General features: G+C 41.9%; 9 protein-coding genes and 9 non-coding genes across 29 annotated transcripts; 8 read left to right on the forward strand and 10 right to left on the reverse strand.

The window, feature by feature from the left end:
• Positions 1-557: 557 nt before the first annotated feature.
• Positions 558-19,918, forward strand: nipal2 (NIPA like domain containing 2). The gene is made up of 11 exons (XM_074683649.1): positions 558-878; positions 7,933-8,001; positions 10,453-10,621; positions 10,833-10,892; positions 14,465-14,586; positions 16,059-16,155; positions 16,420-16,555; positions 16,678-16,766; positions 19,145-19,208; positions 19,299-19,396; positions 19,482-19,918. Exons 1-11 carry the CDS (start codon positions 795-797, stop codon positions 19,586-19,588), a joined length of 1,095 nt encoding a protein of 364 aa, XP_074539750.1. The 5' UTR covers positions 558-794; the 3' UTR covers positions 19,589-19,918.
• A 659-nt stretch (positions 19,919-20,577) lies between these two features.
• Positions 20,578-35,886, reverse strand: pop1 (POP1 homolog, ribonuclease P/MRP subunit). The gene is made up of 16 exons (XM_074684381.1): positions 35,739-35,886; positions 35,461-35,572; positions 34,634-34,741; positions 32,720-32,895; positions 32,368-32,625; positions 32,205-32,292; positions 31,916-32,094; positions 31,527-31,759; positions 31,331-31,424; positions 31,133-31,241; positions 29,020-29,139; positions 28,004-28,125; positions 27,655-27,846; positions 25,203-25,357; positions 24,661-24,864; positions 20,578-22,877 (listed from the first exon to the last, which is right to left on the reverse strand). The coding sequence occupies exons 1-16, from the start codon at positions 35,838-35,840 to the stop codon at positions 22,190-22,192; spliced, it is 2,940 nt and encodes a 979-aa protein (XP_074540482.1). The 5' UTR covers positions 35,841-35,886; the 3' UTR covers positions 20,578-22,189.
• A 1,611-nt stretch (positions 35,887-37,497) lies between these two features.
• Positions 37,498-45,738, reverse strand: LOC141801448 (uncharacterized). Its single transcript, XM_074684502.1, has 4 exons — positions 45,284-45,738; positions 41,500-43,191; positions 40,140-40,208; positions 37,498-38,711 (listed from the first exon to the last, which is right to left on the reverse strand). Exons 1-3 carry the CDS (start codon positions 45,369-45,371, stop codon positions 40,147-40,149), a joined length of 1,842 nt encoding a protein of 613 aa, XP_074540603.1. The 5' UTR covers positions 45,372-45,738; the 3' UTR covers positions 37,498-38,711; positions 40,140-40,146.
• Positions 45,739-48,707: 2,969 nt separating this feature from the next.
• trnaw-cca (transfer RNA tryptophan (anticodon CCA)) lies at positions 48,708-48,779 on the forward strand. Its single transcript has one exon. It is a non-coding gene; the product is annotated as a tRNA-Trp (tRNA).
• Positions 48,780-49,063: 284 nt separating this feature from the next.
• trnaw-cca (transfer RNA tryptophan (anticodon CCA)) lies at positions 49,064-49,135 on the reverse strand. Its single transcript has one exon. It is a non-coding gene; the product is annotated as a tRNA-Trp (tRNA).
• Positions 49,136-50,878: 1,743 nt separating this feature from the next.
• On the reverse strand, positions 50,879-50,950 carry trnaw-cca (transfer RNA tryptophan (anticodon CCA)). The gene has a single exon. It is a non-coding gene; the product is annotated as a tRNA-Trp (tRNA).
• Positions 50,951-51,498: 548 nt separating this feature from the next.
• On the forward strand, positions 51,499-51,570 carry trnaw-cca (transfer RNA tryptophan (anticodon CCA)). The gene has a single exon. It is a non-coding gene; the product is annotated as a tRNA-Trp (tRNA).
• Positions 51,571-51,843: 273 nt separating this feature from the next.
• On the reverse strand, positions 51,844-51,915 carry trnaw-cca (transfer RNA tryptophan (anticodon CCA)). Its single transcript has one exon. It is a non-coding gene; the product is annotated as a tRNA-Trp (tRNA).
• A 1,850-nt stretch (positions 51,916-53,765) lies between these two features.
• trnaw-cca (transfer RNA tryptophan (anticodon CCA)) lies at positions 53,766-53,837 on the forward strand. The gene has a single exon. It is a non-coding gene; the product is annotated as a tRNA-Trp (tRNA).
• A 246-nt stretch (positions 53,838-54,083) lies between these two features.
• Positions 54,084-54,155, reverse strand: trnaw-cca (transfer RNA tryptophan (anticodon CCA)). Its single transcript has one exon. It is a non-coding gene; the product is annotated as a tRNA-Trp (tRNA).
• Positions 54,156-55,136: 981 nt separating this feature from the next.
• On the forward strand, positions 55,137-55,208 carry trnaw-cca (transfer RNA tryptophan (anticodon CCA)). The gene has a single exon. It is a non-coding gene; the product is annotated as a tRNA-Trp (tRNA).
• A 274-nt stretch (positions 55,209-55,482) lies between these two features.
• trnaw-cca (transfer RNA tryptophan (anticodon CCA)) lies at positions 55,483-55,554 on the reverse strand. Its single transcript has one exon. It is a non-coding gene; the product is annotated as a tRNA-Trp (tRNA).
• A 1,740-nt stretch (positions 55,555-57,294) lies between these two features.
• Positions 57,295-106,890, reverse strand: ubr5 (ubiquitin protein ligase E3 component n-recognin 5). 6 transcript variants are annotated; one of them, XM_074682790.1, is made up of 58 exons: positions 106,631-106,890; positions 97,707-97,751; positions 97,527-97,608; positions 94,351-94,427; positions 92,575-92,694; positions 91,781-92,063; positions 91,212-91,371; positions 90,950-91,099; positions 89,969-90,180; positions 89,603-89,719; positions 89,373-89,483; positions 89,041-89,195; positions 86,997-87,114; positions 86,642-86,826; positions 86,097-86,206; positions 84,550-84,662; positions 84,246-84,392; positions 84,007-84,118; positions 83,733-83,887; positions 83,445-83,642; positions 82,973-83,183; positions 82,593-82,719; positions 81,172-81,323; positions 80,673-80,768; positions 80,077-80,200; positions 79,881-79,978; positions 79,479-79,636; positions 77,633-77,724; positions 77,371-77,517; positions 77,108-77,226; positions 76,831-76,957; positions 75,279-75,408; positions 74,914-75,074; positions 74,520-74,759; positions 74,092-74,215; positions 73,785-73,896; positions 71,518-71,649; positions 70,361-70,618; positions 68,559-68,827; positions 68,052-68,263; positions 67,541-67,774; positions 66,914-66,987; positions 66,647-66,819; positions 65,219-65,332; positions 64,645-64,862; positions 64,150-64,270; positions 63,507-63,879; positions 63,276-63,363; positions 63,040-63,184; positions 61,803-61,933; positions 61,442-61,502; positions 61,096-61,271; positions 60,784-60,868; positions 60,539-60,694; positions 60,096-60,209; positions 59,862-60,006; positions 59,653-59,738; positions 57,295-57,713 (listed from the first exon to the last, which is right to left on the reverse strand). In XM_074682790.1, exons 1-58 carry the CDS (start codon positions 106,690-106,692, stop codon positions 57,501-57,503), a joined length of 8,508 nt encoding a protein of 2,835 aa, XP_074538891.1. In that variant the 5' UTR covers positions 106,693-106,890; the 3' UTR covers positions 57,295-57,500. The 6 variants fall into 6 exon arrangements, with proteins under 6 accessions (XP_074538891.1, XP_074538889.1, XP_074538890.1 ...); XM_074682788.1 differs by having other exon boundaries at positions 61,096-61,274; XM_074682789.1 differs by having other exon boundaries at positions 61,096-61,274; positions 63,534-63,879; positions 106,631-106,889.
• A 4,252-nt stretch (positions 106,891-111,142) lies between these two features.
• On the forward strand, positions 111,143-138,128 carry LOC141801322 (protein spire homolog 1-like). The gene is made up of 16 exons (XM_074684320.1): positions 111,143-111,726; positions 113,579-113,607; positions 119,239-119,472; positions 121,505-121,630; positions 122,214-122,288; positions 124,160-124,324; positions 124,570-124,656; positions 127,248-127,377; positions 130,515-130,678; positions 130,756-130,831; positions 130,971-131,113; positions 133,639-133,776; positions 133,940-134,010; positions 134,108-134,135; positions 134,994-135,271; positions 135,554-138,128. Exons 1-16 carry the CDS (start codon positions 111,378-111,380, stop codon positions 135,807-135,809), a joined length of 2,349 nt encoding a protein of 782 aa, XP_074540421.1. The 5' UTR covers positions 111,143-111,377; the 3' UTR covers positions 135,810-138,128.
• A 3,883-nt stretch (positions 138,129-142,011) lies between these two features.
• cnih4 (cornichon family member 4) lies at positions 142,012-146,907 on the forward strand. Its single transcript, XM_074683704.1, has 5 exons — positions 142,012-142,153; positions 144,981-145,049; positions 145,142-145,254; positions 145,374-145,514; positions 145,618-146,907. Exons 1-5 carry the CDS (start codon positions 142,085-142,087, stop codon positions 145,643-145,645), a joined length of 420 nt encoding a protein of 139 aa, XP_074539805.1. The 5' UTR covers positions 142,012-142,084; the 3' UTR covers positions 145,646-146,907.
• A 1,661-nt stretch (positions 146,908-148,568) lies between these two features.
• Positions 148,569-168,170, reverse strand: wdr26a (WD repeat domain 26a). Of its 4 annotated transcripts, none has more exons than XM_074683187.1 (14): positions 167,542-168,170; positions 166,428-166,527; positions 166,193-166,249; positions 165,550-165,686; positions 163,010-163,107; positions 162,501-162,657; positions 162,115-162,253; positions 161,894-162,034; positions 159,595-159,714; positions 159,143-159,288; positions 158,912-158,990; positions 156,517-156,646; positions 155,845-156,039; positions 148,569-153,919 (listed from the first exon to the last, which is right to left on the reverse strand). In XM_074683187.1, the coding sequence occupies exons 1-14, from the start codon at positions 167,844-167,846 to the stop codon at positions 153,897-153,899; spliced, it is 1,827 nt and encodes a 608-aa protein (XP_074539288.1). In that variant the 5' UTR covers positions 167,847-168,170; the 3' UTR covers positions 148,569-153,896. The 4 variants fall into 4 exon arrangements, with proteins under 4 accessions (XP_074539288.1, XP_074539287.1, XP_074539286.1 ...); XM_074683186.1 differs by having other exon boundaries at positions 148,569-153,922; XM_074683185.1 differs by having other exon boundaries at positions 155,837-156,039.
• Positions 168,171-169,823: 1,653 nt separating this feature from the next.
• Positions 169,824-199,135, reverse strand: adcy3a (adenylate cyclase 3a). 3 transcript variants are annotated; one of them, XM_074683583.1, is made up of 21 exons: positions 198,811-199,135; positions 196,170-197,154; positions 195,535-195,684; positions 190,320-190,450; positions 189,289-189,400; positions 186,771-186,898; positions 184,380-184,538; positions 182,222-182,387; positions 181,998-182,114; positions 181,773-181,915; positions 181,424-181,585; positions 181,241-181,328; positions 177,931-178,047; positions 175,047-175,348; positions 174,882-174,963; positions 174,517-174,675; positions 174,188-174,334; positions 173,947-174,060; positions 172,571-172,697; positions 172,299-172,423; positions 169,824-172,091 (listed from the first exon to the last, which is right to left on the reverse strand). In XM_074683583.1, exons 2-21 carry the CDS (start codon positions 196,842-196,844, stop codon positions 171,912-171,914), a joined length of 3,384 nt encoding a protein of 1,127 aa, XP_074539684.1. In that variant the 5' UTR covers positions 196,845-197,154; positions 198,811-199,135; the 3' UTR covers positions 169,824-171,911. The 3 variants fall into 3 exon arrangements, with proteins under 3 accessions (XP_074539684.1, XP_074539685.1, XP_074539683.1); XM_074683584.1 differs by having other exon boundaries at positions 172,571-172,694; positions 181,998-182,117; XM_074683582.1 differs by having other exon boundaries at positions 181,998-182,117.
• A 2,599-nt stretch (positions 199,136-201,734) lies between these two features.
• On the forward strand, positions 201,735-211,610 carry preb (prolactin regulatory element binding). 2 transcript variants are annotated; one of them, XM_074683539.1, is made up of 10 exons: positions 201,735-201,937; positions 204,399-204,588; positions 204,761-204,959; positions 206,847-207,097; positions 207,209-207,289; positions 207,373-207,500; positions 207,588-207,761; positions 207,889-207,961; positions 208,058-208,202; positions 210,729-211,610. In XM_074683539.1, exons 2-10 carry the CDS (start codon positions 204,454-204,456, stop codon positions 210,821-210,823), a joined length of 1,281 nt encoding a protein of 426 aa, XP_074539640.1. In that variant the 5' UTR covers positions 201,735-201,937; positions 204,399-204,453; the 3' UTR covers positions 210,824-211,610. The 2 variants fall into 2 exon arrangements, with proteins under 2 accessions (XP_074539640.1, XP_074539639.1); XM_074683538.1 differs by having other exon boundaries at positions 206,844-207,097; positions 210,729-211,609.
• Positions 211,611-288,358: the final 76,748 nt, after the last annotated feature.

Here is a 288,358-nt window from a genome sequence, read left to right on the forward strand (position 1 = left end):
CTCCACCAGCATTTGGCCGGTGTAAATATTTAGCTTATTCTTACCTGCCCTTTAAAAGAAGACTGAAATACACTCAAAGACCAGAATAAGATACAAAAGATGGTTGGGGCCACTTGGGGGGGTCCATTATTATTATTATTATTATTATTATTATTATTATTATTATTATTATTATTATTATTATTTATTTATTTATTTATTTTTTATTATTTATTTTTTATTATTATTTTTTTGCCACAATTTTTTTTTTCCAGAGAAAAAAGTAAGAGTTCTGAGGGAAAAAAACTAGAGTCTTGACTTTTTCCTAGGGAAAAAAATAGTAATTAAATGAAAACTGGACTTTTTTGTATTGTTTTATTTTTTTTTCAGAGGCCATAATCCTCTTCCGTAGCACCACTTGCAAGTTCTCAGTAAAATTAAACATAACTTTTAATCTTTCACTTTCAAAGAGGATACAGACACTTTCCGCTCACGCAGCACACTCCCTCTCACAAACACACCATCACTGACGAGCATGTGAGCATGGGCGAAGAAACACATAACCATAAGCTATCCCGGATGTATCTTTAACTCCTTCACAGCCAGCTCTCCCAGCCGCGCACAGAGCAGCCAGTGAGGACTCCCGGTCCGCCTCGCACCCTGCCCGCACCTTGCACACCTCCCCACGGAGGAACCAGAGTTACTCCAGCGGCAAAGACACGGTGTGCATGGGTGGAATGAGACGAAACACTGAAAGAAGGCATTAAAAGAGGGTTGTGATGTAGAGATACTTGTTTTTCCTCACTAAAAGAAACATGGAGACTTCAAGTCATCCAGAGACAGCTGATGTGTACCCCTCCCTGGCTCACCGCGCCGAGATCCTGGAAAATCCTCTCCAGGTGAGCCTAGCTTTGTTTAACTTTGTTCACCAAGTGTATTCAGGGGAAGGAAAAAGAAAGAAAAACACTGTTACATAAGAGTTAGGTGTGTGAAATGCACTTTACGGAATATAAAATAAATTCTGCAACAGGTTTGTGCATGAATATCTGTGCATGATTCAACCAGAAAGCTACTCCTTCCATGTTTCATCGTTTTATATGAAAAAAAAGCAAAAGTAGAGTTTGATATTTCTTTATGAGGGCGGTTTTCATACAAATATAAGATAATCACTTCAAAGGAAACCAGGGAAAAAATATGCTTTTGAAAAGTGTCTCTGGTTAAGGAAAGTGGGCTAAAAGGTTTCCTTATCTTCTGTGGATTAGTTATTTCTTAGTTTAACATGTGAGTGTATGGATAAATCTATGTGTGTGTATGTAAAAAGGGCTGGTGTAACTGGTTCAGCTGGTCAGTTTAACAGCAGATTGCAGATATGAGAGATGAGTGCTGATGCTTTTGTTCTGCTTTGACCCTTTTTAAAAAAAAAAAAATCTATGCAAATATTTAAAAGAAACCTAGTCCTTAATATTAATGGTATAGTCAAAAACAAGCAAACAAACTTGGATGTCAAACTATGAAAGACATATACTGAAAAGTTTGCACATAGATTTATTGAGGTTGGCTCTCCACAGAAAGATCTTAAAAACATCAGTGTGTGATTGCTCTTCTACTTGTTCCGATTCTATTTTTTTCTATCCAAGTCTCTCTCCTGCATCTGCTCCTCTGCTCCCCCACTTTTACAGACACGTCCATATCTCCATCTCCCATTCTGTCATGTTTCGTCTTCTGACAATACCAAGGGGGGCCAGAGGGGCAGGGACAGAGAGACAGAGGAGGGATGAGAGGCGTGAATAATGACTAATGGCTCAGTGGTGGGTTGGGAGAGAATAGATCTACTGTAAGAGTTGTGAACAGCAGGCTCCTCTCTTTGTGCCACCAAAGACCTCAGAGAACATCCTCGCATCCAGTGGACAATATTTGTCTGTCTGAGGAAGTTTGCGTTGGTGGGGCATAAAAAACTGGAGTAAACCAGAATATCAGAGAAAATACTTCGCCTTCAAAAACAACTTCACAACAGCTGTCGCTTTCTAAGTCTGCCCAACAGTGCTGGTCATTTTACAGCTGCAGCAATGTATGTTCTATTTACAGTTGTTCCATCTTCAAACCGTGGAGAGAACCATGTCCCAAAACATGATCACAATACCCAAATGAGCTCATTGCACAGAAGTGAATGCTAATTTTGTTTTTCTTATGATTTATTATATCAGACAGGAAATGTGAAATCAAACATATTTTCATTTCCCTGACAAAGTAGTGATGTCATAAACCTAAGTGTCTGTGTAACATACCATTGTTTAGTGATTTAAATACCCTCAAACACGCACACACACACACACACGCACACACATCAAATCCAAAGGGTTTTTCTATCTCAAGGAGGAACAGACTCCTATTGTCAGTGGACACAAAGAGGCATGCTGTTTACGTGTCTGTAGGTCAATGTCATAACAAAGAGGCGGACTATCAGGGCTGTCAGTCCCTTCCTTTAGTTTTAAAGCTTGCTTAACATTGTCACTTCTGTTTTATTTTTGTATCAGACATATGGTTTCCCACTCATTCTCTTATTCTGCTCTGACCTAGCTTTCTCTTTCTGCTCCCAGAAACTAAAATTGATCATTTCTATCTTTTTAACCAGATAATAATCTGTTTTGATCATGATAAGAGATCAGCAGCACAAGCCATAATGAATATTACATGAGCCAGAGCTGATTACAGACAACAAATGTGCTTTTTGACCAGAGGGTTCAGCAACTTTCAGTGATTTCCTGTGGAAAAAACATGCAAATCAGGCAAGTAAAGTATACAGAAAAAAAAGTATTGTTGATACACAACCACACCAGTAGAGGGCAGTAAGACAACAGTGAAGGCAGGCTGGCTTTATTATGTGCAACACAACAATTATGCTTGACACGACGGTGAGGTCAGCACGGCTCCATGAGGATAAATGACGTCATTTTAGCAGCCTTACCCCCTCGCCCGGTCGTTTCAAGGGAGAAATTCCTGCACATCAAAAAATGTATAGCTTCTGCACAGAGGCATGTAGACAAGCAAGAGCTCCTTGTGTTTGAAGTACAAAAATAGATGCATTTATATGATCCATCACACAGAGATTGCTGCAATAACCGTGTTATGAAAGATTCCTGGCGTGGAATATCGGCCACATTAAAAAGAAAATTTGTAAACAGTGAAAACAACTGTTTGTGCTCTAGCCTAGTTCTGTAGGAGATAGTGTTTGGGATACACTACCCCCTGCAGTTTCGAAACGGATGCCAACGGACATCGCGCTAAGTATTACTACTAGGTGTGGACACACACCTAGTAATACTGTGGGTGCTCAACCAATCAGAAATGATCAGCTTGGGTGCAGATGACCTAGCGGTCTAGGTCGCAGCCCATGAGGTTTGCCCTTGAGCGGGTGGCCCAGGTTCAAGTCAAGCCTGTGTCCTGTTCTATCCATATCATTCTCCACTCTCACTCCATTTCCTACTTTATCCACTGTCCTATCATCTCTCATTAAAGGCATAAAAAAAAACAAAAAAAAAAATGTAGACAAATTGAAGAAAAGATTTGTTCAACTTGCAGGCCTTGGGCTGCACGGTGGTGCAACAGTCAGCGCTGCAGCCTTGCAGCAAGAGGTTCACTGGTTTGATTCCCAGTGGGCCTTTCTGTGTGGAGGTCTCCCCATGCGTGGGTTCTCTCTGGGTCCTCAAGCTTCCTCCCACAGTCCAAAAACATGCTTATTAGATTGATTGAACACTCCAAAGCCCTGTTTCCACCAAGCAGTCAGGTTTGATTAGGCTTGGTCTTGTTTGCACTTCCACAGCCAACCGTGCCCCTTCGTAGTAGGCTAGGTATAAGCTGGATGCCGAAAGCCGCATTTAGTGTGACGCCATAGCAGTGCAACACAGTGTACCCAGCTAATAAATCCAATGAAGAAGAAAAACGCGACACAGTAAACAAAGAGCATAAATGGAAGACATCCAGCAATTCATCTTCTTTGTGATTGGCATGTAGCTCTTTGATACAAAGTGTGATCAAGTTTCGTTTCAGAGAAGTCTGTGTGCTGCCAGGAGAAATACAGCAGCTGTCACATGGTAAGTGATGATTCTACTGACCAATCAATGGTATGCAGTGTTGTAGCTCCACCCTCCAAGATTGGTATAGTTTGGCACCCCTTCGAAAGGGTCCCAAAAAGTGGAACAGTTCGTCTCGGTTATTTGGGGATCTGCCCCAGGATCAGTAAGTGGAAACGCCACAAAATGTGCACCATACCGAGACGAACTGAACTGAACTGCTTGGTGTAAACATGGCTTAAATTGTCCCTAGGTGTGCGAGTGTGCATGAAAGGTTGTCTGTCTGTCTGTGTCAGCCCTGTGATTGACTGAAGACCAGTCCAGGGTGTACCCTGCCTCTCGCCCAATGACAACTAGGATAGGCTCCAGCCACCCACGACCCTGAACAGGATAAGCGGTTAAGAAAATAAATGAATGGATGAATGAACTTGCAGGCCTTATCTCCCAAAAGTCTCTGGACCTCTGTACTGCCTCCCAGGTAGAGCCATTTTCAGGAGTAGATCAATTACACAAGAACTTAATTTAGACTCTAGTTCCTGCTGTAAAAAGTTCCTTTAGTCAAGAACAACTGAAGTTAAAAGAAGTAAAAACCTAATGGTGCAAACCAGTTTGCAAATAAAGTGCAAGCTTGTGATCACAGATGATTTTAAAAGCTCAGGCATTATTCATTAGTCTCACACCAGCTGTCATTTAAGACAGAGCCAAAGGCTACAAGTTCTTAAAGTTTTAAATCAGAGTTTATTCTTGAGCAGAGCGGGCAGAAACACTGAACAGAGAGCTCAGTGTGAACATGAGACACAGACGGGAAGTGAAAAACATCAGAAGAAGACAAGACGCAGTGACTGTTACCTCTTTGAAGATAAACACCTGCACACAAAGGAGCTGCATTTAGTTGATCGTTCACAGCTTGTGTATATGCCTGTGTTTACTCAAAGACAGACAGTCTGTTAACACACAAGTCACAGTGATGAGTGAGGTGGTGTCTCTGAAGACACACTGACAAACAGGGTCTAGAGACTGCTGACATTAAGCTGAAGCCCAACATACAACACCTCATGGTCAGAATCAGACAGATAAGAGAAGTTCCCTGGCTTTACATTCAGTTTTTACAGCAGACCAGTATTTTGGGCTTTAAAGGTGTGGATAAGAAAATCTGAGTATTTATAGGTTGTGACACAGTCTATGGGTTTTCTTTAGAAAGCCTCTAAAATAAAAAAATAAAAAAACAATCAGCAATCAAATGAAAAGAAGGAAAGACCTTGGAAGTTAAGATGAACAAGATGTTTATTGGTCTCTCCTTGTATTAGCAGAGTCTCTCTGTTTAAGACTACTTAGGATTTCTGAAGGTGAGGGTGTTTTCACACCTGCAGTGTTTGGTCCCATTTGGGTTTTGTGTGAAAGGAAAACGCACTCTGGTGCTCACCAAACTGGTGTGGTCAGAGGATGTGGTCTCGGTTTGGCTCTGGTCGAACTCTGCACTAGTTGTGGTGTAAAAACAGCCGCACCAAATGCAAAAATGGAAACAATATATCATTTTAACATTCAGAGCTGCATCAGGGTGCACACTATCAGGTTTGAAAACACCCTGAGACTCATACAGATGCTGACAGTAAAAACTCAATAGCCTGTGTGTCTGATGATGAATATACAGCAAATAATAGTGTCATCAGACTAAAAGTAATATAAGACATTTGACAAGTTATTGCACAGATCATTGATGCTGACGGAAAATAAAATAGGTCCCGAAACAGAACCCTGGGGCACACCCTTAGGACGCAGTCACACTGGCCAACCGTGCCATGCCTGAGCACGCTTCAGCCCTAAAGCACGTTTGGAATGGCCAGTGTGACCGCAACCATGCCGTACTCAAGCACGATTCGGTTCCGTGCCTCGGCACGCTTCAAAGAGGTGGGCTTCGGCACGGTTTACATCATGCACGAGCACAAGCACACTGACAGCGCGTGCGATCCTTGTTGTATGATCACTACGAGCGCATCTCTCGATAATCCATTTAAATGAAGCAGGGGTGTTAGAGTGCTGTGTCAGGTGAAAACGACTTACTATAAGTCCAAAAGTCTCTAAAGTTGTAGCAGTGCTCTCTGTGTCTCATTGTGCTGACTCTGATGAGATCGCGCTTCACGTAATCAGATGCTTCACGATGATGAAGGCGGCCACCAGCCACACCTCATGTCAAAATCTACACACACATGGGTTCATGTTCATGTTCTATTTACACACTGTGGGTTGAAGATGTGGAAAGAACAACAAACATTGGGTGTGAAGTACGGCCCGTTTGATGTTATAACAGCTGTAAACACTGTAAACATTTAAAAAAAAAAAAAAGAGGAAAAATGCTGATTAACCACAAACCAGCTCTCAGAGAAACACATGACAGAGAGCAGAGGAGAGCTTCTGGTGGTGTGACTCGTGTGACGTGTCTCCTGGGTAAACTGTGTAATGTTTGATGAATGGACCAGCCAGCCAACAGCGCTCCAAGTGTACCAGCCCTGCCATCCTCAACTGCTGTGTTTGTTTTTCCTGTGACAGGGGAACTCCATCAGCCTCCCTCCCTCTGGTTACTTCCCTCTCCTGTCTTTTTTATTGTTTACTCTGCCCCTCACTGTCCTGACCTAACCCAGCCTTACCTTACCTTACTGATGTTGGTGTACAAGATCAGGGCTCTGTCTGACCAAAACAACTTACCATAAGTCAAAAAGTCTCAAAGAGTTGTAGCAGTGCTCTCTGTGTGTCTTTGTGCTGACTCTGATGAGATTGCACTTTGTCTAAACAGACACTTCAAGATGACGTAGGTGGGCCATGCATGTGCCTTAAGTCTGGATCAAATTGGAGTAGTGTCACTGCTGGCTGTACTCTCCAGCAGAAAACAACGCTGTGGGGGGGGCAATCATACTTGAGTACAGCGTGGTACAGATGGCCCATGTGGCCACACCTTGAGTGTCTGCAAAGGCTGCCCTTTGTCAAACATTCTGTTCTTTTATGAACTGGGTTTCTAGGCACAGCCAAACGGTGGAGGGAGTCAGGTTAAGGATCTTAGGTCCAAGGATTCCGCCTCTCCTTTTTGCAGACGATGTGGTCTTATTAGCCTCTTCGAACACTGACTTCCAGCTCACACTGGGGCGGTTTGCAGCTGAGTGTAAAACAGCCAGGATGAGGATCAGCTGTGTGAAAAGGTGGACTGCCCACTCTGGGTTGGGTGGGAGTCTTTGCCCCAAGTAGAGGAGTGTAAATATCCAGGGTCTTATTCATAAGTAGAGGGGAAAAAGGAGCAAATGATTGGCACTAGCAGTGATGCAGACGCTTTACCGTAAGTTATGGTGAAAAGGGAGCTGAACCAGAAGGCTAGGCTCTCAATTTATCGGTCAATCTACGTTTCAACCCTCACCTATGGTCATGAGCTGTGGGTAGTGACAAAAAGAACAAGATCACGGATATGAGCGGCTGAAATGAGCTTTCTCTGCAGGGTGTCTGGGCTCAGCCTTAAAAATAGGGTTTGAAGCTCAAACATCAAGAAAGGCTCAAAGTAGTCGTCCACCCCATAGTCCATAGTTCACATATTTTTTTAAAATTTTTCTCATCTACAAGGTGTGTGTGTGTGTTGCATTTGAGGATGCTCAACAAAAAGCTATGCCCATATGAATCTTTAACCCACATGGAAACTTTGATGAAGGATCTGTTGTTTTTACAAAAATGTGGATGAAGACGTTGGCCATGTAGTTGTTCCTAAAGAGAAACACGCTGAAAGCCTGAAAGCAGCAAGAAAAACTGCGTTTTATTTGAGGATAAGTACATGTATTGTTTGATTTTGTGTGTCAGTCTAGGTCAAAACCAATTCCTGTGTCTTCTTTACCTTTTGTTCCCACAGACTTATCTCATTGGAATCATCATCTCCATATGCGGGAACGTCCTCATCAGCATTTCTCTCAACATACAGGTAGGAAGCATGCAGCAAACAGTGAGTCAGCACAATCACACAAACACACACACACACACACACACACACACACACACACACACACACACACACACACACACACACACACACACACACAAACACAAACACACACCTGTCTGTGAAGATTAGATTCCTCTTATCAAGAACTTACATTGTAAATTGTTTCACTCTCTTTTGCAGTTCCTTTACATGTCTTTTAGCCCCTATCTGATACTGAAGATTTTAGCTTCAGAATTTTGCTTCACCTGGAAGTTTACCAATTAAAACTTGGGCTGAGACTGATAAATTGGCTTTCATAAAGAGGAAACTCTTTCTCTCAGGCAAGAAACAATTACAAAACAAAAGAACAGGACACAGAGTGCAGCAGAACACAGATAAACACAAACTGGAAGCAGCAGCTGAGCCGTAGCAGCTCACACTTCTGGGTCTACCAGACCCTACCTTTACTAGGAAACTAGTAAAGGTAGGGTCCACAGAAATTTTAGTTAGTTATTTAACAACATCCAAACTTGGCTCTTCCTCCTTGGGTCAGGGCCAGCAGCAGCGCACACCCACAGCCTCTGATCATGAAAACGTGAACTCACTCACTAGCCCAGCAACCACTTGTAGCATCACTTTTCTATATGGGACAGACTCAAGAGCTATGCACCTGACTTGGCATGTTAGCACAAGCTAATCAGGGCTATTTGACACGTACCAACATGCACCGCTCTTCATCCTGTGCTGTTCTCTAAGGATGCGGTTACACTGGCAAAGCGCACTGTGCTTCAGCCCTTAAGTCGAGTTTGTTTGGCCAGTGTGACCGCAACCGTACCGTGCTTGAACATGATTCACTTCGCTGCTTTGGCACACTTCAGAGAGGTGGGCTTCAGCACAGTTCACTTCAGCACGTATGATCGCTGCGACTGCTCCCCTCGACAATCATTTTAAACAATGGGGGATGTTAAAGGGCTGTGTCAGACCAAAACAACCTAAATTAAGTCAAAAGTCTTTCTCCATGCCACGGTTGTAGCTGCTCTGAATAGCTTCTTGAACACACAAAGTCACTTGCGCACTAGGGGTGCTGTGATTGGCTGAGGTTGGTAGACTTACTCTCTGCCCAGAAACGCCCTGTGTCAGTTTTCTGGAAAGAGGCTGTACTGTTAGATGGAATGATGACAGTCACAGCCTCAGCCAATCATTAGAGACATTTTCTTATCAGACTTACTCCAGCAATACACCAGATGTATCTCTGGTCCAACTCTGCATCACTGTTGACTGTGTGCTCTCTGATCTGGCAACACTGATCAGTCCAGTGCATTGTGGAACCACCAGATCGAGGGGTTTGCCTTTTTTTAAAAGTCAACAGGTGTTTTTATATGGTTCTTGTGCATGACTTCCTATCTTGCTCGCATTGCTTTTTGTGAAGTCTTCAGTTTCAGTTTCAGTTTAAACCAGAGTCAAGTTCCTTGTATTCTTGAAAAAACTTGGCGAATAAAGGTGATTCTGATTCTGATTCTGATTCTGATTCTGATTCTGAATTCATGCATCAACCCTCTGGCATCCAGTGTGAGTTGACACCTTGACTTGGATAGAAACCTAACTGAAACTGTCCGATGACATCCAGAGACTCTTCTGGAGTATTTTGGCCCTCAACATCACCCACTGAAAACAAGCTGCATCACATTTTTCTGTTATTTTCCCATTCACAGATATTCCCTTGCTCACAATCATTGTATTTTTTCTATAGCCTGTTTCATAAATCAGCAAGGCCCTGGACTGTTTTTTATCCTATGAATCTGACAGATTTACATCTCAATTAATTGATTTTACTATTCCGTTTTCAAGACAATGTATGGAATACCTCAGGGCTTAGTTTTTGGTCTAATCCTGTTCTGTATGTACATACTTCCTTTCTTCATCCACCAGCATCACATTTCAAGATTATGCTGATGACACTCAGTTATACCACTCTATAAACCCCCACCAAAGCAAGAAAATGGCTCAACTTTACAACTGCTTTGCTCTAGTTAAGACCTGATGTTACAAAACTTCCCCCAACTAAACCTTGATAGATCCAGCCGCTTCTTAACACTATTTATCCCAAATATCATGGATACTTTGGGGTTGTATTTGAGAGTGATTTGAGTTTAAATCCACATACAAACAAACTGCAGCAGTCTTAATTTAAGCAAATGATTAGCAGATGGGTTATTCTTTTAAAACTGTCTTAAGACTCAGGGATACATGATGTTATGACAGCTTTGGTGTTTACATGTTAACTGTATTATATCTTACTACTTAAACCATATTATGAACGTCACTTTCAACATGTTTTTCAGTCTGTATTATCTTCATTTACTGGTTGTGTCTTTTAACTTATATTTGGAAAGCACTTTTTGATCCAGTGTTTGACCATCATTTGGTCCCTCTCCTCCACACCCTTGACAGAAATATGCCCACGTTCGGCAGGCTCAGCGCTGCTCCAAGCCCTACTACACCTCCCTCATGTGGTGGTGCGGTGTGGTTCTCATGGGTATTGGAGAGCTGGGGAACTTTGCTGCTTATGGCTTTGCCCCAGCGTCGCTCATAGCCCCACTGGGCTGCGTGTCAGTCATAGGTAAGTCTAACCTCCCCTAGTTGCGTTATAAAGATGGAAAGATTTAATACTTTTGCATCCAAACTGTTACATGTTTCTGATTGCCCTTTTCCACCAAAATAACATACTGTGAGGTCACAACGTTTAGATATAAATGAACTGGACGGAATGGTTGTTATGGAGGGTTGATGTTGGTCATTAAACTGACAGAAACATTTGTTTTCATTTGCAGCCAGTGCCATCATATCTGTGGTTTTCCTCAAAGAGACAGTGCGCGCATCTGACATTGTTGGTAAGTACGAACACTTAAAGACTATTAAATCCATTAAATGATCTGTGCTTTGTCTAATACAGTGTCATTATTGATGCATTTCAACACTCGCATTGATAATTTTGCACAGGGTTAAAAGTAAATACACCAATCAGACATAACAGTATGACCACTGATAGGTGAGGTGAATAACACTGATTGTCTCTTCGTCATAGCACCTGTTAGTAGTTGGGATAAATTAGGCTGCAAGTGACAATCTTGTCCTCCAAGTTGATCTGTTAGAAGCTGGAAAAATGGGCAAGCGTAAGAATTCAAGCAATTTCCGCAAAGGCCAATTGAAATGGTTAGACGGCATCAGAGCATCCCCAAAACTGCAGCTTTCGTAGGGTGTTCCCTGTCCGCAGTGGTCAGTATCTGTCCAAACTGGTCCAAGGAAGGAACAGTGGTGAACAGGCAAAAGGGTCATGGACACCCAATGGTCCAATCCAAGAGACAAGTTCAAATTGTTGAAGAAGTCAATGCTGGCTCTGATAGAAAGGTGTCAGAATACACATTACTCATTGCAGTTTGTTGTGTATGAGCGGCAGACCAGTCAGGATGCTCATGCTGATCCCTGTCCCCTGCCAAAATCACCAACAATGGGCACTTGAGCATTGGAAATGGACCATGGAGCTATGAGCGAAGGTGGCCTGGTCTGATGAATCTTTTACATCACATGGATGTCTAGGTGTAGGGCGTGGCATCAATTCCCCAGGGATCACATGACATCAGGATACATTATGGGAAGAAGACAAGCTGGCTGAGTCAGTAGCCACGTATACATGGACCCAAATATTCTGCTTGCATTTGGTTTATTTGCTCAAACGGAAAGAATTTAACCTTTGTATACACCTCACTCCGAAAGAAAAGTGTTAATCTGAATGGACATTTAATCGGTTTCACAGGGGTGGAATATTCCTTTCCCCAAACCGATTGAGGTATCATGTATCCACTCAAATGGAAAGTTGTCAGGGTGCGTTCTTTCAGCACATGCTCAGATATGATGTAAGATGCATCTAGAGACGTTCCTCAACTTTTAAAATGGCCACGAGCCGTCAGCACTGGACTGCTGCGGAAGGTTTGTTTTTGATCCAAACTTTGAAAGAAATGAACATAATTTTAAGACTGGACAGACGACAAATCACAATACAGAGTATTGAAACACCGTGATAAACAAACTGTCGTCCTCCAGCTTTGATAAATCTTGTGATGTTTACGTTTTTCTGCGCATGCCCCATTGACTATTCTGTTTGATTACAGGGGCACATGTAGACCAGAGATTGGAATATTCCTTTCCATGTATACTAGTGTTTTCAGAAAAGTAATTCAGAAAGATTCCATTCGGAAAGACGAAAAACTCCTCATGTAACCGTGGCAAGTGTAATGCTGTGGGTAATGTCGTGTTGGGAAACCTTGGATTCTGCCGTCTGTAGGGATGTTACTTTGATGCTTACCCAGCATTGTTACAGACCATGTACACCCTTTGATAAAAACAGAATTCCCTGGTAGCTGTGACCTCTTTTAGTGGGATAATTCACCCTGCCACAAAGCAAAAATGTTTCAGGAATGGTTTGAAGAGAACAACAAGTGGAGGAGTCAGCCTCCAAATTCCCCAGCCCTCAATTCAGTTGGATCCCCAATGGGGTGTTCTGTACAAACAAGTCTGACCCATGAAGGCTCCACCTAACAACTGACAGTTCTTAAATGATCTACTGCCAACATCTTGGAGCCAGATAGCATTTTTTTCTAGAGCAATTACAAATTGTGTGATTCACAATTGTGTTTTGTTTTTGTTTTCTCACAAAGTGCCACCACAGAAGTTCAAAACACACCCTGAAAGTAGATCCCTTTTTAGTGTTGTAAGCCAGAATTGCACGTGTGAAAAGGACTGTTGAATAATCACAAAAAAACAGGTTTTGAATCTGCAGGGTCATCGGTACATCACATTAACCTCATAAATATGGGTATTTGAGTCGTCTTTATTGGAAATACTTTGGATCTTTTTTTATTGGAAAACAGACTCACTGTTGAAGTGTTAGAGTCCCTCTTTCACTGAAAACTAAAAATCAAAAAGATGTCACTATTTTGGGAGATGCGTAGCTGATGCTGTACTGAGCCACCTTGCCAATGTTGGGCATTCATTCACAAAAGTTGTGATGAGGAGGATCGATCAAAGACTTCTCCAATGAGGAAAGAGCCTCTTCAAAGTATACAATCATGAGGTCAATGAAAAGGCATCAGATGAAAAGCAGGAAGTCTTGTATTTCATTTATGGTCGGCTCAATGCTCAGTGCACTGGGGTTTCTGGCTGCTATTATCATGGCAGCAAAGAAGCTGAACCAGGAAGGACCAATGTCTCTTTTGACAATAATGGTTGGAGTGGCCTTCTAAGGCTCAGCGGATAGATTGTATGAAACCCATGACCCTGGGTTAATCGTGTGCAGAACAGTAATACCTTGTTTCTCTAAAGCAGGTAGAGCTGCATTATGTGCATGTTTCATGTTATGTTCCCGTGTTTATTTCACAAACGATGAAACATGGCTTCATAAAGTAGGGGCCGTACATACACGTGTCGAGCCATAGCTAATTTGCAACCCCCCGTCCCTGGTTAGGCTTTGAAGCTGGGGTTTGACCACTGAGACAAAGTACTATCCCTCATCTGGAGCGCTTCAGCTACAGTGGTATATGCAGATATGCTGGAGACAACAGTATATCTGCAATAAAATCAGGTGATCTCTTGGGGATGACCCAGGGGTCAAAAGACTGAAGTAAATGCCATTGTCAAGCAAGGTCCTTCCGACCAACTCCGCAACAACTTCTCATCCTGTTGCCTGGTTCCTCCAGCTTAGAGGAAATATTTGGCCTGACATTCAAAAAGAAACAAACATAAAGCCACCGAGATCAGCAAAGATGCAGAAGCTAAAGAAAGAAAACAAAGGTAAGAGAGTGACATTTCCTTCCTTGAATATGGCTGAGGCTACATCTCGCTTATGTACTGAGAGGTGGCATTCTCAGAGCTGCTGGATGCCTTCAAAGGTCAGCATTACCATCAGAGACAAAGCATTCTGTTATCCATCCTTCCAAAGGACCTACATGTTTCCACATCCACTAACAACTTGGACACACTGGTAGAAAGTACACTTTTGCAGACGTTGACGTAAATATTGGATGAAAATACATCTGGAAGTGGTGCTCCTCCTTGGTTCTGATCTGTGCATTGATGCTCACTAGAGATACATCTATAAAAGAAACGAAGGTCTTACAATGATACAAACTTCATGGGGAGAAAAAAGAAGCCAAAGTACCATGCAAAGAGAAAATACTGTTTCCTGTTTTGGGTATCTTTGGTCTTTTTTTGGGGGAATTTTTTCGTGTTGGTATACCCCCACAGCAGGGGGTTCTCCAGCACCACTATTTCAGAGATTGTGAGCCGAAAAGTTTGGGAACCATTGCTTTAGAATGTTGGACTCATAATAAGTCGGTAGATGACTCAAAGCTTAATAAAAACCTGTTTGATTACAGTCTCACCACTTTCAGCTCTCTTGATGTCATAGGTGGCACCCTGGCAATAACGGGGACGTATCTTCTGGTGACCTTTGCCCCACACACCTCTACAGTTGTCACAGCTCAACTGGTCCAGTACTATGCTATCAGCTGGCACTTCCTGCTCTACATCGTACGTAGCCTCCGAACCTTCCAGACTAAATCTACTTTTATAAATGTGTGTTGTCTTCCAGTTTTGGCCCTGATGCTTTTTCTGTACTTAACCCCTCTGACACAGAGTTGAAACTCAATCAGTGCTCAGCAGTAAAAGATCTACAGACTGTGACATTAGTAGTCCAACTACCCAGGTTGGAATAGTGTGAATTGTAGCATTAAGACTGTAGGAAAGGTTTTCTTCAGTTGGATGGCAGAGTTTGGGTGCTTGATCTCTTCATTAGTCACATTAACAGCAGGTGTTTGGATATTTCAGGCTTGTTGAAGAAGTTCAAACAATCCATCCATGACAAACTCGTAAAAATCCCTCATTTACAAAGAATACCAACTCATTTTAAGCTGGTATTTAATCAGGGACAGGTCACGCTGATATTGACTTACACTGCAAGCCTGGACAATGAACATTAAGTATAAGTTTTGTATAAGTATATTTATATAATGTACAGACATTACTGTCAACTGACTCAGTCCAAATTGTTAATTGTTGGTCTTTACCACACTTTAGTGTTTAACTTCAATAAATTAAATTGAATAACTTCAGTAAAATGACCAGTGAATTGCCAATAAGTAGGGATGGGCGAGTACTGATACCAGGTATTGGTATCAGGCTGATACCGGCCTTTTTTCAAGGTATCTGTACTCGTGAAGGCTGCAGATACCAGCAGCAGATACTCTAGGCAAAAAAGTCTTAAGTCGAGCAAGTCCTCCTCGCCACTAGATGCTGCTAATTGCTGCGAGTTAACACCACGACAAATGTGCGCCAGGTCCTGCTCAGACAACATGAATTAACCAGGTAGAGTTAACCTAAACTTTTTTATTTTGCACTTTAGTTTACTTAAAAAAGATACTTAAACTCTGACACTTGCTAGTTTTATTGTGCACTTAAAAAAAAAGTCAAAATAAATCTAAACTCAGAGAGTTGTTTGTGTTTTATTTGGACCTAATGTCAGAGTGTCTGTGCTGTCTTTGATCAAAATGATCTGTCACTGTTCATTAAAATGCTATGTATCAAAAGTACTAGCTGCATCAGTACTCGGTATCAGTGAGTACTCAAGAGGGAGTACTCGTACTGGTATTGGTCTGCATAAACAGTGATATCGAACATCCTTACAATTAAGTTTCATTAGTTACTCAAACAAAAGGGGGAAGTACAAATGATGCTGTCTTTACTGTTGCTTCACAGAATAAAGGTTCATGGTAGAATAACATTTTAATGTAATACAGGCATCTAAAGTTAAAATCTATCTAACTGAATGTTAATTTGATGTAGACTTCAATTTTTTTTATTTTTGTATTTCTAACACCTGCCTAAAACGTTTCCATACTGATTTTTACAGTGCTCTACCTAGTGCATTACTACTGCTCTAAACCAACATCATATTACTGGTTACCAAAATATTTACACTGTCCTCTCACCTGTTCTCCCCACAGTCAATAGAAATTATCCTCTTCTGCATCCTCCTGTACCTGTACAAGATCAAGAAGGTGAAGCACATCGTGATCGTCATGCTGCTGGTTGCCCTGCTGGGTAGGAACAAACTGGAGCTGACTCCACTGAGGGTTTTTGATCTCACCTGAATCAGACTGCATTTCTTAAAGCCTGTATATTAAAGAAAGAACCATTCTCTGTTAGTTTAGAACAGTAGCCTAGTGGAGCAGGAAACACTTTTTCACATAATCTACTCAAATGCAAGAGGTAGAAGTTTACACACCCTAAAATATTCTGTGACAAATGAAGAAGTCCCCTTTTGCATGAGTTGTGTGGTTAAAGGCTGATGTTGTTTTTCTGCAGCGTCTCTAACAGTCATCTCGGTCAAAGCTGTGTCAGGGATGATTGGAGAGACAATAAAAGGCCAGCTGCAGCTCGTCTACCCCATCTTTTACGTCATGCTTATCATCATGATTGCCTCCTGTGCCTTCCAGATCAAGTAAGTCCAGGTCTTCTGTCCACACTGATGTAGCTCCTTTTCTGTTTTAGCCTCTGTTTATTATTTCATTTCTTTACTTCATCACCAAAGGGATCTTAAATCTTCCTTTCTCCTCTTTACAGATTTCTCAACCAAGCAATGAAGATGTTTGATGCGACTGAGGTGGTTCCCGTCAACTTTGTGTTTTTTACTGCGAGTGCCATTGTTGCAGGTATGTTATCTGGTTTAAAGCTCTGCCTCTGAGATGTTCTTTTCATTTACTGTTTTTGATGTGAAGTGGAAAGTTGATTCAGTCATTTTACAGCCAGAATCAGAGGAAAAGACCAGGACTGAGAATTTCAGCCAGAGCTTATTTCATAAGCCAAAATTTAGCCTACCTGTTGTCTTGGTCTGCATTTCTCCATTATTTGTCCTGGTGATTTTTTTTTTTATATAAGGAACTGTAACTATGACTTAAAGTATCCTGAATCCTGCATCCTGAAAGTATTCACAGCACTTCATTTTTCCACATTTTTTTATGTTACAGCCTCGTTCAAAATGGAATAAGTTCATATTTTTCCTCAAAATTCTAGATGACCCCCTAAAAAAAAAAGTGAAATGAGTTTTTTGACATTTTTCAAATTCATTAGACTTTTTTTTTTTTTTTAACTAAGAAATGACACGTTTATAAGTATTCACGACCCTTGCTCAATCCTTTGTTGCTGCACCCTTAGCAGCAATTTCAGCCTCAAGTCATCTTAAATATGATGCCAAAAGCTTGGTCCATTTCTCTCTGGGCAGTTTGGTCCACTCCTCTTTGCAGCACCTCTCAGCACCATCAGGTTGGATGGGGAGTGTTGGAGCACAGACATTTTCAGGTCTCTCCAGAGATGTTTGATCAGATTCAAGTCTGGGCTCTGGCTGGGCCCCTCAAGGACCTTCACAGAGTCCTCCTGAAGTCTCTCCTTTGGTATCTTGGCTGTGGTCTTAGGGTTCTTGTTCTGCTGAAAGATGAACCATGGCCCCAGTCTAAGGTCTAAAGGTCTCTGGGGCAGGCTTTCATCCAGGATGTCTCTGTACATTGCTGCATTCATCTTTTCCTCAGTCCTGCTGAAAAACATCCCCACAGCATGATGCTGACACCACCATGCTTCACTGTAGGGATGGTATGGTCCAGGTGATGAGCGGGGCCTGGTTTCTTTCAAACATGACACCTGGAATTCACGCACAAGAAGAGTTCAATCTTTGTAACATAAAATGTGGAAATGGGTGAAGCACTGTGGATACTTTCTGGATGCACTGGGGCAAATATGTCTGTATAATTGTGGGTCATTTTACGGACACCCCAAAAATAATTTTCACCCAGGGATGGTTTATAAGACTTGTTCAGTCAAAATGCAAGATTTTATTGAATGGCTTATTGTTTTTGTTAATAGAAAGTAAAGCACTCGCAGGGTTTCAGGGTCAACCAGACAGAGACCCAGTACAGGATCAAGACTTTACCCAGCTACCTCTTAGTTTAACATACTCTGAGAAACTCCGGCCTAACCAAACACTGTTTGACTATATGCTCTGTCTGGACCTAATCTGTACCACGTTTTGAAGTTGGAGGTTGGAGGGGTGAAGGAGTGAAGAGTAGCAGGACCCACCTCAGTGAGAGTGAAAACACAGTACAGGTTGCCAGCTTTTCAGGGCTAAAATTTAGATCCACACACTCACACTTGCCAAAGATTTAAGATGACTAATTAACCCATCAGTATATTTTTGGACTGTGGGAGGAAGCCAGAGGACCTGGAGAGAAAGAGCCTCCTGCCCAGCCAGGGGTGCCAACCTTCAGCCTCCTGATGTCTCACCTCACCTTACTGCGAGGTGTGTCAGTGCTCAACACTGCACTATCATGCAGCACCTTGTTTATTACACGTAGAGTTAGATATCCCAAGCCTTTCTTTGTTTGGATTTTGATGAGTATGACCTGCAGTATCTCAGATGATCGGAACATTTCCCCACAAAATCAGAAAATGATTAAAAATACAGAAATCTCCAGGGTATGATTTTATTACATACTCAATACTTTGTTGGGGCTGCTTAACCTTAAATACTTCAGTAGTTCAGCGCAGCCTGGAGGCCTCACTGAAGTTTTATTGAAGCCAGGTTTCTTTGATACAGTCTTCACTCGAAAGATACAAGTTTGAGCCTTTAATGCAAATTTAAGAGTGTTTGTGTTGGGGGAGTTGTATGAATGTATGTTGTGATGGATGAGGTGCAGTAGGTAATGTAATCCAGCAGAGGGAGACTCTGGATGAGGGATGAGACCCATGCTGAGACTTGACCCTAAAAAGACTCATGTTAAGATGAGGCTTGGTTAACTGTGGGCTTGATGCAGATCTTTAGGATTATTCTGGATTATTACGGATTATTACGGGTATGGTGGGTTTGAGATGAGCATTGTCAGCTGTGTGCCTCATCAATGACTTTTCCCTGATTGTCCCACAGGATGTGAGCTCAGGATATTCAGGGACATGTTCCATACTGAAAGCATGTGAGGTTTTCTACATGTGGTTTTATTTATGAAATTTGAATTACATTAAATGTCTTTTATTTATTGTGCAGGAATAATATTTTACCAGGAGTTTGAGGATTTGGCTTTACTAAACATCTTTATGTTCCTGTTTGGGTAAGTAATCTAATAAACACCATGAGATAAAGCTTGATACGTGGTGCTGCTGACAGGAAGGTCTCAGTTCTCACTTTAAATCTTCTCCAGGTGTCTTCTGTCTTTTCTTGGAGTTTTCCTCATCGCTAGAAACAGGCCAAAAATAAAGCAGCAAGATCGAAACTTTATTGCAATGGACAGGATCCCTGGTAAGTTTTTTTTTCCACCTTCATTCATAAAACAATATTTTATCATGGGTTCACCTTGAAGCATGTGAGCTGTCTGTGTTCACAGGGAGGAGGCACACTGACAAAGTGCAGCCTGAGGCAAACACCTCAACGTATGGATCGCTTGCAGCAAAACTCATGTGCAACAGATCAGTTCAAACAGCTGATTCATAAAGAGATCAGTCTATTTGGATCATTTGGATCCATTCTATGGTTCTTCATTTCTGTCCCAGCTGAGCAGCAGCTGTGACTGCCATGTTTGTCTGTTTGACTGTTTGCAGTATTTCAGCAGTAAAGACAGATGAGGGATTCAACACCTGAGAATCAAAGGGTAACATACTAAACAGTGGGCAGAGTCGAGTCAAAGAAAAGGTCTTGGCCACTGTGACCATTACTTTCCATGAATGTGCTGTGTATATGTATATGTTGTGTTTTATAAATCAAGTGATTAAAATTGTCTGTGTGAACAGTTCAGAATAAAAAAGAACAAACTTTGGTTTTCCAACACATTGTCCATCATCATTTTGTAAAATTAGAGAAAGTGATTAAAATACATTAATGTCCAGGGTAGGATTTTATTACACACTTAGTGCTTTGTTGGGGCTGCTTAACCTTAAATACTTCAGTAGTTTAGAGCAGCCTGGAGGCCTCACTAAGGTTTTATTGAAGCCAGGTTTCTTTGATACACTCTTCACTAGAAAGATACAAGTTTGAGCCTTTAATTCAAACTTAGGGGTGTGTGTGTTGGTAGAGTTGTATGAATGTATGTTGTGATGGATGAGGTGCAGTAGGTAATGTGGTCCAGCAGAGGGAGACTCTGGATGGGGGGCGAGATCATTGCTGAGACTTGACCCTAAAAAGACTCATGTTTAGATGAAGTTTGGTCGACTGTGGGCTGGATGCAGATCCTTAAGATTATTACGGATTATTACGGGTATGGTGGGTTTGGGATGAGCATTATCAGTGGTGCCACTGCCCCCCAACTGAAGAGGAAACTCATACACCAGAGAGTAGTTCTGGTTCTGGGCTGGTCCAACTTGAGAACTGTCTTAGAGACCAGCTTGTTTTTCTCCAGGTAAGAGCCACAACAGTGTCACGTTATTACTGAAATGCTACAAATGTGTGAAGAAACACCTGCACATTGATCTGGATGAAGGCTTTTATTCTCATTGAAGTACAGGTGCAAAATGGGATCTCATATTTTGAGTCACCTCTTATAAACAACATAGGTGATACTGAAATTATTACAGTTACATGCTGTGCTTCAGATATAGTCCTGGAGGTTGAATTATATTATCATTAGGAGTACTTTTGTACTAATTTTACAAGATAAAGTGACGATAACTGTCGGGTGCAGTCTGGGTAATTTATCCTGTGTACACAAAAAAAATACTAAGGCTGTTTTCCAAACCACCGACTACATACTACATGTGAATGTAGTATGTAGTTGGCACTACATACTACTTACTGCTTTTGCATGTAGTACGTAGTATGACTGTTCTGTTGGGGCTGTTTTGTATTACACTACTCTGGTTTTCAGTTTCAGGAGCAGAGCTACAAAAGATATTTTTTTCCCTTCATTATAAATATACAAAACAGTCTATGGGTAGATCTTTGAATTTAGTTATTTTTTTAATCATATCAAACAGAATCACCATTCTTGATTTCTAATCTTACACCAAAAGTTATATCGTTCACTGAAAATAGATCTGAAAGGGTTTTTTGTTTTTTTTTTGTTTTTTGGAGCTGATGGAAAACCCACTTCTATATAATCCACATAGAGTTTAAAAAAGGTAATTAGTGATTTATATGGGCTAATGAATTTGTAGAAGTAAACACCTCTTTTACAACTGGAAGTGACAAGATTTACAGGTGATCCTTCGCATCACTTCACTTCTATCTCATGGACAGTCTAACGTTAGTGTTGTACTGTAGCTGAAATGCTGACTCATTCCAGTAGATGGCGGTAATTCACCAAAACCTGCCACCGCATAGACAAACAGTGTTGGCGCCATGCATTGTGGGAAACAGTATGCCAGGTAGACTGGTCTATTGCATACTGAGAAATTTTCCTAGATCAGCAGGACATCTAGGAATTTTTAGTATACTGCAAAGTTAGCAAGTTTTCACATACTGACTACTACATACTGAATATCAGCCAAAATAGTAGGCACTGCTAGTGTAGTAGGCAGTTTGGAAAACAGCCTTATGATGCAGAGGCCTTCCTGAGAACACATCCATGCTCTCATCAATGGGGGTTAAACAGTTACTCCACCACACAAATACTCTCAGCATCACAACAGAGGATATAGAGGTGTTTTAAATTCCCTTAAGTTCTTTTTTTGAGTGAAGAAACCAAAGAAAATGATTCACCAAACTCAACCTGAGGCCTTTATTCATTAGCATGGTATACAGATGGATTCTTGAGTTTCCTTCTCTAAGAATCAACAACTTCAAGTCCTCCAAATCAAAATAAGTTCATCCATTAAAGCGTGATGGAGACCTGTGAGGGGTTTGGTGTCAGAGACCAATTTAAGTGTTTCATCACTAATCATAGACCATTCACTACTGCAACGAAAAGGAGTAACTGAAGACATTTATTCAACTGAAAAAGAACTTTCAACATATTTTAACTGATCCCTTAGCAGTTCAGTTCAGTTCTGTAGAATAAACCAAGGCACAGTCCAATCTGGCTCCTGACCAGATCTCTATCGGACAAACGTGGATCAATCTTCCTCACTTTAAGTCAAAATCACTGCTTTTGGGAATACGTGCTCAGACATCAATGGTCACTTTAACAAACCGGTAGAACAGGGAGTCAGGGTTGCGTAGCAGCAGGATCCCTCTGCGCTCCACTGGCTGGTCAGAAAGGGTTTTAAGGAGGCCAGCAACGCTGACAAAGCCCAGAGCCTCACCACAGCCCGCCAACAGAGAGAAGTCCGCCTGAGTGACCCAGCCAAGGGTCACCCTGGAGCAGTGGGAGGTGACGCTGGGGAGAGGTTCTGGATAGAGCCCAAAGGTGAGGTCTGAAGAGGACTGGGAGGATGGTTTTGGCTCTTCAGAAGGAGTGGGGTGTGGTTCAGAGGATGACTGAAGGTGTGAGGTTTCACCCTCAGAGGGCAGAGAAGGTTTAGCAGCTTTTTTGGAGTTCTTCTTTTTGAGTTTGATTCTGTTTTTAAAGTGATCTTTGTGTAGGGGCTCCTGGGGGCCGCTGCTGTTCGCTCCTTTCCCCAGGAGCTTCAGGTCCTCTGCTGTGGGCACGCAAACCATCGCATGGAGCTCTGGTTTTCCTTTGGATAGCATCGAGAGGCGCACCCACACCAGGCTCATGCTGTGGTCTGTGAGAAAGGAGGTCACTGTGGTGCGGCTGAGCGGGGGCTGGCTCCCAACACGGTTAACCCTCTGGCCTTTGGATGAGGAGGAACTGCACCAACCTGAGAGCAGCTTCAGGGATTTCCTGTTCCTAGAAGACAAAGGAGCAACCAACATGCTGGTCAACAATGTTTAAACTGATTTGAAACTCAATGTACAGACAAATGTTATTATTCAGAGGAAAAATACAGCTGAGGTCAAAACTATGAGCCCCCTGCTGTTAAACAGGTCAGTGATTTCTAACACGGCTTTTCCAAACATCCTGCTTTTACTTTGAATGCTTACATTATTTCATTTTTTACACAGGAACAAATTTGTTTCACACATAGCAAAAACTACCAGGGTCGGAATCATCATCCCCCTTAAGAACTGACTTCTTATTGAGTCAAAGCACAAACCACTGCTGTGCTTCAACCATGTGCTTTAACTTTGTAATGCTCACAGCTTGTCATCAATCCAGTTCAAACTAAGGATCATCCTACACTTTACACACAGGATAAAGACCTCAGGTCAAGTTTTGAGCTGTCACTGCAGCTAAAAGTATCACGCTAAAAATATGTCACTTTAGGCCTGACTTTACAAAGAACTATTGATGCTCACAAAGCAGGAGAAGGATATACAGAGTTATTAGCATTGTTTCCAAGAGACAGGACAAGGAGAAGAAGCAACAAGAAACTAAAAGAAAGACACACACAGTCCAGAAGAAGTCTGTCAGAGGTAGAAAGACACAGATTTCAAACTGAACTCTGAAAGGAAAACTAGAGTGTGAGAGATGTGTACCTCTAAAGAACTGAAAACAACTACACAAGTTCATGACTGAGCTGAGTCAGAAATTGTTGGAAGTGTCAAAGAAAACTGTCACTAGAGCCCTGATGTCCCAGAAATGGACTGCTGTGAAATGAAAAACTCCATTTCAACCGAAGAAAGAGACTGAAGGATGCCAAGGACAGTCAGGATTAGAACATCATCCCCCACCCCCCACAGTGAAAACCAGAGGTATGAGCCTCACGCTGTGGGGATGCTTCAGTGCCAGGCCAGGTACTGGGAATCTCTTCTAGGTTGAATCCTCAAGGAAGAAGAATGTGAAGATCTGTATAGAAAACCTCAAACAGTCCGCAGCAAAACTGGGTCTGGGTCACAGCTTTGACTTCCAATATGACAGCGAGCCAAAACAAACATAGCCCCTGTTGTGAAACTTATAGACTGATGTCCACAAAGCCCTGATTTAGAGTGCAGTCACACTGGCCATCCAAACTTTGCCAAACTCAAGCATGATTGATTGATTTTCAATAAAATAAGATTGGAGCATTGAAGGTATATGCTGTTATTTATAAAAAATAAAAAATAAAAATTGGTATCAGCCCAGGTCAGGCTTTTTAAAGATCAATGATCGGCCAGAAAATTGTGATAGGTGCACCTCTAGTTACAAACTACAACAAACAGCTGCACACTGATCAGTAAAAAGGACACGCTGCTGAATTTTGGTACTTTTTGCTTTTAGTGAAATTATTTTGTTTCTGTGTACAAAGTTAAAATAATATAAGCATCTAAAATAAAACTTGGATCTTTGAAAAAGCGGTGTTAAAAATTCATTCATCTGTTAAACAGAACTTGAGACTAAACATAACATTTCAAAGGAGGGCTAATTATTTTTCCCTCAGCTGTATGTTTTTAAAAGTGGGCTCCAGATGAGCATGGTGTTTAATGTTGAGGAGAAGCTTGAAGTGATTCAATAATATGAGAAAATAACTGACCAAATTAATAAAAAGGAGATCATGAAGTGTTTAGATTGTAACCATAACATTATGATAATGTTATAAATAACAAGGTGTGCACTGACCTACAGTACAGTTAGGAAGTAAAGAACCTGTTACCTCAGCACACTGACACCGCTCAGAGGCTTGGTGACAGGGATGTCTCCCCCCTCCTTCATCTCCACCTCTCCAGTCCCTGATGAAGTTTGACCGTCTTCCTTCATCAGTATAAACTCCCATTCCTCTGCCAACTGCTGCCAGGGGCAACGGAAAGGAGCCAGACAGCCATATTTAACGTAATTAGTCCTTTTGGCTGGTGGACGCCTGGGGAGACAAATTACATGGTTGGTATTTTAAAGAAAAAACATGACTGCTTATGAGTTTGTAAAAGGGGAGAGGAAATTTTTTATCCTATCTGTGTTATAAAAAAAATTGTCATAAGCCAGTAAACTTCCTGAGACTACTCCCTCCATCATATCTGATTCACTGTACCCACTTTACTCAGAGTGCAGGTGAGTGTAAGTTTACAGTCCAGGTATAGACTGAATATCTTTTTTTTAATTTTTTCAAACATAAGAATCTGTTTTCAGAGATTAAACCGCTAAAGGAGCTGTCTTTCCAATGTTTTTGTTGTTTCTCTTCCTGCTCCATCTTCAGCTAACCTCTTGAACTTTCCCAGAAGCTCCGCCTCCTGCTCGTCCTGAAACCGAACGCCTGAGGGGCAGTCTGGGTAATCGTGGGGGAAGTGGGGGACTCCTTTGTTCTGAGAATGTTTCAGACTCATGTTCAGGCCTCCGATGCGAACTCCTCTGTACACCTGGAGGACAAACAGTGGACATTCAGTTTGAAAGAAATCAGACACAACAGCAGGTTAAAGGGCCTTAAAATGTTCAAAATGTTCACCCACTACATGTTGACAGAAAATGGAATTATCCCAAAACAATATTGCCATTTACATGGCTTTTCATGGTGATGTTCACTTTGTTTCAAGCTATAAAGACAAGATTGTTTATATGGATTTAAAAATGAAGTACAGATGTGAGTGTGCAAACATGATTGACATAAGGGGATCAAATTTCTTTAACTTGCATCATTTTTGCACAAAAAAACAGACTGTGTGCACAGACCTTTCAAATCAACAGTAACACCAATAACAAAAGAGGGGTGGGCGAGATATCAAATATATGTTATATCCTGGAGTGTTGCAAGAGGGATCTAAAAAATGACTACACTGCACCCATCAAGTACAAATTGTCTCAAATGTTGGAGGAAGTTGGTATGTAACTTTCTTTGGAGTTTTGCTTCTTTCACCCTCTGCTGGTGCTCCTCTCACAGCAAGCAGCACATGTCCCCACCTGTATCCAGAAAACTCTCCTGCATATACATTAGGTTTGTGTTAGAAATATGTATTAAATTTGTTTTGGGAATGGAGGGGAAAAGTGGCTTGCATATCTTGTCAGTTGTGGGTTCTTGGGGCTTGTTTTCAAAATAGAAGTTGCTTGGTTGGACTGGCTGTGCTGCCTGCATGATCCCTGCCTGATCTACCCAGCTCTCCACAACAAGAAACGAACATAACACACACTTAAAGACGGGTACACACTACAGGTATTGGGATGATTTTTGTCCTGATCTCCCCCTTACGATCAAAGCCAGCAAAGGCCTGATTGTCTGATGACATTATGTGTGATTTTTCTGTGGTGTGGGGTGTGTTAAGAGTGATTTCTTCTGCTCAGAAGGCCTCTGATTCAGAGATCAAAGATAATGAACATGTTTAATATTTGGGACTAAAAATCCTGTAGTGTGTGGGGCGCTCTGAGAGGAGCCGAGCAGGTACAGCATGTAATGTCACGTGTACCAGAGCAAAGCCAATCAAGATGCGAGCTGACTCAGCTGACTGTCCGAAGAGAGAGTAAGAAATCTATCTGTAATACTTAAAACAACTTTACTCACCTCCAACTCGCATTGTTATTCATACAGTCCATATCCCTGCTGTCTCCACAACCTTTTCCATAAGCCCTTTGCTTTTGTTTTTTTTCCAAAATTCTAGGGTCTGAAAAACAAACATCTTTGCTTTTTCCCGTACATCCATCATATTTTTTTTACACCGAAGTCGAAGTACGCAAGATTTGAAATATTGAGCATAAAGCAGCTAAAGCTCTTCTGAAGAATCTGTTATTGTGTGTTGTCCTCAGAGTGCAGACCACACACTGTAAGATCAGGAGAGAGATGTTGTGTGATCTGTCTTTTGTTGTCATCAAGTGTGTGCTCTCTAAGTAATGTGTGCCAGCCTTAAGTTTCAGTTTCTCCTCTCTCCTCATTCTCCCTTCACTCATGCACTCTCAGATGACTGACATGAGGGTTCACTACATTCATTCTGCTACGGAACAAACATCCAGGTGCTGAGAGTGATGCGCAGAGTGAACTAGGGCTGGGACAATATGCTATTCTCACAATTTGATTCTGGTACGATTTTTGGGGTGCTGATTTGATTTAAAATGGGATACCTTCATATCTACGATTTTGGGGATTTTTAGTTTGCTTTTTAAAATCAGACCATGGGAAAAGTTCAATGATGATGATAATAATGTCTACAGACTATATCAGGAGCCATATTTTCCCATGAAATGCCTTCACTACTGACGGTCAAAAACAAACATCTGCTCTGAACACAGAACTAACAGCAGAGCTGTTACAGTATGAACGCCAGAGTCTGTTAGTGTGGACATGGACACGTACGAGGAGGTGAAGGAGGACACTTTATGTTTTAGCAAAAAAACCGTTTCCATTGCACTTTTGTGAAAAACTTCAAGATCCAAACTTCTGGAAAAACCACCGCGTTAGAGGGTAAAAAAGTTTTGTCCAAAATTGAGAGGTTTTTCGAAATTTTGGTGTTTCCATATTTCTTTATTGTGATATTTAGGTTTTTGTGCAATTTCAAGTGTAATGGAAACACAGTTTATGAGAGCACTGAAAATAGTGCAGGTTTCATCAGGTTTCATAGCTTCACAGTATTTGACCCACGTTTTAACCTCTATGAGAGGACAGACAGTCAGCTTCAGTTCAAAATTTAAGCACAGGATACTTAAAATCCCGATTCATGACTGTACATCCTACCAGTGGGATCCAGAAGGCCATGCCCCATCCTTTAGGAAGCAGAAGGTCCCATCCAGCCCCCCAGGAGCTCATCTTATGCCCCAGCTGTTGGCCAGGCTGATGGATGAGCAGGATGGGGACCCGGCTCTGTGGAGCAGCGGGACCAAGCCTGGAGCCCGGGACCAGCACCTCACTCCTCATGTGGTTCAACTCCTGTGGGTGATAGAGACGATGCTAGATCGATGAAGAGGATAAACAACTGTCTGTTCACACCACGGAAGAGAGCCTAGCCTGAGGGAAGAAGTTTCCAGAGTAGAAATGTGACAAATACAGCTCAGAGTGTAAAAATAGCACAAAAATGAGAAACTGCCTTCTCTGATATCTTGTTTTCAGTGACATCGTCCCGGACCAAGTGCTCCCACAGGTAACTCTGGCAGCAGTGTTTGGGTACTCCTCTCAGCATCAGCTCTCTGCTCTTCTCATCATCCTCCTCTGAAACACACACAGCACAGGCACAGCATGCTGCACAGTGAGCAACAGCAACAGATTCATAAGACATGAAGCTGTGGATGTTTGATGTATAACCCAACCAGAGGCCTGTGGGTACACATCACTTCACCTTAAAGCCCCCTCAGTTTCACATCCTGACGGAACCAAACGTTATACAGCAAAACAGATGCTACCATTTGACAATACATGTTTTTTAACTTGTAGAATACTGAAATCCGATATTTAATCAGGCACAGACAAAATATAAAAGTGGGAAACTGAGATTTTTTTTGTTTTGGAAAATTAGATTATTATTAGAATTTGATGCCAGTGGCTGAAAAACACATGAAAGGTTAAAAATGAGAAAACACCTGATGGATGTTAATTAGAGGGGAGATAAAATGAGCATCTAGAGCAGCTGAGTCTTCCTGAAGTAGACATGGTGAGAGATTAATTTAACTTAATCACAAGTTAAATTAAATAGAAGTAAATCTATTTCAATATTACAAACTAAATAAAGCCACAGAGGAGCTTAAAATCAACCATTTTCGTCTGTAGTTTCTCTTAGTTGCCGCTGAACCAGCTCTCTTCTGTCACTGCAGTCGAGTGTTGAGTACAAGGTCCTGCCAGGGTTCGAACCTGGAACATCTGCACAGACAGGCAGAGGCCTCCACGGGCACAGAACCAGCGGTGTACTCGTAGAAACAACAGCAGGACAAGAAGTAACAACTGATTCAGTGCTCAACTCCAGAGTTCATGTTTCATGATCTGAGGTCAGATATGAGGGGACAGAGGAGAGGAGGGGGTTTTAAATGAGGACAGCCTGAGGAAATTATTTAGTTGTAATGCCCCTTTAACCATTCATCAACTCCCCGTATCTGCTTGGTCAGATGTTACCTTTAGCTGTCTTTACAGAGGGCAAAGCTTTAACCTTCTGTTTTGGTAACGTCAGTCTGGGGTCATCAACGGTCAGACCAAGCACAGTGCCAGGGGGGACTCCTCCATCCAACATGACACCTGGTTACATGAACACACACACACACACACACACATACACACATCACACACACCACACAGCAGACAAGAGGTTCCTGTTAAAAATAACCAAATAATTGATGAGGCTATGTGGAGAGGAATCGTCTCTTTGAGCTATCTGTGGCTTGTTCTGTGGCTTTGAGACGGTCATCACCTCTGGATCTCTGCGTTCATTTTTCAACTGGTTTGTCCAGCTTAAAAATTTGTTATGGCGTGTTTTTTTTGGTTACTTAGTTTTTTTACAACAAACTTGTTGTTATTAGTTCACGTTAACTGTTATAGCCATGCTGCACATAAACACACAGGGACTCAGAGCTGCAGACAGGTATCAGAGAGTTTGTAACCTCTTAACACACAGACTCATGTTTAGCCCATAGACTGGATAATTAATGGACATGGTCTCCCTGATGGAACCTGTCTGTTTCTGAAACTGATTTCTGAAATCAGCTGGCGCAGTCATGCTGGAAGTGGGGCGGGCTTTGAGTCTCTACACTAACAGCTATAGGGCACCTGTCAGTTATGTGGGCTAAGCTGTGCCTCTGATTGGGTAAACTTGCAATCCTAATATCTTCCAAATTGCAGAGTTAGATAGTAGATAAACCTTCATCCCCTGTACGGTGTGTGTCGATAGTGAAACTAGTGATTCAGACAGGGGCGTTTTTTGTATCAGGTTTATTTTTGCTGTAAACATGTTTTTTGTTTTTTTTTTTGGCTTGGTGTGTATGTGACCACCAGTACTTCTGGAGCCAGCCTCAAGCAGATTGCTCAAGGAGCAGCAGATTTTAGCACTTCTACAGTGTCTCACATCTTTAGATTGGAGTTTACTGCTTGGTAGGGTTGGGTATTGCCAAGAACCTCACGATTTCAATTCTTGTTGCAATTCGATTCAATATCAATTCGATTTCATGTTGATTTAAATGCTTTGGTTGTCAATTTTCATGCCCCATATGAACATAAGTGGTAGGTCACCTCATGTTTTGGAGCAATAAAAACAACCCAAACATCAGACTTTACAGCTGAAGGAACTGGCTTTAAGCTGCTGCTACTGCTTTGGCTGCCATTCTGTTGTTGTTTGGTCTCATGTGGCCAGTAATCTGACTGCTAGATATTGCTAATTCTTCATATTTCCACAGACTGTACCTTTAAAATGACCTTGACAAGCAAATTTTGTCTTTTAATTTTATTCTATTACACACACATCAAACATTAATTAATGAACACAACTTCCCGATGACCAAAAAGGTGCCCAGCTGTACGTCCAAGAACTCACTGAGTTGAACAGAGGAGGGTTGCAAGGGATGGGCACCTTTACATTTGAAACGAAACAGTAATGCTCGGTACCTGGCAATCATATTGGTACTCAACAGTACCAATGTTTGATACTTTTTTGTGTTTATTGTTAACATGAATTATCTTGTGCCATGTTCCTTATGGTAAAACATGTATTCACCCATCCTTGCAGTAACAAGGTTTATGCACACGAGGGCGCTCGTTTGAAGGGAGCCGGTTGTATGTGAGGTTCTTGTTGTTTCAGTTGGCGTCATGTCGTGGAGGAATAAAGTTGTTGGAACCAAATGAACATCGAGTTTATTTGAATCTAACATTTATGTGGTAAAAAATATTAATCAGTTTAATAATAAAGTCTAAAAGTTTTTTAATTTAACATATTTATTTCTCAATATATAAACTTGCAATGCTATGTTCATGTCCAGCATGGAAAATCGCCTTCTCTCCCACTTCCTCACAGTAACAAGGATGTATTTAGGTACAGAAACGTGGTAACTTTGAAATTTATGTGAATCGATACTCAGTACCAGAGACTGCATTCTGTCAGTATAAAAGTACCTAACTTGGTACCCATCCCAATGGGTTACAGTCCAATGTAAGTTTGTGTGCAGACGTAAAAAAACAAAAACTCCACACTACCAACAGTGAACAGTCATTTCACGGTCAGGTAGCCACACCTGAAGCTCACCTTTAAGTAGTCGATAGATATCGGCTTGTTCTGCGTGCAGACTCATCTTTCCCTCATCCTCACATTGCTTAGACCACCACAGAGAGCAGTGCTGGACTTTATCCTTCTCCTTAACACAAAAGAAAAAACACACTGTTATATAGTGCAAGTATCTTTTAGATGCTTTGCTTATCAAAAAGGTAAAAGAACAGATCTTACGTTACAATCTGTAGATGCTTTCAAAGTTTCTGCCAGAACAGTGAAAGACTGTGGTCCAATGAGGCGGAAACGCAGAATCTCCATGGTGAGATCACTGCAACAAATACACAAGTGCTTTACAAAGACTTCTTATTGAGAATCTCTGACATTTAGAGTGAAAATCGTTCATCCGGGTGTGTTTTTACTCTGAACTAACTTTATAGTGATTCCAGTGACGCTTGATTTCCAGGTCGATGGCTCGGTCGGGGATCTGGTTCCATCACCGAGAATTTTCTTAGCTGGAGGTTCAGTTACATCCTTTTTGGTCTGCTTTCTCTTTGATCCAGGTGTGAGCTTGGCCTCGGGTGTGTCCTCAGGCTTGTTTGGGATTTCAGGAGGAACTACAGCCTCGTCACACTGACAGACAGCTTGTAGCTCAGAGAGAAGATCCTGCAAAGCACAGATAAGATGTTAGCTCTGGTCAAATTTATATCAAATTAACATCACCATAACAATAATCTTTCCATATCAATGTTTTTTAAAACTATTGTAATAGCTTTGATTCTCAAAATAGTCAAGACGTTAGAGCCATAACCCCCACTGTACCTTCTTTAACGTGGGATGAGCCCAGATCCACAGCTGCCTGTGGGTTGATCCCTGTGACTGTGGTTTCCAAACAAAGGTGACGGGGCCAACGGGCTGCAGGGGGTAATGTCCTGCTTTGTACACCACCACACTGCCCTGTCTCTGCCCTGACACACACAGTGGTGCTGCAAAAGTAGGGCCTGAAAACACACACAAGCACAAATCTTGCTCAGTTTAAACCAACATAAAAGTTTCTTTTTGGAGCATGTGAATAAAATTAACAGTCTCTCATAGGATCACTTCTTCTCACCTGTCTCCTTGCTTGTCATCTGTGACAGAGAGGCCAGAAGATTGCTCTCCTCTCCTTGTAGCTCTATGCAGCAGTAGTAGGACAGGTCCTGGAAATGATCACTTACATTAACCGCGCTGTAATCCCTTAAATTGAAACCTTAAACTCAGATTTGTGGTGTTACCTGCAGGAGGCAGTGGCTGCTCATCGCCCTGTAGCAGGGACGGTAGCACTTGGTCGTGGGTCTGTCTGCCAGGCAGTAGCCCCACTTTTTAAGCATGAAGAAGCGCTTAGCATGCCAAATGTGAGTCTCCAGCCACACATTCTTCCTCTGTCGACGGTTGAATTCCAATAACAAGTTCCCATGGCGCCGCCGAGCCTTGCGGCTTTTCGTCTTCACCTGTTCCTTGTTTTTGGCTCCAGCTCGGAGATTCTTCTGTCGCTGAAAGCAAAAAGAAAAATGTTTGAGATGTCAGAAGCTGTCTTGTTCTGCTCATTGAGCCTTCACATGCTTCAGGAAAGAGTTTAACTCTAACCAGCTCGTTGAACTGCGCTCTCAGTCTGCGCGGTAGCCGCTTGGTGTTGTGGCTCATGGCTCGTCTCCTCATGTGTCGAGGCAGGGATTCGAACACTTGGCAGGTACCAGCGATATGGTGGGCAGCCTTTGACATGGCGCTCACCTCGGCTGCTCTGGCCCTGGCAAAAGCTCCAGCTGAGCAAAGTTAGAAGAGCAGTTCACGAGTTATTAAACTTCATCTGAGTGCAGCGCTGCCTTGGTTTCTTTGACTGAACATCACACAACTTTCTTTTTGACTCTATCATGCAAACTGTAGAGCTTACACATTACACAGTAGATTAAAATGTGATTGCTTTCATTTTTAAGGTCTGATGCATACTTTACAACTTCACAGGTACATCAACCATTCCAGGTGACTACATTATGAAGCTGACTGGGAGAATACCAAGAGTGTGTAAAGCAGTCAAACTGAAAATATAAAACATATTTTAGTTTAACATTTTTAGTTTACCACATAACTGCCTCTGTGTTCTTTCCTTTGAAACATTGCTACATATATTTTTAAACATCGATTTCTAATTGATAGAGCCCAGAGCTGTCCTGCTACTCAATTCAGAACACCCGTAATCCTTCCTCACTAGCCCCATTTACATGGGTCCAAAAATCCTATATACAATCAGACTTAAAATGGCTCATGTAAACACCTTAGACAATCTGATTCACCTGGATCTGATTGTGTTTTGGGTCTGATTGCAAAAGGTAGTCTACCCCGATTGATAATCCACTCTATGCTCCATGTAAACGGCTGAATGGAGCGGATTGGGTTGATTGAGAGGATTGTCCAGTCTGCGCATCTGCTCCCTAGTACGTAAGAGGCATGTAAGTGACGTACGCAGAGCAACATCCGGCCAAACGAAAACAAACATGGCAAACAAACAGAAAAACTGGACACAATAAGCGTCTCCAACAAAACACGACGTGGATCCATCTTTCCAGACGTAAACAGGATACAGGAAGTGAACCTCTTCTTCTCTTACACATTTACAGGTAGTGGCGGAGTGACGTAATGCACAGGTCAAAAAAACAATACAATCGGATTCAGCTCGGGCCATGAACATGCAGATTGAACGTGGATCTCTTTACTTAAACTTCATGTAAACAGGTCAAATCAGATTCACTTAATCTGATCGATTTCAATCAGACTAAGGCAAACTACTGATGTAAATGGGGCTATTGTCTACTTACTCATATAAGAATGCCATTATCACTTGTCATACCACCTTTGTTGGCATCCAAGACTTCTTCCTGCACTTTACTTCACACTACTTGCACTCAAATACTGTTCTCCAGTACTCAGGGTTATTTTTGTAAAGTTTTATGTCCCAGCATTTCAGTGGCACTTAATCATTTTTTTATCTTGGTTTTATTATCTGAACAATTGTTTCATGTTTTATTTTCTTAAAGTTAGGATTTTAGAATTTTAAACAGTAGACTTGAGTTTGACATGCAATATAGTCTGTCTGCTGTGCTGTCTTTTCTTGTTGTTGACTGCTCTACACACCATAATTGCCCCTAGGGGATGGGTATGTTTTTTCAATTCAATTCAATTCGATACTTTATGTCAATTAAGTTTTTAATTAAGTAAGTTTCTTTCATTCATTCATTCATTCATTCATTCATTCATTCATTCATTCATAACCTGCTCCTGGGTGCCTTGAATTTTCACTCAGTGTTAATAAAGTAATCAATTAATCTATCCATTTGTTCATAGTTTCGATGTCTTCAGTATTAATCTAAAATGTAGAAATACTAAAATTAAAGAAAAACTGTTGATGAGAACCGTACCTTATAGGGTCATTATCAGGATTGTGAGTTGTTACTTTGACACACTAAAATAACACTTAACTTACAAAAATCAGCCCATAATCTTTACCTGTGATGAACTTTGGCATCTCCTTGGCGTAGCTGCCATCATGTCTCTGGTGTCCACGGGTCCATCCGGCCCACTGGTCGGGAGGCTTTGACCTCTCCGTAGGTCGATCTATGGTTGTTGAACACAACTTGATTTACTCAGGCCTTTCCATGCAAATGAACTGATGAGTAACTAAGGCTGCATAAATGTAGATATCCTTAAAAACGGTTTATATTAGATGTTAGGTCATGTGGGACCAGTTACAGCATACACCATTTACAGACAAACGGGCAGATGCAGTTTCAGCTTCTTCTCCAGGAAAAAACAATGATAGACACTTGTGGCAAAATTAAAAAAAAGAAAAAAAACAGCTGAGCAGATATATGAAACTAAAAACATGTCTAGCCTTGTGTCCTCTGATGTGTTTTGTGTTACTTTTTAACTGTATGAATACTTGTTGTGTTTGCCGGACCATCAGGTAGGGTAGTGAACATCAGCCAATTAGGTGGAAGTGACGCAACTGATGGACAGTTGTTTTCTTTTAGTATTTTTCCCGACTCTAATTCAGTAGAATTTCAGAAAATAAATAGGAGTACGCAAAAATAATCCTGTCGCAGTATGTCCTGATGCGTACATTGTCAGGCCCTTCTTTAAAGTAAATGCTTTACTGTGAGCAAAGACTGATGGGTCATCACTGCTGTAACTCTCGCGATGTGAGAAAGTAACCAGTCACAGAACAAACATAGAAACAGTTAGGCAGTGACTACGACCGGGTTTAGCTGATCCTCTAACACTCGATCATACATCAGGAGGTGATACAGAGGAGGTGAAACAGGAAGGTACGGTACCTGGACCCGGAGTGTCTGCGCCGTTCTGTGTGCTACAGGAGGAATACTGCACACTCATGGGCTGGACCCTCATCTTCTTCTTCTTCATCCTCGCTTTAGCTTCAGACATCTTCTACGGATCATAAGAGAGGAAAGTGTTAAAGACACCAAACAGCAACAGACAGCTCACATGTAAACACCAACATCACCAGCACTCCCCATTAGCCAGTCAGTGAAGTGACGTCAGGAAAATGCAGTAATGTTGATATAACAGAAATATAAACACATCTTATTCCTACGTGTCGAGATGTTCTGCTCTCCTGTTTTTCCTCTGAGGCTCTGAAGCTGTCTACCCTGTCAGGGTTTTGGTCTGTGACAGTTTTCTCACAGCCCTGTGCCATGTGGGCCCGTCTGTGTCTTCTTCTTCTACTGTTTCTACTTCTTCGGTGTCGATTGGCCGCTGGCAAACAAGACCATTCCGCCACCTAGCGGTGTGGAGTATGAACCGAAAACATCCTAAGATTACTGTAAGGGAAGAACAAAAAATAAAATAAAACAAAATTGATAGATTTTTTTCATCCAAATCAGCTAACAAATAGTTACAGAGTTCTGAGTTGGTTGAATAAAATAGAATAAACAAAAAATAAAAAAAAAATCAAACAAATTTAAAAAAGTGAATTGTGTGTGTGTGTGTGTGTGTGTGTGTGTGTGTGTGTGTGTGTGTGTGTGTGTGTGTGTGTGTGTGTGTGTGTGTGTAAAAGATAAATTTTAAAAATGTAATAAATATTTGTGAAGACCAATAACTCTCTAATTCCTCAAAGGTTATCTTTCAACCCAATATTCCTGACAGTGTTGGGTTACATGTAGGGATGGGTACCTTTCACATTTAAAACGGTCCAGTACCAATGCTTGGTACCTAGCAACCGGTATAGGTACTCAACAGTTCCAATTTTGCTACTTTTGTGTGTTTATATTGTAAAAAATATTAACCAGTTAAACAATAATAAAATGTATTTTTTTTTCAATTTAACATATTAATTCTTCAGTATATAACCTTACAAAGCTGTGAATGGGTTCCAAGTTCTTTTGACAGAATTCAGTCGGTACCTATAAAGGTACCTTATTCTGTACCCATCCTTTGTTACATGTTCATCTATTTCTTAACCTCCCATTGGCCTGTATTTTCAGATATCTTAATCGATGTGCTGATTGATCCAGAGCGTCCAAACCTGAGTCTTAAAATCTCACACACTCTATTTCACCAATTTTGTTCCTCTCTTCCCCACAGCATTTTTGCAACCTCACCTTCAGGCTCTTTTGTACACAGATCTTTATTTCTGCCAAGTTTAACTTTTAATAGTCCTGTGCCCCCTATCCACTGTACTAAGAGTAACATTTGGATCATTTCTCTCCAGTAAACTGACAATCCTTCACTTATTCTTTTTTTGATTCTTGTGTTGGATCTGTTTTGTAGTACACTTTGCGTGTTTTTCAGTTTTACAAATTGGCAATGAAGCTGAAAAAAACACTTCATTGACGTCAACTTCCTGGACTGATCCGTGTTTATAAGCTACAGAGCCTCTTTGAGGTCTTTGGCCTTTCTCCCCTGTGACCCCTGAGAATGCTGCTCCTTGACAGCTGGGTGTTTTTAATGATGGCTCCACTTTCTTCAATAACTGCTACACACTTGTTACATGTTGGTTTTCATCTGTGTTTTGGATTTAATAATGAAAACCCAGTCCATGAAGAGTTAAATGGCTGGTTTTTGCTTTTTGGAAAACTTTTTGAAAACCTGGTCTGAATGTCAAAATATGACTTCTGTGAATCCGTTTACAGACCATCTGCAACTCTTCACAGCTCAGACACGGTGTTTGTTGTGTTCAGTTATTTTTTTACACATTGGATTCATGTTTGTGAATCGAGGTTAGAGTCACTCTGAGGCAATCTGGGACTTCTGCTGGGCGCACAGAGGAGCCAAATTGTATAAAATGTCAGTTCCAGCTCGCAATAAAGATACAGAAGAAGTTATTAGTGTATACAACTTTATTCTGTACAAGAAAAGGAGAATAGTAGAAAAAGCCCAGATAAAATCAAACACAACACAGTAAGAAATAAGATAAAGCATACAGAAACAGAAAAAAAGTTCAACAGTCTTTTTCCCAGATCATCCGTTTCACCATGCATGAGGTAACTTTCAACTGACTCCACGTTTCTCACCAGCGTGAAGTTCTACAGTTTCAAAAACCATTTCTACGGGTGATAATTTCATGAAAGTAGCAGTACACTTGTTCAAGGTGAAATATTATCAGGATCATCACCTGAGAATCATGTTGATCTGTTCGCTTGTGCGTCTAAACGTGGGTTTTTTCTCACAAACATAATGTTTTTGATCGTACTGTGCACTTCAGCTCCCTGTATGAGAGTTCCTGAAAACGTCAAACAGAGTTTTCACCCTGACTTCATCCCACGTATTTCCTTTCAGCCCCCTTTGTATGATTTTAGGGTAAGCTCATATGAGACATAAGAATAAGGCCAGCATGTTTTTATTTAGATATAAAACTTTCCCCAGAGGTTTCAGGCTAAGTGTTTTTTGGTATTTGCATAGTCTGAGTGAGCAGAGCATGGTTTTTCATTTTCAGGATCAACTGTACTTCAATCATTGACAGATGAGACTTTATGACCAGACACATTTCACAGGAGATGAGAAGGAAATAAAACCGACAGTAAACTGAAAGTAGGTAACAGTAAAATGAAAGGATCAGTAGTTTATCTTGATTAGGCTGTAAAAGATTAAACCATGGTTACTGCAGGGTCCGTTTGAGGTCATGATTAGTCTCCCATGCTGTGAGGAGATGTGCAGAGATGGAAGTGCGGTAAACATCAGAGGCAAAGCTGCTAAACACCAGAGTGCATGAGTGAAAACAGCTCATATCCCAAATTATTTAGTGCTGAGATTTCTGTGAGTTTAGTCAAACTTTAGAAAGCAGAAATGGAAATAACAAATCTGATTTTAAAACCTTTAAAGTTCAATCACTGTAACAGATTAGATACGTGTAATCTCACTCCCCTAGAATTGCAAAGATCTGACCCTGTGGTTCCAGGCACATGTGGCTCAAAAACAGGTAAAGATTCATTTTCACAGATGTAGAAAACATTTTAAGGCATTTCTTTTTTTTTTAAATCAACATTTTAGTGTTTGTTACTTCTTGTTCTTGTTTTCTTCCAGTTGCTGGATGCTGTATGAACTCTGAGATGTTACGAGGCTCTTCTCTCTGAAATAAGAAAAAGATGGTGGTCACAAAGTATCTGGAATCATTTACACATTTTTAACCTCTCTGCAATTTGCAGTGTGTGATCTAAACTCTAAAAAACTCCAACATGAAGTCCTTCAAATGTGACCTAGAAATCTCTAAGAAACATTAAATAATATTTTAGTAATCAGCAGTACTCTGTTAATTCAGAGCAGCGGTGGCAAACACCTTAGACTGTGTCGCAACAACGCTTCACTTTATCCACAGCTTGAAAAAGATGAAAGTGCATGTCACAAAAAAACCAAGCATGAAGTCAGAGGAACTGTCTGTAGACCTCAGAGACAGGATGGTCTCCAGGAACAAATCTGGAGAAGGGTCCAGAAACATTTCTGCTGTTTTGAAGGTCCCAATGAGCCCAGAGGACTCCATCATCTGTGAATGGAAGAAGTTCAGAACCACCAGGACTCTTCTAGAGCTGGACCCCGTCCACACTGAGGGATTAGGGGAGAAAAGTCTTAGTCAGGAAGGAGACCAAGAACCTGATGGTTCCTCTGTCAGAGCTCCATGGTCCTCTGTGGAGAGAGGAGAACCTTCCAGAAGAACAACCATCTCTGCAGCAATCCACCAATCAGACCTGTATGGTAGAGAGGTCACACTGAAGCCACTCCTCAGTAAAAGGCTCATGGCAGACCACCTGGAGTCTGCCTAAAGGTCCCTGAAGGACTCTCAGACCAGGAGAAAGAAAATCCTCTGCTCTGATGAGACAAAGATTGAACTCTTTGGCGTCATGTTTGGAGGAAACCAGGCCCCGCTTATCACCTGGACCATACCATCCCTACAGTGAAGCATGGTGGTGTCAGCATCATGCTGTGGGGATGTTTTTCAGCAGCAGGAACTGGGAGACCAGTCAGGATTGAGGGAAAGATGAATGTAGCAATGTACAGAGACATCCTGGATGAAAACCTGCTCCACAGACCTTTAGACCTCAGACTGGGGCCACGCTTCATCTTTCAGCAGGACAACGACCCTAAGACCACAGCCAAGATACCAAAGGAGCAGCTTCAGGAAGACTCTGTGAATGTCTGAGGGGCCCAGCCAGATCCTAGACTTGAGTCTGATCAAACATCTCTAGAGAGACCTGAAAATGGCTGTGCACCAACTCTCCCCATCCAACCTGATGGAGCCTGAGAGGTGCTGCAAAGAGGAATGAGCCAAACTGCCCAAAGAGAGGTGGACCAAGCTTGTGGCATCTTGTGAGCAAAGACTGTGAGTACATGGGATTTAATAAAGTTACAAAAATTCAAAATAACTGTAACATAACAAAATGTGGAAAAAGAGAAGCACTAAGAATACTTCCAGGATACACAGATTACAGATAAATACAGATTATAGATACACACACATTTATTTATAAGTATTTCCTGTGAGTGTGGTTTGTGGTCAGCTTACCAACTTATTAATCTTCCTTTTTTGCTTTCTCCCTCTCTTTCTCCTGTGACACTTCTGTCACGGACTCCCCTATAGGAGGAGAAAAAACATTTAAATGTCACTTCATCTCAGCACACACCACCCCGTAAAGATAAACGTTGATAGCATGATACACCTTTATTAGTTTGCCAAACAGGACATGGGACGCAGGAACATTCTGTCTCCATCAAAACTGACTCTGCTGAACTGGTTTACTGGTTTAACTCTGAACACTCTCATAAACTCACACACACTTTTTACTGCCTGCTGATTGGTTGAGCTTACATACAGCATGGCTCACACAGAGCCACGCTGTGTTTAAGTTATGTAATAAGTCCTCCACACGTGCAGTGGAGGGGCCTCTTTCCCCTTTGCTAAAAGTACTTTGTGTTCTCAGGGTTGAGTCAGGGATGCTACTGTTTACAGATCCTAAGTCTTGTCCTGCAATCTGGATTATGCAAATCTAGAGGCATGATGCAAGGAAAACACTTTTCAATCCCTCACTGAGATTTTGAGTGTGTGGGTTTTCAATAAGAGGACAGGACTATTCCTAAAAAAATGTTTCAGAGAAAATCTGAGAAAACCTCTGAGAGAAAACAAACTGACAGATGATTTTTTCTTTAGGAATCAACCTAAACAGGACCTTGTTATCCTAAACTTTCACTATAATCTGGTCGGGCTGGATCACTTACATTCTTTATGCAATTCTGAGCAGTCATACCAGATTATTGTGAAGTCAATTCTCAACAGAGCATGATGAGTGACAGCTGCATGACTCGACCTGCTGCGCTGACGAGAACATGCTCCTGTGTTTCTGTGTGTTTCTCCACCTCATCATCATCTCACACACACTAAACATCTTCTTCATCCTGTTGGTTTCAACCAATCACAGGAGCACAGACTGAAATATGTACCCACATTGTCAAAAGGCTACCTGAAAAGGTGGTCTTGTTGACCTTGTGTGTTTTAAAGCAGGTGAGTAGCTTTAGAAAGGTGATGTTAAACCACTTTCCTGTCCTGTTTTGATGAAAACACAATCAGAAGTTTCTTTCCTTCTTCTCACTTTCTGTTTTCTTTTTTGTTGCACATGCTCTCTTAATTCCCAAGCTATTTCCGCCAGTAGCAGGACTACACAATTTAACCTCCAAAACATCCAGTCTGACAAGTTTATCAAGCCTGATGTCTTCAAATTAACACGGTGAATTAGCCTGGAAACATGGCTGTGTTGGATCTGATAAATCAAATAATCCCAGCATGTGCACCGCCTGGTTCAGGTTTAGCAAAATCTTGTGTGATTACTGACTTAAATGCAGATCAGAGATCTTTGTGTGGATGTTCATACCTGCAGGAGCTGGAACAGAGGCTGCTGGGGTGGCTACAACTTCTGGCTCTGAGGTCACAGTTTCTGCAGAGCTTTCTAATTTGGCTGACGTAGCATCTGGAGCTGCTGCCTCCTTGGCCGGCTCAGCTCCAGCAGGCGTGCTCTCTGGAGATAAAACAGGAATGGCTTCGGTGTTGCAGAGTACCTCAGAACCAACAGGAGTCACAGGAAGAGGCTCAGCAGGGATCTTGAGTGAATTCAATGGAGGCATTTTGGGGATAGTTGCTACAGCAATGGTTGGGTCAACTATAGAGTCATCGAACTGCAAAGGTGCAGGGGCCTCACTCTGTGGTAAAACTTTGACTGGCCCTTCACCTTCAGCTGGAGCTGCTGGCTGGTCTACTGCTGAGGCTTCACTTGGTGCTGCTGGGGCCTCAGCTGGCTCTGTGGACTCACACGGTGCTGCTGGGGCCTCAGCTGGCTCTGTGGACTCACACGGTGCTGCTGGGGCCTCAGCTGGCTCTGTGGACTCACACGGTGCTGATGGGGCAGAGAGTGGTGCAGCATCGTCAGAGGGAGGCTCTGCTTCTACAGGAGCAGACACTTCAGCCGGAGGCTCAACAGGTACAGCTGCTGCTGCCTCCTCTGTAACCACCGTGGGCTCCGATGAGACGGGGGCCTCAGCTTCAGGAGAGGCCTCAAGGATCACAGCAGGCACCTCCTCAGCAGCAGCAGGAGCCTCCTCCTGCACAGCTACGACAGGTTCAACAGAGGGGGCCTCCTCTGGAGACTCAACAGGGACTTCCACCTCAGGAGGAGGCTCAAGCACCGCTCCAGCTACTTCCTCAGGAACAGCCTGGACCTCCGCCTGCACAGCTACAGCAGGTTCAGCTGAGGGGACCTCCTCTGCAGGTTCAACAGGGGCCTCCACCTCAGCAGCAGGAGGAGCCTCCGCCTGCACTTCTACAACAGCTTCAGTTGAGGGGACCTGCTCTGCAGATTCAACAGGGGCCTCCACCTCAGCAGCAGGAGCCTCTGTCTGCTCAGCTACAACAGGTTCAACTGAGGGGGCCTCCTCTGCAGGTTCAACAGGGGCCTCCACCTTAGGAGGGGCCTCCAGAATCTCAGAGGACACTTCTTCAGCAGCAGCAGGAGCCTCTTCCTGCACAGCTACGTCAGCTTCAGCTGAGGGGGCCTCCTCTGCAGGTTCAACGGGGACTTCCACCTCTTCAGATTTCACAGGGACTTCCACCTCAGGAGGGGTCTCGAGCACTGGAGCAGTCACTTCTTCAACAGCAGCCTGGGCCTCAGCCTGCACACCTACTGAGGGGACCTCCTCTGGAGACTCAACAGGGACCTCAGGAGGAGCCTCAGCGACGATAGTCTCCACAGAGGCAGGTTCACCAGCATCAGGCAGATCCTCGAGTACCTCTGTGGCGGTCTCAGGTTCAGACGACGCCTCAACTGGAGCTTCTACGGCTTCTACTGCTTCCTCTGGAGCCGGCTCTCCAGTGACGACAGGTTCCAGCCCGGGCTCAGTAACAAGCAGGAGGTCAACTCCAGGACTAGGATCCTCCTGAGCCTCCAGGGAGATTAACTCTGGCCCCACGTCGCTTACTGGTTGGAGATCCTCTGGTAGGGCCGTCTGCACAGGCAGCTGCATTTGGTCCTCGATGGTTAGTGCATCTTCTGCGTTGATTGAGTTCCTGACATCTGTCAAAATAACAGAGATGGAAAACAGATGAGGTCCAGTCAGGGCTGTGACTGAGGCGCTCCTTTTAGCTTGTGATGGAAAACACACGGTGAAGGTTTAGTAACAGGAAATTGTTAATATGAGAGTGCGTTTTGATCTGTTTCTACTTGTGTTTCGATGCTTTGAACAGTTTTTTACTTCTCTATATCTTCTATGAGGACAGACAGCTGTGCTCTAACTGTATTTGGACACTGAAATGACAATAAAAGTCTCTCCACCTCCTAAATTGTAAACATTTTGTTGATGTTGTTGTTGCATAAACACCTCTGTGACTTTGTTCAAGCTGAGAAAGTCAAACGGGTGGAGACACAGGATGCATCAGCTGCCTGATTTGACTTGTCTGTGAGAGTCGTAAAGACAGATTTGGTTAACGGGTGGAAGGGAATGTGACAGCCCTGCAACCCAAACAAAAACACGACGGGTAAAAGAGCTGGGAACTGAAATATTTCTTACATCATCAACATGTTTTCTCGTTTCACAGCCATCAACATCTAATATAGAAGCAAAAAAAAAAAAGCTGTGGCCTCACAGCAGCTCTGATCTGAGTGTGAAAGAGTGTGTGTTTGGATTCAGACAGAATCAGCTGCCCCCAGACAGAGATGGCTCGTGTGTCAACACGATTTTGCAGCCAGAGATGACGGAGATCCCAGTCAAAACAGAGCTGTGGCTGGCAAAAAGGACAGAGACAAGCGAGGGGTTAGACAGGGATGGGACCGGCAGCTTGGACGGCACGTAGCTGCTCTGTTAGACAGCCGCTACACTGGACCATTTAGAGCTCCAGTTGTTCAGACACTCCTACAGAAGCCAGGGTGATGTAAGAGGCTGGAGAGGGACCAGAGCTTCTCCAGGTGATCGGATCTGGATAGTTGAAACCCCACAACCATCACAGGAGAATTTGAGGGATGGAAATGATACACACAGGGGAGCTGCTTGATTTTAAGCTTTTTATACTCAAATTTAGTCCCTACATCTCCAACTATTAGATCCAAACAGTAAAGGACTCAGAGCACCAAGGAACACGTTCCCCATTAGGGTCGGTCACATAACGTCTGCGTGTGGAGATGAATGCTCTGTACATAGCTGTGCCTGGGGTGACGTAGCTTTGTGCCATAAGTTGGACCAATGAATAGACAACCATTGTGGAAATCTATGTCAAGCCTCATAGAGCTCAAAGAGGGTGTGTGCACAAGGATGAACAGAGTCCCAGTGGACAGCGCAACAATCCAGGAACACTCAGGCGACATATAAACAAATAAAACAACCACTGATGTATGGATTGTTTGAGTCGTCTGGAATGCAAACTTCTGGAGCTTTAGACTGAGCCTCTTCTTCTTCTTCTTCTTCTTCTTCTTCTTCTTCTTCTTTTTAAGTAACTTTTGTTCACCAGGTCTGAAAGAATGCAGACGACACACACCACCTCGATGTCTCTGTCTTGTAGAAGGAGCCCCTCCCTCAGGTCACAAATCTGACTCCTGCAGAATGAAAAACAGGTTGGGTTGCACCTCAGGCTGCAGTTAGACAGCATTCTCATATGGAGCAGGGAAAGAGGCACTCCTTTTTGTTTTCATGAATTCTGCTGCACACAAACTGCATCTGGGGTCATCTGGCTTACTTCAGTATAAACAGATATAAGGCCATAAAAACATGTAAACACGTATTCGAATGTGCTTCAACAGAAATCCAACATAACCACGTTTTCTCCCTGTCAGACTCCAACTTTTAAAGCTTTCGACGTAAAATAAAGTAGTTTAGAGTGTTCTTTAATAAAGTCACTGTGCTTGAAGTGACACACGACTGAGAAAAATAAGTGAGGGCTACTTCAGGTCTTGAACACAGTGCTCCACAGTGGCCCTCTGTACACCCTGCAGCAGAGTGAAAAGCACACAGTGTACTCTCTGGACCAGGACTCAAACAGCCCTCTGCAAGACTCCCAACAGAAGAAAGTCCCTTCAATGAGCTCCTGCTTGTGTTATCTTATCAAACTGTCTCTGTGGATCACAGTTTAAATCATCAAGACACAAACTCCTCACAACCAATCTGATCTCTACTTACCCACTGTGCCTCCATTACTCTCCTCTGGCTTCAAGCCTGGCCTTTTCTCTTCATCCACAGTCTGTGCACTGGATGAAGAGCAGCCCATCTTTGGTTTGGATCAATACAACAAAGTTGAAAGCTATATGTGCAAAGAGGGATCCTTGTGCGCTGTGCTATCAGAGAGAGACACAGCTTGTTGGTAGAAGCATGGATATCTTTGGCTCTTCTTAAGAGAGTCTCCTGGATACCATTATCTTCCTCTTGTCTCTTGGATGTTAATGCATAGCCTGGTCTCCTCTTGTCCAACACTGAGCTGAGAGGATGCAGCAAAGTGGTGCATGCTGCTGATTCTCCCGGACCCTCTTCTGCCCACAGTCACACTTTTCATGGAAGAGGAGGAGGAACATGTGCTTGAAGTGGCTGCCCTTCCCCCTGTGGGAGTGTCTGATTGAATGCTTTATTCATGAACAGGCTGAGATTATGGAGCCCTGTTTTCACTCTTATGAATATTTTACATGTTCTGACAACATGTTAGTGCCACAGCTGGTAGATGGTGCTCCCTTTTCCTTTCCCAAAGCCTCCACTGTCCCGTTCATTCACTTAGATTGATTTCCCCTTTTCACCTCTATCGGGGGTGTGACAACGTGAGAGCGTGATACGTGCATTGGTCGGAAGTATGTCTGTTATGTTATTCTCCGCTGATATAAATAAATAAAAGGTTTAAATATATGGTTTAAATTCAGATTTGGACGGGAGAACAACTTTGAAACCCATTAAGTTAGCATGCTAAGTTAGCATTCTCCAGCCAGGACGAGTTCAGAATGAGACTTTAAGGGGTGAACACAGCCCCCGGAGAGACTGTGATACGAAGAGTTTCTTACGAGTGTTTAAACCAGCCGTTAAACCCCTCATTCACTTCACAACAGGAATATGCAGCATAATTTATAACTTTAGAAATTTCTATTTACGATAGTCATACTTTAGCGGTTGTTCATGCTAGATACCGGTGATGTGTTTTGCTGTGAGGTGAGTTACTGTGAGTATTAAGATTTTCAGAGTTCAAGTGAATGCATCACATTCGTGATGGACAGTTTCAGCAGCCAATGTCTGTGGGCTGTGTTGGGATGGTGTTCGCTGATTGGATGGAAGGGATTCGTGTCATGTTGGGTAACGGGATCGAGAGGCGTGTTCATGAGGTAGATTAAGGTCTGACCGGAGACTCGTCCGGAGTTTGAGAGAGCTGAGATTATGATTCTCAGCGTTGGTTGAGGCCCATAGTAACGTGTAAACAGTTCCCAATGAACCTGAAACATCAAACCAAGCGTAGGTCTCAGAGTCTCTCTTGCGGGACGCTACAAACCAAATAACTAGTGTTAACATCACATAATATTGAAAACGAAAGATTGTATAAAGGGGATTCCTCAACTATCAAATAATTTTTGTACCATGCAGAAAAGTAAAGCACGGTTGTTGTTGTTGTTGTTGTTGTTATTATTATTATTATTATTAGTGGTAGTGGTAGTAGTAGTAGTAGTAGTAGTAGTAGTATTTTTATTTGTGGTATACTTACCTGACACAAAGAAACACTTTGAAAAAAATAAATGATATACAAATTATTGTTTTTATTATGTCCCTTGGCCAGACTTTGCACTCTTAGTCCCTCATAAGATTAAAAAAAATAATTTTGATTCATCAGTAACTTTATTTGTTTTCACAAAAAGAAAACCTGCCACTTGTGGAGTATTTGTTTTTAAGTCATTTCCAAACAGCTCATATTTCGTATGAATGTTCAAATAATGAGAAAATTATTTAGCGCATATTTCAACCTGACTCTAAAGCAGGGATAAAAATGATTAAATCATATAGGATATATATTTTTTTTTTCGACAAATTTTGCCATTTCCTCAACTGTCATTTCCATCACTTTTTTCACTGTGATGGATAAGACCATGGACCAAAATTTGACCATAGCTGGAGAATCACCCGTATTTGTCCTACAACAGGGACATTCACATCACTGCAGCAAAGTGAAGGGTGCAAACAAGATTTTTTTTTTTACAAAAAAATAGATAAATAAATAAAATAATACAATGAGTGTAACAGTGAAAAAATATTTTCCAAGATGGTACACTACAAGAAGTCCAACCAATATACAAGTATGAAATGTGCAGAGGGTAACAACGTAGAAATATATGTGTGTGTCTATAAGATGGTGAAAAAATATTGCACGTGTTGAGGGGTGAGATGTAGTGATCATTGCAACAGTAATAAAAAAGTTTATTCGATGGGGGATGAGGCCAACAATGGCAGCCATCAGAGCTCTCCTGCTCTCTGTGTTATGATTGAAAGGTGGAGGATGAACAGGAATGGATCCAGAACCGTTCCCTGGGGAGGCCCCCGTGCTGCAGACAACCTGTGTCTGACTGACACCTCTGAGCCCTCAGGTACTGTGAACAGAAGTCCAGAATCCAGGCTGTGAGCAGGGGATCTGTTCTTTAATGCTCTAACTTGTCCATCAGGAGCAAAATAACCAAAATAACTCACTGTTTATATTTTCAAACCTCTGAGTTTTTCTGAAGGGAGAGATTTTCCTCTGTCATGACAAGTCGTCAGAGTTACGTGTTGTGTTTCCTTCTACCAAGGATCCTTTAGTCATAAAAGTGTCAGTCCTCTCACTCACTGTCAGGAGACTCACAGGTCTGTGCTTCACTCAGTCTTACAGAGCATGCCAATGAGCCAGAGGAGTGAACTTCCTCAATAAGAAAAGGATAATGTCTCCAGATGTTGTCTGGGTATTTGTGACTTTGGTATTTCATATTTCACACGTTCGAGGTTTGCTGCCTAACCTCTGGAACCAGCTGCTCTCTGATGCTCTTATCTGAGGCGTTTCCCTCCATGGATCAAGTAGAGAAATATATTTAAATGAAACTGAAAATAAGTTTTTAAAGGGTGCTGGGAGGAGATCTGGATGTGCTCCAACACCTCTAAGAAGGTCTAACAGTGCCCATGGTCTTCTCTTCATGAAGGAAGCTCTGTTGGTCCTTAACACCTCCAAAGACCTTTTTCATGTCCACCAAACCCATGCAGACTGGATGTAGACTTGCAAGAATAAAGAGCTGATCCACTAACCCAAAACCAGGATATAACCTGCACTGTTTCTTCTGTATCAGAGGTTTCCTCTCCTGGATGACTGTCACTGATCAACCTACTTATGTGTTCATTCTTCAACTACTGTTGGTCTTGAAGCTCCTCTGAGATCAAGTTGCCTTGGGAGACCCACCAGGGGCTGATGCCCCGAGAATGGAGGCTCCTGGGTTAATAGGATATCAGTAAGCTATAAAACAGTCCAAGTTTACAGAATAGGAAGGAAAGATCCAGCACAGGGCCTGTTCTGTTCATCAAGATACTTCTTCATACAGCTCCACCAAGACTGTTTGTTTCTGACCCTGTGGCGCAATGGTAGCGCGTCTGACTCCAGATCAGTAGGCTGCGTGTTCAAATCACGTCAGGGTCAACCTACCAAAATAACTGTTCGTAATTGACTTTGTCTCAGTGAAGCAAAGACTTGAAAGTAGATACAACAAAGAAAATTGAAATGTTGAAGTTGCTGATTCAGATCAGGCCGTGAAGTTAAATCAAACCTTCAGAGAAGTTTGGTCAGGACAAAAATGATGTCCCCTTAATTTCACACTATAACTTTATTTGTTTTCTCATTATTTATCTCAGAGTCCTCCTCTTCCCTGAGGTGACCATTCCTGTAAACAGTCTCTAAGGACCTTGGTTGATCCTGACCACGTCTGACCCTGACGTGATTTGAACACGCAGCCTTCTGATCTGGAGTCAGACGCGCTACCATTGCGCCACAGGGTCAGAAACATGATGCTAAAGTGGAGCTTTATAGAGAAAAGGCCTTTAAAAATTGAAACAGAAGACCAGAAACAAAAAATGGATGCTGTCATGGTGAGGTGAAGAGGAAATAAATGTTTCCTCAGTGTTAACAGCATTGATGTAGCCAAACAATGAAATTTACTGAATTTTTCTTTCATTCAACTTGATATGCACTAAAAAGAAAATCCTCATTATCATAGTTTATCTGAGCTTTGCTCTCACTGAACACTTTAACCATTTTCAATCCTGGCATGATTTGAATACACAGTCTTCTGATCTGGAGTCAGATGCTCGACCATTGTGCCACAGGGTCAGAATCAAGAGCCTGAGGTGTTCCTTAACATAGAACATGGATGATTTAAAATCAAAGATTAACTCTGCATTTAAATCACATATATATTTTTAAAGCATGAACTTCTCTAAAATGACATAAAATTCAGTTGTTAATGATTAATGTGACGTTTCAAGTGACAGTAAAAGTGTGAAGGCAGGTTCTGGAAAAAGGCTTTTGAAAAGAATACCTGCCAAAACTGTCTCTGTAAGTGAGTCTGGACTCACTGAGGGAAAATGGGAGGAAGATCTGGGTCAACAGATTTCAGAAGAACAGTGGTGAAACATAACCAGGAAAATGTGTTGATCCTCTATGTCTCAGCCATGAAGTCGTTGTCTACATCGTCAACACTGGACTAAAGAAAAACTATTTAAAGTTAAGAAGGATCTTGACCTGATGTGACAGATGTTGACAAAGACTGTTGGTGATGTACTTTTAATACTTTGACTAAAACCTGTGACACTTCATAGCCCTGACCCTTCATGGTCCTGTTTGGTTTGACTCAAAGAGACATCATCATCAAACCAATATCAGAAAAATTTAGTATGTTGCAGGAAGACCTGCTGAATTGATAATCCTGGTTGGGTATATGTCTGTATATGTTTTTAGGGGTGCTGGGAGGAGATCATGGGGTGCTCCAACCCCCCTTAGAAGGTCTAATGATGCCCATGGTCTTCTCTTCATGAAGGAAGCACTGTTTGTCCTTAACTCATGTCCTAGTTGTTGTTGTTTGGAGGCTTCAGACACACAGATCATGAAGTTTCTGTATTTCTACATCACACCCCCAAAGACCCTCTTCATGTCCACCAAATCCACGTAGACTGGATAAGTGGACTCCTGTGCCTCCTCTAGAATCCCTGGGATAAAGAGCTGGTCCACTGGCCCAAGACCAGGATAAAACCTGCACTGTTCCTCCTGTATAAGAGGTTTCCTCTCCTGGATGACTGTCACTGATCAACCTCCTAATGTGGTCTTCCTTGATCTACTCTTGGTCTTGAGGCTCCTCTGAGATCAAGTTGCCATGGGAGACCCACCAGGGGCTGATGACCCCAGAATGGAGGCTTTTGCATTAACAGGTGTATGCTGTAAAACAGTCATAGTTTACAGAACAGGAAAGACATACCCAGCACAAGGCCTGTTGTGTTCGTCAAGATACTTCTTTATAAAGTTCAACTTCAGCATCATCATTCTGACCCTGTGGCAAAATGGTAGAGTGTCTGACTCCAAATCAGAAGGTTGCGTATTCAGTGAAGTTAAGTCAGGATAAAAACAATATCCCCTTGATTTTCACACCATTACTTGATTTGTTTTCTCATATCCAAGTCAACATCTCCCTGAGGTGACCATTCCTACAAACAGTCTCTTGAGTTTCTTTAGTTGATGCTGTTGACGTCTGACCCTGACGTGATTTGAACACGCAGCCTTCTGATCTGGAGTCAGACGCGCTACCATTGCGCCACAGGGTCAGAAACATGATGCTAAAATGGAGCTTTATAGAGAAAAGGCCTTAAAAAACTGCAATAATTACAGCTGTTCATTAAGGACAAAAAACCTCATCATCATAGTACATCTGAGCCTTGCTCTAACCAAAGACTTTGACCATTTTTGACCTTGCTGGGTTTTAAACACAGAGCCTACTGATCTGGAGTCAGATGCTCTACCATTGCTCCACAGGGTTTGATTTAAGAGCCTGAGGTGTTTCTCAAAAGAGAACATAGATGAATTAAAATTCAAAGATTAATAAACTCTGCATTTAAATTATATATATTTTTTAAGTATGAATCTCTCTAAAATGAAGGAAAATTCAGATTTAAATGATCAATGTGGCGTTAAAAGGCTTTTTTTTTTTTAAGAATTCCTACCAAACTGTCTGTTTGTAGAGTCACTGGAGGGAAATTGGAAGGAGGATTTGGGTCAACAGATTTCAGGACAGTGGCGAAACATAATCAGGAAAATGTGTTGATTCTTCATCAAGATACTTATTCATAAAGCTCCACTTTAGCATCATGTGTCTGACCCTGTGGCGCAATGGTAGCGCGTCTGACTCCAGATCAGAAGGCTGCGTGTTCAAATCACGTCAGGGTCACACTAAAGAAATCAGAGCTTGTGTGTAGTTGAGTTTGTGTCAGTGAAGCAAAGACTTAAAGTAGATATAACAAAAGTAAATAAATGGTGAAGTTCCTGATTCAGATCAGACAGTGAAGTCAAATTAAACCTTCAGTGAAGTTTAGTCAGGATAAAAATGATGCTCCCTTAATTTCATGTGTTTTCTCACTGTTTATCTCAGAGTCCTCCTCTTTCCTGAGGTGACCATTCCTGTAAACAGTTTCTAAGGACCCTGGTTGATCCTGACCACATGTGACCCTGACGTGATTTGAACACGCAGCCTTCTGATCTGGAGTCAGACGCGCTACCATTGCGCCACAGGGTCAGAAATGTAATGCTAAAATTGAGCTTTATAGAGAAAAGGCCTTAAAAACACTAAAGAATAGATTGTGCATTGCCACTTTGTTCATTTTTGTTTTCAGAAACTTTATTTTATTCATTGTGGAAAAAAGGACACATTCAGAACATGAAAAACCTGCAAGCTCCTCTCGTGAGGTGAAGAGGAAATGAATGTTTCCTCTGTGTTAACAGCATGGATGTAGTCAAACTAATGAAATTTATTGAATTATTCTTTAATTCAGCTAGCTATTTGTTTAGGACAAAATCCTCATTATCATAGTACATCTGATATTTGCTCTCACTGAAGACTTTAACCACATTTGACCCTGTTGGGTTGTGAACTCAAAGCCCTCTGATCTGAAGTCAAACTCGCTATCATTGCACCTCAAGGTCAGAATCAAGAGCCTGAGGTGTTCCTTAACAGAGAACATGGACGATTTAAAAAGTAAAAATTAATCAACTCTATATTTAAATCAAATATATTTTTTTCAAAGTATGAATTTCTCTTAAATGAAGGAAAATTCTGTTCTAAATGATCAATGTGACGTTAAAAGTGACAGTAAAAGTGTGAGAGCAAATCCATGTAGACTGGATAGAGGACTCCTGTGCCCCTGCTAGAATCCCTGGGATAAAGAGCTGGTCCACTGACCCAATACCAGGATAATACCTGCACGGTTCCTCCTGTATCAGAGGTTTCCTCTGAGGTGACTGTCAGTGATCAACTTCCTCATGTGGTGTCCCTATAACTACTCTTAGTCTTGAAGCTCCTCTGAGATCGAGTTGCTGATGACCCCAGAATGGAGGCATCAAGATACTTCTTCATAAAGCTTCACCAAGACTGTTTGTTTTTGACACAGTGGCGCAATGGTAGCGCGTTTGTCTCCAGATCAGTAGACTGCGTGTTCAAATCACATCAGGGTCATACTTAAGAAATAATTGACTGTTTATAGTTAAGTTCACCTCAGTGGAGCAAAGACTTGAAGGTGAATAGTGGTTTAACAAATGCAGTTGAAGCGCCTGATTTAGATAAGACAATGAGCTCAAACAAACCCTTAATGAAGTTAAGTCAAGATAAAAACAATATGCCCCAAGTTTTCACGCCATTACTTGATTTATTTTCTCATTACTCATGTCCAAGTAAAACTGTCCCTGAGATGACCATTCCTGCAAACAGTCTCTTGAGTTTCTTTGGGTGACACTGTTCACATTTGACCCTGACGTGATTTGAACACGCAGCCTTCTGATCTGGAGTCAGACGCGCTACCAATGCGCCACCAATGCGCCACAGGGTCAGAAACATGATGCTAAAGTGGAGCTTTATAGAGAAAAGGCCTGAAAAAAACTGCAAAAATTACAGCCGTTCGTTAAGGACAAAAAACCCATCATCATAGTACATCTGAGCTTTGCTCTAACCAAAGACTTTGACCATGTCTGACCTTGCTGGATTTTAAACAAAGAGCCTGCTGATCCGGACTCAGATGCTCTACCATTGCTCCACAGGGTTTGATTTAAGAGCCTGAGGTGTTTCTCAAAAGAGAACATAGATGAATTAAAAATCAAAGATTAATAAACTCTGCATTTAAACTATATATATCTTTTAAGAACAAATTTCTCTAAATTAAAGGAAAATTCAGTTTTGAATGATCAATGTGGCATTAAAAGGCTTTTTTAAAGAATTCCTACCAAAACTGTCTGTTTGTAGAGTCACTGGAGGGAAAATGGAAGGAAGATTTGGGTCAACAGATTTCAGAACAGTAGCGAAACATAATCAGGAAAATGTGTTGATTCTTCATCAAGATACTTATTCATAAAGCTCCACCCCAACATTGAGTTTGTGACTCTGTGGCGCAATGGTAGCGCGTCTGACTCCAGATCAGAAGGCTGCGTGTTCAAATCACGTCAGGGTCAACCAAAGAAAATCAGTGACTGTGTGTTGTTGAGTTTGTGTCAGTGAAGCAAAGACTTACAGTAGATATAACAAAAGGTAATAAATGGTGAAGTTCCTGATTCAGATCAGGCAGTGAAGTCAAATTAAAACTGATGCTCCCTTAATTTCATGTGTTTTCTCACTGTTTATCTCAGAGTCCTCCTCTTTCCTGAGGTGACCATGCCTGTAAACAGTTTCTAAGGACCCTGGTTGATCCTGACCACATGTGCCCCTGACGTGATTTGAACACGCAGCCTTCTGATCTGGAGTCAGACGCGCTACCATTGCACCACAGGGTCAGAAACATGATGCTAAAGTGGAGCTTTGTAGAGAAAAGGCCTTAAAAACACTAAAGAATAGATTGTGCATAGCCACTTTGTTCATTTTTGTTTTCAGAAACTTTATTTTATTCATTGTGGAAAAAAGGACACATTCAGAAAATGAAAAACCTGCAAGCTCTTCTCGTGAGGTGAAGAGGAAATAAATGTTTCCTCTGTGTTTACAGCATGGATGTAGTCAAACTAATGAAATTTATTGAATTATTCTTTAATTCAGCTAGCTATTTGTTTAGGACAAAATCCTCATTATCATAGTACATCTGATATTTGCTCTCACTGAAGACTTTAACCACATTTGACCCTGTTGGGTTGTGAACTCAAAGCCCTCTGATCTGAAGTCAAACTCGCTATCATTGCACCTCAAGGTCAGAATCAAGAGCCTGAGGTGTTCCTTAACAGAGAACATGGACGATTTAAAAAGTAAAAATTAATCAACTCTATATTTAAATCAAATATATTTTTTTCAAAGTATGAATTTCTCTTAAATGAAGGAAAATTCTGTTCTAAATGATCAATGTGACGTTAAAAGTGACAGTAAAAGTGTGAGAGCAAATCCATGTAGACTGGATAGAGGACTCCTGTGCCCCTGCTAGAATCCCTGGGATAAAGAGCTGGTCCACTGACCCAATACCAGGATAATACCTGCACTGTTCCCTCTGTATCAGAGGTTTCCTCTCCCTGGTGAGGTGACTGTCACTGATCAATCTCCTCATGTGGTATCCCCATAACTACCCTTGGTCTTGATGCTCCTCTGAGATCAAGTTACTTTGGGAGACCCTACAGAGGCTGATGACCCCAGAATGGAGGCTCCTGGGTTAACATGATATCAGTAAGCTATAAAACAGTCAAAGTTTACAGAACAAGAAAGACAGATCCAGCACAGGGATTGTTCTGTTCATCAAGATACTTCTTCATAAAGCTTCACCAAGACTGTTTGTTTCTGACTCTGTGGCGCAATGGTAGCGCGTCTGACTCCAGATCAGAAGGCTGCGTGTTCAAATCACGTCAGGGTCAAACAAAGGAAATAACTGACTTGTTACAGTGAGTTTACCTCAGTGAAGCGAAGACTTGTGGATAAATACTGGTGAAACAAAGAAAACCAACAGAAGCTTCTATAATTAGATCAGGCGGTGAGTTAAAAGCTCAGTCAGGATGAAAGTAATGTCTCTTTAATTTCACAATACATTTATTTGTATTTTTCATTATTTATCTGAGAGTCCTCCTCTTTCTTGAGGTGACCTTTCCTGTAAACAGTCTCTAACTTCCTTGAGTAGATCCTCACCACATCTGACCCTGACGTGATTTGAACACGCAGCCTTCTGATCTGGAGTCAGACGCGCTACCATTGCGCCACAGGGTCAGAATAATGATGCTAAAATGGAGCTTTATAGAGAAAAGGCCTTAAAAAAAACCTAAAGAATGGATCCTGTATAGCCAACTGGTTCTTTTTTTATTTTAAGTTTTTACTAAAGTTACAGTTTAAATAATACATTTTGGGAATAAAAGAGTACATTTAGAAAACAAGAGAAAAATGCTCTTGTGGTGAGGTGAGGATGAAATGACCTTTTCCTCAATGCTTACAGCACAAATGTTAGATATGTAGTCAAACTATTCAAGAACATTAAATTTACCCTTAAGTCAGCAAGCAATCAATCAATTTAGTAGAAAACCCTCAATGTCGTAATTTTCTGAAGTTTGCTTTACTAAGGACTTAGTCAGATTTGACCCTGATGTGATGTGAACACACAGCCCTCTGATCTAGAGTCAGACCATTGTGCCACAGGGTCAGAAACATAAAGCTGAGGTGGTTCTTAATAATAATATTTTTTAAAGATATGGGTGTTTGTAGACTCAATAGTCAGTTTTAAATAATCAATGTAATGTTAAAAGTCATGTGCAAAGAAAAAAAAATGGTGTCAGGTCAATTCACCAAGTGATGGAGCCTGATATGTGGTGGTGAACTGATGCACAGCGCCACCTGCTGTTTGGGAAGTTACCCACCAGTACTAAGTGAAAATCCTCAGCTTCACCACAGGCGGAAGATTTGTGCCAAAAGTCAGGTGGTATTTTTCTGTGCTCCTTGCTGGATGAAAAACTTGTACTGGGAGGAAATATTTGGATGTACTTGTTGACAGAGTCACAAAATTTTTTTTTTTAATCTTGTAAAGAAATATGTTTTGTACGGAACCCCTAAAGGGACAGAGGCAGAAGAAATTAAAATATGTATTTCTCGTGTGCATGAGAAAGTTTCTGGTGGCACATTTTGATGAAGTACTGACGCACATCTGAGGTCAGCTTTGGTTATGAAAAACAACCTGTAAGGCTTTTGTAAAATGACCAGATGATAAAAAATAATCTCTCTGTGACTCCAATAAGAAAGGTTTGTTAAATAACCCTGCCACCATCTCCAGACAAATGTAGGGAAGTGCCTAACGGTGCATGTGTGTAAACATGAACAGGTAAAACTTCAAGGGTCTGCTGGGTGAATCTTTTCTAAGACGTGTACCGAGGATGTGAGACAAGCTCAGTTGAAAAACACCAGGAGCAGGCGTGAGACATAGAGCCTTCAGTGAAGGCTACATCAGCTTCAAAGGCCTGTTAGTGTTCATGCTTCAGATCCAAAGACTGCCTCCAGGAATCTCCTTCTAGAGCAGAAATCATTTCATTCCCAAATCAAGACACTCGGGGTTGTAAAAATAGACTTCATGATGGTTAATAAATTATTCAACATGAAATTAAACATGAGATTAATCACAATTAAGATGAGTACAAAACTACTTTTTGCATCCAAGTTTATTTTTGAAATTCCCTACTCCCCCTGTACAACAAAAACAAACTTTCCACAAAGGCAGCAGTGAACTGTCGATGATAGTACTTGTTTAGAGAAGGGGATAACATATAGTCACAGTGTGTCTTCTCTCCTTTTAAATACTTCAACCGCTGTCATCTTTGGCTGGGTTTCGGCTGACAGCCCTTTGTCAAACCACCTTTCTGGGAAGCAAAGGTTTCAGCCATTGGAGCATGGCTGTAGGCTTTATATTTTACAGTGCGGATGGAGGAATGTTGAGGACTGGAAACTGCTTTGTTAACATAAAAAAACAACAAATCAAAATAAAAGTAACAAGGTGTTGGTTTGTGTTCAAAACACAAAAATATTACAGCCTGGGGAGATAGCGACGTTTTTTTTTTCTTCAAATTTCATAAAACTGTATCGGGACAGAAAATAAATCTACAAAAATTAAGCTAGGTAAATATTTCACAACAGTAAACATGTTTTCCTTATTCATTTGTCAAACTGTCAAACCTCTACACAAAACCAAAGTTCTTGGTCTTAATGGCTAGCAGGAGCTTCTGTTTAAGTATCTGTTTTGAAGAGTAGAGTGGCACGTAAAGGCGTGAGATGCAGGTATTGGCTGTGGGAAGGTGCTGGTCATCTGGAGGCCTTATGGTGATGGAGGGCATCGGCTGGAAGCCCTCCTCGCTGGCTGGTAGAGATGGGCTGGAGGTCCAGAAATAAACCTGAGGAACACAAAAGCTTTGTTTAACATCTTCAGATCAAGAATACTTTCTTAGTCTCAGAGGGGAAATCCAGTTTTACAGTCAACATGTCCATGGTGCAAAATGTGATACAGGCAAAGAAATGATACAATATACATCAAGACATCTCTGACAACCACAACCAGTGGCCTTTAAGCAGAGTGGGGTGCAGAATAATTCTGCTTTATTCTGCATTTTGTTCATTTAACAGTCTCATAGCAGAAGGGATGAAAGAAGAACAAACAAAGAAAGACCAAGGAAGACACCAAACCTACAGATACAAGAATAAGTTCAAAGATTCTAAACAAAACTTGGATAAAAGTTCATAAAATATTTCTGTTGATGCTGGAAGAGTGGATTCTCTGGTTTTCTTGTTCAGAGTTTTCACTGAAGTTCAGCCTGGAGTCAAACATGGTGCCCAGTTACTGATGCCATTGTGCTATTTGTACCTCCTCACCATAGATGGTGCTGGTTTTGGGGTCGACACTGTTTCTTTTCTGAAATCTATGGTAGTTCTTTGTTTTTTTAACACTTAAGCACTTTGCGCATCAAGCACTTATTTTTCGTTATCTATTTATTTTTTCGAATGTGCTGCTTTTCAATGCAAGCTTTCACACAAGTAACGTTCTATTTCTGAGCAAAATTAAGGCTTTTATTTTTTGGGCCGAGGTCGATTTTTTTTCCAAAGTTTCGCTTGCGACGAGTACACATCCGACCAATCAAAAAGCTTGTTGTTGACAGGTCAAAACATTCAACATTGATTGTGTTCATGTCCCAGCGCCTGGTTCTCTATGACAAAAGACATAAAAACTGGAGGAGAATAGCTGCGGAGATTGAATATGATGCCTCCAAATTTTTTGCAGTTTTGTGCCATTTTTTCGCGTCGCCATCGTTGTTCAAAGGCCTTTAAGGTCAAGGAAGCTATCATCACGCCATTTCACAAATTTAGTGAGGGACACAGCCGTGGTTAGATTAGTGGCCCTGAAGAGGAAATAAGACTGTGGGGCCGTTTACATGACAATGTTTCTCCCGAAAATGCAAAAACAATTTGAATGCCAGGCCTGAAGGTGGCGATAGACAGAAGCATCTTTTGGTAGCCCCCTGCCGAAATAGAGGTGGGCTGATCATCTGGCGTATATTTAATGTGTCTTCAGTGGATCAACAGATGCACGTGTAATGTGTACAGCTTAAATTGCAGCATGGCGTCAGCTGTTCCACTGAAAACTCCTGCTTCTTGTTCACAGGGAAACTGTAGCTTCAGCGTTTTAGAAAAATTTCACCCTGGAGGACGTTTCTAAAATTTTCTGTTTTAGGTCGGTAAATGCTGTTTCTGTGTGAACAAGAGGCCGAAACGCAACAAGACCTTTGAGTTTTATCCTAAAGCCATTGTCATGCAAATGGCCCTTGTATCATCTGAAAATTTGACAAGATGGCCGTTTTCAAGAGAGGATCTGCTGCTCTGTGTAAAGAATAAAAAGCAGGCGGAGGAAGGACACAGTCCTGGGGGGAACCTATGTCTGTTAAAAAGTTTAAGATCATCAATAAAATCTGATCGGGTTATCATAAACTGAGAGGCTAACCCTTTAACACATGCAGCTGCATCTTGATAAAAGCAGAGCTACAATAGGAAAATGAAAGTCTTGTATCGGAGACTTTCCAGTTTGTCTGAGGTCAGTGTGATGATTTCCTCCTTCAGGGAGGTGAGTGAAAATGGCTTGTAATCATTTAGCACTTTGGGGATTTTGATTTGGGGAAAAGTATGACAGTGGATTGTCTCTGTTTTAGGTTTTAGTGTAAAAAAATATGAACAAAAATACACAACTGACAAATCAAAATGCTTCCTGATACTCTGCAAAGCACTCCTGGGAGCTGCAGTGGAGCATTAGTGTTAAGTGTTTAGTTAAAATGAGAACAGACTCACCAGGTCTTGCCTCTCAGTCATGCTCATCTTCTCCACTATCGACCAAAACCAGCGTTTGAACTGCAGCAGTTTGTCGGCATTCTCCCCTGAAGGATGAAAGATAAATCTTTGCTTCATGTTTGGCAGAGGAAATGTGCCAAAGGAGGTCATACAGGTAAAAATAGATGATGCACAGAAAGGAGCAAAGAAGGTGGGGACGGTGTTTTTACCAGATTCATCATTGAAGGAGGTGAAGCTGATCAGCATCTGAACGTTGACTTCTCCACAGCCGTTAACCAGCAGCCTGAAGTCCTCTGCCGTCAGGTCCTCCAGGGCGTTCTTGGGGAGTACGTCCAGTAAACCTTTCCTCATGGCCTGTGAAGCAGGAAGCACAGTTTGTGTTTAGACGCTTTTTGAGTTAAAAGTCGCTTCATGACATTAAAAGATTTGAGAGTTTCACTCACATGGAGAGGCTGCTCAGCCACCACCAACATTCGATGCTCGGCGTACTTCCTGACGTACTCGTACACATTGAGAGGAGTGACTGGCATGTTCACACCACCAGACAGAAGCTCCACCTGAACCAGGAGAATCACAAAAACCTTTGTAAGACATGACCAAGCTTAGAGTTTACAGGCAAGTTCTTACTCTTTCACTTTTGTCTAGAGGCTGTAGTCAGCTCGAGTTTCAAACCAAGATTTTAGATCTGGCTGGAGTTTTGTCAGGTATTTCTTTAGAGAAAGGATGATTTATGTTGACCCCTAATCTGATAAATGTGAAGGTTTATTTCTTGTCATGTTGAATAAGAAGTGAATGACTGTGTCAGGATTTAGGTGGACTGGGTTACACTCTGTTTTCCTTTGTTTGTGTCGGTTTTCCTTTGTTTATGTATTGCGTAGTTCGTTACCTGCCCAGCTCCCTCCTCTTTGCAAAGATCGATTGCGAACGCCAGGTCCATGGCAGCAAACACAGCTTCTGCTTCCCCGGCCTGAGAGTGGCGGATGAGCTGCCTCAAGCTCTCGTACATGACCGGGTCAAAGAACGCAAAGTCATGCCAGTTCACCTGCAGGAGAAAATTATTTTAGCAACTTGATTGTGAAAACTCACCACAGTCGAACTAAGAGTATAGGAATATCTGAGCTTCTGTTTTACCTTCCTCCCGAGCAGCACTTTGATGACATGTCTGTTCAACGTGATTGGACAGAGCTCGTTCTGAAGCAGACATAATCCCAGTATCCTGTCCACAACAGACCACACAAAACGTTATTTTAAAGCATGCAACACAGGGCTTCTTGTTAGACCAGAAAAAATGCACATCCTTTGTAGAAAATGTGGGGAAATGAAATAAGTCTCTGAAAACTGAGAATATTTGCCTGCACTGAACAACGAGAAGTAAAACTGCTGATCCATTAAAACTATATGATTCTCTTTAGGAATGAAAAACAAAAACACAAAGTGTACAACCTGCCAATGTTGCGGAAGCAGTTCAGCCTTGCTTCAGTATTCTTCCCAGGACGAGGAGAGTAGAAGCCTCTTTTCCCCGGCTGGTAGAAGAGAGGAGCGTTGTCGTCTCCATCATCAGGATCGTCCAACTCCATGTCCACCACGCTGCGAGTCGAACCGTGACGCTTACGACTCTCCTGCTGCAACACAACGAGAGTTACATGTGGGAAGACAGACTGTACAGACAGTTTGCTTGGTGCAGTTCACTCAGGTCATATTAGGTGATGAAGAGACGTCTATCATGAACCTGAAGTGAAAGCTCCTCATGCTGTAGTTTGCCAGAGTGATTTCTCAGATTTGAACTTACTTGTGCTTTCTCTGGAGCCTCCAGGAGACCCAGGTCCAGTATGCTGTCGGCACCATTTTCCCTGAAGGAGACAAAGAAATTTTCTTAAGATCTTCATCATATATTAAAAAAACAGAATCATTAAAAAATACTGTTCATACTTTGCAGCACATGGTTTCCAAAAACTACATTATTTTTTCATTTATAGAAAAATCTAAAAATTAATACAAGTCTTATGAAACTAGACAGCTAAAGTCATATTTAGCAATTCAAAGCCTCATTTTGAAAATAATGAATCAAAGATGACTATTTTTACATACATATGAAAACAAAAAGTGTTCTCCTTATGAGCATTCACCCCTGAATAACTGTGTTTATTTACCTGCCGTGTGCGATGAGGAGCTCCATAGCCTCCTCCACTCTGGCTCTGAGAGAGTCTTCACTGGCCAGCAGCAGCAGCAGCTGGGCCGGGGATAACTCCAGCAGCATGCCCGTGATTTTACTGGCAAACGCCTGAGGAGAAACACACGCAGCTTATCAAAACAGTAACAATATAAATAAATGTGTTAGTATTATGGTCAAACATGTAACACGTAGAGTAGTCTAGGAGGGTTTCATCTCTGCTGTTAGAAGGTGAAAGCCAGCTCCTCAGTGAGGAAAGCAGCTGTTGGTTGTCCCAGAAGTCAATAAGTTATTAAGTCTCTAAACGACGCATCACCTTATTTACATAAAAAGCCACTCGCATGTAACTGTCATGAACACTGAAGGAGAGAGGAATAACATTGTGGCAGAGACAGAAAGCAGGTAAAAAACAGTGTTAATATGTTTAAAACTACAAATGAACTTTTCTTCAGTTGATTCTTGTTTTTTTTTAATGTCTAAGTATCAACACTCCTCCTGTATCAGGCTTTGAGACCAGCAAAAGTGACCCAAAAGAGACCAGGACATGGGCAATTTTTCAAGAGTAAAATCAAAACAAACTTATATGTAAGAGTCTCCAAACACCAGAAAGTTGCTAGATTTGTCGCTAGTTGCTTTTTTGAAAAAAGGTCTCTAGAGGGGTCTGAATAAATGGATTAGGGCAAAAATAAATCAGTGTTCCTCTAATTCAGCATGAGCCATCACGACCACTCAGGTCACCTGGAACAGTTGTCCCAAGAGTTAGACACAAACATGGAGAAGCAGCTTTCAGCTTTTATGCTCCAACTATCTGAACTCCAGGAAAATATCACGTCTGTTAAGTCAGATCTTTTCAAGCATTTTAATATCTATTTTAAAAACTCATCTTTTAAGGCTAGTTTTCACTGTTGATTCTCAAATTATTGTGTTATGTTTTTAAAGTGTCTTTTTCTATTCTGTAATCTGTAAAATGTCTTTAAGAATTTTGAAAGAGCCATACAAAACGTAATATCATTATCAATACTATTATCTTATTGCACAGCTCTGCACAGTATCTTTCAAGCTTATATTCTATTTATTTATTATTTACTATTTATTATCTATTTTTAACACATTTTAACCATTTTATTTTTATGATTGATTGGTTTTAATTGTTTTCTTTAAATCTGTTTAATTGACCTCTTCAATGATTATATGTATGTCCCTGTGAAGGTAATTACCGGCTGCATTGCATGAACCCGTGGGTACAGCCTTTCGCCCAGGGCTTGTCTGTGTGCTGGAAGAGGGTCAGGCTCATCACTGGGGTTTCCCTCTGATGATGGCCTGAAAGGCCTGGTGTCTATGGAAAGCTGTCTCCTCGAGTCTCTGCAGAAAACAAACCCACAGGTTTCTCCTCATTGTCACACAGCAGGAGCTTTTTCGTTTGTTGAATACTAAAACTTATGTTTCCTTCTACCTGTCGCGGTCTCTCCGGGATCCTGCTCGGAGCCCTCCACTTCTCCTCTCTCGTTCCCTATCTCTGTTTCTTAAGCGCTGCATTAGATCTACAGACAAAGACAAACATTTAATAGAACAGGTCACACGTTTCCTGTGTGGAAAATATTTCTGAAAAGTGATAAAAGCATCATAACAGTATGATTGATTGTAACAATGAGAAAAAGCTTATGGTTTCTATGTTTTGCCATACATGAATTGTGATCAGGCTGACACGTACTGCTGGCCTGCATGCCCTTGCTGACACTCTGAACACAGTCCAGGTTGGGGAGTTTATCGTTGGAGAGGAGGGCAAGGGCGATGGCTGTGTAGAAGCTGCGAGCCACTCCGCTTCCCTCGCCTGGTTCATCCTTAAAGGTGACTTTCACTCGGTGCACGGCCATCGGTGTTGTAGTGCAGCGCCTCCCAAAGTGAGTGTTAAGCTGACGCATGGTCTGCTGTATCAGCTGATCTCGATCTCTATCCACCTCCAGAGCCAGGTCACGAGACTGCAGGTTCCTAAGCTTCTCCATCTCCCGACGGAACTTAGATTCCTTCACTTCAAAGCCCCCAAGCTCCGTAAGGATCTGGAACAAAAAGAGGTAAAACTTAATCATCATCACATCTACTCAGAGTAGGCAGCAGTCTTTGTATTCTTCAGATAATTCTGGTATTCAAAAGTAGAAAGGAAGTGTTAGCTTCTCATAAGCAGCTGATGATCTCTTCTAAATAAACTCTAGATTTAAATCACCTAAATTCAAAAAGTTTGGGAATTAAAAGCACTTGACTAACAATAAATGAGGCCCTGCTGTAAAAACAAGGTTCTAGGTTCAGGTAATATTCAGAGCGTCACGTACAGATCCAGGTTCAGCTCCAACATCCTCCATAAAGACACGACCAAAGAGCTCCAGAGACAGACGCCAGCGGCCAAGCAGCATGTCGTGGGAGATCATCATTCCCATGAAACTACAGTGAGGTCTGGACAAGGAGACACAAAACAAGATGGTTATTGAAACTCATATGCATTAAATAAATCAGTAAGGGCAATTCTTGAGTCACACAATTTTAAATTAATCAATTTGGGAAACTGCTCTTGTCGGTGACTTTGAACAGGTGACTCATGTATTGGTAGGCATAACGATCCTCATCCAAAGTTTCAACAGTTTTTTAAAGCATAGCACTTAATTTGTCAGGAACACTATTTTGGCCTCTACCATCACCCAGTTATGACACACAGAGCCAGGCAAAACATGGTCTTCCCGAGAACTCAAGTATATTCAGCACACACACTGAACTAAACTCAAATACAGTTTGATGAAGCCCCCATAAAAACAAAGACCTGCATACGGTACCTGAACGAGGGGAGAGGAGGCCCATCGCTCTCAGTGAGGCCAATCTCAGCCAGAAGGCTGCTCTTCAGCTGAGCAGCCAGGTCGTGGGGTGAAGGGCCTTGTTTGGAAGCTTCCATCTCCTGATCTGCAAGAGACTGGTTCCTGGTGCTCCCCTGGCAGGTGTCCATACTCATCACATTTTTCAGGTTGGCTGAGTAAGACATCTTGGTGGGCAGGATCTGATATGACAGGGTTCAGGTGTTATTTAGTGATCAAACATGTTCATCTGATGATGACTGTGTGGATAATGAAAGAATTCATCAAAATGAAATAAGACAGAAAAGTTTCAGTGTTCCAATATCCACAGGCCAATTTCAAAGGATGCTTAAATTCATGTGTTCACACCTCAGGGAATAGTGTGTGAAACAACAGATCTTGGATTCATTTTAAAAGTGTCTTTTTAAGCTTAATTCACCGAGAGATTTCATTTGTGATGTTTATTAGTGGATATTAGAACACGTCTTCTTGCTTGTCTGTCAGTTGAATAGGGGTGATATACCTGAGAGGGGGAGGGTAGAGAGGAGCCCATGTTTACCTCCAGGCAGGTCCTGTCCATACTCGCTTCAGCCAGGCCTTTGGTTGCCATGTAGGAGGAGGAGTACAGACCCTGAGAGGGACGACCAAACAGATCCTCCTTCCTGGCATTGGGCTGTGAGAGGACATGAAGAGTTAGGTCGAGGCTGTCACAGCAAACATGAGCAGCTGTCAGTGAAAAGCCTTTCAATGGAAAGTCAATCTTCAGGAGTTTCTGGTGCAGACATATTGCACCTACAAGCCAGAGCTGCTTTTGGCATTAACCATAACAGCTTGTATTGCCTTCAGGTCCATTTATGTTTACAACCTAATATAACCCCTTACATGTGTTCAGGACACAAGCCTTTTTGCATATGTACGGTATGCAGGATTTAGAAGACAGTTTCCTGTTTCATGGAAAAACGTGTAATACAGGAGAGGCCAAAGATAGACTCTCTGAGCTCTATAGAGTACATATTGAGCTTTGGGAATCATCTAAAAATGGATTTCACAGCAAACAATGTGCCAACATTTCAACAACTTTCCATAAATAACACCCTGGAGTTTCAAGGAAGTTTGGGGAAAAGTAATTGACCAATTTTAATGGATAAGGCCAGATTCTTTAGCACATGATCTATCACCACCATTGCCAAGTTTTTTGGCAGTAGCTTCAGTCTTCATACTATTGCTAAGCACCACTCAAGTGGCAGTTTGTTGCAGAAGCCCTGTCTTCATGGTTCTTTTTTCTTCTTTTTTGGTTATCCTGGTGTCTGGAGCCTGTCATTACTTTTAGGCCAAATTTTTTGGCGTTGTCCCAAAACTTGTTGCATTTGCAGTGGTGTTTTTACATTTGTGTTTACATTGTGTTCCTGAGTGATCCAACATGTAACCATGTTTGCACTCTTTATACACAAAATCAAGTGTTTGTAGCCTGTAGCATGTCGATGCTAACCGGTGCTAGGTCAAATGTTCCTGTAAACTGAGAAGGGGAGTAGCATCATGATATTCACAGAATAACACTGGACGTGAACACCACAATTGTTTTACTTTCTGCGAACGCACAGGATACAGGAAAGAGACTGGACAGACTGATGGAGAAGTCCAGCTCAGTCCAGGACCCTGTAGAGGTGGAGGCTGACTAGAGAATGATGGATGAGCTGTCATCTCTGGTAGACATTTTGTTTATCATATTATTCTGTTTATATATTCTCAAATTTTTGCACTATACAGTTTCTTGTATTGCTGCTGTGATTCTGAATTTCAGTTCGAGATCAATGAAGTACACTGTATTCCATAACCAAGTTTTACAGTATTAATTTCAGTGGTCATTATTTCTAAAGAATGAACTGACATAATGAAATAATCACTGAACTTTTGAGTAGTGTCTGAATAAAGTGTTTGTTTTTCTTGTGGTCACTGTGTTTGCATTAAACCACGGGACCATTCTGACCTGCAGGAGATGGGGCTGGTCTGCCAGTGGAATAGCTTCAGCCAGGGGAACATCAAAGGGGTTGGGAGGTATACAACCCAGGAAAGTCATGGAGTCCGAACGACGGAAGAAGGGGTGGTTCTGGCCCGTTTCAGCTGGAACTGGGTCATCATCCTTGTCTTGCAGGGTGGAACCTGAGGGGAGGCAGGAATAAATGAAAAGGTCAGTTTTATCATTTGGGTGATGATTATACATCTTTTATGAAATGAGATCAATGATCTCACTTACTTTGGTTGGTGTCCTCGTCGTTCTCATGCTCAGAATCTTCATTGTCCAAACCCAGCTCTAAAATCTCACGGTTCCTACAAAAAAGTTCAAATGTCTGTAAGGAACTTTGATTTGGTCGCTCTTTTTAACACAGACACTGCAGCCTTGGTAGCAAAGACTGTGATCCAGAAAATATGAACATTTGCCTCAGGAGTAAGAGAAGCGGCTTCTTCAGTGACTGAATTAAAAACTGAGGCTCGTAGTACGTAGCCTTATAAAATGAATTGATCCTAATTAAGACTCAGATTAGTGGGAACACATAACCACATGTAAATGTGCATGAGGCTCCAATATTTTTTTTAAGAAACAGTTAAATAAAACATTTCATTGCAAGTCACAGGTGGGAAAAGAATGTACATCTACAATGATAAAATCATGTTAAGAACTGGATGCTATTTCAGAGGCTATCATGTGTAATTCTATTCAGCAAATACTTAAATTTAGTGACCCAAAACTATACTTTTTGAAATATTAGGTTATTGTAAAATGAAAAGTCTTTTGTGTTATGTTGTCTCGAGTGAAAAAAGATGCCTAACATTTCTCATGTATGTAATGTGAAGCCAGAGACAGTCTGCTTCTCTGCGTTACCTTTTTCTGTCCATTTGTGGGTTGTCCAAATTTGTCTGCTGGTTCATGGCCTTAATCCAGTAAATTAGAGCTTGGAAAACGTATGCTACATGTTTAAGCGAGCACACGTCCAGCACAGGAAGCACATCCGAGTGCTCATCATTGTGGGAGCGCATCAATGACAAGGCATAGTTCAGAAAGTCTCCCCGTGCAGACATCATGCCATGGCGAGCTGTCAGTAGAGTAGCTGCTCTCCTGAAACAAATACAAACTCAAACTCAGCTAATGTAGTATTTCAAAACACGACATTTCAAAGTAAGGTGTGCAAAAACACATGTTGAACATTTGCTTGTTTAACTTAGAGAAAGACTGTCAATATGGCTGATTTTGCCTGTTTGTTGTAATATTTGATGATGTTCCAAGAAGGTGCACCACAAGAGGTAGAAAACAGAGGTTTGTATCTCATTAGACAAATAAATGTAAATAAGATGAGGGACTAAGCTGCTTTCATCACTAATGGATTCATTTTTACCTGCGACCTTCCAGAGTTCGAAGGCTGGCCTCCTCTCGAGCAGTCACACGCTCCCTGCGCGCAGAGTGCTGGGACGCATGGAGTGGGTGACTGGGGTGACCTGGATCTCCAGCAGAGGACAGAGCTGAGCCATATCTTAACTGGGCTTCTGTAGAATCCATGATGGACACCATCCAGTTCCATGTGGGGATCAGTTTTTCTTCAACAAAGTTCTGGTTCAACAAATGAAAAAGGTTTCAAACATTTTGCAGCTGTTTTCCTTAAGTCAATATTTCAATACATCAATCAGAGGAGGGTTTGGTTTTGCACAAGCTGCAAGAAGTGGAAGAAATTATTCCCCTGATAAATGACCTCTACACAGATCCCAAAATTCTCACTGAAATTCTTAAAAAGGGGGGACAGGTTTTATCAAAGAACTATTTCAAAAATTTAATAGTAGGCATGATAATAAATTCACTCTTGGTGCCACTTTTATTGGCATTCAACAAAGACAGCAGAATGTCGTACCTGTAGGTTAACAGCATCTTGGTAGGTGAGTTTAACAGCAGCAGGGTACTGGGAGTAGACCAGGTGGTTGTACTTGGGGATCAGGCTCATGAGGTCTGAGATCTGCCTGATGACGATACTGTAGGCTCGTGCCAGGCTGCTGGCTGATGTCAAATAGCTGCTGGAGTTGTTCGCCTCCAGAGCTGCTGCTGCAGCAGCTGCACTGGAGCTGATGGCACTGGAGCGACGGAGGTTGGTGGGGTCAATGTATATCAGTCCTGTGGAGCTCGCTGTGGGGAAAAAACAAAATCGGCACATTTAAAATAATAGCAATATTTTTGAGGACAATTATTCCGACCCTCTAAAACATACTGTATTTTCTGGACTTTAAGTCACACTTTTCTTCAGAGTTTGGCTAATTCTGTGACTACAGTCAGGTGCAACATATATATCAAAATATATATAATTTAACATGTTTTAGAAAGTTGGTTCATACTGACTGACAAAAACTAAGGAATAAACATTACCATCAACCAGAGTATGTGAGCGGAGTGGAGCTCCTCACTCCCAAAGGTGTCCGCTCCACTCCATGCTCACTCCAAAGGTTTCTAAATCTTGGGGTTGTGACATTATTTTACCCGACTCTCTGGGGCCGTTAATATGACAACAGTTTTAGGATGAATTGCAAAAGTATTGTTGCATTACAGCTGCTCAGCTATACTGAAACAGCATTTAAGTCGACCTAAACACAAGCTTTTAAAAAATGGCCTTCAGAGTGGATTTTTCCTGAAAGGTTACCACCACTGTTACTGCATGAACAGCAAGCAGGGCGTTTTCAGTGGAAATGCCGATGTCACGCCCTGCTTTGCGCATACAACAGTACGACAGCACTGTTGTTACAATCGTCATAGACTATCATGTTGTGCTTTTGTTACTCAATCTACTGAATCTGCTGATTACCTTTTAACAAAATGAGCATCTGTTGCTCCACTTCTGCTCTTAGCATTCACCGATACACCAGATATTCAGCCCAACTCTACTTCAGTGGAGATCTACCAAAAGCTGCTTCTGGACAAGACAGTTATAGCGCCAACTACAGGCCTGGCATGGTTTTCAGTCACTCAGCGTTTCCATGTAAAGATTCTTTTTCTTTGCTTTTTTTGCGTTTTGAGATGAAACATTGTGTAACATGGCCTATGTTCATTATATGGAGTGTATGCACATAAGTTTGTGTGTCGGTGTATGCACCGGGGCAAAACTTTGCCATGCACGATACAGAGTGCAGGAGAAAGCGCCAACATGCAAACAACTTCAGAACCAGAGAGGACACTTGTGCTTCCCTCTCATATGGCGCACTCACATAGGCATGACATGAACATATAAACCCAGCCAACAGGCTTATGGATAAATATACTTCTCAAGAGACCCTCCAAAAACCTGTAGTTGAGGCTTTCAGGGGGTATAAAGTGTCAGTTAAGGGGTCTCAGACCCCACTAGACCCCCTGTAACTGGCTCACTTGGGCTTCCTTCAGACTTGTGATGTGAGCGCTAACGGAGAGAAACTTCCTTTTTATAGTTAATGTGTTACGTTAACTTATCGGACACCTACTCAGCCTGTTGTTCTGTGTGCTGTTGCCTTTTTAGATTTATTGCCTGTTCTTTGTCTTGGAAAAAAATTCTAAATTAACGCGACTTACATATATTTTTTCCTCTTCATGAAGCATTTTTTGGCTGATGCAACTTCTACTCCCGAGTGACTTGTAGTCCAGAAAATATGGCACATTACACAGAACGATTCCCTAAACAGAAAGAAAAGCACTGACCAGCTGGTGTGGAGGAGCTGGAGGGAGCGTTTCCAGCTGCCCTCTGGCTGGGTGTGTTTCTCACAGCCCACTGCATGGAGCGAGGAGCCTGGGCTGCACTGTTGCTATGTGAAGTGCTCGTTGTCCTTTCCAGGGGCTCGTCCAACAGAAACGTTTCCTGGTCAACATCGTCGCTCTGACTGCTGCTGCTGTCAGAGTCACTGGAGTCGTTGGACTGGGAGTCGTCCTCTGAAAAGAAGGCAGGGACACTGCTGGCACCTTCACAGGGGGAGGAGCAGAACACAAGAGAGAAAAAAGACAGTGTTTAATGGTTTGGATTATCAGCTGACCTCCCTGCTGGTTTCTTCATCAGATTTATCCCATCAGCAGTGCTGGTTAGTAAATCACACCACTACAACACCCTAAAACACTAGTCCCAAGGTGAAACACAGAAAAACAGCTGTTCAGAAAAATCAGCTAAATGTCAAGTGGTGACACTTAAAAGATTACAAGAAAATTCTCAAGGGAGAAAACAGAGCGACACTTCAGTTTACAGAAGAGTTTTAAACGTCTCATGTTTATCAACAGTAAAAAAAAAAAGTCACAGAGAAGGAAAACAAGCACACCACGTGGAAAGCAGTCAGTTGATTAGTATGTTAATGTGGTGAAAAATCAACAGAGCTACACGTGATGAAGACAGCATGTTAAAATGGCACACGCAATAACAGTCAAATGTGAGAAAAGGACAAACTAAACTAACTTTCAGCAGGACACTGTATGCACTTTGCAATTCACTCTTGCCCTGATATCTGTGTATGCATTAAAGTAAAGAGGTGCTCATACCAAAAATAGGAAAAGCCAAGGACACCCTACTGCCTGCAAATGAAATACATGGGGTGTTCAGCCAGGGAGGAGTTTGCTGGTACCATATCTCTCCAAACAGAATTCCCCAACAACCCAGAAGCTGATTGTAATGCAGTAACTTGTGAGGGCAGAGTTATTCTATTTGATTGAAGAAGACTTTAGTGCAGCAAGAAGAAAAGCAGTCTCTATTCAGTGAGAACTCGAAGCCTGACAAATACTTCACATTTATTCACTGTGGCCAGGAAAAGGAAAAGCCAGCCCCAAATAAATAAATAAAAACTCAGTCTGACTCTTTGGAACAGCTGCTGACCAACCTGCTTCAGAGCCAGCCGTAGCTGCTGTGACCACGCTCCTGCGGCCGCTGGCGTTATCCTGATTGCTGTGGTTACTTTCGCTGTCGCTCTCGGTTTCAGCTGCGGCCAGCAGATCCAGCTCCATGTCGCTCCCTTGAAGCAGAAATGAGGGAAACAAATACATTAATGCTAGTCTGGATTTCAAAATCAAGAAACTGCTCAAAAACATTTAAATGATCTGGTTCTGTTTCGCTAAACTGCAGATGACTGTAAAATAAACCATAAAACTGAAATAAAAACAGATGCATAAATACAGTAAGAATTCAACTACCTCAACAAAACTTATATTTTCAGGGGATTTCTCCAATTTAACAAAACTACTCATTATTTTGACTACAGTAGTCTCACAATGATTCAACCCCCTTCTTGAAGAGCATCCCTAGTCCTCACTAGAAACCATTTTACTGATATGACCTGCTGTAGATATGATACATAGACACTAGCTCCTGGCAGTGTTCTCAAAAATTAGAGGGGACATTTACAGAACAACAGTTTTAGGATGAATTGCAAAGTTTTGCGTTTTGGCCTTTTCCATTTACATGGAAACAGCGTTTGAGATCGACCTCCGGCGTGGAACTTTTCTGAAACGCCACAGCCACCACTAATGTGTAAGCAGGAAGGCAGAGTTTTTCAGTTGGAAATGCTAATGCCTCTCTCCGATGTGCACATTATTTTTTCAATGTGGCAACTTCAATTGCCAAGTGTGAACCAGACAACAGAGACAGTAACAATGGCAGACTAAAGTGTGCTTGTGCTGCTAAGTCTGCTGACTCCTTACAACAACACGTGCATCTGTTGCTCCACTTCTTTCAATCAGCAAAGACACATTCCTCAGAGGATCAGCCTACCTCTAATGCGGAAGACTCTACAGTTAGAGCACCAACTACAGGCCTGGCATGCTTACTACAGCGTTTTCAATCCCTTTGTTTCACTGCAGTTTTTGCGTTTTCGGGTGAAACACTGTTGGATAAATGGGGCCTGAGTCCAGTCCTCACGAACAAGGACCAATGGGGTTCAAAGTCAGGTGACTGATATCTAGAGATGGGGTACCAAATTTGGTACTTTTATAGGTACTGACCGAATTCTGTCAAAAGTACTGGGTACTGATTCACGAAAAATTAAATGGTACCATGTTTAGGTACCTTAACACATTCTTGTGACAGTGACAAAGTGGAGGAGTAGGTGATTTTTCCATGCTGGACACGAACACAGCATTATAAGGGTATATATTGATGAATAAATATGTTCAACTGAAAAATTGATATTTTTTACCGCATAAAAACAAAAAAAGTACCCAAAAATTGGTACCGTTGAGTACCGAAACCCTATGCCAGATACTGGGCATTGGTACTGTATCGTTTCAAATGTGAAAGGTACCCATCCCTACTAATGTCCACTCTACAACAGTCCAGTCCTTCTTTTGAAAGCAAGCCTTGGTGGACTTCTGGGGTCTTCTTGGGGTTGTTGTCCTGTTGGAAGGCTCAAGCTTCAGTTTCTCACAGACAGCATGACATTTTCTCCAAAGATTTCCTGATGACTGAATCCATCTTGCAAGTTTCCAGTGCCAGAAGAAGTGAAGCAGCCCCAGAGCCTCATGAGGCACCACCATGCTTATCTGTCAGTAGGGTGTTCTTTCTTTCTTTCCAACACATGCTCTGTTCTTCCTCCTACAGACCCATTGCTGATCCAGAGGCCCAAAAATCTCCACTTAGATTTCATCACTCCACAGAACAGAATCTAAAAACATCTTCGAATTTATCTTGTTTCAGAGCAGACTGGAGCTGACCATTTTGTGTTTGTAGGTCAGTAATGGTGTTCCACCATGGAGACTAAGTCACATTAATAACATACAGTCAAACATCACCATCATCAAACCACTTTTTTGATGTGTTTTTCTCACGCACACTTGATGTAACTATTGAAGCCCTTGATTAGCTCCATCAGGTGTCACACTTGATTTGCAAATGTGTCCTTTGACAAGCAATTATTGAATGTACTTGAGCCATTAAAAGTGAAAATTTGAGTTGAAATTTGAGAAACCACTTACAGATGTGAGCTAGGCCAAGCTACTTAAACCGTTCCAGTTTGATTTGTTTATGATGAACAGCTTTACATTTATAGATTTACTGATAAACCAAATTTACAATGGGGGCTGAGTTATTTTGAAAGAAACTGATGGATAAACCTCAACTTTTCTTGTATTTCACAGTATTTAAGGTATGACTCACCATCCTCATCATGCTCATCATGTTGCCCTTCAGCATCTGCATTTTCCTCTCCCTGCTCTTCTTGGTCATCATGATGGTCTTCTTCTCCTGCAACTCCCTCAACAACCTCAACCTGTAAGAAAAGACAAGAGAAAAAAGTTAAAAGCAGGACAACTTGTGGCTGTGTTTGGCTCCAGAGATGTAACAGAAATTAAACATATTGTGCTACAAGCTCGTATATGTATTTCAGGACCTCTGTAGCACCAGTGCAACAGCAAAAAAAAAAAACCAAAAGTGGATCATCACGAATAATGTCAGCACAACCCACCTCTTCTACATCAGCGGATACAATGTCATCCTGCTCCTCATCTCGTCCTCTGACAGGCTGAGACTGGCTGCTGTGTCGGGGCTGTGGGTTTCTGATGATATAAGAAGCAGCTGTCTGGCTGGAGCTGGAAAAATGAAGCAAATGAAGTCAGAGGGTCCCATTTAAAGGTAACAATTACTGAAACCTAACTCCAACTCCTAACCCCAACCAAGGGCAGTAAAGTTAATAATCTATTTTCTAGATATCACTAAATTAGAAACTTCTGCCCTCTAACTCTGAAGAGTAAGGAATTCATTTCACAGAATTAGCTCTCTGAAGCTGTCTCCTCCCTGCAAGTCGTGAATTTATTTTAGCAACAAAGCTAAAAAATCGAGCTCAGATGGTACATTTATTTACAGTTATTTGGAAATTCGCAAAAACCAACTGACCTGCTGGACTGGTCGGGCGAAGGTCTGGGAGGAAGTGGTTCAACAGAGAAGAGCTCTTCGCTCCCCTGTACAGCATCAATGCTGGTACTGGCCAAGGTGAAAGGAGCAGTGGGTCTTGCAATACCCATCCGAACTGGGACAATCAGTGACTCTGCAACATTACACAGCTCCTCCACAGCATAAGGCAACAGAGCTTGGAAAACTCGACGACATTTCCCAATGGGCTGGGGGATGAAATTGCTGTTGAGAGGGATTGAAAAAGACAGAAACACTGTTAAGATAAAAGTATACAAGTCTGTTTAAAATGACACATGACTTGTTATTAAGCTGGATCACTGATCACCGACTCAAACGTCACAGAAAAAAAAGAAACCCCAAATTGCTGACTTCTTACTTTTTTTTCTTGGAGGAAGCCATTTCAACGCTGAGTATGACAAAAACTCTGGCTACTGAGCGCAGAAACCTCCTGGTCACACTGACTGCCTCTTCTTGTCGTCCAGGGATGTACTTGTTCTGCAGCTCCTTCACTAATGTGCCCAGCAAGGTGTCAATGAACTAACACAAGAAAAAACAAAATTTGAAAACTTAATCACTTTCAAAAGCAAGAAGGTGTCAGTAGTAGTAATTAATGCCATACAGTAAAGTTTTTGTTTGTGTAACTTTATTTTGATTCACTGTTAAAAGTGGCGACTATTAAGAAATATGTGTGCTCTCATATTTGTTGAGTCATAAAGAAGGAAGAGAATGAGCAGGACTTACAGTGATGTCAGGAGCACACTTAACAATGAGACAGTGGGTGAAACAGTCAAGGCGAATGCTGCCACTCTGTTGATTCAAGTAGACCTGCTCCTCAGGTAGGAGGTGAGCAATTCTGCTACTGGCACTGAGCCTGAGGAAAGGGGAAAAAGGACAATTTATTTTTGATGCACTATGAGGCTGTCACTAGCCACGTTTACATGGACCCAAATATTCAGCTTACATTAGGTTTATTTGCTCAAACAGAAAGAATTTAACCTTTACATACACCTCATTCCGGGAGAAAAGTGCCAATCCAAATGGACATTTGATCAGTTTCACAGGGGTGGAATATTCCTTTCCCCAAACTGACTGAGGTATCATGTATCCACTCAGATGGAAAGTTGTCAGGGTACGTTCTTTCAGCGCATGCTCAGATATGACGTAAGACGCAACTAGAGACCTTCCTCAACTTTGAAAATGGCGGCGAGCCATCAGCACTGGAGGAAAGTTTGTTTTTGGTCCAAACTTTGAAGAACTGAACATAATTTCAAGACTGGACGGACGACAAACTCGCGAGAAAAAACTGTTGTCCTCTATCTTTGATAAATCACATGATGTTTACGTTTTTCTGCGCATGCCCCATTGATTATTCTGTTTGATTACAGCAGCGCATGTAGACCAGAGATTGGAATATTTCTTTCCATGTATACTATTGTTTTGGGAAAAGTCATTCAGAAAGATTCCATTCGGAAAGACGAAAAACTCCTCATGTAACCGTGGCTACTGACAGTAAACTTCCAACATGACTCCTCTCACAACTCTGTGTGCAAAAGAAGCATGTTCTGTGTCTGATCACTCTAATCAAATAAATACAGGCAAACACAATGGCTAAAGAGCTGGTTATAACATTTGTACTTAGGCACAAAGAAACAAGGTGCTCAGTGGGATAAAATATTAATTGAACTGAAAATATGATTTATTTTAGACTCAATACACAAACTCAAATATTTGAGGTCATTTTCTTATTCATTTTTTTCATTTTGGCTAAATAAAACAAGGTATCTTGCAGAATTTAAATATTATATTTAAAGTTTGAGTATATTACTCTCCAAACAGATTCAATGGAGTGGACTGTGGCTGTGGACTGGGGATTTTACTTATACAGTCATGCAGATGCTGCTTTTAAAGTGTCTGCTTGGACGATTTAGTGGTTGCCAAGCAACAATACATTAAGTGCTGCAAAAGCATCCCCTATCAGATACCCTCCTCCTGGTGTGTGTGTGAGGAATAGGAGGATCCTCAGTCGGCGCAGGGAAAATTGTTTTTAGGTCATCCAGGGAGAGAGGACCCCTGTTTTCACAAATAAAGTGTGAAGAAGCCAGTGTGCTTCTGCAGCAGGAATGACTTTCCTGTGGTCAATGGACAATAAATTTCAATAGGAAATTAATTTTAGATGGATGCTTTTGTTTGTTTATTGTTTTTGTGTGACATCTTTGATTCTTGAGCAACATTAACTGTCTGAATTTCTGTAACTGAGGGAGACAGAAAAGGTTGCGTTTTGTGGCACACTTACAAGTCTTTGTTTTCCTGAGAACCGAACATGATCATGGACTTGAGGGCATTCCAATCCTGCAAGACTCTCTCCAGGGCCAACTGAGCAAAGCGCGGAGGTTCCAAGTCATGATCAGGCATATCAGATTCTGAAAAGAAGATCGGAGAATAATAAACAAGCTGCTTGGTGGTGTTTCAAAAAGCTTTGAGCCAGAGGAGGTAAAAATGAAGAGCACAAAAACAATCTTATAGGAACATGTGACTCAATCAGTGTGAATATGTAATGAATGATCACCTACCCTCTGCATTAGCAGCCTTGCGGTTTCGATCTTCTCTGATGCGCGGCGGTCTGTACTGACAGTGCTCAACACTCTGTCTGGCAACTGTCTGCACCAGGAACAGTAACACATGCTCCCCCCTTCAGGAGGAAACGAAACAGGTCAGATACACTTCCACTTTGAATAGCATGAAGAAACTTCAGTAAGAACAACAATTCAAGCCCTTGCATCAGGTGTATGGATTACAGTAAAGGTAGAGAAAAGACAGGTAATGAGGCTTCTACCTGCTGTTTGGCGTGGTGACCAGGTTGGTGGTTGTGAGTAACCTGTAGAGCAGATCCAAGCGAGCTGCCTTTTGGCCAGCGATCAGTGTTTTACACTTACACTTCTCCCAGCAGTCACAGTACGCTGTGGGGGAGGTCCTCTTCAGCCTGAGAGGCAGAAAAACAAACCACAATGATCATGATCACATTTTCTTATAACTCTGAAATGTCTTAGAAGCATTAAACCTTTGAAGGGTACAGAAAGCTCAGCATGTTTCCTTACTTGCAGTCATGCCCTTTGTGGCATACCCTTGCACATTCAGTACAACAGCAGAGGGACTCAAGCAGGCCACAGGTCCGACATTCAAAGATGTCCTAAACACAAAGTCAGGGTGAGAAAAAGACAGTGATTAGATTTCAGCTGAATTAACAACAAGAAAGTTCTTAAGATGTCTGCTTTATCATTTAAGGTGTTAAGTACTTGATTCATTCTGGTGTACAAAGCAACATTTCACTATGTTTATCTATACACATGTATAAGGACAACGCTGGATAAATGTAGAATCAGAAACTTGCATATATATGCATGCACCAAAAAGTCAAGGCTGTGTCCTCAAAATGTTTTAGAGCCCTCTGGTGAACGCCAAAGCCATTGGCAGGTGGCTGAATGAAGTCAATCCTGTGTTCGGCTCCTCTCTACTGGTTACATAAATAAAGCCAACACAATCTATTGACCCTGTTGTTGTTGCTTTGTCTGTTCCTTATTTTCAGAAATGTGTAAAATTCAGTCAAAAAAAAGTTAAAAAGCAGCATCTGACAGCAACAGTATTTCTGTTTTTTTGACAGGAAATGAAGTGAACACAGTCAGATGAATGAGATTTGAGATGCAGCACTGTTAAAGGATGAAAGAAATGGAAAATAAAACAACACGGGCTTCGTTAGTCACCTGGCAGAAACGCTCGATAAGATACTGATACATGCAGGGATGGTAACTTGTTTCCCAATTAGTAAAATGTGAGGTTGCCTCAAACAAAGAGGACTACAGAGTTTCAGTAGAAGCAGAATTGTATTATTAAATCAAATAATTGAATCAATATTTTGTGAAAAATGATTTCTTCTGCATGTGGCAATGTGAAAAGCAGGATAATGTGAAGACAAATCAAAAAGTGTTTTTTGCTTCGTCTAAGATGTATGTTTGGTGTCTATGCAGCAGATTTTCTCATTAACAGTAGCCACGTATACATGGACCCAAATATTCCGCTTGCATTCGGTTTATTTGCTCAAATGGAAATAATTTAACCTTTGTATACACCTCATTTTGAAAGAAAAGTGCAGTTAGCACTGGAGGAAAGTTTGCTTTTGATGCAAACTTTGAAAGAAATTAACATAATTTCAAGAGTGGCACGGACGAAAAACTCGCATGACGGAGTATAATACCGTGATAAAAAAAACCTGTCGTCCTCCGTCTTTGATACATCACGTGATGTTTACATTTCTCTGCGCATGCCCCATTGATTATTCTGTTTCATTATAGTGCCGCATGTAGACCAGAGATTGGAATATTTCTTTCCATGTATACTATTGTTTTTGGAAAAGTCATTTAGAAAGATTCCATTCAGAAAGTCTAAAACTCGTGTAACCGTGGCTAGTGTCTGCACTGCTTTTGACTTAGTTACTGGTTTTGTAAAGACGAGTCATTTTTGCATTGTCAGTCTGTTTCACTGATAAAGATCTTCAGCCACCATACAAATTAGCTCAATAATAAAAACACAAGGTTCCCTTTTGCTTAAAAAAATAGTCTTTCCAAGTCAAGACCTTTTCTCTGACAACAAAAAAAGGGGCAAAAATCACTGTTTTTGGGGCCATTTCGAGGGTTTATGAGACTCCATGCTCCATACTAGACTGTTTGCCTTACCCGTGTTCTCATTTTGGTGACTGCTGTTCATATTTTACTTTGCTTATTTAGTAAAGTATGAATTAGACATAAATCAGAAGGTCTGTACCTTCTTTGATGCAAGTCAAATACCTCCTTTATTTAACAGAAAGAGCTTGATAGTGATCTTTAACATTCTGTATAAGTTTTCTTGGTTCTTAGTGGTCTCAACAAGATGTTGTTGTTCAGGGCTGACCTGGTTGATGTGCTCTGCTCCGGTCCATGTGAAACTGCAGGTGTCGTTGCAGCAGAGAACATAGAGAGGGGAATCATCTGGGTTCGTCTCCAGGGGACAAATCATCTCCATGAACACAGAGTCAGAGTCCTCCTTGTCTGCAATGCTTTGATCACCCACTGCGTTCAAGACATCAGAGAAACAAACATTTAAATTAACTGTGTAAATGAAAAATTCAATTATAGAAATGCAGTTTATGATTTTTTTCACTCATTAGCTGGTAGCAGGTTTAAAAATAAGATCTCTGACTGTCCAAAATAGCACAAAGGCAGTAATTAATGAGCTTTAAGAAGTTTTGATTTCTCATCTGTGGTTTTCTAACGTCACACCAGTCATGACAGCATGGAGGACTCATTAACTCACTCTTAGCCATCTTCTGAGCAGCCTCCAGCACGGTGATGGCTGCAGGATACGCTCTTCCACTGACTGCCAGCATAAAGGGGGTCATTCCACGAGCATCCCTGTCAAACAATTACGTGCATCAAAAGTTAGACGTATAAACTGGTGTACAGCAGATTTTTAATGTAAAACAGCATGGGGGGGGCTTCAACAATCATACTTGGCAGAGAGCAACTCTCGTAGGTGTGGCCTCAGGACGACACTGTCACACATCAGCTTGAGGATAAGGTGGGCATTGGCTTTCCGGTCTTTAGATTCAACCACAGATGACTCAGTGGATGGCCCTGTGTACAAAATGATAATATATGTATTTTAGACTGAAGAACAGAACAACGAAGAAGCTGATGAAGCTGAGTACAACTGAGGTTACAGTGACAGAACTAGTCTCCACAGGTCTTGGCCCTGGTCCTATTTTAAGGCTGGTGCTCGTTCCAAGAACCAGCTTGTTTTTCCACAGGAAAGAGCCACAAAATTACGTCACTGAAGACATCTCTTTATGTCTCTGAATCCGATAACCTTTCTGTTTTTCAGATCACTTGCTCTGCACCGACACATGAACATGTCTTTGAACTGGTAACGTCAAAACATCCAGCTTTCTGTATTTTGACAGAATGAGACACTAACAGTCCCAACAACACACTACAACAGTCATGGGATTTAAAACATTGTATAAAGTTTGAATTGATTATTGGTTTTCTTTAAGAAGTTTTTGCCCCTTTCTTCTTTAATGTCTATAAGGGAGATGTGAAGACTTACCTGGGATGGTTGAGGTACTTGGTCCCTGGCTGGGCCCAGTCGAGGCAGTCGTGAGTGAACCCACAGCTGGTGCTAAAATAAAGTCAATGTCACCATCTGTTGAGAAAAAAACAAAATATTACATCACAACTCTGATGTGTCACAATGATTTTCGACAGAAAAGAAACATAAAGTTTCAGCTTTAAGGCAAACCACATAACATGACCTTCACTCCAGAAAGTCTGTTCACCTTTATGAAACATTCACAACTTCAACCGAAAAAAAACTGATACAAACTGGACAGGATATTTTACGAATTAAAAAACAGCGAAAGGACAAAATACCAGATTTTAAATCAAAACCAAAGAAAGCAGAGAAAGAAATGAGTTTTTGGCTTGAATACTTAACACATCCAACTCTTAAAGGTGATGTTATGATTAGCTAAAGGCTGTTGAATTCCCACTTGCATGTCTAAAAAGGAAAACTATAACTTTAATTACACTAATTAAAATGTACTGACCAGGATCCATGGGTGGGGGGTCAGGTACCCAACTTGGTGGGGCGATGGGGGGAGAAACAGGGTCCTGGTGGTCGCTTGACGCCTGGCCAGACTCGTGACGACCGAGACCTGCTGCTCTTAAAGACCTCCGCATCATCTCCCTCAGACGGAGACTGATGGGAAAAAAAATATTTTAAACAAATGGTGACAAAATATATCAAACATCACATAAATGTATAAACACAAACACATTCATGTGCATCTCTTAAAATTATAACTTTTAAGTTTCTTAAAAAAAATTAGAAGACAGTGGAAAAGTTTCATGCTCTAAACTTTTTTCAAGTTATCTTTTGCAGCTTTTTGTGGCTTTAAGCAAAGAGAGGACAATGAATAGAGTGGGAAACAGGCCACAGGCTGGATTTGAACCTGGGCTGCTTGCTCGAGGGCAAACCTTGTGGGGAACAACCTAGACTGTTAAACCCCTAATGTTCTAAACTTAAGGTGTCACACTCTAATCAGCTGATTAGCTAGAAACACCTGCAAAGGTTTCCTGAGCCCCGACATTCCTCTCAAGGAGCGTAGGATTCAAACAGTTGCTGCTAAAGAAGCTGGCTGATCACAGAGTGCTGGATCCAAGCAGATTAGTAAAGAGATGAGTGGAGGGAAAAAGTGAGGTAAATAAGAGGAACAAGCAGCAGAGATAACCACAGCCTGGAGACGACTCAAGAAAAACCTGTTCAAGACCTTCACAAGGAGTAGACTGAGTCTGGAGTCAGAGTATCAAGAGCCTTCACACACAGACGGGTCAAAGAATTAACTTCAACTGTGTCAATCCTCGAGTCAAACCACTCGTGAACCAGAGACCCTGTCAAAAGATTCTTGTTGCCCTCTATCTTTCTGTTTCCTATCCCCTTCTCTGTCTGGGTCTGTCCTGTTACCTATGCAGGGCTGTGTAATTACACTCCTGTTGTACTTGGCTGCTATGACGAACACAATCTGTGATCAAGGGCAGAATAGTGGGATGAAGTCATTCTGCGTCTGATTCGATATGGATGCAGTAAGAGAGGCATGACGGTGCAGATCATGAAAGTCGGTAGTACAGAACAGCAGGGTGGGTGCATGCCTGAGTGAGTGTGATCGTAGAGATCCTAGTGTGTTTACACTGTGTTCCTTTAATGCTAGAGCACCAGTATAATGCTGATCCAGAATTCAGTGTACAAGTACAAGAGCTTAGTGGGAGCAGATCTCTATTATGGCCCTGTTGGGGTTTACAATGTCTGAATGACTATGATTCTCTATGAACAAAGACAGAAAGATGTAGAAACTGCAGACTGATGCTGAGCTAGTCCTCCTTGTGAAGAGCCCTAAGGTGCTGTTACAGGCTGTGGTCTGTTGTACATTACTGGAATGTGTGGCACTTAAAGAAATGACTAGTTATTTACCCTCTGCTACTTGATGACCCAGTCCTATTCCCAGAACTGTTGCTTGAAACCACAGAGATGGCATTTGCAATTGCCTCCACAGCGGAAAGACGCTCTGCAAATGTGTTCCTCTCAGACCTTTCAGCTTCTATGGAAGAACACAACATGATCACTTCTGGGAAAAAAACATCAGCTTACTCTAATCCAACACAGGACAGCAAATTCATAGAGTAATTCAAGTTTCCTCCAACTTTTTACATAAATACATATCTTAAAAAAAAAAAAAAACAATTATCACAAAAATGGTAGCTATAATGCAACAATATTTATTATAATTATTATTATCATTCAAGGTTGTAATAGAAGAGGTATGTGTAAAAAAGATTTGAACCAATAGACACCTTCTTCTTCTTTGGTCTCTTTGTTACTAAAAGGAAAGCAGACGGAGACAGCAGTATGGAGGATGTTTCGATTTCCATCACAGCGGTGGTCCAAGATGGCACCGAGTGCCTGGCTGCCTTGATCCAACAGGAAGGCCTGCTCCAGGTTCACCAGGTACTGACGACAGGCCTCGTAGTCACAACGCAGAACATGCTGCATCAGTGTTTGTTTCTGAAAGACACACGGAGAGATTGGTTTAAACCACACACCCAGTTGTCCTTGTTGTTCCACTTGAGTAGCATTTCCTCTTGGGCCTCTTTAATGATTTATAGTCACAACAAGAAAAAACACATCAAGCAAAAATACAACACCAGGGCACTGTTCAGATTTCCTTTTTGGAAGTTAAAACAAAGTCGCTACTCTCAGGGGCACAGCATAACTCTATGTCTGATTGTTTTTTTCTTCATTTTGTATTTAAAAGATCATGTTTACCTCAACAGCCATAATAATGATAGCAGCTTTCTTTTTAATGGTGGAGTTCGAGGGCAGATTTGCCAGAGAATGCACCCCCATCCCAAGGCTGTTTATAGGAGGAAGGTCCAACCAATCAGGGTCTCGAATTCCACCCATGCAGTCCTTGGCCATCGGGTAGATTGTACCATTGCCATCTCGAAGGATGATTGGAGATTCCTGGGGGAAATAAAATCACAAGAACTTTAAGAACCGTATAAAGCAAAGCTAAAGAATAAATCAACCACCTTTTGAAAAAGATTTTCTTACCTGTCCTGCAGTAAAGATTGCCACATTGCGCTCACTTTGACCAAGAAAGGCCAGGTTGCTTGTTGGGAAATTATTCTCTTGTTCAGTTTTGCCCGTGGCCAGGTCAAAGATACAGTACCTTACCCAGTTTGCTGTTTTTAGGACTGCGTGGACTCCTGAAAGATGGACACGTTACAAATATTAAAAAAAAAGAAATACAACATTTGACAGAATAAATCAACCATTGAGAAATAAATGAAGTCTATGATGTATTCCTTTATATAATTATACACACCTTTGGAGTCAACGTTCACAGCCAATATTTCTGCCTTGTCTGGGATACAAAGCTTTTTAGGCGTTCGCTGGAAACAGTCGGGAACTTTAGGAGTCCCCCCAGTTTTGACCACCTGTGAAGAACAGAATGAATGAGACAGAGGTAGAGTCAGTGTCTGCATTGCTCACACACGGAAAAATATGATAGGTTCAAGTTTAACATTTTGAGAAGGGAAATACTAAATCAATCAAAGTCCATACCTGGAGCTCGTCTATTCTGAGCAGCCTACAGTCCTGTAACAGTGATGAGGGGTCTGAGTCGATGGGAGCTGAACTGTTCTGGTTGCTCACACTGCTTGATGTTCCTGGAAACTTTACAGCAACGTATGCACCATCCACTTTAAGCACCTAGGACATAATATAAAGGGTAATGGTGAAAAACTGAGCAGTCGTACAAAAGATATACAGAGACAGAACCAGGATCACTGTTTAAAGCTGATCAAAGAGTAGCTGGAGACTAAAAACAACCATTTTATTTTTAAGACATCACCACACTTGTACCAACCTTTCCCACAGGGACGTTTTTAACATCCTCCACAAACACCACCTCCCTGAGAGGCCACTGCTCCTCATTCACCTTCTCTTCCTCTTTTGGAGCCGGTGTGGAACGCCTGCGCTCTGAAACAAATAAAGCACAATGAGCTTTGGTCTTTTGATCACAGCACATGTGTTCAGTTATAAAGAGGAACTTCTGAGTCCCAGCCTAGCATCAGGTAACTGATAGACAAGTTTGCATTATGCAGCCAGACTCTGCAGGAAAGTGTTGAAGGACATGCATCCACAGATTGGTGCTTTTGTGCACTAGACATTGTTTACAGTTTAATAAGGAGTAGCATAACCATAAATCATAAAAGATAAATCATGACCAGACGAAGTCCAGAATTTTCAGATGCATGTCTGATTTGTTTACTAACTCCACCGATGGGTTTTTCTGACAAACTCGAAGTCAGTGCATTGCGGACTCATTGAAAATGAAACCTTATTATTTGATTTTTTTATATACCAAAGGTGTGGTGTTGTCAAAGAGTCAGAATTTGAAGGGTTTTTTTTTGTTTTGCAGTTTACCACTTGTGTACAAAATAGCTATCAAACTTGAAATGATCAAACTTAATGGCAAACGTCCCACTTTAATTTAATCTTAGCATATATGTGAATGCATGTCGTACACAGGACTGCAAAACAGGGAGGTAATTTTTTTCTGTGAAATGTTTACTAAGCTTTTTAAATGATTTGGAAACGTACAGACACTAAATTCTGCTTATAGGTTCTTACTAATGTGTTATAAGATCATATTAATATTGATGAGCTCATACAGTACTGTCATTTTACTTAAAGCTCCTGAAGTTGCATAGCATAGCATAGTATGTCAGTATTAATAAGATATTCTTCCTTTTGAGAATGACAGCATTTAAACCTTCATTTAATACACTGAGGTCTCTATGAACCTTCATAGCTGAAAAAAAAACTGGAATTATAAAGTGTTGTGAAACCCAACATTCATAACAAGCTATGGGTGGATTTAAATCAAGCCATGATGTTTATGGATATTTTTCTCAGAAGACATCATGTTCACTGCTTGTTACACTTCATTAACATTTGTATCAGTTCTGAGAAATAATCACTTATAACCTCTATAAAAGCACTTATAAGGCTTGTTAAAGCGCGTAATGTGACAAAAACCCAAAATGTCACTTTTTTTTTTTTACAACAGGGTAAAAAAATTCATTTTTGGTGGTTTTATTACATTTTTATTACAGCACTTTTGTTACACTATCAACCAGTTATTACATTTCAGTCTTTGTTACCTTTTTTAAAAATACATTTTGGGTCACTTTTTTACTTTTAAGGCCCTAAGAAGCATATTCGATGTGCTCACTGTAAGTAGTGGTTTCATTGGAAGTGTCTTGCTGCTGATAAGTTATTTATTATCTATCCATCAGTTTTAACATCAGAGAGGATTGAAGAAAAGATTTTCTGCCAACAAGACAGGCAAGACAAGCAACATCTATGATTTGTTTAAAGAGAGGAACAGAATGAAAGAAGCTGACATACTATAAGGCAGTGAAGCACTGCTAGCAATTGAAGAGGTATCACTGCAGGTAGAAGCTGGAGATGGAGGAGGACCCATTTCAGTCTTTACAAGCTCTGGTTTGCTTTCTGTCCTGTAAGATAAAATAAAGAGGTTAATTTCAGGAGGACTATATTCCAGTAAAATTACATTAATGATATCTAATCAATAAATACTGCACAATGAGTGTGCACACGTGTTTGGAAGAGTATTTCTTTGTTGTAACATTGCTTTTTGGTCTAAAACAAGTTTTTTTAAATGATGTTTTGGGTTGTACCCATGAAAACTTTGCCAAATTTTCTCTGCTTACGCCAAAAGGGAAATAAACAGGCTTTCTAATGGTACAAGATTAACTGCCAAGACACCGTTTTGCAAGAAAGAAATAATGAAAAAATAAATAAATTAAAAAAAAAAAAAGAAAATGTACATGTTTAGAGTGGCAGATGGCCTGCTTAATTTAATACACACATCCACACTGTTCATACAAACACACAGTCTTTTTTCTTCATATGAGAAAATAAATACAGACTTGATTTCCTGGATCTTTGTGGTCTTCTCCATGTTCTTTAGGCTCTCTGGTGAGCGTAGCTGGAACCTGCAGCTGTCGTTCATGTTCCAGACAGATTCCAAAAGGACTCCCACTTTGGGAATCCCAGCACTGACAGAGAAGGCCACGGCACCAGCATGGTAGAGGGGGTTATTTCTTAAACACACCTGTGGAGAATATACATTTAAACTCATTTCTGGACTTCCAAAGGAAAACATTTCATGAATACCATGAAGGAAAAATGAGAGCAGAAAACAAATGTGGTACACTTATGTCAAACCTGTAACTACACAGTAATATTGAGGCAAAAGCCAAACTATGGAGAGCTGTGTCTTACCTGTGTCCCTACAGTGATGTTGGGTATTGAGGAGATGCCTGCACTGGACTTTGGCTTTTTATTTTTGGCCCTGGCCTTTTCAAGCATCTTCTTCCGTTGACTAAAAGGCACAACACCCCTGCAGAAAAGCAAAAGTAAAGATGTCAGTTACAATTACACCATTACCTGAAGTAACACACACAGGAACCCACAATATATACAACAAAATAAAATATAAATTAAATCAATATTTGATTTTCAGACCAGCATCAGTTCTAAAAGGGACACCGGCACAAAGTCGTTCGTAAGATTTTGTTAGATTACAGTCAGGTGTATGATCCACTGATCGTACCAAACAGGAGTGAACTAACAAACTCTCCTAACAAGGTCAGACATATGGAGACAGCTTCATGCCACAGGTCAGACGCAAGCTAGTTCTACTGCAGACAAAGATTTTAAAGCAGACTGGGCTCTTTAGAAGAAGCCCATAGAAACATTGAGGATCATCGACGTTGACAAAGGAGAAATTGAAATTTGGACTTAAGTTGTCCTCATGGAAGAGTTGCAGCCAAAAACCCAAACCTCCAACATGGAAACAAGACCAACAGACGAGAGCTGAAACGATTCCTCGAATGATTCAAGGTACTCGATTACAAAAAATACTCGAGTAATTTTCTCCGCCTCGAGGAATCATTTAATTGTAAAAAAGATCAAAGAGTGGTATTTCAAATAGAGCTGAGGCCGTATCAAGAGAGTGTTCAGACCCCTCAAGCTAGCTCTTATACAAAATAGCAACAAGCAACAAATCTAGCTTCTTTACTGGGGTTTGGAGACTAATGGGTCGTTCTACGAAACGGTGCCATTTGGGTCCACAACATTTGATGAGATGAACAAGGCACAAAAAATGTGTTGAAGTGTGTTTACAAATTTTGGAGCTACCAAAGCAAGTGCTCTTATTGACATGCTGTATCCGAAAATTCTATTTCTTAAAGAGAAAAATTTTCATTTGAAAAATAACTGCTCTTTAACTAAACAAAAATGTATTTTATCCGATCACTCAATTAATCGATGGGATTTTCAGTAGAGTACTCAAATACTAAAATATTCGATAGCTGCAGCCCTACAACAGACATAACTCTGCACCTTAACAACTGGGTGAATTGAGGAGCAGAAAATGACAAGTGCTCTTGAAAGATGAGTCAAAATGTGAAATATCTGTCAGCAGAACACTGTTCACTAAAGGGCTGGAGAGCACTAGAGTAATGAGTGTCTGCAGGAAACAGTGAAGCATGTTGGAGGTTCCTTGCATTAAGTTGTCGAATTGGTGAAGATTAAAGGTGTTGTCACTGCTGAGAAATACCGGAGGATACTTTTTCACCACGACAACAACAAAACTGACGGCTAATGTCATTAAGAACTATCTTTAGCATAAAAAGGATGTCCTGGAAGTGATGATGCAGCCCCCAAGGAGCTCAGATCTCAACATCATGCAGTCTGTCTGAATTACATGCAGAGAAAGAAGGAAAGATTCTTTCCAGAGGCTCATCATTGTCTTCAGACTGGAAACATTTATGATGGTGGCACAGAGGATGACACTGGACCATCTGTTAGCTATGATGGATGGTCCTGACAACAATCTCCAGCTCTGTACCAATCACGCCTCTCATCCACTGACAGCAGGGACAGGCTTCTACCCCTGTGACTTATACGCAGTAAAGATAATGGATGGATTGTTTGATTTATTTATGGCAGACAGCAGAAAAGTGGTGAATTATGCTTCTATACTGAGTCATCTTGGTGTTTTTAAGGGTATGCTACTGTGTGATACATGAATATATCTTGACTAAATTATGTCAGTAATTCACGTAAAGGAGACAATACACCTTCTAAAAGATAATAGTGGATCAATTATCCATTGATAATAGTGGAAAGAAACACCAAAAGCTTTCTGAGAGCCATGTGACAACAGAAAATTTGTCACACTCAAAAAAAGCCAATCTCATCATGACAAACAAAATGTTAACACTCCAATTTAAGTTTGTTTCTATAGAAATCACCCCCTTACCACCAGAAGAGGCTGTTCTCCAGCTGTGCACAAGTGTAGAGAGCACAGCAGTGCAGAGACATCAGGCGCTCCCCCTGCAGCTCAGGAAAAGCCTGAGCACTGTGCTCCAGCTTAGAGGCCACTGTGCTGAGTGTGTCATCCACCCAGGTCGCCACCTACGTCACAAGACGTCACAAGACTGTGTTAATGAAGGATTCATCCTAAAAAGAGCTGTACATTAACTTAAAATCTGACATTTGGAAAAACTGTCCAGCAACCACATGGTTTCACTGAAAGACAAGTACACTTTGCTGAACAGTGAAAAAAAAAAAAAAAAAAAAATCAGTATCCACCTTGTTGGCCTCTGTGGCCACAGTGGCTCTGATGCTATTGGCAGATAATAAGGTGATCTTCTCATTAGCCAGGCCTAGGAAGGACACACGCGGGTGATGAATAGAGGGATTCTTGTGGGACAAATGAAAAAGAAAACATAGGTATTAGATGACAAATATTCCAAATTGTACCATACAACGTGTGTTTTCTTTCAGCTTCAAGTACAGTGCATGAGGAGTAAATCCTCTACCTGAGCATTCCTGTAGGGCTCAGGTTCGCTCCATTTCCACTGGTACAGCTCCCCTTTGGAGCTCACAGCCACCAGCTCTGAGAACATGGCTCCAATACTCACAAACTTCACCCCATCCTGGAAAGTAAATCATAGACAGTCACTCTCTCACCCTAACCCCATGAAGCACAAGTCAAAGCATCCTCTGTGATGGGTTTATTGGACCATTAGAAAACTATCACAGATACAACTAAGACACATTTGCAAGACCAAAGCTAAAGTTTGTGTTTTTCTAAATAAGTATTAACAAACTATCACTACTACATACTTAAACTCACAAAAGGAAAAAAACGCAAATCTTGAAGTCTGTTTTTAGGCGTCTCCTACCTTGTCAGGCCACCACTGAAGCTCCTCTCCCAAGGAAACAGGGCTCTGGACTGGGATGCTCTTCTTATCCAAGCTTGGCTCACCATCACGGCTGGTGGAGCCCCTCTCTGTTTCAAACGAGGCCCCGTCAAGCCACCGGCGTTCACGTAACCTCAATACTGACTCCCGCTCACGCAACAGTTCTGAGTCTCGCTCTAAGGGAAGAAGGAGAACTGGTATGCAATAAGGTCACACCAGTGGGATAGGAGTAAGCCACTCTCTGGGAAAGACCCGTCAACATAGTTTTAAGAATAGAGAGAAAGAGATTCTTCAAAATCACTGTAATGCAAATGAGAATTGCACTACAGATTAAGAGTGGGAGTTTAAATTACGCTGTTTGGAGAGTCAGTTTGTGAACTCATGTCAAAATGAGACTCAGAGGAAATAGGAGACGGAAACAAAAGCATGCATGTGGACTACAGGTGGGCTAAAAGGGGGTTTTAAATTGAACTGCCTCAATGGTTCTCTGTCAAGACAAGTGGTCCTAGCGGGCCTTTCTCAGAGAGCTCACAGTTTGTACTACATGCATCATACAACACCAAACATGTCAAGTCTGTCAGCCTAACCACAAGTCAGAAACCTGGCTAAAGAGACGAGAGAGAAAAAAAATCCCCAGAAAACAAGCAGAAACTTTTGTCTCAAACCTAAAGCTGAGGTCACATTTCAATCTAAAATCTAAATCTGAACCTTTAGCAAAGAGGGAAGAGAACTAGCACTGTTAACCCATCTCTACTGACTTAATTACAGTTTATCAGACATTAGACCAACCTTCTCCTTTTGTTACAAGAAAAACAAATAGTACAAAAAAAATAAAAATGTTGTCCTCATAACTTCAGAGTAGATCTTAAATAAAAACAAAATAAGTTATTATCAACGTTAGAACTAACCCCCCCTCCTACCCTGCCCTACCTTCACCTGTCAGAGGTATGATGTTCAACTTACCTCTGGAAGACCCCAGGCGAGATAATGAAGAGCGTCTAAACGACGGGTAACCAAAGTAGCTGATGTCTTCAGAAAACATGGCATCAGCATCGATGATCACGCTGGGATGAGCCGAGTGAATGTCAGCGTCCAACAGGGACATCAGGTCCTCTGAACACAGACACAAACCATTGCAATTGAATCAAACGAGGCCCTAACATCCATCGTTTTGTGTGAGCTGTTCTCTTTCTAAACCAGTTTTCTGTATTTGTTTTCGTCTCACCTCCAGGAAGGTAAGATTCACTGGCCGTGTCGTCTCCATCATCTCCATCTTCATCATCTCGACTGAGCAGGTTGTTGACTGCGAGGTTGACATCCAGGTTGGTCCTTTGGAGTTCCCTTATGATAACACTCCTGGACTTCCCTTGAAGAACTACCTGTGCCTGAGTGAAGATATAAAACAGATAAAAACATTAGCCTGTTTAATTTAATCATATTTGTCACTGCTCATTCTGGGATACTGAGTGAGTTGGAACTTCCACCAAATGATGTCTGGTTTTTCTCCACTGCCCTTACAGCAGAGGCCACTGATGATAGCATGGATGAAGAGAAGCTCATTATAAAGGGGAAAAACACTGATTCTGTAATTACTGCAGAAAACCTTCAGTCTCCAGCCTTCAGCACTGCTGCCCTCTAAAACTGCACACAGTGCATGAAGCTGTGATGCAACATATGCATCTAATGAAAGTTTCCATTAAAAGTACACTGTTCACTATAAAATTTGTTTTAGTACAGAAAGATACTGACATGATAGAAATCTTTATCGGGACTGACTAGTGTGGAGATGTGTACCTGAGTTATTAGCTCTTCAGGGATGACAGAAGCTGGTATGACTGGCTGAGGCTGGCTCCCTAGAAGGCCCGAGCCACGATCCCTTCCTGTACGGATCACCCTGGTTTGTCGGCGGGAATCACGAGCTGCTGTCGAAGACCTCCCTGATGTGCCTCCGCCTCCACCCCCTCCTCCTCCACCACCACCTCCTCCTCCACTGCTGCCACTTCCTGTTCCGCTTCCCCCTGCTCCTCCCCCACTGCCAACTCCGCCACCTCCATTCACGCCAGAGCTCCAGCGACTCCTGTTTCAAACAGTTGAAGGGCAATGATCAGAAACAGCAGCCAGAATGAAAAACTGAGACAGAGCGGACTGAAAACACACAAACATCTGAGTACCAAGGCTTCAGAAACTGTGACTGTGTGACATTAGAGATGAGGCTCTCAGCAGCATTCATTAGATCAGAAACTAAATGAGGCATATTTTTAATGAAATCACATGATATGAGAGTTTAGGCTCTAATGAAATTTCAGTTCAGTATTTAACTGTAAGAGGGCCCACTAAGGCAACAATAACACATTCAGTCCTCCAGCCGTTGATGACTACATCTTGCCAATTTGGTGGATGGAAGAAAATGGCCTCTCATTTTGATGTCACTTAGTCAGCACATATTGAAAAGGCGTTCAGAGCGCCCGTTAAATTATTTCTTTAGGATGTTGAATTGTGCTAGAATCACACCCCTGCCTCAATGCTAATTTGGTCATTAACAGTTTATTTTTTTAGGGCAATTTGTCTTTAACCCTACCAGAACTTACCCAAGGGTGTTGCCTGCCAGTCTGCCAAGTGTGTCAGAGCCAGACAGGAACCAGGGCGGATCACTAGTCCTGCCTGGCCTGGAGCTCCTTCCTGTCCCTGAACCACTGCTCAACTTTGAACTGAAAACAAAAGATGGGAGATCGTTACAAACCTACAGAAGTCCAAGACAGGACCAAAGACTTCCATTAATTAGCAGGGTGAACAGAAACTAATCCACCCCAAGTAATCTCAAACTGTACCCCTTCAGGGTTCAGGAAACATTTTCTGAACTTAGTCATTTTATTCTGGTGTTTTTTTACTGCGCAGGAGGGGAAACTTTGGAGACTAGCATGGCAACACCCTTTTGGAATCATAATCAGCTGCAATTTGTTCCTCCTTTAAGGCTTTCCTTGAGTTAAAAGACCTTAGGATGGGGCTGCTGCTGCCTTCTTTAAGTTTTCATTTAACTGAATACTTTCAAAGTTTAACCAAAATTAGTGAAAAGTCTGATAAAAACAAATTTACAACTCACATTAAGTTATTTAAAACCAGTCTGTAACAAAAGGCAACAAAATAATAAAAAAGATTCAAATTAACACGGATCCTGCATCAATAGTAATACGCATCAGTCCAGAGAGACGGATTTCAACCAGCAGTCACCGAGCTGGCACAAACTAAGAACCATGTGATACAAGTCAAAACCTCAAGTTATACAGGGCATGTTTTGCCAATTGTCAAAGTATGGAGCTATAGTAAAGCTGTAGTAAAATTATTTGTGTGTGTGAGTAAATGTTTCCACAAATATGTGAATTGATCCAAAAATGTGTGAGTCAATTCACAAATGTGATAAAGTGATCCACAAATGTGTAAAATATTTACAAAAGTGTGTGCAAATCCACAAAAATGTGCACATATTCACATATGTGTGCACAATTCCACGAATGTGTGGACTGATTTGCAAATACAGTCTAAGACTAAGTGTTTTCTATAAAAGACCTGGAAATACACACGAATCATCTGTAACAGCTGAAGCGGTCCTCCCGATTGGCTGTCTGCATCCAGATGATTTTTGCAACATTCTACACGTTTGAGGATTTGTGCACATGTCTGTAAATATTTTACAAATTTGAAAATCTGTTTACACATTTTTGGATCAGTTTGCACATTTGTGAATTCACTTACACATTTGTGGATCAGTTCACATATTTGTGGATGCATTCACACACAAACAAAAAAATTGATACAAAAAAGCTTCATATCAAAACCTGCAAAATTTAAAAACAAAAGATTGGCCATACTTCTTTTGGCAAACACAGAGCAGAAAGACTCCAGGTTCCTCTCAATAGTGGCACCATTAGAGCAAATTAGAAAGTTACAGAAAAAGATAAGAGTCCCCTCTTGGTGGTTGATGAGGTTTTAGATTGAAAAAAAAACTATGATTACTTTTACAAAACAAATGTGTTCCAGTGATGCACAGAACCCTGCAGGGCGAGGGCTCTAAACAGCATGGAGCAGGTAACACTTAAAAAAGTAATACCATCATCCACCAGTCACAGCAGGGGTTTGGTGAGAGGTCTGTGATTGAGACAACACTCACTCCTGATCGGTCAAAAAGCTTCTAGAGTATTTTCAAAGTGTGAGTACATTACTAAATATTACCAAAGGGAACACTTAAATTAATGAATTTAAGCATATTTGGTGTGTTTTTGTTACTGGACATGTCCACAAGAGAATCTGCTATCCAAGTGCTAAAGCTAGAATATTTTCCATGACAGATGACATGAAGTATGCCTCACCCATCACTGCTATCAGGTTTGCTGAGCTCCAGGCGATCCGGCTGGACAGCAAAACTGATTCTACACACACGTCCATCCTGAAAGAGATGAGCACATTGATTCTGGGGTCACACATTTGACAAACAAACATCCAAGGATCGACTACCAGACAGCACTGCTGTATGACAAAAGCCTGACACACACTCAAACACACAAACACACTCCATTTACCAACAAACCAGAGTCCTGACTCATAAAGAGCAGAAATCCAGGTGTGAAATGTGACTTTGGAGGAAAAACAACAGGATGTAGTTGTAAAGCTAAGCACTAGCACCTGCTTTGCTGTTTGGTATATCCATTTCTTATCAGCTCCTCTTTGTCATTCTGATTATGGTTGGTTTTATGGGACACCCTGCAGTAACAATCATGCTACTAATACAAAACAGGCTGGAACTGTATTTCTGATGATACTCTAGACTTGGTGAATGAATGAAATGAATGAAAAATACTTTATTTATCCCAAAGGCAAATTCAGGAAAGATTAACTCAAAAGACCTAAATAATAAAAAAGTTGATCATATGACTCAATTTTCTTTTCATCCAAATAAAAATACACCTATTTTTATTTTATAAAATTATGTACATATTTTGCATATTATATATCAGAAAGAAAACTAATCCATTAATTTATGCCAATGATATTATTATGCTGACCCATTTCTAGACAATATTTTGTGTCTTCATTGTATTTCTTGACCCTTTCATACCTTATTAACCAATATTGTGTTACTATAGTATCCAGTTTACTCAAGGCACCAAGAGTACAAGAAAGCTTAAAAGTGTAAATTTAGTGCATTGAGGCCTTGTACGCACGTAGCTGGGTATTTTTAAAAAACGAATATACTCCTTTAATCGTTTTTAAAAATACTTTTGTCCACGTAACCAGAAAAATCTGTTGATAAGTGCCTCTCAAAGCATGCCAAAACCATACATGGCAGTGTTTTCCAGACGTGAAACCCGTCCCAGCCACTGAGAATGAACCCCAGTCATTCAGCTGAGACGTTTAAGAAGCAAAAACTGTGTATATACTTGATACCATGTGACTGGAGCTTTCAAAAATCTTCACTTTGACTGGTGTATTTAAAGAACATTGTTTTTAGTGATGTAAAACTGCGGTTCACTGTGGGACCCAGCTAATTGTGGACATGGCCTAACAAAGTGTACCCACCGAAAGCGTCGCAAATTTTTCGTGTGTTGATATTACATACAAAGTCAATTTAAAACCGTGAATTGACGCTGCATCGGGGCGAGCATAGAGCGGCGTCAAGCATTCAAGTGTTGAGCAGTGAGCGGCAAGCGTTTCCAGGGATAAACGCTCACCGCTGACGCTTGAGTTGAAATAATTGAACTTTTCGAGCGAGCGAGCGAGCGTCTTGACGCGCCGGGACAGCCTATCAGCGTGGAGATCGTCACCGATGGACAGGCGCTCCGTAGCTGGAATGGAGCGCCTGTAGTTGGTATCCAGGCGGGAGATCCTGGCACTAACCCTGGATAGCAGGTCTTCAAACTGGGCAACAGTCAGCATGAAGTACCGCTGGAACCGGCCGTCGTCCAGACGCAGCTCCTACAAGAGACGGTGGAACTCACCGAGCTCACACCGTCTCCGTAGGGTAGCATGTATCCAGTACTGACGTCTGCGCCTAGCCCGCAGCTGACTTCTCCACAGCAGGTACAGAGCAGCGATGGTGGTGATCGGAGCTATGTTCAACAATGAAATGATGATGGCGGACTTTTCGTGCAACGAAGCCACGGCGAGCGTTTTTTGCATATTTGTACCAGCGTCAAAACTCGAGCGTCTAGCGAATACATTCGCTCTCAACGCTTTCAGTGGGTACGCAACGTAAGTCTATCAATTTATTACTCTATCCACCACGCCTCGCCATCTGTGCCCCCAACACAATGATGTCATATCTCCTGTTTAACCCCTCAGAATTAAACCATGCACCATGAACTAATGACCACCTGTTAAAAAACACTATTACTTAACACTGTGGGGCTAATAGATCAGAGCAAGTACATTAGCTTAAGTGAGCATCTGCTGATGAGAAGCTGAGAAAGTAGATTAACAGTTAGCATTTCCTTAAACCGAGATACAGAGACGTCATGTTGAAGCAGGGCAAACACGCTGAAACAGGCGATTTGATGCTCCTTTACTGTAGTTTTGATCAGTTTAGTAGTGTCTGATTGGTAACTAACTTCACACTGAGTTTTTTATGTTATGATGGTTATATGTCAGACAAAGTTATGAAACAGTCTCCTATCAGACAGTAGTCTCCCTTGCCCTGCAGGGTACAGTGTGTGAGGAGAAGCACTGGTCCAGACAGATGCGTCTTCAGCTGATCTGCACTGCACATGATCTTGCGAAAGTTCACAGAGTTACATACAGAGCTGCTGTATGAATATGTATCCCACATTGTCAGTGCCAGACTTGCAGTAAATGAATGTTTTGCATTAATGAAACAGGGTTTTTCATAAATGTCCATATTCAGGAATCTGGCACCATGCAGAGTACTTCAAGCTCTGTAAAAATGCAGATTCTGTTAGAAATCTATTTAACAAATCTCTTCAATGGCAAATGTCGGGCTAGATGCTAAAAATAAACTGCTAGGCAGAAAAAAATTATATCTGAGACTCTTATTTGTTTGTGTTCCTCGCCAACCATGAATTTATTGATGGAACCATTTCCAAGATAAATGACTAAAAACAAAATACGGTGGGTTGCGTCACCTGTCTGGAGTGTCTGTCTCTGTCGCCTACCTTAACCTTCTTGGATATGTTGTAAAAATACAATGAAGAAGTCACTGTTTAATGTGTACAGCATCTACAGCCGTGTAACACCGGACACAAACCAGATCCCTGTCCTTTCTGTCTCTGTTCTGTTTTGTGTTGACTACGTGTTCCCACGTCCATCAACTCATACTGGCTGCTTAACACTGATGTTTTCTTTCCTTGAGTCTGGTTGGCTATTTACATTTGATTTATATCTAGCTGACAAGAACACCAGTCAGAAAACCAATCAATCCAAACATCCAGAGAAAGAGGTAAATAAAGGACTGGTATCACAGTAGTGGAGCTAACACACAATCTTGAACCTGAGGGTGTAATTAAACTAGTCTTAGACTGTTTGTCTGTTTTACCTCAAGGAGAAATCCAGCATGGTTTGGACCCACAACACACTGTTTCAAGGTTTCCTGCTCCAAAAGACCGAGATGTGGATGACTGTAAGGAAGTGGAGAGGGAAAATAGATGACTGAATGAAACACACTTTAAAATGAAATTAATTTTCAGTAGCTCACAAAATGTTGACAGAAACGTACCTGTTAAAGCTGTACTTGTTGAGTTTCTCTGAGACTTCCCGGAGCCTGGAAAAAAAGAAGACATTATTTGAGACGGAGGACCCTTTAAATAAATATAACTCAGTGTGCAATTAAATTCAGCGCTGCCAGGAGAAACTCATTTGATCAGAATAAGAAAGTGATCACATCAATACTTGATCTCACTGTTCTGTTAGGTATTATCCAAACATTAACTATTAACACAGCTTTGTCCACATTTAAATGTATCTGAAATCTATCCCAGCCATGCAGACAGTATCACACAGCCTCTCCACAGACAAGAGGTGGAGATCTTTTCATACCAGTTTGTTGGTCAGAACTGAAAATGTCCTGTTGAGTAAATGGACAGTTCTGGTAGTAAAAGGTGCCTTTATTGGTATTTTATGTCAACATGTTGCCTTAAATGCAACCAAACAGCTGACCATCACTCAAACAGCACACTCATCACTTCATAACAACCAACCCTGTGTTTCTATCATTGATTTCAGGGAAATCATTTTGTCAGTTAGTCAAAACTGACTGGCACTCATCTCTATTTCTAATAAATGGGAGAAACATGTAGGTCTCAGCTAAAGCTAGACCCATGACTGAGTGCATGCTGACAGATAAGACCACAACTAAGTTTAATAGTAACAAAACAATTCAAGTCTGGAAGGAAAACCAATTTTTTTCTGCAGCAGGGCGTGATTGTTATAGCAACCTGCTTCTCCTCCAACCTGTCACATTAAGCCACGTCTTTTAGATGATGCTGGCGTCAGCCGATCACTGCTGGGTCATCAGTCAGCTAACAGCTGATTGTGTTTCTTCACGTGTGCTGTAATAACTTTTATAAAATAAAACAGTTACAGTGCTCCGTCTGTGTTTTTAGCCTGTCTTATAACAACTTTCACATGAAGAAAACCTGCACTCTGTTTATTCTGTGTCCTGTTTTCAAACCCAATGATCACTTCACTGGAAAAATTAGTCATTATTGGATTATTTATTAATCATTTTGCCTTTATGTAGTGCATGTCTGATCACGAACTTCCAAACTCATTAAAATAATGTCGTTTATGATGTCTCAGGAACACTGGGTATTAGTTATGTATTAGTTTTCAGGGAAATTGCATCACATCTCATCCTCATGAATTAAACTTCATGAACTCTAGAGGAAGTGTAACAAGTTTTTTTCTTTAGATAGTGATTTTTTGTTCGAACATCATTTTTTATCCCCCAAATGTAAGTTCTTTATTTCAGTCTTTGTTTAAAAGTAGGGTTGGAAAAAGTTGAGATGTCAGATTCTTGTGCATTTTTAGGGGGCTCTTGATTAAAGAGGCTAACTAAAAATCTCAAAAATCTGAACAATCAAAGAATCGCAATTTAAAACAAATTGGCACCCCAAAAATTGTAAAAGAATAGAATTGAGAGGAAAGCATATCGTCCTTGCCTTAAAAAACTACATACGGTCAGTTTTGAGCTTATTTCATGCAAAAGTAAGTAAATTATCCCACCCTTTTTATGTTCTTTCACATCTGTCCAGGTTAAGTAGTGAGGGAATAGTTATCATAATTACTTTCATCCTTTTGTCTGCCAATACACCATCTGGACACGTGGTGACTTGCATACTAAAGTAACGTGCCAAAAAGCTTTCTATTTACTGATATGAAGATAACTGAACCCTGGTGGTCCTCTCCTCCTGAAGAAAATTTGAAGGAAGGGATCAATCAATGACGACATGATGCATTATAGATCGGGCCGTGATGGTGAGAAAAAGAAAAATGAAATTTAGCTATTTTTTAGAAAGTGAAATTGGCACCATTATCCACAAAACGACAGTAACCAAAAAAGAACATCGTCCCTGCAGCAGGAGAATGGACAGCGGGGCACATCGGAGGACACAAAGCACGTCACCGTGTGGGCCAGCTCCCGGGACAGATTTAATCTGTTCCTTTGTCATTAATAGGAGAACAAAATGAAGAGACAGTTACACAGCTGGCTTATCCATTCAGAATACTTTTGATCCACCTGCACTCCTGGTTTGTCATCACCAAGCAGAACCTTTGGTGATATACTGTATACTCTCCCAGTGTCTCCACCTCATCCTCCTCACAATAATGTACTCCATCTTTTTAGATCACGTTAAAAATAAAGACTAAAACAGAGAAATATGGGAAATCACGGGTAAATCCTGAGTGACAAACATTTATTTTCTCTCTTTTTTCTTCATCTTTTCTCTCCCTCTTTTCTTTGAATTAAATGAAATGAGAGAACCAGATATATACTCAGTATCAGATGTTAAGGCTGTTTATTGTTTAATTGTAAGATGTGCATCAAACTTCCAGCTGCCGTCAGGTTAACTTTCCATTATGACAAACGGCTTTAATCTGACATCAGATGTGATGGGACAGTTAATATAGATATAAATGTATATGCTGGTTCAAACTGTTACATTAAATAGTGATTGCTGTGATTGCTTATTGCATTAAAATGTTCCTGACACTCTGGAAACCTGCCTCTGAGGCTTTGTTGACATGTGCACCTGTCATCAAATTACAGCTGTCACCAAATTACAGCTGCAGAGGGTGCGCTCCGCTTTGTGCCGAGAATAGACCAGGTTGGAGCTGGTGAGCTTTCAGCGCACTTTCTGCGCTGTTTTTGGCACGAAATTGTCACTGCGCCAACATGAATCTGCTGACACCTCCCCCTGGCGCGCAGTCACACCCATCTCTGCGCAGACGGTCTACCAAATTGTCAAATTGGCAGCACACAGCGGTGAGCAGCACAAAATTAACACTGTGCAGGCTGCGCCAGGCTTGCGCCCCCTGCGCTGCGCGACTAAATTAGAGCCATAAGAGATTATTTTCTCAAAACACAAGATGGAAAAGAGATCTAAACACTTTCCCCTCAAAAGCCACAGAATAATAGTGTAGGAGCACATAAGTTTATGGGGTTGGTATTTGTTTACTCAAAATGTATCTCATCAGCAAATCTAGCTCTTACTACTTGGAAAGTTCCACATTCAAAGAAGTGACCCAAGGTTACCATTTGTCATGGCAAAAGTCTGTGCTTAATCAGAGCTAACTGTGGTTCTCAGTCTGGACAAAGCAGTAAAAATTCATATCCTCTTTCCTAAAATCTAAACCACATCTTAGATGATTATTATGTACATGTGTGTTATAGAGTGGCTGTTTAAAAAGGAAAACTACCACAACCAGGGGCCCCACTGAAAGTAGCCAGGATCCACAAACCCAACAGCCTTCTTTCCTGTCAGCTTCACTCCAAGCCCACAGTTCAACACCACAAACAGATCCCCTCTCATCCCACAGACCAACAACTGCCTGAGCCATCCAGACCAGAGAATCCAGACCAGCTCAGCAAGGAGAAAGACTAACGTGGCTCTGATGGTGTTCTCATGAATGGGAACATACCATTACCCTCTCAAAAGTGGTGAAGGTGACAGAGTAACATTTGTGCATAGTTTACCCGTGATGCCAAAGTGCAAGACAGTCATCTCCGACTAATTTCTGTACTGTCCCCTGGCCCTGTCAGTCTGATGAGTTTTCATGAAGAACATGTTTGCATTTCTCACTACAACTGTATTAAGTCCATATGGTAGTGGCTGTATTTAACCAAAAAGAGTCTGGTTCAGTGGGAATGGTGCAGCTCAAACTGCTAAAGATGATGAAAAAGGTCAAAATTAACAATTTGTTGAATGAGTTTTGTTTATGTGCTACATGACTGGAAGCGCAGTGTGAAAAGTAACCTGTGGAGGAATGGTTCATACCACTTAGCTGTCTGTGTTTCTGCTACCAAAGACCTCAGACTGAACTTTGGTTCACACACTGACAGACCTCAGAGACCCCTGAGGAAAAGGCTACACACTGACAATAAACACATTTTTAAAAGTTACTGCCACAAATATTCACAGACCTATAGAGCAGATCTATTCAACTCAGCTCTATGCTCCTCTGTGTTCCTCAACAGCCATGTGAATGTACTAACACCAGTAGGCAGATAAAATGTCATGTATGAAGATAACTACTGCAGCTCAGCAGTTTGGAGGTATTTGACTTGTTGTGCCAACAACTCTGACAGAAACTTACAGCATGTGCAACTTTAAATCCTCACTCCTCACTGCTGAGGAGGAGACAGTTTAACTGTAGTTTCTGTTATGTTATCCTGGAGATAGTTAGACAATAACCAGTTCAAATATATTCTAATACATTTTGATCTACAAAGTTGGAAAAGACTGATGTTTTTAAAAGGGCTGTGAAGAGTTTCTGAGAGATCTTGCAAAAGTCTTTCTTCTAGATATATGCCTGATTGTCATCCACACTTTAAAATGAGATTATCAGTGTCAATATTATTGATTACAGGTTGTTTTACATTTATACTTCTCAGCTTCCCGATTGCGTTGAGCAGGACTGGATTTTTTAACAGCACGTCCAGGTCTCTATGACAACACCATGCCAGCTGAAGAAGTTTAGTAGTGAGAAGAGAGATCTGTGTTTTTCTCTACTGGAAACGATTTCTGTGATTAATTTTGTAGTGATGGTGGACACTGGAGCCTAACTGTCAGACAGAAAAAGGACAGAAGAGCAGAAGAAAGAGAAACAGGAGAGTGATACAGCCCAAGCTAAAGGCTAACACAAGAGCTAAACTGTTTGTGCTAATGTTGATTCCAACCCACAGTCAGCAGTTTGCTCGATGTCGCGTTTCAAACCGTAGCGCGTCGTTGCTGTACTGATAAATATCTTACCATGTCGTGTTGTATCAGGTAAAAAGCTGACTTGAACAAAGAAAATGTGTTCCAAAACGATCTCTATTTAATTCCAAAACAAACACACACCTCGCTAAAAGTCATTTTCATGATGGTGGGTATGAGACTCCAGGCCAGAAGGTGATAAGGTAGTCCAAGTAAAACAGATCCTCCTCATAGCATCTTTAAAGGAATGCTGCAAATGGCCTAAATATTTCCCCTTTTACAAAAGGAAAAAAATAGTGCATAAGAATACACCACTATACAAGTAGAGTGTTTCTAGAATTCAGAATGCTCTGAGGAGAGAAACATTAAAAAAATATTGTGAAATTAATGAAGGCATAATAACCGAGATACAATTGTAATCATTTCTCAGACTCATCAGTGTCCATGTTGGTCACACTGCACTCTGAACATGTTTAGTCTGTCATGCGACAAAAAACAGCATACTAACAGTCAGCTGATGGGAGAGCAAAGGACCTAAGAGGTTAACAAAGTTTACACACACAGAAACACTTTTTGTGCACATTCTCACATCATGTCTACAAAAGCAATCAGATAAAGTGTGAAACATCGGTCTGTATGTCTACAGGAGTTTAAGCCTGCCTGTATGTCAACGTTGTGAAGTTCAGGACATCGGAAAGACACAGCTAGGGATGATAGTAGAGTTTGACAAACAGTGCTGTTCTTGCACCCGAGACACTAGGCCTGTCACGATAATCAGTAAATCAATTAACCGAACGATAAATAAAAACATCCTTTGTAAGTTTGCCAGCCTCGATAAACTGACACGTGCATGCATGTTTGTTTTCCTCCTCTCTTTTCACCAAAGAGGCTGAATGAGAAGATGGCTCACTACGTCTATCTTTCCTAACATCGGGGTGCATAGGTTCTATAGCAGATTTATAGCGGAATGAGCATCTGTCAAAAATGCGATCTTTGGGGTGAAGACGGGGCTGCTCGCGCATACACACAGAGAGAGCTGAAGCAAGAGTCCTGAGGGGTAAGGAGGAAACATGCTAATATGAGTGATGGCACAAAAGATACAGTTCTTAAGCCGCCTGCCACAGTCCCAGTGTGGGAATATTTCGTTTTTTATCAAAATGAACAAAGTGTGAGCTCATGAACACCAATGAGCTGATATGTTGCATTTGTTTGAAAATAGTGGCGAAGAAGAAGAAGAAGGGGAGGTAAAGTGGAGAAAAGTAAATAGAAATAAAAGCACCAAATGGTGGGCGCTCAAAGACAGATACATTGCCAAAGAAATGCAGCCCTTTAATACGGTTGAAAGCCAGAAATGTTAAAAATGTTTGACAGACAGTACGGATTGACTGGGAAAAAGTACATGTTACAAACAATTCAGGAACTGTATAAACTCCTTTTTATTTAGGCTATAGTTTTTATTGTTGTTGGGGTTTTTTTTTGGAGTTTTTTTTTCTTTAGAGACAGGGTCTATGTTTTATTGTTTTTGATAAGTATTAATTATTTTCATTGACATGTTTTTTTTTCTAAAAGAGAGTCCATTTCATTTTCATTGTATTTTTTTTCTCTTGTTTTTTTTTTTTGTTTTTTTTATTTCATTTAAAAGATCCTGACCTTTTAATTACAGTTAAATACTCTTAAGAAATTAAAGTTTCTTGATTTTGATATGGTGTATTCCTTTTATAATCCCATTTATCATAATTACATCCATGAAAAAATGGAAAGAAAATCAAAATAATATTGACAATAATATCGTTTATCGGCAATAATATTTTGGAAAATTATCGTCTAGCAAAATTTGTTATCGTGACACGCCTACAAGAGACTTTCAGCAAGTCTGACCAGGATCCTGACCCAGGGGATGAAAAAGACATGGAAAAGATGAGAGGAGTAAGAAAATACTGGACACTGGTTCACAGCTTTAGAGGCACACACAGGGATTTCAGAGGAACTAGACCCAGAAACACTACACCACACTACACTACTGATTCCCTGTCATCACACTGACCTCTGTTGGTTCTGGAGCTGACAAACACATCGTCCTAGTCTTAGTGAGAAATCTGTTTTTGGTTGCACACAGTACAAAAAAAATGGTAAACCAATTATCTTTCATCTACATGAGATACAAAATCTCTGAGCAGCAATCTCTGGAAAACTGCAGTTCGTCAAGTGTCTACTGAGGCTGGAGGTACAGGAAACCACATACACACCGAACCAAAAATCCCTCCATTTTTATAGCATTAGTAAACATGTTTACAGCCTGGTACAATAAATGACTGAATGGCTGATCTCACAAACAGCACACACTGTAGGAGTAAGATCTCCAGTTTACCCAATCAGAGGCACAGCTCATCTAAATGACAGGCAGACACCCTGTCAGCTGTTAGTGAGGAGGATCAAAGCCCACCTCATTTCTAATATGGCCCCCACCAGCAATGTGCTTCAAAAGTCTGTATGAGAAACAGACAGGTGACTTCACAGAGACTATATCCATATATTATACAGTCTATCTATTCCTCACACACTCTTGGCAGGCCTTAGAAAAGTCAAAGACACCAAAATCCCACTTGATATTCATGCCAGTTCCTGTTACTGGGTCAAACTGGACCAAGATAGAAGCACTTACACTAGGTCTGACAACTGCAATCTTCTACATAAGGCAGAAGGAGAGGGTCACTCAGCAGCACATGGTGGATTTGGCATGCAGTGGTGTACTTGCTCGGGGACCAAACAGCCCGCAGATAAAACAGAGCTTTCATGCATGTCCGACCAAGGCTGTTTCTAACAGTTCTATGGTACAAAAAAACAATATGTTGTTATCTTGTACTTGGTTTGAAGGTCTCTGGAAACAGTTTTTTCACAAAGTTAGCCTTGAAGTAAAGCAGCATTAGCTAATCCAGTCTGTCACAGTTAAATATGTCAATTATTCTTCAGAAAACAATTACCCAGTCCTTCTTATAGCAACAGCTGACTTGACATTGTCACAATCAAAACTATTGAAAGAAAACAAATTAAACCAAGTATCATCTATCTATCTATTAAGCAACTAAGCAGCTCTTAACAACTTTATTCTATTTTACTTATTTGTGTTGTTGTATTTGTTGACCCTTTGCTTTTTCTTTTAAGCTGTATTTGCACAATAAAATCGTGGGTGTGCGTTTTATTCCTGTACTAAATTTGTCCAAATTAATGAACTTTCCTCTTTTATTTGTTATTTCTATTTCTAATTTATTATCTTGTTTACTTTTCTTGCAGCTGCTTCAACACCAAAATTCAACAGATCAATAAATGATTATTCCATTCTAATCTATTCTGCTCCATGCTTGCTGGATGCATATGGGCACCGACACCATATGCATTAGTATTAAGAAACTGGGTGTACAACGTGTCAGCTTTGCTTTTTGTTATACTTAAACATGATAACATTACAAAATATGTGCACTCCAGACACCTTGGATTTACCCTTAACTAAAGTGGATAACAGGATTAAACTGTTGCTGGCTGTTCTGCATTTATTTACTTATTTGGGATAGCTGATATTATTTTGGTGCTCAATGTTCAACTCGTACAGATTACAAAACTAAACGTGTTTCATGAGTTAAAAAGGAAAAAAGTCACTAAGATACAAAAACATGGCTTTGTCAAGAGCATGGTAGCGGACAGGCTCGCTGATAGCAGCAGTTAGCTCCGGGTTAGCTGTTGTGAGCTAACGTTCCTTCGATGATAATGATAAACTATGAAACTTCCCCAAACAGCAACGCTTGTCCAAACTGTACGTCTGTGTATCTAGCATAAAACGTGAATAATTCCCTCAATGGTGTTTTAACGGCTTCTCTTTCCCTCCCGGTCCCCATCCCCCAACCCGCATTGTCTATCTCAACTTTGACTGTGAGCCAATCCTTCCGGAGACCAAGGAAACAGCAGCTAGCGATTAGCTCCCCTCGGCCAGTCTAACATCTACACCAGGACCACAGACTGAGTGAGGGAGCTAGCGGAAGGCTAATGAGGACTGTTCAAGATGCTGGGCCTCGATTCAACCGCGGAGGGTCTTTTAATCTATTTAAACCAGATAAAAACTTAACAGAATCTTTAATTAGTGCACCATGCAATCTGAAGTACCGCATGTCACACTCAGCACATAGCTATTGATTCTTCTTCAGCTTTATAACAGGCCTCAACGAAATACCTGTCATTGAGCTGATCCTCGGTCCCGGGCAACGGGTGAACCACGAAGTGTATAGATGTCATGGGGTCACTCAAAAACCACCAACTTGTCTGTTAAAAAATGATGAATCTGTTGCTTTATCAATTTTTCTATGTGTGTGTGTTTTACAGCTAACGTGTAATGGCGAAAAACCTCGACTCAGATCCCAGGTTCATCACAGACATGCCGCCATCTTAACTCCAGCCAGCTTCTTTTCTGTGTGTTGATCAGTGCACATGGAAGCGCTCTCCTGATTGGTCCAGAGCACAAACAGGAAGTTAGGTAAAGTGGAGGCGATTGGCTTACAAGAAGAAGGCATGACGAATGTTATCGATGATTTCATAGGCTTTTAGACACCAGTCTTTGTCTTAGGCTGCTCATGTTTCCTTTCTATGAACACTTTTAAACATTATTAGTTAAATTACTGTTTCATTAAGGCATAAACATGCCTAAACCAGGTTACTGGTTGGTAAAATTTAAAGTTAGATTCAAAAACAGAGTCACATGGTTTAAAAAATACACAGACGGGAAAAAAGACCTAATTAAAGACAATATGAGGACTTTATAAGTGATCTTGAAAAGTCTCACTTTTATATACTCACCTGTTTATGATCCAAAATTTAAAGCACACTTCCCTTTTAATGTGACATTTGCCTAAGCAAAGGGCGCAAAGTGTGTCGAGAACATCTCCCCCACACCATCATGCCACCAGCAGCAGCTTGAAACGTTGATACAACGCAGGATAGATCCATGCTTTCATCTTGTTTACTTTAAGTCCTAAGCTCACCATTTGAATGTGAAGCAAAAATCCAGACTTTTTCAGACCAGGCACTTCAAATACTAACATAATGGGGAAAAAAACGATATCAGAAAACTGCCAGTGGAGTTTATGTGGGCAAAACCTGTTCCCTTTATTAACAGGTGGACGTCTCTTGGTGTAGTTCTTACATTAAGTTATCTAACATCAACAGCTCCTGTTGAACTATAGACAAGGTAGCAGCTTTCTGCAGGTCCATCACATATGGGTCATATGTTGTGTACTTTCATGGAAAGTGAGAAGTCACTAGTATCAAGATCTTCTAAGCCAGCCTGCATTATCGGAAAACATCCTTAATTTCAGAGAATATTTGTCTTTTGAATGCTGAAGGCGATGATGATGTCACTGTAGCAGATGTAAAATCTGCTGACAACATGGCAGAGCTGTAAAATATAGGAAAAGACACAAATCGAATTAGTCTGAGCAATGGACAAATTTACTTGAAATACAAATCAATTTAAGAGAATTCTACTTGTTTTGTCATTACTTATTAATTACAATTGGTATGCTTTCCCAACCACACTGCTGTAGTGTTATGGAGTGAAAGGATTTTCATACCCTGGTATATTAACTGCCTTTGTACAGGGTAGAGCAGAAAGAGGGGCCACTGGGTACACATTTGTTCTTTTTTCTTGGTCCAGCACCCAAAATGTTTGTCTGTTTTTTTCCTTCTGCCTTGTGTTTGGGATACTTCTGCTGATTTTTTGCCCTTCTGGTGCTGAACTCTTTCTGCCTGACTTTGATTATGCACTGTTGTGCATTTGGGTTGTCTCGCCTAGTCCTGGACAGCACCTTTCCCACGTATTGGTTTCCTCACCCCTCTAACTCAGTTTCTCTTTGGTGTCAGGTCATCTTGTTCCACACGACACCCTCCAAGCTTTCCTCATGTTCCCTCATGATTCCTTGGACCAATGTTAATGTTTTATTTAACCTAGTTTTTGCACGTAAGGTTGGGCACCTTGGAAAGTCTCTCTGATGTCACACATCTGTTCCTGATACACCATAATGAAGCTCATCACAAATGGAAGTGCTGAGACAGGCGTGCACCTGTCAGTCAGGTGAGCTGCACCTCTGATTAGACAAAATTTGAATCTTAGTATTTTCTAGACTGCAAAGTTATGGAAAAAAATAACCCCTGTGCAAGTTTTGTGTCAATTTAGAAATGAAGAATCTAGACTAAAGTCATTTTTGGTACCAGGTTGTAAACATGTTATAAATGCAGTAAAAATCGTCTTCATTTCTGGAATCTGGAGAATCTGGGCAGTAACACATGGAAAGATACTAAAAACAGAATAATTCAATAAACAGATAATAAAATAGGAATGATGATGCCATCAACCCACATACAAATCTTCAACTGAGCTCAGATGTGTGAAAAAGAGATATTACAACATTTTACAGATTAAGGCCCGTTTCCTTTTTTTTTTTTTTAATATTTAAGTTTTTATTTCTTTAAACATATATAAACAGATAGTATTTCTTTAAATTATAAGACATCTTAAGGCTTGTGATAAATACAAACATTCTAAACAACCAAAGTGAAAATTCAACAATTTTACCAGTATCAATACAGCCAATTGGATCATCACAGTGCCACAACACTGTAACAAGCAAAAAGCAGTCCCATAACCTCTTAAAGTTCTCAACATCATCATATATTTTATCCTGCATGTGTTAATATGATGCAATCTCTAACATTATTTCCATCCAATTTTTTACTACCTGGAGAGGATGTACTTTCCCACAGTCAGAGGATCGCTCAGGCAGCCTTGAGTACAACAACCTTTATCAATGTAATGTTGCATCTTGACACATTTGGTATTTCTGTTCGGTCTCCCAGTTGGCATTGACTTTTACAGAATGGACTAACCAGCTTACATTCCCAAATAGTGCGCATTAGTGTTCCCGTTTCTGTCTGGCATTTTCAGCATAGATTATTATCCTTCAAACTCATTCTGTGAGGCTCAAAAAAGTAAAATAAAGCCTATGTATCAACTTACACTGAGTCAATCTCCCTTAGCTTCCTTTATATATTTCCCAGAATTTGATAACATTTTTGGCAAAATCTCATCACTCATGTCACAACCCCAGGTCCTCCTGCCAGGTGATTCTCAGGTTTAACAGAAATCTTTTTTCCATCCAAGTTGGGATAGACGTGAAATGTCACATATGATCTATAAAAGAGGAAAGGCATTAGAGCTTAAATTACGCCTCCATCTCAAATCATGAACGAGGTAACTCTAGCAAAACAATGGACGACTCATCCGGCAGCTTTCCTTCTGAATGACTGTAATTCACCACTTATCATCGGTCACTGTAGCCCTGCCCCCAGCTCCCCACACAGTCTGCGTTAATGGCAAGTTCCTATTGTACTTGGAAGTCAGAATTTCTGAATTCCAAATGGGAACGCCCAAGTGGGACCCCCCCCCCCAGGTCAGAATCTCTGACTGGGACTAGGAAATTCCGACTTCTGGGGTAAACAGTCATTAAGCTCCTGTTGTATTTATTCAAGAATTTCTGATTAGTGTTTGTGTCTTAAATCAACTGTATGCATTGTATTATATGATGTTTATATACTGAAATACTGCTGTTGGCTTGGTGACTGGAACTCAGAGATTATGTAATTCCCACTCCAGACTTCCCAGTTCGGAGTACAAATGGAACGCACCATTAGCTCTGGCCCAGCAAAGAGTTAGTGCCTGCTAAGCACCAGTTTTAAGCCAGTTCTTTGGTCTGTAGAAACACAGAGAACCAGTGCTAAGTGAGGGGGCACTGGCCTGAAACTAGCACTAGTTCGGTGGAAAAAAGGTAAGTGTGACCCTGTAAACTGGAGACCTTCAGCTGAACGTAACAGTGATATTCAGCTGACAACAGCTATTAAAACACAAAGGAAGTCCTCAGAAATGCATCTTAATGTAGTTTATTTACTTGTGTTTATGTGATGACAGTCTAAAACTATATGAGAAGGATGCATCCTGCTGAAAGTCATGGATCAAGGCTCATTCATTTCGCCAAATCACGGGTTGAATTCCTGCCGTCTTCATACTTTGGACAGCAGAGTGGTCCGCTGTTTCGTAGGCGAAGCTGTTTCAGCTTATTTGAATGGCTTCGACGTAACGGCTTTGTCCCTGACACTTCTCCCCTCCCAAGTGTCAACAAATCCATTGGCAGTGAAACAGAGTCTGAATGAAGTAGCACAGACTGAATTTCCTCCATGCTAACAGTGCTACAGAGCTAGTCATTCTTGCTGAATAGCTTTCAGTGTTGTCTGACTGCCCTCTACTGGTCTGGTGGTGTTTTGCAATAACCTTTAATTTTTTTCCCATACATAATCCTGGTTTACATAATCTAGCAGCCTGACAATGGGCTAAAGGAACAATTTAGTGAGGCATGTTTCACCATAACTAAAAGTTCCTGGACCCTCTGGTCAAAAGCAGCTTAAGTTATCAGTAAGTACCCATCAACACAAAGACCACCTGCTGTAACTGCGCTGATAAGAACACATGCAGTCAGAAATGTTGTCCTCTTTCGGCACTCATGAAACATCTCTTCTTCAATCAGGTCCCTGGCTTTGGATCAGATGAGCTGAACAGTGGTATTAAGATTTGCTGTGTGTGTGTTTTGTGCATGTGCCGAGGGGTGGGGGGCGTGGGGTCATATGATGATGACAGAGCCTGGCGTGCCTGTGATGAAGACAGAAAGAAGGCTGTATGGAGAAAATAGCACACCGTGTCATGTGACTGCTGAAAGGGAAATCTGAAGGAGGCAGTGGGAAGGAGGGAGGGAGGGCTGACCACACGCGTGTGCTGCCTGCTCGGGACACATCAATGCCTTCAGGTCCCGGGCTCCTCTCATGTTTTAGCCCGGACCCGTTAGTCGTCATCGGGCCTCCTGCGCGGAGGCAGTGACAGAATGGCCGATCGCCGACGCAGGAGCTCCGGGGGTCTGGTCGCTGCTGCAGGGGCTGAACGGAAAGAGCTCCAGCGTCAAAACACAGCGAACAAGGCGGAGGACGCGGGACTGGATAGCCTCTCTTTGGAGGAGATACTGAAGCTCTACAACCAGCCCATCAATGAGGAGCAGGCTTGGGCGGTGTGTTACCAGTGCAGCAGGACGCTGGCGAAGAGGAACATGGGCAGGAGGAGCTCCTCCGCCTCGGCCGGAGCATCATCAGACACAGCGGAGAGGAAAATATCCGGGCTGGGGGATGTGAGGATACAGATGGATGGATCTGTGAGAGTGGAACCTCAGGACAGCACAGGTAAAAAACCAGACAGTCTGCACCTACGGCTGGTCTCATACATGCCAGCCTTAAATATGAATTGGGTTAAGGTGTTTTTGTAATACAGATATACGCATGCAACCCCTCAAGGCGAGGGAAATGTCTATAGGCAGTTTTACAGTGGTACTGTAAAAGAAGACCGCCACAACTAAACCTGAACATAGTGTGTTCTACTGCATTACGCTTTTCTGCTTGTCTCTGAATGGTGCTGCTGAGTCTGGGTACCTGGACCTGTCCAAACCACACTACTTTACATCCAAGCTATTTAAGCCACTCATCGTAAAACCACGCGTACCTGTTGTATAAGACACTACTGTGAATACACCACATGCGTGAATCTTTCATCATTTAGTCAGGTTAGCACTGTGACTTATTTTATTAGCCAGTGCATTTAAAAAATATGAATAAAAGATTAATAAAAACAATAATGATTTTTTAGCACTGGTTATATGATTTTGGTCACATACTGGTGAATTAACCATGACAGAAACATAAAAAGCAGCTTTATACATATAAATATAAATAACTGAGTACGCATTCCTTAGTAACCCAATTTCTAAAAAATAAAATAATTTAAATTTCAAAAATGTAAATAAAACAAAGATTAAAATGATTTTGGGTAAAGAACATTTTCTAGAGTTTTGGAAGAGATCATGGTCCCATTCTTGTATAGATGTAAGATTTTAGCAGCTGGACCTTTTTCCCTAAAGTTTCAATGGTTGAAAGGTCAGGATTGCAGGCTGACTAGTTCAGCACCTGGACTCTACTACTGCTGAGCCATACTGTTGTAATGAATGCTGTATGCAGTCTGTTGTCGTTCTGCTGAGATATGTAAGACCCTTCCCTGAGAAAGACATGGTCAGGGTGGGAGCGTGATTGTTCTAAAACTTGTTAAGCTGTGTCTGTAATTTAACAAAATGGATTTGTCTGACCACAGAACAGTTTTCCACTCTCTGGACTAAAGCTTGACTTTAGTGGGCCGAGGTAGAGTGGATGGCAGTGTTTCTGGATTGTGTTACAAATGGTGTCTTCTTTGCAAGATAAAGCTTTAACTTACTTTTGTGGATGGCATGATGAACCGTGTTCACTGACAATGACAATCAATGATATGTGGAAGTGTTCCTGAGCCCATGCAGTGATCTCCACTACACAGCCATGTCTGTTTTTAATGCAGTGCCTCCAGATTGTAGGAATCTTTAGAGGTTGTGATATTCAAAGTCTACCAGCTGATGAACATTTTCTTGTAACTGATCCAAATTTATCAGCAGATGCATTTTTTTTAGACTGGTGAACCTCTGCCCTTACATCTAAGGTACTCAGCCTTTGCTCTTTTCTACTCGGGTGAACTGGCAACAGATCAGGTCTAATTACTTGTAAAATGCTCTCCCAGCTTTTTTTTTTCTTACTACAGCCACACAGCCACTGACTTTTTCAGCCTTTTCTTGATATGTTTAGGCACGTTGCTGGTGGCTGTCAGTCAAGCAGCTGAGTAGATGTTTCCTGTGGAAGCCCAGCGGTACCATATTCAAAGAAACATCAACTGCAGGACCTAATAACCTTAGTAACCCTAAAAACAAAACAAAAAAAACTTAAACTTTTTCATGTTGAGTCCAGAGTCTGAAAAATTGACCTTTTTGTATCTTATTTGTACTGCACACTGTAAATGACATTACAGTTTCTGTCTTCACTAAAACCAAACATGACGTGCAGTATTCTGCTGTGTTGGTCGTCAGATGTTACAGGGAGGAGTGATGAGGATGACTGGCATAGAGGCAGCTCCTGTAACTCTAAATCTACAGATGAAATAACATCTGTTTCCTCTCTCCTCCAGGTACATACAGCCCCTGCACAACAACAGAGGTGAGTGATTGCATTTTATCATAATAATGGACTTTGTATGTGTTATCAAAGTGTGATTATATTTACAGTGCTGTGCAAAGCTTTTGGTCTGGTGTGAAAAATGCTGTAAACTTAGAATCTTGTGAAAATGGAAGTGTTATTAGTTTATTTTAATTGATGAACAAAAACATCAAACCAGAGTCAGTTTCAGTTTCATCCATCCATCCATCCATTTTCCATACCGCTTATCCTGTTTAGGGTCATGGGTGGCTGGAGCCTATCCCAGCTGTCATTGGGCGAGAGGCAGGGTACACCCTGGACTGGTCGCCAGTCAATCGCAGGGCTGACACATAGACAAACAACCATGCACGCACACACTCACACCTAGGGACAATTTGGTATGACCAATTAACCTGATGAGCATGTTTTTGGACTGTGGGAGGAAGCCGGAGTACCCGGAGAGAACCCACGCATGCACGGGGAGAACATGCAAACTCCACACAGAAAGGCCCACCGGCCGAGGTGGGGATTTGAACCGGTGACCTTCTTGCTGTGAGGCTGCAGCGCTAACCGTTGCACCACCGTGCAGCCCAGTTTCAGTTTCAGTTCTGCTTTACAAGGATGTGTATTAAAGAAACAATAATGCCTTATTTTTTTACTTGAACTCATGAACTGGTTCACCTGTAAGAAGGTTTCTGGGTTGATTCCTCAGCTGATCAGGAGCTTCTCTGTGTGGAGTTTGCATGTCCTTCCTGTTCTTGTGTGGGTTCTCTCTGGCTTCCTCTCACAATCTGTAAGTGTGAGAGTGTGTGTGAATGGTTGTGTGAGTGTGTGTGTGTGAATAGTTCTCTGTCTTTACATGATAGTCCTGTGATAGGCTGGTGGCTGTTTAGGGTCAGCTAGGATGGCCTCCACCCCCCATCCCCCCACCCCCAATGGTTTATGGCATACTGTATGTGTGGGAGTGGAATTGTGATTTTCAAGTGAACACCTCACTGTATTTAGAATTAGTTTAACACACAGGCCTGTGTTAGTTAAGTGTCAATTTTGAGCTCCTGAGAGAGTTGCTAAACTTTTTAAATATAAGTTTTAGTTTAGTGTGGACAAATATAAACATTTCTAAGTCTTAAATTTAACCCCAGAAGTATTGAATTAACACTTCTGTAATCTGATAATGATTTATTTACCTCTATAAATAGATATCTACAGCCAAGCACAGCCTTAAAGGGAGCAGGCACTTACAGTCTCTATGTCATATCCTCCCTGCTTCACATGTGAGCTCCTGTCAGACAGGAAGTCTGTGATCCACCTGCAGGTTGAGAAAGGCACATTCAGCTGGCAGAGCCTGTCCTGTAGCTGAGTAGGGATTAGAAAACCAAAAGCATGGCACACAGCTTGTCACCAAAGACATATTAGTCATCCTTAGTCAAGGAAGAAAATCAGACAGCAGCTTAGTTGAAATGGGGTCTAAGCAGGGATGGGTACTGCATGGGGTACTTTTATAGGTACCGACCTGATTCTGTCTGTGGTACTGAGTACTGATTAGCTGTACCCTGTTCCTTTCTAACTGTGAGAGAGTGGAAGAGTAGGTGATTTTCCATGCTGGGCATGAACACATCATTGCAAGTTTACAAATTGAGAAATGAATATATTAAATTGAAAAACTATGAGATTTTACTGTTAAACAAATTAATATTTATTGCCACATAAACACACAAAAAAGTACAGAATATTGGAACCGTTGAGTACTGATCCAGATTGCAGGTACTGGTCATTGGTACTGTATCGTTTTAAAAGGGGAAAAGTACCCATCCCCAGTGGCAAGACCTAGGGCCAGGCTCTTCATTTTATTGATAGACTCTCAAGTTTGAACAGACCACTGCAGAATAACTGCTGACTGTGGGTTGGAATCAACATTATCACAAACAGTTTAACTCCTGTGTTTGCCTTTAGCAAACACAGGAGTTAAATTAATCACAGAAATTGTTTTCAGCAGAGAAAAACACAGATCTCTCTTCTCTCTACTAAACTTCATCAGCTGGCGTGGTGTTGTCCTAGAGACCTAGACGTGCGTAAATCAATCTGGTCCTGCTCAACCCGATCAGGGAAATGACCTGTAACCTGTAATATTGGTGCTGTTAATCTCATTTTAAAGTGTGGATTACAATCAGGCATATATCTTGAAGGGAGATTTATTCAATATCACTTTGATACTCCTCACAGCCCCTTTAAGATTGTAATATAAAGAAACAAAACATTATTACACAACGGTTAAGGAAGCAGAAACAGTTTTTATGTTTGAGTAAATGTAAAAATTGAGTCTAAGAGAGAATTAGGTATAAACCCTCCTGAAAAAAGTGATGTTAAAGAAGAGAGCTATTCCAGCTGGTGCAATGCCTGAAATGTTGGATTGTTATTAAATTTGAATGTGGAGTAGAGTCTGTAGGGATATGTGTTGCTGTTTCATCACACACATTCATTACACCCTGTCCCGGTAATGCTTTCTTACAACTACAACAAACAATCAAAAAAATAAGTTTACTTGAAGTTCAGTTACCTGTGGAAATTCATCCGTAAGCCAGTCAGTCTCAAGTGGACATTTGTTGAACAGTTTTTAACACTGTAGCATGAACTTCAGTTCTCTGTTTCTGGAAAACCTACATCTTTAATAAGAATTTCAAACCTCATGCCACATCACAGACACCAACCATGATCTCCATCCAAACCAAGCTCAGACTTAATCAGTGTCAAAAAACAACAGCTTTTCAAAGTCTTTACAGAATAACAATCTGATAAAACTTTGTAAATACTGACTATAGAATCTGACCCACTGAATGCTCCTGAGGCTGACTTCTGGACCTACAGTGCAGCCACCAAACCAGTCACTGGGCTTCACTTTTCCCCTTTTTTTATGGTACAGCCTCATTCCAACACAGGATGAATTAAGTTTTTTTCTTCAAAATTCCACACACCACACCCCAATCAGGGAGAAAGGCCTAGAACTCCATAGTCAATGTTAAAGCTCCATGGTCCTCTGTGGAGAAAGGAGAACCTTCCAGAAGGACAACCATCTCTGCAGCAATCCACCAATCAGGCCTGTATGTTAGAGAGGTCAGACTGAAGCCACTCCTCAGTAAAAGGCTCATGGCAGACCACCTGGAGTCTGCCTAAAGGTCCCTGAAGGACTCTCAGACCAGGAGAAAATAAAATCCTCTGCTCTGAGAGACAAAGATTGAACTCTTTGGCGTCATGTTTGGAGGAAACCAGGCCCCGCTCATCACCTGGACCATACCATCCCTACAGTGAAGGTGTCAGCATCATGCTGTGGGGATGTTTTTCAGCAGCAGGAACTGGGAGACCAGTCAGGATTGAGGGAAAGATGAATGCAGCGATGTACAGAGACATCCTGGATGAAAACCACCTCCAGAGACCTTTAGACCTCAGACTGGGGCCACACTTCATCTTTCAGCAGGACAACGACCCTAAGACCACAGCCAAGATATCAAAGGAGGGGCTTCAGGAGGACTCTGTGAAGGTCCTTGAGGGGCCCAGCCAGAGCCCAGAATACTGCGAATACTTAAGTACATGCAATGTCTTAGTTTTTATTTTTAATAGATTTGAAAAAAATTCAAGATTTTTTTTTTTTTTACTATTTTGTCATTATGGCATGCTGTGAGCAGAATTTTGTGAGAAAAATGAATTTATTTTATTTTGGAATGAGGCTGTATCATAAAAAAATGTGGAAAAAGAGAAGCACTGAGAAAACTTTTCCAGTGCACTGTAAATGTGATGGATTCTTCGGCTGACCACAAAAATGCACATAAGATCATTTCAAGTTGTACTCTGCTCCTGTATTAGCATGGCAAAATCTCATTTTCTGATCGTAAATAGCCTTATTATATAGAGAAGAACAGAGCTCATAGAAGAAACCAAAGGAGCTAAAAAGCAGCCAATGTCCCTGATCAAAACAGATGGATGAGAAAAAGAAACCCATCTGTTGTCATTATCTGCATACGGATAAAAACACAGTGATCCCCAGTGAACGACGCTGCAGAGTCAGATGATGTTGTTTTACTCAGGGCTTATTGGATGAGTTCTGGGTACAGAGTGCTTCAACAATAGGGCTCTTTGTATATGCATCACTGTGGCTAATCCCATTTAAAATTGATAGCTTCTTTTCTAGCTAACAAGATCATTTTATTACTAAGCTACCTATCAGTGGACTAACCCTCTTGTTCTGCTATTACAAAAAGTTTTGGTTGGGATCCCTCAAGGGAAGCTATATGAGATGGTGTTGCATTGTTTAATGAGGCAAAACAGAAATGAAATTTGATCATTTTCAACCCAAAAATTTCCAACACACTGCAAAAAACTGACATCTTGTCAAGTATTTATGTCTTGATTTCAGTAAAAGAATTATCTTTTTAGACTTAGTATGAGCCACATTCACCTGACTAGTCTAGAAAAATGTCTTATTTCAAGCTATTTTAACAAAACTGAGGTCTGAATTGCTTGTAACCAGTGAAACACTCTGCCAAAGGAGTAAGAGAAAAGTTTCTTGTCGCAAGACATTATTCAATTTCAAGTGACTTGACGAGAAGATTTTATAACCGCATTGGCTTTTTTTTTCTTGTGGCAAGCAATTCAGACGTCATTTTTGTCTTTTAATATCTTGACATAAGACATTTCCCTGGACTGGTCAGGGTAATAATAATAACATTTTCTTTGCTAAAAATAAGAGGAAAACTCTTAGATTTTATTGTCTTGCAGTGCAGACAATGTCCAAATAAAAATAGCTTTATCAAGACAAAATATCTTGTTGCAGACTAAGAAATCCTCTATGCTGCTAATGTCAGCACTTTACATCAGATTAGCTTCAGTATTCTTCTCATATAACAGAGGCTCTGGGATCTAGCTGCAAAAGTTGGCGTCTGAAATCCATGTCTGAAAGTCTAGATGTGACAAATACACCTGACATATAAATGTAAACTGAGCTTCTTCATTGAAGTTTTGTTGTGGGTGTTTTGACCCCCAAGACCCATGTGTCACCATTTTTTTCCCAATATATAGGGCATGAAAGAAAGGAGGGCAATTGTGACTAGGGATGGGTACCGAATTAGATACTTTTATAGGTACCGACTGAATTCTGTCAAAAGTACCGAGTAGCGATTTACGAAAACCAAAAGGTACCATGCTTAGGTACCTAAATGCATCCTTGTGACTGTGAGGGAGTGGAAGAGTAGGAGATTTTCCATGTTGGAGATAAACACAGCATTGTAAGTTTATTTATTGAAGAGTAAATATGTTAAGTTGAAAAAAATGTTGTACTTTATTTTTAAACAAATTGATATTTTTTTATCACATAAACACAAAAAAGTACCGAAAATTGGTACAGTTGAGTACCAATACCGATTGCCAGATACCAGGCATCGGTACAGTATCAGTTCAAATGTGAAAGGTACCCATCCCTAATTGTGACCCGAATACATTGGAGCTTTCCTCAGCCCTATGATACAAGGACAGTTTTAACTGTAGAAGGAGGGCAATAATTCATTATCAGAAAATTAAATCTTTTCTATTTAGGAGATAACACATATTGAAGTTCTGAGTGTGTTTGTGTAATAAAGAATTTCTGTTTGTCCCCTTTTTCAGATGATTGAGTCTCTTGGCATCATGATCTACAAAGCTCTGGATTATGGGCTGAAAGAAAACGAGGAGAGAGACCTCAGCCCTCCTCTAGAGCAACTCATTGACCTCATGACAAACATTGCTGATGCTGAGGAGGATGCATGCCCTGATGAAGGTTACGAAGCCACAGAGGAAGAAGAGGATGCTGATGACCCTAAGGGCCTCTCCAGTGTCCACTGCTACAGAGATATCCTCAAGGTAGTCATTTCAGCAAACAATCAGACTGCTGAACAGGGTGAAATAAATACATACATTTAATCTATTTTCATTTATTAATTTATTTTTCTTTAACATAGAGAATGTATGAGATATTTAAAGAGAAACATTTTACTATTTCCTGAAAAGTATTAATCATGGAAGAATTGTGGGGAAAAATGAAGGATAACATTTCCACAGATCGAGAGTTAGGAATGGGATTTTTTTGGGCCTCATGGGTTGCTCCTGTTGTATCGTCCACAGCCAGGAAAAACTGTGAACATTTGGAGGATTCTTTGAAATGAGACAGCCTTCATCCTGACACAGCTCAGACCTTTAAATGAAACGTGTTGAAGGAAATACCACAAACACTTGCTCCCCATTAATGCAGGAGTGGAGACATCAGCTGATCTTTACTGAGTAGCTCCTAGCTTGGCACGCTGCTTTTATTGTTTACTACTTCTCTGTGTGAAGAGAGGACATGTGCAACAACTGGAAGCTAAATATCAAAAGGCCGAGTTCAGACAGTTTTATGAGGACTGGAAACTTCTGTTGAAACAGGACGGACATGGTGAAGAGGGACTGACTCACCCCCTATGAAAAAAAACAACAAGAGAGTCTCTATTAACCCCAAAGACTCTACAGGACCACCAACACAACAGTCCAGACCATATCCAGGATTTCCAGCTGAACCATACCATAACCGACCTGAAGGTCAAATTCACTGCGCTGGATGAAGACCTAGGGCTCTAATTTTGTGGCGCAGCGCAGGGGGCACAAGGCTGGTGCAACCCGCGCAGTGTTAATTTCGTGCGGCGCACCACTGTGTTCTGCCAATTTGACAATTTGGTAGACTGTCTGCGCAGAGATGGGTGTGACTGCTTGCCAGGGGCAGTTGACGGCGCACCAGGGGGAGGTGTCAGCAGATTCATGTTGGCGCAGTGACAATTTTGTGCCAAAAAAGTGCGCTGAAAGCTCGCCAGCTCCAACCTGGTCTATCCTCGGCGCAAGGCGGAGCGCACCCCACGCAGCTGTAATTTGGTGACAGGCGCACATGTGCGCACATGTCAACAAAGCCTCAGAGGCAGGTTTCCAGAGTGTCAGGCACAATTTATGTAGTAAACAATCACAGCAATCACTATTAAATGTAACTGTTTGAACCAGCATATACATTTATATCTATATTAACTGTCCCGTCACATCTGATGGCAGATTAAAGCCGTTTGTCATAATGGAAAGTTAACCTGACGGCAGCTGGAAGTTTGAGTCTGAGTTTTTGTTGCTCCGCTCTCTGCCATTTTCACTTCTGATATGGGACCAGGCACGTTGCATTGTGGGTAACAGTAGGCGAAGCAGACTGGTCCGATGCATACTGTGGATTTTTCCTGATTCAGTACGTCATCCGGGTGTTTTTCTCATACTACAACTCTGACATTTATTCGCATACTACATACTACATATTGGTTGAATCAGTAGGCACTGCCAGTATAGTATGCGAATTTGAAAACGGCCATACACCCAACTGAGGGAAAGCGCCTCCTCTTATTGACCCCCCAGGCTGATGAGCAGCAGCTGGGTGCACTGAGGACAGGTGAGCTGAGTGAGAGCTTGTTAGGAGAGCTGCAGGTCACAAAACACCTCCATCTGTAACACCAGCTAGAGTTTTCTGAAGCTAAAAACAGGGCAGGTGCGCTTGCGCCTGGTCTACGAAATTAGAGCCCAAAATATCCACCTGGCTCACCACCCTACAGCTGTGTCTGTGAACAGGCCTATCTATTCACACACTGTCCCTATCTTCCTATGAGCACTGAAAGATGTGGCCCTCAACAGGGACCAGTCCACATCCCGCAGAAGGAGCAGCTCAGCTCAAAAATTACATTAGACAGCCAAGACACACTGAACAGGCTCTGAGAAAAAAAACTTCAGATACCAGATCAACCTCAGACAAACCAAAAGTGTAATGTGTCACGTGTATGATAAACAGAGATGTCTGAACTTTTAATAAAAACCTTCTCTTTGTCTGTCTCCTTTTTAGCTGTGCAGAGCTCATCTACCTCGTCTGTCAGATGCCTCCAGTCACTACCAGGCTGTTTGCAGGGCGCTGTACACAGAAACCAAGGAGCTGCACACTTTCCTGGAAAAGATCAAGAGTGCCAAGGAAGTAGGTGCTTATCTCATATATAATATTTAGCTCAGATTAAAACTTGATACCCACCGACACATTCAGCTGAAGGTCTCCTCTTTACAGGGTCACTTTTTAAACCACAACACCAGGAGCTAACAGAGACACACTCCTTCGTACCCGCTGTCTAAAAACACCTTATGTTGACACTCTCCTTTCAAAGTCATCTTGTTTTTCACCTCAGCAGCATAAGGATCTTTCTCATGATACATTTTTATTGAACCTGGATTCAGAGCACTTCCTGACTATCATGTGCTGGACACTCCTGCTAAAAAAACTCATTTGTTAGAGTTAGATTGACACTTTCATGAAACAGAACAGTGATCTTTAGGTGGTTGGTGAATCACATGGTTGAAGCATCCATTGACCTTTTAGAGTTGGATAAAAGCTGAAGGGAACTTTGCATCTTAAAATTAAAAACAGATATCTCTTTCAGAGTGCCAAAAGTGGAGAAAAGGCCACGTGTGCTTTCTCTGAATCTGTTCGTTCATGACTTCTCTTTCTTATTATGACTTACTCTGCCTCAGTCATGAAGCTCTCTCTTTCTTCTTCTCTTTACCAGAACCTTCGTAAGATGGAGAAAGGGTCATCAGAGGACTACGGTCAAGACCTTGATAGGCTACAGAATGCTGATTGGGTAAGAGACTATCATCACACTGTGGCCAAAGGTCAAGTTTGAAACACATGGCCATTCACCCATGAATCGCTCATAACAAGTAAGACATCAGAATTAAGCCTTCAGCTCCCCTTTATTTATTGAAGACACACGAAGTTATTGGCTGAAAGAGCAACATTTCAGCTTTCCAAACCGTTGACATTTTTCCAATTGTGCAAATTGTTGAGGAAAAACAGACATTGCTAGCAAATTTGTCGGCACCGTTACATCCAGAGTTAAAGAGGGTGTGAGGAGTTTCTAAGTGATCTTGAAAAAGACTCCCTGATCGTAATCCATGCTTTAAAATAAGATTATCACTACCGATATTAAAGGTTATTTTGAAATGCTACTTCTTAGCTTCCTGATTGCATTGAGCAGGACCAGATTGATCTGTGACAACACCACGCTGGCTGACAAAGTTTAGTAGTAAGAAGAGAGATCTGTGTTTTTCTCCGCTGAAAACGATTTCTGTGATTAATTTTGTAGTGATGGTGGACACTGGAGCCTAACTGTCAGACAGAAAAAGCACATAGGAGCAGAAGAAAGATAAACAGGAGAGATAATGAGCACAAGATAAAAGCTAACACAGGAGCTAAAGGCTAAAACACAAGTTAATCTGTTTGTGATAATGTTGATTCCAACCCACAGTCAGCAGTTATTCTGCAGTGGTCTGTTCAAACTTGAGAGTCTATCAATAAAATGAAGAGTGAGGTTACGTTAGCTCTGATTGGTAGATGACTGGCAGGACATAACCAGGATTTGCTTTAGTAACACATTACAGACATGTCTCTGAAACCGGGCTATGAGTATCGCTAAATATAGACAGCTACTAAACTACAAAACAAGCTGACAGTGTTACTTTTTTGTCATGTAATCTGGATACATTGGAGCACCAGGCTGCCAGTAGCGCCACATATAGCTGGCTACTAAACTACGGTACAAACTTAAAATGTTAGCTTGTTGTCACGTTTCTAACAACAGCGCTACTTAACTGTTGATGAATACCTATTACCTCGTTGAGTTGTATCCAATTAAAAGATGTCGTCAACTAAGAAAATTTGTTCAAGACACACACACATAGTTATAAGTCACATCCAAGCGGCAGCCTCCAGTCTTTTTCTAACTTGGCTGTTCAGACGATATTGAGATTGCAAGTTCGCCCAATCAGAGCCACAGCTCAGGTCAGGTGACTGTCGGGCCCCCTATAGCTGTACTAGAGAGCCTTGCCATTTCCAATACGGCCGCGATAGTCGATTTGCTTCAAAATTCATTTCAGAAACAGACAGGTGACGCTGGGGAGAATACATCCATCAATTATACTGTCTGTGGTCACATCTACACGACAGTGTGTGTGAGATTCTGGGCCAAAATGTGGCGCTGCAGTCCAATTTAAACAGATCCTCCTCATAGCACGTTTATAAAGTCAATAAATGTTTTCATTAAAATGAATCAGTTGGTCTAAATGCCTCTGCAGAGTTAGCAAATATCACTTCTTCTTGTTAAACGTAGTGATAGCAGCAGGGACACCTCCCTGTTCTGCACATTAGGACCAGATTCAGGGAGCTTAGATTTTACTCAAATTTAGTTTGTTTCCACCCAAGACGGGTCAAGATGGATTCCTTCACATTCTGAGTGATCTGAGTTTGAATTTAAGGGACTTTATTCTTTAAGGTCACACCAATCAGACTGTTAAATACCCAATACAGATACGGATCTGATACTGATACCAGTATGACTTGCTACTCTTTTTCTCTCAATATGAGGACTGAGAGTTGAGTTGTGGCAACCTGGGGCTTTTGTCACTCTGTAAACCAATAATAACCTCACAAAGATCCTTATGTTTGTACTTTCAGGCTGGACTCTGGGTTCAGGTCATGAGGGACCTGAGGGAAGGTGTCAAGCTGAAGAAGGTACAGGAGCGTCAGTACAATCCCCTGCCCATCGAATACCAGTTAACTCCCTATGAGATGCTCATGGACGACATCAGAGCAAAGCGCTACAAACTGCGTAAAGTCATGGTGGGTGTCTCATCTTTACCACGTGCACACCTTCTGCTTGTTGCCACCTGATTTGGCTATTAACCAGTTCTGTTAATGCTCTCATATTGCTGAAATGGCTTGCAGCACAGGGATACTTTAAAATGGTGCCGCACATTAGTTTAATTAAAGGCAAATTAAGATGAAAATTAGGCACCAATTGTTGTACTACTGCTATTTTGATGAATTAAGTTTATTTTTAACTTTTATTTTGAACTTTTTATCAGGTCAACGGTGACATTCCTCCAAGGTTAAGGAAGAGCGCTCATGAACTCATCCTGGAGTTTATCAGATCCAGACCACCTCTTAACCCTGTAAGTACAGTTTTAATTCACAGTCATTATTTTATCATACTCCTTAAAGACCCTGGTCCTTATTTATCAATCTTGCATTGGAATTGGTCTAGATCTGGGTGCAAAGATCCAAATCCAAATCCAAATCCACTTTATTTATATAGCACATTTTAAAAACAGACCAATGTCTCCAAAGTGCTGTACAAAAGCAAAAACCATAAAGTAAATAAAACATTAAAAAAAAAATAAAAACATGAATTAAAATGATAAATAAGATAAAATAAATTAAAAGACACAGAGGACCACACAACTCACGCGGCGTTAAAGGGAGTCAGAAGAAACTTGTCTGCAAGGAAATCACTGCAGTGATTCAGATGAACTTACTGCAATGTTCACGCATGTACCAGGGGTACCAGGTGTACGCCTGACCAGGTGTTGATAAATGTGGCGGCTGAAAACAATCGTAGTTTACATCAGTGGCTCCTAACCAGGGGTATGCAAACACATTGTAGGGAGTACATGGAAACATTTGATAATTTATTTACAACTTGGAAGTACTGAGATAAGCCTGTTAATAAAAGGGTACGTATGCACTACAACTAGTTTTTTTTTAAGTTTAAATGCCAGAGCTCAATTTTTTTGTGGTAAATGTTACAAGAGCAAACAAAAGCAGGTTGTTTATTTTAATTTCGTATTTATTTATATTTCTTTTTTTTCCCAAGACAAAATATTTTTCATTTATATGTTTAAAGTTACAACGTAGAAAATGCCAGACAACTGAATGTTAAAATTGATGACATAAAATAAAACGATTTTCATTTAATAATCAGTGGTTCTGTTGTTATGTGTTGTTGAACTGACAGCACGCATGAGTGAGGGGGTAATCGTGATATGACAAAATGGCTTAAGGGGTACACAAGACCAAAAAGGTTGGGAACCACTGATTTACATAACACACCCATAAATATTCAAGGTTCAGCTGGTTGGACCCAAAAAAATTACATCATAGAGGGACACACTACAGAAAAAAGGAGACCTCTATGCCGGAGATCAACATCACCATAGTAACCAAGGTAGAAAGAAATGACCTGGTGTTTGGCAGCTGAAAAAGTGGCGTTAAAGCGAGTCAGAAGAAACTTGTCTGCAAGGAAATCACTGCAGTGATTCAGCAGCGTGGATGTGAAAAACAAAACTAGAGTTTCAAACATTTAATTTACACATCCTTTGTTTTTACCTTGATTAATTAATTCATGATATCTGACTACTAGCAGCCACAGTATTATTAACTGTTTCAGTTGAGGTCCAGACACATGGAAAGTTTGTTTCTTAAAAATGGGTAGCAGCTCTGAGAGACGTTGCAGATTCCGGCCTGAACCTGAACCTGAACCTGTCACAGTCACAGACTGAGGGAGTGGAGCTCTCACTAGGTCTGCATCAGTTTCAGACAGAAGTGATGGAGGAACAGACCAACCTGCATTGTGTCAGATACAGATAATAAAACATTTTCAGCACTTCAACCTAGTTCACCTGAAAACTGATTCATTAACTTCATTTGTGGTCGTTTTGGTGCCTGGACAAGATGTGTGTCCATTGTGCCCAATTACGCGTGAGTGGACCGGAGTTTTATGATTGTTTGTACCATGAGATGAACCGATTTGTTGGGATCCTATGTTAATGAAAGTCTTTTGTTAGGAAACAGTAACTTTTTCACACACAGTTCACATTTATGTGATAAGATTGTGGGGAGTGAAATAATCGTTTTCAAAGTAAATCCTGTGATCAGTTCAGCTTCCTTAAAAAAATTCAGGCTAAAAGTTTGATCCAGTGTCTTCTGAATGTTCTCTGTGGGGACTTTATCATAGACATGGGAGTGTATTTACATCTCTCTCTCTTTTTTTTTAAGTAAACCGATAAAGGAAGCACATTTTGTTATGGAGAAATCAGCTGACAGCTCGCACAGCTGCTCTTTCAGAGCAATGTATTTTTAAAGATTAGTTGAAGAAGAGTGAAATGTTAGAAATATTCCTGGTGTCATACCTAATTCAATGATCTAAATATTCTAAGAACATCAGGGTTTCCGTCCAAAAATGCTTAAATTCTAAATTTCGCAGTATCAGTGGACGACCTGACCAGTCCATTTATGGCACGCAGACAAAAAGCTCCGGTCACAACACTGTGTAAAATGGCAAAGTCTAGCAGTGAGAGGAAAGCTCTGGGATTTTCTCTGCAGAAAACAATTTCTTGGATTTATTTTGTGGATGGACACAGGAGCTGGACTGTCAAAACAAAAAAGGAGGTCAGAACAGAGAAAAGCTAAAAAGGAAAGTGATAGAGCATGGGTTAAAACACGGGTTAAACTGGTGGTGGTAATGTCCATTCCAACTCGCATGCAGCAGTTATTCTGCAGTGGTCTGTGGATTTAATTTTGTTGTTTCGATAGTCCTTGGGAACAGCTACGTATGCAGTGATGTGCTGACGAATTATGGTGACCAAACTGGCAAAGACTGGACATTTATTCCACAGGCTGCATGTGTGTCATTCTGAAGGTAGCGGTTTAAGTTTGGGTTTTTATGTAGCAAACTCTTGAGTAACCAGGGTTCAACTTGTACCAGGTGTCAGCACGTGTACTGAAGCCACAGAGCCAGCCTCCTCCAACACTGCACGAGCGGATTCTGGAGGGAATCAAGTCAGAGAGGAAACTCCGACCAGTGTCACCTGATGTCATCCGCAAGAGCAGACTGGGTAAGACAAGTCCTTCTGTATAAAAATTCTAGTCCAAAGAAAAAAGTCTCATCCTGACAGTAAAGTCTTCAATGAATGATTTGTGTTTTTACATTTAGTGGAGAAACACCATGAGAAAGTGTTAAAGTCAAGGCACGTTTTACCTTCGTTTAGGAAAAGGCTTTATCTGTTTAGTGTCTCATTTCATTCTTGTAGTGTTTTTCTTTTTTCTGTGCTACATCCACGATCATAGCCACTCAGGATAGCCTATTACACTCACTATTATCAAAACACAAAGTCATTTGTGCACTGGGTGCACTGTGATTGGCTGAGGTAGCCATGTCCCCTCACTGCCAAAAATTGTCCCAAAACAACCAAAGCATCAACAAACAGGCAGAAGAAGGGGTTTGATGCAGACACAGAAGTGATAATTGAGCAGGATTATTCCTGAGAAGTTGACTTTTTTTTTTTTAAGGAAAGTCCTTCATAATCTAGTTTTAAAGAGGTTTTGCAATGATCTACTTAACATCAGTTCTTGTATATTTTCTGTTCTTGTAAAGAAAAAAGTGTCAGTTTCATAAGAAATTGAGTTTCTTTAAAATGGTGGTATCTATCTATCTATCTATCTATCTATCTATCTATCTATCTATCTATCTATCTATCTATCTATCTATCTATCTATCTATCTATCTATCCATCATTTGCAGATTTCTAAAGACCTTTTTGAGAAGATCTGTTTTCTAGATTTGTCAGTTTCTTAAGAGGATGACCCTTATTGTTAAACCAACAGATACAGATCAAAATTCACGATAACATTCTGGTTACCTCTGTTCTCGGCATGTCAAAAACATCCTTAATTCATCACTAAATGAAAGAAAAAGGTTATTGCCAACTTAATTTTTTCTAAAACTTTAGTGACTAGACTGATAATGCAGTTTTTTTTTTAAACTCAGGTCATATTAATACCATGACATTTAACTTATGTTTGGCTTTGGCTTCTTTGCAGCAGACAGAGAGTAAAATATTAATGTTACCTTTAATGACCTTCAGTTGTCCATTGATGAAAGGCTGTCATTTCAACCTACTTTGCTGTTTCAAGCTGAATGCTACGACACTACTAGATCTGTCTCATACACAAACATAGCTAGAACAATGTTGAATTCATTTGAAGTTTGTATTAATTAACAATAAGCATTCTCCACCACTGATTGTTCATATAAAATGCTGCTTCTGGCAATATTTTTGCAGATTGATAACTGAAATGTCAACATGTCAGCTACTCGTGGTTTGTTTTGTACAATTAAAATTAAGTTTGGAAAATAAATCATATAAAAATAAAATAAAGCCTATTTCTGCTTTGCTACATAATAAATCTAACAGAACAGTCATAGTACATACTACATTCAAGTGTAGTAGACAGTACGCAGTGCCTACTACATACTACTTTCATACACAGTATGTAGTAGGTAAATTCGAAAACAGCCTGCGTTTGCCTTGTGACATCACACATATGTCTTCGCTCCAGTGGTTTCCAAGGTGATGGTAAATCTCCATTCATTTAAATGGGAGTGAAATTAAGGAATCTATTCATTTCCATTGGTCTGAAACTGCAAAAGAATTTAGTTTAGCCAAAAAATTGAGATATAGACCTGAAAAGTCATAACCTCATAGTCCTTTTGAATGGGAAATGGTCAATCAACAAGTGTTGTTTACACATAAACATCTACTTTATTGACTTCAGATGTTATTTCTGTGAAATTTAACTGCATATTATTCAATTCATGAGCAGAGCTTCCGTTTTAACCTTATAGAGACTCTGTAACAAAACAGAAAAAAATGCCCCAAACTGGCAAAAACTCCCCCAAAAAACCCCAAAAAACCACCAAAAGTGGCAGCCATCTTGAATTCGAAGGTGAAAATAGTGTCAAGTCATTATGTAACCCTTAAACATGTATTTCTTGACAACATGTATTGTCCATCATTGTGGGTCGAGCCTTTAAAAAATCATGTCCATGACAGCCATTTTGGGTTTTGGACTCCAAAAAAATTTCCCCACCTTGTTAAAAAATACATCCCAGCTAAATTTGTTTTTAAGCCTGTCTAGATGACAAATCCATTTAGAAACGGACCTTCACTCACTGCGGTCACATTTCGGTCCAAAATGGCTCAACTGATGTTGGATACCTGCAAAAGAAAAAGTGCATTAATGGTGTTTTATGAGTGGGGTCTCAAAATGCTGACCCCATGACCAGCTGTCCTGATGAAAGAGGTGTCCCTTCACAGGTTTTGGCAAAACTCACAGTATGCCCATGGATTTGTTTCGTACGGGATTAGGTAAAGTATGAGCATCGAACAGCTTTGGTACCCCTTAACCCTCAGCCTTTAACTTTCTGCATCTTTGAATCATAGCCATTACTTCCTCCCTTTGAGTATTTTAATATTATAGCCTATCCAAGACACAGATACAGAGCACAGTGATGCCAGACTGGCTGGTTTGTTTGTGTTGATAAGCAGTAAAGGTTTAGCATATGCTTCCTTTAGAGAAGAGGGTTAAGTTTAGAGAGACAGATAGTTTAAAATCATTCCTCGTCAACATGTTACAAGAATAGAACAGGTTTCTGAGGCCTCCATAGATTTAATCAGGGGTAGCTCTGATCAACCATCGAGCTCTGTCAGTGTCCCTTTTTATCATTTCAGAGTTTGATAGGTAATAAAAGAGGGATCCATCCTCTGCCATGGCCAGCAGTCAGCTGAACTAATCCCTCCTGACTCCTCTAACTCTGGGCTGGATTTCAAACCCATATTCTTTGTCTTTTTTCCACCTGTCCAGCTCCCCAGTGTGCTATATTAACTGGTCCCATCTAAACACAGAGTTGTTGCTGCTGTGATGTTGACATTTAATAACATTTAATAAAAAGTGCTTCTACACACCCTGTGCATGGCCTCAAACACTGCATGACAGCACCTGTGTCCAACTGGACTCACAGCAGTAAGTGATGATGTTCTGTTGTATTTACTCTGTTAAAACAAATTTTAAGAATATAGAAAATAACCCTGAGAGGAAAATAAGAACATGTTTTGAGATCTAAAGTTTCTTTCCTATGTTTTTCCTATTGTTTTCTTTATTCTGTGACCCTCCTTCCTGTGCTTCTTTGCAGATGATTTTAGTCCACGCATGGGAAGGCGGGTGTCCAGCACTTTGTCTCTGATCAACGGGTCCTCACCTCCCAGGGTAGAACCCTCAGGTTCTCAGTCTGCGCCTCAGAGGAAGAGGCTTCTTAAGGCTCCCAGCCTGGCTGAGCTTGATAGCTCTGACTCTGATGTTAGTATGAACCTGCAGAAGTTATCTCAGGAGTTATAGGAACAACCGCTGAGTAATCATTTCCTCTGTTTACCCAGGACGAGATCATTGGGCAACGATCAGCCAGTAGCTCCAGCATGGCTACATCTCCAGAGTCTGCACTGGGGAAGAAAAGTGAGTCAGAGAATTCCTCCTACAGCTTAATCTACCACCAACCCAAAGTGTTCACAGCCTCTGAATGTTTCACAGGAGTAGATTCCTGAATTAAAGTTTGCTTTCTCTTTTCTCTCTCTTTACCCCTCGTGAACACCAGCTCCCCCAATGTTCCTGCCCATTTCCTCTACTCCTCAGCCAGAGAGGCGTCAGACCCAACAGAGAAGACACTCCATCGAGAAAGAAACCCCCACCAACGTCCGAGAGTTTCAGCCACCTTCCAAACAGAACTCTAGATCTCTGGTCAGTATATTTTCTCTTAGGAGTATATTACCATGAAAAGTACCTCTGTGAATAAGAGGTGTCAAAGGAATGACTTTTTGAGGTTATGTTATTCTAATAGTTTTTGTACAAGCATTTATAAATCCCCTCCCCTAAGCTGAGCATCTTTAGTTCCTGGTAAAACATTCTCCAGACTCTGATAGTTCCTGTGTCCTGTTGTTGGTCTGTGTTTAGACTATAGGGTCAAAGACCCTGGTAGAATACAGGTAATTGAAAAACACAACCAGACCAGTAGAGGACAGGGAGCCAACAATGAAGGCCTTTTAAAGAGAATGACACCATAGAAGGAGAAACACCTAACGTGTAGCACTGCAGCTAGCCTGTTAGCATGCAGGAGATTCGGCCTGTGCTGGTTTTGATCAGACTTTCTGTCACTGCAGATGGGTTTGTTGACACTTAAATGGAGACGAGTGCAAGTGACAAAGCCGTCACCAGTCAAAGCCTTTTTAAAAAGCCCCAAACAGCAATTGTGTTTCAGCTTGAAGAGCGACCCTGATTGAGGACTCTCAGTTGGGTGCATCCTTCTCAAATAGCTTTTGCTCATCACTTAATTCTTATTTGATGAAGAGATTATGGCATGTATAAATATGTGAAACTAAACATGGATGAATTCCTTAGGACTGCTTCTGTGTTTGATCAGCTGTTGTAAACTGGATATCCACTGACATGTTCAGCTGAAGGTCTCCAGTTTACAGGGTCACTCTTTAAACTGGAACACCAGGAGCTGACAGAGACATTCACACAGTCAGGCTCAAAGAAGACCATTGTTTAGGAGGTACTAAACAAAGTCCATCAATGCTGGGTGTAGATCACCTATCAGAAACATTTAGCTTGTAGTCCCCAACTCCCAGGGTTCCTGGTTATCTGTGCCCATATTCACAGAGAATCCTGGGGCTAAAAGTAGCTCTTAGTGATGCCATTCTTAGAAAACAATAGAACTGCTTGAATTCTAAGACTTTTCCAGAAGTTTCTCTTGATAACATAAAAGTTATTCACAAAGTGCCCTAAGAGAGCTCCTAAGGTGAAACACTGTTAGGAGGAGGAAGGAGGACTTGAAGAAGCCTGTGAGTGTCTTAAACAGATGGCAGAGAGTCAAAGAGAAGGGAGAGATATTCTCCTTACCTTAAATGACAGTGATTTAATATCACACCACTGGCTTGATCATGCTGTTTGTGGTTGATCTCCTCAGGGTCCCGCCCATGCATTTATCAACACCAAAGTAAACAATGTCAGCAGCTATAGCCTAAATGGTAGCCTGTTTGAGAACAACTTAGTTAGTGTGCTTAAGTCTCCGCTCTCTGTTGGGATTGCAGCATCTGCATCCAGTCCACCATTAATATTAAACACATATCAATCACCAGCATGGAATGTGAATAGAAAAATAAGAAAGTCATTATTATCGGCATGTGAATGAGGAATGTTCAAACATTTTGAATCTGTTTCACAACTGTGTTTTTTCATTTTTGTACCAACCAATCAGAGCTTCTTGGAGACTGCGTCATACCCATTGACGGTATAAAACATGGATGTAGCATCCGTGACGTCACCCATTTGTTCCTGAAACCGTGAAATGAAGCCAATCCGTGGACACAGCCACATTTGTAATGATGCCGGCTGTGAGTTTTCCTTTGAGTAGCTACAGGGCGCCTGGTGGTCATGTGACCTGGGCTGTGCCTCTGATTGGAAAATCAAACGATCCCAATAACTTCTAGCAAAAGAGCTAGCAAAAAAATTGTTTAAGTTGTTTTTTGAACCAGGCTGTAAATGTGATTTTAATGCTGTACAAGTTTTTTTTTTATGGCTGGGTGTGTACGTGACTTCTGGTCTTTCTGCAGCCAGCCTCAGGCAGATTCCTGACGAACAGCGACTTTTAGCACTTCCACGTAGGCTTCATTTTTACTGACTGGATGTTAACCCTTGGTCATACCTCATTACAGGGTCAACCACATTTTCTCACTAAGATTGAAGTTTTTGTCCCTTCTTTGGTCAGAGCTGCTCTCAGAAACTTCCTGAATCACTCTGAAGCTAAGATTCCTTGTTTTTAGGCTAAGTTGGGAGCTCTGTTAGAGGAAGCTTTGTGAATACGAGCCCAGGAAAGCACTAACCCCAGGCAGGGCTATTTTGGGCAGGGGTACCCCAGAGCTAAATCCAGACCCTGGTTCTAAACAGAACTTGAGTGCCAGCTTGGAGGCGCCCTCCTTTATGAATTGAGGGGAAACACTGGTCTCAGTGGTATACTAATGACATTCTGTGATTGATGTCGTTTTTTATTATCTAGGATCCAATATAAGATTTATAAACTAATAAAAAAATAAATGATGCTTTAATGGTTAATCAACAGTTATAAATGATAACAGCTATTTAAAGTGAGTTCCTGTTTATGGTTTTTCAGAAGCGTGACCTTGTTTTTTTACTGAATGATAAAGACTGAACCTGCTGTTTGTTAACCACCGTCTGTCTGCCTGTGTGTGTGTGTTTCCTTACAGGAGGAGTTTTGTTTCCCTGTCGAATGCCTTTCACTGACGGTGGACGAGGTGATGCACATAAGACAGGTGCTGGTTAAGGCAGAGCTGGAGAAGTTTCAGCAGTACAAAGAGATCTACAACGCTATGAAAAAGGGAAAGGTAGAGTCACTGTTGTTAGTGTTGTACCCTCAATAAAGTTTCTCAATGGTTCCAGAGTTTATATGTCTCAGTCAGAGCAGCTCCAGTCAAACTAACAGCATTAATTAATCATTTTAAATCTGCAGTTTTTCATTTTCATGCCTTTTCTCCTCTCCTCTGGCAGCTTTGCTTCTGCTGCCGAACCAAACGGTTTTCCTTCTTTACCTGGTCCTATGTCTGCCAGTTTTGCAAAAAGTAAATAATTAGATTTTTTAATTTCAAATTAAATTCAGACTAAGGTAAATATTTGATTTTCCTCATTAAATATAATTTCTCTGTTCTTGCTCAACAGGCCGGTTTGTTCCCAGTGCTGCAAAAAGGTGAGTAAAGATTTCTGCTGTTGTGATTTCTTTTATGTCTGATCAGCTATTAGTAATGTCGTCCCATTCAAAACTTAACATTTAAAAAGAAAGATTTTTCTAACCATAATCTTTTGGACGTATAGTGGTGCTTAAATGAAATGAACTAAGTTTTGAAACTTGATACTACAGAAACCTTGAATGGCACAGCTGTGCCAAAATATTAATGTTACTGAAACAGCCTTAAATTGATCCAAGGTGCTTTTTAGCTGTTGTTCCATGGTTTGCTTGAGTTTTTAGGCTTCTTTCCTATATATTCAAAAAGGGGTTTTAGTGTTAAGTGAAGGGAAAAAAATCCTCCATTTATGCTGTTCCATCTGTATTTACTCTGATACATTGCACCTACTGTGATGATAACACTTCTGGTAACATCTCATGAGTGTCACCTTTATTTTGGTATGAAGATAGTGGACACAGAACTTATAGTTTCAGAGATTTTTTTATTCTTAGGATGTCATTTTCGAGCAGGAGCCTGAAAAAAAAAGAGGCTCAGTGAAGAACAGGCTAACATAACAAAAAAAAACTCCATGGTGCTCAACATTTTAACTCTCACACAAAGCACACAAACTGTTTGACTGAAGAGGGACCCACACACTGTCTCATAGCTTTTTCTCTCTTGAATAATCCCTCATCCTGGGGGTTTGCCATTTTTATTGATGTGGAAGATTTACCCCTCAAAGAATGAGATTTAGAGGAGAATTGGAGGAGGGGATTTCTCAACCTCAGAAATAATCCTCAGCTTCATAAAACTGAAGGCCCACATTCTTCTTGGGGATGTTTTCATGAAATGATGACGTGTCCTCTTTTTCTGTCTAACAGATGCGTCTGCCCTCTAAACCCTACACAAGCCTGCCCATTTTATCCATCGGCTCCACCAGCACTCTCCCCAGGGAGAGGATGAGCGCGATGGCAGCAATTGGACGAGGACTCTCTGTGACTGGAGGGCCGGTAGGAGGGGCCGTGGTTCAGCCTCATCCAGAGGCGGGACCAAGTGCATCAAGAGCACCTGAGAAGGCTCCTGGAGCAGGTGCACCAGCAAAGTCTGAGAAGAAAACCTCAAGCACACAACGGCACAGCATCCAGAAAACCATGTCCAAGTAAGATCTGCAAACACACTTCGCCTGTCTGACTACAGGGTGTGTGTTACTCTGAGAGACATTGCATCAGTTCTAAATGCTGCAAACAAGTCCGACTGGCTCAAGTGCATTTTCTGAACCCACAAACACCTGAAACACTCTTGTAAGGTGGGAACACCTTAAATAAGGACAAATCATGGTCTGTTTGAATCATAGGAGAAATAATTAAAGATGTGTTACTGTTTGAAAGAAAATAATAATTGGGATTCTGTGTTGATCATGATCTGTTTCTGTTTGGTGTAGGTTTTCCAAGCACGGCTCCTTAAAGTCACACGAAGAACTAGAGCTGCCCCAGGAGCTAACAGAAGACTGGGCCACGATGGAGGTGTGTGTGGACTGCAAGAAGTTCATCTCTGACATTATCACCTCCAGCAAGCACAGCATGTCACTGGCTACAAAGAGGGCTCGCTTGAAACGCAAGACCCAGTCCTTCTACTTATCCTCCCCTAAGACTCGGGAGGAGTATCACCCGTCTGAACAAACCATCAAGGAAATCTGAAACTGTCTGTCTGGCTGCCCCAGGCCAGCAGATGGTACCTCTGGATCCTATCTTGCTCTATATGTAGTCCAACAAAGCCTTGCAGGGTGCCTGAAATGAATCTTGGGGTGGACACTGCTCTCTATCTGACCCATACTGTATATAATCCTCTAATCTCTTCCTGGTTTCTGAGAAAAGAGACAAGACCCGATGTAATGACCAGTATCATTGACTTTAGGCACAAGGACTGACCTCCCTTTGAAAGGCTGAGCAGGGATTTCAAACTGAAAGCACAAAATAAAGAGGACTGACATCTTCAGACTTGTACAGATACAGATTTGTAACTGAGAGTGTCCACTGAGAAAGTTTGTGAGATGTATTTTATATTATTTTCTTAATATTTTTCAGTTATTGTTGGATAATCAAAAAGCCACATTTTATTTTTTATTCGCAGTTTGTTTGGCCAATGATGCTCAATGCAGAATCTTCAACCATTCCCATAATGTGTTAATCTGCTCATAGATGATCAAATATTTATTCCCAAGCCTCAGCAAACAATTTGACCAAAGTTTGACTTGATGGATTATGTCCCTTTAGTTCTTATAGTTGCGTTGTTTTCATTTTGTTTTCAGCTTATTTCTACAAAACATATCCCAACTACAATGTTTGGCTGGACCGTACTAAGGCAAACTCACTACTCACAAAAAGTTCAGGATATTGGGCTTTTAGGTGATTTTTGTCCAACCACAGATCAGTGTCCTGCTTGATTCCAATCAACTTATGCCACAAACTCTGACAGAAATCTGGGTGTGCTGATTGATGACCAGCTTACCTTTACGGTTCATGTAGCCTCGATATGCAAGGCAAGGCAAGGCAAGGCAAGGCAAGTTTATTTCTATAGCACATTTCAGCAATGCAATTCAAAGTGCTTTACAGACAAAACAAGTTATAGAAAACAATTAAAATTCAATTAAAAATGAGATTAATTAAAAAGATACAATAAAACAAACAACGACAAAAAACAAACAAAAGATTAAAATAGATTTTAAAACAGATTTTAAAACAGATTTTAAAAACAGATTTTAAGATAAAATTTGCAGTGCAAAATTAAAGACAAGATATTAAAATGATATTAAAATGATTTGTTAAAATGTTCTAATAAAATGCCCTCTATAACATCAGGAGGATCAGAACAAGAATGGCTCCTGCCTACCTGGGGTCCCTCATCCAGGTCTACACTCCTTCTGGCCAACTACGCTCTGCTTTTGAAAGACGCCTTGTGCTCCCAGCCCAGCGCGGCTCCAAATCACTAGCCAGACTCTTCTCCTCTGATGTGCCCTAATGGTAGAATGTATTACCTAACTCTATATGATCCACTGAGTCCCTTTCTACTTAAGAGATGTCTGAAGACTCATCTGTTCAGGGAACACTTGGGCCCTTAATCTGAGCCTTCTCCTCTTTGAAGGGTAGAATGAGTCAAGAGGTCCCAGACCCAGCTCTTAGTCAATATTTGGCGCTGGTTGTTGAATGGTGTTGAAGGTTGACCACCTTGTTCTGATATATCATCCAAAAGTTAAATATCCCAGACTTTTTGTGAGTAGTGAATAAAACTTCTCTACCCTGTCCCCTAGTTTACACCAAACACATGAAGTCCACAGTATGGAATACGCTGATGCATGCATTGATGACAAAAACACCAACAATCCCTCTGCACATCAGAAATGAAAGTGTCTTCTTGAGAGTGGTGCTTGCTCCAAAGCGCACATCAGCTCATCTTTGTTCATTAATAACATCTCTGGACATGTTTACAGTGTTGCACAGTTCGGTCTTCTTGACATAGTAAAAGATAAGCTGTGGATGTGTACTTGTTTACAGCTGGATCATATGGCTGTATCTACAGTGTGTGTGTGTAATAGGTGTGTTGGTCTGTGTGTGTGTTTCTGCTAAAATAAATCATTACTCTGAGAATACAGTGGGGGCTCTGCATGAGCCTGAGGTGGAGGTAAAGTTGGGTGTGGAGGCAGCGTGTCATGTCCTCTTCCTGCATACGAAACAAAAGCCCTTCTTTGCATGGACAAATCATTTCATTGTATGATCAGGTGAACTGTTTCTCCTGATGTCAAGGAGCCTTGTGCTGTGCATCTTAGTGTATGTACCAAGCAGAGGAGTGTCCTGTGGTCTGTTGTGAAGGTCAACATACCAGTAGAAAAGTGTGTTTCATTAAAGTATGCCAAACGTATGTTCATTACAAACTTTCACTGTATACTTGTCAGTGCACTTTGACCACACTTTAAAAGTTGTAATATAGTATACTTTAAATAAATAAATTGATATAAAACATGCTTGTAGTATCAATTGTTTGTAAGTACTGAAAGCTAGGGTCTGCAGGAATTTTTGTTACTTGTCATTAAAAACACCATTCAAACTGGGCCCCTCCTCCTTGGCTCAGTGCCAGCAGCAGCACACACCCACAGCCTCCAACCGTAGCCCACCAACCACCTGTAGCATCGCATTTCTGTGGGAGAGACTGAAGAGCTGTGGACCTGACTTGGCATGTTAGCACAAGCTAATTTTGACACATACCTGGTTAGCAGAAAGCTAACTTGCGCTGCTCTCGATCCTGTACTGCTCTCCAAGTTCCCAAAAGGGAGTGAAAGTTGAGTCATGCTTCACCCTGGTTTAGAAAAGAGCTTTATCTTTGGCGTTTTGTTTCACTTTGGTTGTGTTTTTCTTCTTCTGTGCTACCTCCACTATCGTAGCTGCTCTGAATAGCTTCATTCACTTGCTATCACAAACACACAAAGTCACTTGCACAATGAGTGTTCTGTGATATGCTGATGGTACCACGTTAACTCTCCACCCAGAAACATCCAGATACAACCAAAACATCAACACACAGGCAGAGGAGGGGGTTGAGGCAGACACAGACACTGACACACATGTATAGAGGCTCACAGGAGATGATTGAGTAGGATTATTCCTGTTATAGTTTACTTTTTATTCTTTAGGAAAATCTTGTAGACCCTACCTTTAATGTAGACAATTTTGATAGTGGTTTTAAATTTTTTTTTTTGATATTTTTACTAAGTTTCTTAATAATCGAAAGCATAAATTTAGACCAATTTTAAATTAAATAATGAAATATATGTACACACATATTTGGTTGACTCTGGTGTTGCTTTCCCAGAGTCTTTACCAGTCAAATCTGTCTTTTCTTTGGTTTGATATCCTATCCTTTTAACACCTGACTTTATATCTGATGATAAACGATGACCTTTCATAGAAACCAATCAGGAGAGCTTTTTTTTTTTTTTTTAAATCATCTCATCTGATCAGTGGAAACAGGGCAAACCTGAGCTACATTTTGAGCTTTGTGGCAAAGACAGTGAGTACTCACGTACATGTGATGTATTAGGTTTTTTTTTTTTTAATTTTTAATGAATTTTGGAATGGGGCTGTAACATACAGTGTGGAAACAGTGAAGTGCTGTGAATACTCCCTAGATGAATTTTACTTTATGAGTCAGCATCACCCTTTCAACAAGGACATCCGACATTATTCACATACTTGAGTGGTAAAATGAGTAACATTAGGAAAGATGCCCTGAGGAAATGCTCTGTTTCTTTTCTCTTTACCCCCCTTCACAATGGCACCCTCTGTTACTCTCCTTTGTTTGCCTGCGCGCTCTCTGCCTCTTAACCTCTCTCTATAGGGTGATGTAGAGACTGAAACTTCTAGAACAGCAGCTGAGCATCCAGGCTCTGTCTTATGAAATCACACACTGCCACGAAGCTACCAGATGAGCAGCATCCCATGACGCCAGCCCCAGGCTGTCAGTGACATACAGGACAGCAGAGCAGAGGCCTCGTGGTTTGGTGAGAGAGAGCTAATAGTCTGTTCAGGCTCACTCAGCCGTCAGCTTTCACTCAAAACCTCTTTACCACCATCAAAAACCACCATGGATGATTGAATGACCCACTGCAGCCACAGAAGTCAGGCTTCCCCAATAGTGCAAGATACATGAAAAAGATGGAACTTAATGTCTCTGTGTGGACTGCAGAGCCCTGCATGACTGTACCCATTGCCCTGCATTCAAGACACCCTTGACACGCTGGCCAGAGCCAGGTAGTTTCGTAAGCTGGACCTTCCTCAATGGCAGGTTGGGTTACCCCTCCATGATGGCTGAGCAGCAGCATCTGGTACCAGAAATGGGCTGCTGGAACAGGATGTCAGATCATTTGGGCTCTGCAGTGCTCTGGTGACCTGCCAACACCTGGTGGATTGTGTTTTACTGGGTTGTGCCAGAGAGGCAGCATCGACTCAGCCAGATCTTTACCCAACTGTATCAGACTTACCTGAAACTGAAACCTGGAAAATGATTTGTCTTCCATTGGCTTGCTGCCTATCCAGGCTTTATCTCAGAGGAGGGCATGATCACAGACATCTACCACAGGCTCCTTATTGACACCACAGGCACTAAAAAATTCTACAAGTCATTGGTATTTTAACATTAATATAATGAAGGTTAATGCCTCTGTTAACATAAGCAGGTTTACATCTGTTAAATTTGCAAAGTATTTGAGTTAACGTGTTTTGATTTGATGCTACACAAATATTGACTGGCTGTATCAAAATCATATTGATTTGTGTTTGAAGAGCACTACCTGTTTACCTAAAACTGTAGTTCTTTGAGTCACATAGGAGCAGGAAACAAATCTTTGGTTTAATTCTTTGGTCCAAATACTGCCTTTGCCATCCACATTGGACACTGTGCAAAAAAGTAAAAATACAGGTAATATGAAAACAGATAAAGACCATAGACTGTATTAATATGGACGTAGTCTCCGCTACATCACCCATCTGTTCCTGATGCAGAGTAATGAAGCCAGCTGTTGGTGGATGCCATGTTGGAAATGGTTTCTCAAGGGGAAGTTTCTCTGTGACACCTCCTGAGTAACAACAAAGGGGTGCCCATCAGTCACGTGAGCTAGCGAAGCAGTGCCTCTGAACTCATTATCTCAATATCTAAACTGCTGAGTCAAAAAAGTCTTGGACCCCTTGGAGTCTTTTTTTGTTGTTGCTTGGTGTGTACTTGGTTTCCAGTCTTTCTGCAGCCAGCCTGAGGGGGAGACATGTCAACAGTCCTTGTTTAGGCTGGGTGTGGTCCTTAAGGATCCCCTTTCTGTGGATCCAACTGAGGTAGATGCTCTGACAGAAGAGCCAGGGGTGGCTTTAAGGGTGGGCCCAAAGGCCCACCCACTTTTCAACAGGCCCACCCTAAACTTTTCTTTTAATTTCTATCTATCAATACTATTAATCAATCGTTTTTTTAAAAATTATTATATAATTTTGTTACTTCATGTTTGTTTTGTTTTGTTAGACGCTGTCTTTGTGAAATGAGCCATGTTTTTGAGTCTGTAGAGAAGGGAAAAGAAAAAACTAACAACTGGATTTTAAAACATTAAGCATCATGTGGGCAGGATCAGAACATTATTTTGGGGAAGACTAGATTTTTATTTAGAATAGAATAGAACTTTATTTGTCATTGCAACAAGTGCAACAAAATTGCAAATTTTATTTTTATTTTGATTCATATTTTTTTTTTTTTATATTTATTTTATTTAACAGTGGTTAATGTCCTTGCTCTTACAGCTTATGATAAAAGGACCTCCATAGCGGGCCAGCCTAGTGGTGTGCTAGAGCACCACACTTTGTTCAGTATTATGCAGAGCGATTGCAGGTAGAGCTGTTTAATGCACAAAAGGGTTTTAAAAATGCAATTAAAGTTAAAAAACAAACAAACAAACAAACAAACAAAAAACAAACAAACATACAAACAAACAAAAAAATCAAAAAATAAAATCTGCTTTAAAACCACACAAAGTGTCAGCAGTATATTGTAAGTTGTTTTATCAATTAGATTAATGATCTAAAAACTTTTGTAACTTAAAGCTTAGCCTAAATTTGTCTGGCCCACCCAAAACGGAAATCCTACCTCTGTCCTTGAGTGGAGCCTTTGTGATCTTCTCAGCTTTTCTCACCACTTCCTGTTAGTGTTTGCAGTCCATTGTAATGCTGCCATACTGTTGTTGAATTTCTGTAAGAACATAGAAGGATAGTCCTCTTGTCTGCTCCTCATCAGTTTTCTGTCAGGTCATCTAAGCTTCAAAGCTGAGTCTGTCCGGTTGCAGCTCCCCTCCCCTCCATCGTGTGGCAGCGCAGCAGTCAGTTACTCACAGTGACGCAAAGACGACGCAGTGTCCGGAAGTGAAAGCAGAGGTAAGAAGAAGAAGAAGATGGAGGCGGCAGTGTTCATCCTGTCGTTAGTGGACTGCTGTGCTCTGATTTTCCTCTCCGTGTACTTCGTATCCTTTAACTCTGCTGTGTGTTTGGTGTGTGGCTGGATTATCCGTGAGGCAGGCCGCTCCCAGGATCTGATCCAGTGTTTTATTTACACAGAGGATCAGTTCAGAGCCGGTTAGCCTCAGTCAGTCAGGGAGAGGCTAACTGTGACTGAGCTGGGAGGCGGTTACTGTGTTTAAATACCTGATTTATCAGTTTAATGTTAGGATTAATCCTCACAGGAGTCCGACAACAATAACGAACATTTTAATGCTTTCTGAATAACTCTTAATCTGTTTTAGGATCAAATACATGAGAGGGCTCTGATCTCAGTCTATAAAAAAATCAGTCACCCCTCATGCTTTCTTAGACCTGTCCTGTAAATAGAAATGTTAGAGGCTGCTGTCATTTGTATTATTTATCTTAGAAAAAGATAAGAAGAAAAGTTTGCTCTCAGAGTTTCTGGTTTATTCAGATATCACATGTAAAGTATTGTACTGAGCTGAGGTTCAGACACCTACCGACATATGTTATTACATGTCAGGGCGAGTTCAGGTTCTTCCTGTTTCCAGGTGAAGTCAGTACTTCTCAAAGGAAATAGGTGTATGTGTGTAAGCATGTGGTTGAGGCAGCAGCTGATGTCTGCCTCTACCTGTTTTCTACTTCCACATAAATGACCTTTTTTACCCCTCACATCCCAGCCTTTTGAAGAAAATACAACAATGAGACTCAAACACATTATAATTACTATCAGTAAGTATGTGAACTGTCAACTCAGGTGAGCTCATACTTATACAAGCAGACAGTTTGATCTGTGCACTAAAGGGTGTTATCTTTACTGATCCCCATAAAACAGAATTATTCACACAGTAATGAATCAGAGTCCATAGGGAATGGATAGATGATACTCCAGGAAAACAAAAGAACAGGGACAAGAAACATAAACAGGGAAGATAAATTAAAACCATCTCAAAAGAGGCTCAACAGTCAATCAGTCTTTATTTATACAGTGCCAAATCATAAAGAACGTTATCTCAAGACAGTTAATGAAAACATTAACAGGTCTAGATCAGAATATCAAGACAAGAGAAGAAGTCTGATGTCATCATAACCCACCATGAGGACAATGCTTTACAGCATTTAGAAGTTACAATGTTAAGGAAAAACTTCCCAGGCAGAAACCTCAGGCAGAACCAGACTCATGTTAGACAGACATCTGCTGCAATGGGCAATGAAGCACAGGGAGAAGCTGAGAGAGTCAAAGAGGTAGAGGGAGGTAAATAAAGACAGGGGGACACTCAGAGACACAGACTGTAAGAAATATAATTAGAAAATATAATAAAGTATTCTATCTATCTATCTATCTATCTATCTATCTATCTATCTATCTATCTATCTATCTCTCTGTCTATCTATCTATCTATCTATCTATCTATCTATCTATCTATCTATCTATCTATCTATCTATCTATCTATCTATCTATCTATCTATCTATCTATCTATTGTTGATCCACTATTGCCTGATCCACTAAGATCCAAAATAATGAGCGCTAAATTGTGTGTGCAAGCTAAAACAATTGCCTAAACCAAAAAAATATCTTTAGTGAGTGTGTTGTAGGTGATCTGTTATAATTGCATGTGTAATTGATAACAGGTGCAAACTGCCCTCTTTGATTTAGGATTTAACGTGTGCCACCCGTGGTCACTATGGAGAGTTTGGGAGAGCAGAGTTGTTGTTAATGAAAAATGAAGTTCGAGGCCATGAAGTTGGAGGTCTTGGTGGAGGAGGCAAATAAACACTCTGGTGAACTCCAGCAGAAGAAGTCGTCTGTGAAAATGCTGTGAGCAAACCTAGAAGATCTGCCTTTGAAATAAAAAGAATACGGTCTGTAATCAGATATTATTTCGGACAGTCCAAACATGCTGACATGGACACGGAGGACTCTTTCCACCTCGTCTTTCGTTGTACCTCTGCCTCCTTCTTGCCATAATGACTACAGCTGTTTGTGTCTAACACTGTGCCAGTTTGCGCCTGCCTTTCAGATGCGATAAATACAGGCGCAAGAACAGTGGCCGCAACCTGTTTTAGGTTTCATAAGTCACATTTCGGGCGCTAAGTGATCCGAGTGGATCGCACATACTACTTTGCTCTTTTGACAGATGCAATCCTTGGTGCACCTGGTTAGTAAATCAGCTTTGTTCATGCCATCAAGTTTGCATGTGTTTTCATACATGCAAACCTTTAATAGATCAGGTCCATCGTCTGCAGTCCGGCATTGCAGTGACGGTTATAGTAAAATTGTAATAAAGCCGTAGCCGCTGGGGTCTGACATGTCCACAACAACAATCCTTTGTGAACCTTTGAGACAAACTCAGAACCTCCCAGAGAGGTGTATGGTCAGTAACTATGATGGGGAAATTCAGATTAGAAGTTAGACTGAAAGATAGAGAGAAGGAAACAGGAGCCCTGTGTGTCAGTTTTTCACCCGGCAGTCTAAACCTATAGCAGCAGAACTAAGAGCTGGTTCAGACCTGATCCAGCCCTAACTATAAGCTTCATCAAAAAGGAAAGTTGAAGCATGGTGTAAAATGATGATCAAACAGAATAATTTGAAGGCTGCTATTATTAAAAATAGACAAAAGACCACATATCAAATCTGAAAATGAAAAAAAGTTTTTTTTGCTCATTTTAAATGTGATTACAGTCTCTCAAACAGCTGTTACAGGACATGTTTACCATTGTGTGTCTCAGCAGCTGTTCTATAAATGTTTGTGAAGCTGATGGTCCTGAAGAAGATTTTGCATAAGAACTATTTTTTCAAAGCTTGTGTTCTTGACTCTGAGCTCAGATCATCACTCTGTCTGACCTGGAGTGTGATTATATCAACGCACGAGCATGCTGCTCCAAACTCAACAAAGTGAGTCCCTGTAGAGTAGCATGATCAGCTCAAGTTTAGAGCTGACCCTGTCTGCTATTAAACACACTGTTTTGTCCTCCTGTGTGTGTCAGTGGGTGATTCCAGAGATGGTGGGTCAGTGTCTGTCCACCATGCTGATGTTGGTCTCCATGCACTGGTTCATCTTCCTCCTCAACTTGCCCGTAGCTGCCTGGAACATCTACAGGCAAGTTACCATGGAAACCACAACTCTTTCACCACTGTTGATGTCATGATTATTTATAACTGTTGTTTCTGACCTGATGAAAATGTCTCACCTGGGACCTCCTCTGGCTCTTTCTGCAGGTACTTGAAGGTTCCAATGGGAAACATGGGTGTGTTCGACCCCACTGAGATCCACAACCGGGGTCAGCTGAAGTCCCACATGAAGGAGGCAATGATCAAACTGGGCTACCACCTGCTCTGCTTCTTCATTTACCTGTACAGGTGAGAACAGTACTGCGTGTACACACACACACACACACACACACACACACACACACACATACCGCTGTTAGCCTTGTATTAACACACTCCTCTGTTCCTCCAGCATGATCCTGGCTTTGATCAACGACTGAGGCCCCCTCAGAGGTTCTCTGCCCCCCTGGTGCCATACTCCAGCCCTCCTCCTCTCTCTTCTCCTCCTCCTGTCCTGTGTGCTGTCTACAAGAGCACCAGGTGTTCTCTCTGTTTTACCTGCAGTCACAATCTCAGAGTTTGTACGTCCTTAGGTTAGTATTTAACTCTGGAACATCAGCATGTTTTCATCTCCAAAAAGAGTCGAGCTGTAGCTCAGACTGCAGGAGGCTCATCATCCTGACAGATCCCTCAGTCATGTGACATCTCAGTCACGAGCGGAAACATCTCTCTGATCTAAAAGATGCGGAAACGAACAAACAGCAGATCCTCCTGACTGAAATCATCCAGAAGTTTCTTAGAGCTCCACTACCCCCGATCTCACAGTGAGGCAGATGGAAACACGTGCTGTCACCACACCATCATACCGCCTCCTGATTGGAGAATAATGCACACAGGGCTCTGTGATTGGCTGTCATTTGAAGGTTTCTTGTCACATTTGTGGAAACTTTAAATCAAAACAACTCTATTATAATCGTTTGACCTTGCAAAAGAAAGTATTGAATTAATCACATCCAACCAGGGTCAGAGCTCCCTCTGCTGGAAAATCCATGGTATGACTCCATTTCTGCACAAAGCAGGCAGTGACATGCTGCAGCAGGGGAGATAAGATGTCACACAGACTGAGTGCAGGACGATGAAAACTGATCTTCCTCACCTGTTTGTATCAGAGGCTGACTGTGGTGTGTCTTCCTCCTCCTCTTCCTCTGTTCCCCCTCTGTCTCATCTTCCTTTCTCTCAAAGGCTGAAATGGTGCTGAGGTACGATATAAACTCTGTGATTGTGATTCTGCTCTGACACTGCACAACATGCAGACATCCCTCACACACATGCACACACACTCTCATGGATCTCTGCCTCAGCATGAGTGTGTGTGTGTGTGTGTGTGATGCCATATAATCTTTGTTCTGACATGAATCTGTTGGTGAATCTTTTATTTCTGCGTGAGAACAAACCTGCACTGATGTCATGTTCACTGACTGAGCACACACACACTGTAGATCAGCTGAGCAGCAGGATGTGTGTGTCTGTTTGTGTGTGGGTGTGTGTGTGAGGGCAGATAGCCATGGACACATGGTTCATCCTGATCTGTTTTAAAGGCCTTTTAATGAGCTACATGTGTCTCTTCGTTCACTCCAGACGGTTTCTTCAGTGTTTACTCTCTGTTCATGTTTTTCTTTTTGATGGAGATTTAATGTTTCATAAATAAAAATGAAAGACGAAACATTTTAGTTTGACGTGATAAATGTGACTCTGACTGTGTCACAGTCACTTTTTGTCAATGTGTGATCAACACACAGAATCAAAACACCTCATTCTCTGATAGGAATGAGTGGAGCAGTATCTTGTCCTGCAATCCAGACACACCAACAGCAGCAGAGTATGTGAGAGCATAAAATTATCTTCACATCAGTATTTTGTGTGATTTGCCGGGAGATGGGTCAAAGATAGGTGATGAATTGAGTGGGTGTTTATGCCATTAAGAATTTATTTATTTTCAATATGTTTATTCATTCCCCAACAGTAATTTCCAAAAACCTGGATCAGCGACCAGCTCAGTGAAGGGAGCTGAATCACTTTCAGTCTCAGGCAAAATTGTCTTGGACAGGTTAACAGGGAAACAAAACAAGACCAAAACCTGTCCCAGGACTGAGTGAAAACCTAGGGACACAACTAAAGAGTGTATTGAGCAATTTTTTTTTTTTTTCAGGATAGTTACTTAAATTATAGTTTTGGTAAGGAGAAACACAAATTTGTAAATAATACATTTCTCAAGGATTTAAATGATAAAATTTCATGGTGGAGTCTAACTTTAGGAAACAGGAACAGGCAGCAAATGCTTTTTATCCTGTGTTCAAGGTAATTTAAATTTATCTTTTACATTATTTTTGTTAAAGCTGCTGTAAGGAGGATCTGTTTTAACTGCACTCCCTCGCCACCTTCTGGCCTGGAGTCTCACACGCTGTCATAAATTACTTTTAGTGAGGTGCGTATTTGTTTTGGAATTTAATGAAGGTTGGATCAAAACAACTTATTTTTTTCAAGACAACTTTTTCCTGGATACAACGCACTGAGGTAAGGTATTTATCAGTACAGTTAGGTAGCGCTACGGTTTGAAACGTGACATCAAGCAAACATTTTAGTAGCTGGCTAAATGTAGTGCTATCGGCATTCTGGTGCTCCAACATATCTGTAGGGTAACGTGACAAGTAACCACTGTCTGTAAAGAAGTTTAGTAGCTGTCAATATTTAGCGCAGCTGACAGCCTGGTGCTCTAAGACATGTCTGTAATGTGTAAGGTTAGTGAATCCTGGTTCGGTCCTGCCAGTCATCTACCAATCAGAGCTAACATAACCTCACTCATTTTATTGATAGACTCTCAAGTTTGAACAGACCACTGCAGAATAACTGCTGACTGTGGGTTGGAATGAACATGATCACAAACAGTTTAGCTCCTGTGTTAGCCTTTAGCTCGTGCTCTATCTCTCTCCTGTTTGTCTTTCTTCTGCTCTTCTGTCCTTTTTCTGTCTGACAGTTAGGCTCCAGTGTCCACCATCACTACAAAATTAATCACAGAAATCGCATTCAGCAGAGAAAAACACAGATCTCTCTTCTCACTTCTAAACTTCATCAGCCAGCGTCCTGCTTGACCCGATCTGGAAGCTAAGAAGTAGCAATTTAAAAAAATAGTTAAAAAATAAATAAGGGGAGGGCATGCTTAGATCAGTCTGTATGTTAAATCATTTCATGCTTCTTGATATTTAAGGGTCTTTGATGACCTCTGGTGAACTTTGATGAGCCTTACACCAGATGACTGGAGTCCAATCAGAAGAAAGCACACAGAGAGGTCCAGCTCTGAGCATGAAGTGAAGCATATTTAAACCCCTGAATGTTTTATTTAAAATATGCATACATAACACTTGTCCTACAGAACGATACAGAACAGTACAATCACTGGTTGTAATAACATTTAAAAATATAAAACAGATTGTGGCAGAAACAGCCTGCAAGCCAACAGAATCCTACTCAGGCTCCTCACAGCCGGAAGAAACAGAAGAGAAGAAGCCGAAAATACTTCAACTAAATCACAGAAGCAGAAACTAGAAACACTACAGCTGTGACATCAGTGTGTCTGTGTGTGTTTGTGTGTGTGTGAGAGGGCTGTGATGGTGTTGAGCAGATGAGCAGGGTTCCCACAGACAGTCCTGCTGGGATTAAAAGAGGAACAAATCTACTGTAAGTAGAAGTGCGAGTAGGAGCTGCTGGGATATGAGTTAATGTATTTAAAGTGTGTGTGTGTTTGTGTGTTTCTTTTCAGTGCAGTCAGAGGTTTTGGTACAAAGCTGTTTGTAGTAAAATGCAGGCGTGGGAACCCTGAAACACACATGTCCTCCTGTCTGTCATATGTACACCTCACATGCCAAAACAAAGAGAAATACAGCACAGGTACAGAGAACAGCATGTCAGGCAACAGCTCACTGTGAGGAAAAGAAAACATGTTGTTAGTGTATGTTACACCTGTACAAACCTGTTCTCACCTGGTGGGACACAAACCAACCTTCTCCAGCAACTCCTCTGTTACTGAGCTCTGGGATTACCAAAAACCATCAACTGACCATAGACCGTACATCAGAGGTGGTCTGAACCCTCAGACTGAGAGAAAGAGTCAGACAGATGAGGTTTAAGAAAGAGGTTTGAGGAAGAGGAAGAGGAAGAAGGAGAAGGAGTTAGACAGGAGAGGAGTCAGAAAGAGGAGATGGAAAGGGGAGGAGTCAGAAGGAGCCAGTGATGATAATGTAATAAAAGTGCAGTTCTTCATTTCCACTGGAGGCCTCAGATATACATACATTAATGTGTTTTTTTTTGTCCTATCTGACTTCAAAAAGCTGTCTCATTACACAGCTGATCACAACATGTGAGGGTGCTGGGTGTGTGAGTTCATGTTCTTGGTTTCAGTGCCTGGGTGTGTCCCAAATCTCCAACAGTAAAAAGTGCAGTGTGCTTCTTTCAATCCGGACTTTCAGCATGAAGTTAATCGCTGTATACTACATTTGATGTGTGAAGACCAGAACATCCTGGTGTTCAGAGTACAGTTTCAATTAAACGGTAATCTCTGATCAAATATCTGTAGCCTCTATCTTTAGTTATTATCTTTAGTATTTAATCTCTGCAAGCGCTTATGTCTTTTCAGACTTAATATGAGCCACATTTACCAGACCAGTCCAGAAAAAGGTCTCTTTCCTGTACCCAATGGAAGATTCTTTTTTACTCATTACAAGCATTCCATACCTAATTTTTGTAAACATCTCTAAATAGGACACGTTTCTGGATTTGTCAGTTAAATGTGGAACGTATCAAGTATAACAGGACATTTCTTAACTGAAAATAATACAAATATTTGCTTAGATTTCAGTTTTTGTAGTTTAGTAACCATTTTCTGGTCACTGATCTCTGGTCACTTGTTCAGGCCACTCTTCTCTGGTCAGTGATCTCCAGTCACTAATCTGTGGTCACTCTTCTCTGGTTACTAACTGGTAGAAACTAATCTCTTGTCACTTTTCAATGGTCACTCCTCTCTGGTCACTTATCTATGGTCATTCATTTCTGGTTACTTGTCTCTGGTAACTAATCTTTGGCCATTCATATCTAGATACTAATAGATAGAAATTTATCTTGAATCAGTTGTCTCTGGCATTTTATTCCTCATCACCTATCTCTAATTATTAATCACTGGTCACTGATCTCTGGTCACTCTTCTCAAGTCACTTTTCAATGGTCACTAATCTCTGGTCACAAATCTGTGGTCACTCCTATCTGGTAACTAATCTCTGGTCATGAATCTGTGGTCAGTCTTTTCTTGTCACCGATCTCTGGTCAATCTTCTCAAGTCACTTTTCATAGGTCACTAATCTCTGGTCATAAATCTGTTGTCAGTCTTCTCTTGTCACTGATCTCTGGTCACTTATCTCAAGTCACTTTTCAATGGTCACTAATCTCTGGTCACAAATCTGTGGTCACTCCTATCTGGTAACTAATCTCTGGTCATAAATCTGTTGTCAGTCTTCTCTTGTCACTGATCTCTGGTCAATCTTCTCAAGTCACTTTTCAATGGTCAATCCTCTCTGGTTACTAGGCTCTGGTCACTCTTCTCAAGTCACTTTTCAATGGTCACTAATCTCTGGTCATAAGTCTGTTGTCTTCTCTTGTCACTGATCTCTGGTCACAAATCTGTGGTCACTCTTCTCAAGTCACATTTCAATGGTCACTAATCTCTGGTCACGAATCTGTGGTCACTCTTCTCAAGTCACTTTTCAATGGTCACTAATCTCTGGTCATGAATCTGTGGTCAGTCTTCTTTTGTCACTGATCTCTGGTCACTTATCTCAAGTCACTTCAATGGTCACTCCTCTCTGGTCACTAGTCTCTGGTCACTAGTTGCTAGAAACTAATCCCTGGTCACTTATTTCTGGTTACTTGTTTCTGGTCACTTATCTATGGCCACTCATTTCTGGTCACTAATAACTAGATACTCATCCCTTGTCCCTCTTCTCTGGTCAGTCATTGGTAGGAACTAATTTCAAGTCAGTTTTTAATGGCAACTCCTCTCTAGTCACTTATCTGTGGTCATTCATATTGGTAGCTTGTCTCTGGTTACTGATCTCTGGTCATTCATCTCTGGATACCAATAGATAGTAATTAATTTCAGGTCAGTTGTCTCTGGTATTTTATCCCTCATCCCTCTGATTACTAATCTATGGTCACTCTTCTCTGGTCAATGATCTGTGGTCACAAATCTGTGGTCGATCTCCTCTAGTCACTAATCTATGGTCACTCTTCTCTGGTCATTGATCTCTGGTCTCTCTTCTCTGATGACTAATCTATAGTCACTCTTCTCTGGTCACTAATCTCTAGTTACAAATCTGTGGTCACTAGTCTCTGGTAACTAACTGCTAGAAACTAATCTCTGGTCACTCATTTCTGGTTACTCATTCCTGATTACTCTTCTCTGGTTACTCCTCTCTGGATACCAATAACTAGATACTAATCTGTAGTTACGTGTCTCAGGTTTTTTTTAATCCCTTTTTACTTATTTCTGATTACTAATCTCTGGTCACTCTTCTCTGGATACTAATAGCTAGAAACTAATCTATTAAATTATCTCTGGTAATTTATACCCGGCCATTCCTTTCTGGCCACTTATCTCTGGTCATTTGTCTCTGGTTGCTAGTTTTTGGTGGAGTTCTTTAAGAAACAACACACTTACAACCACCTGCATTCTTTGACTGGAGCTATGTTATCTCTTTTAAAGAGAAACTGTGTTCTAAGTGAACGGATAATCCTTCTTTCACTCTGTCACTTTGATTTTTTTCTCAGAGACTAAAAGCAAATGTTGCTTTAAGGGACCAAACTTCACCAAAATGTGTGCATTACTCAGCACACCTGGTTAAGTGTGGAGAGATGGAACAGGGCAAAAGTCCATGAGCTTCAGAGTTTGGTGACACCCCTTGGTGTTGGTCAGCTTTTCATATACAGCCTATGATACAGGTAAAAAAAGTTATGAGCTGCTGTTTTACAGTCAACAAATCCAATGTTTGGACCACATGTATTCATCCACAGGTGAAAATAGTCCCCACAAAGGCACCTTTTCTCCTGTTTAATATAAAAGAACTTTTTATGGAAACGTAAAAAAGACTCTTCGTAAAACTCCTGTGAGGGAGTTTGTGTGGTCTTTGGCACACCCTGTGGACAAAAAGCTAACGTTTGTCTCTTTTCTAACACACATCTGTAAGAAGTGGTTCTTTAAAACCACATCCTGTTGTTGTTAAACACCCAATTTCAAGGTTATCTGCCTTAAATGGCCAACTGAGAGTAAAGGGTGCTTCTGTCATATTGAGAAATAACTCTTTAGAGTCATCTTCATGCTTCTAGTTTGCTTTCTTAGATCATAAAGAGGCACTGGTGTTAGTTTCAGTGCATTTCATTAAAAAACTCCTTAAAGGAGCTTCAAATGTTTAGGTATACTTCAGTCTTTATAAAGACTTTAAGAGCACCAGTAGATCAACAACAAATAAAGACAAGAATTATTCTTAAATTTCAGCTTAAGTTGGAAAGTTAAAAGTCTACCTCTTTTAACTTTTTCAAAAACTAGCAATGATTACTGAAAGGTCTTTTAAGCCATACGTCTTCCTTTATTTTCAACATTTCAAACGTGGCCTTTGGTTTATCAGTTACAGACTGACACACTGCTGGTTCTGGTCTTTACATGGGATTTGTTGACAATGTGGGACAGGGAAAAACACCAGCCTTAAGTTTAAAACATTTAAGTCCCAGTGAGGGATTCTTGGGCCCAGTTAGCCCTCAGGGGGTTTAGTCCTTCCATGTAACAGCTCTGTACCAGAAATACAGATAATGTGTGATGTTTGAACATGTAACAGCTACACTGAAGTCATAGAGTTTCAAAGAGGACTGCTTTGTAAGAGCAGAGGTAACAGAAACAGATGGGTTAGAGATGTGCTGACTGTTTTGACCTTTGTGTGGGTTAGAGGTGTCACATTATAACGGAAAATGGACTCAGGTGTGCACAGGTGAGGGCCATAAACTTCATATATCACACAGGAACTGCTGTACACACTCAGCCAACCATGCATCACTCTACATGATACAAAGATGGAGTGTGAGCCACCAAACACGTCGTCCTGTCAGTGCATCATGCTCATCAATACTCAGTTTTCTCTGACTAGAAGGAAAAAATGATAAAACTCTTATTCTGCTTCTAAAAAGGACAAGATAACGGAGGGTTTGCATTAAGAAGATACTCTTCAGAGTGGTAGTACATCCATCAAATGTTCCTGTTGATAAAATCTCTCAAAAGGTTCGGAGAGGGAAACAGTTCTTCAGACTGAACACAGATCCCCCATGGTCAGTGATCTACTCATCAATAAATAACGTAGAGAATATAAATAAGAGGTAAGGGGGAGGGGGTGGTGGTCCAGGAGGGGGCTGAAAGTCCACACAAGAGGGGAGGTGAGCCTGATGCTGGAGATGGAGCCCAGCTTGGCGTGGCTGCTCACGCAGCTCTACAGGAACTGCCCCCAGGAAGCAGCTGTCCAATGATCAGAGCTTTCCCTGCTGCATCACTTCAAGTGTTTATAGAGTCTCAGAGCTCCTCAGGGTCAACTGGGCTACGGACCATCAGCTGTCCATGCTGCAACATTCTGCTAAGAGAGAGGGAAAACACATCATCATCATCATCAATCAACACCATCATCAGTAACATCTTTGGAGTAAACTATGGAGTTCCACAAGGCACAGTGCTTAAACCAATTCCTTTCACTTTAAATTTTTATCCCTTAGGTGGTTTCATAAAGTAGCACACCATAAAATCTCACTGTTATTACAACGACACAATAAAGCCAGAAGAAACCATTCTGTACAACTAAACTAGAAGCACCCCTCAAAAAGTAAAAACCTGGAAGAGCAGATTCTTTTTTACTGCTAATCTTAGAATAAAACTGAAATGGTTTTAGTAGTAAGACGTAAACATCTTAGGGCACTTTTTCTAATGAGAAAACCTCCTTTGATATCATCAGCCTGGCATCCAGCACCACAGTTAGGAACCTGTGAGTTCTGTTAGATCAGGACTTGTCCTTCAAGTGATGGAGGCTCACACTGCTGTAGGTTCACTCTACTATAGGCTCAGACTGCTATAGGCTCACACTGCTGTAGGATCACTCTACTAAAGGCTCAGACTGCTATAGGCTCACACTGCTGTAGGCTCACTCCACTAAAGGCTCACACTGCTGTAGGCTCACACTGCTATAGGCTTAGACAGCTATGGGTTAGACCACTGTAGGCTCAGACTGCTATAGGCTCAGACTGCTGTAGGCTCAGACTGCTATAGGCTGAGACTGATGTAGGCCTTGACTGCTATAGGCCTTGACTGCTGTAGGCTCAGACTGCTGTAGGCTCAGACTGCTGCAAGCTTAGGCTGCTATAGGCTTAGACTGTTGTAGGCTCAGACTGCTATAGACTTAGACTGCTGTAGGCTTAGACTGCTATAGGCTTAGACTGCTGTAGTCTTTGACTGCTATAGCCTCGGACTGCTGTAGGCTTAGACTTCTATAGCCCGGGACTGCTGTAGGCTTAGACTGCTACAGGCTCAGGCTGCTATAGGCTTAGACTGCTGTAGTCTCAGACCGCTGTAGCCTCGGACTGTTGTAGGCTCAGACTGCTTTCGGCTTAGGGTGCGGCCATACTATCAATCTAAACCGTGCAATACTCGAGCACAATTGCCCCCCAGTGGCAGCGCCATTCAACTGCTTGAGAGTACAGCCAGCTGTCACACTACTTCAGTATGAACCGGACTTTAGCAGGTATCACACACGTCATTGTAGAGCATGTGTTTACATGAAGTGTGACCTTATCAGAGTCAGTAGAGTGAGACACAGAGAGCACTGCTAAAACTTTAGAGACTTTCTGACTGACGGTAAGTCGTTTTCTGTCTGACACAGTACTCAAACATAGCACACTTGCGGTCACACTGGCCAACTGAACTGGGCTTTCGGGTTAAAGAGGCTTTGCCAATGTGACTGCTCCCTCTGCCTGCTATAGGCTATGACTGCTATAGGTTCAGACTGTTATTGGCCCAGACTCATAGGCTCAGACTGCCATGGGGGACTTAAACACAACGTTTCTATCCCATATCTTCTCCTCTGGTCAGTCACTTTGTATTTTAGTGAGTGGTTATTGACCACAGATCTTTCCGGATGTCCCTGAGCCCACTTGTCTCATGTGCTCCTCAGAACTTTAACTCTCTCCCCCTCTTCAACCCCAACACGGTCTCAGCAGATGTCTGTCTAACCTGAGTCTGGTTCTGTTTGAGGTTTCTGTTTGTTAAAAAAGGTTTGTTCTTACCCACTCTAACTTACTTGAGGTATACAAAGTAAACTCTAAATATTTAAAGGTATATAACTCTACAGAATCATGGTGGGTTAAGATGAACTCAGACTGTTTAATGCATGATGGGACTGAATGAGCTGGAATCATCAGTTTAAAACAAACCAAGTTCTCTGCCCACTGATATCAACCACAACATTCAGAATGCTCTGAAACAATCATACACTGCTTCTCACATTAATACCATTGAGTCCTTCTGCATCCTGGACATCCAGGAAAGGGGCAGGTCCCCAGATCCGGACGGTCCCGTCATCAGAAGCGCTGGCCAGCAGTCCAGGCAGGACGGGGTTCCAGCTCACACAGTTGACCGTTCGGGTGTGACCTGTCAGCTCGGCGATGGGCAGCTCACTGCGCCGGTGCCAGATGTAAACTTTGTGGTCTGATGGAAGACGAGACATGGGTCATATTTCAATAATTATATTTCACCTGCCACAGAATGTGCAGGAACAGAGAGGATTCACCTTTGGTGTGAGTGTCTGGGACCTAATTACCCATAAAGGCAGACGTGTTAGTATAACAGTTTATTCGTCTTGCCATTGTTTGCCTTTCTTTTCCTGTTCCAAACTCTTTTATACTTCAGTCTATGATATATTAATATGAGATTTGCACATGAACTGGTATGAGGTGTGAGCGCCCTCTGCTGGGCCCTGTGAGCAGTATGCTGTATACTTTTAACAATATCTTCATAATCTGCTAAACTGATACCTCAAACCTCTAACCCCTCACTCTGCACTCTCTCCTGTAAACAAGCTTTGATGAGTGTGTGTAGCTCCAAATTCCAACAGTTAGCTGAAGTATGTGTTCCTTTGTGTCTTTGTGCCAGTCATGAGGTAATCTGCCTGTTGTATCTTCTGACCTTCACTTCCACTGGCGATGAAGTCTTCGTTGTGTCCTCCGAAGCAGGAGTGGATGGTGTAGAAGCCCTGGGTCACTCCCTGGTATTTCCTCACCAGCACCCGGTCCTGCAGGTCCCACAGGTGAACTCCCTGTAGAGACACATAAAACTGAGTTCCAGGATGGATTACAGCAAACAGCTTCATAAAATCGCACATCAGTTTCTGTTGTCTGCTCTGTCTCACTTGTCTGTCTATTTTAACAAGTATACCCATGATGCTCAGCAGCTCCGTGCAGTTAGCTTGTTTTGGGTCTGACTGTGCATAGATGAGCTGTTAGCATCTCTGATCTCTTCAGCAGATAATCCCGCATTTCACATGTCACCCTTTTTGTCAGTGCTGTGATTAACCCTATGGAGCCTAGCATGGCACCAGCACTACTATTTGAATATTTTTGATTGGCAGTGGGTTTGAAAGTAAATAAGTTAGATTGATCTTTCTTTTTGTATTTAAAATCTGAGGAGTTACATCAACATTTCACACATTCACCATATCTTTAGGAAACTTTTTTTGTTGCAGTGATGGATTTATTAAAATACAGTGGAGGATTAGGGCCACATTAAAAGAAAAAAGTAATGTTACGAGATAAATCTCATAAATTTACAACAATAGTCATAAATTTATGAGAATAAACTCATTTTCATAGTCTGTAGTTTAAAAATGAGAGTTCACATATGTGTAAAATGATGTGATAACACTCTCCTGGGGGAAGTTATTGAATATTTCTGTGTCACATTTTTTTGTTGCTATTTGCAGACGGTCTCTGTGCATTCAAGCAAGAGCCAGCTCTGCACAGAGGCCAATGCAAGTTCCAGGCTCGTAAGGACGGCTTGTTATGAGGGCAATACGTTTGCTGCTTGTAGTCCACCTTGCTGATTGTAAAGAGGTGTCGATTTGTAAAACAGTGTTTCACTGATGAGTTATTTATTGGGGAAAGCCGAATCTGGGAATATCATTCTGATTTTACTGAAGTTATTAACAAAGCCCAAGTTTCTAGTGGTATCTACCTTTTCATGGTCCCTATAATAACAACAGTGTTCTGCTGATTTGCCAAAAGATGAAATAATTCCTAAATTGTAAAATCTTTACCTAAGTATAACTACACAAGATGCTCCATGTTCCTTGTTTCTCTACAAGGAAACAAGGAAAACCTGCTCTCCTGCTCTCTTGAAAACCTGGCTATTAACCAATATAATTAATTTTTTCTCTAAAATTTATGACTTTGCCTTGCAAATTGACTTATTTTTTTCTTTCATGTGGCCCTAATCCTTGTGTAAAAATACACAACAGAGCTGACATGAGGAAAATCTTTATAAACAACACCATTAGATATCATAAATTGTTTTGTATGTAAGGTATGTGTGTTCATGAGTATATGACAAAGAAATTTCACTTCACCATTGTAAATAATTGGTTTTGATGTTGATGCTGTCTTTATGCATTGTTTTTTTAATATATGTTTTCATTTTATTTTACAGTTTACAAAAATGACTTTATCAATGATCTTTTGATCCCGTATGAACCACCAAGACCACTTAGGTCTTCTGGATCAGGTCTGCTTTCAGTCCCCAGAGTCAGAACTAAACATGGAGAGGCAGCATTCAGCTTCTATGCTCCAAATATCTGGAACAAGCTGCCAGAAAATATCAGGTCTGCTGAAACTCTTAGCTCATTTAAATCCAGGTTGAAGACCCACCTTTTTACAGCTGCCTTTTATTAGAACATTTTAACAAATCATTTTAATATCATTTTAATATCTTGTCTTTAATTTTGTACTGCAAATTTTATCTTAAAATCTGTTTTTATCTTAAAATCTGTTTTTCAAATCTGTTTTAAAATCTATTTTAATCTTTTGTTTGTTTGTTTTTTGTTGTTGTCTGTTTTATTGTATCTTTTTAATTAATCTAATTTTTAATTGAATTTTAATTGTTTTCAATAATTTGTTCTGCCTGTAAAGCACTTTGAATTGCATTGCTGAAATGTGCTATAGAAATAAACTTGCCTTGCCTTGCCTTGCCGTGCCTTATCTCAGAAAGCAAGCTGTATACAGACCTCAACTAAATTTCCGGTGGTTACAAAAGAAAATGCTTAACTTTTCTGACAGGACACATCCATGCAATTTCGGTATTTTAAAATATTATTAAAACTTAGGATACATGGGTTACATTGATGGAAAATAAAATAAAATCACTCCATAATATTGCACTATAGTTTGTAAAAATGTAATATTATGTCCTGGTGGTCTTAAAGTGCTAAGACACCCTCTCTTTGTGGAGCCCTTCAGTGAATCTGACCCTCAGTGTTCAGTAAGCTGAGCCATAAGCAGCTGACGCTGTGCAGAGGGAAGCAGGTGCTCACCTGAGTGGCCACGTTGAGCAGGGCTAACCGTCCGTTTTTAGAGACGGTGAAAGACATGATGGGATGATCCTCCTGCACTCTGCAATGACACACCACAAAACCTCATTAACAGGCAGAACACACACACTGAAGAAGAGAAGAAGACGTGTAACACCTGTAGCACCTGTGGGACAGGCCTCTACATAAACACACGAACACAGGGCTGTGATCATCCCTGCTGTCATGACTCACATGTTTCTGTCTGTCAGGTCCTCAAAGTTGTACCCTCTGATGCGTTGGTGTGTGTCTGATGCCAGGACGGTCCGGCCGTCACTCAGACACCACAGACACTGCACCCGGACCCCCTCCCATGAGTCCAGCAGGTTCCCATCCAGATCCTGTGGACAGAGACATTCAGATTGTCCCATCATCATCATCATCATCATCATCATGAGTCTGCAGCAAGATGCCACGACTTCATGCTTTCATCCATAAAGGATCAGGCTGACTGTGTAACTACAGTTAAAGAAGCAAAACACCGAATACTAAATTATCTGGATGTTTTCTGCGGATCGTGTCAGTTCCTAAAGTGTCCACTAGAGGCTGTCAACACATGCCCAGGGGTTTCCAATAACACCCATTTTAAGATGATATGTTTACCTACACACTCAGTGACACACTCACACACAAACTCTGTTACTCACACACTGGTAGAACTGTCCTCGCTGCCCCCCGGTGACGAAGCGTTTGCCGTCAGGGTTCCACGCCACACTGGTCAGACTGTCCTCATGAGACTGACTCATCTTCGTACGCAGCTCCCCCGTCTGCACGACAAAACACACACATCACACACACTCTACCTCACTCTGAGATCAACAGTTTGTCATGTCACTGAATCAGCCAATCAGACACTGCAAGGAGGAGGAAGAGGAAAGATGGAGATAGAGGAGGAGAGAGATAGAGAGCAGGGAGAAATGGAGGAGGTGGAAATGGGAGAAAAGAAGGAGATGAAGGTGTAGGTTGAGGAGAATGTAGGGGAGGTGAAGATGAAGACAGAAAAGATGAAGAAAGAAGAGGTGTAGATGAGGAGAAGCTGGAGGAGGTGTGATTAAGGAGGTGGTGTAGATGAGGAGGTTTTAGTGGAGAAGGTTTAGATGAGGAGTTGTAGATGTAGGGTGTAGAAGAAGGAGGAGGTATGGACAAGGTGGTGTAGATGGGGGCGTTAAGATGAGGAGGTGGAGAAAAGGAGTTGTAAATAAGGGGGTGTAAATGAGGAGGTGTCAATGAGGTGGTGTATATGAGAAAGGAATATATGAAAGCTAAAGAAGGAGGAGGTGTGGATGAGAAGTTGTAGATGGATAGTAGCAAATAAGGAGGTAAAGCAGGAGGAGGAGAAGCTGTGAAAGAGGAGGTGTAGATGAGGGTGTGAGAATAAGAAAGAAGTGAATGAGGGGGTGCAGATTAATTGGTATAGTAGAAGAAGACATAGATAGGGGGTGTAGATGAAAGGAGGTTGAAATAAAAAGTGTAAATAAGGAGGTGTAGATAGGAGTGAGGATGGGGAGGTGTAGATGAAGGAAGTACAGATGAGGTGGTGGACATAAAAAGGTGTAGATTGGGAGAAGCAGATAAAGGAGATATAGATGAGGAGATGTAGATAAAGGAGTGTGGATTAGGAGTTGTAGATAAAGAGGTGTAAATAAGGAGGTATAAATGAAGGAGGTGTAGATAAGGAGCTGTATATGAATAGTCTTAAGTAAAGAGCCGTAGATGAGGGAGGTATATTTGAGGAGGTGAACATAAAAAGTTGTAGTAGGAGGAGCAGATGAAGGAGTTGTAGATGAGGAGGTGTACATAAGGAGGTGTAAACTTAAGAGATGTTAATAATGAGGTGTAGATTAGGAGGTGTAGATGAAGGAGGTGTTAGTGAGTGGGTGTAAATTAGGAGGTTTAGATGAGGAGGTGAAATTAAGGAGGTGTGGATGAGGGTGTGACAATGGTGAGGTGTAGAGGAGGAGGTGTTAATTTAGGAGGTGTAGAGGGGAGGTGTGAATAAGGGGTGTAGATTAGGTGGTGTAGATGAGGAGGTGTTAGTGAGAGGGTGTAAATTAGGAGTTTTAGATGAGAAGGTAATATTAAGGAGGTGTGAATGAGGTGTAGATGAGGAGGTGCAGATGAGGAGGTGAAGATTAGGAGATGTAGATGGGGAGGTGTAAATCAGGAGGTGTAGATGACGAGGTGTGGATGAGGTGGTGCAAATGAGGAGGTGAAGATTAGGAGGTGTAGATGAGGAGTTGTAGATTAGAAGCTTTAGATGAGGAGGTGAAGATTAGGAGGTGCAGATAAGGAGTTGTAGATAAGGAGGTTTAGATGAGAAGGCAAAGATGAGGAGTTGTAGATGAGGAGTTGAAGAAGAGGAGCTTAAAATGAGGAGGTGTAGATAAGGAGGTGCAGACAGAGCTCATTTGAAGTCTTTTTTATCTTGGAGCTGCAGCAGCTCATGATGACTGGTCCTGTCTGTTAAACAGAGTGTGAAGAAGTGGGTGTGTGTTCAGTGTGTGTGTGTGTGTGTGTGTGTGTGTGTGAGAGGAACAGGGACAGTCAGCAGTGTGACACAGATGGTGGGGAGTGATAGCTGGTTGGTCAAGGAGGATCTACTCTGCTGTTTTATTACACGATCCAGATCAGGATCCAAATGATGAAACTCACAGGTTTAGACTTTTATTTTGAAAATCAGTCTGTCATGGTTCAGGTATTATCTTTTAATGGGCTTTTTGTGTCTTTTATGACCACAGGCTGGACTTGAACCTGGGCCACCTGCATTAGGGTCAACCTATTGCAGTACAACCTAGACCACTAGACCATCTGTGCCCCAGGTCTGTCATATTTTGGGTCAAGGAAACTTCCTGTCAGTTTACCAACACCTGTACCTCTGGGTAAAGCCTGCCACAGGTAACCTGGTCAGCTGTATATAATGACATCATATACGCTGTCACAACGTACCTGAACATTCCACAGCCACAGCTCGGAGCAGTCATCAGGTCCACAGGCGATCAGGTACGCATCATCAGGACTCCACGCCAGGTATGAGACCCCATACGCATGACCCTCAAGAGTCTTCAACAGCTTCAGCTGCTGAGTCTCCTGCACACACACACATACATGTGTCAGCAGCATATTAACCTCACCTCCTGCTCTGATGATGATGTCATACATATACTTACCGTGTCGACGTGCCACACGATCACTGTGGTGTCTTTGGAGCCGGTGGCCAGTTTGGTGCCATCGTTGGAGAACTTACAGAACCAGACCTCGTTACAGTGTTCAGTCAGGATCTGCTGAGTGTAGCACGGGAACTGTTTCCTGCACACACACACACACACACACACACACACACACACACACACACACACACACACACACACACACACACACACACACACACACACACACACACACACACACACACACACACACACACACACACACACGGACTAACTGGTGTTCTCTGACTCAGGGTGTATTGATCTGACTGTGACATCTCTTTATCAGCCCTCTGCTGCGTCTAGAAGAGTTTATATTTGAAAGGATCGATTATATTTCTGCTCACCGGCTGCAGGCATGGTCCAGCAGCAGGGACACAGAGTCCAGACCCCCGTCCAGCTTGGTGTTGTGGTAGAGACAGCGGTCCCTCTGCAGCTCCACTGCCTGCTTCAGCAGAGTCTGCAGGCGGCGAGGAGGCAGCATCACGGATGGAGGCAGATACGCTGGAGACACACGGACCGAGAGGAAGGATGGAGCAAAGTGAATGTGTGTTTGATTCATATAAGGAGTTTGATCACATTTCAATTCCATACTCAAAGCTAAAGGCGATCCAAAATATCAGTGTGCAGTATGTGTTTTATGTCTCCAACTTCAGGTTTTATTCAGCTTTTGTTTCTCATTCTAGCTCTGAGGGATTTTCTTAGCTGCTGTTTTCTAGCGTGAGTGTTTGAGCTGTTCTTTGTGAGAGAAGCCTTGTTTACACACAGTGTAAACACGCACACACAGTAGAGAACAATCAGAGCACAGAGGCAGTGTGAGTTGTACAGTAGCAGAGTGTGAGTCACTCTCACTCACTCTGCAGTCTGTCCAGCAGCTTTGTTCGGGACGTCGTGCCTTTTCCCTCCCACTCTGCTTTAGCTCTCAGGTCCTCTGCATGGCTGCACATCAGGTACCTACAACACACACACACACAAACACACACAAACACACACACACACACACACACACACACACACACAAACACACACCTCCATCAGGATCATTTTCTGTTTTGTGTCAAATAATACTTTTCTCCAGTATACTGTACACCCAAACATAGACAGTAACACCCTGTCAGAGCGCCTTAGATAGAGTATTCAGAGACTGTCCATTTCTGTCACCTCTTAAAACAAGAGTCTAAAAGTCCTTTTACAAATGAAAAAGATTCCTTTATCTCCTCTCCTCAGTTCTTTGAGAGCCTGATATTACATTACATTACATTTGGACTGAGATGATGGAGGCAAAGACTGGGACTGTTGGTGGACTTTTTCAATTTTGGGGTTTTTTCACTTGAAGATGCTGTGAAGACCATCTGTGTAAAGGAGATTGCAGTGACACCTTCAGCCAAATTCACAGAGATTAGATCCTCTTTTTAACACTACTCTTCTTTGTTTAAGACAACTTTTAAGTAGAAAGAAAGCAACTGGGTAAGGTATCTATTAACAGTTACAGAGTGCTACAGTTTGAAAAGTGATATGAGTAAACTTTGTCAGTTTGTGGTGTAGTTTAGTAGCCAGCTATAATTAGTACTGTGGACAGTCCAGTGCTTAACGTTAGTGAATCCTGGTTATGTCCTACCACTCATCTACCAATCAGAGCTAACGTAACCTCACTCTTCATTTTATTGATAAACTCTCAAGTTTGAACAGACCACTGCAGAATAACTGCTGACTGTGGGTTGGAGTGAACATTAGCACTAACATTTTAGCTCCTGTGTTAGCCTTTAGCTTGTGCTCTATCTCTCTCCTGTTTATCTTTCTTCTGCTCTTCTGTCCTTTTTCTGTCCGTGGATGTTTCCTCTGTATTCCTTTCAGTCGCAATCTGTAGCAGCTCCTCTTCTGAGTAGCTACTCCGGTTCATACAGGTATCCTTTTGGTTCCAAAGTGAATGAAACTTCATCGTCGCTGTCATAGTCACTCATTTTGAATTTCCTACGCTGCCTCACAATCCTTAGAGTACAAACAAAAGAATTACGATACTTGATCAAACTTACACGAGGCTAAAACCAGCGCCCGAAGCACAGCTTGTTTACTTTCCCTACAGCTGAAAGGAGGAGGGGGGACGGAGCGCACTAGTGCTGCGTGTAAGGACACATGACCAGTTAGTTGGGTCCAAATAAATGTTTATATTTCCGAAGACATAATGCACTTAAAAAATATTTTATGTATCATATTCTTAAACTGTGGTATTACTTTTTGATTTTAGTTCTTGTAGGCAGAGAAAATAGCCTTTGAATTTGGTACCGTCTCTACCTGTTAGTGCCTATTTCCTCATCACCACTGATTACAGTTTGAGTCTTACTGAGGGAGAGGAGACAACTTTCTACTGTATCTAATGTCCTTAGTGGTCACATAGAGCTCATACAACCCCACTTCAAAAAAACTGAACTATCCCTTTAAAGCATACGTTCTCTTTCATACATCGGTTGTCTACTTGTTTAGCATCAGTTTCTGATAGGACCACTAAAAAAAAAAGCTAAAAACTGTTGGTTTGGGTCCCAAAGGACTTACACTAGGTAGGCGCTTGAGACCCTGATTTTTTTTCTTTTTAAATTGATTTTTAATTGTTTTCTTTAATTATGTTTTGCTGGTTTGTGCATCTGTAAAGCACTTTGAATTACCTTGCTGAAATGTGCTAAATAAATAAACTTGCCTTGCCTTGATATTTAATGCAGAAAATCTGGAGGTGAAAAAAATTGCAGTACTGTGAGTGTCCACTGGTGGCAGGCTTCCAGCTGCAGAGAAATCCCTGTTTGGTGTCATGTTAAAATGTAAATCAGGGGAAAGTGTTTACAACCTCATACACCAACACTCTGTAAAACGTGGCTCACTTTTTTTTTTGGATGGTTACCATTTTAGACACATCACCTCAGATCATTCACAGATGAGGACTTAATTTACACATCTGCATAAGTAGAGGCTGAGTGCTCCTCAGCTCCTCTTTATCTGTTTCTACTTTGATCAAAGCTCCTGTTAAATACAACTCGGCGTTCCATGGATGTGCTTCCTCCTGCCTCTATGGACACATACGGGTGATGTCACTGAGACTACAGACAGGTGTATACGGGTGGGGAAGTGACACAGATTGATTTTACATCATCAGAGATTTTCATTTCACAGATCTTTCATAGAGATCACATAAATTTCCCAGCACGTGGTAGTGTCTCTGGTTTGTTGATAAGAGTTCTGATGAATGCGTTTTTTTCTTTGTCTGATTTGATGAACTCTCATATGTTACCATGGAAACCCTTTCTCATTATGTGTGTGTGTGTGTGTGTGTGTGTGTGTGTGTGTGTGTGTGTGTGTGTGTGTGTGTGTGTGTGTGTGTGTGTCTCAGCCTGTGGGGAGCACACTGACCCGCTCAGAATGTGGATCCGCTCCGTGTTGTACTTCAGTGGAGTGAGCTCAGCTCGGAGGACCTGCAGTGCCTCCAGAACCTTCCCGTCCTCCAGATACTCCAGATACTTCTGCTGCAGCAGCAGGAACTTCATCCTCTGCACAGAGAGAGCAGCAGGGGGGGTTAGAGAGCACACATGACTAGTCTTTGTCACACATTCTGTGAAGGTTATTGAGTCCATCATCTGAACAATCTCTGCAAAGCCTCTGTTAGTGCTTAAGGAGCTGAGAGTCACTGTTTCTGACACTGATAGTGCTCCTCCTGCTGTTGCTCTCCATACAGACTGTTTTGTCCTGCAGACACTAAAGCCTGCTCAGAGCCTTGACAACAGATTCAGCATAAAGAGACAAGTCTCTCCTTGACTGTACTGACAGTTGCAGGTTTTGAGAGTTCTGTCTTTGTCTATTAGCTCATTTCAAGCTTTATTTTTTAAATTTTAGGTTCTTGCTGTCTTAACTCAGTCAGTGTAGATGGACTTCAGCTGTTCTGCTTTGAATGTAGACAGCACACTCCTGAAACAGGCTCATTGTTGTTGTTTTCTACAGGAAATAAAGGTCTCATCTGCGAGTGGTGGACATGTGGTTTCAAACTTCTGTGACTTACCACGATCGCACTGGGAGAATGCATCAGAGCCTTCAGCTCGTTCAGGTCACTCTCAGCCTGAACAAAGACAAAGGACAAAGAACGATGTGATAAATCCGCATGATTGAAGGCTCATTTGGTGTAAATCCACAGCACACACACACACACACACACACACACACACACACACACACACACACACACACACACACACACACACACACACACACACACACACACACACACACACACACACCTTGTCCCACTCTCCCTCCATGACGTGGTTACGGAACTTGGTGGCTGAGGGGTGCTCCAGTCTGCATCCAGACTCCTGCATCAGGAGGTCCACCGTCTGACTGTAACAATGACCAGAGAGAACAGCCAATCAGTGTGTTCAAAGTCAGTCACCTGGGATGGCCTCTCACCTCAGAACAGGAAGTACAAGGTGCACAACCATGTAGTCAACAAGCAACAACAGGTGGCTTAATGAAAAAGATATTGTCTGACTAAAAATACATTTAAAACCACTTTAACATTTACTCCTCACAGCACCGAACTGAAACCATCCTGTGGTCCCAGTTCCTTCATGTCGGAGATATTCCAACAACTGGTCAGTAAAACTTAATGTGGTTCTAAAGACAGCTGAGTGTGTTTAACAAAGAGCACAGCAAGGACACAAGTTTAACAAAAACAGGACTGACTCATCACACACAGTCCCACACAGTTCTGTGGAAACTAGTTTGGGTGTGTGTATTATCACCAGCAGGCCCGATTCACCTGTCAGGCCTGCTGGTGATAACATACACACACACACTTCTGTTTGACAACCTGTGAGGGAGTGTTCACACTTCTCTGATCGGGCGGGCCCCACAGAGAAAATGACTCCCTTCTTAAAGTTTCTCCATGAATCATACTCTAAGTACAAACATCAAACGCTCACACAGCTGCTTCAACACTGAGGATAATAAAGGACACATTACACCAACCACAGCCAGGGTCTTTGACAAACTGGTCCTCAGAGACTTTGAAACATGGGATATTTTCCACAACTTTAAGCACAAAAATAAAATCTACATTAAAATACACAGAAGGCTAGCAGCCTGTGTGAATAAAGCCCAGCTGGTTGATTAGTGCTGCCTCTAAAAAAACAGCCAATCAGAAGTTAATTAGAAGGGGGCACTGGCAGAGACCAATCAGATTTGGTGTCGGGCCCCCCCTGGCCCCCACACTGTGCAGCCCCTGTGAGAGAGTACACAGTGTTAAATCTGCTGGTTTTGGTTCTACAGAGAACAACATGGTCCTCCTCTGACAGCGGACCAGACTACCCCCATCCAGCTCGGCCTGGTTTGGGTTCAGTCACAGGAACTTACTTGAGCCCCAGGTCGTGTAGATGTTGTCCTATGAGCCGGATGACGTCCTCCTCGGACTGGGACAGTCGCTTCTTCTTCTTCAGGCCCGGGCTGGCCTCCGCCGGGCCGCTGCTGTTGTTGGACGCGGGCTGGACCGGGACTCCGTTGTTGTTGACGGAGTTGCCGTTGTTGGAGACTGACAGCAGACCGTTGGAGTGAGCTGCCCCAGTGGCGGAGGAGGATGAGGACTCTCCGTTCTGAGCTCCATTCCTACAAGACAGCTCCGAGTCCCGGTCCCGGTCCTGTCCGGCCCCGTTAGCCTGCATGTTCCCGGGCTAGAACAGGGTCCAGATGTGTGTTAAACCGGATGACACTGCGGAGGAATCGAACGCTCCGTTACAGACACCGACAGGCCCACTGACCCAGATGCAGCCCCGCACCGCTCTGTTCCCCCTGCGGCCGAGCCTGGCTGAGTGTCAGACGGAGGTGACCCGCTTCTGAAGCCGGAGGACGGAAGGTGGGATCCCAGACTCAGCGGGCCCACTTCATCGTGCGGATCTCGACGGTTCTGGTCGCTGTCAGGTGAACAGGTCGGTACAGCTTGTTATTGTTGCTCTCAGACAGCTGCAGCTCTGTTATGGACTGACGCAATGACGTCAGCGGAAATTCCTTCACGTATTTGTACGTAAGCTGCGTCACCAGCAGGGGGCGCTGAAGTAGATATATAAAACTTTTGTAACTGATGTAGTATGTGTTAATCATGAGATTTTATTTCAAGTGTAGCATCAAGTAAAAAAATAAAATAAAAAAATAAAATAAAAAACGTTTTGTTCAATTATTATTATTATTATTATTATTATTATTATTATTATTATTATTATTATTATTATTATTTAATCTCCTGATGTGAATTCACAGGATATGTTTTACCACCATGTGATAGTTGTACTGTTTGTTGTGGAGAAAAGTTTTCTTGTATTAATAAAAAATAAAACTGCTTTATAAATTCACCATTCTCTCTCAGAAGTGTAATTGTCACCCTCACCATAAACAGGGAGCTCTACAACAGGCTTGAACTTTTTATCCAATAATTGACTATTTGCCTTTTTATAGGTATGACATCTTTAAGATATGTATGTCTAAGAAGTTTCTGTAGCTGAATGTAGATAAAACAGTGATGATTGTCTGTTCTAGAACAGGAATGATCACACATTTAGGCTCTCTGTCACAAAATATCTCTGCCAGGTGTAAAACTCTAGGTGTCATCTTTGATGAGAACCTCAGTCTAAACCAGGCTGTCATCCTGGTTATGCAGTCTTGTTTTCTGAAGAAGAGGAAAATATTCAAAATGATTGAAGTGCTTTTACAGGTGAGCATGTTTTAACCCTCCAAATGCTGCTTTATTCCCTTTTCAGGTGATATCACACAGGTATTTCAATCTTTTTCTTTCTTAATTCTTCTTGTGGCATGTTTTAATGAGTTGTGTTTTTAGCCTTTAATATTGTTTGTTTCTCTTTCTTGTTTTATAGCCTTCCTCATCCCTTCCTTGTTTCTGTTCTTTGTAAAGTCTTTGCCCTCTTCACTCTTTTCTTGTTTTATTTTGTGAAGCACTTTAAACCACAGTTTAAAAAACTGCTCCATAAATAAGTTTGTTACTCTTGACAAGTAGCTCATAAAAACAGACCTCTAAAACCTGGACTGTTCCTTTAAGATACTGTAGCATTCTGGATGGAGCTGTGGTTTGAGGTCACTGTGCAGAAATAATGACGCACACAAAGTGGAGTTTTTATTAATCAACTTTCTTTATGATGACAAGTGAATGAAATAAAGAGGGCACACTGACAGAGAAAATCTTCAAAACCAGGAGTGAGAAGACCTGAACCTACAAGAGATCTACATCAGTCCACTAAAAACTGAGACAAGGAATTAAATGAACAACAACCAGAAGCACAAACTGAACCATGTCCAACCGTCACCTTTCATATGGCAAGAATCAGTTCACATGTTATCTCTGGAGAGCCTGTCCAGACCAGGACCAGAACCAGGACACATTAAACTGAGTGCTTTTTACCAAGCCTGAGATTCTCTTAAACACAAACCAGGACCCAGCAGGGGTCCAAAACCCCCCCCTTTCCTCTGTGGTTGGCACTTTCACATGTAAGAAATCACATCTTGTCTAAGCTCTGTGGGTTTATATACAGCCTGCGTCCTCCTTGAAGAGAACTGAACTCTGATTTTATTTATAAAAATATGACTTAAAGAGGGAGGGGACAGTCCGACACCTGCTTCGGGGGGGGGGGGGGGGGGGGGGGTCGGGTTTTTGAGGAACAAACTATTGCACTTTGAACCCGTCCTACACAGTCACTAATGGGCTTTACAATCAGAACAGGACACAGCTACAGGACCCCCACCCTCCCTTCATACACATACTGTGTATATAGTATATAAACAGTATGTGTATATATATAGAGAGAGCATAAAGTACACATACTTCCTGCTAAGAGCATCACTAAGGTCCCTCCGTCAGAAGCTCCTCTCACACCTTCAGGTGTGACACCAGTGGGACACAGAGACGTCTGCAGACTGCATGAATGTTCAACACCTCTAACACAACGTCTCACAACCAGACACAACAACAGTTCAGCAGGGTCCCACTTGGTGTTTACACGACGTCAGTATCAAGGAAAGCACAGGACCTGTGGGTAAGGCCTGAGAGCTGCAGGGAGCATCAGGTACGTCTCTCACTGCCTCCTCAAAGAGGAGGGCACAGGACGGGAGTTTACATCTAAAGGCCTCAGAATCAGACACATCAGGAGGAGACGCAGTCCACCCTGCTTCTCTGTGTGCCTCATGTTACAATTCCACTCCTCTGATGGAGCAGTTAGAGGAACATTTCAGTTCATTACAGCATTTCAGTCAGCAGACATAATGTACCACTAAACTCTGTCATAGTTAGACATTTATCTTGCAGATTTTCATTGTGCACTCTCACACCCCGTCCCTCAGACTGTTTGAAACATTGATTTTGAATTTTTAAACGAAGGGCTGAAACTGGCTACTGCTGTCTCTCCTCTGGCAGTTTTATACACAAAAAGCTTGACATTTCGCTTCGAGTCTCCCTGCGACAACGACGTTTACATCATGTGAGGAGCGACAAAATGATTGAAAACAATGAAAGACTGAAGAGAAGACCAGGATGTCTGCATGTCGTCTGTTTCCGTTAATATAAATGTAAAAACTGTCCTCATGAAGTCACTTTGCCGCGTCATCCTCTATCATGCTGTGAACACTGTGGCTGATTCTGATGTCGAGGCTGAGAGAGAATGTAAACCTGGGGGGTAGAGACTCTGAAAACTTTTCATGGCTGCAGGTGAGAAAGAGGCTTTGTCAGGCTGTGTGAGCTTCATATCACAGACAAAGTAGACATTCAGACCCACACTTTTGTCACAGACTACTCAGATTTCACAGCTATCTTTGAAAGTAGTAATAAAGTGTAATGCTCCTCTAACACCAGTGTAGAGGCATCCTTCTGCCTGTAGGGGGAGCTGGGGGATCCTTCATGGTAAGAAAACATGGCAATCTGCTGCGAGAGGCACTTCCATCGATCCACAATCAGTGTGAAAAATACTCGACCCCCTCATTCCCCCCAAAACACACACATTTAAACACACACAGGCAGTGTGTGTGGTCCTTCTTCAGCACAGAGACCTGATCTGGGGTCAGAACCAAGAAGAACTAATACGTCACACACAAAGAGACAGATACACACGCCTGGCACATGAGGTCAAGAGTCAGGTCAGAGTGTGTGTCTCATGCTGGCCTCTGATTGGTCCAATTCAGCTCCACAGAGTCACCAGGTTCATGAAGACATCCACAGATTTCCCGATCTGACAGCAGGTGTCCAAAGTCCAGCGAGTGTTAGAGGGGGAGGAGATGGCACTGAACATGTGTGTGTGTGAGTGTGTTTGTAAAAGTGTGTGTGATGTTGTATATGTATTTAAGTCTCATCAGTTTAAATGATCTAAAGGGTCTGGATGAGGTACAGACTGAGCGCAGAGTGATGAACTGAGGGGCGGGAAGGGTCTCGTGGTCGATGTATCTTAGAGTTGCGTCCTGATGTGAAGGAGCTTCATGGCATCAGCACAAACACCTGTTCACCCAGCTGTGTCAGATACTTGATTCTGATTGGTTAAGACCACATAAGGGTGGTAGAAGGAGTACAACATCATGATTCACAGCTCTGCCAACTATTGAAATACTGTAGGTGGTTTCGTGATGCATCGTGTTTTCATTCAGCAGCACGAGCAGTTTCGAGACGAGACCTGACACACCTCCACCAGCCCACCAGTTCAGCAGTCATGCATGTGTGTGTGTGTTTGTGTGCGCGCTCCTTAGCTGTCCACCACCTGGTGTGGTAGTGTGACAGAGGAGCCGTTGATGAATGAACCCTGTTTGTCTCGTCCCTTCAGGAAGTACGTCAGCAACTCTCCTTTCCCCTTCACAAAGATCGGCCCCCTCCTCACGAAGCGGAAACCATACTCCTTCAGGATGTTGTAGGTGTCCTCAACCACCTGGGGGCACCACACACACACAGGCAAACACACAGAAAAACACGCCCACACAAAGGATTCCAGATAGTCAGGTCCTTGCTCAGTATTTTACATTTATGTGTAAAGATGTTTGAAAGTCTGCCTCTGCCTGTTCTGTCAACCTGTCTCTTCTGTTTGTGCTTGTTCAGCTCTCAGCATCTCTCAGAGAGCTGTCCAGCAGTCCTGTACCTGAATGTTTCCCATCACCCCCGTGGACTCCATGCGGCTCGCCACATTCACAGTGTTTCCCCAGATGTCGTAGTGAGGTTTCCTTGCACCTATCACTCCTGCTAACACTCCTCCTTTATTCAGACCTGTGGGACACACACAGGGAATGTCAGACTCACACTCTTTGTATGTGAGATCAGGATTATACCTGGATCTGGGTTTTCAAAAATAGTCACCTAAATCTGACACAAACTTCAGCAAAACACATAAGTTAGTGTAGATCTTTGACTCACCAATGCGCAGCATGAAATTGTTGAAGGACTGGTAGTTGATGTTCATTAGTGTGACCTTCATGGCCAGAGCGAAGTCTGCAAGGTCAGCAAGGTGCTGCCAGCGCTCCCTGTCCGACTGCTCTTCCTTCTGAAAGACACAAAACAAATAACATGTAAACTACAAATCAGTCAGTGGGTCAGTAAACTATGCCTAAGTAAAAGATGGGTCAGAAAACTATGGGTCAGCAAACTACAGGTTAGTGAAGTGTAAGTCAGTAAACTACACATTGTAAAACTGCAAGTCAGACTAATGGTCAGTGAACTAGAGGTCAGGAAACTAAAGGCTAAAACACAGTTAAGACTACTAGTCATTAAACTACAGTAAAAAACAAGTTGGTAAACTACAGTTAAGAAAAGGACAGGTTGGTAAACGTCAAACTAACTGTCAGTTAGTTTTGAGGTCCGTGAACAAAAAGTCAAGCTACAGGTTAGAATACAGGCCAGTTAACTACGGTTCAGTTAACAACAGGTCATTAAACTACAGGACAGGGCTTAGGTCTGTAACTACAGGTCAGTAACTAAAGAACAGACTTCATATCCATATAACATGCGAGTACACTACAGGTTTGACTATGGGCCAAACTATGGGTCGTTTAAAAACAAGTCAGTAAACTACAGGTCAGACTTTAGGTCTGTAACTTCTGGTCGGTAGACTAAAAGACAGACTTCAGATCTGTTACTATGGCTCAGTAAACCCCAAGTCAGTAAACTATGGGTCATTAAACTACACGTCAGTAGACTGCAGGACAGACTTCAGATCTGTTACTAGGGGTCAGTAAACTCCAAGTCAGTAAACTACAAGTCATTGAACTACAGGTTAGATCTCAGAATGGACACTACAAGACGGCAAACTACGGTTCATTAAACTACAGGTCGGTAGACTACAGGACAGACTTTAGATCTGTAACTGGGGGTTAGTAAAATACAATATAGTAAACTACTGGTCATTCAACTACAGTTAAGATCTCAGGATGGAAACTATAGGTCATTAAACTACAGGTCTGACCTCAGGTCTGTACTACCCATCAATTAACTACTGTACAGGTTACAGATCCAAAACTATGGGTCAGAAAACTACGGGTTAGTAAACTACAAGTCAGTAAACCACTGGTCATTAAACTGCAGGTCAGGTCTCAGGATGGTAACAACAGCTCATTAAGCTACAGTTCAGACCTCGGGTCTGTCACTACCGGTCAGTTGACGACAGAATGGCAACTACACGTCACTTAACTTAAGGACAGACCTAGATCTGTGAATGCAGGTCAGTAAACTACAAGTCAGTGAACTGCTGGTCATTAAACTACAGGCTTAGTCAGAGCACCATGTGACCAGCTGACCTTCATGCAGCTGTAGCCGTTGCTGACGTCTGCAGTGACTCCTGAAGCTGCCATGTAGGTGCTCCCAATGGTCTTTATCTTAGTGATGCAGCGAAACTGAGGCTCATCCAGCAGCTGCAACAGACAAAGGTCAAAGGTCACACAGAGAGCAACTCAAGTATTTAACTGTAAACTTTCTGTTCAATAAGTCAGACAGTAATGGATGGATAATGTGTGGCCCAATGTTAATCAAGAAACTCACGCTGTCAAAGTCAGAGATGATCTCATTGAGGAAGCGCAGACACTCAATCCCTCCGTTGTTGATGCTCTCCTCGGTGTAGAAGTCAGAGAAGTTTGGGATGGAGGCAAACATGACTCCAATCTCATCATACGACTGACTGTACAGCTCCTGAAACAAGCAGATTAAACAGCACACTGAGAGAGATTAAACAGGACAACTCTGATCAACTATACTCTGACTCACGCCGAGTGGATATAAATTAGATGTTTCTATACTTTTGTGCACACTGACATGTACAGACTACATATTTACATGCTGGGATGGTGCCCAGGTGACTGTAAAGACCTCACCTCGTCCCTTTTCTTGGAGCCCAGGAAGTGTCGAGCCACGTGCTCAGGTAACATATTGGTCACCAGAGCTTCATTCCAGCGTCTCATTTCATAAACTTTCTCCTTCTGCTCGTGGACCTCGATCTTCCACAGGAACAGAGTGCGAGCCAGTTTCTCCACCTGCAGGATCAAAAAGAAGCAACCCACCAATCAGGGCTCATCTTACTGTTTCAGCAATGCAACCCTTATACAGCAGCCAAACAGAGGCTCCTATTGGTTAACGTCAGAATCTGACATCAGCCCTGAAAGTGTCACCAGTTGTTGTTAAATGACATACACTTGTTGGACTTTGACGCACTTTAAGGGACACACACACATGGACTTACATGTCTGGAGAAATAGTAGAAGCTGACCATCATGATGATGATCATCACTGACATGGTGAACTTAGAGGGAACCAGAGAGGACCTGGAAAGAGGAAAACCGGATCAGCTGACAGTCACAGAGGTGAATGTGACACAGACTAGGATTAAAATGAGGCCTGGTCTCACCTGTAGTCCTGGAAGCGGGCCGAGTCATAGCGGTCAAAGATGTCTCTCCAGCTGTAGATGTTAACGATGCCAGTTGCCACGGTGATAAGCAGCATCAGTGTGAGCTTCACCATGTGACTCACTTGAACCAGCATGGTGGTGGCCATCAGAGCCAGCACAGCCATGTAGCTGTAGTATTTGGGGTTGTCAAGGCAACCATCAGGGCCTGACCAGGAGGAGCGGGGAGAAGAGGAGGAGGAGGAGGAGGAGGCAGGGGCCATGGTGGGGCTGTCTGAGTCTTGGACTTTAGGCACACAGCTCAGCTGGAGAGGAGAGAGATGTATCATGACTGTGATGTGTTAACCTGAACTTCTGCTGCTACAGTTTGAATCACTTTAAGACAGAAACGACGCCACTGATCACTTAACATTTAAGTAAATAGATACAAAACACAGTCGACAGGTAAAACCTTTTTATCTCAGTAAATTGAGGGCTGTATTCGGAAATGAGAAAAAACAACTCAAGACAGTCTCTGAGCATCAGATGCAGGACCATGTGTGGTTGTTTTTACTCCTGATCACCAGCTCACTCATTTTTATCTGGTCTCTCTGAATCACTTTCTACATTTCTCTTCTATCTTCCTCCGGCCTCTTAACTTCTGTTTGGATGGAGACAAAGTGTCACGTAAGATGGCTTCACTCAAACCCTGATCTGTTCAACAAGTGCTGTAAACAGTAGAAGATCTGTGCCAGTTAAAATGGGAGCCTCAAATTTAAACCCCCTTACGATTTATTTGTTGTTTGTTTGTTGTGATACAGCACACATTATGTGGCGTTACCTTTGACTTAAACTGGGACAGTTCCCCAAGTTACCAACCCGGAATGTCCCACTTTATGGTACCCTTCTGCTGGGGTGCCAGACACACCGACCTGACCCCTGAAGGTGGAGCTAGAAACATTGCAGTCTGTTGATTGGTCAGAAGAATAATCACTTTCTCTGTGACAGTGGTAATAAAGAACACCTGCCATGTTTAAATCTGCAGTCGACTTTGTAAAGACAGCTTTCTTTTTGTTTGGTAAATGACGTCACGAAACAGCAAGCAAAACCGTGTTGCGCTGCTATGCCGTCACAATATGACGTATCTGACGCAGCTATCAGCATCCAGCTTACACACCACCTACCAAGAAGGGCACGGTTTGCTGTGGAAACACAAACAGGATCAGGCTTTACTGATCCAACCCGTACCAAACTGTACTGATCCAAACCGGACCACTTGGTGGCTTAAGCCACGTTTCCACCAAGTGGTCCGGTTCGGTCCAGTACGGTTTGGCACGGTTTGATACAGTTAAGCCTGATCCCGTTTGCGTTTCCACAGCAAACTGTGCCGTCTCATGGTAGGCAGAGTGTAAGACGGATGCTGGATGCCAAAAGCCGCAGCTGTTAAACAATAGCGTGACACCGTAGCAGCGCAACACAGTTTACCCCGCTAATAAATCCAATGAAGAAGAAAGATGAAAGACATGCAGCATTTCGTCCTCTCTGTGATTGGCATGTAGCTCTTTGATACAAAGAACAATCAAGCTTTGTTTCAGAGAAGACTGTGTGCAGCCAGGAGAAATGCAGCCACTGTCGCACAGTAAGCGATGATTCTTTTGACCAATCATGGGTCTGCAGTCTTGTAGCTCCACCTTCTGAGAATGGATCGGTTCAGTCTGGCATCCATACGAAAGGGTCCCAAAAAGTGGGACAGCTCGTCTCTGTTATTTGGGGATCTGTCTTGGGATATGCCAGTGGAAACGCCGCAAAATGTGCGCCGTACATAGATGAACTGTACCAGTCTACTTGGTGGAAACGCGGCTTTTATTGACCCTTGTAGTAGAGGGAGTGCCACATGTTTTGGCTTTACTTTTGGGAATGATTGTGCCATCCATGATTACAAGTTAGCAGGTAAGGATGAGATCAGACTCCTGATCTAGTCTTCATGTTTGGCCTTTGTTAATAATCCAGCATGAGCTGGACTAAACCTGTGAACGTTAATATAACATGAAAGCATTTAGACATCACGTTTGTTGTGATTTGGAGAACACTGATTGAGGTTGCCTGCCTGTTTGAATAGATACAGAGTCAGGTGATGTGTTTCATAGGGTCTGATGATGAAAACTTGCACTAACCTCAGCCAGCCAATCAAATGTAGTCAGGTTCATTTTGTAGTGCAGGGCTGGGTATTGCCAAGCTCACGATTTGATTTGATTCGAGTCGACTGGGTTCGATTAGATCCGATTAGATTCGATTCAAGTTTGATTCCTTAGGTTGGGATTCGATATCTATTCGATTTGATATAGATTCGATTAGATATGGATTCGATACCGATTCGATTCAATATCAATTCGATGTGATATTGATTAAAATACTTCAATTATTGATTTTCATTCCCTACATGGACATATGTGGTGTGTCACCTCACATTTTGGAGCAATAAAACGACCCAAATGTCAAACTTTAAAGCTGAAGGATCTGGCTTTATGCTGCTTTGACTGCCAATTTTTTTGTTTTTTGGTCTCTGGTAGTCCTCATCCGTACAACGCAAGTAACACGCACAGTCCCACTCACTTGCAAGGAGATGAATCAAATCAGAAGATTTTCTGAATCGATGTTGAATTGAGGGAGGAAATATTTCGATGCATTGACTCATCAATATTTTTACCCACCCCTACTCTAGAGGGCAGTCTCCATACATATCAAATCTTAACTCTTCAAATTCAACTGTTGAGCTCGAGATGGGAACTGATCCTGACTACATTCTGACATTACAAACTTTTCAGCTAAATGTGTGATGTAGGGGTTTAGTGAACTGTTTACATTTAATATTCCCAACACTCAGCTCGAGTCAGGCTCAGCAACTCACCATGTCCATGATGTCAGCCATGGTGAGGACAAAGATGGCCGCCATGGCCCAGGTGTTGCGGGCCCAGCGGGTGTGGTCGATCCAGGTGGAGAAAGAGACCAGCTTCTTGGGAAAAACCTGAAACACAAACACAAATCAACAAACTGAACTTAAAGGTGTTAAAGACCATCGATGTTGTTGCCTTTGGTGTTTCACTTGTTCTCACCGTTATTATGATTTATCACTGTTTGATTATTTTTATCTATGCCCCTTTATTTTTCCTTCCAATGAAAGTGTCTGAAAACATTACAGAAAGGATCCTTACAGAGGGAGCTTTTTGTTACAGAGGAGGAGGATTCTTAACCACAAACACATGCTACAACGCTCCACACACACTCATACGCTACAACACACTGACACACACTCCCACACAAAGCCGTCCCGCGTGTCCAGGTCTAATCATATCTCCAGGAAACCGGACAGAAAGTGAACCTGAGCCTCCTGAATGATGAGGAACACGTGTTGTTTCTTCCTGTTTGCGGTGTCTGAATGTCAGCACTGACAGAGCTCATCACTTTCTGACACGTGCTCCTGGTAATGGACTGGGTCTGCTTCATGCTGATGGTCCTGGAGGCCTGAGGCTGTCATATTACAGCTCATATTGATGAGCACAGACCACAGAGTGTGTATGTGTGTGTGTGTGTGTGTGTGTGTGTGAGAGAGAGAGAGAGAGAGAGAGATCGATCAGCTGACTGTGTGCCTGTGTGTCTGATGATGGTTATCGATACATCTGACTTTCCATGATGAAGCTCTGCTTAATGCAGCACAACCCTACACACACACACACACACACACCCTATCAGAGGGCTGCTGCTGTGGTTATCCTGACATAACATCCATCAGAGTCTGTCTCACTGAGGGAAGAGGAAAGAAAACTGCTCGAGCAGTAGTGTCTAAAATTAGATTTAGTGAAAATGTTTAAGGACCATTAACTCTGAAAGTAACATTTGAGTGTTCTGTGTGATAACTCTTTCTTTAGGTGATTAAAAAGAAAATCAGTCTATTAGTGTGCTCAAACATCCTTCTTCCATCCTTACAGACTGATGAAATCAAAGCTCACCTGTCCCTCAGGTGTCTCTGATAACAGTTGATCAGTGGTCTGTTTTCTGCAGTGTTACGTGCTGCGTAAACATCAGCAAACTCTGCTTCTGACCAAGGAACATTTTCTCCATTAGAGGGCGATATGGGAAAATATGTGAGGATGTTTTTATGGCAGGATCAGGATCTGGATTTTATCAGGATTGTTTTTCATATTCAGACTATTTTGACCTCAAACAACATTTTTAGCCCCAAATATTTCAGATTCTAAACTTTTGATTTTTTTATTCTTTTCTGTTCCATTTTATAGTTTTAATCTAGTCTTGTGTCCTCTGATGTGTTTTTTGAACTCTTACGTTTTCACATCATGATAAATACATTCATATAAGGCTGTATACAGGCAGCCAATGAAAAGTCCAGATGAAGTTTAAAGAGATGTTACAAGATAGATTAATTTTGAGCATGAAATTATTCAGGAAGATGAAAGTTGAAGACTGTATGAAAAGTCTCTTTGGACATGCCTGGCTTAGTGGTTTCAAGATTCAAGTCAACACAGTTCAGTGTTCAGAGACCAGGTCCAATATCAGGTCAAATGGCTGCCCTCTGATGACTCCATAGCTTCCAAAGGTGCATCGTTTACAACAGAACACATGTGGAGGACGATCATCAGCTCACCCCATGAAACTAATTGTGTCTGCCTATATTACACAAGCAGCAACCACCAGTCTGGGAATATGAGATAATGCTGAAGTGCTAAAATCTGCTGTTTCTCGAGTGTTTGCTTGAGGCTGGCTCCGGAAGTAGCGGAAGTCACAAACACACCAAGCCAAAAAAAAGCTGTTTTCAAAGCAGAAATGAAGCTATTTACAGCCTGGTTCAAAAAGCGTCTCCTGTCTGAGTCGCTAATTTTACTACCAGCTCCCACTGTACAGGGGGTGATTTTTTTTTTAACGCGGCCGTTCTAAGGATATTAAGATCACAAGCTCCCCTAATAAGAGGCACAGCTGAGGGTCACGTGACCAACAGGCGCCCTATGGCTGTACTTGAAGCCGATGTGCTTCATTTTCTGTTTCAGAAACAGGTGAGTGACGTTGGAGAGACTACGTCCATGTTTTATACAGTCTATGGTATTACAGCATCACCTTAAGCCCTGTTTCCAACAAGTGGTCCGGCATGGACCCGTACATTTTGGTACGGGTCGGATCAGTGATCCTCTTTGCATTTCCACAGCAAACCGTGCTCTATTTGGTAGGCGGTGTGTAAGCTGCTGGATGTTGCTAGCTACGTCAGCTACGACGGCATAGCAAAAAATCCAACGAAGAAAAACACGACACAGTAAACAAAAAACAACAATGGGAAACATCCAGGAATTTTTCTTCTTTGTGATTCACATGTGGCTCTTTGTTATAAAGAACAATCAAACTTTGTTTCAGAGAAGACTGTGAGCCGCGAGGAGAAATACAGCAGCCGCTGTCACACAGGAAGTGACATTCTTTTGACCAATCAACGGGCTGCAGTGATTTTAGCTCCACCTTCTAGGGTTGGATTAGTTTGTCTGGAAAGCCAACAGAAGGGTACCAAAGTGTGGGACGGGTATCTAATCCTGGGTTAACCTTACCCGGGATTAGATGATGGGTCAGGTAACGCCACAAAATGCGTGTCGTACCAAAACAAAGTGAACTGGATTACTTGGTTGAAACTGGGTTTAAAAAACCTTCAGGATCAAAACTGTTCAAAGAAATTAGAAAACAGGAGCATTTTTATACTGAGGGTGTTGAACTCCCATACTTAGGTTTGATAAGGGTGCAGATTTTTACTACAGCACCACCTTCTGGAGACAGGAAGTTACATGTTTTATTACATGTAATTTCCCCTCTGGGATCAGTAAAGTATTTCTGATCTGATCTCATGTTTTACTCCACACATTTCTCATATTTAATGAACACATCCCCCTCAGCTGTGCTAATTAAAACCTCTTGATGATGCATCTGTTTCTAAAATCCTCAGTGTGTTTAAAGAACCGTGGGTTTTTTGGGGACATTTGGATCACACGCAGTGACACGTGAAGTTTGGATGCTCTGACACTCACAGACTTGGCGTTACATTTGAGCTTGTCTAGACACAACCATTTCATCAGGAAGCTTCAGAGATGATCCAGACAGAAACATGACACAGCCATTCCACAACAATGAAGTACCAAACCGAAGTGACACAAAGATGTGCTGTGACTCACTCTGGGGAAGATGGCAGCCAGAGAGCAGATTGTCAGGACGAGCAGCAGAACTTCTCCCACAGAAAACGTGATGTAGTTTGCGATCAGCCTATTCAGTACAAGAACACAGAGACTGTTCAGCTACACGCCTCGGCTCACATTAATCCCACACATGGATACAGAGGGTCTGAAGACGTTCCTGACCAGGGGTCGATGAGGGCCTCCATTGTTGAAGTGAAGAGCAGAACCACGCAGGAGCAGCAGAACGCTGCACCACTCTGCTTCTCCTTCTCCACAGAGTACCGCGTCTCCAGATCCGGGTCCACAAACCTCAGGGAGAGCCTGTAGGTGTGTTTCCCCTTCAGACTAAACAAACAGGAGACACATGTTGAGTAAAGCTGACAGAGGTTGTAGGAAAACATGTCAAAAAACAGAAATCTGCTCAGATTAAGAAGCAGTGAGTGAGTGAGGGTTAAAGCATGAGGAGCAAAACAGATGGTGAGTATTTTAAGATGATTGAGTTGCATGTTTCTTGTCTCTGAGAGCCTCTTACGCCTGCACAGTCTCTCTTTCCAGTAGAGCCTCGTTCAGCAGCTTGTTCAGCTCCTGTTCATTCTCCTGAGCGTCGATCACTCTCTCAGCCAGGTCTCTGAGACGCAGCCTCCGACGAGGATTCGGGAACGATGGATTCACCACCTGAAGTTTGAAGAAATACAAATCACAACTCTACATCTCATGACTGATTCACAGCGATGATCACTGATGGTTTCTGTACCACCTTTGTGTCCAGCTCCTCAGGCTCTTCAGGTGTGGTGCAGGCCGTGTTCACGCTGCCGTTACACTCTGTGGTGTTGATCAACAACGGAGAGTTCCCATTGGATGATGTCACAGACAGCTTCTGATGTAAACAAACAAACAAACAGGTGACAGGAAGTTGTTTTCCCGCTCTGGAACATGTGAACATTCACGTCCCTGACCAGGTGTGTGTCAGTGTGTGCTCACCACTCCGTTGATGCCGTTCTTGCCGACAGGTCCTTTAGGAACCACCACCAGGTACGTCTCAATGCCGCGTTCCCTCAGGTAGTCACAGCGCTCTCCTCCGTCTCCAGGCTCCACATCAAACTCTCCGTGCAGACACTCCATGGTGCTCTGAGAGATGTGGACACGCCTGTTACACACACAAACACACAAACACACACACAGTTTGAAGAAACAGTGAAGGAAGCACACGGATGGCAGAGCCGCTAACAAGCAGATCCATTGATGTCTTCATATTTTCTGAGGCAGATGTATGGAGTTACACCTGGGACAAAATTCTGCAGAGGATACATGATGAATATAAAAGTATGGATCATTTTTCACACTGTACACATGCTGATGTACTAGAGTGGACAGCATGGCTCCACCTTTCACCATTGTACGGTTTTGAAGCCAAAATACCCCTTTCAGAGGCACTGGCATTGTGCAGCCAGAGTCTGTGCAGTAGAGAATCTAAATGAAGCTGGCTAAAACCCAGTTTTTAACCTCTAATAATTAATGAAAAAGAAACTTTTCAGAAAAAAAGAGGACATGAACACAACACAGCGCAATAATATCTTCATTTCATCACAGCAAAAACATGTGAGAAACATTTCTACCAGGTGTATTTATTTGTCAAAGTTTGACCACAGCTCATCTGGAATGACTGGTGAGACAGAGTTTTTGACTTATGCTGCAGCCAGACACCAGGGGGAGCAGTTTTGTGGTGACCTCACTTGGGGCCGAGTGAGTGAGTGAGATAACGTCCATTTTTTTGTGTTGTGACCACCAGACTCTTGATATGTGTCTATGAGCAGAGGGATACTCCACTATCTAACTTTTAGTAACATGGTTGGTTTTGTATTGTTGTTGTTATGTACATTTACAGATGTTCACATGTTTATTTTGCAAGGTTTGTAAGTTTACTAAAAGAACAACAACAACAAAAAAGTTGAACTGCACTCACAGGTAACTTTATTAGGTTCACCTTGACCTTGCTAATACCGTGTTGGTTCCTGTTCTGCCTTCAGAGCTGTGTTAATTCTTGGTGTCATAGATTTAACAAGGTGCTGGAACCCTGCATCACAGCTGCTGCAGATTGATAAGGATCTGAAAGGAGCTCTGTTGGATTGAGATCCGGGGACTGTGGAGGCCATTTGAGTACAGGGAACTCATTGTCATGTTGAAGAAAGCAGTCTGAGATGATTCCAGCTTTGTGACATGGAGCGTTATCCTGCTGGAAGTAGCCATCAGAAGATGGGTACACTGTGCTCATAAAGGGATGGACATGGTCAGCAACAACACTCAGGTAGGCTGTGGATTTGTAGTGTTGATACAAGGCAGGATGGATCCATGCTTTCATGTTGTTGACGCCAAATTCTGACCCTACCATATGAATGTGGAGCAGAAATCCAGACTCATCAGACCAGGCAACGTTTTTCCAATCTTCTATTGTCCAGTTTTGGTGTTGCTGTGTGAACTGTAGCCTCAGTTTCCTGTTCTTAGCTGACAGGAGGGTCACCCGGTGTGGTCTTCTGCTGCTGTAGCCCATCTGCCTCAAGGTTGGACGTGTTGTGTGTTCAGAGATGATCTTCTGCAGACCTCGGTTGTAACCAGTGGTTATTTGAGTTACTGTTGTCTTTCTATCAGCTCCAACCAGTCTGTCCATTCTCCTCTGACCTCTGGCATCAACAAGGCATTTTGGCTCACAGAACTGCTGCTCACTGGATATTTTCTCTTTTTGGAACCATTCTTTAGAGATGGTTGTGCGTGAGCATCCCAGTAGATCAGCAGTTTGTCAAATTCTCAAACTAATCATGTTAAAACAATTGATTCCATTTTTACTTTGACTGTTCCCTTAAAGGAAGACAACAGAGTGTGTGCAGTCCAGACATGTCAAGTGAAAAGGAGGCTTGCTGGTCTGGTTACAGGATACCATAATTAAACTCTGTTAGTCCCTGCTTCTACGTGTCTCTGAATGTTTTCTGAGGATGTAAATTGTGTATGTACACGTCTGTTTTCCTGCCTGTCCCTGTTCCTTGTCTGCTGTATGTAAAGCTCTTTGAAGCTGTGTGTTTGACAGAAGCTGTTAGGAGGATCTCTGATAAACCTAAACAAAGTTTAACACAGTCACAGCTCTCACCCTGGTATCCCTCCAGCCTCCATCTTGTTGGCCACAGTCACGTCAGTGGACCAGACATCATACTGCCATCGCTTCTGACCCAGAACTCCTCCCAGAACCGTCCCACTGTGGACCCCAACCCGCATGTCCACATCTGTCTGGGTCTTCTCCCTGACGTACCTGTAACAGGTTGACAAAGAAAATATAATAAATATAAGACAGAACCAGCATCTTTTGTTTTTCATTATCAGGGTATGACTGATGTATCAATGCTCTGACGACCACGGCTCCACAAACACAAACACCTAAGTACCAACTTATAGTGCCAGGAACCTTTACTTACAAGAACATCTTCTACAGGACTAAAAGGGAGGTTAAGACACTAAAGGTTGTTGCTAAAGAAGCTGTCTGTTCACAGAGTGCTGGATCCAAAGGCAGGAAGGAAAAGGTGATGTACAAAGAGATGAACAAGAAACTGGGATAACCAAAGCCTGGAGAGGATTGTCAAGAAAAAACCTGTTCAAGACCTTCACTGGGAGTGGACTGAGTCTGGAGTCAGAGCATCAAGAACATAACGCCAAGCTGGATCAAAGAATTTAACTTCAACTGTCTCATTTCTTGAGTCAAACCACTCCTGAACTGGAGACAGCGTCCAGAGAGTCTTAAAGCTATGGTCTACGATTTGAAGCTAGGTAATTATTATCAACATCGTTTTGAGGCCGTTATGGCCCAATGGTCAGATCTACGCAATACAAGAACCAAAAAGAACGAAAAAAATCCATCCAGTACAACAGCTGCAAAACGGCTTGATAATTGACCAATCTGAACCGCCGTTTCCCTCATTTCGGATTTGTGCGTTAGTCCATCCAATCCCCTATCTCCCCTGCTCCGCACTGTACTGCCCCTGGTCCCACCTCGTCCTTCCCCACTACCCCTCTCACGTCAGCTAGCTGCTCAGCTACCGAAGCGTTATGGAGCCAGAGAAGACCGAAACCAGAAAGCTGTTACCCTCCACAGGGAAGAGAAGAAAACAAAAAAGTTTCGAGGAAAAGGCTGAAGCAAGGAAGAATTATGAGCTATACAGGTGCCAACAGAGACTGAATATTGGAGAAATGTACGACTGGTGGAAAAAGCAGCAGAGGGATTTGGGACTGAAGACTGACACTGAGACAGCTGAGTTTCTGTTGAACAGGTAATGACTTTGTTTACCACAGTGGGAGATGTCAGCTGGATAACTCTGGTTAGTCTGAGCCTGTACTGGCTAATGACTGAACGCTGCTGGTCGGAACGGGTCGGCTCTGTCAATAGATTTTAGCATAAGTTAGCCACACATCTTTAGCATTGTAAACTGAGCTGGTGAAGACACGCTGAGAAAGGTAAAGCCTCGCCCACAGTCGGCTTTGCTCTGATCAGCTGGCAGTGCCAACACCAGACCTGCTTCGCCGGCTAATTCATGGTTTTGATCGCGCCGGTCAAATTGAAAAAGCTACCACTGTGACTGTCTTGTTTGTTACATTTTCTGCCGGCCGCTTCTTGCTCTATTGGAGGGGGCATGTTGTTAGGAGGCGAAGAGGGCCATACAAGCTGGGGGGCGGGATCTTGGAACACGGAGGGGAGGGGTGAGTGAGGCTGCGTTTTTCAAATGTGTCTCATCAGCCAAACTGGGTTTCAGATCGTAGACCATAGCTTTAAGTTTCCACAGTCAGTGGCGGTTTGAGGGGTTGTGTTATCTGCTCCTGCTTCCGAGACCAAACAGACTGTAAGGGGTGATTTTTGCAGTGCTTCAAGTGGAAGTAGTGGTAAGGTCTTAAGATGGACCAGAAGAACGTTGAGATGTCTTTAGCCACAGGTTGATTATGGTTTTGTGGAAGCAGTGACATTATGTCGTCGGTTGGTGGTGCTGGGTACCCTCACAGGTACAAGAGAGAGTCTGAAATTCAGGTCCTGGTTCCAGGAGAGACACACTAGGCCCTGCAGAAAGTTCCTGTGGAAAGTTCTCAGAGTGTTTGTGCTGCTGCTGTGAAACCTTTCCTCAATGTGTCTGTGTTATCAGAAAGAGTAAAGTAGATCCATCCCTGCTCTCTGTCTGGATCCAGACCAAAACGTTGCATCATCATCATCATCATCATCATCATCATCATCATCATCATCATCATCAGTCTGACATTATTAACCTCTGACTGTCAGCCAGTGCTCTCATCCCCAGTCCTCAGAGAGTCGATACCAGCCCATCAGAGGGATCAATGACCCCGTGCATGTGAACACAGAGCGGAACCAGAAACACACACACACACACACACACACACACACACACACACACACAGACACACACACACACACACACACACACACACACACACACACACACACACACACACACACACACACACACACACACACTACTGCACTCACGAGATGGCCTCCACCATGGCGAGGCCCATCATGATGGAGCAGGCAGCGTGGTCCTCCCTGTAGTCTGGCAGACCACAGATACAGTAATAACAGTCCCCCAGAATCTTAATCCTCAGCTGGTGGTATTTCTGAAACAGACAGAGACAGAGATTGGGTCTCGTCCAAACCTCTGTGAAAAGGGTTTTCTGTTCTTCTAATAATTTATAAAAATAACATGTTTTATTAACAAAAAAAACACTTTTCTAAACACTCAAAAATGCTTTACAGAGGACTAAAACATCGTATAAAACAATAACATGAAAGAAAAAACAAAGAATCCATTTTAAAATACAATCAGATAATATCAATAAGATAATATCAATTACTTCACTTTCTACAATAAAAACACACAGTTCATTCTAATAAAATGTTCATAATAGGGCTGTCAAAATGAATGTGTTAATCCAGATTAATGGACTTTCATCTCTGATTTGATTAACAAAGTTGATGCAATCAACACAATGACTCAAAACCTCACAATTCTGCTAACTGATGGGATTGGTGCTCCACAGGCTCAGTATGTATGCACATTTCTTTATCCTCTTATTGCCTCTTTGCCTTCTTCTACATTCACTGTTTGACAATCAGATTTAATCTTCACAACTTTTGATAAAGTTCCTTTTATTTTTAATCAATGCAAAAATGATGGAGCTCCATCTTCCACTCAGTGGGTACAAGTTTCTTTCTTACACAGAGAAGTCCTCATACTTTTTATGTGTCTGGATTTTAAGTCAAACCTGATGAAGAGCTCTTTTGGTTTAAGAGGAAATAATATATCAACTAAAGACACTGCTTTGGATAAGAAATGATTGGTTAGAGTCTATGGCCTGTCAAAGCTGCGAGCAGTGCTGAGTGGGGACCTGACACCTTGGGCTCCTAAAGCCTACTTTACACCTGCTCAAAACCTTTGCCATCATAAAGATGCACACGCATTTGGGCTGAATAAGTGATGTTTATCTCCATTCATTCAGACAAGTCATTGTTCTTCAAACACTAAGTCAAAGCCGTAAGCAACATAAAAAATGTCTGGTTGTTCCGTTGTCAGCTATCAGAAACTATACTACATAATGGAGTCAACTTCTCTTCAGTTCTGAGTGTTACAGAGCTACTGGTGTTTTGGAGCAAAGAGTGACCGTGCTAACTGGTGACTCTCAGTGGAACGTGTCAGTGATCGTCGGTTGATAAGTCATCAGTTAACAAGGGTGGGACAAAAAAATCAAAAGTCAACATATCGAGATTTTTTGTTTGACAATATCGAAAGTGAGATTCTTTGTCTTAAAAAAAAATAAATAAAAAATTTTGTCAAACTCAAATTTTTCATTTTAGTCTTTGTTTATAAACTGGGTTGGAAGAAAGTTACCACTTTTCTCCAGCAGAGGGTGAAATGTTTCTCTCTGACTCACCTGATGTTCTTTTCATGGGAAAATATGGCTCCTGATATAGTCTGTAGACATTATCATCATCATCATTTAACTTTTTCACATGGTCTTGTGTTAAAAAGACAAACTAGCAATCGCAAAAATAGTAAATATTGAAAAATTTAAATCAAATTGGCACCCCAAAAAACAATAGAATTGAATCGCGAAAGCAGCGTATCGTCACAGCCCTACCAATCAACTGGGTCACACTTTACACTGAACCACCAGCAACGTCTGCGTCTGTGTTATTAAATATGTCTTCTTTATCCAACCTTGGTTAACCAGGTTTGACCACAAATTTATGACATTAACTGCTGGTATTCTAAACCCAGTTTTTACTGTGTTTTAAATAAAAATGTTGGTTTCAAGCCCAGGTTACAACCAAATATGAACTCAATAATTGTCTTAAAATACAAAACCACTGATGTTCTGATAGATTTGGTGAAGTTCTCTGTCTGGACGTAGTTTTCTGAATCCTTTTTTATAACCTGGGTCTTAGCGGTCTGAATGCCTGTCTTTGGTTTGGTTTGGTAGAGTTTCTGGTTTATTGACACAAGTTCATGTCTGTATATTTCACAGTCTGGCAAGTGTCTATGGATAATACAGTCATAAGCATTGAGTGACTTGTGTTTAAACTCCTCTCCTGGCTACATGCTGATTTTTTCCACTAAGAACGTCTGTCCACTTGTTGATGTTTTCTGTTCACTCACTGATTTCACACAAGCCCAGGAGTGGTTTACCATGCGTCAAATTGGTGTTTTTAGGTAAAAAATGTGTTTTTTGGTGGCTCACACCCTAATGTTGCTTGACCCAACCACTGTACTTCACAGCACTTCTGTTGCCAAAATGCGCCTACGTTTACAAACTCTGAACTGGTCTATGAACGCTGTTCAGCCAGATTCTCCCTCTACATATTTTTCAGACAAATAAATGAGAGATTTAAGAGAATCCAAGCTTCTCCTTTGTTGTCAGAACATCTAGGATGAGAACAATTCATACAACATAGATCCAGATCCCGACATCAGTGTATGTGTATAAGTGTTGTTATCCATGTGACTCACAGCCGCCAGTTTGTCGAAGCGAGCGAAGAGTTCGTTGAGCAGTTTGACGAGCTCCTGAGCACTGCAGGACGACGACAGCTGAGTGAAGCCCACAATGTCTGCAAACAGGATGCTGGGATACAGAGAGAGAAGTCACACTGAGATGAAACGACTCCACTGAGGAAAACAGATCTTTCATCTTTCACCTGCAGAGATAGCTCCTCTCATGGACGGGCATTTAAGCTGTTTTATGAGCTTCAGAGATATGACAGCCTGTCACAGAGATTTTAAGACTGCCTCTGGATGTCTTGATGTTTAAGGATAGCTGAAATAAACCCTGAGGAGAGAAAAACTCATTTTTTAGAGTCATGAGTTCTCATATCAAGTATTTGACCCTTCCTCCTCCTAATTGAGTTATAAAATAGATGATACCTACACAGTGTAGAGCTTTTGGTGTTTGTTTTTGGTGTGTGTGTGAAGCTGTGAGTGCAGGTCTGACTGGTTGTTTGTTAAACAGGTGTGAAGCAGAGAATCAGAGAGCAGGCTGCAGGTTTGAGTCTCTGATCATCACATACAGCAGATGGGAGAAGCTGCGATGGACTCTGATTTCATGTTTTCACAGCTTCAGGTGTTGGCAGAGACTCAGAGAAACCTTTGCTTTAGCTGAAGGTGAACATGTTGAATATGTGTTTATCAGTCTGCTCAGTGTTAGAAATGTTATTTTTAGGATCTGTTCTTCCTGATTGTGTTCAGTTTAACGCAGAAGTCTGGAGAAACATGTCTTCAGACCTAAAGAATCAGAAGCTGCAGAGTTTGAAGTGAACAGGTGTTTTAAATGTGGAACCATCCACAGGTAAGATGATCAGTGAAAGATCTGACATTCTTCTTAAAAATTCACAGATTGTATCTCAGTGTTTATGCTAATTAAGACTTCAGAGCCTCTGACAGACCTTTGAGGACCTGTAAAGACCCTTTATGGCCTAAACCTGAGTGTCTCTGTGCGACAGGTAGGACAGGCGTGACAGGTGTGACAGGTGAGACAGGAGGCCTACCTGACGTTCTCGTGGCGGTACATGTACATGGTGTTAAACTGCTGCATCTCCTTCTGACTGGGCTCCTTCTTCATGTCCTGCAGCATCTCATCAGCAATGTGCTTTGGCAGGATGGACAGCAGGAGGCGCTCCTGAGGGGGAAAGACAAATAAACATTTGTAGGAATCAGTGTGAAGAAGAAATCAACGTTTACTCTGGCTGTTTTTCAAACGCCTAGTACATACTACATGTGAATATAGTATGTAGTATGTAGTAGGCACTGCGTACTGAGTACTGCTTCTGCATGTAGTATGTAGTATGACTGTTCTGTTGGGTCTGTTTTTTAGTATACTACTCTGGTTTCCAGTTTCAGAAAATGGAGTTACAGGTGAAGGATTTTATTTTTCCTTCATTATAAATGCACAACACAAACGTTGGGTAAATCTGGGCATTTTAGTTATTTTTGTTAATAAGATCATAGCTGATTCCCAGCTTGGCCAGTGGGCCTTTATGTGGGGAGTTTGCATGTTCTTCACATGTGTGGGTTCTCTGCGGGTCCTCCAGCGTCCTCCCACAGTCCAAAAACATGCTCATCAGGTTAACTGAGCACTCTAAATTGTCTGTAGGTGTAAGTGTGTGAGTGAATGGTTGAATGTCTCTCTCTCCACATATGGTTAAAAGGTGAATTAGTGGTGTATATGGGCTTCAATGAATTTGTAGAATTTAAAGCCTCTTTGGTAACTGAAAGTGACAAGATTTACTTGTGTTTCTTTTGCATTACTTCATTACTTTCTCACGATCTGTCTAACATTAGTGTTGTTGTACTGTAGTTGTAATGCTGACTCAGTCCAGTAGATGGCGGTAATGCACCAAAACCTGCCACCCACCTATAGAAACAGCATTAGCGCCGTGCATTGTGGGAAACAGTATACGAGGTAGACTGGTCCGTTGCATACTGAGAAATTTTCCTAGATCAGTAGGACATCAGGGGATTTTTGGCATACTGCAGATTTTGCACGTTTTTTGCATACTACCTATTACAGACTGGATTTCAGCCAAAATAGGCACTGCTAGTGTAGTGGGTGGTTTGGTGAACAGACACTTTCTTTCTTTTTGAGATGGAGGGGGATAAGCCTAGCTTAGCATCAAGATTGATTAAAAGTCACTCCTCTGTCCTCTTGGACACTAAACTACTGAGCCCAGAAACATTTAAAAATTATAAAATCCTGTGTCTATTAAACAGACATTGTAAATCCACTCCATGCACAGTCTGTCCTCTGTCTGTTCCAGACATGTTGGTGTGATGTAGACAACAAAGATTTATGACGAATGTTGATGAAGAACGTTGATCAGAATCATTAAAGGTAACTGAGGAAGTATGAATTCCTGCTGCAGAAGTAGACCTGAACCAATCACACTGCTTTGTTTGCTCACAGAACACCCACTGTTAGACACACACACATACACACACACACACACACACACACACACACACACACACACACACACACACACACACACACACACACACACACACACACACACACACACAGGTAGTGTTTTTCCTGTCAAACACAAACCCCCAGTGCACTCACATCCTGGACCTGTGAGCACTTATTCTAGTCAGGCCACACACTCACACACTCACACACACGCACACACTCTTATAAGACCCTGAGAGAGGCTCTGTGATTACAGATGACACAATCTTGGGAGGTCAGTTACCATGGTAACCGACAGCCACCAGATGCTTGGTGATTGGTTGGTGGCCCTAGTTTCCCATCAGCCCCTGCTGCAACATCAGTATTCAGGGAGTTTCTCACACTTGTGGATTTATCAGAATGACAGTTACCTTTTCCTCACCAACACACGTCTGTCCTTCTCTCCATCCCTTCTTTCCCTGCACGCTCACCCTCTACACCAACCACCTGTTCCAGGAATAATTGTGTTGGACACACACACTCCTACACTTGGTGACACAGTGTGTGTTAAAGATGAAAAAGATCAGCAGTGACCAGTTAAATCAGACTGATCCACTTGGGGCTGATCTTGCTGGGAGTTGAAAAAGAGTTTGAAACAAAAAACCTGTCTGTTAATAAATCAAAGAAAGATAAAACAAGCCAGAGTGCCAGACTTCACCCTGGTATCAGAATCATTTCCAGATCAAACTTCACCCAAAGCTAACCCAGTGCAGCAATAAAAGTGAGAGCTAGCTTTTCACATACTTGATGTTTATGTTGCTTAGCTTGGCAGTGCGGTGTCTGAAGGTTTTGTTATTCAAACAAAGGAGCATTCCTACTTTATAAAAACTTTCTGACAAACAAAATCTTGTATTTCAGAGTGTGTTAGCTAATACTTTTGCTATTACATAATAGTCATCATAACATCATTTGTTTAAGTTACCAGCTTTGTTAGCCAACAAAGAGTCCTTTTATAAATGAGAGTTTTTCTCTAGATAACAGTTTTGTGTCAGATACCAGCTCTGTGATAGCTCACAGTTTTTGAGCAACACAATATTTTTAAGGCTAACAGCTTTTTAGTAGCTTAAAGATTTGATAGCTAATAGCTTTTTATATGTGACTTCTTTGTAAAAGCTAACAGCTTTGAGTTAGCTAACCCATTTGTGATAGAAATTGGTATTGGAGGAGATACCAGCATTTTGAAAGCTAACAGCTTTTTAAGAGCTCATACCTTAATGGTAGCTGGCAACCTAAATGGCTAGCAGGACTGTCGTAGCTAAAAGCTGTGTGACATAGCCAACAGTTTTGGCATGGCTAACGGCTCTGTCATAGCTAACAGCTTTGTGATGGGGGAGATATCAGCTTTTTAGGATCTAGTAGCTTTGTGGTAACTGAATTTATTCTGGGGTTAAGATAGGACTATGGCTGGTTAACAAAAAGATGTTGATTATTTACTTTTATTACCTGTAGTTTTTGACTCTCAAAAATCAATGTTTTTAAATAATTGGCATGGTTGCCCCTATTTCAAAAAATATTTGAAAAAAAATGTTTTCATCTCTAGAGATTTTAGCGTTTTGTCTATAAAAAAAAATATTTCTTACAATTTTTCTGAAGATCATGTAAAACTCTGTAATGCACCTGTTAATTGAATTTTATCACCCCCTGACAGGTGAGACTCATCGTAAAGGCTGAGCTCCCCAGCCCTCGGGTTGGTCAGCTGCACTTCCCGGGATGTACATATGTGCAGGGCAGAGAGACTGTATGATATGTCTGGTGAAGGTCACATTGACTGAAACGTTACGTTCATAAAATATGATTAAGACAAATACAGTGTGCGGTAAGTAAGGAATAAGTGAGTGATTTCGGACACAACCAAAATGATATCTGATCTTATTTAAATGTTCTGTCTCCATTAATAAAGCATAATTTTATTACCGACAACAGGTCTGGACCTATAATAGTTTTAAGAAAGTGCCTTGTAATAAAATTTGTTATGATTTCGGGCAATATAAATAAATAAAGACTGTCAATTGATTGATTGGTAAATTAAAGCTGTGTGATGGCTAACGGCGCAGAGTTAGCCAACAGCTAACTACAGACTCCACAGAAGTCTGCTGGAGATTTTCTTTGTTTGTTTCTTGTATTTATTTGTTTGTTTATAGTATTTATATCTTCCTTTTTACCAAACCCTCTGCTTATACCAAGGAGTTTCTAATGACATTAAAGACCACTGAAGTTTACTGTTTCTTAATTTTAGGAGAGTTTGAGGATGCAAACACTTATCATGAGGCTCATTTTCTTGTTCTCAGGGAAGGTACTGACTAGTTACCAACCTGCCAGTTGTTTAAAATAACTATTATTAATAATATGTACTGCACATTACCTGTAAATACACAAACATGAGCATACTTCAGAACAGGCTGGCAAAAAGTGGTTGTCTTTCTTTCACGTTGTGCTTAAGTTAATCAAGCTAGCTTCCCTATAACACAAACCCTGCCTCAGTCACAGGGCGGAAAGATTGGTTAAGAGAGGACGTAGAACTGTAGAATAGTGCCGCGTTCCATTTGTACTTGGAAGTCAGAATTTCTGAGTTCTGAGTGGGAAAGCCCAGCTGGAACACCCCATGAGGTCGTAATTTACGACTTGTAAGTCGGAGCACCCACACCACCCCAAGTTCCTGATAGGAAATTCCGATTTTGGGGGTAAACAGTTTTTAAGCTCCAGTTATATTCTTTTTATGTAAGAATTTCTGACTAGCGTTTGTCATGATAATTCAGCCGTATGCATATTATTATTCAATGTTAATATACAGAAATACTGCTATTAAGGCAAGTTTTTTCGACTTGGCAACTGGAACACTGAACTCGGAGATGATGTCATTCCCACTCCCGACTTCCCAGTTCCGAGTACAAATGGAAAGCAGCATATAAACCTACTTTATTTATAACCATTTACCTACTGAGGCTAAAATGGTCTTAAAACACCCCATGTCTGAGCGCTGTGGCCCCTTTTTCAGCCGTACATAAACTTGAATTTCTGACATCTGGTAGCAGAGTAAAAGCAGAAAATACAAAAAAAAAAGATTTTTTGTCTGAGTTTAGTGAGACAGAACAATGTAATTTACAGAAAGCACAGCTTCGCAGCTCATGGAGTTACAGGCATTTAGCATTTTTGCAATATTTCCACTGTTTTGCTTTGCGGGGCTACTTCACATGCTTGTGATTACCGCAATGACTCATACATTAATGGATAGTGCAAATTCTTAGGTTTTCAATGCTGCTTGAATTTTTCTGATTGAACAACACTGAGAGAGTGACAGCAATAACACTCCAGCCAAGGTGATACAGTGCCGGGGCTATTGCAGGAGATAAAGATCAGACTGGTTTTTGTTTTCATGTTACTACAACCCACAGCTACAGCAGAGGGTTAGAGCTACAGTAAAGATAAGATAATGACAATTAGAGAATAAACTCATCATTTTTAAGAGAGCTAGGAGTAACATTTAGGGTAATAAAGTTTTATTATCATGAGAGGGGAAGTCATAATTAAGGCTTTAGAGTCAATCTGTATGAGGAGCGACCAGCCGTCTGCTGGTCACAGAAGCATACACAGGCTGCCTGTTAGTCCACTCCATTTCATAACAGCCTCAGTGTCTTTGGTGATCAATACAGAATCCTGATTCGTTTGACTATATGGTGCTGGTGAGCTAATAGATTGAGTGCTCTGTTATTTATGAAACCTTTTATAAAACATATTGTGTTGTTGTGTAATCTGACCTGCTGCTGGCTCTGTTCCTCCAGGTTTAGCTTGACCTCCAGAGACTGTCGGGCTTCCAGGAAGGCTTTGCGGTGTTTCCTGTCGGCCATGTAGTACGACATAATGCCCACAGTGATGGAGCACACGTAGATCACTGTGTTGGCCAGCAGCTGGAGAAACATAGGATAGACGGACAGGATCGGATGTTTAATAAGAATTATTTAACAATTACACCTGTGCTGCTATTTCAAAACAACCAAATGTTTCCAAGGCCAAACTCTACCCCTAAATCTGAATAGGAGTCAGCCACATGTCACTTCTGCCTGTTGACACTGTGGCAAAACATGCCAGTATTAGATAGCATCAATCAAACTGTTTGAGATGTGCAGCTGGCACCAGATTTTAAATGAACAGATAGTACAATACATAATAAAGTATTCTATGAGTACAAAAAACAAGGTTTGCATGAAATTTTTTCAAAGATAACTGCCAAAGACTCAGGTGTGTCACATCTCCCTGGCTGAGTCTGTGACCCTGAAGCAGCTCTGTGATTGGCTGAAAACAGGACACAGCTGAGCTTTTTCTGTCTCCATCCCTAAAGTGACTTTAGTGTGACCTTAGACTACATACAGATATAGAAGTGTAGTTCATCTACCTGTCGGCCCAGGGTCCCCCCTTGGATGTCTTCCTGCTCCTGCTGGGCGATGGTGACACCCAGCACCAGGGTGTGGACCCCACAGGACACCGTAGTGATGAGGACGATTGGCATGAGCCTGAGCGGCAGTGTGAGGAAGAAGGAGAAGCTGAAGAAGGCCTGCCAGCCCACGGTGTCTGATGCCTGATGGAAGCGAGCGTAGCTCAGACCCAGGTAACAGAAGATCTGTGCAGCTATCAGCACCCACATGGCGTACGGCACCACCCGTCGGGTCACACGGTCCGGCAGGAGCCCGAAGCGACACAGTAGATAGAGTACCACGTCTGCTGCCAGCCCAAGAGACGCCACCAGCACGGAGGCCAGCTTATCAGAGGTGTAGATTACCGCACACATGACGATGATGTAACTGTCAAAGAGTGCAGCAAACACCACCAGCACCAGCAGTGTCTCGTGTCTCTGCCGCCTGAAGTACGTCTGGTACAGATTCTCCAGAGACTCAGGGGCGAAGGTGAGCCGCATGAACCGCGGCAGGCAGAGACAGCAGCCCGAACTCCGCACCGTCACCTCATGAGTGCGACCCACCGCTTGGCCGGGGTCAGAGGGCAACGTCACCGAGCAGTCAGCAGAATACTCTGCCGAGTACTCCGGCTCAGAGAAGGCCCTGTTCCGAGGCATGCTGGACCCTTTAAGATCTGTAAAGCTGTGTGTAGACTGAAGTCTCAGGTGTGCATCACCTGTGTTTGTGTGTTCCACTGAGTCTCCTCCTGAAAGGCGTCATGAATCAGCTCTGTGTGTCCATGTCTTCTCTCCCTGTGACTCTGATCGCTCCATCCATCAGCCCTGTGTGATATGCTCGTATGAGACACACCCACTCATCCTCACTCCCGGGGAAGTCCTGACTCCTCCTCTCCCCCTCTGTCCTCCTCCATCCTCACACATGACACAGCAGCTCACTCACAGGGATGGATCCAGCCTGTCACATGACCTGAGGCAAAGACCACATACAGAGAGTTTAGTTTGTTTTCATCACAGCAGAAACAGGACTAGAGAGGTCCATAACCCATCATAGAGACCAGATAACAGAGTCCTTCAGGATACAGAGTTAGAGTCCTTTAAGCCATAAAGATAGAGTCCTTTGAGCTACAGGGTTAGAGTCCTGGAGTCACAGTTAGAGTCCTTAAAACTACAGAGTAAGAGTCCTTTAAGTCACAGGGTAAGAGTTCCTTAAGTCACAAAGTTAAATTCCTATATGTTACAAGGTTAGAGTTTTTTAGGCCACAAAGATGGAGTCCTTGGTTCACAGAGTCAGATTCCTTAAAACAGAAAAAGTTTGAGATCTTTAGGCTACAGAGTTAGAGTCCTTAAGTCACAGAGTAAGAGTTCTTAAAGCCAAAAGGTTAAGAGTCCTTTAAGCTGTGGAGTTTGATTCCTTAGGTCACAAAGTTGGAGTCCTTTAAGTTATATGGTTGGAGACCTTAAAGCCAAAAAGTTAGGGTCCTTTAAGCTACTTAGTTGGAGTCCTAAAGTAACAAAGTTAGAGTCCTTGAAGCTACAGTTAGAGTCCTTCAGTCACAAAGTGAGAGTTCTTTAAGTCACAAGGTTAGAGTTTTTGAGGCCACAAATTCAGAGTTCTTTAAGCCAGAAGATATAATCCCTAAGTCACAGAGTTAGAATCTTTAAAGCCAAAAAGTTAGGGTCTTTTATGCTACAAAATTAGAGTCCTTAAGTCACAAAGTCAGAATCCCTCTAACCAAAAAGTAAAAAACATCAATGTTCACTTGCATATTTAGCATCCTTTTAACACAGAGTTCAAGTCATTTAAGTCACATAGCTCAAATCCTTTTAAACATAGTTAGACTCAGTGCTGTGTTTTTGTCACTCTCAGAGATTAAAACAAAACCTACACAATTATATCTCATATGTTCCTGAGTCAGAGCCATGTCCCTGATGATATATGAGTTTTCTTGTTTTAATCTCATAGTGGTTCAAGGAGTTTTTTCCTCCTATAGTCTCTGATTACAGTTTACATTTAGCTGGAGCAGCTCAGTTGTATAAGAGGAGAATCACTCATAGCATGTTGGAGTTATTGCTCAGGAAATGTCTCATGATAACAGGAAGGTGAAGATATCCATCATTATCAACCTTTGAACACACTGATGGTCAGCAGACAGAGTGGGAGGACAGCCTGGTGATCAGGTGTATTCACCTGAAGATGAGAGGATAGATCAGAAACATGTAAGGGGACATGTCCCACCTCACAGACTCAGATATTCAGACCCAGTCGTCAGGTGTTTTGCACACAGTGTGCAGACTGGGCTGCAGGCCTGCACAGCTACATGTTGCTCACTGTGGTAGTAGAGGCAGTCCAGTATTTGTCTTCTGTATCAAAGCATGAAGACATCCGACCAGGTGAGCACTGAGCTCCGTCAGGTGATGGAGGATCACTGACTCTGATCAGACCCGTTCAAATGGCTGCTTTAGCATCTCTGAGCTGCTCTCTGTTTATCTCAACCCTATTCTGATTATTTCTCTGAGTCCACATCAAACTGTTTCTAATCTGATTACCGTCCTCTGACGCCAGTCTCACGCTCTGTTCCTCCACATGTGTGAACTAAGGATCAGAATCCAGTCTGATGCTCACCGTGTCTTACGGAACCAGCTGTCGTCTCCTCCGGGTGCTAATTCCCCTCACACAGATGTGTGTATGTGTGTGAGAGAGCGAGAGAGTGTGGCTGTACGTTCGTATAAGCGAGTATGTGTGTGTGTGTGTGTGAGAGAGAGAGAGAGGGGGTGAGGAGGTAGAGAAAGATAGAGTGTGTGTTTGTGTCTTCTGTCAGCTGGGAGGGGAAAAAGCCTCAGTCTGACTCAGAGGAAAGCAAAGCGAAGATCGCCTCGTAGAAACACTCCACAGATTCCCGGCTCCTGGTGTCTCTGCTCCGGGTGTTTTCCGCAGGAAGCGGAACAGATTCAACATAAAGCTACAGGTGCGTAAAATCGAGGAGCTTCCTGCATTTTTCAAAATAAAACATTTAACATGTTTTAAGCATGTAACGAGTAATGTAAATAGTCTTTTTGCTCTGTAAAAATTCAATATATGAAGCTGTATTTTCTGCATTACTTCTAATTTTGTCACTAGAACTTGAGATTGAGGGTAATTAACAACGCACTGACCATCATGCTTTTATTTTGGAGGGAAGTATAGAATCACTTCCGTGTTTTCTATAACGATTCATGTCTAACTTGATGTTTCGACTCCTCTGGTGTCCACAGTCGCTCATCCCCCCACGTACCCCTCTCCCCCTTCTCCCTCTCTCTTTCAGGGGGTGAGGAGGACCGGAAGACGACATTCAGAGAAGAAGGAGGTTCGGTCAGCAGGAAGAATGAGTGGCAGCTCAGAGTTCAGACTAACAGTCATGGTATGATAGGCATCATCTGTGTCTGCAGACAAAGATGGCTGGATGACTGGTTGCCATGGTAACTGACGGCTGACGCTTCATTTACTGAACGTGTGCATGTTTCAGGTGTGGTTTGAGTCCAACAGGTAACCAGGAAAGGATCGTTTACACATTTCCTGGATTTAAGCCTACAAAACAACAGCAGCTCTTCCTGTTGACTTTGTGGTAATAAGGTTAGTGTCAGCCTCATTCCCCCTGAATGTTGACTCAGAGCTGGTGAGAGCATCTCCAGGTCTCTATAAGTTACTCCAACCATTAGAGAAGATGTCAACAGCAACAATATTCAAAGCTGAGACATTTGACTAATTTCTGTTTAAAGGTGAATTAATGTCAAATATCTGAGAAGGAGCGCTAAATGAGGACGGATATGTCAACAGAAACAAAGTTACAAGTCCTGTTACCTTACTCTCTGTGGAAATGTTCACTTTGATGGGAATCAGAACAAATGAACAGGATCAGGTTTGAGCAATGTTATAAAAATAAATGTTAAATGTGATGCCAGTTTATTTGAAGGATGAGAATAATCTGTTGATATAAAAACATCAACCTGTAATCAGAGGGACAATCATTTCAGCAGGATATAATTTAATAATTAATTGATAAATATCTTAAATTTGCATTATCACCTGTACACTACACACTTTTTGTGAAAATCAAATTACACATACATACCCACAAAATCCCAGAGCAGCTGTTTCCACACTTCAGGCTTTAAAAATAGAAATAAAAATCTTTCAGAATGTTATTGTGTTTGTATTGAGCTATCCGACACCAGTAGCTTTAATGTAACACACTGAGAGTATATTGATTGTTCCACTAATCATTATTAAACTGACAGTTTTATTGACCACATTCTTCAGCAGCATCATCAGCTGCCAACAGTGTCCTCTAAATGTCATAGTCAGGCTAATAAAAACAGGATACATCTAGACAAATCACATCTAAATATATGACATAGTGCACACTGTAGAGACATTACAAGGACCGTACAACACACTGTATATGAGACACTGCAGACCCTAGGGACACAGTGTGGGCTGTATGGTATGATGGGATCAGGTGACATTCAGAGTGAGGACTGTATTTTAATTTAGATAAGTCTCAGATATGGTTAAGTCCTCAGAGAGCTGGCAGACAGTAATTGCATCTTCAGTCATTAAATCACCAAAGTGATGGAGCCTAACCTTTTGTTTCCATTGAGAGGCTTTGAAAAGCGTAGTTCTTCAAAAGGAGAAGCAATATCATGGGAATCTGGAATGTTGAAGATAGAGCATGGCATGGTTGTTTGTGTGCACACAGATTTGGCACCTTTTTGTTAAGTAATGAGAATTATATGGTATAGGGGCAAACTCTAAAATCCAAATCCAGATCAGGTAAATGTTTGTGGTTTCTGTCATTAAAGTTCGTTCTCCATGTTGATTTATTTCACGGAGTTCATTTTTGTATAAAGTTTACTTTCAATTAGTTATTTGATGCAATAAAAAGAGAAGAGCTGATGTCATGGTTGACAGCTCTGTTGAGGAATAAGGCTGCTGCAGTGCTGTGAGCACTGGATGATCAGGGTGGTGGAAGACCTGTGAGAGGAAACGTAAAAAACACAGGATTTTGGTGAAAAAAGGGATGGGATGACAAACCCCCGCTCTTCAAAGTAATCTATATCCCACAGACTGTGACTCCAAACAACTTCCTTCACAACAAACCAGCACCCAGTGAGTATTTTGGCTTTATGTTCCACACTATAAGGAAATGGAGGCAAATCATCCACATTTTAATCAATGAACTGAACTATATACTCAGAAATTAAAAAATAATTAAAGAAATAAATACTGTGTGTGTGTGTTGTTTGCTGTATTTGGGACTCATTATTATTATTATTATTGTATTTTTTTCTGTATGTACAGCACTTTGTGTCACGCATTTATTGTGCATAAAAATGCAATGAAAATAAATTCTGACAGACCATGATAATTACCTTACAAAAAACTGTAAATAGCCTTTAATATATTTTATATTGTGTTTTAGTCTTGAATAAACAATGAAGTGGACTTTGTTTTCATTGGGAACAAAAAAAAAAAAAAAAAAAAAAAAAACCCTAATACGTTCTTTTGGTGACGTCATGACGCACAGTACGCTGCTGACGTGTAGGTAGGGAAGCGGCTGTGGAGTAGTCTTTAGCCGCTTTTAGCTGTTAGCTTCCTCTCTCTTTATCATAAAGCGTCTATTATCTTTGACAACTCATGATGACAGCATTTGTATCAGAATTTAGCTTCATGAGTTAACAACAGCGGGACACGCAGCGGAACGGTTACACTGGTAGGAGACTTTAACTGTATCAAAGGAAAGAGCTAACATGCTAACTAACTCACTGCTAATGGAAGCTGATAGGGCTTTAAGCTAAGCTATGATTGTTTTAAGACTTAGAAAGCTGATGCTTTATCAAAAACATATGTGGTACAAAGGCTTTGATCAAAGCTTACCATGTCAGTAATAAGCTCATGACAGCTTGGCCGGGATCAGTGTGTTAGCCTGGTTAGCTCTGGCTAGCTCTGAAGCTACATTGATACTGTTACAGTCAGAGCTCTGATATAAACAGACAGATAACAGGCTTACACTTCAGGCTCTTTCCATCAGACTAAAGGCACTGTTTAGGAGGGTCATTGTTTCATGTTACCAAAATCACTGTCAGCAAACCAACCGTCATGCTATCTCTTCCATTAGCACCTGCTGTCTGAGGAAGAAACTCACACACATACACACACAAAGAGTGTGACAGGAGCTCCACCAGATCATAAATAATGAAAAGTATTGAGCTTAGGTCGATCAGTGCTTTTATTGTCTGTATGACCAGATGATCAAAGTGTCCCTCAGTACAATAATAACAGATGGGTGCATCTCAATAGAGTAGAACGTTGTGAAGAAGCTCCTTTTGGCATTTATTTAAAAAAATGTGAAATGATGTAGTCTTTAAGTTACATATGGAAAAAAAACTGAAAAAAAAAATCAGAAATCCAGAATGTAAAATGATCGAAATATTTCCAGTGATCAATCAAAAATGATAAATTTGGCTTACTTTGTCAATGCAATCTTATTTAAACCCTCAGTACTTGGTTGGGGCTCATTTGCCATGCATTGCGTTTTGTATTACATGTGGCTTTAAATCTGGAATCGTTTCTTGCTTTCATGAGAAAGTAACTGTAAACCAAGTCAAATAAGACAAGGACTGTTGTCAATATAATCAAATCTTTTTTTCTTTACCTTTTTTATTAGCAATAAGCTGTTTAAAAGATAAAAAATGTGATGTGTCAAGTTGAAGTGTCTGTGGTATTTATTTAGCCTGCAGCCAAGATCATGAATATAGACCCTACCTACTGTCCTGTTTTAATAAACTCATGGTATTTTATACAATATTATATTAGAATTTTCTCAGACTTTCTTTCTGCAGGAGCTTTAAGTGAATCAAGTGTGTTGGAGGAATACAATATACTGGTGTGGAGCCTAGAAGTCTTTGTGGACCAATAGAACTCATAAAATCATTCTTATAAGAGAAGAACTCGCACAGACAAAGGTTGTTTATAGGCCTTTCACGATAACAAATTTTGCTAGACGATAATTTTCCAAAATATTATTGCCAATAAACGATATTATTGTCAATTTTGATTTTTTAAATTTTTTTCATTGATGTAATTATGATAAATAGGGGATAATAAAGTGAGTACACCATATCAAAAGCAAGAAACTTTAATTTCTTAAGAGTATTTAACTGTAATTAAAAGGTCAGGATCTTTTAAATAAAATAAATTAAACAAAAAATATAATACATTTTAACAAACAAGAAAGAGAAAAAAAATACAATGAAATTGAAATGGACTCTCTTTTAGAAAAAAATACATGTCAATGAAAATAATTAATACTAATTAAAAACAATAAAACATAGACCCTGTTTCTGAAGAAAAAACGAAACTCCTAAAAAAAAAAAACAACAACAATAAAAACTATAGCCTAAATAAAAGGGAGTTTATAAAGTTCCTGAATTGTTTGTAACATGTACTTTTTCCCAGTCAATCCGTACTGTCTGTCAAACATTTTTAACATTTCTGGCTTTCAACCGTATTGAAGAGCTGCATTTCTTTGGCAATGTAGCTGTCTTTGAGCGCCCACCATTTGGCGCTTTTATTTCTTTTTACTTTGCAGACCAAAAGCCTCAGTAAGAGCGGATTGTCAAAGAACAAGGCTCCGCTGCACCTTTCCTTCTTCTTCTTCGTCGCCACTATTTTCAAGCAAATGCGACATATCAGCTTGTTGGTGTTCATGAGCTCACACTTTGTTCATTCTGATAAAAAACAAAATATTCCCACGCTGGGACTGAGGCAGGCGGCTTAAGAACCGTATCTTTGGTGCCATCACTCATATTAGCGTGTGTTTCCTCCTTATCCCTCAGGACTCTTGCTTCAGCTCTCTCCGTGTGTTCGCGGGAGCAGCCCCGTCTTCACCCCAAAGATCGCATTTTTGACAGATGCTCACTCCGCTATAAATCTGCTGAATCCGCTATAGAACCTATGCATCCAGATGTTTGGAAAGATAGACGTAGTGAGCCAACTTCTCATTCAGCCTCTTTGGTGGAAAGAGAGGAGGAAAACAAAAATGCATTCACGTGTCAGTTTATTGAGGCTGGCAAACTTAGCGAGGATGTTTTTATTTATTGTTTGGTTAATTGATTTATTGATTATCGTGACAGGCCTAGTTGTTTAAAATAATGAATGTTGTTTTTCTGCAGGTGTGTTTTACCAAAGGGGCTTTATGAAGAAGAGTAAGTGACCTGAACATCAGCCATGGGGAAGAGGAGGGTTCCAGATCTGTACAGAGCCCCCTTTCCTTTATACACAATTAAAGTCGACCCTAAAACTGGGCTTGTGATCACAGCAGGAGGAGGAGGGGCCTCAAAGACCGGCATCAAGAATGCTGTGGTAAGAGCTCAGGAACCAGGGTTATGAGTTTATACATGAGTTTGATACAGGACTTGTGACATGTTTCATCTCTTAGCTCTGTTACAACTGTCAGGCTGCCAACTGCGACAGCTCACAGGTTGTCCCCCTTGAATTAAATGAGTGTTATAATGTGTGTGTGTTCTTGTATCAGCACTTCCTGGACTTGCAGCTGGTTGGAGAACACTCATACTCTGCCACCCTGGTTCACTCACATGACACGGACACTCGAGCCACCATGAACATGGCGCTGTGTGACGGAGTGATGGCTGTTGGGCAGGATGGGACCTGCTGTCTTCTGAACTTCAAAAAGGGATCAGAGAAAGAAGAGGGTAGAGCTGCTGCCAAAGAAGGTAAGACTCACTGCTTCAACTGGAACATCCCTGCAGTGTAATGTAACATTTTTATACTCAGAAGACAGACAGCTACTCATTAACACGAGGGCAGACATATCTCCTCTACAGTGTAAAATGAGCTTTCAGCAGGGGAGACAAGCCTGGTGAGGGGTGGGAGGGTTTACCAGGGCTGAGACAAATATTACTAAACTCAGATAAACATTGTGTTTATTGTAGTTACTGTATCTTCCGAAATATAAGTGGCTTCAGTCAAAAAATGTTTCATGAAGAGGAAAAAAACATATATACATTGCATCTATTTAGAAATTTCTTTCACAAAACCCAAGACCAAAAGCAGACATTCACTCTGAAATGGCTAGTTATTCAACTTCACATTAGCACACAGAGCATCAGGCTGAATTCACAGACACACAAAAACATGCTAGTGCACACACACAGACATGCACACTCTGTATAGTGAACAGTGAGTCAGGGAAAATAATGTCACAACCCCAGATTAAGAATCAGGACACATTTTTTTGGAGCCGCTGAGGGATGGAGGAGAATGCAGTCTGGGTTGAGCGCTGATCAGTAATAGGCGGAGCAGCTTTGAGCATGGAGTGATAGAGGCAGACACTTTTGGGATCCAAAATTCTCGCTGCTCTACTCGATGCACTGGCAGACTGTAAAGTTTTTCCTTGGTTTATGTCAGTCAGTATAAACATTAAACAACAAAATTAAAAATCATCAGTAAGTTTTGCCTGACTTTATGCTGCAGGACCAGTCAAATTATGAACAATGGTGTGACTTGTAGTATAGAAAATACCGTGACAGGATGCCTTCTCTCTCTGTACCTGGTGTTTGTGTGGTAAGAAGTCTCCACACCAGAGAGGAAGAGGTAACAGACTGGGTTATAACACCCTAAAAGCTTATGTAATACATCCAACATCCTAGAGTCCATCCTTTCTCAGACTGGATTCATGGACTTCTTGACTTCAAAATCCAGGAAGAATCTTTTACATCCTCTAAAAATAGAAAAACAATTATTCTCAAGTGGGAAGTAAAGTAATCCTGCTGTGGTGGGTAGTAATTTAGAGAAAAGCATCACCAGTTTGATGACTGATTTGTCTCTCCTCTAAAACTTGAACAGATTTTTTTTTAACACCCTGAAGAGAATATTGTATAAATAGTTCGGTGCAACACTGACAACATTCATCAGTGTTTTTAATACACTTTGTCTCAGGTTGTTAAAGAACCATTATTGCATGTAGGATCCTGTAACTCAGTGATCACCAGGGGTTCATGTATCCATAGGGGTACCCAAACACATTGGAGGGGGTCACCTATCTGCTCTCTTTGGGCCTGAAGTTGCAGTTTGTCCATCTCTCCTCTCATTCTTTAAAACCTATTAGAGAGGTTTTCCTCCAGCTTTTGTTTAACAAACCTCAGATTACTGATGGATAAGAAGTAGAACTGCTGGAGTGAGTGTGAATATTATTTTTCTAAGTGTTTTGTTCTTGAGTTTTAAAGTTTAAATGCCTTTTTTAAGGGGATTCATTCAAATTTTTGAAGTTAATGTTATTAGTGTTATATATAACAAAGACAGGTTTAGTTATTTTGATTACGCGTTTCTTTATATTACTTTTTTATTTTCAAGGCAGAATATGATTTATTTTTATGTTTTGACTTAAAAAGAAAAAAAGGACATTTCTGAGAATTAATTGTTCAAATTGAGGAGATTAAATGATTTTCATTGAAAAATCAGTTGTGTTACATTCTACTTTAGAAGAATCATCAACAGGCATGAGTGAGGGGGGACTCATGGTATGACAAAAAGGATCAGGAGGTACGTGATGCTAAAAAGGTTGTGAACCTGGTCTAACTGTCTGTTTCCCCTGTTAGCAGGGAACAATGTGCAGAAAGGAAACACTCGCAGGCGGGCAGGGAAAGGAGACAGAGGAGGACAGGACGGAGCTGCAGCATCAGGAGACAAGCCAGACACAAAGGATGAGACGGCTCAGATTTCTGTGAGCGGTTTGGCTGAAGTGCAGTCTGACCTGAACCCTCAGGACCCACTTCAGAAGGTGGTCCGCTTCAGTCCTGACCTGAGCCTGCTGCTGACCGGGGGCACTGACGGACACATCCGAGTGTGGGAGGTAAACGCTGCACAGATCTTTGTTTCAGCTGTGTGTGAATGTGAATGAGCCTTCTGCTGCTGCTGGATGAACATTTGAGGCATTGCTAACTCTGATCCTGACTCTCTGCAGTTTCCGTCTCTGAAGAAGAAGTTTGACTTCAAAGCTCATGAAGGAGAGGTTGAAGACCTGGATATGAGTCCAGGGAACAAGGTGACCCTCTGAACTGTGTCCTTTCATATTGACAGGTGTATTAACCGACTCAGTGATTGACTGGTAATGTGTTATACATGCAGCACCTGGTGACAGTGGGGCGGGACTTTACCTGCAGTGTGTGGAGTGGAAACCAGTTAGCGATGGGTCTGAGGTGGTTTGAAACGATGCCTCACATCGCTGAGAAGATGTATCGGTACATGGCCTGCAGGTAACAAACAAACAAACAAACAAACAAACAAATACTCTCCTTCTGTGAGGGAGGATGAACCAGGGCTCATGTGTTCCTGTGTGTCAGGTTTGGAAAGGTAGAGGACCAGAAAGACGCTCTGAGGCTCTACACGGTCCAGATCCCCCACAAACGGGACAGAAAACCTCCACAATGTTTTATCACAAAGTGGGATGGGTGGAGCTTCCTGCCCATGCTGACGGCGCCCTGCGGCTCTGAGGTCATCTCCAGTCTGGCTGTGAGGTACCTGATAGGTTCATCTGATCACATGATAACATAGAGGCCTACAGATGAACAGTTCTTATTTTGTTCTTTCCCTTTATTTTCTTTAATCATAAAGACATCAATCTGAATCTCTCCTCTCTCACAGTGATTCTGGAACATTCCTCGGTCTGGGAACTGTGACAGGGTCTGTGGCCATTTACATCTCCTTCTCCCTGCAGGTAAACTTTGCACTGACAGCTAAATGAGCCAACCAACTTTCTGAGCTGTCCACTTATCAGTCTTTCTGTGTGTACTCTTTCTGTGTGTGTGTGTAGAAGCTGTATTACGTACAGGAGTCTCATGGCATCGTGGTGACTGACTTGGCCTTTCTCCCTGAAAACATCAGAGGGAACAATGAGACGGCCATGCTGAGTGTGGCTGTGGACAGCCGCTGTCAGGTCCACACTGTGGCTAACAGGAGTGAGTCCTTTAACAACATCATCATCATCATCATCCTCATCTGAACAAACTTAGCTAGTTTTTCATCACATCAAAACCCTCTCAGATAGGGATGGGATGGTTCTCAAAACACTTCGGGTCTTATCACGTTTCTTTGGTCATGGTTTTTGGGTCAGTTTGGTGTATGTTGTTTTAAACACCCCAGAATACCATACATATTTCAATAATCCACTGTCAACAGTTTGTTTTTTTTATCAGTTATGTCATGTTCAGTCATGTTGAACTTGAAAGAGTGAGGCAGTTTGTCTTTTGATACATCATTAAAGCCGGGTGAGACATCCCTAGTTTCAACTCCTCAGCGAGGAAAGTCCCTATTGGCTGTCCCAGAAGTTGCAAAATGACACTGTAAAATGTCAAAATATCAACCCTTTCTGTTTATCTGGGCTTGGGACCAGCTACAGAGACACGTACATGCACGATTCATTTGCAAGCAGTGGTCTGCTCTGGCTGCAGCTGAGAGAGACCGCTGTGAGTGAGGAGGACATGTCTGCCTGTAAGGGTTTTGGATAGGGGAGGGGCTCACAGCAACACCCTCTGCTCAATGAGGAGAGTAAGATCAAAATATGCCATCACGTCAGAGTCTGCAAACTCCAGAAACGCAGCTCAATTTGTTGCTAGTTGCTTTTTTTTAAGTTGCTAGAGGGGCTCAAAAGTCACTAAATATAACAACAAAGTTGCTGAGTTGGCGCCACTCAGTCGCAGTTTTATCCACCACATTCTTAGAGCTCACAGTGAATCCAAAGTGCTCCCCTACAGGCTACAGCAGAATGATGCAGCGCTACAGGCTCATCCTTTAACTCTGTGTGCCTTCTAAGCTCGCCACATCCCCAACGCACCCACCTCCCTCTACAACTGTCCTGCTGTACTCCTTTGCCTTGCGTTGCGCATGGGGTGGTCAAAACTAAACAAATGCTTCAAACTGAGTAAAACAAACAAAAAAATAGAAAAAATAAATGATCCAAACAACATATGTACTCCGTACTAAGTCAGGTAAAACCAGACACGTCAGAGTTTTGTCAAAAACTGTTCCGCCCCTACTCTCAAATCATCTTAGACTGGAGAATTTCTGATATGGATTTTTACTCTCAGATACCTGAATTTACTCATCAGCAGCTATCAGCTGAATGGTATTGTTGACATTGGTTTTAATTGTTGTTAGCTGTGGCTTCATTATTTTACATAAAAAACAAACAAACAGCACTTTTTCTGGCACTTAAAGGGACAGTTCAGTTTTTTGAAGTGGGGTTGTATGAGCTCTATGTGACCACTAAGGACATTAGATACAGTAGAAAGTTGTCTCCTCTCCCTCAGTAAGACACAAACTTTAATCGCTGGTGACGAGGAAATGGACGCTAACAGGTAGAGACGGTACCAAATTCAAAGGCTATTTTCTCTGCCTACAAGAACTAAAATCAAAAAGTAATACCACAGTTTAAGAGTACGCTACATAAAATATCTTTTAAGTGTATCACACTCACAAATATAAACATTTATCCGGACCTAACTAGCTGGTCATGTGTCCTTCCGCGCAGCGCTAGTGCGCTCCACCCCCCCCCCCTCCTTTCAGCTGTAGGGAATTTAAACAAGCTATGCTTCGGGCGCCGGTTACAGACATAAATGTTTATATTTCCGAAGACTTAATGCACTTAAAAATTATTTTATGTAGCGTACTCTTAAACTGTGGTATTACTTTTTGATTTTAGTTCTTGTAGGCAGAGAAAATAGCCTTTGAATTTGGTACCGTCTCTCCCTGTTAGCGTCTATTTCCTCGTCACCATCGATTACAGTTTGTGTCTTGCTGAGGGAGAGGAGACACCTTTCTACTGTATCTAATGTCCTTAGTGGTCACATAGAGCTCATACAACCCCACTTCAAAAAAACTGAACTGTACCTTTAATGGCAGCACCTGCAGCCAAACAGCTTGAAGCATTTTGTCACACTAAATAAGGTTTTCCCTTCTGTCTCAATTCTTGCTTTTGTTGTACGTTGCTTCGGAAAAAAGCATCTGCTAAATAAATGAATTTTAGAATTTGAAGTTAAAATCACCTGTGAGGAAGTCATGAAATATACACAGTCAACACCTTGTGATTCAATGACAGAAAAAGAAAAAGATTCAGCATGATTTACAATGACTCAAAATTACATTTTAACTCCTCCAGTGGCTCCAGTGTAAGAAACATGCTTTGGCTGTAACCCGTGATTCCCTGCAAACACTTTCAAGTTTAAACACAGTCTCTAGTGGACACTCAGGGAACTGAAACTTTTAAATCGTACACCAGCGGTAGTTTAAAATTGATCTGTCTTGACTGATTCAGAGAGAAGAATATAGAGTTAAAAGAGTTCCCAGTAAAACTGGTAAGAGATTGTTGTAACCTGATGTATTTTTGCTACCTGACTCTTGTTTTATTGGATGTGTGTCTGATATGAAGTATTTTTCTTGTATTTGTTTTAGAATAACTCTTAAGTCCTGTCCTTTTCTCCCTTTAGGTTCATTTCCTGTCTGGCTGGTTCTCTTCCTCTGTGGTATCATGGTGGTGGGGGTCATCCTCCTCCTGCAGAACCTCTTCCCAGGATTCATCTAAACCATGGAGGTGGTCTCTCAGCTCGTGGTGGATGGAGCCCTAAGCGTGTCATCACAGAGCTCGGTCTGATACCCTGTGAGGCTGTACCTGCTGCAGCACAAGCCCCGCCCCCAGGGTTTACTCAGGGTCTTTCCTCTCAGACGTCCGACACCAGTGAAAGCAGAAGGATCAGCGCAGGAGGACGAACGGGATTGGAACTCATTTTATCACGTGTTTGGCTTCATGTTGAAGGGCTCAGGTTGATGAATGTCTGAAGGGCAGGGGGGTCTTTTATCCACATATTTAAGGAACAATGTTGAAACAAGAAATGATTGAGATGTCATTCGTCTGATTTAGTTTTTGTTTACACTTTGAATAATTGTGTCTCTGTATATGTTTTTGTTTTATCCACCAGGGAGCAGCAGAGAGCAGAAAGTTCTCAGTCTTTATTTTAACAAGCACAGGCTGAAACCCTTCCTTTTTAAATTCAAAGAAAAAAAAATGACCTGTTGACCGCCCGTATAAAGATTTAGAAGATAATGTAAAGTAATTCAAGGAGAGTGTGTAACCTCAGTGATCAGACTTATTTTACTGCAGTGAGAGCTGTCTACTCCCTTCTTTTATGAAGACACGTCACCTTTATTTCATTTTATTTAAACACTCTGACTGCAGATTTATTTCCAGCAGATGTACAAAATGTGAATGATTTTTTAAACAATGCCCTTATTATTGTGACAAACACAGTGAATGGAAGAAGAAATAAAATATAAATATGAGATGAATGAAACACCCTCCCATGAATCGTTGGTCTTACTCTCCATCCTCTGATGCTCTCTGACAGATCAGACCAGGAAGTTATACACTTAAAAAACTTAAGTCTGTGTCTTGACTTGATGATCTCGATCAGTCCAGAGGTAAAACGTCTGAAATATTGTTTTCATGTTGTCATAACAATATCTGTAACACATTGAGATATACTGTAGAAAATTCTTTTTCCATCTGCAAGTCAGTCTTAACTACAGGTGTGAACACACCTCAGAGAGTCATCCTTGCACTGTAGTGGTCAGTGTGCACATTGGTCTGGCTGTATGGATGCTGCTGTGTCCTGGGCCTCACTAGGACCACCCCCTTTTTTTCTTTGATGGAATGCTTTTCTTTTTGGATCGCATCTTTAAACATTATTTTCATGTCTGTGCCAAATTGTTTATATCAGTTATTGTAGTTTAAGTCTGCTGAGGTTGAATGGGGCTCTGTGTTATTGCATGCAGAGCAGGAAAGTGAGATCACGTCATCACAGTGACTGAAGAAAATGTAGGGTAAATGTAGAGAGTGCCTGTTGGAGCGACTGTGGTTGGATCACCAGGTCTGGACCGTGTGCGTCACCATATTACAAACATTGATGGTTGTAGAAAAAGTGCCACCTCTCTCATTATATTTCTGTTACATTATCATTTTGTTTACAGTTTTTCACAGTCGCTTCGGTGCATTTCTCACATCATTATAAACATTTGCACAACAGTCAGTGCATTTCTCAAAACAATTAGTACAAACTGCAAAACCTAAGCAACAACCTGCAAAAGCGTGTCACCTGCTCAAAATGGATACTTTATTCCTCAAAGCAAGTACTCATGTCAATGAAAGCATCAGTTAAAAAATCCAGACCTCATTGGTAATGAACACGATGGTCAAATGGCTTTGTCTTGTTTTCATTAGAATAGAACAGAAAATACTTTATTTATCCCCGAGGGGAAATTCAGGAGTTGAAAACGAGGAGAAATTATGACAGTTTACTCTGTGTTTTCAAATGCAAAAAAGTCAGATCAAAGTGGCACCACCTGAAAATGCTCCAGACAGCACGACTACCCATTTGCACAGACAATTGTAAAAGCTACAGTAAAGTTACACATTGCTGTATTTAGTGATCCAACTGAGTACAAGACACTGAATGTCTGTTTCACAGTTTACTGAATAAGCTCTTTGCAGTTCTAATCTGTTCACAGTGCTGTGCAGAAGAGAAGTATACACTTATTTACAGCAAAGCTGTAAGTCTAAATTGTCAGGGTTCATGGGGTTCAGCTCTGAGTGACTATGGAGAAGTGGCTTATCATTGGTTGCAAATAATGCTTTACTATTTTTTTCCCTAAGAGAAAAACTTGATAAAGAAATTTATAAAGTTAGCTTGACATATTTTGACAACTACTTAAACTTTTTTTTTTTTAACTTAATGAGTCAAACTATGAAATGAAGACTGTTAGTTTTAGGGAATGCCTATTCAGCATAGATAACTATGGTTCATTTTAACTGACTAGAGCAGGGGTGGCCAACCTGTGGCTTGCGAGCTGCAAGTGGCTCTTTGCCTTTCGGTGTGCGACTCTTCGATCTATTCATAGAAAAAAATATAGATGCATATGTTGTTATAAGTAGTGGTGTGTCCATCAATCTGAAATATTGATTTATTGAGGCCAACATTGGGATCAGTATTGATCAATACTTGGGTGATGAGATTGATACTTAAGTTTCAGTTTCTCATCTCTGCATGCGCTCCTCTCAATCACTCATGCGGTCATAGTAATCTAGATAGATAGATAGATAGATAGATAGATAGATAGATAGATAGATAGATAGATAGATAGATAGATAGATAGATAGATAGATAGATAGATAGATAGATAGATAGATAGATGGAACTTTATCTCTTCTGCAGTAAAAACAGAAATTGGTCTTTGATACGGCTCCAAGTACAAATTTAAACCAACGTACAAACACAATAAATCTCACTTTGAAAATTGGAAATGTATTGATTTTCTGGAAGGAATAGAAAAACTGCTACTATGATGTGCATAAATGACTCCATGTTTTGGAGGTTGAACAAAGAGTTTTAGAATTCTAGTTCTGATGTGAGAAATACACCAAAGTTACTGAGAAAACTGTAAAGAGATTTGAAGATTTGAACTTTGTGTCAGACAGAGTTAGGGAACACATTGATCTGATCCTGAGGGTGGTCTGAGTGTTTGGGCTCTGGACGGTCATTAGCACAGACTGAGGGTTGTCCCTGGTTGATAAAAGATCACATCACTGACTTGATCACTGGTCTCCTACCTGACTGCAGTGGACTCAGCCAGGAGTCCTGGATCCCCCTATTCAACTTTCCTATTAAACTGGAAAAGCAGTTATCTGATACTGGCCACTAGGTGGCACCAAATGACTAAATAACACCCCAGACCTCACCCCACTTTATCTCTCATGATTCCCACATCTTTGGCAGATGTTCAGACATAATCCTGCTTTTTGTTCCTCTCTACTGTCATTTCACCTTTATTTGTCTGTCTTTGAGAGTGTCCACCTCCTGGAGGTTTTGTTTATTTGCTGATATTGAAAAAGAAGAGTGTTCTGAAACCAATGAGTTTGAGTTGTCCCCATCCGTCAGACGAGTCTTTGTGGTGTTAATGAAGCTCATTTAAAATACTGTTTCAGTTAAGCAACTCGTGAGCATTTTTAACAAACTCACAAAGAAAATAAGAATCATCAATAAAGGCACATCAGTTAAAACCAAGCAGCCTTCACACTCCAAGGGTAATGTTTAAAGATGTATCAGCTGCTGAGACCATGTTTTTTAAATCCATTAAGAGAACCAGCACAGAATAAAACAAACAAAAACATGTTAACATCTTGTTTGTAACAGCTCAGCCCAAACTGTGGTCTGATGTAAGGGGGTTGTATGGAGGCAGATCAACTTCTCAAATGAGTGAAAGACACAAGACAAACCACTCAAATCCTGATTTCTCTTCTCTTGTTGGCTTGGACTCTGTGTTTTCTCCAAATATTCTTTTAATCAAACACCAGAAGAATTTTTAAACCAGCAAACTCTGGTTTCTGACGTCAGCTTGACATGGTGGTAGAGTTAGAGTTGGACCACATGCAGATTTGAACGTGTGTTTACCTATAAGAAAGTGACAGTATTACATTTGAATTATTGCAGGTAGCATGAAAACACAAATGAATAACATCCAGAATCTGTGTATCATTCGTCACATGGAAGGTGTGCACTAAACCAGTTTCTCAATGGAACTACAGCCCTATGGGAATGAACCAGATACTTGAAACTAAAGCCTTTATACACTGCTTCCAACTTCTACGCTCTCCTGACAGAGGAGTTACTCCATGTACAAGTTCCAGGTCACAATGATCAGAAAAATTAATAAAACATAATAAAATCAAAATCAGCCCAGGGCCCGTAATTCAAATTCACTTTATTTGATCTATATTAACAAAAAAATAATGAAGAACAAACAAATTTCCATTTATTTCTGTTTCAAAAAGAAAAAAACAAAAGGAATCGTTTTTCAATTTTTTTTTCAAATGCATAATTGAATATCAATTAAACGAATGATATATATCCAGCTACATGCAAATGTGAGATCATTCCAACTTACAGGTTTTTATAGAGAAGGCTGGAGATACAGGTGAGGGGGCAAGTGCTATTTTAACTACTCAACTTGTGATGTCACAAGTTGAGCAGATTTCAACAGAGTGTCAGACTGAAGTGGAGCACAAACAGAGGACTGAGTCGACTTCTTCCATATCATGAAGCTCAGTTTGTGTTCAGTTTTTGTTGATTTTTGCTCTCACTCTGATCTCGCTTCAGGACACGTGTGATGGACTTGCATGCTTCCACCTGCTGGTGTTAATTAGTAAGTGAAAAACAGAAAAGTGAAGCCTTTTTGCCTGGAGTGGTAGGCCAGCTGCAGGGAGACAGGAAATGTGGGAAAGAGGGGAAGACATGTGGGAGAGGGTGGTGAGTGGGAGTGGAGCCAGCTCTGCAGAAACCAGAACTATGGCCTCTGTATGTTTACTCTGGTGCCCCCCCCTTCTGTGGACACAGAGCATCCATTACTTCTGCTGGTCCGGGGCATTTTTCAAGGAGACAAATGTATTTCTCATCAAGAATTAAACCAGAAGAAAAAAATAAAATCACAGAATCAGTTCCACTTCCTTTCATCATTACACACGCATAACTTTTAGGAAGGTGAATTATTTAATAGTTAAAACATCAACATACAGGCTGAGGAGAGGGTTTGAGGCATACACAGACACTGACACACATGTAAAGAGGCCCATATGAGACGAATGAGCAGGATTATTCCAGTAACAGTTTAGGAAAACCTGCAGACTCTACCTTTAAACAGAAATCTAAAGGTTCCTGCTGTTCGCATCACGCTCTGAGAGGATCATCCCTTCACTCTGCTGTTTGTCTCCGTCTCTCAGACGTGTCTGCACAGGACAGTCTGCAGCACACTGAAGCACTCTGGGTGTGTGTGTCTGTTCACATCAAACCCACTCTGAGCACAGGCAGCAGAAACAGACTGCTGATGGTAATCTGAGTGATGTTAACTGTGATACAGCAACAAACACACACGTTTAACACACGCACGGTGGCTCTGTGTGTGAACAGGATCCACAGAACAACTCCTGCTGCACAGCACTCATCCTGTAAAGCCTCAGAGCTGGAGAGGTTCAGGTCCGGGCCGGATCTCAGCTCCAGCAGAGTCACGCACAGAGGCCCCCCCCCCCCCCCACCCCCCCCCCCCCCCCCCCCCCACCCCAAACCAGACCACGACCTCTGTAAAAAATGAGAAACACACAGGCTGAGGGGCCGTGCACACTGCTCGCTGCAGCACAATGATAGCATCAGTCAGCTGCATTCATCCTCTGAGTGTGTTTAGTCTCCAATCAGAGGCTTTGTGAAGAGCAGAGACACATGAGGGGAAGAACTCAGGTCCGTCTTTATGTGAGGAAGGTTTGAAAACAGGAGATTATCGGGAGATTAAAGAACATCTCACCCTGTCTGATAAAGGTTTCTGTTGAAACATGGATGCTGGAGCTCTCTCCCCAGATCAGATGATCCTTTTATCCTTTTTTAAAAGAAGCTGACTGCCCTCTGAGTTCTGGATGTCATGCAGGAGAAGCAGCAGTCTGGTTTCTCTACCAGCTGTGTCTGTTTTTCTGTTTGTTACTGGAACAGAAGAAATACCTTGTGTTCTCGTCTCGGTTTCTACGGTAAATCCTTAAGATGCGTGCTTCTCCTGTCCAGTAGGGGGCGGCTCCACTCTGAAAAACAGAGCTTGACATGAGCTGACCACAAAGCCTCAGAGTCATCAGGGATTTCTAACCTCAGAGTGTCTCTGAGTGTCTGCTTCGGGCCTGTGGTTGATGAGTGGTGACCATGACTTTAGGGAACTGGAAAAGGATGGGAATGTGATGGCTGAGTCGGTTTCTATGACGCTAACACACTGAGTCTGAAGGCTGTCATGTGCTCCGAACAGAGGCTTTGATTGTTTTATTGTCTGGTGTTTGAAAGCAAACAGACCTCACACGGAGCTGTGTTTGATGAAGGAATGAGATGAGACAGGCTCAAACTCACACACCCTCTGCCGACTAATGTATCCATCCTTTTGAAACATTACCGTCAATGCTCACATACTTCCATGCGTCCCTTACATTGGCATTGCTGTTAACCAATACATCCACCAGAGGAGGCAGCCTAGAGTCAAAAGTTTTTGCCAACAACAAACTAAAAAACAAACAGTTCAATAAGTTGCAAAAGTTACACCATCGGTATTTCTTCTTTGTGTTTCTCCAGAGCTACGTATCAAGTAGTAACAGCAACACTGCCTCCATGGTTTTCTGCAGTACTGCTCCATTTGGCCTGTATCAGTGAGGTCTGCGGAAACATGCAGGAATATGGACAAAATGAGCAAGGTATCTGTGTTTAACGTTGAGCAGAAACAGGCCTTTAGATGTTGTTTATGTCATTGAAGACATACAGAATGAAAAACACACTTACCCAAAGCCAGAAAGATGAACCATGGCCACAGTCTGAGGTCTAAAGGTCTCTGGAGCAGGTTTTCATCCAGGATGTCTCTGTACATCGCTGCATTCATCTTTCCCTCAACCCTGACTGGTCTCCCAGTTCCTGCTGCTGAAAAACATCCTCACAGCATGATGCTGACACCACCATGCTTCACTGTAGGGATGGTATGGTCCAGGAGATGAGGTCTGGTTTCCTCCAAACATGACGCCAAAGAGTTCAAGCTTTGTCTCATCAGAGCAGAAGATTTTCTTTCTCCTGGTCTGAGAGTCCTTCAGGGGCCTTTAGGCAGACTCCAGGTGGTCTGCCATGAGCCTTTTACTGATGAGGTGCTTAAGTCTGACCACTCTACCATACAGGTCTGATTGGTGGATCGTTGAAGAGATTACTCTCTTCACAGAGGACCATGGAGCTCTGACAGAGGGACCATCAGGTTCTCGGTCTCCTCCTTGACTAAGACCTTTCTCTCCTGACCCCTCAGTTTGGACGGGGTCCAGCTCTAGAAGAGTCCTGATGGTTCTGAACTTCTTCCGTTCACAGATGATGGAGTCCTCTGGACTCATTAGGACCTTCAAAACAGCAGAAATGTTTCTGGATGCTTTCCCCAGATTTGTTCCTGGAGACCATCCTGTCTCTGAGGTCTACAGACAGTTCCTCTGACTTCATGCTTGGTTTGTGCTCTGACATGCTCTGTCACCTGTGGGACCTTATACAGACAGGTGTGTGTCTTTACAAATCAGGTCCAATCAGCTGAGTTTACCACAGGTGGACTCCAGTGAGGCTGTAGGAACATCTCAAGGATGATCAGTGGAAACAGAATGAACCTGAGCTCAGTTTGGAGCTTTGTGGCAAAGACTGTGAATACTTATGTACATGTGATGCTTTTGTTTTTTTATTTTTAATAATTTTGCAATTTTTTAAAAAACTTTTCTTCACGCTGTCATTATGGGGTGTTAATAATACTAACCTACACAAGCGCTTTCTTTCAATGTCACATTCAGCTTTCACACATTCACACACTGACTCCTCATACGGAGGAAGACAGTGCGTCTGTTACCCTTAATATATAATAGATGTACTACGTGAAAGAAGCAGTCCTCCATTGATGAACAGTGAAAGCACCCATGGAGAAACCAAACACCCCAACATCTGAAAACAATATGCTGACTGAGTTAAACTCCCAGCTGGAGCAGGGACAGAGAGTTTAACACCCTAATATCTGTGGTTAAAATCATAACTTCAGCTTTTCTTTGTCCAAGTTTTTCCAAGGCCTATTCTTCATATGTCCTCACTGGGTGTGTGAGTGTGAGTGTGAGTGTGTCTCCTCTGGAAATATAAGTACCCAGCACTCACTGAAGACTGTTTTATATTCTGCTTTCATTCATTAAGTCTGTGCGCACAGACAGATGGCCACCAGGCGGAGAGGCAGCATGTGAAGGAGATTATCAACAAATGATGTTGGTGCTCACATGAACAGTGGAGGTTTAACTTTTGGCTCTTTCTACCGTTTGGTTTGTCTTTGAAGCTGAGGAGACATTTCTTGGGGTTTATTTTTCCTGAGACATAAATCCATCTTAGAGGATTCATCAGGACAGGGCCAGTCCTGGACCGGACTCAGGTGTCACTTTTAAAAGTAAAAACACTGTAGATCAGCATGTGTGAGCAGAAGGAGGATGAGGAGAGCTGAGGACTCATATTGTCTCTGTGCAGACATTTATGATATATCACTACATGCGTTAGCCTTCAGTCCAGCTGTGTCTGGTTCCTATATTTCATTCTGTAACCACCACATGTGGCTGTGCTGAGGGATTTACAGGCTCTCAAATCCAACGCCAGGAGTCAGCTTATGTCAGAGAAGAGCGCGGTGCAGCGAAGTGTCTGTGGAGGAGAATCGTTAGATAATATGAGTGCAGAGCATTTTCAAACAGAGGCTCAGAGATGATTAATTAGAATGTTAAATTAGTTAAACATTGAGCCCCCCCCCCCACCAAAGTCAGGTTTATTTGGGTATAAGTGAACACAGCAACACACTGTGATGCTGGACAAAACAAGCAGGTTGAGCTTGCCTAAATAAGGTGGTCTGAGAACACAATCACCCCAGCAACCAGAACAACTGATTCATAACTGTGGTTCACACTGTTGTAGTGGTGGGCAGTAATGCACCCAGTTGACAACCATTCAGTCAAAACAATCGAAGAAGAAGGGGCAGAGGAATCAGTAACAGCAGAAGAAGAGGAGAAGGTGGAAAGAACTAAAATCTGAGCGATATGAGTCATGGCCACACTGTAAAATGAGATTATCAGCCCTAATATAGGTTATTTCTAAATGCTACATCTAAGCTTCTTGATTAGCAGGACAGTCAGTCTTGGTCTCTATGACAACACCATACCGGCAGTAGTGAGAAGAGAGATCTGTGTTTTTCTCTGCTGAAAACGATTTCTGTGATTAATTTTGTTGTGATGGTGGACACTGGAGCCTAACTGTCAGACAGAAAAAGGACAGAAGAGCAGAAGAAAGATAAACAGGAGAGTGACAGAGCACGAGCTAAAGGCTAACACAGGAGCTAAACTGTTTGTGCTAATGTTGATTCCAACCCACAGTCAGCAGTTATTCTGCAGTTGTCTGTTCAAACTTGACAGTCTGTCAATAAAATGAAGAGTGAGGTTATGTTAGCTCTGATTGGTCGATGACTGACAGGACATGACCAGGATTTGCTAACGTTACACATCACAGACATTTAGCTGTGCTAAATCTAGACGGCTATTAAAGGTACATACTTATGTTGACTTGTTGTCACATTTCATACAACCGTGATACGCAACTGTACTGGTAAATACCTTACCTTGTATCCAGGAACGCGAGAAGTGGGGTGCTGAGGGTGCTGCAGCACCCCCTGGAGATGGAGGAGTGGAAAAATTATATTTAGATTTTTTTTTTTTACCGCTTTTTTTCCACACACATATTAAAACAAACAATATCAACAAAACACTAGAAAGGAAATCAACCTTTCGTAGAAGAGCGTGAGACCCAGAGAGACTGTCAGCCTGGACTGTGGTGCAATAATATTTTGTTTAATTGGTTTGAAATAAACCCCAATTTGTTGGCACACAATGTCTGGTTATTTAGCTGTCTGCAGGCTCAATTAGAGCCTGTAGAAAACCGAAAAAAAAGAAAAAAAAAAAGACCAAATTTTTCGCACGCACGCACGCGCACGCATGCCTGCATGTTTCTGGTAAAAAGTTGTCTAGAACAGAGAAAATTTGCTCCAATCAGATCCACATTTAATTCAAAAACAAACACTCCTGGTTAAAAGCCATGTCTTTATGACAGTGTGTGTGAGACTCTGGGCCAGACGGTGGCGAGGCAGTCACATTAAAACAGATCCTCCTCATTGCATCTTCAAACCATGGGCTATGAATGAATGAAGATAAGGAAACTCCCCACCTTCAGGGATTTCAGGCCAATGACAGAAAAATTGGATTGCATTTGGCTTTTCTTTACAGCTTTGGACTGCAAGAGACTTTTCTGAGTTAACACAAACTAATAAAGAGACAACAGCAACAATTGAATCATTTTTGCTCTTAAGTCGTTACAATGCAAACGAGCCATAGGTGTGAATACACCCTATGACTCCTGAAATGTATTGAATCCCTCAGAACTACTTTGATTTTGAAATGATGTTTATTATCTTGGGCTGTCAACTGATTTCTTCATTTAATCCCTGTGTAGAGAATAATGTCTGCTGGAAACACTGGAGGAGGTTTAAGAACCAAAGACTATTTCATTACTCCTAAGAAAATAAAATTAAACTCTAAGCATTTTAAACTGGATTTCTTAGATGGATGATGCACTCCAAACAAATAGCATAGCATATAATTCCTAATTGTGCATGAAACAGCTGACTAATAATACGAGGTTTAAATGATGAACTCTTAATGCTTAGTTTTGCACAAGAGTCCAAAGACAGCTAAAGATGAAATGTAGAGGTTTTATTTGATTTCACATGTTCTTAGGAATGAGACTGTCTGAAGGTGAGACGGCAGAATACTTTTTGGTCTCTGAGATATTTGTTGTTGAAACCACAGTATCCAGTTGTTTAGTGGGCACAGCTGTGTTTGTGTTCATGCACAGAGGCTCTTGTTCCCACACCATGTGAACCTCTGATCCACACCATGATGGGATTCATATGAACGCCACTCACATCCAGTCAAGGTGGAGCTGAATTACTCTCCATCCTGCATATGTGAACCCTTACCTATCTGTCTGTGAACACACACACACACACACACACACACACACACACACACACACACACACACACACACACACACACACACACACACACCCAAGCTGGCCTACATGGACTGTTAGCTGGCTCTGCCAGCAGCGCTGTAATGAAATCAAGATGCAGACGAGTTCCTGGGAAAGAAGCGAGAGCTAGAGAGGTTCTCTATCACACACGCACACACACACACACACACACACACACACACACACACACACACACACACACACACACACACACACACACACACACACACTGAGCGGGTGTTACAATCCTGTCACACACACAACATCACGCAAACACACACAGGATACAGAAAACAGCTGCACACCCCTTTCAAAGAAAAATCGATTTATAAAACTCACGTTTCCATCTGCAGGTTCAGGAAAATGGCAGATATTGTAAAAACAGCTCAGGATGAGTTCTGTCTCCACGCGGCTCAAAGGGATAAAAGTGTTAGTGGGACTCTTTGTTTGTTGTGCTCTAAAGCTGTGAGGATACCAGTTATGATCACATTGTCATGGTTTGGGATTTCAGTTGGGTTTTGTATTGTTCTGTAGTTGTGTTTTTGAGGTTCTTAATTTTTATTAGTGATTAGTTATTCTTGAGTGTTCTATGTTTCCTGTTTTTCCCTTAGTTTGTGTCTCTTGTGGTTCTTATTTGGTTCTTGTCATGTGTATGTCTTTTTGTGGTTATCTTTAGTGTTTTGGTGTCTTTAATGTATCTAGTCTCTGAGTTTCCCTGTGTTTGGTTTGGTTGTCCTTGTGTTTCCCTACTCGTTGATTGCTCCTCATGTGTTTCACCTTTGTTTTGTTTCACACCTATGTTGATCACTCCCCTGTCTATGAAGTCTTTGTAGCCACTTATACATGGACCCAAATATTCCGCTTGCATTCGGTTTATTTGCTCAAATGGAAAGAATTTAACCTATGTATACACCTCATTCTGAAAGAAAAGTGCCAATCTGAATGGACATTTAGTTTCACAGGGGTGGAATTTTCCTTTCCCAAAACTGATTGAGGTATCATGTATCCACTCAAATGGAAAGTTGTAAGGGTATGTTCTTTCAGCGCATGCTCAGATATGACGTGAGACGCAACTAGAGATGTTCCTCAACTTTAAAAATGGCGGCGAGCAGTCAGCACTGGAGGAAAGTTTGTTTTTGGTCCAAACTTTGAAGAACTGAACATAATTTCAAGACTGGACAGACACTCACAATACGGAACTACTGTGATAAAAAAAACTGTTGTTCTCCGTCTTTGATAAATCACGTGATGTTTACGTTTTTCTGCACATGCCCCATTGACTATTCTGTTGGATTATAGCAGCGCATGTAGACCAGAGATTGGATTATTCCTTTCCATGTCTAATTTTGTTTTCTGAAAAGCCATTCAGAAAGATTCCATTCGGAAAGACAAAAAACTCCTCATGTAAACGTGGCTAGTGTTTCCTTTGTTCTGTGTTGGTTCAATGTAGCTGTCTCCATGTGCATATGTTGTGTCTTGACTCTCCTGTGCCTGTTTTTTTTTTTTCTGTGAGTTTCTTAGTACTTCTGATTTTGTTTCTTTTGTCTGAGTTTTTGAATTTTGAGTTTAGTTATAATAAAGCTTTTGTTAGTTTATCTGCGTTTGGGTCCTCCTTTGTTTTCCTGGGATTCCTGACACACATGATAGATAGATAGGGTGACCATACCAAAGCCCTTTTGGGAGTAGTTTCACCAGAGGGCCTCTGATAATTTGTCATAATTGTGGATAACATCTGCGTTTTTAAATGCTAATTAGCCTTCAGCTTGGGCCGTATCACTCTATAACACAGGGGCTATGCTGTTTGTGCTAATGTTCATTCAAACCCACAGTCAGCAGTTATTCTGCAGTGGTCTGTTCAAACTAGAGAGTCTATCAATAAAATGAAGAGGGAGGTTATGTTAGCTCTGATTGGTCGATGACTGGCAGGAAATAACCAGGATTCACTAACGCTACACATTACAGACATGTCTTAGAGCACTGGACTGCCAGCTGCACTAAATATACAGTGGATGGCTACAAAACTACATACAAACTGACAGTAGTAGCCTTTTGTCACGTTAGCCTATAGATACATCCAAGCACCAGGCTACTGATGTCGCTACATATAGCCGGCTACAACGTTTGTCTGATGACATGTTTCAAACCGTAGCGCTACATAACTGTACTGATTAATACCTTACCCTGGCGGTTGTATCCAGTACAAAGTTATCTTGAACAAAGAAAATTTGTTTTGATCCGATCTTCATTGAATTCAGAAACGAACACATGTCTTACTAAAAGGAATTTACTACAGTTTGTGTTGAGACTCCGGATGAGAAGATGGCAAAGGAGTGCAATTAAAACAGATCCTCCTCAAAGCATCTTTAAAGAGCTAATAAAAGGAGACTACAAGCAATTTGTCTTCTTTGTTATCGGCATGTGGCTTTCTGATAAAAAGAACAATCAAGTTTTGTTTCAGAGAAGACTGTGTGCTGCCAGGAGGAATACAGCAGCCGCTGTTAGAATAGAACTTTATGTCATTGCAACAAGTACAGTGAGATTTCAAAGTGTTTTGCAATTTTGCAATTGCAACGAAGTTGCACAGGAAGTGACGATTCCTTCAACCAATCAAGGTCGACAATGTTTTAAGTCCACCCTCTGGAATCGGATCAGTGTAGTCTGGCACCCCAATGGAAGGGTCTCATAAAGTGGGATGGTTTGTTTCGGTTATTTGGTGATCTGTCCCAGGACTAGTCAAAGGAAACGCCACAGAATGGGCGCAATACCAAGATAAACTGAAGTGAACTGCTTGGTGCAAGTAGCTTTACTCCACTCAGTGGATACACTGTATGGGCTCCATCATTACACAAAATAATAAATCAGCAATGTTGTTGCCTATTGTAACACAACTTTCTTTCTCACAGTAGATTTCTTTTCTTAGACTCCTGGTTCAGCTATTTCTACCACCACAGCCGTAACTGCTGACGGATGCAAAACTTGCTTATTCTTTTTGAGAGGGTTGGTCAATCCTCTGATGAACAGAGGAGAAACAAATCTTGGTTTAAGTAAATTTCTAAAGCTCTTACTGGTAAGTTTCTAATTTATGTTACAGCCTTGTTGGGATGGCAGTTTAAATCCTACATGACTAGCTTTTCTGATTGGCTCATTCTGAACGCCCCCTGAGCTCACACTGTCTTTCCACAAACTGAAGTTAATAACTAAACCTATACTTTGGCAGAGTTCAGGACTTTGTTGTCCAGTTACTGTGACTCAAGATGTAAATATTTAAATCTGTTTTTTTTTTTTTTTTTAAATTTTGTGTTAATTATATATGTGTTTATGAACTGTTTTTGTATTGCTGTGATCTCACTGACATTGGGTATAAAACGAAGGTTTGAATGAACATTCTCAGAGTTCAGGAAGTTCAGAACCACATTATTAAGTTAGCTTCATGTATAGTTTGCATATCCAAGCTCTTGTGCCAAGTTGCATGCACCACATGTAACATCTGGCCCATCTTGGACCTGGATCCATATGTATGAGCAGCATACATGTAGCCTTTCTGTTGTGTCTGAATCCATTGTTTCAGATGCAGTCCAGTCCTGATGGAGCCAACAGGAAACAGATGAATGGGCTGTTGGAAGCTTGACCCCGCTCAGAGCGCTGCTTTCTCCTCTCTGTTACACTGTACAGTCAGGGAAACATGTTTCTGTGTGCCTGAGGAGGATTCTTCTTCCTAACATCTCTGACAAACATCCCACAGTCAGTAAAACATGTCCCCCTGCAGCTCTGACACACCTTTCTGTACAAACCATCCACTAGCAGTCGAGCTTAGGTTTTCTTCCACTCAGTGTCTCAGTGAGTGAGTGTGACACTCGTCTAGTCCAAACTCTTTTTGGACCGTCGTCCTCAATTTCCTCAAACAGTCTGTCATGGGTCCAGCTCTTAATCTGCTCGCTGAAGCTTTGACGCCTCACAGACATTAGACCCAATGTTCTGTTCTGATCTTGTTTGGCTGTCTGCTTTTTTAACTGTGACAGATACCAGACTACATAACAAACAGCTCACAGTCTTAGACAACTCCAACCGTCCTTTTAAAGGAGCTCAGTGTGGAAGGGGAAGGAGACAGTGAAGGGAGAGGGACCTCGTTGGGTTGCAGCGTCCTCACTCCAAATTAAATGTCGTCCTCTCAGATCAGCGTTTATGTTGTTTGAAGGTCAGAGATGCAAAAATAAAAAAAGAGCACGACCTTTCAAATCTCTGAAAATCACAGTTCAATTCAAACAAACTGGGACAGAGGTTTTAAAGAAACATGTCTGTGACCATTTGAGGGGAACATTTATTCTTATAAAAGAGAAACACAAAATGACACATAAAGAAATCCTGCATGAGGCAAGAAAAAAACTTTCTGGGCAGATCACCTGAACTCACCAACTGCGCCTGATTACCACACGTATAAAATAAGACCCATTCAAGCCGGCATCCACTGTGAATATCTGAAATTGTTTGACCCAGCTCCATCTCAAACTGCATGACTTGATCGCTGAGTTCAAAAGTTTGCAGCCCACGAATCATGTTCTCACGCTATACGACCTGATGCTCTGACACGACTTCACTGCTCACACTATACGTCCACGTGTCAGACTCTGTACTCTTCTTCTTCTATGGTGTTTGGAAGTTAGACTCTTGTATCCAGCCCTGCAACGCCTAAAGGTGGAGAATAAAAAACCCAGAAGTGGAAGACGCACACCGATGATACTCAACAAAAACAAACAAGTCGTGCCATTCTGTGTGAAGAGACAACAACAACAACAACAACAAAGAGATTGCACATGCTCTATGCGAGAGGTTGAGGCATGTCAGCTGGTGGTACTGCTTCTACTGTGCGATACCTTCACGAGGAGTGATCAGGATTTCTAACACGTTTAATTTTCTTGCGATCAACGGATTTTGTGGTTGGGAGCACATTGTGAGGTGTCAATCTCTCCTCGTTGCCCCTCATATACCACAGAAAGCATGACACACGATTGAGCTGAAACACGGCCAATCCAAAAAATAGTCACACAAGTGGCAAATCAGCTCAAAACAGGCCAACAATCGCACAGTGTATGCCCAGCTTTAGAGACAGGACACTTTATTTTATCCCAATCTTTTTCTTGTCAAAAGGGTCCATCTATCATTTTTTTTCAGATCCTTGGGCTAAACTTTTTTACACTCTGCAATGCACATAAGACCTGTTTCCACCAAGTAGTCCGGTATGGATCAGTACAGTTTGGTACAGGTTGGATAGGTAAAGCCTGATCCTATTTGCGTTTCCACAGCCGACTGTAACCTCCTTGGTAGGTGGTGTGTAAGCCCGATGCCAGTAGCAGAGTCAGCTACATAATAGTGTTAGACCATAGCAGCGCGACAGTGTACCCAGCTAATAAATCCAGCGAAGAAGAACAGCACAACACAGTAAACAAAGAGCAATGATGGAAGACATCCAGCAAGTTGTCTTCTTTGTGATTGGCATGTAGCTCTTTGTTATACAGTTTCATTAAGCAGACGCTTTTGTCTGAAGCGACGGTAAAGCATGTTATAAAGCATGATCAAGCTTTTAAAAATGGTGAGGTTACGTGTTGTTCTTCATTACTGCTGTCGCACAGGAAATGAGGATTCTTTTGACCAATCAACAGACTGCAGTGTTTTTTCTGTTCTGAGACTAACCAAACTGAACCACTTGGTAGTAGGAGGGCTATAGACAACATATTTTCAGATAACAGCTCTCACTTTCAATCCTTTAAAGTTTCTGATTTTTTTGAACCCTTTAATGTCACATATTACAGTAAATCACAAAACCAGACGCAGGTCAGGTGCAAAGAAATAAAACTTAATACAATCCTTTTCGGAGCAGGATTTTATTGATTCTTATATTTCCTCAAAGAAACAAAAGGACAAGAAGTCAATCATGGAGCTGTTGTATCCCATCGCATATGTGGAGCATAAACAAAACAAAACAAAACAAAACAGAACAACACCACCAAATAAAAAACAGAGAAAAAAATAGAAAGATTCTTATTAATGAAAAAGTAAAGAAAAATAAATACATACAATTAATTATTAAGATAAAAAATCTTTATATTTAATGAACTATTCTTCTACAAAACATATTATCACGGCCCTGAGATTTCTCAAGAAACATATTTTAACAGTTCTTAGCCTCTGATTATCAATAACACATGTTCTGTATAACTGATCACAGAGATTTTACAAAGGCACAAAACATTAAATCACAAGTATTTGGAACTGAAAATACAATAGTGCACATAAAAATTACACCAACTTATTAAGCTCTACAAATCACTTAAACTCTGTTTTCCCACATCTGTTATTCTGGCACTAACTCCCCACAGCCTCATAAATTGGAGTAGGAACTCCTCTAAATGTATAACCAATGGAGAGAAGTTTTTCCCCTCCTTAAACATGATCGTTTATGAATTCTCTCTTCCGCAGTTTTCCTTATCAGGCAAATGCAGGCAAAATTTTGTTTTTCAGGATGCAGGGTTTGTGCAGCTCCTTATAAGTACAACTTTGATGCTAACGTTAGCAGATAGGTAGCTGGCTTTCACTGCTGCAACAAGACCTGTGGGCTCCAGATGAAAACAGACCGCTCTTTTCTCAGACAAACCAGCAACTCATGTTGCATGTTGCTCCTCAATTGTCCCTACAAGCTGCTGTATTTTTCATTATGATGAATGTTATTGAGGGGCAAAATACTTTATCCTTTTAGACAGGGTTTAAATTACACAGTGGCCTTTGGGGAGCCCTATTTTTACAATGTGCGCCACAACTTTTTAACTCACATGTATGTGAATATTTTATGACCCATATGTGGCCAATAACAGGGTTACAGAGAAAAAAATACACTATAACCATAGCAACTGCCTAATACTGTATTAAAAATTTCATATAGGCACCATAGCAGCAATCCAAAAAGTGTCGGGGAATTTTTCAGTTGAATTCACGAGTTGCTAAAATTCACAGTAAATACAAATCACAGTGTTGAATCAAATCCTTTAACAACGTGCAGCATGAAGAGAAGATCTCTGCAAAGTGTCCTCTGCAGACAGAAAATTTATTTTGACTTCAGTACTGTCAGAAATAGAAGCGATAAAAAAAGCACAGAACATCTCTCTGCAACTCATTGAACCGTATAATGTCAACTGTTCAGATCAATGTGGCAGTGGCAGCTTTCCTGGCCCCCAAGTCTCAAATTTCTCCCTCACTTAAGTTTTGCAGAAATAAAGCAGCAGGTAAGACTTAAACAGCTGGTCAAATCCCCCAATAAGGTATGTTGTAAGTTAATTCACCAGTGCAAACATAGCCTTCGCTCAGGTGCTGCAGCGTACTGTAACGTCACACACAACAAACAGTGTTATCCGTGGTGCTGAAACAAGCCCCGGTATCAAGCGAGGGTCATAAAAAATCACTTCCATCTCAGATCGGAAACAGGCACATTACAAATCTGAAAATTTTCAGAGCTACCCCTGAATGTGTGGTGTAACGCTTTCAGGGGAGCGCCTGACCCTTGCAGGGGAGCCGAGCTCCCCTTAGCTCCCCCATCATTCAAACCTTGTTTTTTGAACTGCATTCTCGCAGGATAAAGGGAAGGGATAGTTTTTGGGGTACCTGGGCTGCAGCGTGAGTGATCCAGATGTTAACCTGACGGCTGAATTGTCTTGAAAACAGGTGTAAGGTTGGTGGCAGACAGGTAAAAAATAGTGGCAAAATCAAAGCAGAACTCTTTGAATTTGAGCCGGACTTGGCCAAAAGACAGACAAACCATGGTTTGCACAGCGATCCAGCAGGAAATGGATGTCTGTGCACGGTAGGAGGAGGTGATAACTTGATGGCTGGAGTTTAGATTGCGGATCCAGCAGGTGTGCAGAGAGTGAAACAGACAGAGTGGAGCAAGAACACGATAGCCTCTTCTCATTTACACTAAAAACCTCTGAAAGTAAACAAAAGCACACTAACAGACACACCAAGCTCACAGAAGAGGGGCTGTGACATTTAACAGGCTTTGCTTTCAGTAGGTTCACGTTTTTGATTTTTTTTTTTTTTAAACCCTGTAATAGCTTTCACTTTCAGCCCAAGCTTGCCCTCCTTCACATCCACATACCTGGCCCCTGGCCCTGCTTCTACACAGAGCAAAAAATAGAAATGCAACACTTTTACTTTTGGTCTTATTTTTCATGAGCTTAACTCAAAGATCTAAGACCTTATGTCCACTAAAAGCCCATTTCTCTCAAATATATATATCACAAATTTGTGTAAATGTGTGTTAGTGAGCACTTCTCTTTTGCCAAAATCTCTTTTGTCAAGCTGGTGGATGAGTATTGCACAGGTGTGCCTTAGGCTGGCCACAATGAAGGGACACAAAAATGTGCAGATTTGTGACCACCATTTGGCTCACTTTTTTTTTTTTTTTTCTGCATAGAGTTAATCCTGTTGTTGACTGTGGCCTGTGGATGTTGGTCCACTCCTCTTCAATGGCTTCAACTTACTGGATATCAACAGGAATTGGAACACCCTGTCATATACGTCGATCCAGAGCGTCCCAAACACTGGGTGACATGTCTGGTGAGTAAGCTGGCCATGCAAGAACTGGGACATTTTCAGGCTGGACGCTGGACTATTTTGACAAGCTGAGGAGCGACGTGCTGACGCTTTAAGTGTGTGCATATTCATCTCTCAACAAAGATCCAACAAACTCAATCACCGAGGGGCCTGCTGCCTCTCCCTGGTAATTCACCGCCACTGGCCCTGCCTGGCTGTTCCCTGCTACCTCATCCTCAACCCCATTTCCAGAGGTGTCCCTGGGGATAATGAAGGGGTCGGGGGAAGAGAGGACCGCAGAGAACTTCCACCTTTTCCCTGGCTCTGCCCCTGCTTGGCTCCTCCCACCTCTCTATCAGGCTCTTCTATCTTTAACGACAAAACTCCACTGAGGAAAACACAGTCAGACTCAGTGATGACCCATGCAGGCAAATCCAGCTGGAAACAATTATTTACAGAACTTACCTTCAAAACCTGTCTCCTCAGAGACTTTCACCCAAGCCTGCTCCTTTTTTTCCAGTCTCTGTAGAGTACACACGTCGTATCGTATAACTCTGGATGATGACGCACTGCACAGATTATTTTCTCCTCCATCTTCTTGCGGGGTTGGAGCTGGAGTAGGTGGCGGGAGTGTCACATGTCATCAAATCAATGATGTTTGGGGGAATATCATCGCTGCACAGCCTCACAGGAATTTGCGTCTAAAGTTAAATATTTTCAACTCGAGCGTAGAGGCGTTTGACAGCCAAAATACGCTGGATGCTCTTAACGCGCCGCGCCAGATGCGACCAGCTTGGGGCGAATATGTGTCTAAACATGTCTTTGCATTGACTTTGTATGTAATCTCAACACGAATTTGCGTCCGTTGAGGCCATACCATCAGAGAGCTATTGAGGACGACTTATGGTAGAGGAATGAACATTCAGTTCATGGGCAAAAGCTCTGGTGGACAGTCCCGCAATCAGCATGTCAATTGCTAGCTCCCTCAAAGCTTGTGAAATCTGTGGCTGTGTGATCAAACTGCACATTTTAGAGTGTCCTTTGGAATATTGGCTATTATCAAATCTGCTGTTGATCTTAAATCTGATGATTGTGGCTCATTGGAGGTTAGAGAGAAACAAACTCTCCTTGGCTTTGGCTCCTTCATGGGCATGAAAACCCTAAACTCCTCCTTTTCAAGGCATGCGTTGCTGCTGCAGTCACATTGCCCTGTGCTGGATGGAGAGATGTGGGCTGAGATCGTCTGGCCACTGTCTGAAACCCTTTGATATTTAAATCAAACATGGTGCTGTACAAACAGAGCCTGCGACTGAAAGACTGAGAACAGATCCAGAGGAATTTGTCACATGAGCAGAGAGGCCCTGACATTTCCCTGGGAGCAGCAGGAAACATTGTGAGTGTGTTGGTTTGGATGTCACGGTGGCCGCGATGATGAGGGGAGTGTGTAAATGCCCCCGCTTGCTGGAAGTGGCGTGATGATACCAGGCCAACAGAGCGCTACATCTCTGGACTCTGGACCTTTCATTCATCCCTTTGAGCTGTGCAAAGATGGATGTTAACTCTTTGTTTGTGTCTCTTCCTCTGAACCCATCCAGTCTCTGTAAAGGTCTGTTTACATCCAGTCCATAGTTTCTGACTGGAACATGAAGGGTTTTCTTGTCACTGATACCAGTGCTGAATGAGTGACTGATATGACCTTTCATGTCACTCAGTGCTGAAGACTGCTTTATCTGTTGACACCTATATATCACAACATTAATAGTTTTATATTTTAAGATTACTAATAGGACTGGTTATTAGTATTAATAATATACTGTAGTTTTATGAATGAACATAAAATCTGTTTATGTTAATCATCAGGGCCAGCCCTTGGCATAGGCGACCTAGGCGGCTGCCTTTTGCTAGACTTGTAAGTACTTGTTGATTGTTTACCATCTGTTTACAGTATTCTTGAGAACGTACCAGTATGTAGTTTTGCTTAGACCTATTTCAAGTGTGTGATATTGCCAGCTCGTGGTTGACTTTACTTTTATTCACTTCATTGCTTCAACAGGACGAGCGCAGGGGCGACTTCACGGTTATAAAACCAGTTGAAATTAGCAATTTTAAACATCGTCATTTAGTCAAAATTAAATAAATTACCTCGCCACTATCCATCCTGCAAACAGCCGCTGAAGACAGAGGAATACTTTTGAGTGAAGTCCTGGCTTCTGTAATTCACCTACGAACAAATGCGCACGACCGGCAGATCCGTACTTTTGCGGCAGTATGCACGCGCTAGCGCTCATGGGTAGTTGAGTTCTCTTTCCAGTCAAGCGGGGATCTTTTGCACTAAACTTGGAAGTGTTATTTATTTTTAATTAATTTTTATTATGGTCTTCACAAAAATTGCTCCCCTGGTGGCTGGCTACAGTATAGGTTAAAAAATCTGGCTTTCCAGTCATTCCAGATGGGCTGTGGTCAAACTTTAAAAAATTATTACACCTCGTAGAAATGTTTCTCACGTCCGATTGTTGTGGTAATTTGAAGATATTGTTTGGCTGTCTTGTTTTCAAGCCCTCTTTTTTTCTGAAAAGTTTCATTTTCATTAGTCGTACGAGGTTAAAAATGAGGCTTTACGTAAGGCTTAATGATGATTGACAGCTGCGGTTCTCATGTATTTTTTGGGGGGATTGTAAAATATGTCGGGAGGTAGAGTCAAAAAGTGATTCGACTCTTGAAAGACAAAAAAAAGTTATTATTTTTTTCACCCAGCTCCACTCAGATTCTCCCAGAATCCCTCATTGTCTCTACTGCACAGACTCTGGCTGCAATTGCTGCCAATGGCTGCACCTGTGATGGGGGTATTTTGGCTTCAAAATCGTACAATGATAAATGGCAGAGCCACACTGTCCACTCTATATACAGTCTATGGATGTCACTAACAGATTGGCAGGTGCCACAATATTTGGCAGGTGTCACTGTGTGATTGGCAGCTGGCACTGAGCGATCCATGCCATACCATAGGCTGCTTTCTGATCTCTACCTGGGTCAAGTTGAGTATGACATATCCCACATAGAAAAGCTGCCATGAACATGCACAAAAAACAAACTAATGTTCCTTTTGATGGGGATATCCTGACAGGCATATACATGAGCAAATATTCAGGTTTTAAAAAAGAAAAAAAACCCAGGGGGAATTTTCAGGTTTTAAAAAACAGATTATAAGCATATTCCAGTTTTTTGAAAGTGTTATTGGTGTTTACATGACCGTGCGCAACCAGGTTATTGCTAGTATTCCATACGTGAAAGGGTTACTGACTGTATGTTAACGTAGCCAATGTCTGTGAGAGACACTTATGTGTAATACAGGGGACAACACACTGACGCTTAAACAGTGGACAAGATTTGCAGGTTCAAACCACTGATTGTGTTCATCAATGAATGTTTCTTCAATCCAACGCTGAGTCTGGACTGTGTTAAAAGGCTGGTTGTGTTTTTAGGTTAGAGATGAATAAATGATTGACAGTTTGTCTGTCTTTCAGTGATCTGGTCTGTGTGAGTTTATCTGTATAAAACCACAGTGTGTAGAGCAGCCGACCTGATTTGTTTTCCACACATTCGCCTGGTAAAGCAGCAGCTCTTGTTCCATGAAACCTCCTCCAAAGAAGACAGACTACAGGGATCCTCTCCAAATGTCTCCACCCCGAGCCCCTGGTGACCCATAAAGACAGCCGGGCCGGTTTAAAGTGCTCCAGTTGGAGGTGTTGAATGGAGCCCAGTTGTACAGGAGGACACCAACAGGACATGATGAACCACCTCGCAGTGGATTCAGAAGCCACATTTGGCTGACAGAGATCACCTTCTCTGACCAGAGAGGACCTTTGATCATGGTCACCCTCCCTGCCCTCATCAGCTCAAATTTAGCTCCCTCCAATCGACATGAATGATTACATTCATCACGTCCCACAAAGAGCATTCATGCCCGCTCTGTGACGTGATCCGCTCAGATCTCTGCGTGCCAACAGGCGACGTGAGACTTCATCCCATCACAGCTCTGCCAGCTGGAGTCCCCCCCTCCCCTCCCACGTAGAGGCCTACGTGCAGACTGGCAGCACCTCAGCTCAGCCTCTTTCTCCTCTCTTATTAGACCCCCTCCCTCCCCCCTCCCCCTCTGTGTGAGTTAACATCACCCCACATCACCCCTTTCTACCAACACTGTGTTTAATATGCACATTTCCAGTTCTCACACACACACACACACACACACACACACACACACACACACACACACACACACACACACACACACACACACACACACACACACACACACATTGTTGTAGAGCTGCAGCCACATTAATGGTAATTGTATGCAGGCTGAATCACGACAGAGGAGCAGTCTGCAGGGTTTGTAAGATGTGAATGAAATGAGAGAAGCTTTCTGTCTGATTCAGACCTCACCTCTTACCAAGACGTGTTCTGCACTTTTTATTTAAACTATATGAAGACCAGGAGCCTTTTCTATGAAGGAATAATATTCCAGATTAAGATGAATGAACAAAATGAGGTAGGTTTTTAAATAACTTTAAAGGAAATCACGTTTCGTTCGTCTTTTAGAAAGAAATTGTCACATTTTATTTAAATTCAATAAATAAAATGTGATCCCCTGTGTAAATAAAGTGTTAATAGTTTAAGAAGTAATATTTAATTTTAATCAAAATTGTCTGCTTTTATCAGAAGGATGACGCCTCTGCTGATGGGCTTACCTTGTATCTCAGTCACATGTCAAAGACGCTCTCTTTGTACTCTCCATCTTCAGAGCTCACACTCTATGTCTTTGTAAATCAGTTCAGTGTCAGCTGTTTAATATCAGAGCTACGTTTATAACCAAAGTCTTCAAACCACAGTCAGAGCTCTGCCTTGTTGATGAAGGACTCCGCCTACTTCTGAGTCTTTTTGTTTTCTGGACAATCACTGCTTTCACCTCTCTACTGTCAGTGAAATAAAGTCTGCAGTTGGGACTGAATATCAGCTTTAATAAGTCCAGTTCCATTCATGGGGGATCCACTTTTTCAGATGTAATTCAGGTAAAAACAATCAAAACAACCTCTGATTTTTAGGTAATGTGTTTGAATACAATGAACTGTAGGTGATCCATTAAGAACTTAATTTATGTTAAGCATTGGTACAGGAACTATAAAGGGCTAGGTTTTACGATTTCAAATTTTTTTGGATGCTTTAAGTTGGGCACACACGACAGGATAATGGGGCTGATTTTTGTCCGGATCTCTTCTTCATGATCAAAGCAGGCAAAAGCCAAATTGACTGATGTCTGCGAATGACATTGTGTGTGATTTTCCTGTGGTGTGGGGTGAGTAAAGAGTGATTCTGTCCAGCTGGAGCCGTTCAGAAGGCCTCCAATTGAGAGAAGTACAGCATGTAATGTCAGGTGTACCAGAGCAAAGCCAACCAAGATGATAGATGACTCAGCTAATTGACCAAAGAGGAAGTAAGAAATCTATCTGTAATACTTGACGACTTTACTCACCTCCAACTTACATTGTAATTCATTCAGCCCATATTCCCGCCGTCTCCACAACCTTTTTTTCCCCCAAAAAATAAACAGGGTAAAAACAATAACAATTTCTTTTTCCTATACCTCCGTCATGTTTGTTTACACTAAATTCATGTTGTACTGCATAAGATTTGGAATATTGAGCGTAAAGAAGCTGAAGCTCTGCTGAAGAATCTGTTAGTGTGTGGTGTGAGTGCAGACCACACACTGTAAGATCAGGAGAGAGAAATCTTGTACAATCTGTCTTTTGTTATTATCAAGTGTGTGCTCTCTAAATGTGTGAAGGTTTGGAGAATCCTGTAATGTGTACCAGCCTTATGTTGGCATCCTGAAGATGTTTTCTCGTGCAGTTTCCTTCTCTCCTACAGAGATTGGTGGGTTTACTCCTGCACTGGCTCCACCTGCACCTGCACACCTGTTCCTCATCACACAATCAGCACCAGCTCCTCAGCCCTGCTCTGGGTCTCCTTAAGTGCCAAAGTATTCCCACTCCACCTGTGGTACTATGGCTGTCATCTAAAGCAGTGTTTCTCAACCCTGGTCCTGGGGACCCCCTGCCCTGCATGTTTTAGATGTTACCACACTCCAGCACACCTGATTCAAATGATCAGCTCGTTATCAAGCTCTGCTGGAGCCTGATAACGAGCCGTTCATTTGAATCAGGTGTGTTGGAGTGTGGTAGCATCCAAAACATGCAGGGCAGGGGGTCCCCAGGACCAGGATTGAGAAGCAGTGATCCAAAGTACTATTTGCACAAGATGAGTAGTACATGGGAACCTCTGATAATTTCAGTTTTACCAGAGGACATCGGTTTTTGGTGTGGCGCACTTGGCCAGCTGTTCGTTCTGACAAGAGAAAAAGACGTCCACATCCTGCTTCAGTCAAACATTATGCTTTAAAAACTTCTGGACATGCTGAATAAATTCAAGCATACAGAGACCATTGTAAAAAACATTACCACCCAAAATTACAGGGATGCTGATTCAGACTAAATTACGGTATATGATTTGCCCTGGAATTTTTAATTGACAAAGTAAAGACGTGGTTGATTCCCATGGGATTAAAAAAACACAGAAGTCCTCTGCAATTATTACAAATTATCAGAGGTCCCAAGGCAAACCTAATCCCGTGTGATGAGGGTTTAAGTGTTACTGTCATGTCTTTCTGGTGCCTCCATGAGTGTCAACCAGTGGCGTTTTCTCCCGGAGGCCAAGGGAAGCCATGCTTCCTCTCTTTTTTTAGACTGTAGCTGTGATTTAATGAAAATATTCCTTTTTAACAGTTTCGATGCTTCTTCTGTGTTTTGTCACTGTCATCTCTTCCTTATTCCTCTCCTCTAGTTATTGATCATTTTACAATGTGTAAAACAGCGCCCTCGTAAATGTTCTGTGGCGAATGCGTGGTGAAAATACGATACTGCACGCTGTTGTCCGCAAGGAAGCCAAGCAGAGTTGGCATCCCTTGGTGAAAAAAAACAAGAATGATTAACCAATCAGATGAGGCCGTGGTCATGACACTGCTCATCTGTGATTGACCAAGACTGTGCCAAGGGAAGCCACCCCGTCTTTGGCCTCAAACCAATCAAATCACAGTATCGTCATCCTCGAGCCACTGAATGAAATCAGGGAGGTTAGCACATTAGCAGTGTGCATGAAGCGGCCGGTTGTGTGTTTAAGTGGGCGGTTGAATGAATTAATAAGATGTTTAAGCTAAGTCAAGAGGACAATGTAGGTGTGTGAATGAGTGAGTGAGGGTGGGAGAGTGAAAGGGCGTGTGTCGGTGTTCAAAGTAAGTAAAACGAGCGCTCTCTGGGCGCTCTAACAGGTCTGTTACATGAAATAGCGATACAAACTGCAACATAGCCTTTATGTACCACACTCCCTAAAAAAAAAATACAGATAACAGGCTTTGTCTCACTTGGCTTCCTCAAAAAAAAAATCTCCACGCCACGCCACTGGTGTCAACCCCGTACCTCTGCCACACTTTCAAGCTCTCACACCAGATTACTCGCCAGCCTCCACTTTAAGCCTCACGCCATATTCCCACAGCTCACCTTGGATCTCCCTCCCACACCTTGGACCCTAGATCTCTCCTCTCCACACTCTTTGATAAAAATAAATCCACTTTTGCTGATTCATCTGCCTCTGGTTTCTGCTTTTGGGTCCAAACTTAATCAACTGGTTATTAACCGTAACATTAACTCAGATGCTGCATAGATTCAGCACACAGAGGGAAATATGTCAAGCATTTATGGCTGTAATCATGATGATTATGGGAATTAACAAAAACCCCAAACTTTGGTGCTGTGGGCAGGAGCCATAAAGCTCGTCAGCAGGAGGAAGAATTGAGTGCTCTGAAATGTCCTGGTAAAAGTCAGTGCTGAATCTGGACTTCAGAGAACCCAAAGGACCAACAGCAGCAGATGACATGACCCCAAAACCATTGCTGACTGTGGAGAATTTACTCCAGGCTTCAAGCTGCTTGGATTCTGAGATTCTCCCAGACTCTGGGTCTTTGATTCACAAGTGTAATGAAAAATGACTTTCATCGTTTTGTCATCAGCTTTGGACCACTGAGTATGCACCTCTAATGTAATACACCAGATATAGGAGGAAAACAGTCAAAAATCTAAAACTGATCACAAATACTAAATGTATGAATAAATACATGATTGGATAAAAGCATGGAGGTGGAGTGACCAGCCTCTTGAAGTCCGATGGAAATGGCACAAAGCTTGACATAACACTGTGGTCAGATAGTCCCATGATCAGAACTTCCCCGCTGACTGCATGAATAAAAAAATTCAGCGCCCCTCAAACAATTTAGAATTGAACTTTGGTATACAGGATCCAAACTGACAGACAGAGGTCAGCTGGATTTATGAAACCACAGGACCAGTATTTCTCCATCTCTCCCTCCTGTCAGGGTGTGGTCAGAAACAACACACCACATGTCCATGTTGATTTATTCAGGTTTAGTTCAGTTCAGCCTAATGATGGAGACCACTCGAACATTTCAAGAGAGGATTTTGGATTAGAGACAGCAATTTGTGCAACTTGCTGGACTTGATTTATTGTTTATGATGGCTGGCTGTGGAGTCCCTCAAGGGTCGGTTTCAGGCCCAGACTCAAACACGTTTATTTGATCAATGTTTTGCAATACAGTTACAGGATAACTCATCCAAAACATCTTGCTCACATGTTTTATACTTTACAGGGGGGAAGAATGATCTCCAAACTAACTTCTTCAATGATAAATCAACAAGGAAGCATTTCAACCTGAACTGAACTGAAATGTTGTTCCACCAAAAGGGTAGCACGATCAGCCATGGAATCAGATGGACTATTTTATCAGAGCATGTACCAAACAGTTCTGTTGGTTTTAATGCAACACCCAGTCATAACGTCGAAGGCTTCAGTCAGTAACCAGGTAATGCGAGAGGTATAGCTTGGTGAACAGGTGGTGCTGTCACTCAGAATCCTCTCAGGGGGAGATAGATCCTGATCTGAAGTATCTGCTGTCAGTTGTCACAGTGTGACCTTTTGGAACGGGATTCCTGTTTCAACAACTGAACCCCGTTCCACCAAGTGGTTATGTTCTGTTCATCAGAGTACAGAATTTTGTGTCATTTCCACTGACTAATGCCAGGACAAATTCCCAAACCACTGAGACCAACCATCGCACTTTTTGGGACACTTCTGTCGGGGTTAGTCATGTGTCGTTCATGAATGATTCGTTCACAACGAACAAATCATCTGGGTTAACAGACCTAACTGAAACTGAAAACATTTGTTCATTTTCAACTTGGGTTGCACTCTCCTCTCTCCTGTTACCCCAAGCCTGCCCTTGTGTTCCCTTTTGTGTCAGTGAAAGAATGCACTGACTGAACCAACAGGTCAGAGTCAGTTGAAAGCCTTGTATCGTGCAAGCCTGCCCCTAAATCTCGCTCTCATGTCTCCAAATCTGAAGAGGTAACAAATGTTTTTTTAGACATTGGATGCCACAAAATATATGTGCTCTTTATAGCTGTTTTCACTTTACAAACAGTTTATACATATCCAGTTTAATTTCACTCAGCTGACCGTTTTAACATACACTAAACAATCTCAACTGACTGTGTTTCAATCAGCACAGTGTGTGTGACTGACGCTGAGGTATCAGTGTATCATTCCTTCATTCCATATCTGTTTTAGAATCCAAAATTGGAAAACAGATAATTATTTGCTATTTAATTTCTCAATTTTCAAATCAACATTGATTTTGTTTTGAACTTAAAAACAGAATATGAGAGACTGGAATTATCATGGTATTTTTGTTCTATACGTTTTTGGTTTGTATCATTTCGATGTGTTGTGACCTGGGAGTTGTTGACTTTTGTTTTCTCAGGAAGGTCAGTCAGTCTCTACCTGGTGATTCCATTGATGGGTGAATCGAGCTGCATGATAGCTAATGTTTTACAGTTATTATTAGTTAACGTTTTTGTCAAGGATGGCGGATGTGTACATGCTTTTTAAAGAGGGGAAGCATGTCACACTTAGGAGGCAGGTTGTGTTGGATGCAGAAACATCTGACACTCATTGTAGAGCATCTCCGGACACCCATGTCCTGCAACGTTTCCCAAATGTAGGTCTTACCAGTATCGAACAACTGCTTAATAACATCGGCGTATTGTTCTAGTGCGGCCATAGTGGTCTATTTATATGTCACTCACTGTATATTACCTTCTCTATCTCTGTGAATAGGTTTCAAGATCTGTGTGGTTAAAGACTGGCCTCCCTGAGAAAAATGTCAACAATTCCTGGGTCACAATGCCGGAAATTATACAGACCAGAAAATGTATAGAACAAAAATGCCTTGATAATTCCATTCTCTCATACTCTATTTTTAATTTTAAAACAAAATCAAAACAGCGAAAAATAGGCTGTTGCTTGTTTTTTTGATTTGAAAACTAGACATGAAATAAGAAGTCGCTATCCGTTTTCCGTTTTTGGATTCCAAAACATATAGAATGAACAAATGATACACTGATACTGAGGACTCCCAGTCTTGCATGTTCAGTCAGTCAGTTCAGTGAATAAAGGGAGCTTCAACACGAATCACTCACTGACTGACTGTGAGGGAGAGGAGGGCCCCCGTTTATTTTGTTTACTCATCGTTCATTCATTCATTCACTCGTTAAACTCTTCATTTATCTCCTCTGGTGTTTAGGACAGCTCTCAGCTCCGCCTCTGTGTAACTCGGGACATTTTAGGCTCTGTCCCTTTCAGGCTCTCCTCTCTTTGAACCCACTGGCCAGTTGTTTGAGCCTGTACAGTTAAAACCTGGACTAACTGACTGTTAGAACCTGGGCTGAATGGACCTAAATTTACATGAACATGCATCAGACAAACCGAGCTGAACAAATCGATGTCTCCTCGCTGCATCGTCACCAGCTCAGCTACATTTTTAGAAACCTGTCAGTGAGCTGTGTCTCTATCAGCAAACTGCATTGATTTACCATGGAAACAGGTTATTTCAGAGCTAGTCTGGAGGTGTAGACTCTGTCCTGAATAAATTAAAGCCAAATATAAGGAAACCTTTGGAAAAGCCAGTTTTAGCATGCTTCCTCTCAGTTCAGGTATTGTCAGAACTGTTGGGTGAGTCAGGAAGCAAAGGTCAGGAGGTGAAACCATGCAGCTTAAAATTAACTATGAATATGTTTTCAGTCATTTCATTCAAACCGTCCTCAAAGGATCAAAGTCACTTAAAAATAAGATTCCTGAGTAAGAGCTCAGTGAAATGTGAATGACGAGGGATATATCCTGTCCTGTGTGTCCAGGTTTGATATCAATGTGTGTTGTGTCTGCAGGTCCTCTTAAAGTCTGTATCAAAGCCTCTGTCTCTCCGTCTCTCTCTCTCAGGCTGAGCAGCCTCATCATCGTGCAGCTGGAGGATCCCAACAGGATCAAGAAACTCTCCTGAGCCCAGAGTTGTGGTTAAACATGATGAAATGGTGACTTCCTGTGGCCTAGATTCATGTAATTATCATGGGGCCTGTCATGTGCATGTGTTGTCCACTCGTCATTGGTTTCTTGTTCTGGTATTTTTTTTTTCTTTTTGTTAAAAATGAGAATAAAAGAATAACAAAATCTTTAGACTGGGAGAAAAATTACAAGAATAAGCATTTCATAGTAGTGGATCATAAGCAGATTGAAAGTAGAGCTCAAAATGCACAAAGAGGAAACAGAAGAAGGAGACATAAACTAGCGAGTTGATCATTTACTGTAAACTACATTTAAACTCAAACAGGCTGTTCACCAGCTGATCAAAAATTTAAGACTATAATCTGAAAAAGTCAAAAGTCTGAGCATAAATCTCTCCAAAGATGCCGTAAGGAGGATGTGTTTTCCCTGGATTGCAGTGACACCTGTTGGATCTCACGCACTCTGTCGTGACTTGCAACAAGGCGTGTGCTTGCTTTAAAAATGAATGGAAATCAGATCTTCTTTTAACACTAATTCTCTTTGTTCAAAACACCTTTTTACCAGATAAAACACAGCAAGGTAAGGTATTTATCAACAGTTACGTAGCGCTGTTTAAAACATGACAACAAGCAAACACTGTGTTTGTACCGAAGCTTAGTAGCTGTCCAAGTTTAGCGCTACTGAATCTGCTCTGAGACATTTGTAATGTGTAATTTAAGTGAATCCTGGTTATGCCCTACCAGTGTTCTTCTACCAAGCAGAGCTAACATAACCTCTCTCTATCTTAGTTTGAACAGACCACTGCAGTGAAACTGTTGCAAGCAGTGGCGTTTTCTCCCGGAGGCCAAGGGAAGCCATGCTTCCTCTCTTTTTTTAGACTGTATCTGTGATTTAATGAAAATATTCCTTTTTAACAGTTTCAATACTTCTTCTGTGTTTTGTCACCGTCATCTCTTCCTTATTCCTCTCCACTAGTTATTGAGCATTTTACAATTTGTAAAACAGCGCCCTCGTAAATGTTCTGTGGCGAATGCGTGGTGAAAATACGATACTGCACGCTGTTGTCCGCAAGGAAGCCAAGCAGAGTTGGCATCCCTTGGTGAAAAAAAACAAGAATGATTAACCAATCAGATGAGGCCGTGGTCATGACACTGCTCACCTGTGATTGACCAAGACTGTGTCAAGGGAAGCCACCCCGTCTTTGGCCTCAAACCAATCAAATCACAGTATCGTCATCATCGAGCCACTGAATGAAATCAGGGAGGTTAGCACATTAGCAGTGTGCATGAAGCGGTCGATTGTGTGTTTAAGTGGGCGGTTGAATTAATTAATAAGATGTTTAAGCTAAGTCAAGAGGACAATGTACGTGTGTGAATGAGTGAGTGAGGGTGGGAGAGCTAAAGGGCGTGTGTCGGTGTTTAAAGTAAGTAAAACGAGCGCTCTCTGGGCGCTCTAACAGGTCCGTTACATGAAATAGCGATACAAACTGCAACAAAGCCTTTTATGTACCCCACTCCCTAAAAAAAAATTAAAGATAAGAGGCTTTGTCTCACTTGGCTTCCCCAAAAAAATTCTCCACGCCACGCCACTGGTTGCAAGTATGTGAATGAACATTATCACATACAGTTTAACCTGTGTTTCACTGAAGGGGCAACACCTGGTTCAGAAAAATGAAGTTTATCATGCAGAAGTGTGAAAAGTTGCTGTGCATCAAAAATCTGCAGGAGGCTGGCTGCAGAGAGACCAGAAGTCACGTACACACCAAGACAAAAAACAGACTTTTATGGCATTAAAGGTCCCATATTATGCAAAATTCACTTTAGATTCCACCCCTTGTACTGCCCCTTCCGTGCAGCGCATTTTTCACCTTGGCTGCTTGGCTGCTTCATTACAGTAAACATGGCGAAGGAACGAGCAAAGCTCGGCAAGTGTTCTGTTGTTGGCTGCACAAAAGAGCACAGACGTCTTTTCTAACTCCATCTCATGAGGTTTTGAGATGCAGTGGATTAATTTTATTTTTGGAGATGCGTCCACAACAACTCCTAAAATGTTGTATGTGTGTGCTCACCATTTCACTTTGGAGTGCTTTCTCATCGAGGGCAAGTACAAAGCAGGATTTGCAAAGAACTTCATTTCACTGTTTCTGGAAAAAAGAAAAGATTGGTGATATCACAGGAAGCTACGTCTATATTTTATACAGTCTATGGTTTTGGCCTTTCCGTTGCTAGGCGCTGCCCAAGTAGCTGCCTGTTGCAGCAGCTCTCTCGTCTTTGTCCGTTTCTTGTAATTTCTTTCGTCTCTTTTTCGTAATCTTTGTATTTGGAGTGGATCATTACTTTGTATGTTCATTGTTGGTCACGGACACCAAACTTTTTGTGGCTTCGGCGATATTTTTACTACTTTTCTCCTGTGTTTGTCTGGAGATCCTGTAAAAAAAAACATGTAACCATGGCTGCATTGTTTACGTGTGAAATTAGCTGTTAGCAGCCTGTAGCATGTCAATGCTAACTAGTGTAAGGCTTGATGATTTCCCTCGAGGTGAGGAGGAGGAGGTGAGGACGACGTGCTGGTTCTCGGATGTGAGCTGGGAGGTGACGACGTGGACGTGTCCTTCCATCCATCGTTGTTGGGAACGTGGGATCTAGCTCCGGGGGATGGACGAGCTAGCCGTGCTAGCCCAGCGGCATTGTGCTGTTCAGGGACGTGGCTCACGGAGCTGACATCAGACGCCTGCGCCACATTGCAGGAGCTTCGCCTGCTGTAAGCAGACAGGATCCAGGAGACAGAGACTGAACAGACTGCTGGGGAGGCTCAGTCCTGGACCCTGTGAAGGTGGAGACTGGCTGGGCTGGAGAGTGGTGGACGAGTGGTGGACGGGATGTCGTCATCTAATTTCTTATGGACCTTTTTGCACTTTCTATACTCTTTCTTACTTTTGTTTTCTTAAATGCTGCGGTGACTCCTGAATTTCCCCTCGGGGATAAATAAAGTATTTTCTATTCTATTCTATTCTATTCTATTCTATTCTATTCTATTTAGCTCGGGCTGTGTCTCTGTCCTTTTTCTGTCTGACAGTTAGGCTCCAGTGTCCACCATCAATACAAAATTAATCACAAAAATCATTTTCAGCAGAGAGAAACACAGATCTCTCTTCTCACTACTAAACTTTGTCAGCGGGTGTGGTGTTGTCATAGAGACTTACGGCTGAAATCATCTCCGCTTTGTCATGGAAACTGGTCAGATAGGTTTCCATTCAAGCTTTGTTGTGGTCTAGCTGTGAGGCTGATCTGTCATGTTGCAGGTAATACACAGCCATCCTATTTTTGCCGGATGCAGAGCTGTGATGCATTAAATCCACTGTGGGAAAGATTGAGCGGGACAGGAAGTTGTGACCAGAAACGACCTTAACCACTCAGTGCCTTTCAGCTTGACTACAATGACAAACAGACATAATTAGTGGAACCAGACCAGGAGTTTTGAGATATTACAGCCCAACATGTATGAAGAGAGACTTATCAATGGAGAGGGAAGAGCAGGAACTCCTCGGTCTGTGACTCCAGCTGTCTGTCAGTCATACTGCTTGTCGGACTGAACGCACAGCTGGTGATTTCAAGACGCAATGAAAAAGAGTCGCACTGCAGACGTATCTTGTGTATTTGAGGTGTAAATCAATCCGGTCCTGCTCAACAGGAAACTAAGAAGTAGCATTTAGAAATAACTTATATTGGTGCTGATAATCTAATTTTAAAGTTTGGATTATGATCAGGCATATATTTAGAAGGGAGACTTTTTCAAGACCACTTGGTACAATATTTACAATTTTCGTCTGTTAAATGGAGTTGGATTCATCATTTCTGATCCATTCAGGAAAGTCAGAAAATCTACACACTGATTGTTCTTAGTGATTCAACATCTAGCAGATTTGGGTCTCAATGTAAATGTTTGATAAAGCGCAGATTGCCAGCTGCTTTACAGACAGATATCTGTTTATAAAGGAATAAATCTTTCTTAGTTTACCAACCCTGGGAGCTGGGATGTCACTACGCTGGATTGTGTTCCTCCTGCTGTTGCTCTCCGCACAGACTGTTTGTCCTTCTTTCAGCTGATATTTTTGGTTCAAATCTATAAAAAGAGAATATATTTAGTGGGATGGCTTTTGTTAGAACAGAGCTGGCGCGGTTGCTTGTGTTTTCAGTCAATAAAGAATTATAATTTAGCACAGAAATGAGTTCCAGTGCTTCATCTCAAACACCATGAGTAAAAACTTTGATGAACTGTAGGTGAAGCTAAATGTTCCAGTCTGCTTTAATGTATTTGCTGATATATGTGCTAGCCTTTAGCTATCATTATCCCTGTGTGTCCACACACTATGCATTGCTTACCGTGTGTGTGTGAGAGTGTGTAGGGCAGTAACATACATGTCTGAGCGGCTTCAACTCTGGGAAATCATGCAGGTCCGCTGAGAGAATCATTACCAGATGCTGCAGCTTTTTTCAATTTGTTTCCCCTGGCAGTAACAGAAGCCCCCTCTGTTTCGCTCTCAGATATAGTAAAATGAGGGGTGGAGCTCGGTGAAGTACCGATTGAAGTCTCTGCTTCATGGCAGCTTTATGTCCTCAGACATGCTCTGAGACACTCCAACAGCCCTGAAACCCTGAGTGTCTCTCAGATTCTGCACTGTCATGGTTTCCTCCCCTTCCCCTGTGTCCTCTGGAGGAGGGGGTGTTATTGTACTCCAGCAGTGTTCATGTGAAACCTTGTAAAACTGGATGAAGAAACTTGCAGGAATTTGGCCAAGGACGTTTAATTTGTTTGTAGTTAACAAAAAAAAACACCATCACCATCCTCATCATCACTGTGTTTACAACACTCCTCTACAAGTACATGTTCTTCTGTAAACATGCTGTGGAGAAAGAAGGTGGGGTGCTAAATATGGCCCTGAATCTGAAATGTCCTTACAGTGTCAAGTCAAAGTTTTAAGACATTATAAAAGGCTTTTTTCTGTGCTAAGCTAAATGTTGCCAACTTGATATTTATCACCCTGCCTGTTGACTTTGCTCTATTTGACCAATGGCTAAGCCACGCCCCCTCCACTCACGATGGACATTCAGTAACAGGCGCTATGGCAGGTGTCACAGTATGAGACATTTCAGAGGATGCTGTTAATGATTTTTGGAGACAGAAAGATCACAGATCATCTTTCAGTCACCAAAAGTCTCTAAAGTCCACATAGGAGAGAAATATGAATCATTTTATTGTTGAGAAGGTTGATGAAAAGCTTCAGTCACAGACTAAATTTACAGCTCCCAGAGCAAACCTGATAGACAGCATCTGGTTAGCATCAGCATCTCAGACAACAAGACAGAGGATCAGCATTGGTCAGGACAAAAATATAACCTCCTTTTTACCATCTTTACCAAGAGTGTGTCTCTGTTAGTTTGGAGCTACAGGATTTACACTGAATCATTCAGCACGACGTTTGACAACCTTTGTTATCTCAGCGATTACAGATAAGCTAATGAAGCTAAGCTCCAGATGCTAACTTAAGCTTAACTAGAGTACTTTGGAGTACTTTACCATTTTTAAACTTAAGGATAGGGTCTGCAGGAATTTAAGTTACTTGTTAGTTGTTAGTTAGCCTCTGGCTAAAGCTACGTGAACACTCACTAGCCAGCAACCACCTGTAGCATCCTGTTTCTATGTGGGAGAGACTTAAGAGCCGTGCATCTGACTTGGCATGTTGGCACAAGCTAATCACGGGTATTTGACACATGCCTAGTTAGCAGAAAGCTAACTTCTGTCACTCTTTGTCCCCGTGCTGCTCTCCAAGTGCCCGTAAGCTAATGAAGGTTGAGTCAAGCTTCACCCTCTTTTAGTGAAAAGCTTTATCTGTTTGGCGCTTCGTTTCACTTTAGTTGTGTTTTTCTTCCTCTGTGCTACATCCACTATCGTAGCTACTTTGAATAGCTTCCACCACTCGATATCATTAACATGCAATGTCACTTGCGCACTGGGGGCTCTGTGGCTGATTTTACTGCGCCTACTCTCCGCCCAGAAATGTCCTGATAAAACCAAAACATCAACACATAGGCAATGAAGGGGGTTGAGGCAGACACAGACACTGACACACATGTGAAGAGGCCAAGAAGTGACAGTTGAGCAGGATTATGCCTCTGAAATTTGACATTTTATTTTTAAGGAAAATCCTGTAGACTCTACCTTTAAAAAAACTCATAAAACTGAACAAAAACTGACTATCTGCAATACCTTTAATGGACATCTAAATCTAAGACTTTGTTGAGGCCTGCTGATAGATAACACCATGATAATCCTTGCAATGTTGAAACTGTGGGGCAACTGCTACAGCATGCATTTCATTTCAGCACATTTTAAATATCCTCACTCTTCATTTTCTCCTTTAAATACCCCAGAGTGAGGAAGCCTTCCTTAGTTCTTGAAAAGCCATTCTCACACACATAACAAGCAGGGCAGTGTCTGTTTGGACCAGGGATTCATCAAGCTGCAGGGAAAGCAATCACAGACGGACAAGTCTCTTAACATCTGTCCATCTACAACCTCTGACGATGTCACTGCTGCAGGGTTGGAGGAGTAAAGCATGCAATGCAATTTGTATATAATATTGGTAAATACTGTGGTATTTCCCATTTCTTGTCTTAGTCAGTCTTTAAAGGCTTTTTTAAAGCTTGATTAACAGTTGCCGAGCTTCCAAACGTGTTTTTAGCTCCTCAATCTTTTGATAATCATTGTTTGTTTCTTTGGTTTGTCACAATTAGCGTCTTTCAAAAGCATCATCACATTAAAAACGTTCTAACTTTAGGCCTCCTAAAGAGGGGAGATGATCTTAATAACCTTATATTAGTTTATCAGACATACTACACTTCAGAGTGTTTATTTTTCTGTTACTGTCATGAGCTGTGAGGAAGGCTTCGTAGATGTATGAGTTGATGGGACTGACAGGTCGGAGACAAAGGCTTTAAAGTGACCGTGGAATGATGAACTGTTTTTTAGCCATATATATATATATATATATATATATATATATATATATATATATATATATATATATATATATATATATATATATATATATATATATATATATATAATATTTTAAACAATAAACTCATCTTTACATCAGTATTTGGTGACAACTTTTTCAGATCTTCATTTGATGGAAAGTTAATTTCAGTTTGTGGTGCCACTCACCCAGGTATTAAATTACTGACACCAGCTTAGTTTATCTTATCCTTACTTTTGGAACTGTTTCTGTACTCATATTTTTATTGTTTTCACTCCATTATGTTTTCTAAATGAATTCAGCTGAGTTGTCTTGTGGTGATGGATCCGTACAGCCATGTGTTTTCAGGTCAACTTCTGCTTCCATAAGCTTTGTTATTTTAAACTCTCACCCTCTCTGTAAGTCTACAACTCTGCTCATGGTGACAGGATGGAATATGTCAACCTGTTTCCTATATTTGGAAGTGCCCAGTGACGGTCCTGTTCACCAGGGGGCACTCTTAACTCAGGGAAACCACAGACGCAACTGGTCCCTCAGTGACAAGTCAGACCACTGATTAGTCACTGAGAGGAAATCATTAAATGAAGAGATGTTTTATTTTGACATTTCAGGCAGTGTGGTCCTTCTCACTGACTGAACTATTATAAATACCATGATGGTGTACAGATGGCAAACTGAATGGATGTCACCTGTAACTGCCTGCACCACCTTCACAAAGAGGAACATGCTGCAGATTCAGAAATAAGTCCCATTCAGTGAGACTTGTTTTAAAACCTGCATTTGAACCCCCTCTCAGAGTTAGTTGAGTATCTTCAGGAGGTCACTTCATGTGGACTCATTTCAGAACCAGATTCTAACATGATTTCCTTTGAGTTCACCCATGGTTCTAACGTCACATATGATTTTCATGATCCTGCTGACCTAAACACAGACCATGACTGATGTTCAGACTCAGATCCAGATGTTCCCTCTGCTCTCTGTGTGTCACTGCGTTGGACCAATGCCAGCTTTTTTATATGTGTTTCTGCTCTCTCAGCTGGGACACATCCCCTTCCTGGTCCTCAGCACGCTACAACACAGCCACCATCCGCCTGAACACAAACACACAAAGGTCAGAGAGGACTGAGACGAGGGTCTGAGGTTTAAATCCTTGGGACGATGGATCCCGTGTGTCCTATTGTTGATGTGTGTGAGGCTGCTGAGTTTAAGTAACATCACACTATCTGACAGATTGACAACGGCGAGGGGGAAAAAACAGCTGTACTTTAGAAAACAAAACATATATTTGTTAAAAAAAAGAAAGTTTTTGTTGCTCATCAGCTGACTTGTCTGACGCCAGTTAGACTGTGACACCCCAGCTTCACACAACACTTTCAGTCTGACAGCTCCTCTGTGTCCGCTCAGCTGAACATCTAGCTCAGAGTCTGTTAGGCGTGACGCTTAATCAGCCAGTGTGTGTGTGTGTGTGTGTGTGTGTGTGTGTGTGCGTGTGTGTTGGAGAAGTTTGTGTCTCTGGATTAAGTTTCCCTTTGGTTTCCACTTTGCATGGTACAGTCTGAGCCTGATTTTGGGGAAACAGAGATGAAGTGATTTTGAACCCATGCAGTGATCTCCACTTCAGAGTCCTATTGGTTTTGGTCCTTGTCCCTTTCTTCAGGAGGTTTCAGATACATTGTTTTTTTTTCAACCTCTTTTAGACCACAGCACATTTTTACATTGAAAAAATTCGACGGTGCACCACCAACCAAAAGTATTATAAAATGACACTCTGTGGCCTAAAAACGTCTACATGGTCCCTTAACTCATTTCTGCTCACTCAGTGTGACACCCAGGCTGGTCTAGAGAACCACAAACTGATATCTTAGGTTGAATTGTTGACAGCTCTTCCTCAGCGGCTCTCAGTCCTTCTCTCTGTTTTTAGTTTTTATAGCAGTCAAGGTTAAAGAGCTCAGCTCACACAGATGTGTTGTGAAAAATGGGAAAAATGTTGACATAGCTTTGTTTGAAAGAAAGGGTAATTCCTCGTAAAATGTGCCTGATTTTTTGTGTTTTCATGCAGGTGAAAAAAATACAAAATGTCCACCTGCCTGTTTTGTTTGGAGATGGTGTTTAGGCTTTCTTTGGACCATGGCACTATTGGATAGCTTTTCATGACACGCCAAGCACAACAGAGTTGGTGTCATACATCCCCAGTGAAAATAAATCCAAATGACGGACAGCTTTTTCTGGAATGCCTTGAGTTCGCTATCTTTGCTTTCTTTTGGCTACCTCACAAACTAGAGCTTTATTGGGGTCTGAATTTTGTGACAGGCCATGTTTGGAGATTGGATTACCTTCAAAAGCGTCTCCATCACTGTCAGGGCTACCTGTCTGGATCACCACAACTGTGTCACGTTTCTTGTCTCAGGGTATTAAAGCAATCATCTACCTACTTCCAGCTACTGCCATGAAAGAAAATACATTACTTCAAAGCACAGTCACTGGACGATGTCATGTTATCAGTTTTTCCAGACCAATTAAGTGAAATTGGATGAACGCACTGTGCATTGTCTTTCTCTTTATGATCTGAGAAACTTTATTCTGAAACTGTTGAACTGTTTGCTCACACAGTCTCTCACAGGGTGATGAACCTCTTCTCATTTTTCTCTCTGAAAGTCTCAGCCTTTCTGAAGTGTCCTTTTTGTACCCAGTCATATTACTGACCCGTGGATTATTCAACATGTTAGTTGGAAGATGTTTCTCTAAGTGGTTTCTGATCCATGAATGATCATAAATAAAAGAAAACTTGTTACTGTGACTTGTTGATCACAAAGGGTCAAAGCTGTTTTTGTACCTCCTGTTTAAACAATCTGGTACTTTATACCTGTCTGATTGGAAAATAAATCAGTCTCTCTGTGCTCAAACCTCCTTGTTCCATCATCACAGACTGCTGAAATCAAAGCTCACCTGTCCCTAAGGTGTCTCTTGATGCCAGATGATTAGTGGTCAGTTTTCTGCAGTGTTTCAGCAAACTCTGCTTCTGACCAAGGAACATGTTCTCCACCAGGGGGCGATAAGGGGGAAAATATATCAGGATGTTTTCATGTCAGGATCAGAATCTGGATTTTATCAGGACTGTTTTTCATATTCAGACTATTTTAACCTCAAATGAAATTTTTAGCCCCAAATATTTCTGATCCTGCATTCTGAACTACTTTTCTGCATCGTTTTGTGACTTCAATTTTGTCTCATGTCCTCTGATGTGTGTTTTTTTAACTCCCACATTTTCACATCATGATAATAACATTTATTTAAAGCTTTCAGCTGTAAGAGTTGTTGAGTTTATACAAGACGCCCATGCACAGTCCAAATGCACTTCACTGAGACATTATGGGATAAGACTGTGATTTGGTTTGTGACCTTGACAGAAAATGTAAATGTACACAGAACTCAAAACCTGATTCATTTAATTTCAGTCATAAAAGAAAGCTGAAAGCTGAAAGCAGGGTGGGTTGTATGAAAATGGACCTTGGGCCATAATTGGTCCTTGGACCTGACTTATGACATGCCTGGCTTAGAGGATAAACAAGACAGGCACAAGTACACAACCAGGAGAGGAACAAGGCGGGGTTCTGTTCACTCTCACTCTTTCTGTCCTCTTTGTTAAGAAACTCAAAACCAGCCAGCAGAGCTGTTACAGAGGTCAAAATGTTCCTTCTTAAAACGTGGACTGAATATTAAAAACAGATGAAAAATCAAAAACAAAGCTCTGGTTTGTTTCCCTTTCAGAATTTTTAATAGCAGGTTCATCAAAGGGTTTTCAGCATCATCTACTCCTCTGATTGGCCTGTTAGTCAACTGCACACACCCAGGTCTTACTGACTCTTTTATTTCTAGTTAACACACAAGGTTTTGACTCACTTCTTGTGCTTATTTTTGCTAAATTCAAACATTCCCCAGGCCTAAGGGCCAATCCCAATTGTCAATCTTTGCCCTTTGTTTACCCCTTCCCCCTGCCCTCTATTTTGAAGAAGTGAAACACATCTCTAAGAAACGAGATGCCACTTGATTCCTGCTACATCATCAACCCAAGTCACTGCTGGCTGTGTTGTAGTAACATGTAGTCAGAGCGAATGTTCATTCACTTTCATCCAAACACATTTTTCCAAAGTGATGATAAACCGATGTCAGATTAGCGTGACAAACTCACAGCAAACTGACTTCACTATGATGTTCTGCATTTCCTGAATGATGAGACAGCCAAGATATGAAAAGCGAGGTTAATAGAATAGAAAAGACAATTCTTTATTTATCCAAGAGGACAAATTCAGGAGGAGTCACAGCAGCAATCAAGAAAAAAAAAGTAAGAAAGTGTATAGAAAGTGCTAAAAGGTCCAAAGCAAAATAGATCAGTGTGTCTCATATTTATTCAGACCAAGGACCACTTATCCCCCCAGAAAACAGAAAAACCACCGTGTGCTAAATAGCCCCAAAACAACACCCCAGAGAACAAACTGATATACTATAAACTCTAGTCATACATGTTACATGTTACATGTTGTACTTGTTACAACTTGCTAGGGCTGCAACCAACGATTTTTTGAAGGTGGATTAAAATGCAAATTATTTTTACAATTAAAATTATACATTTTATTTTCTTCATTTCCCTTTATTCAGAACAAGTATTTTTCACAATGACAGTGACTAGAGGAAAAAAGTGCACTTAGTCCCTCATAGTTTGGTGTTTTTCTTTTCGTTTTCTTTACTTTTTTTTTTAGAATGAGGGGGAAAATGGACCCGAAAATCTGAGTATAACTAAATTACTGATATATTATTCCATAATGCTTAAAATTTCCAGTTTTAAAATACTTAAGTACTTTGATTAAATTAAATTACTCAATGCTTTCATGAACCAATTTTTGTAGATTTTATCAATTTGTGTAGCAGCCGACCCGCACCCTCCACCCCCTCTCTTTTCTCAAATGTTCTATTTAAAAAAAACACAACTCCCTCATGGTCGTTGCAGACCACTAGGGGGCGCTGGCGGACCACCAGTGGTCTGCGGACCACAATTTGAGGAACACTGAAATAGATGATGACAGCTTGTCCATCATTTTCCAGTTCAGCCAGCCTCCACCTCCACAGGGTCCAGGACTGAGCCTCCTCAGCAGTCTGTTCAGTCTCTGTCTCCTGGATCCTGTCTGCTCACAGCAGGTGAAGCTCTTCCAATGTGGCATTGGTGTCTGATGTTAGCTCTGTTAGCCATGTCTGTGAATAGCATGATGCTACTCTGCCTTCTAGTATTCCCTCTTTTGCTGGGTTAGGTTAGGTTAGGTAAAGCTAACATTACAGTATTCAGAAGCTATATTATGTAGCGTCAAAATACCATAATGTTTGCTTTTCATAGCTAATGTAGCTAATGTAGATCCTGAATGCAGCTTAGCTTCATGAAATGCAGTTCATTGTAGTGACGACCCTTTGCTGTGAGTTTGCCACCCTGGTCTAACATCAATGTAGTTATTAATTGTTAGCAGTGTTAGCTAATTTAAAACATGGCTAATATTAATGTGAAGTAGCAAAGGATTGGATATCTGATTAAAAATCATTGATATGATGAAAAAATTTGTCATACCCCTTGGTTTAAAATGAGGGCCATGTTTGTCTCAGTTTCGAGGGCTGTGTAGTCCTCCACCTTGATCTCATGGAGAACAGGGACACCCCTTCACTGCACGTGCGAAACCAAGGGCCAAGGAGTGGAACTGGGACTGGCACTAAATCAAGGTCTTTTTGATCCATCTTGCTCTCCAACTTTAGCCATTTTGTTTTGTTCACCTCTGCAGTGGCTGTATGGAGCTCAGATGCTAAAATCTGACTCACTCCTGCAGACGGAGCACAGACTCCTCCATCCAGACTTTCATGTTCTTGGTCTGGACTTTCTCCCTCCTTGACGCAGTCTTGTTTGTAGGCATGTGATTCACAGTGGTCCTTGGAGCCAAGGGGAGGTGGTGGGAGTGATTAATGCCTCTCTTATTGACCCATAACACAGGTCAAGAGTTTTACCTGCCAGGTTTGGATGGATACACACTGATCGAAGTTAGGCAGTGTGTTTAAGGGAGTCATGATTAAAAACAGAGAGTATACAGTTCAGTGCATCAGGAGAAGAAGCAGCGTTGGCTTCAGGTGAATGTAAATGTGTAATAAAAAGTTGAGGAAACTCATGAGGCAGGTAGAAAGGATGTATCCATACTGATAAAAGCTCCACATCTGGAGCACAGATGAGCTCTCAGTGCCGTTTGTTGATGTTGAAGGCTGACCCCACCTTCCTGGGTTACTCCATCACCTCAGTATCCCAGTCTGCATGAGGTGCTCCGAAGCCGTCCATGTGCAGGTTGGCGCTTTGGTTGTGACGCAGCAGTCTCCAAAGTCCCAGCAGGAATCAGATTCAGCTGTTGTTTCCTCAGGCGCAGTCTCACACCACCTTGTTTCCCTCACTTCCTTCTTTTCTTCTCCCTCCTTCCATGTGGTGTCTTCCTGCCACTGCCTCTCAAAGTGAGATCAGGAAGCTGTGCTATGATGTCTTTCATGCCAGTCAACCTCATTAAGTTCAGCTGCAGCAGCCCTGTGAAGACAAGTTGAACTTTCACTGAGTTTCAAGAGCAAGTAAACACTCACCTGTTGAACAGTATCACTGACTGAAAGCTGTCACTCAATGCATGTTTGTTACTTTGATATGAAAACAGCAACACTGTCTTCTTCATATCTTCCTGTTTCTCCCCTTTCAGTACATTGTGTAACAGCTGGATCTGTGTGTGTGTGTATGTGAGAGAGAATTTCCACATCAAAGCCGTATAACCTTGAGTGACAGTTTGTTCCATCCATGACCCTCAGACTTGGTCCTGGTTTTCCTGGTCGTGTTGTAGATCTGCATCAAGCAGAGCTATGATCCAGTCTGGATCTGGATCAAATGTTCAGGGTGAATTGTTCAAAGCTCTAAGGATTTCTATTTTGAAAGGATAAATTATATTAAAGATGTAAGCAGCACTGAGCGGAGACTCGCACCATCCCACACATCAGCAGTTTGAAGCATGCTGCTGTGGTGTCTTCATCAGAGGAAGAATGAAAACAAACAGGGGGGGCAAGTGAAATATTATCTAACCAAACACATCATGTAATCATTCCTCTTTTGTTCAAATCAAGTAGTAAAAAACGTTTTGTTCTTGAAAGTGAAGAGACTGTCCTGGCTGCTGGGACTCCACCAAAGTTTATACTGCCATGGTTTTGTCACCAGGAGAAGAGGGATGGGGAAAAAAATGACAAGTCTGGTTGCAAAGTGCAGAGAGAATGTTCTGGATCAGGTATGGAACCAGGTAAAATCAGCCCAACACAGCACCAGAGCACAGGTCTAAAGACAATGAGTTTTTCTCAACAGAAACACTTTCAATCAATTTCCTGTGATAAAGAAAATATTTCTAAAACACGATGCAGCCACTTCATCCTCTGCCTCTGAAGCAAACTTCAGTCTGAGTACCTGGATTCTCCCTCTGAAAAAAAAAACAGATGTCAGACATGATGACTGAAAAGCTTCCCTTAAATGTGATGTGAGGAAGATCCATTTTAATTGGACTGCAGCGCCACCTTTTGGCCTGGAGGTTTATGTACACTGTCGTACAGTTGTCACTTTCGACAACATATATTTTTTCTGTTTAAGATAACAATTTACCATATTCAATGCAACAAGGTAAGATGTTTATTAACAGTTACATAGCACTTTGGTTTAAAATGTGACAACAACCAACTTTATCAGTTAATACCGTAGTTAAGTAGCTTCTATATTTAGTGCAGCTGGCAGTCCGGTGCTCTGAGGCATGTCTGTAATGTGTAACGTTAGTAAGTCCTGGTTATGTCCTGCCAGTCATCTACCAAGCAGAGCTAACGTAACCTCACTCTTCATTTTATTGATAGACTCTCAAGTTTGAACTCTCAAGTACTATTAGCTGCCAAAATGATTATTTGTCATTTTGTGTTTTTTTGTATAATGGTCTTCTTATTTTTGATGTGAGTTTGACTGTGGGAGTTGTCAGAAATTTGGGAATACACATTTTAATAGGACTTTGGAGAGAAAGTAAACATTGCCTTCCACTGAATGAATGACAAAACATCTACAAAATAACATTTTCACTAATGAGGCAAGGTTACTGTGTACACTACTCTCCAAAAGTTTGGGATATTCAGCTTGTTTTATTTAATTTTACTTTCTTCAGGTTTTCTCTGGCTTTTTCCCACAGCCCAAAAACGCACTCATCAGGCTGGTGATTCTAAACTGTCCCTCGTTACGTCTGTGTGTGTGTGTATGCATGAAAGGCTGTCTCTGTGCTTCAGCCCTGTGATGAACTGGTGACCGTCCATTGTGTACCCCGCCTCTGGCCAGCTGGAGTAAGCTCCAGCCACCACCTTTATAATAACCTGCAGCAGAAGATGAATGAATGAATGAATGAATGAATCAATCAATCAATCAATCAATGAATCAATGATAGAACTACAAAAATAAAACCAATTAGGTGAGGAGCTTTTCTCCCTGTCGGTACAATCGACTTTCAACTAAAGACACTTAACATCTGCTCATCAACTCAGCACCTCTCTGTACTCAGGGTTACACACACACACACACACACACACACACACACACACACACACACACACACACACACACACACACACACACACACACACACACACACAGAGGAAATGGCTGACTGTAAAGTGGTGTGATGATATAAGAGAAAGCTAAAGATTTACTGAAGTGACGCCCATGGGAAACAGAAACAGAGAGAGGGTGGAGAGAGGTTAAATGGATGAAGAAAAAAAGAGAGCGGGAACCCAGCATCAGCATGACATCTGTGCCTCCTGCCTGCACGGCACGGCAGCAGGGGAACATCAAAGAGCCGACACACACACACACACACACACACACACACACACACACACACACACACACACACACACACACACACACACACACACAAACACACAAGCACACACACATTGATGTGATCCTCTAGTCTGAAGCTCTGACACAGCTGTCCAGAAACACCTGCCTGGAACAAGAGCACACCTTACAGTGGCCTCTGGGGTCAAAGGTCAAACTACAGGGAAGTGGTCTCCAGTTCCGACAGCTTCTCTGTGAGCCAAGAAGTTCACTGAGCAAGTTCCTGAACATACACTCACCAGCCACTTTATTAGGTCCACCTTACTAGTACTGGGTTGGACCCTCTCTTGCCTTCAGAACTTCTTTAATCCTTGGTGGCATAGATTCAACAAGGTACTGGAAACATTCGTCAGAGAGTTTGGTCATATTGACATGATAGCATCACACAGTTGCTGCAGATTTGTCGTCTGAACATCCATGATGAGAATCTCTCGTTCCACCACATCCCAAAGGTGCTCTATTGGATTGAGATCTGGGGACTGTGGATGACATTAGAGTACAGTGAACTCATTGTCATGTTGAAGAAACCAGTCTGAGATGATTCCAGCTTTATGACATGGAGCGTTATCCTGCTGGAAGTAGCCATCAGAAGATGGCACACTGTGCTCATAAAGGGATGGACATGGTCAGCAACAATACTCAGGAAGGCTGTGGACTTTAAACCATGCTCAGTTGGTACTAAGGGGCCCAAAGTGAGCCAAGAAAATACCCCCCACACCATTACACCAGCAGCAGCAGCCTGAACCATTGATACAAGGCAGGATGGATCCATGCTTTCATGTTGTTGAAGCCAAATTCTGACCCTACCATCTGAATGTGGAGCAGAAATCCAGACTCATCAGACCAGGCAACGTTTTTCCAATCTTCTATTGTCCAGTTTTGGTGTTGCTGTGTGAATTGTAGCCTCAGTTTCCTGTTCTTAGCTGACAGGAGGGTCACCCGGTGTGGTCTTCTGCTGCTGTAGCCCATCTGCCTCAAGGTTGGACGTGTTGTGTGTTCAGAGATGCTCTTCTGCAGACCTCAGTTGTAACCAGTCTTTATTTGAGTTACTGTTGTCTTTCTATCAGCTCCAACCAGTCTGTACATTCTCCTCTGACCTCTGGCATCAACAAGACATTTTGAAACTGTTTCACACACAGACACTGCAGTCTGTTTATTGGTTTATTGGTAAGAACTGTCACTTCCCATGCAACAGTGTTTAGTCTCCAGTTGACTAACTTTCTTTTTCTTGTCAAAATGAAACTGTTTCAGGTTTTTCTTCCTCATTGGATTTATTTGCAGGGTTCACTGTGTCAAGCTGCTATGCCATGATGCTATTACGCAGTTGACAATTTCTAGCAACCTGTCTTGGACGTCTTCATTACTGAGAAATAGTACATTTAATAGCTCGTAGCTCAGGTCCTCTTGTCATCACTGATGTGATCAGTGTATGATTCCTCTTACGAAATCCACAGCATCTTACTCCTGTCCTCTGAACTGATCCTAGATTAAGAAGTTTTAATTTAAAACAGGAAAGAAAGGCCTGAAGTCTCAGTCCATCACAGACTGCTTTAGAAATAAGAATTACAAGCATCTGGGTCTGATTTTAAAAGTTGCACAGGGGGGGAAGAGGACAGTGGGAAACAAGAACCAAACACACACACACACACACACACACACACACACACACACACACACACACACACACACACACACACACACACACACACACACATACAAACCCTCCGGTTTAGCGCAAAACACAGAATGCAGATACCCTAGAACCCAACATGAATACCGGACCCACCCACACGTCCTGTCCCGTGTGCTGGCTTTCAATCTGCTCTATCTTCTTGGCATCTTAAAGTTCTGGTTGTTATTTACCGGTCTGTGTTTGTGCCGTGCGAGGACCCCCGTGTGTGATTTGATTGGCCGATGTGTAATCCGTGAACATCTGTGTAACAGGCAGTCTACCACACATGAAACACCGTGATGACAGATTTCACCACAAAACACAGTTTGATGCAGAGAGAAGACTGAAACGTTAATGTGAGCAAATTATGGACATTAAACCTTCAAATGTGTTTTAATGAATGAATTTAAGACTTTGTGAAACAACGCACAAAACCAAACAACGGTAGGATATTTCTAACCCTGAAGGATGGTTACATGTGTCGCTGGTTGGAGTGTGACAGCAGACACCACACCAACTTTAAGTCTGTCATCATCTCGTACTTCCTTGACAACAGCCAGCGTGCTCTCACTGTTTTGGAGTCTGTAAACGGACACACTGCTGTGGTTGGCTGTAGATCTGTCATTCCAAGCCGGGGATAAGATAAACTCTGTATGTCTGTCTTCCTTCTGTGATCTTCCAGAAAGCTGTCCTGGAGAGTCAGCGTTTTTTCCATGTGATGCTTCTGGAACAACCTTTTTTTAAGCTAAGCTGCGCCGTTTTTCCGCTCATTTTACAGATATCTGATCCATGTTTGGGCCTCTTAGAGGTTGCTTGAGTGGCTAGCAGTTGAATAGCCATGGACAATGTGAATAAGGTATTGTGTAGTTGTCTGATTGAACTGTTGTGTTCAGTCTGGCAAGCTGCATGACTGACAGACAGCTGGAGTCATGGGACTGAGGAGTTCCCACACTTCCTACTCCATTGATAAGCCTTATTAGAGCCTAATTTGTAACGACAACGCAAATGTTATATAAACATTGTAAGAAAGCTTGAAATGTAGTGATTGACCCAAAATTGAACAAGTTGTCAAACTTAGGGTAAAAAGTTATCATTGTTTTGGACTCACCCTTGTTACGTTTTGGGTTTTATGACATTTGTTTTTTTGTTTGTCTTTTAATTACATTTCGGCTTGTTGTTCTATATCAGGCTGTAACAAGTCTCTCTTCATTCATGTTTGGCTGTAAAACCTCAAACCTTTTGACTCCTGGTCTGGCTCTGCTCATTATGTAGGTTTGTCTTTGTAGTCAATCTAAATGCGATCTGGTTTTGACACTTGTTTTTTATTTTCAAAGTCACCAGGTGTTTTTAGGTAGTTTCCTTGCACTACTTCCTGCCCTGCTTGATCTTCCCTTTAGTGAATCCATGCGTCACAGCCAAGCGGCAACCTCCTGTCTGGGAATATGAGAGAATGCGGAAGTGCTAAAATCTGCTGTTTCTCGAGTGTTCGCTTGAGGCTGGCTCCAGAAGAACAGGAAGTCACATACACACCAAACCAAGAAAAGCTGCTTTCAAAGCAGAAATTAACCTATTTACAGCCTGGTTCAAAAAACGTCTCCTGTCTGAGTCGCTAATTTTACTATCCGCACACACTGTACGGTGAGTGAATTTTTTTCTAACGCGGCCGTTCAGAGGATATTAAGATCACGAGCTCCCCCAATAAGAGGCACAGCTGAGGGTCACATGACCGACAGGCGCCCTGTGGCTGTAGGCGAAGCCCTTGCCACTACCAATATGGCCGCTATAGCCGATGTGCTTCATTTTCCATTTTAGAAACAGACGGGTGACGTCAAGAGACTACGTCCATGTTTTATATAGTCTATGGTCACAGCTCCTGCATCCAGCAAAAATAGGATGGTGGGGTATTAGCTGTGACCAGCCAAACCAGGCCAGACTGCAGCAGAATGGATCCACTGAGTTGACACGCTGACTTAAAAGGAAATCTATCTGATCCAGTGTCATAAACAGTGGCGTTAACGTTACTAACAGTGTTACTTTTTCCAGTAATGGGTAATCTAACTAATTACTGTTTCAAATGTTACAATGATGGTACTGTTACTGACAGTAAAATGAGGCACGTCACTATATATCTGACCTGGCTCGCTCAGTCAGGCACACGATAAAATAAAAAGGAAAAGCGTCAGACACAAGAAATGATGAGAACAATCATGTAGACACGTCTTTAACAAAGAGATGAAGCTAAAATAAACTTTTCAGCCACAGATATCACACAGATACCTGTAAGATATTATCTTATAATTCAGGGCTGCTGAAGACCCCATTTCACTATTTTATTTTTGACCAACATTAAAGAGGGGTATCATTGTTTCTTCAAAGATATTAGTTGTGATTGTTCTAGGCTTCTGGGCTGCAGTCTGCTATTTTTAAAAAATATATATATTAAAGAGGAGTATTATTGTTCCTTAAAATAAATTATTTATGGTTGAAACCTTGGATTGGTGAATTGTACCATCTAAGTGATTTGGCCCCTTTCTCCACTCAACTGGTAAAATGATGTAACTGTGGTATGTGTTTATTAACCTTAACATCTAGTATAGATTCGTACCAAAGCCCCAAGTCAGGAGTGGAGCAGGAGACAGGGTTAAAAAGCAGGAGAATCCCTCCTAAATCAGGAGAGTTTGCAGGTCTATCTGACCTGGATCACTCAGTCAGACACAGGACAGGAGCTGCAGATTTAATCATTTAATCTGTAGGGTTAAAACCAACGTTCTCAGGATGGGAGTACAAGAACCAGTTCAACGTCATAGATGTAAAAGGCACAAACATTCATGTGAGCATTATGTCCCAGACTAAAACCTGCTCAAAACTGACTTCTTTTGCAAAATTAAAGGTTTTACATAAAAGTAAAACAATATTTACTGTCCTTGGTGACTAATTATATTTATGAAGGAGTACTCCTGTTATGGATTCAGTTACCTTTTTGGGAAAGTAAATAGTAATTATAATGAATTATTTTTTAAAGTTATTTGCCCAACACTGGTCGTGACACAGTGGAGATGGACCGCAAATGCATCTGATGTATTTCAGCGGCGCTCCTTGAACTCCACCTTTATTTTTGTGTCACGAACTTTAACATCTTTAAGAGTGTTTTTTTTGTGCTGACCCAGATCATCAAAGAGTTTTTTAAAAATCTGGTTCTGGTTTGTGTTGACACACAAAAGTCACAAAAATAAGATTGAATTCTCATCGATCCCAACCAGACACGCTGTCAGTACGTGAAGAGCAGCGTCTGAGAAGCAGAGAGAGGAGCAGTGAATGCATCAAATAGAGCTTTGGTTTCTGTTTGTCATTAAGTCCTCAGCCTCCGTACCAAACTTTAAATCATTCCATATAAATAATCATGATAATGAGGCTTCAGATCTGGAAAATCTCAGGACAGTCTGTCTCCGATAATTTCTGATGTGTCTCCTCACACTTCCTTCACAGTGGGTTTGGGAAGACAATGTTAAATGACAGCAAAAGCCACTGTGTCATGTTAACAAGATATCCAAGACTGGAAGTGAAGCAAAAGCCACGTACACACCCAAGACACTGCAGCTGCAGGAGACATCTCTTCAAACTTTTAAGAGTCTGTTGCTGATGCTGGGGTCTGCAAGGTTTGAAGGATCATTTTCCACTTGCAGAAAGTCCTACTGGTGTCTGTGCTCATGAAGAATCTTGTTATTTCCTGAATTTTGTTAACATGGACACCGACATCCTCTATAGATGTCTGAAAGTCAGGTCCAAACACCACCACGTGAGAAACTATATTTTGTGGTTCATGTGGTTTTTCATTTTCTCTCTGCTCTCCTGCTCTCAGCTCAGTTCCCACTCTGTCCTTTGTCCTCAGTTCAGCCGTTTCACTCTTTGCAGCTGTGCAGAGATTTTTTTCTCTGGCCAAATAATACCCTGTATTTCCTGTTGCATTGTGAACTTGAGTTGAAATGCTTCTCAGTGTCTGCAGTCCGAGGGGGGACGGGATCCAGCAGCAAACTGAGGTCATGTGTGTGTGCAGCAGGGTTCATTCAGAGGGAAAACTTCCACAGTCAGGATGTCAGGTTGCACAGCTGTCAGGTGAGGAGGACTCCTGCCAAACAGCTCTGAGAAGACCGGCGGGGACTCAGACACCATCAGGTCCCCAGTCACTGCTTCATGGTCTCAGCCTGAGTCTGGAGTCTGCTCTTAAACAGGAGAAAGAGGGCCAGAGACTGCTCCCTCCGTGACTTAGAGAAAGGTTTTATAGGCTTTGGATAAAGTAGATCAGCTTTTAAACTATAAACACATTTTAAGTACAGCTTAAAAGAGTAAAACATCATGACTGGAGTTTAAAGAGGATGCAGAAAGTGAAGGATAGTGCTTGTGTCTGAATAGATGCAGATTTGAACATAAAAGCATGTGCAAGACATCATTTTATGGGTGCAGTGCCACCGTCTCAGCTGAACTGTTGACCTACATTCTGCACCAGACACAAATTTAGAAATAAGACACAAAATCCAGAATCAGACGTCCTGGTGAAATGAGGCCAGCCTCGGATGCTTCAAGGTCAACTCTTTGATTGAGTGCAGGAAATCCAGGAATGAAGACCAGCTCCTGACTCCAAATGAGAAAGCAGCAGTGCCAAGACTGTGTCGGGAGTGGAGGGAACTCAGCATCTTTTATTTTCAGGTGAGATCCAGAGGAGGTGTTTGCAGCTCACTCAGACATGCTGCTGCTCCAGTCTTTTGTCCCCTCACTAAACCTGAAAGAAGGAGACTGACCTCCGAGGGCAAGATAGTCCTTGAGCTGTGCTGTTGGAAACCATCACATCCTCTGACTCTTTCAGCAGCAGCAGCCTCTTGTGGTGAAAAATGAAACCAGTATGACTGTGTGAAAGCTGCAGTTCCTAGGATGTCCTCTTGAGGCTGTCTGTGAAAGTCAAAGGAACTCAGCAGGGCCTGATGTACAAATGTTAGCGCGGGTGGCTCGGCTACAGCTCCACCACTGTCTGTTTCTACAGTCGTGGCCAAAAGTTTTGAAAAAGGCACAAAATTTGGTTTTCACAAAGTTTGCTGCCTCAGTTCTTTTAGTGGCAGTTTGGATTAACTCTACAATGTGAGGAGTGATCAGTTAATTGCAAATAATTGCCAATTTGTTCCTTAACATTACAAATGACCTTGAAACAAAAAAATACAGCATCTAAGCCACTGCATTTCAGCCGTATAAAATGACCAGCAAAAGCATGTCAGTGATGATATTGTGAGCTCGGGAGAAAAGGTGAATGAGGACAAGACAGCTGATAAAACTCTGTCATGCTGATTAGAAGGGCAAACTGGTCGGTATCAAAGGGTAGTGGCTCTTTAGAGTTTTCTTCTGCTTACCATGGATGGCTTGGTGTCAAAAAGGGCAGCAAAGAAGCCACTTCTCTCCAAGAAAAACATCAAGGACAGACTGAAATTCTGCAGGAACTATCGGGATTGGACTGCAGAGGGCTGGGGTAAAGTTGTTTGGGATGTCTGAAAAAATGATTGACCGGAGAAGAAAAGGTGAGTGCTACCATGAGTCCTGTGTCACGCCAACAGTGAAGCACCCTGACACCAATCATGTGTGGGGTTGCTTCTCATCCAGGGAAGTGGGTTTGCTGAAAATGTTACCTCACAACACTGCCATGAATAAGGAATGGTATCAAAATATCCTCCAAGAGCAACTTCTCCCAATGATTCAGGAGCGATTTGGAGATGAACAATACTCTATGTCACAGGGAAAAAGGTGATAACCAAGTGGTTTGGTGAACAAAAAGTTGAAATTTTGGGTCCATGGCCAGGGAACACCCCAGATCTTAATCCCATCGAAAACCTGTGGTCAATTCTCAAAAAGAAGGTGGACAAAGAACAACCCAGAAGCTGTGATCAACTTCAGGTGCTGATCAGAGAAGAATGAGCTGCTGTCATTCAAGATTTTGCCCAGAAACTGATATCTAATATGCCGAGACGAATTGCAGAAGTCTTAAAGAAGACGGGACAACACTGTGAATATTAAGTCTTTGCTTCAACTGGCTGAATTCCACAATGAAATGATGACACACTTATGGTATACTCATAGTTGTACTTCATTATACCATATGAACATCTGACAAAAGGTTTAAAAAAAATGGCAGCAAAGCTTGTGAAATCCAAAATTGGTACCATTCTCAAAACTTTGGGCCTCGACTGTACATTAACAGGAAATTATTTGAAGTCAACACTTCTGATATGGTGACCTTCATTTCTGGACTTCCTAACCCCACTCAGAGAGCAGCGGGTGACACCACTGAGAATGGAGTCCATGTTTTACACACTCCATGTTCCCAGGAACATCCTCTTTCCTCAGTCCTCTCCTGCATCACTAGGAACACAGAGGATTCAGGAAGTATAATTACAAAGGAGACAATAAAGGGAAAGAACATGAATGGTTTCGAACACCTTACAGTGAATATTTATGAGATTGTCTCAATGGCAACAACGAGTCTGGCCCAAAAGGGAAATGAATCTCCACTCTATCCTTTACCTGTCTTCCACAATATGTCGAGTGTTTTTGAGGGTTTACAGAGGCGCTGTAGGAATCCTATTAATAATTGTTATTTTTTTTCTAATACACAGCTGATCAAAGTCTTAAGACCAGTTGAAAAAATAGCATGAATTTACATTCTGGCATTGGAGGAGATGTGAAGACATGTTTTGGTCTTAAAGCTCATCTCTCTCAGATGGCATCTGATGGTTAGATGGCTCCAGCAACGGCCTTACAGTGTTCTCAGTTGATTCATTTCTTAGATCAAAATTGAAAATTTTAAATCTGCTTGTTCAATCTTCACATCATTGTGTCACTTCTGCACATCAAAAAGCAGTTTCTCATTTCTTTGAACAAGTTGCAGAAGCTTTGGTTCATCCATGCAAATGATTATGAACAATTCTCTGCTGTTTCCTACATTATCAGCTGCTTATGTCATGTTGATCAAAATGGATTATCATTGGTCTGTGTGAATAGCCTCATCCCAGTTAGTCATGAGTTCATCCCATGAGTCTTCACATACAAAAAGGTTGAACAGGTTACCATAATGTGGCAAGCATCTTCAAACTTTTTTTTCACTAAACCTGTCTGGGTTGGTAAATTGCTCCCTGGTCAGTCTTGACTTTCTCTAACAAATGGAAATGTGTGAACCATCAGATCAACCAATGATCAACCAGTTTTTTGAATTAGCTCAAAGGTTCATCTCATGAACCATCAACTGGTCAGTCTGTCTGTGTACTTTCCTCTGTACAGACAGTGGAAACACATTTCCTGTCCACACCTGTGGACCATGTTCTCAGTCATCAGCTTACAATGGCCCAGGTTGGTTAAAGGATTGAGCCAAAAGCTGGGAGAACAACTGTGTCCTCAATCATTCAGACTTTTTGTGGACAAAGATCTTTGTTGTGATGAGAAATTGTGTCCCAGCAAACAGGAACATAAGGAGGTGAAGGAAGACTGCACTGCTCTGTAATTCTCACAGCTCTGCATGAACAGATTTCCCTACAGAGACTGATCCATATTCACATTTCTACTTTCGATTTTTTGTGTTTATCTTCGTGCTGTGCAGCTCCTTCTTCTCCTGTATCAATGATGGGGTCAGTCAACAAATTACAGTACAAACAGTGAAAGAGAAAATGTGAATTTTGTCCAGTCTTTTTGCAATCTTTAGGCACAGTTTACATCAGAACTTCCTTCTAGAGTAAACTGTTATACTGACAACATGACTCAGCACTTTGACTGACACAACGATACGAGGACTTGTCATTCTGAGGCGCTGACACGTTCACTGACACAGAAATGTACTTTTCAGAGATGAACTAAGGATTTTGAGAAAGAGACTGGCTTTAGCAGATAATCCATGGTGTTTTGCTGTTTGTAAGAACTGTTTCGAGAAATGCACTTACTGTTTCGCAAATGGCGAGGATGACTCGAGAAATGTACCAAAGCCACTGAGAAAAACTTAAATTTGGGTTCAAAGACACTTCAGCATTTGGCTGCAGAAGCTGGGATTGAACCCCCAACCTTCAGAATATAAAATGATAATGACCCATTGAGCCACAACCACCGCAACTTCAAACATCAACAAACATCACATGAAATGACATCATGTGCTTATGGAACCAGTCGTTCATGATGGTAAAAAGAGGCATTTCACATTTTACAGATAAGGTAACTACGGTTATGGATAAAAACCAAGAAACAGCAGTCACATTCATTCAAAAACAGGATACACAGATCATATTCCCTCAGGTCATCTTCAGCCCACCCAGAATCAAACAGTTTTCCTCTTCTGGAGGCTTTCTGGTTTGTGGTATGAAGACTTTGTCAGAGAGTCCATCAACAAATCCTTGATGTTGACGTCACTGTCATCCATTCATACTCAGGTGATGGGGACTTGGTAAACTGAAGGATTTTCACAGAGATGACCCAGAAACAGCACACAGGACACACAAAGGCCCTCTGCTGAGAAGTTTTCCACCCAAACTAGTTTTATTTTGAAGTTACAGTCAGGAGCCTGGAGCTTTGAAAGCTAACTGTAACCACGCTGTTTTTGTTGCTTCAGGTGACAGAAAAGCTATCTATCATCCATTAGGGTGACAAAGTCAGCATGAAAATGGGTTAAAGTTGGTATTTACAGGGACTGTTGCATAAAAGCTGCTCTAATGCTGTCCTCAGGCTGAGGTTGGTTTTTTCCACCTGTTGCATTATAAAACACAGTTTGGGTGCAGCCCAACAAAAGCCTTCCCATACACAAAGCACTGGGAAGATGCTTTAGATTTATGTTTACCAGTTGTCTCTGGGATTACTGAGCCGTCTGAGGATTATGGAGACAAACGTTCATCTTTTCACAAGCCCAGTTTGTGACGTTTTTTCATATGTGAGATCTTATTGGCTGTAAATGCTTCCTAATGCGTCTGACAGAGGGAGGTTACTGCTGACAGTAAATAACTCACTGTGGTCATTCCCTGTAAACTCTGGGTGTTAAAACGTGTCGGTGGATTCTCACATCATGCTGGACAGAGCTCAGAGAACACACCCAGGACCTGGTCAGTGTCAGTCAGGTCTGTGTGAAAGTGTTTGCCATGATTTAAAGGAGCGCTGCGTGTCTTCTGCAAAACCTGAGCTGGGACAATGAAGAATCAGGGAGAGCTGCTCTCAGGGAATTATGTAAAGACGTCTGCACCTTCAGACGGGGACAAAAGGTGAAAGGAACAGAAAAGGAAGAAAGTCAAGCATGTTCAGATCTCCTCCTCCTCCTCCTCTTCCTCCTCCTCCACTTATTCAGCCCTTTGTTGAATCTCCTTGTGTCCCCCCTCCTCCCCCCTGCTTCATTCTCTCTCCTCTCAGCCATGAGGGTGGAAAAGTACTGGAGTGTCTGCTGGCTCTATAGGGGACAGAGGCTCTCCCAGTCCGCTCTGAGTGGCTGGGCAGACCGGATGCAGGGCTGTAGGACGGACCGGCCTGACACGGAGCCCTTTCATGTGACAGGGTGTGTCAGGAGGATGAGGCGAGGAAGTGATGCTGCTGGGTCACCAACACAAACACACAATGAGCATATTCAGATGTCCCAGAGTGGCTGGGGCTGGTATCACAAAGCTGTGGTCCCAGCAGGCCAACAGAAACAGGGCAGAGAAGGCAGAACAGACCACGAGAGGGTGAGCCCATGTTTAACATACATCATCCAGGAGGCTCATACTGGGAGGTCCGCCAGCTCGTGTGTGTGTGTGGTAGGGTGTCTGAGTTCACTCGTCAACAGAATTCTGATAATTCCACCTTAATCGTAGCTTGTTTCATATACAGCACAGCACGTCACACAGTTTGCTCATTGCTCCTCTTTAAGGAAGCATATTTTTCTGACCTCAGGCTGTGTCTGAGAACATTACATAACTGCAGTAAAACATGAAATGTGTCAGGATATGCTTATAGATGTGGGTCGTGGAACAGTAAACAGCTCTCCAGCTGATGCCCTCAGAGGCTGGGGAGGATGTGATTTGGTTCAAAGCCATTCATAAAATGTACACTTTCAGCACTCCCTGTTTCTGCTCTCTCTGAGAAACATGTGAAGCCCTGCCTATAGACCCAAACTTTATTCTGCAGACAGAAAGCTAGAAAAGAACCACCTGTTCACTGCACATCAACTACAACACAGCTTCCAACTAAAGGTGAAAAGAAATGTTGACTTAGGCCGTATTCAGACCAGAAAAGTCCTTTGGTCCACTTGTTTGGTCCGGACCAAAAGCAGACTTTATTTTTTTCGTTTGGTGCAGTTCGTATTCAGATTGTACTTTTTGCAAGTGGACTATATTCTGTAAACACATTCACGTGTGTGACAATCAGTGCTCTCATTGGACAGCACTGACAAAGGGCTGCACACAGAATACAGACCTGGAAATGGAGGTAAACATGTGTTTGTGCTCTTATTAGAGCTGCAAAATCATTTCATTTTCAAGAGCAGCTCCTTCAAAGCAGGCTTAACAACAGTTTCAAATTTTGGTACAGTGAAGACGAATGCGCAGCAAGGAGACGCTATGCTCTGCATGTCCTGACCCACAACACGTTAGCAACAGCGTGGCTTAACAGAAGATGGAGGATCAGGCATGAACCAAAGACAGTCAGGTTACGGTGGCTTTACAGGCCCAAAAGGTGCATGTATCCTGTAGTTAGTTTGGACGGACCTTGGTTTGTATTCAGACCTGCACCAGAGAACCACAAACCACACCAGAGTTTGTTTGGAAGTGGACCGAGACCACCTCAAAAAGTGGGTCTGGGTCCGGTTGTTTGGTCCACACCAGGGTTCGTTTGTGTCTATTCACACCTGCATGAAAAGTCCGCACCAGCGTGGGAAACTAACCCTGGTCCGTTTAAAGTGGACCAAACAGTCAAGGTCTGAATACGCCCTTAAACATGATTTTACTACTTAAAAGGTAGAGTCTGGAATAATCCTGCTCAATCGTCTCCTCTGGGCCTTTATATATCTGTGTCAGTGTCTGTGTCTGCCTCAACCCCCTCCTCTGCCTGTATGTTGATGTTTTGGTTGTTTCAGGAGGTTTCTGGGCAGAGAGTAGCTGGTTACGTCAGCCAATCACAGCACACCCAGTTTGCAAGCAACTTTGCGTGTTGATGATAGTGAGAAGAGTCACTAAAGCTTTTTCCTAAACAAGGGTGAAGCTTGGCTCGACTTTCATTTGCTTTCAGGAACTTGGAGAGCAGCATGGGACGAAAAGTGACGTGAGTTAGCTTTCTGCTAACCAGGTATCTGTCAAATGCCCGTGATTAGCTTGTGCTAACATGCCAAGTCTGGTGCACCACTTTTGAGTCTCTCCCACATAGAAACATGATGCCAAAGGTGGTTGCTAGCTAGTAAATGTGTTCACATAGCTCCAGTTGGTGGCAGTGGGTGTGTGCTGCTGCTGGCACTGAGCCAAGGAGGGGGAGCCCAGTTTGAATGTTGTGTTTACTAATAAGTAACAAAAATTCCTCCAGACTCTACCTTTGAGGAATGATTTATTCATACATTTAAAAGTCCTTCTGATTCAAAAAAAATTACAGGATATGCACAGTGACAGACATCACCTCTAGGTATGAGGCCATGGTTCTCTGCAGGAAGATGATGGTAATGAACAGTACAAGTCACATTGAATCTGACATTTTGGAATCAGATTCAGGCCACTTTCAAATTTAACACTGAATCAGATATGTACAGGATTTTTTTTAATGCAACCACTGTCTGAACATCCAGGTTACATTTATTGCAACTTTGACTTCACTCTGGAGCAGAAGCCAAGCTTGATGACATGGAAGAAAGCAGAGATGGAGATGGGAGGGATGGAGAGGAGGTGCAAAGTGAAAGTGAAACTAAAGTATGCATCCATGCTTCTCGATGTGGCGAGCTGGGAGAGAAACAGGAGGGGATCATACTGGCAGCAAAGCAAGCCCAAATAAGCCGCTACACTCCCCGTTTGCCCGTTAGCTTGTGTTTGTTTTTGCTTCTTTCTACAAAAGTTGAGCTATCTCACACGTATCCCTGCTCTGATTTGTATGTCTTTTCTTTACTTTTAAGCCTTGGAGACCCTTTGTCTGTAAGTAGAGCAAGTATATAAGTTACTTTCACTTTGTTATTGTTAATTTTACGTCTCTTGGTCAGTGTTTTATACTGATTTGGTTTTATTCTCTTTAATGTTACAGTTTTACAGTGGTGGATTTAACTCAAAGTAAAGTCCAGGAAAAGCAAGCCCTGTGTCTTTTTGAAAAGTGTGGATCCCTGTTAGCTAACTGTCTAGCTGCACTCACGACATGTGCTGTGAGGACAGCATAACAAGTTTGGGGTAAGTTAATGGAAAGGTTTGTTTATGAATGGACAAACTGGTTTTTGCTAAATAATGACTGAGTAATCAATTTCCAACATGTTTATAGGAAAAATATTACTACTACTGACTGAGCTCAAATAGTTAAAGGATGTGAAAGAGAATAGGTTGGTGTTGCATTACATGATTTCTCTGCAGCGTTTAAAATTATAGATCGTGAATTAATATTAAAAAAGATGAAATTCTATGGTTTACTTAAAACCTTCTGTTCTGAATAAATAGTTTTTTGATAGACAGAAAACTCAATAAATTATTTAGATGTGAAGCTTATGAATAATGAAATGCCTCAAGGAACCTGGAATCTTTACAGACGATACTCCTTCAATGTAAGAGAAGTCAGATATCTCACTGTATGCTGATGACTCAATCATATGCTTACTATCTGAGGCTTGATTGTCAGTTCCTGTGAGTATGGGCCCTGCTACAGCGGTCAGGAGGTGTCTACTCCAAGAATCAGCACGCCATGTTTGAGTGGTGTGGATAGGACTCGTGTGATAGGGCATCTTTGAGCTGGTGTTCTGCAAAACCAAGTTGTCTCATTATTTGGAGTGAGCCCTGGTACCATGGCCAGAGTGAAAAACAAGTCCCTCATGGCAGAGGCTTTCTATTACACCCCACTAAAAGGTGGCGCTATGGGGCTTACAATAATCCATAATTGATTCATATTAAAACACACGAAAACACCTTAAACGAGTACAACAGGGATTTATTAAACACCAAACAAACAAGACAACAAACTCCCCCAAAGAGGCAGCAGTCCTCAGCTAAAATGACTCTCCTCTGCTGCAAACAGCTGACAGCTTTAAAAGGCTGAGCCCAGGTGAGCCTCATTTATAATCAGAAGTCTCACCTGGAAACAAAGAGAGACAGGAAACACGCACAGAAAACACATAGTCGTATCAACGTCAGAGACAGTCCCGAGAAGACTACACGTAAAGAAGACCGTTTCCTCACTCTGTCAGCTCTTAGGAACCGGATGCTTTCACAGATTTGCTTTCTAACAAGAATTTTTCAAAAAAAAAAAAAAAATCCCAAACAAGTGTGTGACGCAGAAAGAGGACAGGAAGGGGTTTAACTTCTGACATTACAGTCACACAATTAACATTTGCGGCAGGGTTTCACACATGAAAGGCAGAGTCACGGAAAGTCTCTCGTTAACGTTTTCCAGTACCTCAGAGAAACTGTTGACACACCTGCTGGTTCCAAAATATGACTCTTTTTGTTGATCCTGGCTCTGATGCTGAAGAAATCTCATCTCACAGGAAACTCCCCATATTTGGGCTGTCTCAGGAGACGCTGTTCCTGTCACTGTCGTCTTTCTGAGGAGCAGAATTGGAAGTGATGACGTGGTATTCAGAGGAATTATCCGGCCCTCTTAATCTCCTGATGGACTGAATTCCTTCTTTATGGATTTTCCTTCAAGTGATATTGAAATGTCACTTTTATGTATTTGCCTTTTAATAACCCACAGTTTAAAATGAGATTATCATTCATCACCAAATTGGTTATTTATGAGTGTTATTTCTCAGTATCTGAGGGCAGGTCAGGTCTTCCTGGGAGAACACAAATCCAACACGTTACAGTCCCTTTGATGACACCACGCCAGCAAAGTCTAGCAGAGAGAAGTAAGATCAGTCTTTCTTCTTGAAGTAAAAGACTTTTTGAATTTATTTTGTATTAATGGTGGACTCTGGAGCTGGACTGTCAAAATGAAAAAGGGCAGAAGTCAGTCTTGGGTCTGCTTCTTCCCATCATTTACCTCCTCCTCCCAGGCACACTTCTCCATCACCATGGGGCCCATTTTACTGCTACACTGATACATTTCCTCCAAACCCACTGCTGCCAACCCTCCCACCTCCCTTATCATCTGCCTTGAAGACTTCCAGAGCTGGATGAGCAAGAACTTTCTGAAGCTTAATGGCATTAAACCACCCTGTTTATCTGCTCTAAATCTACACTCAGCAAATCACAACGCACCTCAGATCCACCCATCACTGTTGATGGATTCCCTGTACCCTGTTCCACAAAGTAAAAGGGGAAAAAAATTAAGGAGAAAAAGTTCAACTATTCAAACAACTGTACTTCTAGACATGAATCATATATCACTGATCATACTGATGGCAAAGACTGCTGATGATGTGTATGGTAGGGAACCATCAGATTATCTAACATGTTCACACCCATTCTCACATCACTGACCAACAGCGCCTCTCTCAAGGATGTGACTGCAGGAGCTGGGATCGAACCCTCATCCTTCCACTTAAGAGATGATGACTTTATCTCTGAGCCACAGCTGCCCCATGGCTTTTCTTGCCAAACATTTGCTGCCAGACACCTGAGAGCGCTTCTTCTCAGAAAGCTGGACCACAACTGGTCTGAGGGAGATATCAGTTTGAAACCTTCAGTACGGCCTAGAAATGAACTTCTCCAAGTTTGCAGCATTTTTAAAATGACAACTTTCATTTTGCATAAATGAGACAAGTGACATTCTCCCATCTCTCCTAAAACTCTCTGTGCCTGTGGTCAACCTTTTGTTTGGCCTTTCAAGGAGATATCTTGATTAAATGTTTTGAGGATGTTGGCAGCGTGAATGTTTGTTTTTTCCACTTTGGTTCACGCGATTATTGTAATGCGCTCAGGGTCAAATCAGAAAAAAAGACAGTGAACAGTGGATTGGGCTGGTTTGCACTGTGAATTGAGATCAACCATAAAATGGTTTTGTGGGCCCTGAGTTTCGTCTCCCAGACCCCTGAAGCAGATGCAGCCCTGCTCCCACCCTCTCCCGCTGCACAGACCCTGATGACAGTACGCTGTGTTTAAAGGGAAGCCCTGTCTGGGTCAACACTTCTCAGCCAAAAGCTGTCACATCTCCAAAGTTTACTCCCTCATGTTTCTGCTCTGCAGTTTCACGCTTGTCTCTCACATTAGGTTTCTTGATTCCTGTGTTTCCTGCTCCTGTGACTGGCCTGATGAGCCTCACATGTGTCTTGTTATCTCCTCTCCCCCGCTGTATTTATGCTCAGTGCTTCCTCTCGTCTGTGACGGTTGATCTTGAACTTTTCAGTCAGCGTCCAGCCTTTTCCTCTGTGTTGACTTCATCATGTTTCTGGACTAGTGTTTGTATTTTTCGACTTTGCTTGTCCCGACTGCCTGCTCGTGTACCAACCTTGTGTCTGGAATAAACAGACTGGACTTTGGCTTGGCAGGTCCTGTCCTTAGTTAGGGATCCTGTATCGCTCTTGCTCTGTTTCTATGATGAAATACATTTTGTGATATGAATAATAAAAAGTTGGACCATCACATTAATTAAATGTGTCTTTTTTGGCTCAGATCACAGAAATTTTTGTCAAACTGAGCTTGAATGAATAAGTTGTTTTTTGTTTTCTGTTTCATCATGTATTAGTTCTCTTTCAGGTCTCCCCCTCTCCATTTTCCATTGTTTCACAGAAGAAAAGAAGAAAGAAGTTCATCATCTGTAATCCCCCCCTGCAGAGGAATACATACTTTCAGGTCCATGTCAAATTAAGTTCTGAGCAGATCCCTGGTGTGACTGTCTGTAGGGGAGGCTCTGCAGGAGGGACAGAGAGCACGTGAGGGGCCACAGCACGCACAGAGGTCCAAGGAGGTAAAGGGTTTCTAATCAGCAGGGGGCCCTTGAATCATGCATCAGTGGCCCCTCAGAGTCCCTCTAACAGCTCTTTGAACTGCAGAGCCAGAGAATGATGCCGATGTCTTCATGTCCTAACACCAACCTGGTGATGAGGATGAATGGAGACCCTGAAGAGTGTGTGTCTATGTTTGGGCTCTTGATGTGAGTTACACACACACACACACACACACACACACACACACACACACACACACACACACACACACACACACACACACACACACACACACACACACACACACACACACACACACACACACACACACAATGAACAAGAATATCCTTAATGGTTCCTGTTCCCTGGTCCCTTATGGTTACTTCTGGCTTCCTGAATCATTCCTGATGGTTCCTCATGGGTGGCTCCATGGTTAAACATTACCAGTGAGAGCAAACGGTGTAGACAGCTGCTCTTATTCCTCTGCTGGCCTCACTGAGAGTGCAGTTCCTGTAAAAAAGCTTCATTGCTCTGGCAGCTTTAAAATAAACTCCTGCCTTAGGTCTCTCTTCTTCTTTTTCTGTGACCTGCTTTTGGACAGTCGCTCCATTTCTCGATTTATCAGTGTTTTGGATTTTAAGTCATGATGCGTAACATGGAGCAGTCCATGTACAGCACACTGAAAGGGGATGCACAGCTGGCAGGAAGACTGTCAAAACATGAGTAATTGATCACAACAAGTCACGTTCCCACCAAGCAGTCCAGTATGGGTCAGTACAGTTTGTTATAGGTCAGGTCAGTAAAACCTGGGCCCATATGCACGACAGGCCATTAGCGGGGAAAATGGACTGTTTGTACTAATGCTGAAAAAAAGTTGATTAATGGTCTGAATCAGTCAGGTTACTGTCCCAAAAGAGCTTTAGGTTTAATGCAGTTTTACCCCATCACTACAGGCACTAACAGCAGGATTGCTGTTTAAAGGCAGACGTCACGTGATGCGTGGTCATTGTAGACGAAATGTGCACAGACAGTGGGCAATCCTTTGGAAAGGTGGGGATGTGTAGCCATACAGCGACTTTGGATTTAGGGGACACATTTTTTCAGTGAACAGATGACGTAAGGAAGACAATAGAAGTTTCAAACCAGAGAGGCTTGCTGCCGTCAGTTTAACAAGTTTGATTTGCTCTTTGCTTCAATATGTCCAGGTTCTTCCAAGATGTGTGTGATGATGTGTTTGAGTTCAGTAACGGCTTTAAAAGTTATTCATCGAGGTACTGGGGCATTGCTGCAGTACTTGTTACTCAAAGCAGCTTTCATATTACTGTGCGCTCTAAAACACCACACACATTTACTCTGTTCAAGATTGCCAAACTTTCTCTTTCTCTTTTTTTACCTGATAGACTCACTGATAACAGCTGTTTGTGTCTTCTTGAAATATTATCTCCATTTCTCTGGCTAAAAAAATGTGGTAGACATGCGCAGTTCTAATTTGTCTGATGGGTCGCAGTCGTGCATGCGGCTAACACTGCAGCCAAAGGGGCTGTTTCACAACAGAACTTTAGGACTTATGGTCCACTGGCCCTGATCCTGTTTGTGGTTTCTCAGCAAACTGTGCCCTTCTTTGTAGGAGGTGGGTATGCCGGCTGCTGTTAGCTGTGTCAGCTATGGAATATCTTGACGCCAAAGCAGCACAACACAGTTTACCCCGCTTATAAATCCAATCAAGAAGACATAGTGCGACACAGTAAACAAAGAGCAACATCTGCCAATTCATCTTCTTTGTGATTGGCATGTGACTCTTTGTTACAAAGAACAATCAAACTTTTTTTCAGAGAAGGCTGTGCGCCGCCAAAAGTGTCTAGCTCCACCTTCTGGGGTTAGATCGGTTTCAAGTGGCGCCCCAACAGAAAGGTCCCAAAAAGCTGGGCAGAACAGGGTAGGCAATCTTCGGACCTGTCCTGCTTTTAGTCAAAGGAAACACCACTAAATGTGTGCCGAACCGAACTGAACTGCTTGGTGGAAAAAGGCTTTAGACATCTTAAGGCTACTATTGTGAGAAGATGTTCATAAAAAAATAAATATGGGGACAAAATATTGAGAGGGAAATTTGGGAGTCCCAAAGGGCCTTGTATGGGGCCTGGGGCTCCAGGCAAATACCTTGTTTGCCTAATAGTATAGCCTGCCTGTGGTACAGGGACATCCTCGATGCAAAGACTGGGGTGATGGTTCATCAGCAGAATATCAGAAAAATGCAAACAGCAGCTCAGCCTTTACTCTATTGAACTGGTGTAAACAGCCTCTGAGGGAGCAGGTGTGTGACCACCTGTTTCCATGGTGCTCGTTCAGTGTTGGTACCTATGGTTCTCAGAAAGATGAGGCACCAGGCAGCAGGTGTCAACTCTCCATCACATGTTGTCAGTACAAACACAGACGTGTACGTTTTTAGTTGTTGTTTAACTATTCACAATCCTCTGCAACTCCCGCAGTCTGTCCAGCTAGCTGTCAATACTTCAAACCAAGTTTCAACATTTCAGCTGTGAGGCAGAGTCACACCCTCAGCTGAGTTTTAACATCAAACCTGGACAGCTTCCAGGATGGAGAGTGAGAATCCATGATGATAAGAAGAGAGAGGAAAGTTAAGACAGAGATATAAACGTGAGAAGTGACTACATTTCCTGTGGGGTTCAGTCCTCTCTGAAATAAAAGACAGCTAAAGGAGGAGGAAGTCTCTTCCTCTGAAGCTGACTCAATGTGCACCGAGGGATTCATCCCGAAAAATGAAAGCTGTATGACTGGAATTGATCTTCAGTTGTTTGAGTCGGGTAATCTTCGTGCTTCCTGAGGTTAAACCATTCAAAGAAAGAGGCTCGATGGAAACCATTCCTGGTGCTTAGCTGAAGGAAACTGAAGGAATACATGAGCAGAACACGGCTCAAAGTTAGAAAGTGACACCCTGAAAATACCTGCATTTAATCACCAGAGACTACAAACGGAGACCACGCTTCCAGAAAGTTCCCCCAGGATCCCTCGAATAGTCAAAGCTTGAATAGAGCGCTAACTCAGCCCATGGACAGAGCCAATAATGGACACACAAAGAGATCAGTCAGTGCAGAGCAAACATGCATTCAACTTCAAAGACCTCGGCACTCTTTATATCTCTGCTCAGCCTCACAAAGAGCAGGGCCCATGGGCTGCAGCAAAACAAGGACTGGACTTCCTGCTCCAGGTCCTGAAACCAAAGTCTGATCGGAGCTGTGCTGTTCCAGAGTCCACTCTGTGAGACAGACAATAAGCTCAGAGCATTTAAAGGAGGTCACCGGCAGAAACTAAATATCTGTAGCTGTATAAATAATCCCTGACTGATTGGTTTGTAAATCAAAGTGAAGTGCACAAACAGAAATAACAGCCTGCCCTCTCATATGAACACAAGTGAAGTGTAGACACAAACATGACCTGGGATCAAGCTTCGCACGTGCAGGACTCTTTGGGACAAAACACATTCTTGAAGTGAAAACAACTTCCTCTACTGACTCAAGCCCTAAAACCAAAACCAGAAGACGGACTGGCAGCAAGAGCCAGAACATCACCAGGGTTATCGAGCGGGAACCTCTTTTCACCAGTGTTTCATGAAGTCTGGCCCATGAGAAGCTTTATGGTTAGTGAACATGCAAAGACTCATCTAATACTTAGTGGAGAAGCCTTTGTTTGCAATGACAGCTTTCAGACGCTTCTTGTATGTTTTAACTAATCACCCACACTGCTCAGGTGTGATTTTGGCCCATTCCTCTGCACAGATTGTCTTTAAATCTGGAATATTCTTTGGTGCCCTCTGGTGAACCCTTTTCTTTACTTCTTTCCACAAATGTTCAATAGTATTTAAGTCAGGTGATTGACTAGGCCATTCTAACAGATTGATTTTCTTTTTTTGAAACCATTTGAGAGTCAACTTTGCCGTGTGCTTTGGATGGTTGTCCTGCTGGAAGGTCCAGCCACGTCTCATCTTCATCATCCTGGTGGATGGCAGCAGATTCATATCAAGAATTGCTCCATACATGGCTCCATTCATTGCTCCGTCAATTATATGAAGTTTGCAAATACCATGAGATGAGAAACAACCCCATGCCATGATGCTTCCACCTCCAAACTTCACTGTTGGTGTAGTGTTTTTTGGGTGATGTGCAGTGCCATTTCTCCTCCAAACATGGTATGTAGTATGACAGCCCAAAAGTTCAGTTTTAGTCTGATCTGACCAGACAACATTCTCCCAGTACTCTACAGGCTTGTCAAGATGCTGTTTGGCAAACTTTAAAGGAGCTTCAACATGCCTTTTCTTGAGGAATGGAGTCTTGTTGGCTGAGTGTCCATGGTGGCCATGGCAGTGGAGTGCATTGCCTATTGTTTTCTCTGTAACAATTGTACCTGCTGCCTCCAAGTCTTTCTGGAGCACTTTCAGTGTGGTCCTTGGCTCGTTGAGTACTCTTCTGACTATCTTTCTGATTTCCTGGTCAGAAATCTTCAAGGAGCTCCTGTGTGTGGCCTGTTGATGATAAGGTGGTGCTTCTTCCACTTGCAAATAATGACCCCAGCGGTGCTGACTGGAATATTCAGGTGCTTTGATATAAGTATGTAACCAGTCCCATTCTGATGACGCGTTCAATACTTAATTTCCCCAGTGTAAATGTACTGACTGATACTACCTATATTACCGTTAGCCACCCACAGCCCCCAAACCCAGCTGTCTGTGGTAAGAAGTGAGAAAGAAGACAGAAAAGGCTGACCTAGAACAAGAGTCCGGTCTATCTCCAACTCAGCCTCTCCAGACTAGGCTGCACTCTGCGGCCTGTGAGGAGAAAGATACATGTAGGAGAGATGTGTTCTCTTATTTTGGCCCAAGCTTGCAACATTTCTCAACATCAAGATCCAATGATTCATCTCGACTGCCTGGTCTCACACTCCTTCACCATCTTTTACAAATTCTGTGCACGCATTCTCATTTCCTCCAGCACTGAGAGCATTGATCGTGCTACAAACTCTCTTCATCCTACTTCTTCAGGACAAACCCTGAGTTGTTCAGCCTCTGCTGCCAAAGCTGCAAATACGCCTCCTCCTTTGAGGTCCTCCATAGCACTGTGGTAAACTTTCCTCTGACTGACTGACCAGTGATAATGTCAGGCCATGTCAGATTTGTGCAAACTGCTCAACATGGACCAAAATCCCAGGACTGTTTCCAGCAGCTTGTTGAAAAAAGATCTACAAAACAAGTCACAAGTTTAAAACAGCTGAAATCCCTGTCTCATGTCAGAGATCATGTTCAATGAGGAGGAAAGAGGGCAGAGCAGAGGAAGATGAACAGATGGAGAGAAAGAAGGAGATAAAGACACCTGAGGGACAAGTTCAGGCTCAACCTGAGACGACAAAACAAACACACGGAGCAGAAACACAAACACTAAACATGTGGAGCAACACACCCTGACCCAAATCCCTTATCTGTGACTCTCTCTGTCTTCCTCTGTCAGTGTGTGTGTGTGTGTGAGAGAGAGAGAGAGGGAGAAAGTTTGCGCTCCGACACATGTTTTAGTTGTCAGTGTTATTTCTACGATGAAGAGGAGGTGATGACATCAGAAAGGAGAATCATGGGAGTTAAGTTATTCCCCCTGACAACAGAAACATCTGGATGGAGCAGAAACGTCCTCCTCATCATGCACGGCCACCAGTGTGTGTGTGTGTGTATGAGAGGAAGAGAGATATAGAGTGTGTGTGTGTTTCTCTCATTTCTCTTTGGTGTTCATCGTGACTCAACATATTGTAAGTCAGACTTTCAAGGTGATGTAATAAAGAGTCTGTCCGTGTGTGTGTGCATTTCTGTGTGTGTGTGTGTGTGTGTGTGGTTGGGGAAAAAGGAAAAATCTGTGAGTCAATGTAAATAAATCTGCGTGTGTTTGACTGCGTCTTTCTTACGTTGCAGAGATGTAAAGCGTGAGTGAGAGTGTGTGTTTACAGGCCTGAGGGGTGTTTCTCCGTGTTTACACAGAGTGTGTGTTAGTCATGTCTGCGTGTGTCTGACAGTTTTCTTGGCGGTAACAGCTCAGTAAAATCCTGATTCATGTCTCACAGGTCGTCTTGTTAAAGATGGAGTGACGGCTGTGAATGAAAGTGTTTTTTTCCACAGGATGATCATTTTCCCTCTCTTCTTTGGTCTATCACTCTGACTCCTGACTGTCCTTCCCATCCAGAGCTGTCTCCTTCTTAAAATAAAACAGAGATCACTGACTGTACGAAAACCCACCTTGACATCATCTGTTGGTTTTAACGACTGTGTTTGAACCAGAAGTGACCATATTGGGACAAAAAGAAGGATCTTGAAGGACTACAACGTTACAGCCTCATTACAAAATAGAATGAATTCACTTTCTTCCCCAAAATTTTGGTCACAACACTCCAGAAAGACAACGTGAAAAACATTTCTGATTTTTTTGCAAGTTTATTAGTAATTAAAACTAAGACATCACATGTCCATAAGTATTCACAGCCTTTGCCACAAAGCTCCAAACTGAGCTCAGGTTCTTCCTGTTTCCACTGATCCTCCTTGAGATGTTCCTACAACTTCACTGGAGTCCACCTGTGGCAAACTCAGCTGATTGGACCTGATCTGTAAAGGCACACACCTGTCTATAGAAGGTCCCACAGGTGACAGAGCATGTCAGAGCACAAACCAAGCATGAAGTCAAAGGAACTGTCTGTAGACCTCAGCCACCAGGGGAGAAGGGTCTTAGTCAGGGAGGAGACCAAGAACCTGATGGTTCCTCTGTCAGAGCTCCATGGTCCTCTGTAGAGAGAGGAGGATCTTCCAGAAGGACAACCATCTGGCCTGTATGGTAGAGAGGTCAGCCTGAAGCCACTTCTCAGTAAAAGGCTCATGGCAGACCACCTGGAGTCTGCCTAAAGGTCCCTGAAGGACTCTCAGACTCGCTTGCACAACGTTTCATCTGAAAATGCCAAAATGCAGTGAAAAAGATCTACATTTACACGGAAACGCTGAGTGACAGAAAACGCTGTAGTTATTATGTCAGGCCTGTAGTTGGCGCTATAACCGTCTCATCCAGGAGTGGCTTTTGGTAGATCTCCACTGAAGTGGAGTTGGGCCGATACACCAGTATTGGTAAATGCTAAGAGCAGAAGTGGAGCAACAGATGCATATTTTGTTAAAGGACAGTCAACAGATTCAACAGATTGAGCAGAACAAGCACAACACGGTAGACCATGACCATTGTAACAATGGTAGCTACTGTTGGACTGTTGTATGCGCTTGCGTGAAGCGGAGTGTGACGTCAGCGCTTCCACTGAAAACGCCAGCTTACTGTTTACATGGCAATGCTGTCGACTGTTTTTTAGAAAAATTCCACTTTGGAGGCTGTTTTCAAAAGTTTGCTTTTTAGATCGACTGAAATGCAGTTTCCGTGTTAACGCAAGGCTGAAACGCAACAAAACTTTTGTGTTTCACCCTAAAACAGTTGTTGTGTAAACAGCCTCTCAGACCATGGAAAAGAAAATCCTCTGCTCTGATTGGACAAAGATTGAACTCTTTGGCGTCATGTTTGGAGGAAACCAGGCCCCGCTCATCACCTGGACCATACCATCCCTACAGTGAAGCATGGTGGTGTCAGCATCATGCTGTGGGGATGTTTTTCAGCAGCAGGAACTGGGAGACCAGTCAGGATTGAGGGAAAGATGAATGCAGCGATGTACAGAGACATCCTGGATGAAAACCTGCTCCAGAGACCTTTAGACCTCAGACTGGAGCCACGCTTTATCTTTCATCAGGACAATAACCCTGAGACCACAGCCAAGATACCCAGGGAGGGGCTTCAGGACGACTCTGTGAAGGTCCTTTAGGGGCCCCCGCCAGATCCTAGACTTGAATCTGATCAAACATCTCTGGAGAGATCTGAAAGTGTCTGTGCACCATTGCTCCTCATCCAACCTGATGGAGCTGAGACGTGCTGCAAAGAGGAATGGACCAAATTGCTCAAAGAGAGGTGGACCAAGCTTGGGGCATTAAATTTAACAGGGTTTCTCAATACACTTATTTTAGAGGTGTATGGAGTCGTAGTGAGACCGCAGGGAAAGGTTGGAAAGGTAGGTGTCAGAACAATCTGTTAATTGTTTCTTTGGTGAGTCACATACAGACTTCCATTAATAAGAACACTTAAATGGATCCCATCTCACAGAATACAGACTCTATGCCCACTGCTCACCTCATTTCATCTTTTCTTGATGAATATGTAACAGGAAGTGGAGGGAAGTTCAATTAGCTTTAATCCTGTCCTTTTATTCCCAACCAGCTTGGTGAAGCAGGAAGCTCACAGTGATAAAATGATCAGGTGTACACTGGTGATGTGAGTCAGTTTCCCTGTTGGATCAGATGAATCGGTACCAGTCTGACGTTTAATCTGAAGGTTTAAGATTCTTCCACCTCACTGTGAACATCATTTCCTCCTGTGTGCAGTCACTTACTGACAGATCTGAACCTTTGCATACTCTCTCCCACACACAGAGTGAATCCCTCCATGCATCATCAGCTGTATCGTCAGTGTCTGTCTGCAGACGTGGAAACTCTTCCTCCTGCAGTCCAGGTGTGTTTACCTTGTGTGAATTAAATCAGAAAGTTACGCAGACACAGGCAGAGTCAGAGGTCTTATCTCTTTTTCCTGAGATAAGGAAGAAGTTTCATGTAAATCTTGCGCAGTCTGAAATGAGTCAGAGGTGAGTTTAAGTTTTGGGCTCAAGTTAAAACAAAGGAGATAAAACAGGTTTTCCTCTGAACCATCCCTCTCTAAATGAGCCACAGCTTTAAACTCTGCTGTTCTGTTTGAATAACAGCTTTAGACTCCTCTTTGTATTTATTCCTCACAGTCAGTTGTCTCTTAAACAGCATAAACACTGAGTCTGACTCACAGTATAAAAGTCCTATCATGGCTCTGGTCAGACAGTCTAACTCTGTGAGATCTCAGTCCTATATGTAAAGGTTGAGGCAGTTCGGATCATGTGTGTTTTGACTTACCATCATTTCCTTCTAGGGAAAAATTAGTTGTGAACCCTTGATTTGCACAAGATGAGTTTGTGATATAGATGAAAGTACAGTACCTGTCATGAGCATTCATCCCCATCAATGTTCTTCCCATTTATTGCTTCCATAAATCAGTCATGGTCCATAAAATTTGGCTTCTTCACACAAAAATGTATTGGAAAAAAACTCTTTAATGTCAAAGTAAAAACACATTTCTACAAAGTAACATCGATGAAACAAAAATACACTGCTCTAAAAAAATAAAGGGAACACTAAAATAGCACATCCTAGATCTGAATGAATGAAATATTCTTATTCAAAACTGTGTTCTGTACATAGTTGAAAGTGCTGACAACAAAATCACACAAAAATTATCAACAGAAATCAACTTTGTTAACCCATGGAGGTCTGGATTTGAAGTCACACTCAAAGTTCAAGTGGGAAAAACACACTATAAGCTGATCCAACTCTGATGTAATGTCCTTAAAACAAGTCAAAATGAGGCTCAGTAGTGTGTGTGGCCTCCACTTGCCCGTATGACCTCCCTACAACGCCTGAGCATGCTCCTGATGAGGAGGCAGATGGTCTCCTGAGGGATCTCTTCCCAGACCTGGACTAAAAGCATCCGCCAACTCCTGGACAAGTCTGTGGGGCAACGTGGAGTTGGTGGATGGAGCGAGGCTTGATGTCCCAGATGTGCTCAGTTGGATTCAGGTCTGGGGAACTGGCGGGCTGGTCCATAGCATCAATGCTTTCGTCTTACAGGAACTGCTGACACACTCCAGCCACATCTACTCTAGCACTGTCTTACATTAGGAGGAACCCAGAGCCGACCGCACCAGCATATGGTCTCACAAGGGGTCTGAGGATCTCATCTTGGTACCTAATGGCAGTCAGGATACCTCTGGCGAGCACATGGAGGGCTGTGAGCCCCTAAAGAAAAGCCACCCCACACCATTACTGACCCACAGTCAGAGCGGTCATTCTGGAGGATGATGCAGGCAGCAGAACGTTCTCCACGGCGTCTCCAGACTCTGTCACGTCTGTCACATGTGCTCAGTGTGAACCTGCTTTCACCTGTGAAGAGCATAGGGTGCCAGTGGTGAATTTGACAGTAGGTGTTCTCTGGCAAATGCCAAATGTTCTGCACGGTGCTGGACTGTAAGCACAACCTCCACCTGTAGACATCAGGCCCTCATACCACCCTCATGGAGTCTGTTTCTGACCCTTTGAGCAGACACATGCACACGTGGCCTGCTGCAGCTCATTTTGCAGGGCTCTGGCAGTGCTCCTCCTGTTCCTCCTTGCACTAAGGAAGAGGTAGTGGTCCTGCTTCTGGGTCGTTGCCCTCCTACGGCATTGATGTGCCATCCTGGATGAGCTGCTCTACCTGAGCCACTTGTGTGGGTTATAGAGTCCATCTCATGCTACCACTAGAGTGAAAGCACCGCCAGCATTCAAAACATCAGCCAGAAAGCTCAGAAACTGAGAAGTGGTCACCACCTGCAGAACCACTCCTTTATTGGGGGTGTCTCGCTAACTGCCTATAATTTACACCTGTCGTCTGTTCCATTTGCACAACTACATGTGAAACTGATTGTCAATCAGTGTTTCTTCCTAAGTGGACAGTTTGATTTCACAGAAGTGTGATTGACTTGGAGTTACACTGTGTTGTTTAAGTGTTCCCTTTATTGTTTTGAGCAGTGTAGTTGTTCACTCCCTTTAAGTCAGTTTTTAGTAGATGCACCATCAGCTGCGATCACAGCTCTGACTGCGTTTAGTCAGTTACCCTTTCATATTCAGAATATTAGCAATAACCCAGTCTTGCATGGCCATGTAAACACCTATAACCATCTTTGGAAAGCAGGAAATACTCAGTATCCGTTTTTTTTTTTTTTAATCTGAAACAAAGCAAAGCAAACCAAGTCCAGCCACATCACAGCTCCTTACAGGAATAAGATATTTGACAAACACTTATGAGTATGATCTGATGAAGCAGTGGAGAGAGCTGGCATGTTCACAGGTCGTTGTCAGATGCCTCATGTTTATTTCCCAAATTCTGCGGGTTGGGGCAGGAAGAGCGCGGATAGCTGCCAGGAACAAACGCTCGCTGTCTTTTGAAAGAAAAAGAAAAACATTTCTCCAAAATTCCCCCTTTTTTTTCTAGGAGTGTCAAAACTGCTTTCTCATTTAATACCTTTAAAAATCAACACAAACTCCTGTGATTTGACTTATTGAAGACATTAAATAAAACCATTATATTTGTACAGTAGTCTGGGAACCATTGAACATTTCAGATGGACTTATGAGTTTAATTGTTAACGCTGACGGACATACATGGTTTAATAACACACTGGAGCAACAGTTATTACCAACCTTGATTTTCCTGGTTTACGCCACATCATGTTGGTAAACGACTGATAGTAGACCACTTTATGATTCCACACAGCACATTACCTTAGCCAGTGTGTTTTCTAAGGATTTCATGCTGAAATCATGATAATGTAGAGGCCAGTGGACCGCTACTGTGGGGACATCAGCGTCTCTGAACAATAATAGACCATGAGACACTTTGCTGCAAAAAACGGTGCAGTGTTTTCCTGATACATTAAAGAGCATACCAAAGCATGAGGAAAGACAACAGGGTAAGCAAGGTTGCCAACCCCCCCTATTTTCCCGGGAGAGTCCCGAATTTCAGTGCCCCTCCCGAAAATCTCCTGGGCCCACAATTCTCACGAATTTCTCCCGATATCCACCCGGACAACAATATTGCTTCACCGTCCTTCTCTTCTGACTGGGCACCGTTTCCGGCCCGACATTAATAATGGTTACACTTCGGCTCGAAGTCAAGCGTGGCAAACAGAACAGAAGAAGAAGAAGAAGAAGAAGCAGAAGAAGAAATGAGTAACAAGAGAAAGTACTCGTGTATTCCAGAATGAGTGGAAAAGAGAATTCCCGTTTATCCGGAACAGCGCGAAGGTAACAGGATATGCTACGTAAACATTTTGTAGATCTGACTTTTCGATTGAACACGGTGGCAGAATGGATATCACAACACATCAAGGGTCGGAGAAGCTCAAGGCTGCGGCCTTGAAAATCTCCCTAATTCTGAGGTCTCAAGATTGGCAAGTATGAGGGTAAGAAATGTGTTTTACTCAGATAACATGATAAAGTGTTTAATGGTTATGTCTCTTGGAGAGGTAATATCTCTAGGCTGGCCTGGGAATGCTGCAGTATCCCCTCAGAGGAGAAGGAGGAAGTGGCTGGGGACAGGGGCTACTGGTCTTTGCTGATGACATTGCTGCCCCTGGGACCTGGATGGATGGATGGTAATAAAATATCTTTCCTTTGGTCATCTAGGTCTCCAACTCTAACATGACTGGGGGAGACTGTGAACACACGTTATACTGTAGAAAGTTTGTCAAAAGTGGGATTACATGTATTTTATTGGACAGCACTGATACACTCACATTGGACTTGGTGTAAAAATAGTTCTATACC

The sequence above is a fragment of the Halichoeres trimaculatus genome, unplaced genomic scaffold (assembly GCF_033239565.1).
Source record: "Halichoeres trimaculatus isolate MK-OKI-2021-1 unplaced genomic scaffold, fHalTri1.1 fHalTri1_scaffold_12, whole genome shotgun sequence".
In the NCBI taxonomy this organism is placed as follows: Eukaryota; Metazoa; Chordata; class Actinopteri; order Labriformes; family Labridae; genus Halichoeres; species Halichoeres trimaculatus.

Excerpts from the sequence above, each read along its gene's own strand:
- nipal2 (XM_074683649.1), top strand. The coding sequence starts at position 795 with ATGGAGACTTCAAGTCATCCAGAGACAGCTGATGTGTACCCCTCCCTG. Across the intron at positions 16,767-19,144 it reads TGCGAGTGCCATTGTTGCAG|GAATAATATTTTACCAGGAG; the intron begins GTATGTTATCTG and ends TTTATTGTGCAG. Across the intron at positions 19,209-19,298 it reads ATCTTTATGTTCCTGTTTGG|GTGTCTTCTGTCTTTTCTTG; the intron begins GTAAGTAATCTA and ends AATCTTCTCCAG.
- pop1 (XM_074684381.1), bottom strand. The coding sequence starts at position 35,840 with ATGGCACAGGGCTGTGAGAAAACTGTCACAGACCAAAACCCTGACAGG. Across the intron at positions 35,573-35,738 it reads AGAGCAGAACATCTCGACAC|AAGATGTCTGAAGCTAAAGC; the intron begins GTAGGAATAAGA and ends TATGATCCGTAG. Across the intron at positions 24,865-25,202 it reads CTTCTGGGAAAGTTCAAGAG|GCGTCCACCAGCCAAAAGGA; the intron begins GTTAGCTGAAGA and ends TTGTCTCCCCAG.
- LOC141801448 (XM_074684502.1), bottom strand. The coding sequence starts at position 45,371 with ATGGGCTGCTCTTCATCCAGTGCACAGACTGTGGATGAAGAGAAAAGG. Across the intron at positions 43,192-45,283 it reads GAGTAATGGAGGCACAGTGG|ATGTCAGGAACTCAATCAAC; the intron begins GTAAGTAGAGAT and ends TTATTTTGACAG. Across the intron at positions 40,209-41,499 it reads CTCTGTTCCAGCTCCTGCAG|GGGAGTCCGTGACAGAAGTG; the intron begins GTATGAACATCC and ends CTCCTCCTATAG.
- ubr5 (XM_074682785.1), bottom strand. The coding sequence starts at position 106,692 with ATGACATCTATACACTTCGTGGTTCACCCGTTGCCCGGGACCGAGGAT. Across the intron at positions 92,695-94,350 it reads AAACCTGATAGCAGTGATGG|TTCAAAGTTGAGCAGTGGTT; the intron begins GTGAGGCATACT and ends TTTTGTTTTCAG. Across the intron at positions 64,863-65,182 it reads CTCTACCCTCCCCCTCTCAG|ATCCTGCCCACCAAGATGTC; the intron begins GTATATCACCCC and ends CTGTCATATCAG.
- LOC141801322 (XM_074684320.1), top strand. The coding sequence starts at position 111,378 with ATGGCCGATCGCCGACGCAGGAGCTCCGGGGGTCTGGTCGCTGCTGCA. Across the intron at positions 130,679-130,755 it reads TTGATAGCTCTGACTCTGAT|GACGAGATCATTGGGCAACG; the intron begins GTTAGTATGAAC and ends CTGTTTACCCAG. Across the intron at positions 135,272-135,553 it reads ATCCAGAAAACCATGTCCAA|GTTTTCCAAGCACGGCTCCT; the intron begins GTAAGATCTGCA and ends TGTTTGGTGTAG.
- cnih4 (XM_074683704.1), top strand. The coding sequence starts at position 142,085 with ATGGAGGCGGCAGTGTTCATCCTGTCGTTAGTGGACTGCTGTGCTCTG. Across the intron at positions 142,154-144,980 it reads TTTTCCTCTCCGTGTACTTC|ATCATCACTCTGTCTGACCT; the intron begins GTATCCTTTAAC and ends CTCTGAGCTCAG. Across the intron at positions 145,515-145,617 it reads TTCTTCATTTACCTGTACAG|CATGATCCTGGCTTTGATCA; the intron begins GTGAGAACAGTA and ends CTGTTCCTCCAG.
- wdr26a (XM_074683184.1), bottom strand. The coding sequence starts at position 167,846 with ATGCAGGCTAACGGGGCCGGACAGGACCGGGACCGGGACTCGGAGCTG. Across the intron at positions 165,687-166,192 it reads ATTCTCCCAGTGCGATCGTG|AGGATGAAGTTCCTGCTGCT; the intron begins GTAAGTCACAGA and ends CTCTCTGTGCAG. Across the intron at positions 158,991-159,142 it reads GACCTGACAGACAGAAACAT|AGTGCAGGAGGATCATCCCA; the intron begins GTGAGTCATGAC and ends GTGTCATTGCAG.
- adcy3a (XM_074683582.1), bottom strand. The coding sequence starts at position 196,844 with ATGCCTCGGAACAGGGCCTTCTCTGAGCCGGAGTACTCGGCAGAGTAT. Across the intron at positions 175,349-177,930 it reads TGGCTGACATCATGGACATG|CTGAGCTGTGTGCCTAAAGT; the intron begins GTGAGTTGCTGA and ends TCTCCTCTCCAG. Across the intron at positions 174,061-174,187 it reads TCATCTCTGACTTTGACAGC|CTGCTGGATGAGCCTCAGTT; the intron begins GTGAGTTTCTTG and ends TGTCTGTTGCAG.
- preb (XM_074683538.1), top strand. The coding sequence starts at position 204,454 with ATGGGGAAGAGGAGGGTTCCAGATCTGTACAGAGCCCCCTTTCCTTTA. Across the intron at positions 207,501-207,587 it reads TATCGGTACATGGCCTGCAG|GTTTGGAAAGGTAGAGGACC; the intron begins GTAACAAACAAA and ends CCTGTGTGTCAG. Across the intron at positions 207,962-208,057 it reads ACATCTCCTTCTCCCTGCAG|AAGCTGTATTACGTACAGGA; the intron begins GTAAACTTTGCA and ends GTGTGTGTGTAG.